Genomic DNA, 285,924 nt, shown 5'->3' with positions numbered 1-285,924 from the left:
CCCCAGCGCTGTACAGGGTGGGATGTGCCTAACAGAGGACACCCTCCAGATTTTTATTCCTTTAATGTGTTTGGGTTCATCTCTCACCTAGCTCTTTTGTGAGCCTGTCTCCACCAACTATCTTCCCTTTTAACACCTCCCTTGCTTCTTGCCTTTCTCCCCAGCCTCCAGAGACCTGCGGGCATCGCAGAGTTAATGCATGTCCTGCCCTTAGCTCAATTTAGGCCCACACCCTAACATAAAGAATGGATTACACCACCAAGGAATGACAGAAGCATATACTGGACGGTTTGTTCATCTTTTTAAGTCAGCTTTTTCATGCTTTCCTCATGCCAGCAGTGGAGGAGCTGCAGGCTCCAGCCGGCTCTGCTACAGGGAGCAAACCCCATGGCAGCACAGTGCTACCACTGCCAGCGTGCCCATGGTGCTCGGTACAAAGGGCAGTGCAGCTGCCCTGAGCCATACCAGCACCGTGCTGCTAGTCCTCTCTGACACATCATTGTCCTTCACAGAGCCACACAATCGTGGAGTGGCTGAGATTGGCAGTGACCTCCAGAGGTCATCTGGTCCAACCCCCCTGCTCAAGCAAGCCCACCTGGAGAAGGCTGCCCAGGACTATGCCCGGATGGCTTTTGGATATTTCCAAGGATGGAGATGCTACATCTCCAAAGATGGAGAAAGACAGTTCACACCTGTTCAGAAAGGGCCTTTAATTATGTCTCCTTTTGGTACCTAATTTTAGACAACAACCAAAAATGCCTGCAGCCCACCTTCCTCAACATTCCCTCACCTTCAAAAAAGCCTTGAAACTGCCTTCCAGAGGACATAGGAGCAGAAAATATAAAGAGTTCAAAGATGGAGATTGCTCCATTTCTGGGAAAATTTTGCGATGTAGTTGTCTGTGCAAGCAGAGAATCCCTTTCAGAAACCCAGGCAGTGCTAAGAAATGTCCAAAGGCACTTCCCACTTTGGGAAATATTGCCGTTATTGCCTTGGGCCCTTGTGCTACATAAAATATGTGGAGATTTCAAATACTATTCTGTGCCACAGTGGGCCCAAACTAACAACTCCAGGGTCAGCAGGGGGATGGATTGTCCTTTCTTCAACCAAGCAGCACCAGCAACAAACACACAACAAACAAATCTCAGGATCTGAAGACCAGCTGTACTTCCAAAGGCTTACTCAATTTTTCCACATACAACAGTTTCTCTGGTACAAGCAAAGTAAGTAGTAAGTACTTTTACTACAAGCAGTAATTCTGACTACAAACCCAGCCTCATGTACATGTTTGAAACATCACAGCTACGCACACACCACTAGTATTGATTTTCCTTTTATTTTGCATTTGGCACAAGACCAGATAGGGATGGTTAACGAGAGGACAGTCCCCCTTGCATTAACAAAACACTTAACGATCACTTCTAACCTCTCGGCTGTTGCCCTCCTCTTTCATTCTGGGGGGAGTTGCTGCTCCAGGTGCCTCAGCCTCGCACAGGAGTTTTTAATCTCTCACAGGTTACCCGACCAAGCCATGTGTCTCTTAGTCTGTCCAAAACCACCACCCTGGACTACAGAAACCTTCCCTCCTGACAATGTCAAACAGCTCTAAGAAATGCAATGCGCATTTTTTGACAAAGAAACATGTTTCTTCAATATGTTCCCAATATTTATTCTTCATTACTGAAGGCTTCCTGAGACACCCAGGGCAGTTCAGAGCAAGTTAGGAAGGGGGGAGAAGGATCACCAGAAGAAGTAACATTTCTCCCATTTGGTCAGGTAAATAGGGGGCACATTTTCCAGTGGGTACTGCTTTTAGCTCCTAACTCACCTGCACCCTGAGCACTTACTTGGACAAACCCCAGTGACAAAACACAGGGATGAGAAATGCTTTTCAGCCAAAACCAGAAAGAAGTGTTGCATGAAACCAGCGAAATGAAAGCACAAACCTCTAATTATTTTAATATTGGATAGTGACAGTGTTGTTCTGTGTTAAGAGCACAAACAACCCTTGGCCACAGGTCATGGTTCATTGCCATTTTAGAAAACAGTGGGACTGGCACAGTGCTGTGCTGGGAAAAAAACGCTCAGGTAATTAAATAAAGCTTTGTGATAAATCAGGTGAACATACATACACACTAGCAAGCAGTGGGTAATACTTTGCTGGATGGGCAGAGCTTGCCGGGTGTTGTTTCAGCGTCATTCGCCCTCCTCCCAGAAGGTGCTTCTGCAGGGCATTGGTGGTGCAGCCCTGGGGTGCCCTGGGCTCACAAAGCCACTGATAACCACGGGATTTATTCCCAAAGGGCTGTTGTCTTGGTAGTGGCACTAGTGTCCCCAGAGGCAATGCTCTGTGTGTTGTCATCAGAGGGGGAACCTTATGCTCAGCACAATGTCATGTCAGGGAGGAGAGAGTCTAAGTATGTAGGAAAGGGGGCTATGCATAAAAAGGAGAGATAAGGGAGAAGGAAGGTGGGGAAAATATTGAAAAATAGGTAAAATGGAAGAGGAGAGATCTGCTCATGTGACATTTAAGCTGTTGTCGCTGTGAAGTGCACGTCCAGCACATGCTGTGTGTTAGGACAGCCTGTGTGTGACAGCTCCATGCAGTCAATACACTCCCAAACAGTGTGGAGAACCTATTTCAAACTTGGTGCAGAACAACTTCCACTCCATCTCTTCAGACTCATTTATATTCTTAATATAAGCACCATAACCTGCACCACTTAATTATACCATGTGATTTTTTTTATGGCTTTCTCTGATCTGATTCAAGACTTGAGTCTTTCTGCACTGAGTTGCTCCTCATCTTCCTCTGTGCTCTTGCTGTGCCATCGGCTATTTGTTGGCTGGGGTTACGTGGGTCTGGGATGCTCTGGGCAAAGGAAAACCTGAATAATGCTGGTACTGCCATTTCCACTGTGCTGTTTCTACCTTAACAGTGCATCTGCACACTCTTGGATACAGGCAGGCATGTTAGCCTGGGTACCTGCTGCCAGAGCAGGGAGAGCTAGCTGGGGCTCCAGGGCAGGTTACCTACAACGCCCAAGCTCATGAACCTTCTCACAGCCCGCCCATCTCAGAAAAAGCCTCTTAACAGCAGTTTGCTTCCTGATTCTTCCTCAGGAAAATCAGTCTTCCTTTCCCTCAGTTCAAGAAAACATTAAGACCAAAGTGTCAAAGGAAACAGCAGCAAGAGGTAATTTGTGTCATGGTGCCAAAGTGGAATAAATTAAATTGAGTGGAATGTCACTGTGTACTTGGAATAATGCTTTGTCTTCAGAGGAACCACTTAAGGTGCATAAATGAGAGCAGCTGCCTGGCTCCTTTTTACACAGTGTATCAACAGCAAAAAGGGCATTTTCTTGTTAGCACGCTGCAGCTGCACTCCAAATGGGGCAGGGCTATTAATAGAGTAAGCGGGCAGTCGGATATGCCCTTCAAAATCCTGCATGGGGCTGTAATTCTTCAGTTTCTAACACACATTACACCACTCGGGGCTGGAATGGTTTTCATTTGCAGAGTGATGAACAGGATTTTTCACATATTTCCATTTCCTCTCTCAGTACCCATGCTACTACGTGTAACTGTAACTGCAGAACTAATAAAGAGATTATGGCTAAAAGGATAGAAATAAAAGGAGGACCAGAGCTGATGTACAGTAAGTCAATATAATCAGGAGGCATCGATCAGTGGAACACAAAATGCTTTCATTGCCTTCAAAGTCAATATTGCAGGGGGAAAAACAGATGTACACAACCATATACGCTCAGCTTGGTCACTAAACTTCACAGACAAAACTCATTTTTTCTAAGTGTTTTAGAGCTTGTTTTTTTAATTTCTTTAGGATGACTCTATCATTTCAGAAAAATAGGTAGGAATCAGGCTCTCTGGTGTTAATACAGACTTCTATTGTGCTCTTCCTGGTACTCCTTCTGTACCTCATAATGAGCAGTATTTAGTTCAGATCTTATCAAAGACTGAATATAGATCGTACTCAGTAATGAGCAAATCTAAAGATATTCTTGAAGCAGTAAGAGAGTTGTGTTTAATACAGCTTACCAGTATTTTATGAGAGACAAAGTGCTTGTCTTTGGCTGAGCCCCTGAGCGCAAAGTGTTGTACAAACATAGATGAAAACACTGAACTAGTCCCAAACAATTTTAAATCTATGTAGTAGAACAAAAGACGACAGTTTACTGTAGGTAAATGGAAAAGCACAAAACTAATATAATATCGGTTCTGCTCATGATGCACTTGCTTGAAAAACTATTAAGCACCCAGTGGAGAATGGCACTGACAGGTGTTTGAAATTAAGAGACACAATCAAGTCTAGGTATCAAGCCTAGACACTAAATTATAAGTGATAGATGAAGTATGGTAGGCTTTGGAAGTTGAAGAGAAAAAACTTTAAAAGGTCACTAAAACAGCGTATAGTTCTGGGGACACGATACAGATGAGAAACTACAGAGGTGAGCCTTGCACATCACCCTGGAGAGCTATGAGTAGAATCATAATCAAGGATGCTGAGCCCAAATGAGAGTGTTAGTTATGTGAGGATAGGAAAGGTACCTTAGAGATATTATAGAGTATGAGTCTACAAAAACTCCAAGCAACCAGGATACAAGATTTAGGCAGAGGGTTCACCTTATGTATCACTATGAAGTTTCCTTATTTGCTTCTTAACTCTCTGTATAAGCTGGCAGATCCCCACAGCCCCCAGATGCCTCAGCTGTCAGTGCAAGTTGCTGATGGTTTTCAGTCATTCTAAACTAAATTATTTAAATGCTTTAGATGTCATTAGGTCTAGTGCCTTGATGCTGTCTGATGACTGTCTGAGACTTATTTTGTTCCTTTGGCTTAGGATTGAAGCACCACCACAAAAAAACATGGTGAAATGCTGTTGCCACTGATGTCAGTTGAAAGTTGGGGTGTTGGGTTCAGAGGGTTCAGCTCAGCTTCCCTGCTTTTTGCCATCTGTATGACAAAGGTTCTTAGCCTGAGATCACTCTATGGGCTTTTTAAAGATTTTCTCTGGCTGTGCATCACTGATGGAGACAACCTTCCCTGCATCCTTGGATGTAAAATATGCAGCCTGGGGACTGAGCTCCCTGGCTTTGCCCCTGTGCTTTTGCAGCCATCCTGCTATGCTGGTAGTCCTCCATGGATGCAATCCATCTGACTGCAGATGCCAATGTCTAGATCTGAACAAGTGTTGAGATTCTTTCACCATTAATGATTTACTGTAACCCCACAGTAATTCCTAAAACAGATCTTGTGATTTTTCTCCTTAAAAGTGTCTCTTTCTCTCAGTAGGAATAAATGCAGTCTAAGGTGACATCTACCTCATGGACACCCAATGTGACATGAATTCCACCCTACACAGCCAATCTTTTGTAGTGAGATCAAGGAATGAAGATGAGAGATGGCAGGGCAGAGAGTGGAGTATTTTGCATCTTTGCTTTCACTTACGTGCCCTTTTCATTAATGTTTTTGTGATCAAGTCATTCTTCCATCTGGATGTTGAGAAAAAGGCAACAGAGGTGCCTGCCAGAGGGGAGATGTTTTAGGTTGAAGAGAGGGATCTGAGCATATCCCCAGCATGACTGGGGCCAAATCTAACCTACCAAGTAATGTATATTTTTATACACTTTAGTGTTTGGACATATATTAACATTTATTACTAACATATTTTCTACCAAAAAAAGTCCCTTATTGGTCAGTATGAGACTTCTCCTGGTTTATTTTTCATGTTCCTTCACATGCTTCATTGTGGTTTTCATTTCTTGGCCCATCTCCAGTGTCCCTTCTACCTTTCTCTTCTCCTCTGCCAAAGCAAATTTTCAGTTCCCCTTCCATATTCCCACTCTTTCCTCCTTGGAACTGTGTTTTCCTTTCCTTGCTTTCTCCCTTGGTCATACCTCTCCCTCCTCTCCAGCCTTTCTGCCCTTCTCCCTCTCTTTTCCCCTGTCTCACTGGGAATTTTCTTTTCTTTCCTTCCCTTCCCATTCCCATTCTCCTCACCCAGCTCTTCCAGCATCCCACTTTGGAGCAAAGTCAGTGCCAGATTTTAACAGCTGCATCCCACTATGCAGAAGGCAAGGTCACACCAATGGCCAGATTTTGCTGTGCCACCACCTCATGCTTCAACCACATTTTCTGCCACACACCTGTTGCTCTTCTTTGCGGCCTTGCACCCCTGCCATCTCCTGCCTTTCCTTTTCTGCCAAACTGTGCACGACTGAAATGGTTCCAGCAGTAAAAAGGTCTCCACTGCTCCCATCTGCGTGTCCCGGGGGGGCGAGGCATTGACCACTGGAATACTGCCTTAAAGTAATCAATAACACTGGGTGACACGCCAACCTCATGCTGGCCAACCAGGGATAACTTGGGGTATTTCCTCATTCTCCAGAGAGAAACAGCTATTTGTTTAAGAAAGGCTGTCACCCGAAAACATCCCTGTGCCTCCCTCAGACCGCCACACTCCAGGAGACAGGAGCTGGAAAGCCTGAAGCCGGCTGTGGGGAACTCTGGAGCCTGGAGGCCATCTTAGCCCCGTGCAGAAGGTAAGCAAAGGTATTTCCACACTTCCCTCAGCGTTAAAAAGCAAAACTTTCTAAAACCCTTGTTAAATATTAGAAGCTTGCTCTAGCTGCCCTGCTTAACAAAGCTGTAGAAAGTGCTTTTGTTTGCTGAATTAATAAAGCGTTTTAAGTGCTTCTGGCAATGCAGTGTTTTTTTAAGCAGTAATAACATGGTCAGATCCTCTGATGTACACAGGAGCAAAGCGGCATTGATTTTGGTGGTAGAGGCTCTCTCTAGGTTTGGTGATTGAAGTTTAGGGAAGCTCTCCTTGCAGTTTGAAGTGGTATTGAGATAGGTCAGAGAGAATGGGCTGTAAACCCCTGTTCTTCCAACCAAAGCTGCATCGTGTTGCTCCGCACTGGGTGAGAACTGGGCCCTCTGGCTATGTACGAAAGATGCAGAAGAGAATTTATAACTTGCCTATAAGACTTAGCTTTTATAGAAGGAGGCCAGGATGTGCCTGTGCTTGCTTGCTTCTCTCCGGGGAAGGGAAGTAGGGGAGGTTGGGCAAACACATGGAAAAACAAAAGCTGGAATGAGATGGGGAAGGAGACAGGCAAAAATCAGTGTAAAAAAATAACAAATGCTTTGGGTATTTGAGAGAAAGACGGGTAAAATATCCAATATTCTTTCAATTTCCCTTCAATCCCTACCTGCTTCATCTTTCATTTACATTGTCAGTCTGCTTAGATTTTTATCTCTTTGAGCTGGGGCTTTTTCCAGAGGCTTGCAAAATGCTCTGCCCAATTTTGAGCGCTATATAAAAACCAGTTAATGACTGTAAACCAAGAAGCATCTCTGTTAAAAATGTTGCCTTCTGGAATAGTTAAATGCCAGTTAACTTGTTTTAAAGCTGGGTTAAAAAGCGTAACGTAGTCGTAAAGTGCTCAGAAGAAAAAGTGTATAAGCACAGTGCTCTTACTAAACTTGTAGCAGCAAAGAACAATGCAAATTTTTTGCTATAGAAATGCAAAGTCAGAAGAAGTCTCTGGCAGTCTCAGCTACCTCACAGCAACGTACAGCATCCCATAAAGTCTTTCTGTTTTCCCTCTCAGCTACAGAGGTCTTAGGACAATGGTCTGTCTTCATGCCTTACCTCTTCTCTCCACTGTCTTCATTCTGTCAATGAAATCAGTTTCAGCCTGGCCCTGGCTTTCTCAGATATCTTCATGCTGTCTTTCACCTGGGCTTCTTTGCTTGGGAACCCAGCCTTGATGGATTTCTGTACTCCTAGCCCATTTAATACCTTCTCAACACCAACTTCTGTCACAAAACTTGCAGGATTAGCCAACACACATGACTAAATTAAGGGACATTTCACTGTTTACTGCCTCAGTTATTACAAAAACTATTTGCATGTAGCAAGTGTAGGCATGCATGCGTGCATGGCTGTGTGTGCGTGTGTAACACGGGTGTGTGTACTGAAATGGTGAGTGTCCAGATTCTCTTCCTTCTCTTGCATTTTATAACTTGCTCACAGGACAGCAAAGCCATCTTTGTCACAAACTATCAGCTTTCTCTGAGGACAGAAACCTGCAGATTGATATTTCCTATTTTTATGCATTTGAAAGCCTTGAGCTGGAGTAAAGCTACAACAAAACATCATGAAGAAGTTGTGATTGATTTGTGCCATAAAGTTAATGGCAGTGTGAAAGTTCAATGATCTCTGACTCAGTAGTCTAAGATGTCCAACCTGACATGGAAAAATATCTGTGGATCCACTTTTGTACTGATCAGCCTTTTCTCTTTGGCTATAGATCGCAGCGTGGGTGCAGTATGAGCTGAGGCTGTTCACTTTGGTGAAGAAGGATCTAATAGCAGCCCACAACTTGAAAGGGAGTGACAGAGGTGATGGAGTAGTGGGAGAGGATGTAACAAGGACCAACAGCCCTGTTTACAGCTTGGGACATTCAAGTTGGCCATGAGGAGACTTTTTCACTAAGAGGCTGGGGCAGCCCTGGAACAGGTCACCCAGAGAAGTGGTGGTAGCTCCATCCTTGGGGGTTTTCAAAGCTCAGCTACACAAAGCCACGGCTGACACAGTGACCTAGTGTTGGTGGTAGTCCTTTCAGCTTTCAGCAGCAGGTCAGGCTGGAGACTTGTAGAGATCCCTTTCAACAAGTGCTTCATTTATGTTGACTGGTTTTAAAAGATAATTCTTTGGTTTTAAAAGAACCTGACTGCTGTGAAATATTAAGCTGCTGTTTTGCATGTTGCGGCAGATCTCTGAAAAAGAGATGGGATGGCTTTGTGACCTGCCCTTAGCAAAGAGCCACAGGATTAGACATGGTTCTAGTCTTTCAGATATTTTAAGGTGGGTACCAAACAGCCCCATAACCCACAGTCTTGTCTACCCTTACCTGTAGAATAAGCACGTCACAGTAAACCGTAATGAAAGTTTGTCCAGCTCTTGCTGACAGTGTATTTTTGATTGAAATAGAGAAAGTGCAGTTAATAGGGGCTCCGGTGAGGCTCCCTCATCTGCCTCAGTTGCAAGGCAGGTTTGGACACTTCTATGAAATTCCTGGCAATCATTTCCTGCTCTTCTAGACCATCAGTGCAGGAGATTTCAAATCAGCTTCCCAAGACAGTGGTCCCAGACAATCTGGTGCATCCACCTCCCCTTCCACCCAGGGCCTTAGCCCCACCATGAAGTCTGCCAGCCAGGGTATCGGTTTGTGTGGCCGTGGCTTTGTTACTGATGTTCCCGATGGACAGATACTTGTCCATTAACAACTAAAACGAAACTTCCCATTCATCTCATACCAACACATATTTAGTCCTGGCAATTTTAAATAAATTCAGCTAAACAATCCAGTTTTTAATAATTTCATTTTAATTAAAGTCTCTGAAGGGAACAGGCTCTTTAGAACAGGATTACCCGTGTAAATCTTAACTGGAACATCTCTTGCTTCAAAACTCATTCTTTTTTTCACTAAAGAAGAAAACTGCTGAAATCCCATGCCTCCTGTGCTGCAGTAACCCAAAACTCCCTGCGTCTTTCCTCAACAGAGAGCTACCATGTGCACGGGAAAGTGTTCGAAGTGCATCGGGATCACCCTGTTCCCACTGGCAGCGTGTGCCATAGTCTCCAACATCCTCCTGTACTTCCCCAACGGACGAGTTCTGCAGCTCAGCGAGATAACTGACCTGGTCTGGTTTTTCCATGGCATTCTGGGAGCTGGCATACTGGTAAGAGAGAAATGTTGCTGTGTTTTCTTACGGGGTTTGTTTTGTTTTGGGGTTTTTTGTTCGGTTTCGTTCTGTTTTAATTCAGGGCTAAGAAAACCTCTGTTGACAAAAAAAGTCATAAAATGTGTTTTGCATAAACATGTGAGCAGCTTAACTGGGAAGCTGGGTAAGGGACTGAGAAACTGCACTCAAGACTGGGAAAAGTCCCTAATCACAGGAATACAAGTTATTCCTGAAATAGATATCAGGACCCCAAGTCAGGAGGAAGCAACAGGATTGACTTCTCACTGTGGAGAAGGGTGACATGGGTGTTTCATCCTCCATGAGTCAAAGCAAAGCTGAGGTCCTAAGCTCAGCTGGAGGTGGTAAGTTTTCACAACTGTCTGCACCCCCTCATTACTCCTCTGACTGATTTTATGCTCATGTCATCCACAAAAAACATTAAGGGCAAAACTGAAACATGTTTCAGTAGGTGTTTGTTAGAGATCCAGCCAACACTGAATGAATGTGGAGCTGCAAATGGCTTAAATCCCAAAAGTCCCCTGTGTTCCCACACCCCCACCTACCTCCTCTTGGGTTTGATCTGGTTTGTGTGTGCTCTTCTATAACCAGTTCTCCATTCCACCATTCAGGAAAGATTGCTTTTATGTGAATACTCATAACTGAAAGGGAACATGTGTGTGAACACTGATTTTTCCAGTACGTTAGAAAGCCTGCTTCATTTATGCTCTAGCAGTTATCCACCCGAGTGCAGATAAAAAGCCAGGGGAGTAATATGGATATGACAAGTACTGGCTGTTGTGCAGCCTAGACAGATGGTAAACTGGCACAGAGCTGGATACCTGTACATCCAAAAAATGAAATTTAAGAATAATTAACTTAGAAAAAAGCAAATCTCATTCACAGTCCAGCTATGATGCAGCTACCACTTAAGTCTCTGGAAAAACTACAATGGATGTGGTTTAGACTCATACTTCCCAAAGCAGAAACATGGTATAACGTCGTTGAATAAATTGGTCTCCACCAGCAGCTTGCCTGCTTTGTCTTCCAGCTAACACTTGGGCCTATTACTCACACTGAGCTTGAACGTAAGCATGGGTTTGTGGAAGGAAGCCTAAAGGAAGAAGTGGAACTACATGAGAGACCTGTGGAAAATTTGTATCACTGCAAGCCCAGGAGTCATTGGCGTTCAATGAAAGGAAAGGCAGATGTTAGGCATGAGAGAGTCACAGGCTCATTGAAAACGTGCATTCTTTAAAGGCTTCCACACAGGCTTGCCTGTGGCCGGCACTGCATACATCAGAAATGAGAACAGCAAGTGAGAGGGGAGGAAAAATTTGCACTGACCTTCAAAACACAGCTTTAGGAGTAATTATTGATCCACAAACAATCCTGTTGGGTGTACGTGTTTTCCAGAAAACAGCATGACAAATGCCCAAAGGTGAAGAGAAGGGGAAAGAAAGCATTATCATCAGCTCCATTTTCCAGGTGCTGGAAGCATGGAAAAATGAAGACTGGCTTCTGGGCCTCCTAGGGAGCTAAGCAAGGGGCAGAATGACCCATGACTGGTGCCTGGTCCTCCACAGTGAGGACAGACCAGGCTGCGAAGTGTTCCCCCATGCACCCAGCTTCTCCCCAGAGGAAACTCAGGAAAGTCATGCCAACAGATCACCCGATCTTGGAGAGTCTCCCTGTAACCAGGACACAGCCTCCAGAGCCAGGAACATGAGGGAAAATTCTTAACAGCCTGGCCTAGCCCTGTAAGCTGGAAAAACTGCTTCCACCTGGGAACTATCTGTAGATGGATACCTAGATCATCAGTGCACTCTTGGGCTGAGCAGCCAGCCCCAACTCTTCCTCCTCCTCTGCTGCTTCTCTAATGGAAATCTGTATGACATGAAAACCTCTCCATTTCCTTATTTCAAAAGTTTGGGGTGTAAAGGGAGGAAGGCTGGCTCCATGTGTCATAATAATATCTTTCCTGATGGAAAGCCCACATACAATGCTGGGACATGCCTGACTGAGCCATAGCTCACGAGCAGCTCTCATTTTACTGACAACAGCCAGATCTAGTAAATTCTCATTCCCTTGTCAAAAAGCAGGTTTTTATAATCAGGCACTGCAAAAAAAAGAAAGCTGCCAATCAAGCCCTTCATTCTGAGCCAGACTAATAGATGACACAAAGCTGTTTGCCACTTGTTAGATGGGAAACCGCCAAAGAAGAAAAACAGCTCTGGAGGAAAGGGAGTCTTGATTTGATCAGCAGAGGTATTGGCTCTCCTGAGTGCCAGCCGGTGGCACCCTGGGGCTGAGGCTGCCTTGAGGACCACCTGTGATTATTTAAGAGCTGACTTCTTTCCAGGAAGAGGAACATCTTTTTAACCTCAATGCTTTACACCTGCAGGCCTCCAGCTGTGGTCCAGAACCACTGTGGGTGCTGGAGGCTGCCTCTGGGGTGTGCATTAAAAGCCTGGAGAGCAAATCCTTTGAAAAATATTTAGGGGGCTGCGAATCTAAGCAGGTTCCATAACACTGTCCTACACAGTCTGACAGATATTCACCTACACGCAGAAATCGCCCAGGCTTCATTCACCATGGACACTCTGCTCTTCCTGCCCAACATGGGACAATGTCTCTCCAGCATCTGGTCAGGCTGGTTTACAGCTTTTATGGCTTTTGTGTGTTTGGTTGGGGGGTTCTCCTTCTTTCATTAACTTTATAGGGACCTTTTTCTACATTCTCGAGTACTCATTTTCTTGTGTTGCTCTTTGAGATGCCTACACTAGCAGTGGTGGGCAGAAGCAAGGCAGCAGGAGTGCTCTGACTGCACAGCTAGATCCACAAAAGCTTTCTTGACCTCTAGCTACTAAGCTAAATACAGCCTTTCCTATCTCCAGAGTGCCTCTGTAAGGTGGCATTATATCCTGGGACACAGATGGTTACTGACTTCATTGTATCAGGCCAGCTCCACCTGATAATTACCATGGAGAAAGCTGATGTGAGCTGGGAGTTCCCTGTGGAGTGAAGGCCATTTTGTAGGTTTTTCCAGAAGCTTAGCACAAGGAACCCGTCAGATGTGTTTCAGGAAAGACTGCTTTCGCAATTGTAAGCCAGAGCAGGATGCTCAGCAAATTTAAACTGACATAATTCTTACTCTAGTGATGCATCTTTTCCAAGCAAAAATTTAATTTTCTCAAAACTGACACGTTTGTCCCTGAAAAAAACCAACAGAACCCTGCTGAAGAGAAGCAGTATAGCTTCAGCAATCAGAATTACTGTACCAGAAACTTGCAAGTCAGCTCTAGCTGTAATCCCGCTTCTTCCGGAGTTACTCTTCAGCAAGTACCAAAACCTAAGCAGGTGTAACTCATAGAGAAGAGGCAGGTGGATTGCATTTGAGGAACACGATGCCCCAGCTTTTAGACTTAAAAACCCATTCCAGCAGAAGTGCCACACGCCAATTCAGCTTGTCCTTTTCTCGCAGGTTATTTTGCCGGCATTCATGATGCTGGGAGCAGGCGGAGCAGGATGTTGCGCTAACAGGTGTGGGGTAAGTGGATATTTATGTGTTGAAACGGCACTATAGGGTTTGCAAAACAGCTCTTAAATGGCTGCTCAGCAGGTGGAAACGTACAATGACAAACCATCGCACCACCATCAACTGCAATGTCAGGGAAATGCAGGAGAGGAGCTTGATCTACAGCATCCCTGGGCTGGGGCTGAGAGCTCAGTTAGCCAACAAGAATGTTATGATATTGCAGCCACTGATACAAGGGAAATCATAGTCAGGCAGGGCAGATGCTGGAGCATTTAAGCACAACACTGAGGGCAGAGGGGTACAAAGATACTTCAATTCACCCCACAAAGTAAAGCATGGCTCCAGCTTTCTCCTGCTCAAGGCAGTCCTAAAGACTGAGACAGCTGCCTGTTCCTCCTTCTGCTTCCACCTGGTCCCATTTCTTCCATACCCTTCCACAGCAATTTGGTTTTCCCCAGGTTCATCCCTGCTTACCTCTGTAGGTGTAGGTAATTCCCCTACTTTGCAGGCCCGTGCTAAAAGCCTGCATTCCCGGGGGCTGGTCCTCATGCTTTGACCCAGAGCACACATTTGCCTAAGTGTTATGCACGTGAAAGGTACAAATGCAGTTTGGGGTCTGTCATCCAGAGAAATGCCAGAGAGGCTTTTTCCCTTGATATTTAAGAATATTATAGAGCAACATGTTATACAGGCATCTCCATTAATCCTCAAGCCCTGGGCACAGCCTTCTGTGTGGCCATCATTAGTAGAAAGAATTTAGAAATGTTTATTTTGGCCTTCCCAGAAGCAGCCTGGAACAAGAGATTCCATACAATAAAGAATGTCTTTTCTGTATTCTTCAATTAACATTTAGTTTGATCCATGAAAAGACCATTACCTCTTCAGGATGTTTTACTTCAGTTAACTCATTATTCATAATACCAAAATAACATTCTTAATTAAGATGTCAGCAAGTACCTCCCAAGGGACATGTCATTCCATTGATCTTGCCAAACACCACAGGCACAGAGAAGATGCTAACAATGGTCAAGCAGTCCAGTTGCAGATCTGGGGTGTCAGCCTAGGCACCCTGAACGCCATGCCTGAGCCAGCTACTTCTCCTGATTTTGAGTGATGTAGAAAGTGGTGGTGAAAAGCAGCCGTACTGTGGGTGTTTCCACACTGCGCTGAACATGGTAAGTCATGAGGGGACTTCCAGCTGAACTGGGCTCAGTTCACGTAGTATTTCAGGTCTCCCTTCTCCATCCTTCATAGCACCGCTGAATATTACAAAGACAAGAGGCAAACTTCCCCAGACTGGCTGGGTTCACTCCCCCAGCCCACTGGTGCTGGGTGGCGCAGTGCCATCCAGCAGCCCGCATCTGCAAACCCACCATGCTCCTCTTTTCCCCTTCACCACTCTTTTGATCTCTGAGCCATTCCTAGCCGCAGCACATGGATGCCAGGTATCCTGTCTGCACCTTCCCATCACTAATGGGTTACCTACAAGCTGTTTCTCCTTTTCCTTATTTGCTGTTACAGAGGAATACAGTAAACATTGTTAAGAAAGTAGTTGGATTATGTGCTACAATATTTGTATAAAGAGAGTTAGCTGATGGCCAAGTGATGAAGGTACTCAAACCAGAGAACAGGCTTGCTGAGGACAGTATATCTTTGAAAATGCTCTCTTCTGGGACTGTGGGAATTGCTCACCTCTTTGAGGTGAGGTGAAAAGGGGTGAAGCTCTACAAGTCACCTTATGTTTTAAACAGAATGTGGCTCAAACGAGAGATGAGATGGGGGCACGAGCGAAGAGCAAGTGGCTATGAATAGCATTAAAAACAACAGCTTCCCCTGCGCAGCTCCTGGGGAAGAGTGATTTCCAAGCATGCAAAAAGAGGTTAGCATTGCAGGGAGGCCTGAAGGCCAGGGATGTGCTTCTTCAGGAGATGAAACCTCAGGGAAACTTTGTTTTGGGGATACTGGGAGGAAATGCACAGAACACCCACATCAGGGTTGCTCCGATGCCCTGACTATGTGGGCTGTATACACAAGGAGGGTACGGTGAGAATCGGCAGGCAGATGAGAGCAGAGGAACCCTGGGACCAGTTCAAACACACATGATGGCAGGGAGATCCCAAGGTGCCAGAGCTTCTTGTGAGGTAGGTCTGGGTGGACCTGATATGGGGTGCCCAGCTCTTGGTGGTTTGCCCACCAGCTTCCACCTACTGGCAGGGAAATAGCCCACACTGGAGCTACTCAGCAGCCTCTGTAATCCAAAGGCTAGTCTGGCCACCTTTCTGCTTTGGGGACCTTAAGTATAAAATGGTAGTTTACACTGAATACTCAGCATTGCTTTTCATAGGGGAAAAAAAAGGCTAAAGAACTAATACTTACCAGAATTATTATTCAGTCAGAACCACAACCATTTTCCTCAGGATAGGGACTCTATCCTATTTGGTGCAATTTCTGGTTTAATAGTTTCGGACTTCATCAAAGCCTTTACATGCTGCTGAAATATCAACCACAGTAATAATTATTATTATATTTCTCATCCTTTTTATTCACATTACTGACTTCTCCAGTTCACAGTGATTACTTGCTGCATTGAGTAAGTTTTTTCATTAATCCATTTTAAATTGTTGTCTGCAAACATACCTAGATGGCTTCTTGTCCTTGTATTATGGAATAATGATTTAGAAAGCTTCTGTGTCTTGCAGCTTAGAAAGTACACACCTGAAAGCATCCACTGCACTTACACAATGAGGAAAAAAGCCTCCCCCCAAAAAAAATACAGCTTCTGTAATTGCATCAGCAAATATACTGCAGTATTTCCCTCTAAGCCTTCCTTAAGAGTTACTAGAAGGACAAGAATAGCCACAGCAGCTTTCTAGACAAACAAACCTAGAGAAGCAAAGATATCTGGATAATCAGACAGGACATTAATCCCCTCCCCCCCAAAAAAAAACCCAACCAAAAACCAAAACACTCAACAAAAAAAAAAACCAACCAAAAACAACCCCCACCAAAAAGCCCTCCAGAGAAAGAAAGAGAGAAGAATGAAATGTGCATGAAACAAGAACCAGTGCAATAAAGAGCAGCACAAGCTGGGACAGGAGGAACATGGTAACTTCACCAAAGCAGCTGATGTAAATGTTCAAAGAATGTGTTCAAAGAGTGCTAAAAGTCTTAATCAGCTAACCAGAAAGAATCCAATTGTGTGAAGGATAAAGTAAAGAAAACATTAAAAGAAAATCAGCAAAAATTATCAGCAAAACCTTTGCAAGAGGTAGAGAACAGGCCAACACCACGGGAAATTCATTTCAACAAACTCAAGCATCCCAGCTTAGATCTCATGTTGCAAATGAAGACACAAAACTAGAGGAAAATTTTTTTGAAAAAGAATTAGAACTAGGGAAAATACTGAAAGGTTGAGATGAAGAGTTAGCTAATAAAATTCTTGGATTTCCACAGATTACAGGGCAAGCCTCTAGAAAAGTCTCCAGAACAGTAAATATAATGAGGAAATGTCACTGCATGTCTAGAAAATGATGAGGAGAGCCAATCTAAGAGCTGCAGCAACTTCAGAATCCCCTTTCAGTGACAAGTCTTTGTCTATATGATCATGTGCACAGTAAAGGACATAGATGAGATGAAGTTAGTCACACAGCCAACAGATTTCAAATGAGAAAATCACGTGTCAGAGAATAGTTATCAAAGGTAGCACTGATGAGTACTACTAGTACTAGAAATAACCACTATCATAAAACATCGTAATAGGGAAAAAACATTTTACTTTCCCTATTATAATTATCTTTGGGATGCCCTGTACTACTATGTTGTGCTAAAACTAATTGTTAGCCTAATTAAGATCCTTCAACCAAGATGCAGATTGCACAGTTGAAGTAAATGAGAAAACAGGTGGGGAAAAGTGGTTCAGCATGGGCAGGAGTTTCAGGCAGAGTATCTATCAGTCACTCACCTTCACCACCAGGCATGCCTAGTTACCTTATTATGAGAGACAGTGCATCAGCTACAACCCAGGCGCTGCTTTGGTCCAGGACAATATACTAAATTACCTACATTTTGCTGACAAAGAAGCTCTTCTAAGAGGTAAGTCAGCCAATAAGTAGATAAGGACAAAAAGAGTTATCCAGCTTTGCAAAAAAAGATAGAGTTATGAATCAGACATGATGAAATAAACCTCATGAGAAATCCCAGCAATTTCTAACTCAAGGATTGCTTTAGAGGCAAAACAACACACAAAATGAGTCAATTCACACACCAACAGCATGTAAGGTTGTACAGAAAGCAGTAATGTCATCGGCTGGCAAGCTGGAAACTGCATTCACCAGCTTGAACACGTTTAAATAGTGAATAGTTTTCAAGACTATGTCACAAATCTCCAACGTGGATGGTGGGTATTTCTATTTGACTCTGTAGTGCAGAACTCTGCGCAGCAGCTGGCATTAGGAGGTTTCTACCTTCCTTCTGGGCTACTAGGTTTCACTGGTATTTGCTGGCATCAGGGAAATGTGAGGCCTGAGGTACCTGGCTTCACACCCAAGTCATGGGTAGGAGTGTTTCCCACGTGCTTCCTCAGCCGTGCCTCTGCCCTGAACCCGTGGCGGTCTCGCTGCCTTGGCCCTAGTCCAGGTCTCCTCCTGGCTCTCTCAGTCTGCTCCAGAGCTTCTTTTCTCTCTCCTTCTTGGCAGAATTGTGAGCAACCACAAGCAGTGACTCTTAACAAGACTAGTGGGAAGCCTGTCCCAGATATAACACCTGTAGCACCCTCCTGAGATTCTTGTTCCTATACACAAACAGCAACCAGCTACACCCTATCCATGGAAAGAAAGCTACCCCAAAACAGGGCAAAGGTGTCATCTGTGCCTGTTTAGCCTGGAGAAGATAAGACTGAAGGGGGATCTTCTCAATGTCTACAAATACCTTAAGGGCGAGTGTCAGGAGGACAGGGCCAGGCTCTTTTCAGTGGAGCCCAGCGACAGGACAAGGGGCAACAGGCACAAACTGTGTCACAGAGAGCTCCACCTGAATATGAGGAAGATCTTTGTTACCCTGAGGGTGACAGAGCCCTGGCACAGGCTGCCCAGAGAGGCTGTGGGGTCTCCTGCTCTGGAGACATTCAGAACCCGCTTGGGTGAGACCTGCTCCAGGTGACCCTGCTTTAGCAAGGGCTGGACTAGATGACCTCCAGAGGTCCCTTCCACCCCTGACCAATCTGCTGTTCTGTGATTCTGTTTCTGTGGGAATGGCCAAAGTAAGATGTATACTACATTACACAGAATTCAAAATCACTGCTGGTTCGCTGCCGCCACACGCAGCACAATTAGACAATTAGATTTCTCAACACATGCAGTGGTAACCACATGTCATGCTGTTGCAAAATGAAGGAAAGCAGCAATAAGAAAGGCTCTTTTGCATTCTTCATCAATTAGCAAAAACAACCATTGCATCTTCTGTTGCTTTCATACCTGGTTTGGTAGTTGCTTGCTAGTTTCTGTTGGTACAATGGCTGAGAAAAGCAGTCTTGGTGAAGAGTTGGAAATGCCAAGACACATATATGGACCACATCAAGCCAATACTGGCTTCATATTGGCTCTTTGAAAGAAGACCCAACAGATTTTTCATAGTTGATGGATCAAGTATAAAACTCCGAATAAGTAAAACTCTGGGTTCTAAAAGCAAATACAGTCTGAAATCCTTTAACACCTAGGATAGATGCAACGGTCAGAAAAAGTCAAGTATTCTTTATTCCCACAAATACCATTCTATTATTATGAGTTTCAGCATATAGTAAGAAACAGATAAAGATAATTCCTTCCCATTTAGCTTTTTCCCAGTAAGCTTTCCATGTTATTCAAGCATCTCTGCGTGCAATGTTTGAAGGCCTTTTCCCTTTCAGATGCTGGTGTCAGTGGTTCTGGCTGTGCTGGGATTCCTGGGAGGAGTGTATTGTGTGGTCATCTCCTCGCTGGGGCTGATTGGGGGCCCTCTGTGTGACACAGGTGATGGAGAATACCTCTACCCTTTCAGGAATGACACCCTGGAGTGAGTATGATTTACAGGCTCCTCCAGCTTTGCTTTCCCTAATCCCACCACCACATCTTTTTATAGCAAATCTGGACTGTTCCAAAGTGAACTGAAGGTCACCCTGCCTAAGCCTCAGTTCACATTTCTCTGAGTGGCATGTTCCAGCTGGTCATCCCTTTCACCAAGGAATAATCCTTGGGCAAACTGCCAGAGTTTCTTCTGTTGTGCTGGTCAGCAGCCCCTTGTGCAAGTTGCACCATGCTTTCAAAAGGCTGCTGAGCTGTGACTCCCACCAAAGTCAAAAGGAAATGTTTGATACACATGCCACATTAATCTGTTAAATCATGAATTGTGTCTACCTACTTCTGAAAAGCAAAGCCAAAATCTCTGAATCTTTATTAACCTTGGCAACCATGCTCTTCAAGCCGGAGCCGGAGATAATGGATGGACTGGGCTGAGATACCACAGCAGGAATGGAGAATATGGAGACACATTTTAAAAACACTATGGACCCTTCCTTTTAGTTATTAACACTGCCATAAAACAAAAGGAAGATTCTTGTGCATGCAACAAAGTACAGATGTGGCTCTCTTCCCTAGTCACCAATTGCACCTCTGAAAAGGGAATTCTGAAGATAATTACCAGCTTTTAACAATTATAACAGGATTTGAGACTCACTTTGTGCAATCAAGTTCAGAAAATGTAATGCCAGAAAACACAGAAAGCATTCTCAAATTTTTATTTTCTAACACATCGCCAATTATTTTTCTCTATCACAGAGACAATTACTTGTTCAACCAGACAACATGGAGCATTTGCAAAGAACCTGAAAATATCATCCTTTGGAATATTATCCTCTTCTCTATTCTCCTGGCCATTGGTGTGATTGAAGCTATTCTTTGCTTTATTCAAGTAATCAATGGACTTATTGGCTTCATATGTGGCACATGTATGAGGAAAAGAAAGGTTGGTATGCAGTAAAAGATACCAGAGTGCTTTATGTGCTTACTGCTTTTATTTTTCAGGCACTGGTAACTGTACATGAGCAGTTCTGCACAACTCCTGCATGAGCTCCTCTGGGAAGCTGAGGCAGAGCAGATGCGTTTGCACACTGTGTCTCTCTGCACCTCATTGTAGCCAGGGATAACCTGGTCCTCAGATACTTCAAAACAATGGACCAGCGTGACGTATTGATGTACTCAGTTGCATGGCTGTCTCCTATTCCACAAGCCTTTTTAGTAAGGTCATATGGCATCTCAGCATCTGTAAGTGAGAGAGATGAGAAGTAGAGGTGTTTTTAATTGGTCAACAGTAGTAAAAATGTCATTTTACAAAATGGAAGAATACCTCTGTCAGCTTTCATTTGTCTTCACTGCTTCCTTTTCACTGTTTATTTTTTTTGTACAAGATGCTTGCAGTAAGTCTGATATATCCCCCTGGAATATTAATTAATGATCTTTCATTCATTGTCTTTCAGACAAATATTTCTGGAATGTGATCTACAGGGAATGCCAGGACAAGCCCCAAGCTGCTGATTCACATACAACAAGGATAATGAACTGTGCTGTATTTATGGGGGGATGATAAACAAAACCCAAAATATTCAGGAGTTTCATGGGGCAAAACGATTTTTTTCATAAAGAAGTCAGGGTGGAAAACAGCTAGATCGTTTAGATCTGAGACTCCAAATTTTCTCTAAAAATTCTCTAAATATGCCTGCTAAATGTCAGGTACTAGCAAAAACATTGATCCGTCTGGTCCTGCCTGCTGTACTTGTGCATGAAACACAACAGTCCCCAGAGAAAAGCTCACCACTTGCCCTCTTGTGTATATGGGAAAGTGAACTGTTGTTAATGTATACATTTATCAGCTGCACGAAGCAGGTACTCCCTGGCTGGATTTAAATAACCTCCTGTCCTCCAATAAAACCTACTGTGAGCTCACCTGTCTGCTCCTATTAACCTGCAAACTGGGCGCTCCCAGGTATAAATTAAGATGTGCAGAGAATCTATCAAGCGGTGTTTGCAACACAACAGAGTCAACTGAAGCACATGGTTTTCAGTCTCCTTCAGCCACCCTGGAGCCAAATCCCCTTGTGCCGGCGCAGTTGCTTGCTGCCATGTTTGACAAAGTCTAGCACACTTCTAAATCAGTTTTTCAGGAAATCGGAAAGATGTGGAAGCCCTGGAGGAGCATTTGGTCGACATAGACGGTAGGGTTTGGAGCAAGAGTTTAAAATTGTCTGCTTTAACAAAATGGTGGAGACCTTCACCACCAATTTTGCCCTCACAAGACTACATTTTCCACACAGGTCTGTAGGGCTGTTCTAGAATGGATCACATGGACAATGCAATTAACTGGTAAAAATAAATATTACATTGATACAGGTAGTAATTATGTGCAACTTACTAATAAATAAGAGATACAATCTGAAAGGCAACAAATTGCATCAGTCTTAGTGTTACAGCAACAGTAGTCCCAACCAAGAACTGCATAATTCTTCATCATCACTCAAGATCAAGCCCTTGATGCTAAAGTCCATGACTGGCAAATTTCATAAATCCCATCATTTCAGTGACTTCCTCAAAGGTTAATTCTTGGACATGCCACTGACTTCCCCTAGTCAGCCAAACTGTAATACAATCTTTATCCATCCTGAATGCATCTATGCAGTTACAAAATTCTGAATATATTTAAAGCACTTGGAGTCTGTTTTTCAAAGAGAGGCATTTATGGTTTCTCAGTCAAAAGTTGTTCATATTTCTGCATTGTAGCACAGGAGCAAGTTACTTGAACACAGTTATTGCAGACACACATTGCTGTTTGCGCCGTCCTCTAAATGCAGCACACAACATGCTTTGTATAAATGTCCCCTTTTTACAAAATGGGGAAGAAAATATCAGTTGCAGTAGATGCAGAGCACATGTAAAATTTGTTGGAGCATAGCTTCACCCCTAGAAGCAGATTTGACCTATGAAGCTTAAAAGCACCTTCTCTAAAAAAAAGCATAAGACTTGTCAGTTTTCAGTCATGGCTATGTGCATCCAAACCTGCCAGGTGGCTTAAAAAGCTCACGTTCACTGTCAGCAGTGAAGCCTGGGCAGTGCTGCCATATAAAGCAGAGATCAAAATAAAGCTGATTCAACCAGGAAGAGTCAAGGAGGCAGCTAGAAGGATAATCAGCATGTAGTCAGGTGGAGAGAGATTCCATCAGCAGAGGGGCTCTATGAGCTCCTCACGGTCCCTAAATATCAGCCCTACCCTCATCCTTTAGTTCTGTTGCCCTGAGTCTTATCTCTACGATAAAGCCTGGTCGGGCTGTGCCAGCACAGGGAGAGGGAGAGGTACCCGCTGGCACACACCACCTCCAGCACCGAAAAATACATGCGCTGTACTGCTGGCATCTGCTTGTTCCAAGCTGTCCTGCCCTGGGGATGTTTAGTGTCGTCTGTGTGCTTAGGGGCACACCCTCTGTCCTGCCAGCTGGGCACTCACTGGCCTCACTGATCTGTGTCAATATTAAATATTGTTATTCTGAAGTTCTTTTCTGGCTTGATTTCTGTGACCTAAAAGGCTTGTGACTTCAAACTAGCTCCAGTAGGAAGAGACATGGAATAACACAGAAAATTTAACTCTAAATTGTCTAACTTGAACTGCCGAAAAAAGAGTCTTTTCTGGGGTAGGCATCAAGCTACGTGGTCCATGGAGAGAGGCAGCCTTCCCCCAGACCACACTGAAAGGGATGTCTAAGGCAGGTGGGAGGCATTGCCTCCATGGGCAAGACCCACTTGTCCCCCCTAGACAGGAGCATCTGGTGCCATTTGAAGTGCAGCAAAGCATCCCGCTCAACCTCCAGATGCCACACCAGGTGGCAAGGGTCTCCCACATGTCCTCTGTCACACCTGAGAGCTGCTCACAGATGTCTAGTGACCCAAGTACCTCAGCTGGGGCTAGCAACACAGAGAGGTGTGTGGCCAAAGCAAACAGCTGCCTCTTGCTAACACAAGGATGCTAAAAATTCATTTAGTCAAGATACATAAAGGTGGTTAAAATGAGGTGAAATCACTTCACCTCATTGTTTTTTGGATGCCCTGAATCACCTTTTACATGAGTCAAAGCCTGACTTTTCAGAAGTGTCACCAGACCCTCCTCCAGCACGTTGCAACGGCGGCAGCTCCTCACACCGAGCACTGCAGGGACACCTGTAAACCCAGGCTTTTCTGGTGGGCAAGGCTTCAGAAGAAAATGACTATGTAATACTACTAATAATTTTTATTTGGACAGAGAGTTGGCTTGACTGAAGATAAAATACCGTGTTTCATAACAGGGATTACTGCAGACTTAAAGTTGGGGTTTTCTTTTCCAAAATGGAAAGAATTATTTCAGGGAATTCTCCTAACAAAGGAAAAGAAACATTTTGTCTCTGAAATGTATTGTACACATGAAGAAAACTAAGAAACTCATAATATTCTTCTATATCTATCTTTTACCTCTATTAATTTTCTATCTATCTATCTATCTACCTACCTACCTGTCTATCAATGCCTTCTCTGTATCTCTCACTCTTAAATAACTAATGGTCAAAAACTCACACAGGCATAATAACATGTTTTTATTATTTTAAATAGTTATTATATTAATTAATAAATTAATATTGATTTATTATATTACTCACTGTTCAATCCTACACAGTCTTTTATAGAAGGAGTAAAAGGATGTTACTTTCTAATCAAATTCTCCCTCTGTCTTCTACATTTGAACACATACAGGAGATCAACCACATGCAAATCTGTGTTGGTTGGAAGAGAAAAAAATGTTTCTGGGATTGACTTGGGACAGGAATAAAACTTTAGACCAAGGACACCATCTGAAAAATTGTAAATGTTCAGAGACCAACGGCCCAGTGTTTCAGCTGCCGGCATCAAGGGCATCAAGGACGTGATTCAAATACCTGGGTTGGAAACCACAGACTAGTTCCTACCATCTCATTTCAACAGGAACTGTCAGATCATTTTGATGCAAATAGCTCAGATGCCTTAGGCCCCAGTGCTCGGTTTTTCTTGGCACGAAGAGCAAAGCAAACCAGTGAGAGGCTGGTCCCCGCAGACCTCCCTGTGCCACAGCCCTGTGTCCCTCCTCCCAGCGAGTTCCTCACAGGCAACCACCTCTTTGCAAACAAACTTTAAAAAAATCCCAAAGAAAATTAAGAAAAAAAAAAAAGAAAAAAGAAAAAAGAAAAAAAAAAAAAAAAGACCTTTCCAGATTCCCAGATAACTTTATGTAATTTTGTACAGAGCACAACCTCTATGGGCTTGTCCCTTTCCAGAGGAGTGAGAGGGGACACTTCAGAAATGCCCTTCCCTGGGGACCCCCTCATGCCTGTGCAGCCGATGGGCCACAGAGGGCCATCTAAGGCTCAGCATCAATAACGTAGCATATCTAACCCAGAAAGGCAGGGCAAGGGCTTTATCCTCGGCACAGAGATCACTGTTTTGTCCATCTTTATCTCCTCCTGTCAGTTAGCTTCAAAGCAGAATAGCTGTAAGTGCTCACTACAGTGCAGATCAATTCCACCATAGATAGAAAAATTCCTTGGTACCTAGCACTCCTTGCTTTCTTCCAGGCACTCCTCTATTTTTATCAGCCACCCACGTCAGAGTTTGTTCCATCAAGGTCAAGTGATAAGAAAAATGTAAGGGCTCAGCTGAGTATCCCCCAAATAGATACTCAGAAACATTGGAGATAGACCAGAATATCCTGGCTGCTGTTCCAGAAAGGGCACATCTCCCACAGGGGCTCTGAAGCATCTGCTTGCCCATGTGGACATCTCAGAGGCTTTAGGGCATCTCTGGTGGCACCAGCCATCTCTACCAGAGCATCTGAATCAAGCCCTGAAATGTCTACTGGGTACAGCAACACCAATCTTAAAAGAAGCCCTGAGTCCAGCAGACTGAGATGTGCCCTTGTCCCATCCTGCCTCACAGGACCTAAAATAGGTCAGTGAATCACCCCCTAAAACTGCATATTTCTCCCCACAAGTCACACAGGGAGCTTGAAGTGAACAACTCAGCAGCTGGCACCCAAAGCTGCTGCCCTCCATCATGAGCGGGAAGGTGAAGCCCACCTCAAACATCTCCGTTAGTGAGATTTCTGGTTTTTTTCCAGTAAAACAAATGCATCAGCTGAGAGTCATCTAATGGCAAAAGAGCACAACAGCAGACTCGGTGAGGAATTGGTCTTCTTGGTATAACCTCATGCTTTTACAATCCCTCCATGCACTGTGTATCATCAAAACCACTCCAGCTTCAGGTGAACTGCCTCACAGCTACTTTTTCCTCTATGTCTCCTTCATCCCATAGGATCATATTTTCACTTACATTTTTTCTTACCAGCCACATCTGCCTTCCATCCCTCTGGGTCTTTAAATGAAGTTTCCATGCAGATTTTTATGCCTGCCACTTTTTATGGGTTTGTTTGGGTTTTTTTCAAGAGATGATAACAAGCAGAGTCAGTCCAGACATTCTCTTCAGCTATCAAAGAATCACTTCAAATCTCAATTTGGACATGTCGAATTTGGTTGACCCCCACATGAAGGATGCAACGCCAGGTCTTTCCTCCCAGTAGCACCTGGCTTCAGAGAGGGCTGAGCCCTGGTTCTGGGCATCTTCAGCCACGTGCACCTTCAACGCTATTCCACTCCTGCTGGGGAAAGAGGCTGCAAAATATCTGCTCATAGAAAAAAGCTTAGTGTGTGAATGTGCGTAAACTGCGCTTTAAGTTTTTGAAACACCCTGTTTAGAGCAAGGCAGGCAGCCCAGAGAAACCAGTGGCTCTGTTGTCACTGACAGCTGCGGTTTCTGTGACTTTGTAGCACAAAGTAAGGTGGAAGGTGGAAGGCAGTGTTTCTAACTACCGCCCAGAAAATGTGCCTTTCAAATGCACAGTGTCCCTCTTTGTACGTGAATAACTGGGTCAAAGTTAAAACTCCTTACTCAGTCAAAATAGCATTTGATTATAAATATAAAGGAATATTTCTCCTAAGGCAGGATAAATAATTATCTGGTTGTCAGACTTTTTCATCTTTTTAACTTTCCCTTTTTTTAATAAACTGCTTACAAAGTCTTCCCACCAGATCACTGCATATCTTACTGAAACCCTTATTTTCCCTGTACAGAGGTGTCACAGAAAACATGGGACTCCTGCACTTCTCCTCTGTTTTTCCACCCATCACTCATGTGCCTGTGTGTTCTTACCATGTCCTGCCCGTGGGACATTGCTTAACCTGCACCACTGTCATTTCCATGCACAGCTACTCCTAGCTGTCTGCAGGAGATGGCACACTGCATTAAACCTTTCTAAAGATTTGGGCTCTCACACTGCTGCTCAGAGTGCATCCGTGACAAAGAAATCCACTCCACAGATGAACTCGAGTATCCAGGAAAAGTGCCCTAGATAGAGCAGTTTTTACACAAAACTGGTTATGAAGACTCATACTTGGATAGATGAAAAAGATTTACGGGGCAACTAAAAAGATACTGGTACAGCAACTGTATAGTAAATATAACTGACTTAATTTCTCAACACATATATGAGTTTTTCTCAGAATTATGTCTGTTTACAAGGAGCTTCACAGAGCAGTTTTTAAAAGCCTGTATCTTTCCTGTAGCTTTATTGCAGAGTTTAACGAGACCTTGCTCTCCTGCCTGTTTCCAGCAGTGAAATGATAACACACTTGCTTTGAGTATCAGCACGCTGTTCCTTCCATCAGTCAGTGGTAAATCTTCTTTTACTCAGTTTATTTTGATGATTATTGTGGGTTTAGTTCAGTCAACTTTAAACAGACAAATTCTTAGCCCTATCTTCTGCGTTAGCCTTGAGCCTGGAACCTGGAGAAATACAGATTATTTTCATACCATTGCATATCAAACAAAATACAACATTCCTCCTCCTTTAAGCCAAACTAGTATTACCCCTCACATCAGTGCTCCATTGCTCTCATCAGCACTAATTCCTACCTTCTTAATCTCTGCTCCCCAGAAAAATAAGATTGGATATCTTCTGAGGAAGGGGGAAAACTGAATAATTGCCAGTAGTCCTCCGAAGACAGAGGCTCTCCATCCAGTTCTCAAGACTTTGGGTTTATGGCTCTGTTTCATACTGCATCTTTCCTTGCAAAGCACAGCAAACTAATACTTAGCAGTTTCTTTACAAGGCGGCACTATTTTCTCTGATTTTTTTTTCTTTTTTTTTTTTCTGATTGTGGACTTGATCAAAGAATATTAACATCACGCCATTAATCCTCTCTATGCTCTAAATTAAGTGACAGAAAATGGCTTTAAATATACCAGGCTTAGTATCTTTGAGCGTGTTTTTTATGTTAACTTTAGCTACTGGAATCTGGGCTTCTTGGAAGAGCAAGAAGGACCAACAGAACAGAAACGCAACTGAAATGGCCATAGTTGGAGGCAGGAATATAAATGTTTTCATTGGATTGTTTACTGCAACAGGTAAGTTTTCTTAAAAGGCTTTTTAAAATTCTCCTTAAAACACATGCATTACATAGATCTGGGGGACTTTGCTTTCAAAGCAAGTGAACTCCTTTAATGTGAGGGCAGATTTTACCTAAGTGTGGCTTTAAAGGAGTATGGTTTCATGAATCATTTTGGGATGGATTCTTACAAACCTCTTCACACTGAGCAGAACCTAATGTTTATGTAGATTCTTTTAAATTAAAGAGATTAATTTAAGAGTTTAGTTAAGAGTTAAAGAGTTTAATTTAAGAGTGACTGAAGAATACGACATTTCATTAAGAAGCACTGTGGTCTTAATCTTGAAACAGCTTCTGTTATCCAGCATAACAGAAGAATTTTACTCCTGGAACAATCCAGTTCTGTGTGGACCAAGTTGCTACTCATGGTGAGCACTGGGCTCTCTCCTACAAAGAAAATGTTTCCCCACTGGCTTCTACCCTCTGCCTCCCTTTCCTCTCCCTGCTGCCTGGCATCATCTGAAATTTACTTCCCCGACCCATTTTTTGTGAAAGCTTCCCCAGGTGGTATTTGCCTGGCTAAGACACTTAAGCCCATGTTGTAGATTTGTATTCTGACAGCAGTGTCTGCTTGCCTTTTTTTTTTCTGAATGCCTATTTTCTTTGACTGTGAAAGTGATGCTTATGGAAGATGATCTATCAGTCACGGCAGAATAACAAAGGCAATGCTGTTTGCTCTAGCAAAATTCTTCCACTGAGAAAAATGGAATTAAATATTAGTATATTTCAAATTGCATCTAAATGTTTAAACGTTAAGCTTTTCCATGCATACATAGATATTCTTTCTTGAACCTGGGAAATTATGTAGCGTGAGATCCTAATACTCTTACCTACCCTCAGCAGCACATCTCACTATGGGAGAAAACTGTAAAGAAACTAGAAGTGTGATTAAATAATTGTATGAGAAAAAGGTTTACTAATACTGCTTGAGAATATGTATTGCAATTCTTACTTTTTCATCTTCCACATTTACAGCTACCTGGGTCGGAGGAGCATATATCAATGGCACAGCTGAAATTGTCTACCTGCCTTCAAAAGGATTATTGTGGGTCCAGGCACCTGTGGGATTTGCCTTGTCCCTTGTTATTGGTAAATAATTCATGTAATCAGGACACATAAGATTAAAAAATAATTATATGAGTATATTAAGATGCATAACAGAGTACAGAGTACATTTTAAAGGTGATTTTGTTCCTTCAGTCTCCCATGGATCTAGAATAAGCATTTATAATGCTATCCTCTAAACTGAAACATAAGAAATTGGGGTAGCTTGGAGCTAGTATAGAGTTTTGCCTGCTTGGAGAAATTTATAGGACAAAAATCTTATCTGAGAATTTTAGAAGCATGTGGCTATGTGAATACTGGCTTTTTATCATGCGTCTTATTCCCAGACTATTGAGAGTATCAGTATCATTTTAACTTTTTCTTCAAAATTTTTGTGTGATGAAATAATACTACCTTGAGATTTCCACTAAAATCCTTTCTTCTGAGTAGTCTCAGGATGAATTTGTAGTGCATCCAGTTTGTCCCACTTTACAGCTGGTCACTATTTTGTGGAAAGTGAGCTAAGTTTGCAGTGTCCCATACCTAAATTGCCATTTCTAACTCCAGGAATTACTGGACTTACATTGAGGTTCAGCTTTCTTGCCAAGACCAAAGTTTCTTCCAGTCCACACCAAGTTATACCATAACTGTTGAGGGACGCAGAACGATTAAAGCAAGGAGACCTGTGCAGACCTTGCACAGGAATTTCTAAAAGAACAATAACCTTTATTCTCAAGTCAGAGGAAAGAGTCCAACTGACGTGAATATGAATCAGGCTTGGAAATATACTGCCAGCATTTCTTACGTGAGTAATTCTTACTAATGAAATTGAGAAATTGCAGGTCTGATCCTGCAATCTTTACTCAGGTCAGTAGTGCCCAGGCAAGCAGTCCTGTTGGCTTCAGGGTTAGGCACAATACATGTTCTTTGGTTTTAATGAGACAGCTGTACGTCTGAAGTCTAATATTTAGATGAAGGCGGGTGGGACTCAGCTCAACGCACAGATTAAAACAATATCGTTCTGGGAAGAGGCAATGAAGCCACTAAAATGAAAATGTAACCAGAAAAGGAAAGTATATCAACATGTTGCATCACACGGTCAAGGACAGAAGTTCATCTCTTTTTTTAGCCAAATATGAGTCTTCAATGCCTCACTCTGCCTACTGACATTTTCCACAGGAATCATTTCAGAAAACTTTGTGTGGCAGGTTGGTAGGTTACTGGAGATGGAGAGAAGACTATATGTGGGTGTCCTCTAAGCTCAGTTCCTTTTACAGTTGCACAGGTATCTTATGCCATTTGGGGTGCCCTAGGGGGGTCCTACCTGGCCTCTAGTAGCAGTTCTGGAAAGATATAGGTCTGCCAAAAGTGGAGGGTCATATCTGTCAGTGGTAAGGAGTTGTCTTTTATAATCTGACACCTCTCAGACTGATGAAACCCCACATTTAGGCAAGTGAATTGAGGCTCCGGTGTCTGTCTGTCTGCACCATTCTCTAGGGTCCATTATGTACAAATTCCACACTCCCTGTACAGGCCTGATACGCAAATACCATAGTATTCTTACATTTCTTTCCTGGAATATAATAAATGAAAAATTCTACCAAAATGTCATCACTTCTGATAGGTGGTTTCTTCTTTGTAAATCCAATGAGATCCAAGAATTACGTGACAGTGATGGATCCCCTTCAAGAAACTTATGGAAACATGATGGGAAGCTTACTCTTCATTCCACCCCTGCTAGGAGAGGTGTTCTGGTTTGCAGCTATCCTGGCATCCCTGGGTAAATACTTCTTTTGCTGTTATATTTGTTAAAGGTCATGTGGCACAGCTATCAGACTAAAATACATATTTGGGAATTGTGTTGGACTAAGCTGTGGGAAATTGTGCTTCATGTCTCCTTTTGTGAGAGGAACACAAGTGTTTCTTATTTTTGGAAAATATGGTTTTAGGTTTAAAACAAATGACGGTAGTATATATTCATGGTATTGTAATAGGGAGGTCTGGCAATAGGAGTTAGCACCTTCCGCTTGCCTGTGGGACAGCAGGTGTAAAAAGGCAAAGTGCCTTGGGAAAGGCCACGCAGCAAGGTAGCAGCAAGAGCAGAAAGTGAACATGGGCTCTCCTGAGTCCTTGCTCTGCCTGCTCTCTGTGGAACGTGTGCTTCTCATACAGTGTGGTGTGCTGGCATTGAGGGAGTCACATATCCTTATTTATTCTGTATTCTGCACGTGTGGAATCTGTCTTAAAATACCTGACTGCTGTCTTTACCTGCAGGAGCAACAATGAGGGTCATCTTGGATATTGGGGGCTCTTTGGCTATCATCATCTCAGCATGCATTGTCATACTCTACACTCTGCTGGGAGGCCTCTACTCTGTTGCATACACAGATGTCATCCAGCTGGTTTTCATTACCCTCAGCCTGGCAAGTCCTGTGCATTTCTTTGTTACCGGTTTCCTAACTAAGGGAAAAAATCCTGCTCTTCTTTTCAGTATGTCTCAGACCAAAAGTAACTCCACCAATACTGGCCCTTGCCCTAGAGTTCCTCTTCAGAAGAGGTCTCCTGAACTCTCGTACAGTCCTTAGGCATTTCAGACAGTGCTCACACCAGCTATTGGCCTTTCTGGGTGAATGCAGCTGCTCACAGATAAGGTCTGCAGAACCTGTCCAGAACAATCTTGGCTGGAAAGGCGAGAGATCTGTCTACTGAGGGCACCAATTGACCTGAATCACAGGCTCATGTTCTTCATGATGCCATGAACCAGAAACATAGATTTAGAGTAAGAAAGGGGGAGAAAGGAAGATTCAGTCTGCGTTTAATCTTATTTAACTCTGTGTTCTACATCTACCTTAATTTCAGTATCTGAATAGATTGTCCAAGAACAAGGACTCTGGGGAAATGGTGAACTATTTCTATTTCTATTTCTATCCTAGTGGGTCTGTATCCCCTTTGCCCTGGTCAACTCTGCAACGGAAAGTATTTATTACACTGCCACTCATCAAACTTACCAAGACCCTTGGATTGGGAAGATAGAAAAGCAGTATCTTGGAAGGTGGCTGGATGACTTCTTCTATCTGGTATGGAGTATTTCGTGGACAGATGGTTTGGAGAAGGGATTGTGCGGGGACTTTCTGTCTGGAAAACTTGTGGGTTCTTCCAGCCAGGAGCCCCATGTTGCCCAGTTGGCAGGGGCAGGATGATGTTTAAAACCTTCTCTCAGCCACCCCACAGCACTCTGAGTGGACTGAGGAGATCCAGAGCTCAGCTGTAGGAAGGAAAGAAGCACGAGGGACACTCCACCCTTTGCCCATGTGAATAAATGTACCTCTTCAGTGAGACCATCCAGGCACTTAGTTCCTGGCACCTAACTGAGGCATTTCCTACCTTTTGAGAGGTTGATCTTACAGCCTCAATAGTGTGCTTTTAACATAATTTTGTAAAATTCCCTCTATTAAAAAAAATAATATTAGAAGCCTGAGCTTGTTTGGTAAGGACAGAATCTTCTGATTTTATCTGATTAAATTTGTCTGCTAAGAAAGTGAAAAAGGTGGTTTTATTTTTAATTTTAGATTATGCTCTAACTAAGTTTGGGTAAATTTTTTTACAAAAGTTGCATTCCTGAAAAACTTCTCTTTTCCTTCCTCTGTGCCTGTTTTACTATGCCTGCAACCTATTTTTTAGCTTTCTCAGCCTGCCAAACCATTAACTTCTTTTGATAAAAATTTCACAGCCATCACAATAAAAACAAAGGAAAAGGACACCCTCAACCATAAGAAATATCATCCTCAATAGTTAAAGCTGGGTAACATTTATGCATTTGAAGTAAGAGTTTTATAACAGTAAAGATTATCATCCATCTGAATGGACGGAAGATGCCCTACAGCAGCCTGGTGGGTACCACTGGTAACATCTGAATGTTTCAGGTACTTGGGAGCATCCCATGGCAAACTTACTTCCAAAGAGTGCTCTCCACTGCCTCACCAGGACAGGCAAGGCTCATCTCCTACCTCTCTGGACTTGGGTGTTTTTCAATGGCCATCCCCTCTGTGCTCGTTGGTGCAGTTGCAGCATCAACAGGTAAAACTAATTGCTTTAAAATTATAAAATTAAAAAAAAATAGTCTCAGAATAATGAACATCTTTTTGTCAAAGGTGAATAAAATGGGAACCAACAAAGTCCTGATTTAGACTCCAAATTACCTAGTTCTGTGTACCTAAAATGTAGCCCTGGCCACCAAGCTAGGTAGTCTGTACAAGAAATGTGGAGCCCTCTGAGATTCAGTGCACAGCTACTTAGAGACCTTTAAACAGTCCCAAGACCTGTTTAAACCTATTTCATTACCACGAATTGGCTTTTCATTGACCTTGTATTGAGGAAAGATGAAGGCAGACACTGTAAAACCCTGTATAATCCTATTTTCCAAGAAGTGCTTCTGTTAATGCCTTCTGCATGTAAGATCCAGCAATATTACTACAGATTGCTAAGGTTCTGAAGAAAATCTGCCTGAAGGAATGAAGAGGGTCAGTCCTGTAAACTCACAGCCCCCACCCAGGGGATCAGTCCTGTCTTCGCTGTGAGCAAGGATTAAAGAGCAGCCAGAGCACCAACCATTTAAAGAAATGAGTTGAACTCATTAATTCATCTGTCATGAGGGGCACCAGAGCAAAACTACCTTCTCCTCACAAGCAGGGTCTAGAAGGTTGACCTTTATCTGGAAACACATGAAGCACAGCTATTTCTGTAGATGCTACGGGGGAAAAGGAGATCTTTGACCTAGTGAAAGCTGCAGCATGCTAAGGGGAATCACCAGAGATCATAAGAGAATCCAAAAAGTTAATCCAAGTCCTAAAATACCATGTGAGTCTCAGACCTTAGCCCTGCTGTGACTGGTCCTTGAGGAAAGGCAGCTTCAAAGACAGCAGAAATGTCAATGAAGGATTTGTTGTGACTTTTTCTTGCTCTGTTTTAAAGACTGGAATCAGACAAGCTATGGTCTTCCGAGTCCACACGAGAGAGGCGAATCAGCGATGATACTGCCACTTGTTTTATACTACCTCTGCCCAGCATACATCTCCATCGTTGGTTTGGGAGCCATCGCTGCTGCCTCAATGTCATCTGCAGATTCAGCTCTTCTCTCTGCTGGCTCCATGTTTGCTCACAATATCTACAGGAAAATCCTAAGGAAAAAGGTACTTGGTTACCGCATTCAGTAGTTTTGGTGTCAGGAAAGACTCTTTTGCTTTAGATCTAGTCTGCATGGTCTGCAATTAGAGCTGTTTCCCCTTTAGCTGCTGAACTGAGTTCTGGAGCCAGAGCTTCTAACATAGGTCAAGGGTGTTCATATCCTTGGTCGGGATGCAAATACCCACACTGGTGAGCTTTGCTCTCTATAAAATGACTGGTATAGCTTTTGAACTAGGATACTGGTGGAAACAGTATTAAACCGTGACCCTTAAAATTACAGAGGGAAGCTCCATCTCCAGGGGTGCCTGCCTTGGGCAGCTGCTGGTGGCAAGCACTGCCTGAAAGCAGCAAGGGCTCGGTGAGAATCAGCCCAGGGCAGGGCAGTACTGGTCACCCTGCCGGTAAATGACATGTCTGTAATGTTAGAATCTCTGTTTTACAGGCTACGGAGACAGAGGTCTTATGGGCCATGAGGACCTCCATGCTGCTGTTTGGGGCAGGGGCTGCCGGTCTGGCTTTTTACTCCAGCTCTGTCTATGACCTCTGGTTCCTCAGCGGGGAGCTGGTGTATGCCCTGCTCTTCCCCCAGCTCTGCTGTGCCCTCTTTGCTCCCAGCACCAACACCTATGGCTCAGCTGCCGGCTTCTTTGTTGGGCTCCTTCTGAGGCTGCTGGCAGGGGAGCCTGCCCTGAGCATCCCTCCTGTCATCTGCTACCCAGCCTGCTCCCTGGTGAATGGGACCTACAGTCAGATCTTCCCCTTTAAAACATTCATCATGCTTCTTACCTTGGGGATAATCATTGCTGTTTCGTACCTGGCTGCAGTTTTGTTTCAGAGAAACCTCCTTCCCAGCAGGTGGGATGTTTTTAATATCATGGGGGGAACCAGTACCCTCATCCCCCTGCAGCAGATGGAGAAACAGATGGGTTTGCCAACAGTTGCACTAGAAGAGAATCGTGATTAAATGTGGGCCCTCATTTGAAAGGTCACGGTGCATTTAGCAGTTAGAGTATGGCACAAAAGGCATCGCTCTTCCCTTTGCTTTCTCCAGTAATGAATTATTTCAAGTCCTTGCAGAGTAATAAAGATGCACTCTGTTCATCCAAGGAGAATACGTGAGCTCAGAGTCTGCAGTGATTAAAGGTGTGTGGTGATGGAGCACGATCTTGTGGTAGTGACCACGGGGCATCTCAGGCCCCAACAGTGTTTGCTTCGGGCTGCCCCTGGTACCCCACTGGAAAGCAAAACTACAAATCATGCTCCAACATTTATGGCATTCTCAAGTCACATACTTTTCTCACCACAAAGGAGACAAATTCATGTTTAATTGATCAGGTATTCTTGATTTTAAAAAAAATAGGTGAGCAAACCTGTTCCCATTACAACAGCTAGAGCTTTAGCATAACCACCCCTGGGGAGCGCATCAGACTCACAAAACCACAGATCACTGAATGCAGTGCAACCACCACAGCAATCCAGCAGGAATATCAGTTCTGCACCATTCCTTGTATGCTTTACAAAGCTTTCCTTGATACCACAAAAACTTTTGCATATGCCTCTCCCCAGCCGCAGTCTCAGGTCACACAGCTGGCCTGGTGCCACATGGCTGAGGAGAGGACATCCCTTCTCATATGACCTGGTAGGGCAGAAGCAGATGAGCAAGATGAAGCAACAGCCCTTCATTACTGGGTAAGAAAGTTTTACATAGCTATTATTTACAAAAACTCAATCAGCTGGTAAAATGGACATGACAGAGAGACTCTTGAATGAGTCTTCTCTAAAACACTTTGTTAAATCACTCGTGTGAAGGTGTTACCCAAGAACAGCAGTGGGATGGTGTGGGGCACATACCCAAACTGGTGCATGAGAACTCAGAGAACTGTGATGGCAGAAGGATGCTGGAAACTGATCCTGAACCTGCCTGCAGGGGCATGAAATCCTGAGGGTAAGATCCCAAAAGATTCAAGCCCACAGGCCTGTACAGAAAAGCCCCCGATGCCTTGATTGCATAAATTCTCAATGGGTCAGAAGAAAAACAACCCTGCTAACTAATGAGTTTGGTCTCTAGCCTGAAGTCTGATGGACCAAGACCATTCCACAGTGGAACAGGTAGTTAAGATGGGAGCTGGAATAGACTCAGAGGGATGCTGCAGTGATGGCTCATGGATGGCTGTCATTTTATAGTTCCCTTGGTAGCTGTGCAGTGGTTCCCCAGGGGTCAGTCACAATCCACCCACAACAGCCAGCAGGATCTGTGTTCTCCGCAGCCCCTCCCCACAAAACCTTTACAAAGTGGGTTGTAGGAGCTGCTGTGCCTGGAAACACCTGGCACTGTGGAGAGGAGATATTTACTGACATAACAAAAATACCCTACAGCAGAGCAACCCTGACAGCCAACTGACCTGCTGAGGGTGAAAACAATATGCTGCTCAGTGAATTGCTTCCAGCACATGCTGAACACCCCGCTGTGCACGCACAAGGTGAAAAACTCTGCTGGTGCCACCATGCGTGGCCACAGCAAGCTCAGTGAGGAGCCACATGTCACTGAACTGTACCAAGGCAAGTGCAGTGGCTCAGGAAGAGGAATGGCAGCCCTAAGCTCTACATATGGCTTTGATGACTCTGCTGCCCGTGGGGAACATCCATCTCTTTTAAAATACCCATCCTCAGCAAGGTGGAGATTCTGCTCCTCATCAGAAAAAAATACAACTTAATGCTTTGCCTTAGCAGTAGTAAACACCTGGGCACACTTAACTGCCCATGCACAGCATTCCTGTTGATACGTTTTGTTAAACCAAGACCAGAAATTCTTTTCTGCATCTCTAGAGACTGCCACGAAATATTAATTATAACATGTGTCTAGAAAAAGGAAAAACACCTGTTTTGAAAATCAAAAGCATTACCATTAACTATGCCCCAAGGCGGTCACCCACTGAGGCCATTCACACCCCAGTGATTTGAGTGGGAGCATGTGAGGTCATGCTTAGCTAAGGGAGACACCAAAGCAAGCTATCATTACCATAGCGCCAGAGGAACTGGGCTCCTGTTAAATCACAGTTGCTGTATGCTGATTCCAGATTTAGGGGTGACCCAGTCTGGGAACCTGTACAGCCCTCTGTGTGGAGCAGACCGAAGCTGACACTTGCACAAGGGCCCAGACCTGCTGCATGGCCCGGACGAGAGTGAAATTCCAATGTCTTCATGTCAAGGTCAGCATCCCACTCACCAACCATCCCACCCAGCGGCTCTGAAAGGCAAATAACTACATCTGGAGATCTTTTCTCTGTGCTGCTGTGCCCAACCTCCTGCTGTTCCCCTGCAGAGTCCCAGATTTTGTCACTAAAGCCTTTCCATGCTCATGCTCTTGGCTTGGCGGGCAATAGATCCACAGCTTCCTGAGACAGTGTCGAAGGGCAGCGCTCTGGGGTAGGACCTTGCTGAAGAGCATGACTGCCACCATCATGTCACCACCCAGCATCACCACAGAAAACTCTCAACAACTTCAGACAGGAAAGTCTTAGCACTGTAAGGGGTATCTGGCATATTCAGCAGAAACACTTTGCCCTTACAAAGCTTCTCTGAATTTCATACCACTAAAACATGCTCTGCTTCACGCAGAGAGATGAAAATGGCTAAGACACAATTACTGTAACTCTCCCGAATGTTTACCATTTTCCATTCTTTTATGACTCCCTCCTCAGAACATCCCCCAGCAAGCTTAAAACGAAAACATTCATCAAGGTCAGACAAAGTTTTGAAAGCAATTACGTGCAAGTAAAATAAATATAAAAGCAATTCTAGCCTATACTTAATGACAAAATGCCTAGCTGTTCCAGTCCAGCACACCCAAAGTCCTTGAGGTGTTGCCAGCATGGAGGATAATGGCCCAGCTCCCATGGAATCATTCTTCTCACAGGCTACTGCCTCCAGTTCAGTATTCCTTTCTTTTCCTTGCCCCCTCTTTATAAAAAATTTACTCAGGCACTGGAGGGCCCCAGTTTAGCTCTGCACCTGTGGATTTACCTCCTTTGCCCCTTAGATGTATCCATGAGGATGCCTCTGTACAGTTCCACTTTTCACTAACTTTCTGGCATTTTTTAGGTTAATAATACCATGCCTAATTAAAAAAAAAAAAAAAAAAAAAGAAAGAAAGAAAAAGAAACAAAAGACCTTCAATTTGGGAAACATTTGGTTTGTAGTGAGCTCTCAGCATCTCATCAGATCCCCACCAGGCATCTTTGGATGTCTGGTTTATATAGATGAGGAAAAATAGGACATAATAGTTCTGAAGGGAAATCTGCATCTCTTCCCCTTTTCACTTATGCTCATTTTTAGGTTTTCCTAAATGTGTCCTCGCTAGAATAACAGCTGGCATCCAGCAAGAAAGCAAAGAAACACTTGCAGGCTTGCCAGACATTTTTAGCACTGTCAGGGAGATATTTCCACATGAGCTATGAGCTTCATGGGGCCAGGATGATCCTGTCATGGCCTCCACGCAAATGCTGTGCTCTCTGGCTTTACCCCCCATGCCACACACAAATCTTCCCTTATGTTTCCCAGACTTTACTACAACGCCTGCTGGAGAATACCTCAGCTCGCAGAGCTTTTTGGTCTTCTAATAACTTTTCCTGCTCTAGATCACCACTGACTTTTGTGTTCCTATAACACAGGAAGAACTGAAAGACATTAATCCCTCACAGCAGGACATCTGTAAATTTGGGAAAAAAAGACAGCTTGCTTTGCTGATCCTTAAAACTTCAGGGTAACCCATCATCCCCAGGGATGGGAATGCTCCTGCATGGCTTTCTCTGCCCCCCAGGTAAGGGCCAGGATCATCTTTGTGACTGGACTTTGGGCCATCTGGAATAATCAAAAGGAGAACAATGTGAACTGGAGTAAGGTTTCCATTATCAGACACAAAAGCATGAACATCCCAAATGACATATAGCTGAAGTTTTCCTCAAGTTTACTAGAAGATGTCTTCCTTCAACATTAAACCACCCCAAGAACACGGTATTTTGTTCCAATTCTTTGGCAAAGTGGCCAAATGGTTGTGTTGTGGGTTTTTTAAAAATCTTTTGGCAGGTCTCTTGAAGTAATATAGGATGTGCCATGGCAGAGGTGTTAATTTCCCTCCTTCCTTCCTCATTTCCCTTCCACCAGCTCTCTTATCTGACCCCGGGGGTACTGTGGCACAAGTTAGACTTTGCAAATCTACCTTAGGCAACTCACCTGACTCACTCGTGTTTTACTTTCCCAGTCCCTTGGAGAGAGACAGCATTCTAATTGACACCAAGAAGGATTTTGAGATCTTTGGAAGAACGTTGTTATACATGATGAACACTCTTTTTGCACGAGTTGAGAACTTCTGTTCATCGTTGGAGGGCAATTGTGCCAGCCAGTTTAATTCACAGCACTGGACCAGTGGAGGTTATTTAATCCTTACTTTTGACACTGCCCCTAACAAAATCCTCACAGGCAAACTGGTGAAGTGCAGGTTAGATAAACGGACAGTGAGGTGGACTGAGAAGTGACTGAACTGCCAGGATCAGGGGGCTGTGAACCACAGCACAAGGTCCAGCTGGATGCCAGTCACTAGTGGTGTACTCCAGGGTTTGATGCTGGGTCCACTCCTGTTTAGTGTCTTCATTAACGGCCTCAGCGCTGGGGCACAGCGCATGCTCCGTGAGTTTGCAGGTAATACAAAGCAAGAAGTGGCTGATACAGTAGGTGGATGTGCTGCCATCCACAGGAACCTGGACAGTCTGGAGAAAGGGGTTGGCAGGAACCTCACGAAGTTCTGCAAAGTGCAAAGTCCTGCACCTGGGGATGAACAACCCCAGGCACCACGACAGGCTGGTGGCCGAGCCAGAGATGTGTCCTTGTGAGAAAAAAAAAATCCAACAGCCTTCTGGGCTGCATCAGGCAGAGCACTGCCAGCAGGTGGAGAGAGGTGACCCTTCCCCTCTGCTTAGCCCTGGTGAGAGAGCCCAGGAGGGCTACAAAGGTGATTAAGGGTTTGGAGCATTTGTCATACAATGACAGGCTGAAGGAGCTGGGACTGTTCAGCCTGGGGAAGAGAAGGCTCAGGCAGATCTTATCAATGTATATATAAATACCTGAAGGGGGTGGGGGGTGGGGAGACAGAGCCAGACTCTTCTCAGTGGTACTCAGTGAGAGGATGAGAGGCAACGGGCACAAACTGAAACACAGGATTATCCATAGAAAAGTGTTTTTCACTCTGAGTGTGGTCAGGCACTGGAACAGGTCACACAGAGAGGTTGTGCGGTCTCTATCCTTGGAGATATTCAAAGCCAACTGGACACAGGACAGAGCAACCTGCTTTCACCGACCCTGCTCTGAGCAGGAGGTTGGACTAAACATTTCCAGAGGCATCTTTCCACCTCAGCTGTTGTGTGATTTTGTGACCCTGGAAGAAAGCAATTACAGTCTCATGGCATGATCTAGAGGCTAAATGCCTTCAGCAGCAGCACCTCTTTGGTGGGCTGGACTGGGGCTCCTTTCAGATATGTTCTTACCTTAGTTATTGGTAGTAACAAGCAGTGGGATCATAGATTTAATTTTAAAGTTATCATAAAACTATGCCTTTTTTCATTGCCCAAATTGTCCACAATAACAGATGTCTGGCTGAGCTGGCTGCATGCAATTGTTAACAAAACCTAACAAAAGCTGGGACAAAAAACCAGAAAGGTCTGGATCTTTTACATGAATATGGATATGATAAAAACTCTTCAAGGCTCCTGGTGCCAGTGGTTTACACATGACAACGAGCAGAAAGATTTGAAAAACAGGAAAAAGAGTTTCCAGATTAAAAGAGTGGCTGGACTGCATTTTGGTCAGCTGCCTCAAAGGAGATGAAAAGCCTCTTGGGCACTGCTTGTGCTGTGTTGCTCCGTGGGGCAGGGAGAGGACACAGTGGACTCAGGTTATGTCTACATAACTAAATGCTTCTGCATGTTCTGGGCCCCTAGGCCAAGTTGTAGGGTGAATGCAACCGAACTGTGGGGTGCAAAACCTGCTGGAATAGAAGTGGAAGACTGCAAAAGTTGGAGGGGCCAAATCTAGTCCAGTCTCAGTCCTCTGGAGTGGAGTGAACTGTCTCCAGAATAGCACCTGTGTTTTGGTTTCAAAGAAACCAATTGGTTCACTCCAAAAAAGATCCAGGAAATGCACTAACATTCATATTAAGTAGACAGTCAGTGGCCTGGGACCTGGGAGGATAAAATATTGGCAGCAGACAGACTTAAAGCAGCAAATGCCAGCATCTAGACAGCACCCTGCTGTCACCTGGGCTTGCAGGATCCACTGAAATACCCTGAGGTTTCCGTTGACATTTTCCTTGACATTTTTAGACTTCATCTCCTGTGGAGTGTCTGAGATGGTATCGGACAGAAATCTGATTAAGAAACAAGAACAATACAAAATCAATGCCATGTACATTAGGCGGATTAATAACTGGCTGGCTGACAGGTCTTGAAATGTAATTACAAGTAGGAAATTATCATCCAGTATCTGAACCTCTAGTGAGATTGATTCTTGGCATCATGCTATTGAACTGCACTTTTCAGTGACTGTGTAGGCAATGAGGAGCAGTCCACATTGTGTGCTCAGCTGCACTTCAGTATGAGCTAATGGACAATCTAACACAGATGTCTATAGACAGATCAGGTGAATCACAGTCTAAAACCAGCTGTTGGCTGTGTTGTCCTGAAAGGAAGCCCCAAGTGATGCTACGCACTGTCATGTTGAAATCTAGATGAGATGAATCATAACAAAAGCATGCTCCTTCTACTTTGATAATGTCTCTTTTCTCTCACAGGCAGGGCTTATGATAATATCCATCATCTGGAATTTAAAACTAGACAAAATCAGACTACAAACAAGGCTCAGCTTTTCAAATGTAAGGTCCATTAAAGGTTAGAACAATTTGCCAAGTATAGAGATGGATTCTTCATCACTGAAAATGCTACAGTGAAACTGAGAGCTTTTCTGAAAGCTGTCCTCTGTTTTAAGACAGAATTAATTCAGGGCAGCCCTAGGATATGTGACATCCAGCCCAGAGTTCAGAGTGGCAAACCCCAGTGATGTCTTCTGTTCCTTACTTCTCCCAACCCTGCTGGAGATGGGCAATCAGGTATCATTCAGGTAACTACTACCACTTTTAGCTTAATGCTGGCAAATGCTCAGACCCCTGCTTGTTACCCCTGAGCTCCAACAATGGAAAAGAAGTCAAGACTGCAGTGTGGCTGACTTGGATTTCTAAATCTAAACTGGGTCCTACATCAGCAGACTGTCTGTATACTGGACCCCAGATTGCCTGTGCAAAGACAAGGGAAGTGAGTGTGATTATTAAAGAAGAAGAAAGAATTCAAAAATTAAGCATATTTACAATTCTGGAATTCTTGCCATGTAACTGCAAGCTGTGACACTTGCATCATATTGCAGCGAGGGCATGACAGGGTTTTCTTTAACACAAACATGAGCTTTATTTTCTCTTCAGAGTTCAGCCATGCTCTCAGTTCAAGAATAACAAGCCCTGACATAACTACAGGATTGGAGAGAAATTTTACACTATGGGACTAAAGCAAACTGCAAAACTTCCACCTTTTCCACAGTTTTTACAATTTTGGTGAACTGTGCAATGTTGTATTGCACATCCCATAATACACTTCTGGCCAGGGCTCAGATCGCGGCATGATGAGCACAGTCTGAGGATTGATATGCAACAGAACTGAACAGGACAGCTTGAAACAACACCTAACAGAGATTCATTCCCCTGCACATTTCTTAATCATACTAAGTTTTCAAGGCTAACCAAGATAATTAATTGCAAGGGTTAACTATCGAATTGGTGATTATTATATTAGGTGGAATTAGGAAAGAACACATAGGGAGCCCTGCCAGTTTGAAAGCGTTTGTTGGTATGGGCAAGAAAACAAGAGGGAAGAGCAGAAGAGCCACAGGGAAGAAGAGAAACACACAGAAATGGGACCGAGGAGCATAGCACAAGATGTCACACGATGCGCCAAGTGACAATATTCTGTCCTACGCAGAAATATCCTCTCCTGGAGGATGCCTAAAGTGACAGTAATATACTGAACAATGGCCAGAAACTCAGCAACTAGTAACATCCACCTTCACCCAAACCTGCCTTCGAGATCAGAAAAAGGACGGTGTGGCATAAATTTACCCCATTGTGCCATCATTAGTTAAAGGACATCTCTAACGTAGGAGCGTGAAGTTTATGGGTGGCAAAGGGCAACTTGCAGGACATGTTTTCCCAAGCAGCATTCTTCTCAGCTAGCTGTCACACACATTGGACCTTGAATGTTAGAAACCATGCAGTTGCCATCATTTCACTGGGTGGTGAAACAGAGATAAAGCAAGCAGCCCGTTCAGGTACTGAAAGGCCTTTTTTACTTTTTAATTTCTTGGCCTCACTACTTGGTTACCTATTGTGAGTGTAAGAAGCGCTTTATGGGCAGAGAGTTATACACTGGACATAAACCAGAGACATTTGGTTTCCAGAAATGAGCTATTTTACGCGCAGCTGATGTGTAGCTTCACATTGGGTGGATGTAGCTGGTTAGACCAGGCTTTCGTACCACGGCTGTGGACTCAGGGAGAAGGGGTATGGGAAGTAACTGGGTCTGTAGCAAGAATGCAGACCCAGGCAACCGAGAATAACACACTACTCAGGAAAATGAAGTCTCAATGTCTATGAGCGCTACTGGCCACCTGAACAGCAACGCATAAACAAAAAGATGGCCTTTACCTGCACTGCAGTCACTGAAGGCCACACAGATGCGTCCTGACATATTTCAAGGAAATGTCACCCTAGCATGAATTCATGCTAATTTGCATGCAGTCTACAAAAGTTTACTGCTTAATCCCATCAAGGCAGATCTAAGACCAACCTTACCGAAGCTGTTTTGGCTATATAACCCCCTCATCAGGAGGAAAATCACCTTTGCACACGTCAACAAATGTGTGGAAATGAGGCTGAAATCAAACCTGTAGTCTCTGTCCTGGGGCTCCTTCAGTTCATCCTATTAACACACAGGTCCTCCACAGGCTTACAAGAGGTTTTCCCAAAAGCAAGAATCAAACATCAAACATTTCATAAGGATCAGAGATGAATACAGATTGAATATCAAACTTTTTTCCCCGGTTGCTGTATTGATGTTTCTACATCAATTGATGAAGAGACCACCTTTCCAAAGCCCTTCCAGGTTCAGAGGATTGTTTAAACATTTGAAATAGAAATTTGGGATACAGAAATATACAGTTAAGCTTAAATTTGCAGAAAACACTAAATTCAAGGAACTGAAAATCCTCTTAAAAAAGTAAAACCTACAGAAAAAAATTAAATGCTGTTTGAAGTAGATGAAAGCTGGGCAAATATTTCAAGACCACTAGATAAACTGTCCCTGCTTGCTGTCCTTAGGACCAAGCACTCTTTTAATTCCATGGGCAACACGATATATGGGAGTACTCCCATTCACTTCATAATGACAATTCAAATCTAGGAAGCTGAGGTCATGGTCTTGCAGGGGTCTCTCTGCACGCAAGGGTCGGTACACCAACATGACCCTCCAGAAAATCCTGGGACTCTGTGCTGCTCAGCTGTACGTGCTGTTGCGTAGCCCCTTCTTGGAAACTCAAAATGAACCCGACAAGGTGGTAAGATCTCAGCTGGGGAAGTGTAGAGGAATGAAGCTGGGTTAATTATCATTGATAATATACAGCTGTGGGCTGGCTTCAGGGGCGGTGGGTTGGCCGATGTAGATAAGGTGCAGCTGTGGCTGGTTCTGTTAAGGGGTTGAGAGCCAATGAAGGGAGAGCAGCCCAGGAAGAGAGATCTGGAGGAAAGAGAATGCTCTGGAAGAGACTAGGAGAAGGCAGCAGAGGGACTGGGATGAAGAGTATGTTGGGATGTGATGGTAAAAGAACTTGTTACAGCCGGCTAGTTTGGAGAGTGCTGCGAGAGGGAAGGGTGTAGGAAAGGCAAGGGGTTACAGCTTGCAATGTGGATTATATGTTTGGCCATGTTAGATCTCACTTTTAACTTTGCAGTGGAGATAATTTCTGTCAGATTGGTGCACCATGGTTAAAACCAACAGCAAAATTTAAAACTGGCTAGTGGGATATAAACCCTGGATTTTCTACCTGTATTTCCACCATGGAGTATGGCATCGTCAAACAGTGGCCCTGTTGCTATGAAGGACCAGATTCTAGGTCCTACACGTTTTTTGCAAAGCAAGCACCATGTCCAAGAGCCTTATCCAAATGCTATGTGCACCAGGGCTATAAAACATCCAAGGGGGAACGGTTGCTTACCTTCAACAGGTGAATGTGCCACTAAAACTCACTCGGGCTCTAAATTCCTGCAGGCAGATTCAATACAGGAGAAGCCCTGCTGTGCTCTGCCAGAGATTAATATCACCCTACCCAATTCTTCAACTTGTAGGGCAATGCAAACCCCCGGTGCCAATCCTGATTTGCATGGCAAGAAAGGAGAAAGAGGTTTCTTGGGAAGCTGGAAGAAATAGGACCAGCAGGAGAGGTAAGTTAGAGGCTGTGCTTGCCGCTCCTTCAGCTGTGCTCTTGTAGGCAGGAGAATGCACAAACCACTGTTCTGTGAATTTTCACTGTCTGTGAATTTTTGTTCAGACTGTACCACTTTAAATAACCCTCTGGTTGGAATGTCAGGTGAGGACTTTGTCACCAGTTAAAACTGGAGTCTCTCCTGCTCTTCAAATCAAGTAAGTACTAAAATGCCAAGATAATTCAAGATTCCTTCTCTTTAAACATTGCAGCCCTGATCTGTCCTGTGAGATGTGCCTTACTGGGCAGTGTTGAGTCCACTCAATCATTGATTCCCCACGATCACCGTTCTTCACAAGATGTTTTAGGGACAGATGTTGCCGAATTCCCCACCCAGATACCCAAATTGCAAAGAAGTTTCCAATACTTACTCCCTAGCACCACCTAAGCATGGCCCCAAGTAACACGGACCACCGCTCCCCTTCCACAGCACGCCTTCCCCATGCCCCAAGTGGGGCTCTCCCAGCATCACCAGAAGTGTTCACACCACCAGGAGATGCAGACTACCACCAAGCACCATCACCGGCCACTTGACAGTCAGATGTGCGCCTCCATAAGTGGCCAGTGGCCTTTGGGCCCTGGCAAGGCACCTGCAGACCATCTCAGGTCAACATGCACTGGATGCCTCTATTAAGGTTGTTGGGAGGTCTTCTGCTGTCAGTGATGATGCTGCATGGACCTCCTCCACCAGCCACCTACACACACTGCACTTCTGCAAGTCAGAGGCAAAAAAACCAAATTAAATTTCAGTCTCTGATAATTTTGGAGCAGTTCCCAAGTCCTTCCCCACGCAAAGGCTGAGGTGGGGAGTGGGGCCAAGGCTGTAATTAACGTTGTGATGCCTGTGGTGCTCCCAGAGGAAACCACCCATGGTGCGTGTGCAAGGGTCTGAGCTGTGACTTCCCTCAGTTACCCATACTTGCTTCTGTGGGAGACACCCTAATTACAGTACCATTGCTCAATCACAGTCATTATTGGAAAGGCAACATGCCTAACATGCTTCAGCAGTCATTCTGCCCGGCTGGATGGGCTTGACTCAATTTGCTTTGGTACCGTGGATTCCTCAGCTGCCCCGCAGGTGCTATGTCCAGGCACGGGAGCCAACGTGGGCAGTAAGGCTGCCCGCAGCCAGGGGCATCAAGCCTGGCTCTCTGGAGAGACCCTGTGGGCAGCCCCTGCTCAGCCCTTCTGCAAACCCAGAGTGAGCCTAAATCAGTGGTAGAAAAGAGGATTCTGGTTTTGGCAGCTCTGTTAGACCACATGAGGACACGGCTGTGCTGACAGGGCAGGTCAAGGCAAATTCTTTGCACCAAATTTAGGCCAAATGAAATGGAGAGGCGCTCAGGTGACCCACCTAAAAAAAGCTGTTGAGACTAAAGTGTAGATATTTAAATGGTCCATTTCAACTAGACCAGCTTAATCATGCTTAATTATTGCTTTGCTCAATTATGACTCATGCTTAATTCTATTTAAGTTCCCATCCAATCTGTACATATCACTACTCTTGCATCTTAGGATAGTGACCAAATTGGAGATGGGAGACAGGCTTGAGTGCCTGGGGCATCCAAAGATTTGAGATGACAAAAGCTTGTGCTGTGCTGGTAATGGAAAGGATAGAACTGAAATTCACAGAGAAAGAAGGGAAGGCACGAGTCTCTTTTTTTATACCATGGAAGCATAGAATCACAGAATGGTTTGGGTTGGAAGGGACCTCAAAGATCACCTAGTTCCAAGTCCCCTGCCACAGGCAGGGACCTTCCACCAGCCCAGGTTGCTCAAAGCCCCATCCAGCCTGGCCTTGAGCCCTGCCAGGGATGGGGCATCCACCACAGCTTCCCTGGGCAGCCTGGGCCAGGGTCTCAGCACCCTCGTTTTCATCCCGTGCACACTGGATAGATGTACCATTTGCTTTGCTGAATTTTGCAATTGAAAATATTCACACTGCTAATAACCAACAGCAAAAAGCACCATGGCTCAGTAAAGAAGAACTAAAGCTCCTTGGAAAAAGGTCAGATGATTCTTATATGTGATAGAAACTCCTTTGCATGGTGTAATGCTAGCCAAGCCCTTTTCTAGACAACAGACAATAACTTCAGACGTTGATGTGAGATGAAGGGTTACATGAATGACTGACCCTCTGGTGTCCTGGCCAAACTGGAATATATTTTTATTTACTCAGAAGTGCATTATTATTTCACTATTATTTTTGCCACAATGCATAGTCCAAAGGTGATCAAAAGAGACTTCAGGGCCTTGGGACTGTTGGTAAGGGAATCTGGAGCACAGGTTATTTTTCCCTCTCTCTTTCCAGTTGCAGACAGTGACATTGGAAGAAACAGATGCCACCAACACAAGTCAGCTAATTGGTGACATCAAGGCTGGAGGCAGTCTGGGGTGCAGTATCATGCACTGGTGGAGTTCGCATTCCTCAGGGACATGGGTCAGGTGAAGAGTAAAGCCAAGACCCTGAGGTTTAGGAAAGCCAACTTCCAGCTCTTCAAGGAGCTAGTCAATAGGATCCCCTTGGAAACTGCCTCCGGGACAAGGGAGCCGAACAGAGCTGGCAGATCTTTAAGGACACTTTCCATAAAGCACAAGAGCTCTCGATCCCCAGGCACAAGAAATCAGGAAAGGAAGGCAAAAGACGGGCATGGCTGAGTGGAGACCTGCTGGTCAAACCAAAGGGCAAGAAGGAAACGCACAGGCGGTGGAAGAGGGACAGGCAGCTGGGAAGGGCACAGGGATGCTGCCCGGTTCTGCAGGGAGGGGGTCAGGAAGGCCAAGGCGTGGCTGGAGCTGAACTTGGCAAGGGACCAAAGAGTAAGAACGGCTTCTACCGGTATGTCAGCCAGAAAAGGAAGGTCAGAGGAAGCACCCCCCCCGTGATGAACATGAATGGCAAACTGGTTACAAGGGATGAGGAGAAGGCTGAGGCACTCAAAAACTTCTTTGCCTCAGCCTTCACTGGCAGCCTCTCTTCCCACACCTCTCGAGTGGAGGGACTGCAAGACAGGGACTGGGGCACCAAAGTCCCTCCCACTGTAAGAGAAGATAAGGTTTGTGACCACCTGAGGAACCTGAACATACATACTATGGGACCTGACGAGAGGCATCCCAGAGTCCTGAGGGAACTGGCTGATGCCATTGCCAAGCCCCCGCCATGATGTTTGAAAAGCCACAGCAGTCAGGTGAAGTCCCTGGAGACTGGACAAAGGGAACATTGCACCCATTTTTTAAAAGGGTGGAAAGGAGGGCCCTGGGAACTACCAACCTTCAGCCTCACCTCTGTGCCTGGGAAGATCATGGAACAGATCCTCCTAGAAGCTGTGCTAAGGCACATGGGGGACAGGGAGGTGATTTGAGACGGCCAGCATGGCTTCACCAAGGGCAAGTCCTGCCTGACCAACCTAGTGGCCTTCTGTGATGGAGTGACTACGTCAATGGACGAGGGAAGAGCTACAGATGTCATCTACCCGGACTTCTGTAAGGCCTTTGAAAGGGTCCCCCACAACATCCTTCTCTCTAAATTGGAGAGACATGGATTTGATGGGTGGACTGTTCAGTGGAAGAGGAATTGGTTGGATGGTCACATCCAGAGGGTAGCGGTCAGCAGCTCAGTATCCAGGTGGAGATCAGTGACAAGTGGTGTCCCTCAGGGGCCTGTACTGGGACCAGCACTGTTTAATGTCTTCATCAATGACACAGACAGCGGGTTCGAGTGCACCCTCAGCAGGATGGCAAACAACACCAGGCTGAGTGTTGCAGTTGACATGCCTGAGGGACAGGATGACATTCAGAGGGACCTGGACAAGCTCCAGAAGTGGGCCTACGTGAACCTTATGATGTTCAACAAGGCCAAGTGCAAGGTCCTGCACCTGGGTCAGGGTGACCCCCAGTATCAATACAGGCTGGGGGATGAAGGGATGGAGAGCAGCCCTGAGGAGAAGGAATTGTGAGTACTGGTGGATGAAAAGCTGGACATGATCCAACAACATGTGCCTGCAACCCAGAAAGCCAACCATAGCCTGGGCTGTATCAAAAGAAGCATGGCCAGCAGGCCAAGGGAGGTGATTCTGCCCCTCTGCTCTGGTCTCATGATACCACACCTGGAGTGCTGCATCCAGCTCTGGAGCACCCAACATTAGAAGGAAATGGACCTGTTGGAGTGGGTCCAGAAGAGGGCCACAAAGATGGTCAGAGGCTGGAGCACCTCTCCTGTGAGGACAGGCTGAGACAGTTGGGGTTGTTCAGCCTGGAGAGGAGAAGGCTCCAGGGAGACCTTATAGCAGCCTTTCAGAACTTAGAAGGGGCTTAGAAGATTGAGACAAACTTTTTAATAGCATCTGTAGCAATAGGACAAGTGGTGATAGCTTTAAACTAAAAGAGGGTAGATTCAGACTGGATACAAAGAAGAAAATATTTTACAACAGGCATGGTAAAACACTGGCACAGGTTGCCCAGAGAGGTGGTAGATGCCCCATCCCTGGAAACATTCAAGGTCAGGCTGGACAGCGAAGAGGGTCCCCCGTGGAGAGTTGGCCAAGTCACGACAATCACACCAATATGGCTACATGCCGCGCTCACTTTATTAAACAAACAGGTCATATTTGTAACTTAAACTGACCGCTCACCCGACTTTACACACAGGTGATTGGATAAAAGTCTCTGGCCAGGCGGGTGTCCGTGCCGCTGATCGGTGGGCGTGCTGCAGGCGCCAGATCAGAGTGTGCCCATGAGAGTGTGTTGATTCCGCGGTTCCCAGGACTTGCTCTGCACCTGGCTTCTTGTTTGTGCATAGCTTGTTTTCTTTCTCCCGCTGCTTGTTCCAAGGACAATTTAAAGTTGCTCTGCAGTTTCAACGAACAGGCCTGGGTTGTCCAACCCAGACAATGGTAACATATGTCCTCAGTCCTTTGAAAATTCCTCTACAGGACAGGGCTCTGAGCAACCTGATCCAGTTGAAGATGTTCCTGCTCATTGCAGGGGGGGTGGGGTGGGGTGTGGACTAGATGACCTTTAAATGCCCCTTCCAACACAAATCATTCTATGATTCTATTACTTTGTCTCTGAAATTAAAGCCTACTTTGTGCTGTGGGGTTAAAATTTCAGGGTAAAAGAAATGGGCATCCAGTTGTTCTCCTCCATCCCACTATCCCAGAAGTGTCCACACTTGACCTGGGTCTCCCATTTCTTGAGTGAGTCCTACCACCCCTGAGCTGTTGAATGCAAGGCAAGAGGAGAAAGACAGTACACCCTGCTTAGGGTTTTTTGGACTATAGCCTGTGAAAAGAATCCTGAAAATATTTGGCAAACAAGATTCAAATTCTCAAGCAGCTTTAGACGAACCAAAACAAGTTTTTGATAATAGACTTACCTACTGGGTGATGCCTGGGATTCTTTAAGCCTCTTTGATTTATAGAGCTGGACTATAAAATCTGAGAAACAAGCCTTTGAGTGACACATATACAGCTTTCTGGGAGAGCCAGCCTGTCTATGTCACTAGACACAGCATCTCCAAGGTCCCCCAGAGACATGCACTCAGTGCACCAGGCTGGAAATCCCTGCCCAGCAGTAGTAGTAAAAGTGAGGTATGGATGCTGCCATTGCCTCCCTTCAGTCTCTGGGAAGACCTTGATGCACAGCCATACTGGAAAGCTTTTGTAGTCAATTCCTACCAGATTTACTTCTGACTTTGCAGGATCCGAGTATGTTTTCATGGTTATCACACCTGCCCTGATTGGTACCGTAGCTGCTTCTCTGGGTCAAGCTGCTTTTCTTGGCATTGCTTGTGGCACAAGAATTGCAGCTAGTGTTGATAATCAATGCCCTGATGTCTTCGGCATGATCTGCTGGCAGGTGCATTGAGCATGATGAATTGGACAAAGAAGGAGGAAGGAAGACAGAGAGAGAAAAAAATGCTAATTAAGAGCTCAATGAATTGCAGTGGTCATATAACACGACCTGCTACTGCAGTGCAAGCCTGCAGCCACTGCCCCTGTGCTGGCTGTGCCCTTGCTTTTGCCACACTGTCTGGAAGGGATAAAGGCCACTTCAGAGACTCAAGAAAGTAAGGAGGTTTTTTTCTCTGTTTTGCCATAAACTTCCTAGAAAAAAGCAACTTCGTGCTTTGGTTTCCTGTTGAAAGAAAATGGGAGTATTGCACTCTGTAAATATGGAAGGAGGATATAACACCTTGGAAGAGTTGCCACATAGCAAAAGTGTGTTTCATTTCTGACACTGAACAGCGCCTCGTGGGTGAATGCAATCACCTGGCTATCCCCACTCAGAGGGGTGCCTTCAGTACCTCCCATTTGCAAAAGCTGTTTCCAAATGTCTCCCTTCTGTTAAGCAGCTGTGCATCCTCAGATATGCGTTTCTGCATCATCACTTCATTTAATTTTTTCCTCTGTTTTCCTAACCCCCAAAACCACAGACCAAAACCACAAGGAGACTCAGGCAGTCTAGATAGCTTAAAAAGTGGAGGAATGCTGACAGACCAGGACTGCCCACGGTCTCTCCTCTTACAGCTATTGATTGATTTGGGGTAAGAGAAGGGCTTTTTGTGCTGTGCCTCTGCCAAAAAAAAAAAAAAAAAGGCAAAAAGAGACCATTGACAAAGTGCAGATTTGGCCAGGTTCTACTCCAGATGCTGAAAAAGATTCTTTTTCGTCTTATATGGATGGAAGGAAAGTGTTTACACACTGAGACCTCCCAGTGAATGTTCTTTCCACTTCCAGAAGGCCAGAATAAGGTAAGCCTGGACCACCAACTTCATGTGAAAGAGGAGGTCTAGCAGGATGTTACGTATTTTGCTTCTATACCTGTGCCTGGTGTACGTTTCTGTTGCCAGCTCAGAACCCTGCAGCTTTTTCCTGCTCTCTGCCAGCTGTTTGCCAGCTCACTGCATCGACCAAAAGCTTCTTAAAGCAAGCAGGCTCCACAGCCCTCCATCCCTGCAGATACGTCACCCTGCAGTCCTGTTTCTTTGCTGAATTTTCTCCCATGGTGTCTCGAAGGATTAAATTACCTCTAAAGTGCTATTGCAGGTCTGGAATCTCTGTGAATTTTTAACTCTTGTGGTTTTTATCTTTCCTTCATCAAAAGACAAGGTCAAGCATTTTGTTGAGTCCAAAAATACATCAAAGGAAAAGGGGGGGGGTGGAGCAAACCCTCTGTATAAAGCATTTGAGAGTATTCATGCAGCATATTAGAGAGCAAAAGGAGCTTTCTGGCTCCTATCTGGCTGTTGTTGCAATTGTTAATGTGGTTTTATTCCATTATTAATGAGACCAGAAAGAGAAAACACACCTTCCAGACAAACTTGAGAGACTCTCTGATGGCAAAGAGAAGGAAGGAAAAAAAACCCTTAAAATAATGGAAGTAAGAAATGGGAAAAGGAAGGGAAACTTAAAATCCTGAGTATGTAGCAATAAAAATCTGCAGACGCCTATAGGAGTGTAGGGATAGTGAACCGAATCTTTTACAAAGCTTGTAAATCATTCCCAGACCCTGCTAGTTTAAGGGCACTTTGTAATTAAACAAACAAAAAAAAAAAACCAACCCTAATTTTTACAGCCTGTACAATATTGCTTGATACTTTCATGTTTCCTAGAATTGCTATTTGACAAGTAGAGAAAAATAAAACCAGAAGAGCAGCATTAATGGATGAAACGTCTATAACCTGGAGCAGAGTATCATCAGCCTCATCTGAATGTAGTTGGACAGGATTTCAATCAACAGCTTTGTTAGGAAAACACATCATGAATATGCCAAGGTAAGTAATCTCAGGATTAACACTCCAGTCTGGCTTTCCTGTAAAGTTACCCCGAGTTAGCTACCAAATCAGCATCCCCACAGAAGAGCTGGGCAGAGCACACCCCTTTGCAATTACAAGGCAGAAACAGCTCCAGCGCTGAAGCCCTGCACCAGTGCCCAAGCACTGGAGCCCAGGACCCACCACCAGCTTGTCCACAGCATCCTCTTCAAACCCCATGCCTACAGCAGGAGAGATCTGCTGAAGCTCATCCCCCATCGCATTTGGGGTTCTGGGAGGCAGGCTGGTGCTGGGGGGGCCTCAGGGGGTCCAAGCACTGAGGTTAAATTTAGTTAGATTCACTGCTAATCAGTAATACAGCTATCATTGATACTCCTTGAAGTCAAGCGATTCACTCTGCCGTCACTTGTTGAGGGCTGCACCCCGTGGTCCCCAACACCAGCACCTATGGTGCTGCTCGCCACAGCCATGTACCTATGGGCTGCTAGCGGGGAGCCTGCCCTCAGCCCCCCCAGCCCCTGCTGCTCTGCTGCCCTGCCAGTGGGCTCCCTCCTGCCCTGCCCACAGCGCTCACCCATCGCTGCCGTTTCACACCCTAATGCATTTCTGCTGAAGAGAAACCACATCCCTTGTGGAGTGGACGTTTGCAGCACAGGAGGAGAAAGCGTTGCTTGCAAGGGGCTCTCAGGGAGAGAGGGACCAGCCAGCTTTCACATAAATAGGGTTTATAAAAATCTGGTGAAATGTTTTCTTAACACTGGGCGTTTTGTCTTATGTGTCACTGTATTTCAAAAGGTGCAGTTTATATTACAAAAAAAACCAAGACAACCAACCTGCAGACATTTTATAATTCTCCCTTTAAAAAGAAGGGATCTGAAAGCTCTGCTGTCAATTATTGATGCTGAAAACACACACTTGTTTCTTATCACAAGACTGAACATTTGACCTATACTGGAAAGCCAAACTGACAATATTTGGGAAGAGCTCCAGACCTGGATTTTAATTTCATGGCTAACATCTGTCTTTCCAACAGAGTGTATTAAATAAATGCAACCCAGTGTGATACATTTTAAATTAATCAAAGTTCAATTCATTTTATACGAGCATATACCTCATATGTTGTGCTGCCAAAATAGGTCACTGGGCCAAGAGCTCAAAAATAATTTAAACAGGTTGAAAGAAATGAAAAAGGAAAATGACATAAAGTCACATCACCATGAGACCTTCTTTAATGCTCTGAGAAATAAAACTGCCATGAAGCAATAGGGTCAGGAAAAAACCTTGCCAGTGGGGATCTCTGCCGAGGGATGGGCTCCACTATTTTTTCCTGTAATCTCATTTTCAGCAGGGACACCCAGGCACCATGTTGGCCAGATGCGGCAGAGGGGATCTGGCAAAGCCCAGGAGCAGCTGAGACAGATGGGGTGGAAGGGAAGCACTTCTTAGGCTGCTTCTGCAGATGAAATGTAACCATGTTTTCAGGCACCCCCAGCGCCATGGCAGGCTGCAAAACCTACATGAGATCAAATATTTGGGCAGTATGTCCTTAGTGACCTCTCTCCCTCGATCCCTTCACCTGACTCATTGCTGAAGCTTCAGGAGATGCACCAGAAGTCAGAGAAGCTGTAGATTTTATTGCACTCCGAGTAAAAGATGGGCCCTGGAGCCCATGCAGATTGCACCCACTCTTGCCAAGGCCTCACCTAAGTCCTAGAAGTCACCTCTGAGGTGTGCAAGTAGAAACCTTAACGTCACACGAAGGTTTTCACCTGGCTGCACATGACAGCATCACACTTGTCAGACAGCCGCAGTAAGAACTAGTGCCCTGCAGCCAAGCCCTGAATCAGCCCAGCCTCACTCCTGCTCGGCCCCCTGCCCGGGGCTGTGCTTCGGCCCCCCAGCCCCCCGTGGGACTCACCTGTCACCCACGCAGACAGCCAGGATGTAGGGAAACCTGCACTAATCCATACAGTGCAGTGGGAGACGTGGGTGTCGGGTGAGGAGGGCTCTGGCAGACCTCAGCCATCCCTCCTCACATGGGTGACTGCCCTTACCTTACACCTGCCCTAAGCAGCAGACCCAGGTGTCTCTCTTTTATCCACACCCTACTAAAGAAAACTTGAGGAGAGGCAAAAGGCCACCCTGGTGCTTAACTCTCCCTGCTCGGGGGGTGGTGTGGCGGTGCCACGGCTCTCTTTGGGCTGCAGATGGCTTCTGGCAGCATCTGCCACTGAGCAAGGTTGAGTTTTCAGGCTTGGGGCACGTGCATGTTTCTGTAATTGTGTTTCCCTCTTATGCTGTCCCGTGCCTTCTCAAAGAAGGACAAGCATTTCTGGTGATCTCCTTTGGAAGACCGTGAAAGGAGAGAGGAGCACCCAGTGCTTGTGCTGGGTACGGTGGGATGGGAACCGCGGCTCATTTTCCAAGCGTGGTCCCGAGATGGGGACGTGGGGATGCTGCTGCCCAGCCCCGCCATCTCGCCCGCAGTATCCCCAGACTCCTCGGGCCACCAAAGTCATTTTCAACACCCCGAAGGGAAACGTGCCCGGCGGATACGTGTTCCCTTCGCAATCCGACAGGCAGAGCAGCGGCTTCGGCCGGGCGCCCCGGTGCCCGGGAAGCGGCGCAGGCGGGCCGCCCATTAGCGCTCATTTCCTGGCTGGGGCGATGGCAGGCGGCCGGGCAGCGCTTTCCCTGCCGCAGCCAATTGCATCTTCAGTCCGTATCGGAGGATCGCGGGGTGTGAGGTGCGGGAGAGCCCGGGGGCCGGGGCGGGCGCCGCGGGGGAGCTGAGAGCAGCCCCGGCGCTGCGGCGGGGGGGGGGGAGGAAGAGGAGGGAGAGGAGCGAGGACGAGGCCTGGGGCGGGCAGCCCCCGCGGTCGGGCCGCGCTGGCCGGCCCAGCCGCTTAAATGCAACCCCTGGAGCACCGGCTCCTCTCTGATGAGACCGCTCCAGGGCTGCCGGGGACGGGGCGTCGTCGTGGGGACCGTCACCCTCTGCCTGGCCGCCGGGTGGGCTCTGCAGAGTAAGTGTCCGGCTCCGTCCCTTTCTCCCCTCTGCTTCCTCCCCCGGCCCTCTCCTCCTCCTCTTCGCCGCGCTACCCCGGGCCCGGCACCTGCGCGGGGTGGTGCGGAGCCCGGCCGTCCCCCGGCCCCGGCCGGCGGCGCTGGGCTGCTGGCAGGCGGCGGGAGCCCTTCCCAGCCTGGCCCCAACCGGGAGCGCCCGGGGGGGGGAGCTGCTGGGGAGGGGGTGGGCACAGCGCGTACGGGGGGCTCAGGCAGGCATCGCTGCTCTCTTCAGGCTGGAAAAGGTCGGGGGCGGGGGGGGCTCCTCGCTCGGAGCAAGCGGTGCCAGCCGAGCGGTGCCAGACCGGCCGCCCCGGCGGGGAGCCGCGGCCGCGGGGGGACGCGCCCCGAGCCCCGGCCGCACGCCCGCTCCCCCGCCCCCAACCCCGCTTTTCCAGCCGCGGGGGGCCCAAGGCGTGGCGGAGGAACCCAAGCCCGGCTGACCAGCCTGTCGGGTGCGGGCCCGGCTGGGAAACGCGGCGGCGAGGAGGGGAGGTGGGTTTTCCACGGGGGGCGAGCGGGGCCGGGGCACCACGCAGGGAGCCGGCCGGTCCCCTCCAGGCGGGGGCTGGCAGGGGCTGCAGCCACCCCCCGCGCCGGGAACCGGGGTGGGCAGTGCCACCAGTGCCTTCGGTGTGGACACGTCACGCCGTCTCCTTCATCATCAAGGTGACGCACAAGCAGGACACGGAAGGGCGGAGGAAACGTCCCCGGGGTGTAAGAGCTGCACTGTCAAGCTGTGTGTGTGTGTGTCCGTGTGTGTGTGTCCGTGTCCGCCACTTGGAGCTGCTGCGCGGCGGCTCCCGCCCCCCCTGCCGGCCCGGCTGCCCGCTCCATCCCCTGGCAGCGCAGCGGGCTCGCCGCACTCGGGGCGGCGCGGGGTCCCTGCGGGGGTCCCTGCTGGCCCGGAGGTCCCTGCTGGCCCGGGGGGGTCCCGCGGGGCCGGCGCAGGGCGCTGCGGGTGGGTGCGCTGCCGGCCGCTGGGGCTGGCCCAGCGCTGTTTGGATGAGCGCGGTTCGCCTGAGCAGGCGGAGAGGAGAGCGTATTAAAAATATTTTTGAATGGTTACATATTGCATTGCCTTTTATGGCTCCGTGCACTGGATAGGGACAAAGCACATCTGCAAATCATTTAGAAGGATTACTTTTTTTTTTTTTTTTTTTTTTTTTTTTTACGTTTACCTTGCAATCATACTCAAAACAAAGTCATGCCTTTGTCAAAACATGAAAGGATCACCGTGGTGAAACACGCGGTTCCTCTCCGGTCAGAAACAGTGCAAAAGGCCTTTAAATAAACACATGGAGCAGAAAACAATTGGAACAATTTGCAGCGATTACCAGAGGTTCCCGTCAGTTCTGTTCCTCTGCCTGGCACAAACCCCTTTTGCACAGCTCTGGCCCATCTCTCCCAGCTCAGCTGAGGATGCTCAGGGCTACCCGGGCAGCATGGTGGCCCTGCAAGGGGACCGGGCAGCACCAGCACGACAGGGTGCCCAGGAAGGGGGAATCCCAGGATCCTAGTTATAAAACTAGAGTGGCTTTCTCCTGTGCTGGTCTCATAGGTGAGGACCTGGGAATCAAGCTTCCCTGCCTTACCTCGACTAGCAGAGCGTCTGAATTCTGCTACAGATCCCAAATAGGAGTCAGCTTGTAATGCATTTGCCCACCATCTCCCCAGTTGTGGTTGCTCTGAGGTTTTAGCCATGGTGGGGGTTCTTATTTTTTGTTAAGATTTTTTTAGAAGAATTTCTTTCCCTTGGAGGTTTTTTTTTTCTTTGCCTTTTTAAACCATACTTTTCCCTGAAGACTGCAGAATCTCCAGGACCATCCCCAGGGGTCCTGCTTTGCACTCCTTCAGCATAGCCGAAGGTCTCATCCTCCCTCCCCACTGCATTACAGACATTTGCAGCTCAGCATTATTTTCTTCAGTTCTGCTCTTGCAGTCAGGCTGTTCCAAGCCTAACCAGGAAAAGGCATTCAGCAGTAAGGCTTACTCGGTGCTTTATCTGCCTTTTGTCTGGTTTGATTTTTGTGGGTAGATGACAGGATTTTGTCAGGCTAGACAGGTCTCTAGCCAAGTGTCTCAAACATGCCACTAATTATTAAAAAAAATAAAGTATGTCAACTGAAACTCAGATGTTTGGTGTTCATCCAAATCTTCACGCAGAAATACCCACACACAAGCAGAAATTACTGCAGTTACATATTAAACTAAATGCTCATTTCAGTTTCACAGGATTATGAATTGCTCCATAATCACATCAGTGGGAACTAGGTGAGAATTAAATATTCTTTCACATGCATTTTTGCCTGGAAATCATCAGGAACAAGAAGTCCCTGACCTCATTTAAAACTGCGTGCCTTTGATTACATGTGATTTATCTGCACTGGCATATAACTGGCTGCTTTAACAAAGCAGTTGTCTCAAATGTTGATTACATACCCTGAAAACATGATGAAGTCCTTGCCAAGTCTTCACATACTGCTATAGTTCTTGCTTTTGGGGGATGGTAATTAATAAATATAATAGGTTACCTTGGCCATGGTGATTAAACTTTAAATGCAGGATTTTAAAGGAAGGCCAGCTACTGATAAATACAAATGCATTGCTCAGGTTTTCAGAAAATGTTACGGTCCCTTACTCAAAAAGAGTCTTCCAGTGGCTCTCCTCTTAGATATCAAAACACTGAAACACATGCAATTACTTGTCCTTTATGGTAATAGAAACATTTCTCCTGTCATCGATTAAAAATGTGTATTTAGTCTTTAATTTAAATACATATGTTCCTTTTATGGTCAGCAGAAAGAAAGAGAAACTGAAAAGCATAATCCATCCTCTCTTAAAACAGACCACCGAGACAGGTAGGATGAATCATGCCCCAGAGGTCCCATCCTGCCCTGGATGATTGGTGCAGCATCACCTCTGCAGTCATTGTCTTCCTTTCTCTTTCAGCTCCTGGAGGAGTGTCGTTAGTTGTCCCACAACCCAACATCAACGCAACAGTGGCACAAAACATCCTCCTCTCAGTTGAATACTTTTGCAGAGGCATTGCCACCATTGAGTGGAAGCATGTGTCCAGCTGGGGCACCACCAAAATTGTTGAGTGGAAAAGTGGGAATTACGTCAACATATCCACGGTCTACAAGGACAGAGTGACTACTTTTGAAAATGGCTCCATACAGCTTCTGAATGTGGGCATGAGAGATGCCGGCTACTATTTTATCACTGTAACAGAGGAGTATGGAACCAACACCTATGGCACCATCATAGTCAATGTTTACGGTACAAACTAGATGGGAGTTCTTGGCTTTACCCTGTGTTTAACCATTAATCTGCTTGTAATCAATTTTATAATATTTTTTCTGTCCTCTCTGCAGAGATTATCTATGAGGATTTACATTTCGTAGCAGTTCTCTTTGCATTTCTTGCTGCAGTATCTGCCATTTTGATTTGCTTCATGTGGCTGTGTAATAAATCTCTGCATCTATTTCAGAAGAAGACGACAAACAAACTGACAGGTATCTCTCTAAGAATGCTGTCAAGGTATAGGGTTTTCAAGTCTGAATTTTGAGCCTAAAATTCACTTGTGATTTGAGTCATAAAGGTGCTAAGCGGGGACACTGAGCATCAAGACTGGAAGGGCTCAGTTCAGTTATCCTGTCCAACTCTGCTAGCTGAGGCAACTGAGTAATAGGTATTTAGTTGCAGAATGATCCACAGGACATCTACCTGATACATTTTACATCAGAAACCACAAAACACTTCCCAACGTTGTTAACTGCAAAACTTAAGGAGAAAAGGCCAGCTCTGCAATAAGCCCCCATCAGAGGGCAGGAGACAAAGTCTAGAGCATCAGCAGTGCTCTCAGGGTCTGCACCAGAAGGGTATCACCTAAGGGAAAATACTCCAGTGGCCCTTGGGAGTGGCCCCCACCTACTTTGTGGAGGGCTGCACCCCCTCCCTCTCCTCTGAAACCCCCTTTCATCTGTACTCATGTTTGATCCAGTTGCGGACCGCAGCGAACACTAATACTAAAACCTAACACTGCGCCGAAGACACCAGTCTTGAAAAGCAGATCAAGGGAACACAAGGGCTGCACTGAAGGGAACATTCACAGATTGGCGAAGAAATTTCCAAGGCAGAGCTAGGGATGTTTGGCCTAGGCAGCAAGACAAGGCCTTGTGCTAGGGGCGTGGGCTCAAGCTCTGGGCACATCCTCAGTTTCTTTTACCACTTCAAAACATTTCAGGTGCTTACCGCCTTTCTTTGTAAGTGCAGCTCCACTAGTGGTTTCTTGCCCTGTAGGTAAAAGGTCTGTATTTCTTCTCTAATAAGTGTTGCTTAAGCTGTTACAAGAAGCAGCCTAAGTATTAGTATTTTACTAGACCAACACAGATACTCCAGAATCCTAAGCCTTGTGGCCCAGATACTGTGTCAGCTCTGCAAAACCTGAGAAGAGATGAGTTTGGCTCAAGCTCTCTATTCCTCTCTGCCGCTCACCTGCAGCCCTAAGGGCTGCTGCTGTTTTCATGGTGCACACATCGCTCACAAGCTTCTGTAGCTGCTGAAAATTTTTTATCATGCCAGAACAGACAGGCTTTTGTTTGGATAAAGCCTCTTCTTCGTCCTGTTAAAGCCAATCTTCCTACAGAGCCGAATCAAACAGTTATTTGGCAGAGTTCAGGAAAACCACAGTTCTGGAGACTTGCTCTGTCATCTCCCAGAGCGTGGTCCAAAGCAGGGACCCAACTCCTGCCCCCATTCCACCTTAGAAGAGCCCTCCTTTCAGAAGTCATGAAGAGGTCCTATTGAGTTTCCATAGCGCCTTTAGTCTTGTACTGGAAAAACAAGTGTCACTTTAAAGATGGTGAGGGACTCTTTATGCAGTTAGATATTTTGAAAAGATGTGTTTAAAACCTAATTGTAGATGAGTAAGCTTGAGCTAATATTAAAAGGTTCAAAATGTCTCAGCTATTAACAGCAGCATTGTTAATTTTGGAATGCTGGCCTTCCAATCCATTTGCCAATCAATAATAATATCCTTTTATTTCCAGCGAGTACAACTGAAGAGATTGAATTGGAAACCATTGAGTGTTAGCCAAGGACTGTCTCATAACAAAAATAACAATTCTACCTCAGGAGAAAGTATTGGCAAAGAAAGCAAGAAGAAACTAAAAGGTAAAAACGTTTGTGACTACTGTAGAAACATCCTGACATGCAAACTAATTAGACATTAAATCAGCAGTGTCTGATGGAGCTGTTTTGACCTGTTAAGTTTTTGACTCTGCTAGCTAAGGTCAAAGTAAAAAAAAAAAAAAAAAAAAAAAAAAAAAGTATGCTTTCTTGCTGAGCACGAACGCATTTTTGTGGCTAATTAATAAAATCTACAGCCTCTTCCACTCTTAAAAAAACAACCAACCAACCAAGCCTGTAAGATCAACCCATAAAGGAAATCATCATGGTCTTGAAGGACACCTGTATTTTGGCTATAGCAAGTCTACTATTACAGACAGAACAGCCATTAGTATCCTTCAACATAATAAATTTAATGCCTAATTATGGTATTAAATTAAAAAAATTAATTGCAAGGATTGAATCCTGCTTATTGCGCCTATGCTGCTACTTTTGGATGTAAGGAATGTCCTGAAGCTCTGAAGACAAACTGCAATTCTTCATGAGACAAAAGTGACTTTGAAACAATGCCAAAGCGTTCAAAGTTCCCCCACTTACGTTTCCAATTGTTTACACTGCCCCAGGATATTAACACACATTTTATGACATTGCTAGAGAAGGTTGTTAAACAAGGAATCATGTACAGGCACTGAAAAGGACCCTGTCTGTAACCATTAGAGGGGTCAGATAAAATACACATTGTACCAGTGGGATGGCAAAATACTAAACAGTTTTATTGTGAAAGATGTCAAGTCCTTGGCAAAAGTAGCCCACTGATGAAGTCTGTCTGAGAAGGAAAGTTAAAAACAGCATTACTTTGACACTCAGTATTTACAAGTACAGTTCTGAAATTGTTCTTATAGAGAAGCCACCTTTGCTCTCCTGCGTTGTAAGAAAACACAAAGCGATCTAATGTTTTCTTGAACCTTCATATTGCACTTACATTGTCCACCTGCAGATCTGCAGGGTGAAATAACATTTGCTTTTGTGAGTGAGAAAGCACTAAACTGACAACACTTTAAAATTATCCTGTGCTGCTTTTGTAACGAATTTTGCAGTATGAAATAAACTTTGAACATGTAAGAGACCATGGACGAGTCTGTGTCTGCAGATTGCCACATGGCTTTTTGAGCCGAACTGCTGCTACTGCCTCTCTCACACTTCAGCTCACTTGTTTGCAAAAACCTTTTACAGGACAGGCTGATAAGAGCTTCCCTTCTGGTCAGGGACTACAATTCTCAGGTGCTGTGGAAAAACAGAATTTCTCACCAAATGCATAATGATGCAGGTAGATGCCAAACAGGCTTTTCCCAAAGCAGCCTAAACACGGTCCCTTTAAAAAATCATCCCTGGATTGAACTGGCTTTTTGTAGTGCTAAAGGCCTCTCACCCACTTGTAAATTTGGGTACCAGATTCAGCTGGTTGCTCCTTCCTGCACACAGGAGAATGGGTCAAAAATGGTGAGAAATCTAAAAAAAATTTTAAAAAATTAAAAAAAGTCCCAGCTATAGCACTGCTTGGCAAAGCAACAGTTTGTTCTGATTCTTCACTTTAAGTATATATTACCAGTCTTCTGTATCTTTGAGTGAACTAAGCTTTGACAACACAGGTGTGTGTTTCAATCGCCAAGCTTGAAGTACTTTGTAAAGTATCCATATAGCAAAAGGAAAAAGTTTTTTATCTATTCCAGATTTTCTTTAATCCCTAAATCTTACAAATTGAATGTGAAGTTATTCATTATGCGTTGAGTACATAGCAAGTGCTCTGCCAGGCTTATTTAGAAAGCACAAAAAGTGCAGCTTACACATACCACCATCATTATCTGCTAACATTGACTTAAAGACTGGAATTGCCAAAGGAAAAGTCAGGAAATGTATACAGACATGAATAACCATTTGAATGCATTGCTGTAACTGTAGAGATCATGTATGCTTTTAAACAACAGGATTTCAAAGCTGGGATCAAAGTAGGAAACGACCACTTAATAATTTTTCAATTTCAGATGCACTATCACAGCAGTAAGAAGTTTCCAGCTAGCACAGTTATTCTACTTCCCTCAGCTTGGCTAAAGATACAATTCCACACTGGTGCCAGCCTCACTTTTAGGTAGCGACAGCCTAGGTGAACAATCAGGATTCAAAGAACATTCCATGAGGATGTACAGTAGAGTTAACCTATGTGCTGCTCTCCTTATAGATTAATTCCTCACCCACAAATTTTACCCAGAATTTAACAGGCTTACTTTACATAGGTAGGGTCACTTACAACATATTCACATGACAAACTGATGTCTGTCAATATGCATTATTAATGTCAATAATATTTAATATACAGAGCATGAGACTAAGCTGTCTGCGGCAGTTTCTTGCTACACTGGAGGTGCCTGAAGTATCTGAAGTCTTACGGCAAGCTGTTAAAGTGGACGTTTAGACACTAATAGCTATTCTTACTCCACTTGTAAACTCCATGCAGAACAGCAGCAAATTTTAATATTTAGAGCATTCCAAGTAATCAAAGGGATTATGGCATTTTGCTTTTAATTAAAGAGACTGCCAAAGCAATCATGTGAACTTGGACATCAATTGTAAAGGTCTTAATCATCAACTAATGTCTTCATTTCATGTTCAGAGATGCACTACCAAGAATATCAAAACTGTCCCTCTGTTAGAAGCCTTATCAGTCTGTTTTCCATTAAAATTAGGAAACCCTGTGTATTCAACAGCAAAAACCAGACCCTCCAGGCCCCTAATTTTATTTTTTTTTTCCTCCCCCCCAGCTAGGCCTGGAAGTCTTGATAAATGTCTTCACTGCTGATGTGCAGTGCTTGCCCTTCCGCAACACAAGAGAAGTCCTCTTGCATCTGTTATTTCTTTTCAGAAGGGGACAAACCCTGCACCTATGAGATCCTAATAGCTAATACAGTGATCCTATTACTTGGTAATGAAGAGCTTATTTGATGAAAAGGCGATCAGTACACGTACACCTGCCAATTCAGGTTAAGCACAGCAAAGCATAGAGACACACTGAAGTTTCATACACTCATCTTCTAATTATTGGAGAAGATTTGTTGTGTTGCCAAGAGTCAAACTGCCTCATGTAATCAGATGCACCAGGCTGTTGGCTGAACCGTTCACCAAGGAACAAAACCCCTCTCTGTAATCACAGTGCCTGCGAGCCAAGCAATACGGGACCTGGCATCACAGGCCTTGCATAAGATTCACTCATCTTTCAAGAAGATCAAGAGACTATTTTCAACTAGTATTTTTTCATTTTCATAAGTTGTCTTGGGAAACTCATCAGAACCCTTTCTCTCTCATAGTTCAGTTACACAGAAGCAAGAACTTCAAGAAACTGAAATAACAAGGTGTTCCACACTGGCAAACGTCAACCTAAGTATGACAGCTGCTTTGGATACAAACTGAGCAGCAGCTTGCCACAGGCAGTTGCTTAATATATATTTCCTACAACCATTCTTTATTGCTCAAGAATACTGCAAAACAACATCTGCCACCATACAAGTACGATGTTCAATTCAAATATTTTCTATATGCAAGAAGTTCTCATATATATATATGTATATATATACACACCCCTCTCAACACACAATATGGATGTAAGCCTGAATGAGTTCATACAGACAGGTTTCAAAAAGTCCTTTAGCAGTTAATCATCAAACAATAGAAAAGCTTTGTGCAACACCTTACTAGAAGCTTCAAGAAGGGTACAATTACAACCACAAAAAGACAAAACCATGATTTTTTATTTAAAAAAAAACCAACCTCAAAAGAACTGATCTTCATGAGAATATTATTGTTTCCCTGGATGATAATGAGGGACCGTGCCAGGGGTGGGGGGTGGAAGAACAGCACAAGTGTGGAGATCCAAGGTCTATTGCATGAGAGTTACCTCCTTCTATCCAGACACAAATTTACACAAGTCACCCACAAACTCAAATTGTCAGAACTTTGCAAGCAAACCAAGACCCTTTCTTCTACATGCTTGCAAAAAACAAGGACATAAAACACAAGCAAAGTAACCAACACCACGTAGGCTCATCTATAGCCATGGGAAAGACATTTGCCACAAGCTGGGACTTTGTAACACTCTCAAACAGATTGCTAAGTAAATACCTCTCTCAAAAAGAAATGGGTCACCCACAAGCCACATCAATGTACAAACAAAATTCTAACTCAAGAATGTCACACACTGAAGACTGTTCTTCTTACATTTTGTTTAGCCTTAATTCTTGACAAGAGAGGTCTGCTTCTCCTCTGCTGTCCCAGTTCTCATCAAACAAGACCATTAGCTTCCACAAGGATAGCCATTCCCTGTGGTACAAGCCACTAAAAAGCTTATTGATAACACAATTCAATTATATTAATTTTCATCTTTCAGAAATACTTGCAAAGATCTATTAAGAAAAAGTAGGGGCACGAGGGGAAAGGGAATGAGTCTGAGCAGACACCTTTCATGTAGCAAAGGAGTACTGAATTTAATTTTATAAAAGAAAAATACATTAATTAGTTATGTTACTTTAGCTAGAGCAATCTGCAAAGATACAGCTGAAAGGAACTTTTTCAGAAAGTTGTACTTCATGTCATTGAAAAAAAGTTTTACAAACACAACGGACATATCTTTACAGGAAATAAATTCGGGTTTGCTTTCTCGTATTGCCCCATAGGTTCCATTTCCTTGTGCTGCACAGGCAGTGATGGTTTGCAGCACAGCAATGACGGATTATTAGCACGGAGTTAGGGCGGCCATGAGGAGTTCCATTTTATACACAAAGTTACGCCCTTCCATTTTATTCCACTGCACTTCCTTGAATGGCCCTCGAAGGTGATTCCACTTGTTGTCTTGCAGTACATCACCTTTGGGGAGATCCTTGCACTGGCTCCGTGGAAACTGAACCATAACTTTGCTGCCACTTTCTGGACCATTACGTACTGTGACAAACAGAGAGTTTTATAAGCATTTTTGCACTGTTTGAATTCCTCATATTAAATATCCTTCCTCCTGTATGTTATACATTACTCCTACTCAATTCCAAACATGCTCAAAGCAAACAAGGGAAATTACTTTTTTTAAAAAGTTTTTCTCTTTTAACTCTCCCTTTTCTCCTACTTCTCTATGATTTTGTTGTTTCAGCACTGCATGTTCTTGCTTAGAGCAAAGCAGAGAAAATTTGACAACCCACCCCCAAATGTACACCTTAAAAATGCATTTAATTTTTTCCAACAATGCCAGGAAGGGTAAAGGGTTTTTTTTTGCCAGTTGTTATCTTGGATGGATTCCCCACCATTCTGCTGGAAAATGTGATCAAAGGGCATTGTTTCTAGTGGATTTTTCTTAAACAGACAGGAATTAAGTCACTCAGGATAGCTGTTGCTTTTAATTACATAATTCTGCAAGATTGGTGGAAGGGTGATGCTGTTCTGTAGGTTTGGATGGGTTTGTGTGTTTTGATGTTGGGTGGTAGCGGCGGTTTGTGCAAGTTTGGTTTTGAAATAAGCAGTTAGGGAGGTAACGCGTCGCTTTCCCCTCACCTAACAAGGCAGCCTTCTACAAAGAGAGGGCTATCAAGCTGATCGAACATAATTTCTCTGTCAAAAAATCAATGCTGACTACTCTCCATCATGTTCTTCTCCTTAATATGTTTGGAAACTGCTTCCGAGACTGTTTTTTTGCCTCATCTTCATGATAACTGCAATGAGGCTGACCAGACTGTAGCGTTCTCCTTCTCAGATACAGGATGTGACATCTGCCTTCTCCTAGTCCTCAGGAATCCTTTCTGTTTACCACAACCTTTCAAAGATGATCAAGAGTGGCCTTACAATGACATCAGCGAACTCCCTCAGCACTTACGGGTACACCCCACCTGGTCCCATGAATTTGTGTACGTCTAGCTTATTCAAAGGTTCTCTAATATCTAGCTTATTCAAAGGTTCTCTAACTCGATCCTCTGCTCCTGAGGGTAAGTCTTCTTTGCTCCAAGATTTCTCATGGTCTCAGGAACCTGAGATTCCTGAAGGTGAGTCTTAAGACCAAAGCAAAGACGGCACCAGGTATCTTGGCCTTCATGTCCTATGCCACCAGGTCCTCTCTCCACTTAACAGCAGGCCCACATTTCCCTAGTCTTCCTTTTGCTGCTGACGTACCTGTTGAAGATCTTCTTGCTGCCCTGTATGTCCCTCACCAGATTCAACTCAAAATGGATTTAGCTTTCCTATCCCCATCAATACATTCTTGGACAGTCTTATCAATCTTCCTCCCAGCTCAATTGGTCCTGCTTGTTATCTCTTGCAGTCTCCTTTTTTATGTCATAAGCTTAGTTATGAGCTCCTTGCTCATCCACACAGATATTCCGTCACCTTTGTACAACTTCCTGGCACATAGGAATGACCATTCTTGAGCCTGAAAGAGGTGATCCTTGAAAGGGATAATCAAGCAGCTCTCTTAGACCCCTTTCCTTTCCATCCCATAGGATGGTATCCTATAGATTTCTTCCAAGAAGATTCCTGAAGGGACCAAACACTGGTCCCGAGTTGTGATCTTGTTTGCCTTGTTCCCTTCTCTCAGAACCCTGACGGTTTCTGTAATCTATTTTTCTATTCTAAGAAATATATTCAAGCCTGGGTAAATTAAACCAGACATATTAAGTGGTTTACTGGACAAAGCATTAATTCTATTTAGGTGTCAATTCCACACACAAAAAAGATTTTTTTTCTAGAATATTTAGCTATAAATTGACATTATTCTATAAAAGTCTAGAGAGTACCTCAGAAAGAGACTTACAAAGCCTGCAGAATTCGCTTAAGAATTTTAAGAATTTCCATACATTTGCAATAGAAAACACTACCTGAAATGGCATAGTCTCCATTTGGCGATGCTACAGTTATTGCTGATGCATTACCAATACTCTCCACCGGCCCCAGACCAACATGATTACTAAAACTCAGCACGTGCCATCCCATAACTTTTGCAAGCTGCTGAACTGCATGTACTTGGTGCTGTGACATCTGAAAGAAAACAAAAGGTTCATCTTCTGTTCAATATTTGCACACCAATGAAAGAATTGCTTACTGGTTTTACCAAGTTTTTTGAATTCTGCTGCAGTTACTTTTATAAAAGTGACTTTGCTTCATAAGTTCTTTAGTTTCACAGGAACTTTTTTTTAACATATACGCTATGTAAGTACTAGTTGAGCTTTGTGTTATTTGAATTTAGACCAGTTATTTTGCAGACAGAGAAGACCACTGTACTAAGCACACCATGCAGCTAGTTTTCATAGGTATATGGATTTATGCATTTTATTTAAGTATTGTTTTCAATATACAAAACCCTTTATTTAGGTCTCAACTGATTCAAGTGATACAAATAGGATTTTGAAATAATCCTTTCTTTGAATGGAAATAAGACTTCTGCTGTAAAATATATAAAATCTGTAAAAGTATTAACATAGCAAACTCAGGGAAAAAAAAGTTGAAGTTCAGAGGCATGATTATTTCCATTAATGCTCAAGTGTAAACACTGGGCTTTAACAGCTTAAAGGTTTAAATGCACTTGGTTTTGTGTATCATGACTTAACACTTGCAACAAGGAGGTACTGTTCAGCAGTTCTCTGTGAACAAGTCTGAAAACACTTGACCAAAAAGAGATACCCTCAGCAGAATCTGTTTCAACTTGTTTTCTGTGTCGTGCAGTTTCGTATAACTGCAACAGGCCAACCACTTTATTAAAGACCTGTATTTTGACTATTTATAATGCATAGTAAGGAGACTGTCACTTCTGACTAAAACCAGCAGCTTGCTCCAAGCAATTAAGAAAACACAGTTCATTCAAGTATCAGCTGATTTAGTAATAGCTGATGCAAAGTAAACACTAACAAGACAATGTTGAAATGGCAGTAATTGTGGGCTCGTTAAGATCTCTACTCCAGACAGGACTTGGTTACAGTAAGTTTCATATATTGAATACCTTCCTGTCTGTCATGACTCTCACTGACCTGTTCTGAAGTAAGCAAAAATCTTAGCGCTCCCACGAGTAGCATAAAGAAATGTATTTTAAACAGGAGGGAAAAAATTATTATTACTACTGACCGTAGCAAGAACTGGCATTATATTTCAGTAACAGTTGCTAAAGTCACTATACAAACATATGGAAAAATTCAGTCATCCACCTTCCTATTTTCACTATCTTTATTTGAAGTTATCTAACATTTTCTACATAAAGGTGAGATTCTAACTTCTTGTTTCCCAAACAATGTAAGAAAGGGAAGATTAATATATATGAGTCTACCTGAGATAAAAGGAAATCCTGCAGTTCTTGTTCTTGATGAGACAATGTAATAACTCTTCCATCTCTATGCACGACTCTGATCTGTTCAACTCCGATGTTCAGCTGTAGTTGAATGGATCTTTGAAGACAAGATGCACATTTATTCAAAATGCATGACAACACCTAAGAAAACAGGAAACTAAAGAACACAGAATCCCTCCCCTTCCCTGACAAGAACTCTAAGACGAAGATGGTACAAAGACTATAGAATACAACAGTAACTCGAAACATTTCCATTTCATTGCTCACCACAACAGCTCCCTCTACTGCAGGAGACATACTCTGGGGCAAGTTCCCAGACCAGGTCCACTGCTTGTTCAGGTCAAGGAATCTCCTGAGCTGCCTCACAGCTCCCTGCCTGCCACCGTGCCCAAGTTTCCTTCCAGGAGCGCAGAGGAAAATGGTGTGTACACAGGGCCTGCTCTATCCTACAGCCAAGACTTGGACAGCGTATGTACTCTGAAACTGAGACTGTGAATTGCACCAATGACTGCAGTCTGCTCCACACTATGGACACAGCCAGAGAGGACTGCTCAAAACAGAAAAAACAACTGGGTCATCCACTGTCAACGCATTAGTTAATTCACTGCTGGTCAGCATGCAGACATTCATTTCTGGAACATGAAATCTCTTATTCTGATGACAATATGCATAACTAATAGCATGAATTATGCGAGTTCCACGTTTCAGTACCTATACAACCAAGCTCGGACTGAGCTCTCCTTGACCAGACTGGAAGTGCAGAATCCAGCATATGCAACAATACTCTGTATTTGGCTATCTCTGTCCAAAGTAAATGCCCCCTTAAATGGCCACTTTGACCTTCAATTCCTTTGACAGGAAACTGTGCTAGTTAATTACTTATTAAGTTTCTTCATTAAAGTGTAAAGAGGGTGAAGCGTTTTGTTAGGGTGACCGCTCCCCCACAACTCAGAGAAAAAACCCACCCAAATAATGGGCTCCTATTTGTCTGCCTGAAGATAATCCAAACCTGTAAAACCACAACTTGAATACACTCTGCCACCGCTGTATGCTTCTACAGCTAGAAAGATACGTGCATTTTCATACTTACTTGCATATCTGTTCATATCCTTGAGAAGTTATTAGAACTTTAACACTGGATTCATAAACGTCATTTATATTGGACCAGTGGGCCTGAATCTGAGGATCCTCAATACGACTAGCCAGACTGTCAATGGTTCGAGCAGTTCTAGAAGATAAAGATATACTCCATGCACAATAATCTAGACAGTTTGTGCTGCTATCTTGTTTAAAGATACTGCGCAGCAAAGAATACTAAAAAAGATTTACGTAGTTTAAGAAAAGTAGGGACCATTATCAGCAGCCTACATAACTATCACAGAGATCTTGAAGAACTTTGATTTTTCCTTTTTATTTTTTACTAGTGAGTGTTGTTCGCTCATATTTCTTGATATGTTATCAGTTCTTAGTACTTAAAGACTATTTTAACAGTGAAAGAGGAAGCAGCTAGTTTTAAGAACAGTGAAAAAAGATCAATTGTATTCTACATAATAGTACACCATACTGTAACTTAAACAAGAATAGCTTGTGACCTACCTGCGTCTCAAAAAGATATGTTTTGCCTGCTTTATTATCTTTTCCAGAAGTCCTTCATTTGCCTGTAAAGAACTGATATCATTTTTATCAAAAGCCTGGGGTCCTGCAAGTCTCATTCTCTTATGGCCAAAAGGTGCACTAGCTGGATGCGGCATCACTGTTGAGCTCAGGGTTTGCTTGTGACACTGCAATAAACACGAGATGATATAAAATGAAGTGACCAACAATGTATCTGCAAGAAATAGTATGTATACGACAATATGCTGCTTCATATCGGATTTAAGTGTACATATTTTGAAAAAGTGCAACTTTTTTACTTTATAGACTTGACAGCACTTTAAAGCCAGCTTTACACTCACACGTTGCCTCCCCTGTTTATGCAGGTCTTTCAAACCCTATGGAAAGTGATTTAAAAAACAACAACAACAACAACAACAACAAAAGTGCTAGCTAACAAAAATTTGGTAGTACAGCAGTAGCTCTTACTAAGAAGTCTGCCTTGTATACATCTCTGGAGATAGAACAGTCAAACAAAAATAAAGGAAGCATTTGAGAGATAAAAAAACTGAGGTTCAAAAAGATTCATCAACTTGTTCAAAGTCAAGAAAGGAAATTCGTAACAGAGCTGGGAACCGAACCAAAGCTTCAAGAAACCTAGTTCAGTGTTTAAAACACTGGACTATTCCACACGACTGCATGACTTGCAAAGCCATGCTCTAAGGAGATGAACACTCTCTGAAACACAGTTTCAAAACTGCTTGGACATCTAAAATTGTGTTCCTTTCCTGAACAGACACAACCTCAACCTTCTATCCCAAGTCCTTCTGCTAGAATCTAAAACACTGAAGGAGGAGTGGACCTCAAGCAAAGTTATTATGGTAACTGACTGTTCTTTCTTCAAGGGAGTACAGTCTGAACAGATGCTCACTTGAAGTACTTGATAAGGACTGATTAGACACAAAGGAGAAAGGGAGACTGATAAGCTGTACTGGAAAAAAACCTTGCACGACTTTGCTGAAGTGAGCAGCTGGGCTTGAGGTTAAGTAAAGAACTAGCATTCCATGGAAGCATCCCTACCTACCTATACACACAAACTGAATGATAGGTTGCCTTACACAAATGGATAGAAAGTGACTGGCCTCTAGTGGCACTCTGTTGTCACAAAGTGCCGCACACTGTAGAAGACTGAACAAAAGCCCAAAACCTCTTTAGTACTTGACCATAAATGCATTACCTCTCTGATAAGTTGATGCAAATTATGTTCCAGAACATAGAGATGATCTTCTGGATTCTGTTTTTCAGAAGCAGACTTCTGTGATTTTTTGTCGTTGGAAGAGTGACACAGAGAAATAGACAACTGCAAACCTGTACAAAGCAGATTAAAAAAAATATTAAAAAATGAGGACACTAAACATTTTCAAGGAGGCTACTAAGAACCAGTTTTCTTCACGTTTTATAGTCAGTAGTTTTACAACCAGTATTCACTGTATTAGAGAAAAATAAGAGGGTGATGATGCCGGAGAGCAAAGCACCAAAGGCAAGTGGACTTGTTACTCACTAAGTCACTGACTCCATCCTATCTGAGAAGTCATTGCAGTCCAGTTCCCACTGACTGGAAAAGGGGAAACATAACCCCCTTTTTAAAAAGGGAAAAAAGGAAGACCCAGGGAACCACAGGCTGGTCAGTCTCACCTCTGTACCTGGCAAGATCATGGAGCAGATCCTCCTGGAAACTATGCTAAGGCACAGGGAAAATAAGGAGGACGTTGGGGACAGCCAGCATGGCTTCACTATGGGAAAATCATGCCCGACAAATCTGGTAGCCTTCTACGACGGGGTTAGTGTTGGTGGATAAGGGAAGAGAGACTGATGTCATCTACCTGGACTTATGCAAACCATCTGACACTGTCCTACATGACATCCTTGTCTCTGAACTGGAGAGACTTTGATTTGTTGGACAGACTACTCAGCGAATAAGGAATTGGTTGGATGGTCACACTCAGAGTTGTGGGAAATGGCTCAATGCCCAAGTGACTAGTGGTGTTCCTCAGGGATCAGTATTGGGACCAGCGCTGTTCAACATCTACGTCAGTGACATGGCCCATGAGATCAAGTGCACCCTCACCAAGTTTACCAATCACACCAAGCTGTGTGGTACAGTCAACATGCTGGAGGGAAGTGATGCCATCCAGAGAGACCTTGACAGGCTGGAGAGGTGGGCCCATGCAAACCTCATGAAGTTCAACAAGGCCAAGTGCACCCTTCACCTGGGTCAGGGCAACCCGTCGTATCAATATAGGCTGGGGGACAAAGGGATTTGAGAACAGCCCTGAGGGAAAGGACTTGGAGCTATTGGTGGATGAAGAGCTCAACATGGCCTTACAACATGCACTTGCAGCCCAGAAAGCCAACTGCATCCTGGGCTGTATCAAAAGAAGTGTGGCCAGCAGGCTGAAGGCGATTCTTCTCCCCCTCTACTCCACTTTCAGGAGACCCCACCTTGAATACTGCATTCAGCTCTGGAGCCCCCAACATTAGAAGGAAATGGACCTGTTGGAGCAGGTCCAGAGGAGGCCACAAAGATGATCAGAGGCTGGAGCACCTCTCCTGTGAAGCCAGGCTGAGACAATTGGGGGTGTTCAGTCTGCAGAGAAGGTTCCGGGGAGACCTTATAGCAGCCCTTCAATACTTAAAGGGGGCTTATAAGAAAGATGGGGACAGACTTTTTAGTAGGGCCTGTAGCAATAGGACAAGGGGAAACAGCTTTAAACTAAAAAAGGGTCCACTTAGATTAGATATTCGGAAGAAATTTTACTGTGAGAGTGAAGAGGTACTGGAACAGGTTGCCCAGAGAAGCTACAGATGGAAGTGTTCCAAGGCCAGGCTGGATGGGGCTTTGAGCAACCTGGTGTAGAGGAAGGTGTCCCTGCCTGTGGCAGCTGGGTCAGAACTAGAGGGATCTTTTGAGGTCCCTTCCAACGCAAACCATTCTATGATTCACTGAAGTGTTGACAGGCCAACTATTAACTCTGTGCATTTCACACTGGTTTCTATGACTTGATCCCACCCAGAAAGAAGAGTTCCCAGGACGCCATTCCTTCCCCAAGGAAGGAATGATTTACCATCATATACATTCTTCACATGATCTCATCAGTCATGTACCCTTTGTAAGAACAGAGGATTCACCAGGCAACTCTGAGCCATGTTCACGCTGTTTAAGTATCCTCACTGCAGAGCATTAGCCTCTGTTCTTCTGAAGACCCATTAACTCAAGTCTTAAGTTTCACCTGCTTGCAATTCAGGAGCAATGACTTACACACAGCTCCAAGCTGCAATGTGCACATGGCATTACAGTTGACAGCTTTAAGTGCTACTCACAAAAAACATAATCACAAAGAAAACAAATCCAAAATCCACACAATAAAACGTAAATTGGTCACTAAAGTGCAGTAGTTGAATGATTCTATAATTAGCAAGCAAAACTCAAGTTCTCAGAATTTGTTTTTCAAAATCTTCGAAAAACAAGGAGGGGTGTGTGTTGTACATCAATCAGAAGTTCATGTTTAAGCAAATAAGCATAGGTTAATAAGTCTTAAAAAGTTTCCTACCTGGGAAAGGCTGGGAGATTATCTGATTTTTCACAACAATATGAGGAATTTGTGACTTAATTTGAACAGCTTCTCGTGACAGCTGGGCAAAAATTTCTTTACATAAAAGAACATTCTGTGCAGTCTCCAACTTCGTCTGCCAGTGTGGAGAACCTGGAAAACATGTATCAAACCTTTGCAGAAGGACAGAGTAAAGAGAAGCTACCGTTTCGTTTGGATACTGCGCAGTAGCTATGAGTAATTGCTAAGATAAGGTTGTCAGTATCTTCTATCCAAATTGAGTATTTTCAGATTTTTATCTCAGTTAAGCAAGCACTTTAAGACAACACTAATGCATTTTAATCTTACATATATGTGTATTGTGAATTGCAACTCCCTTCTGGAACTGTCTATTACATTACCAGGCCTTTTATGAACTCTGCTTATGAACCTCTGCTTCTTAAGTTGCAATTTACTTTCAGTGATACTTCTAGCTTTATTAAATTCACTCTACAATGATCCACCAAATGATATTAAGTTCACATATGTGCTTTCATGGGATTTATGGGCCAAAAATTCTTGGAATACTCTGGTCTGAGTAAGCACACAAGCTCTGTACTGTACCCTGAATACCATATGAAACATCTACATAGTACAGCATGCTGTCTCTGTTCAAGACAGCTCAAGCACCTGCGTCACAGACCACTGCGAAATAAAATCCTGCCAGTTCTTTTCAACCCTGAAGAGTAAAGGATGATTTTTTAATCCCAAAGGTTTACAGCTTCACATACTAGCACATATCAAATGAATCACTCTACTATGTGCCAGGTGAGCTGATGATAGTTAATGCACATACTGCCAGCAGCTTCAGATCCAGAGAAAACACAGGAGTCACGCAATCAAGTGATGCATTTTGGGCAAAGTTAAGACTGAACAGTCAGTCATTCAGCTTAACTGAACTAACGGGATACAACTGGCTGAAACACAATACCTTGGTTTACTTTCAGTTATGTGCTCAAACTTTTAATGACTAACAAAAGGCACTCCAGAACACTTATAAATAAAATCCTAGTAATTTTGTTTCAGAAACCAAGTGAGCACATATCAAAAAAACGAAGGAGCATGCTTTGAAAGCACCGTGTTTCCAAAGCCCAAGCAGCATCTAAACAGAAAATTTCAGTTTAAATAATAATATTCCTGCTCACTTTCCAGCTATTAGCTAAAATTTTCAAATAAATCATCATATACAAACCCATTTCTTGAGAACGTGCTCAAAAAACAACATATAGCTACTTATACCTGGTTTTGATTTTGGCATGGGTCTTTTAAAGAGATTGACTGTCCCAAGGTCACCAATGTCTGGAGCTTGTTTCTGAATAGAAACCTAGGTGAAAAGAGGTGAAATTATTTGATAATTATTCTTTGTTGCAAGCACACAAATAAACCAAAACCCACACTACATTATCAGAGTTTCTCTGGCTTACCTTGATATAGGCTGACCCCTCTAAATCACTTGGAATTTGAACATCCAAAGGACAGTAATCCTCAGGTATCTTTTTATCCAGGTCAATGTCAGTGTTCTTTATCACCTCAAATGTGCCATGATGAAGAAAAAGGGAGCCTAAGAAAGGAAGGACAAACATACTACATATAAAGCATCGTCTCCAAATAATGAAGCTTATACATCTGTTCTGGAAGAATATGTATTTCTAAGTCTCCAAACCTCCCTAGCTGTGTTTGACTCAAATTTCTTAATGACTTCTTCAGGTAAATTATAAAGTGCATTTCAGCACATCAGCATCTCCGTCCTTGTAGTGGGTTTGCGTGGCAAGGTTCTGGTAGCGGAGGGGTTCTGTGAGAAGCTGTTGGAAGCTTCCCCTGTGTCTGACAGACCCAATGCCAGCCAGCTCCAAGACAGACCTGCCCTGGCTGAGATCGAGCCCATCAGCAACAGTGGTAGTGCCTCTGGGATAGCATATTTAAGAAGGGGATTAAAAAAAAAAAAAAAAGTCTGCACAACACAAAATTGCAGCGGAAGAGAGGAGTGAGAGTATGGGAGAGCAGCAGCCCTGCAGACCCCCTGATCAGTGCAGAAGGAAGGCCAGGACACGGTCCAGGCACCGGAGCAGAGATTCCCCAGCAGCCCATGGTGAAGACCATGGTGAGGCAGGCTATCCACCTGCAGCCTGTGGATGACCCCATGCTGGAGCAGGTTTGCTGGCAGAACTTGTGACCCCACGAGGGACCCATGATGGAGCAGTTAATGAAAGAACTGCAGCCTCCGGGAAGGACTCACATTGGAGAAGTTTATGGAGAAGTCTCCCATGGGAGGGACCCCACGCTGGAGCAGGGGCAGAGTGTGAGGAGGAAGGAGCAGCAGAGACAGCGTGTGATGCGCTGACTGCAGCCCCATTCCCCGTACCCCTGCACCACTCAGAGGGAGGAGGCAGAGAAATCAGGAGCGAAGCTGAGCCCTAGAAGAAGGGAGGGGTAGGGGGAAGGGGTTTTTAAGTTTTGATTTTTAGTTCTTATTATCCTACTCTGATTTGCATGGTGATAAATTAACTTCCCAAGTCAAGTCTGGTTTGCCTGTGACAGTAACTGCTGAGTGATCTTTCTGTCCTTATCTCAACCCACAAGTTACATTTTCTCTCCCCATGCAGTTGAGGAGGGGAGTCATGAGAGTGGCTTTGGTGGGTACCTGGCATGCAGCCAAGCTCAAACCACCACAGTCCTCCAACGTGTGTTTCAAAATGGTGTCAGTAGATTCAGTAGATGCAGGGAAAAAGCTAAAAAAAAAAAAAATAATTTAAAACAAGACAAAAATTTAACTGCCTGAAGTTTTGCAAGCAAGTAGCTTAAGGGGCAGCATCCTTATGGATTTAAAGGAACACTGATGATGTTTGGCTTACAGTCTTAAAACTATGACAAAGTTCTGTCTGTAATAAACAACCATACAGCCAATCATTCAGGTGGGACTGATAAAAGCAGATGCCCACACCTGTCCTAGCTGCATTTTTACATTCAGGGCATGGTTCGTCTAGTTTAGGATGCATCATCCAAAGAGAGATGTATTTTGGGTTACAGCTACAGCTTCTTCATGAACAAAAGATGAATAACCCTAAACTTGGCCTTCCTCTCCTTCACTGATGACAAAAGGAGCCCAATATAACCAGTTCAAATGCCTGCTTTGTATCTGTCTTGTGAGATTCTGTATTCGCTTTTTCACTCTGCAATTGACTCTAGCTCTGGGCTGGCTATCCTCTCTTACTGTAATCCATGAAATAATGCATATTCTTAGTATCGTTTCTCACAAGTATAGGAATAACAGGTATAATAAATCTAAGACTACGCTCTTTAGTCATATGGTTTTGTTTTAGATAACTCTCTGCTCCTCAAAGGACTAAGATGCAATGATCCTTATGAGTCCCTTCCAACTTGAGATATTCTACAATTCTATGATCTTCACTCAGTGGAAAATGCAACACACTCCTCAATTTTCTTTTAAATGTTTACAGCTCAAGTGTAGAGAAAAGACAGAGATTTACAAGGTCTACCTGTCAACTGATCAACTACACTGTCAATGCCAAATAGTTTCTGTAAAGCAATCTTTACTAGAATCCTACACAGTCCTGTCTCATAATTACAATAAACTTTTATTAAAGTATATTAACTATTAGAGATCTTCCATCTGTTTCTCCAGTTACAAAAAAAATAAAAATCATATAAATATCCATTCTTGAGAAAAACAAGACCCAGCTGTTTACCTGCACTTCTGTAGCTCAGATCACCAAGAATTTTGTCTCCCACTTTCCTCAGCTTCCAGTGTTGCCTCAATCTTAGCAGTTCAGAGTTGAAGTCTCTTTGTCGCTTATTTTCCTGGTTTTCTGCAACCGATTTGGATAATCTTTCTGCACCTTTCAAGAGGATTTGAGCTGCTCCAGCTAATGACTTCTTTTTTGAAATCAACTGTAGAAACTGAGGATTCTAATAACAAAGAGAAAAAGCTACTTGCACCTTAATTCTTCAAATAGTTCGTATTAATGGAAACTAATTGTCACTGACTACTAACTTGGTTTTGCTGGATGTTTAGTAACTTATTTAGAATTACTTTCAAACCAGCACTATAGCCAAAAGTAGCATTTTAACTTACAGCCTCAGTAAAGAGGCCTTTGAAATCAGCCTGACCTCCCATCCTCAGCCTTACCCATAAAGCACTGTACCAGCACATCACAAGGAATATTTTACTAAATCTTCTATGTATCATAAGCAAAGAAATCCAATGAAATAAATCTTTAGCATCAAGATGTACAAACTACAGAAATAGGCACAATATACCTGTTTTTGAGGGAGCGGATCCTGCACAACTGGATCTAGAGTCATGAACTTTTTATCCTTCACAATGCTAAGAACATCATACAGCACACACATCTCAGTCAAGGCACTTCTTAAGTTGTTCCTCACTGAATCCCAAGGCCAGAGGGATGGCTGAAATTTTACCAACCCTAAAAATGAAATTTAAAAAAGGAAAGCAAAGGATTATAAAGAAATACAGTGTAAGGCTCATTCTTAAACCACAGGGAGGCCATCGCAGCATGAAGGACAACGTAACTGCAGGACAGCTGGATCCGTCCTTTCCCAACTCTACCGCTGCAGTTTGCTGGGGCTCCATCCCGAGTGTCCCGGCCCGACCCGACCCGCGGCCAGCCCTGGGGATCCAGAGGGAAGGCACGGCAGGGCAGGGCAGGCCCGAGCGCCTGCGGAGCTGCAGGCTTGCGTCGGCCGCAGCCCGGCTGGGGAGCCCAGGCCCGAGGCCGGGCCGCCTGACAGGGCGCCGCGAGCCCGCCACCCCTCACCTTCCTCATCCTCCGCCTCGCCCGGCTCGGCCCAGGCGCGGCCCGCCGAACCCGGCTCGTCCTCCTCGGAGCCGGAGCCCTGGCTGAAGTCGATGCGCTGCGCCAGGCGCGCCAGGTTCTGGGACATGGAGAGCGGCTGCAGGTAGGTCTCGCTGCCATCCAGCCCCACCTCCTGCACCTGCTTCTCGCACGCCGACTCGATGCTGATGCGCACCGCCGGCACGCCCGCCATCTTGGTGCGACCTCCGACCGCGGCTGCCGCCCGCCTGCGCGACCCCCGCGCCAACTACGGGTGCCGGGCGGGGGCGGGGCCGACGCTGGGCGGGGCCGGCGCGGCTGCCGCGATTGGCTGCCGCTGCCGCCTTCCTTCGCCCTCTGCCGTCGCAGGCAAACCCCGGCCCGGGTTACACCTGCGAGCTGGCTCCGAGCTGCTGCCGTTTTCTACGGCGTCATTTTTGACCAGAAGTCAGCTTAACGCCCCGTCCTAAACATAAATTCGGACCAGCTACAACCACGCAGGAAGCTGAACCAAATAGCGGGGGAAAAAAAACCCAACAAAACAACCCACAATTAATAATACTGCAATGAAATTACCGTTTGAACCGAGCCGTAACGATGTCAATTACACGCACGCTCCCAATTTGTCCCTTTCACAAAAGCAAGAAGCCAGCAGTCGCCTGCTCTCACGTTTATTCTTGACTCTGATAAATGCACATAATTCAAAGCGTTATAAAAATCAGCATGTGTATTTTAGAAAGATTAAAAAGCCTTCCACACAGCCTCTGGGTTTCAGTCTCTGCCGACCAGGTGTGTCTCCGGGGGCCTGTCAATGCGGAAGAGCAGCTCGGCGGGCAGCAGGTAGCCCAGGTACTGCACGCTGTCGGGGCTGGTGTCCTGGTGGTAGTGCCCTCCTTCCCCGTGGGGGCTGAAACAGTGGGTGTGCTCCACACGCAAGTCAAAGCCCTGTCACCAGAGAAAGGTCCATCAAGACGTTTTCATGTGAATGGTGTTTAAAAGTCCTGGGGTGGTCTCTCCTAGAGAGCCTGCTCCAACCATGAAGCACTGAAAATACGCAAGACGCTTGTGACACTAGTAACGCAAAACGAGGAACTGCACAAGGCTTTGCTGTAGGACATCAGAGAGAAAAGAATCCAGTAACCCTGACAGCCCCCAACTTTTGCTGCCAGTCTTGAAGATTTCCTTTTTGTTTGTTTTTTTTCTTCCCTCCCTTCTCTCCATTGGGATTAAGTAAAGCAGTCACACCAAGGAACCCATACGGGAAATCAGAACCCCTTTGCACTGAATGACACAGAGCCATGTGATAAAGTGACTATCGCTCTACTTCAATTTTGAGAGCCAGCTTAGATGAAAATGGGAAGAACAACTAATAAAAGAACAAACAGCATACTAAACTGTAAGATTGCCCTCACCAGTTTTATATATTGTAGAAGCATAGAATCATGGAATGGTTTGGGTTGGAAGAGACCATTAAAGATTATCTAATTGCAACCCTCCCTGCCATGGGCAGGGACATCTTCAACTAGACAGGTTGCTCAAAGCCCCATCCAGCCTGGCCTTGAACACTTCCAGGGATGAAGCATCTGCTTCTCTGGACAATGTGTCAGTGTCTCCCTACCCTCATCGTAAAAAAATTTTTCCTTGTATCTAGTCTGAATCTCCCCTCTTTCAGTTTAAAAACATCCCCCCATGTCCTATTGCTACAGGCCCGACTAAAAAGTCTGTCCCCATCTTTCTCATAAGCCCCTTTTAAGTATTGAAAGGCTGCTATAAGGTCTCCCTGGAGCCTTCTCTTCTCCAGGCTGAACAACCCCAACTGTCTCAGCCTGGCTTCACAGGAGAGGTGCTCCAGCCTCTGATCATCTTTGTGGACTCCTCCTCTGGACCCACTCCAACAGGTCCATGTCTTTCTTGGGGCCCCAGAGCTGCACGCAACACTCCACGTGGGATCTCACAAGGGGGACAATCACCTTCCCTGACCTGCTGGCCATGCTTCTTTTGATGCAGCCCAGGATACAACTGGTTTTCTGGGCTGCAAGAGGATACTGTTGAGTAATGCCATGGCATTTGAATGCCATTTTCTACTGCTGTTTCTGTAGTGACCTCAAACTTCTCCACAACCATAGGCTTAGCTGAGTGCTGTTGAGCTTGCAGTGGGTACAGATGGGAGTAACCCAGCTGCATCCACTACACAAGTTGCATTGGTGCTGAGTGGAGCAGCTGTTGATGGCTGTGTGTTCAGAGTACCCGCTAGTTGATTGTGGGAAGATGCACACAATTTAGCCATAGGTCAAAGGCTGCCACGTAACAACCAATGAAGTCACACCCTTGAACATATCCAAGCCTACAGCATGTCTCATTTAACTGAAAAATGTTTTTTGTAAAACCTATGACTATACTTTTGTTTATAAAAGAGTCATTTTCATCCACGGTTTCCTGGTTACTTTTAAATAAATGATCTTCCTAATGATGAATATCCTAATGGCTTTTTAAACCAGATTGGTTTTTATCCTGAACTGTTTGCCGTTGAATTTAGTGCTTGTGAAAGATGCTAGATAACTTTCTAGCATGAGGCTTTGCAGACTTTAATTTGCATTGGCAATTATGAGACACATGCTTCACATACTTCGACACAGCATTAGCAGAGACAGTTCTTAGGAAAGTGAACTACATGAACACAGGGCTGAACAAGTTTCTATGCTCTGGACATTTCTCCTGGTGTGACCAGAACTGAATGCAAACTATGCTGTTGGGTTTGGCACACACTTGCACACTGGAATTGGAACTGAACCGTTAAGTTCAATCCACTACAAACAGCCACTAGGTTTCAGAACAGATTGACCTAGCCTCAGTTCAAGCCACCAACAGAAATAAGAAGCTTCTATTTCATTATACCACCTCTGGAAGAGTTTAACACAATATATACAAACACCTGTTTTTAAAAAGAAAACCACATCCAAGACAACATTTATTACCTCTCCGTTTACACTTAGAAATGAGAAAGAGACTCACTGGATCTCTGGAAACTATTACTGGCTGACAAATCAGTGGAGCTTTCATTTCAAAGAATTTGAGCCAGTTATTCACATCCTCGTCAGTGTTCAGAGGACAGGCAGAAAATTCTGGAGGCTAAAGCAAAAGTAAATTGTATAAGTGAAAGGAAGACACTTGTACCAAGATACTTTTTCTCTAGCAGTTTTCCTTCACTTTTCCCCTTCCCACTATTCTGTTCACATTTCTTCTTGACTAAGAGAAGCTCACCAGTGCCCATTACTGTGTTACTGCCAGAAACAGAAGCGACCAGAATATTGATTCTTTCATTGCACAAGTAGTGGGAGAACTACTGAAGTGAGGGTTCTCCTTTTGGTACATTTTAGAAGCTCAGTTATTTTTGAAAAGTCTATTGCTTCTGATAAGTATCATCTCAGTTCGTGTATTTAATTTCAATTCATTTTACAATAGTTCTACAGCTCTTTAGCTGCTCATGGATTTCAAAAGAAAGGATCAAGGCCAAGTAATACAGCATCACTAGTTTTGTAACGTCAGTTTTGTAATGTTTGTTGTAATGTAATGTAAAAAAAATAAAAGCTTTTTAATACACGGCTTATCCTAAACAATTTATACATGCATTTAAAAATACAAAACAAAGTCAAGGCACTAAGATGTTACACCCTGATTTATACTTCTGTTTCCAGAAGGACGAAGAAACTTGTATGAATTGAGAACAACATACCATAATGTGAATCTTTGCTTTCCCCTTCTGAATGATAAATGTACCACCCATCCCAACCGGCTTTTCTCCATAGCGCTTCTCTAAAATTTGTCTCAGACAAGACACAAAGTTGAGTTCCCCAGTTCTTCCATTGGCTTTCACTTCAATGACCTAGAGAATAAAGTTAATTTGTTATTGCTGTCTCCCACTCCAACAGTCTGCAAAGGTCTGTGAAAGCTTCTCTGAAATTCTTCCAAGCTTCCAAGTAATCCAAGATTACTTTTTGAAAATGTGAGTTTCCCTGCAAGTGCTGCTCCACTTGCACCCTTCCACTACCTGACCAACTCTCTTTCCTGACTTTTTGTTGTGCTGGCTTTGCCTGTGAAGGCTGCTGGGCAGCAAGTAATTTACTAATACATGAGACAATGGTACAAGCAACACCTTTCTGTCCACCAGCTGGCTTCCACTCTGTTACAAAGAAATTGCTGGAAGTAGAGAAGGTTGCTCGGTTTCCACGCAGTAGTAGGTATTTGACTGCTCTGCCAACACCTCTTTGTGCTAGCTGTGTTAGGGGAAGAACGACAAAAAATTAGACAAGTGCCCAGACCTGATTTACACAAGTACATTGTACAACTGTTATGTTAAATCACAGCTAGTTTGGACTGCATTTGGATGGATGAAGTATGATGGCAAAGTTTTAGTAAACTAATATTTATCCCTCAAAAATTCAAATGCCTCTCTGTCTCCACCAATTCTTCCCTTCATTTGACAGCATCAGCTCCTTATGTTTGGATATTTCTTTCATGGAATCACTACTTTACTATTACCACAGAAAACTGACAGGAGAACATTGAAACATGAGTTTCCCCTCAGCCACAAAGCTCTACAAGCAAAGTCACCTTTGATCCAAGTACGTACCTTACCAGGTTGGCCCTCACTGGCGTAAAGGTTGGCCAACAGCCCAAACTCACAGTCAGTGTATTTACTGCTGTACTTCTCAAGAAGGCACCCTTTATCTGCAGGATTTATCTGAGCAATGTAGCTCCCATTTACAGCAGGCTTTTTTTCACTCTTAGTTTGAACAATAGGGATAAGCTAAGAAAAAGAACATGGAAGAATAAGTCAAGTAACTCGATAAGAACATGTAAGAGTCAGTCAAGAAAATGTAAGAGTCAGTCAAATGAACAGAACTCCCATAAGAGCAATTTAAGCTTTGGGCCATGATCCCAAGAAATAATCACCTTCATCACACAGCTCTGACTCTCAGGATGAGGTCTGTACCGGTAAGAAAAATGCACTAATATTGTAATGTAATTGAAAAGTCCAGAAAACAGTTCTACTTTTTCTGGACAGTTAAATTTAACATTATGTGAAGATGAGTGCTAGTGTTAACTCAAAAACGAAAACCAGAAGAAAAAGTCCAACCATTGAGATCTTAGGCCTGCATGCAAGTATTGGAATTTTATGCGATACTTTCTCAGTGTACAGTAACAACCATTATTAAAGCGGCCCAAATTTAATGCTGAGATGGACTATCTCACCTGCCAATAAATGCATCAAAAGGAGATGGCAAGACCAGAGGTTTATGCTTGAAAAGACTCTGACTAACCAAACTACTCCACAGGCAGTATTTTTTGTCTCCTGCTTCTCCTGCAGATGATCATTTTGTATGTGGCACCTTTAAAATTTACAATTGTAAAACAAAGCTATCCAAGAGGGCAAAAGACAGGGAGTATTTAAAAGGCTTTTACCAGTAACTTTGACAAGTATTTCTAAATCTTGTCGTCAAAAGCTCTGGTCAGGTCTTTGTCAATCAGTTACAAAAAAATCAGGTTTCTTGCACGCTTCAAAGCAATCACATGCTTCCTGGAGAATGAAAAGTTAAAAATTAATCTTTATTTTCTCAATAGTATGTGGATGACCCTCACCTGAACTCCTTCTAATGTGTTTTATGTGCTTTTGGCATGAACGGTGTTTCTTAAATATTTCGTTGCAAATGCAAAATACCCAGCATACTGCTCTACCATTATGATCCTTGCGTGATTCACCGAGAACCATCACACTTATTTACTGACCTCAGCATTTACTCCAAGAATCTTAGATGAAGCAGCTCCAGCTCCAAGAATGAAAGCTCCAGGAAGCTCTATATCTTTTGCAACTTTATTTAGATCATAAACCTGCAAAAGAGAAACAATCCTTTGATTTTGGTGTGGTGCTCCGATTAAGAATTGTCATTCTGTTCACTGTAACCTCTGGACGCATTTAATTCACAATGCCTTCCTTAGTATTTTAGATAATTCGGTTGGACACAGTTTCTGAACAATACAACATTTAGTAGTAACTAACTGGGTACAAGTCCACTTGTTTTCTAAAAAGTAGAGATGGGCTATATGTTCCCCTGCCATTTTACCCCAAAACTGAATTACTGTTCTTACTGAAATTTATATTTGTGTAAAATGAAAAATGGAACAGAATATCATGTAGATACAGATGCAAGTGCAGCATCAGAAAGGAGGCATGGTATTTTTTGGGAAAAGACAGTAATATGAATCCAGTGTTGGCCTGACAATGCAAATACAGACAGTTTTTACAAAAAAGCCTGGTTGTGTCTTGAAACCACAGGCATGCAGCAAGCCATATGGTAACACGCAGACAAGTCCTTTGTTTAGTAGTTCCTTCCACTGCTCCTGTCACAGATGATGCGTTTCCAAAACTATCTTATAGCCCAGGGGAGGAGAAGATGAACCATCAACCATGATGTGCTATTTTTGCTACAATGTGTAAGATTTTGTGACATAGTCTATGTTTAACAGATGTCAAAATCAACCTCACAAAATACTAAAAAGTAAGTCTGTTTTACAAGTGGAATGTTATACTGTCCATCAGTCCTCAGTTTTGTTTAGACTTCAACAATGCTTTTATTTTGACAAATGTATTAATCTCCACAGCTACAGGAAAAACTCACTTTTTCTTTCTGTACAGTAGGTATGAGGTAAGGAACACCTCCCACATCTGCTATTCTAGGTTTTCCGCAAATTCCTGGAAGAATAGAGCCAGTTAGCTTAGTAAAATATTTTTTCCTAATAATCTTAAAATGAGCATGCAGTCTAACCGGTTCCTCAAACTTCTAACACCCTGAGAATACTATTTTCCTAGCATGCTTACAAAAAAAGTGGTGCGCTATTAAGAAATACAAGGACAGTAAGCTCTAAAATGATTCACGTAAGGATTTAATGCTAGGCAACGTGTTGCAAAATTAACATACTCTAAGCACAAAAATATATTACAGAGGGCAACAACCACCATTTGCCAGTTCTCCAGTAAGATGCCCTTGCCACAAAGTGGATACCCTCACTGGGACTCCATTTGCAAAATTTCAGCAAAACTGGATGTCCAAGTCTCAGGACAAGTATTTTAAAAAGGGATGAACCACCTTCTGGAGGTGTTTCTTTCACTACGTTGATGACAGAGGGAACTCAGATGAGCACAAGATGACATATCTGTCTTCCAGACAGTTGATGTCAAAGAAGATTAATCCCACTCAGAGTAAGACAGTCTCACTTCACTGACAAATGTGAATGGCAAGAATTTAAAATTAATGGAAACACAACTCCTTAGGTTCAGATAGTGACTGGCATGGATCTAAAAAATTTCTCCTTCTGGAAGGTAACAAATTAATTTCAAAACCTCTTCAGTACACTAAATAAAGCTTGTGAAATAAGTGAGTATTGCAATCATAGGTTAAGAAAAAAAAATGACAAGTACTTGTAATGACTTGTCCTTGTTCACACACTGACTAGGAAGCAAATCCAGAAATAACATGTAGCTCTCCTCTCATGCTTATTCTTTACCTGAAAAACAATTCAAGCTCTCCCAACATCTTTGGAAGATCAAAACCAAGTAGGGTCAGGTAGAAAGAACTGGAGAAGTCTTAGTGGAAGACAGGAACGCTAGGTTACCTTTAGCAGGAAAGTTGAAGGGTTCCTGAGTCAGATCAGGACAGTCTACAACAGAGACTTGAGCATCAGCAAAGTTTTCTTTAAGCCCTTTCTGCAAAACTATAATAAAAAACAATGGCAGAGTCATTGACAACAAAAACGTACCAAGAGTTTGACAAGTTACTAACAACAATAAATATACCTGTTTAGGCTTTATTTCAGCAAGACACATTAAAGGACTTAAGCTTACTCTAACTCTATTCAAATGTTACTGTCTTTAGGCACTTGTTTCCTGAGGTAGAACAAAAGCTTGTTCAGATAATTGTTTGCTACCACATTAATTAAGAATTCTAAAAAACTTTTAACTGAAATACAATAACTAACTTCTCCTGGTGCTACTAGGAGCAGCTCAATGTGAAGTAACATGGGTAAACTTAAACCACATTCAGCAGTGTCTTTACTTCACAAGAGCAGACAATTATAGTCATGGTCAAATAAGCAAGAGCAAAGGAGGAAGTAAGTTCTAGCTGAAGTGACAATCAGTTCTTTAAATATATTAACTAGACTGTTTGCAATAGCTTGATTATAATCTCAAATTCTCTCTGCTGTCTGGAAATTTCTGTTATCACAGGATATTGCCCATCATGTTTAAGTTCACGTGGAGATTTTCTGGCGAGTGCCACCATCAGTACAAGACAGGTAATGAATGGCGCTGATGACAATGAACAGTCCCAAATCTAAACTTCTGGGTTTACTTCATATCAATGTTTTTAGGCTTAGAACCTACAAAGTCACTCAAACAAGGATTCTGACTTACACAAGTGGACTGTTTGGAAACAACTTCCAAATCTTAATTGAGTGTGGGATTGCCTTCACATACACTTCTTTAAATACGGTGTTAAAAGGTCCAAGTTCTTTCATGCCTGGGCGTCTGCTTTAACAGATGTCTCAAAATAAGGAACAGAAAATCCAGCCTGCGATCTCAAATCAGGCAGTTCCTTATTCACTCATAAGACTTCCCTGTGCCTTTGTTTCCTCCAATCAGGACTTCAGCCATACCTTACTTCTTGGGAGCAGATTTACCAAGCTGTTGACCACAAGGGTCAGTAGAAGGCATTTGGCAGGTTTCTAAATCTCCCTCAGTACCTTCTGGCAAGTGAAAAAGGACAATAAAAAGACAGCCCTCAAATTATGCTCAAAAGCTGAACAGCAAAAAAAAATAATTCACAGCTTACAGGAGGTCCTCAGGACAGATGGGGGGAAAAGAAGAAAAAATTCTGCTTCATACTATTTTTTCTGCTACTGTTTTAAGCTGTTCTACTGCAAGTACCTGCTGTTCTCTGCACAGCCCACAGGTCTACAGCAGTGCTGGCCTATTGGCCCAGCCCAAAAGCTACTGAGAACCACCTGGGGTACTGCTGGGACTACAATTCCTTAAAGCATGGAGATGTCAAACTGATAGAGACTTGGGAGGCTGACAGACTGAACTTGAGGACCTCTCTGAAAGCAAAAAAAGCTTTAGTACATCTGCTGCAGGAGACAGACTACCCGAAGGAATAACACCTTTCTACGAGGGCAAGGAAAGAAGCTCATGAGGTGAGTTGGACCAAATCCTGTCCAACCTTAACCATTCTGTTATTCTGAGCACGTTTGGTGAAGGCTTTGGAAACAAACTAAATAAAATGTTTCCTGCAGCCTGGTTCTAAGGCAATCACCAAAAGAGGACCCGACTACATTCAAGCAAGAGGACTTGCTATACTGCATCTTGTCAGCTGTGTTTTGAGTAGTCCTGAAAAAGAAAGGAATACTGGAGGGTAGAGGACAGACAATCCTGTATGTGTAAGTAAGTCAGTCTGTAATTGTCACACTTTCACAATCTGTGCACAAATCTGCAGATGCAGCAGACAGTTTTAAAGGATTTAAGAGTCTCTGTGCTAAATATTACTGGGATTTGGGGAAGGAGTCATTGTTTGCTTTAAGGAAATAATAGCACATAGAAAGATAGTGCTTTTCTTTACATCTCAGTGTGTTAAGAGCATGAACATTCTGCATGTACTAGCTGTAGAAAGGTTTTGATAAGAGCTTTAAGATTAAGTTTGAAGAGTACATTATAAGTTTGTAAAAAGTTACACACTGTGTGACTTACCCCCAGCAAGCTCCTCCAGACTTGGAACGTGAAAAGCAAACCTTTCAACTTTGGCCATTTCCTAATCAGTGCTGATTTCTTCTGTTAAGAAATTACAATATGCCGCACTGTAGGAGCAACTGATCTGTCAACAAGGGTAACAGTTTAACAATTAAAACAGACTGTTTTCAATATGTTACTTATTTTTCAGTTTCACTCCAGAATACATAAACAACAGTAGAATTGTAGTTCTGCCATCAAAGGAAAGACTAACAGCTTCAATATTTATGTTACTTTTCTTACGTGCTTTGGAAGATGTCCGTCAGCTCTACAGCTGGCTCAGATCATTACATATGATAGTCCTTCAAGCTTACAACTGGGTGTACGCAAAACACACTCTATGCTGTTCAAAGGACAGGTCAGGAGATTTATCTGCCCTTTGTAAGCCTGGAGTCGTAATTTATTTTTGCAAGAAAACTGCTTTTCTGAGCACATGAGCAGCCTCTTCAGGTCTTCCCTACCTTAATATTTACTTTTCCAGCATTTGTTATGGTGGACTTTCAACCTCAACTGTGACATTGTGTCCAACTGAGTCTGGGCATGTTTCCCCTTCCAGAGGGGAACAGGCTAGCAGCAAAACAGAAAACAGCAGCAGCAAATTCTGCAGTATCAGGCTCTGTATGGGTACGGAGCCTGTAACAAAAAGGTTTTGTTTGAACGTAAGTTTAAGAACCCCTTTGCAAACAAAATATATTTCAGTCAGCCTTGCAACAGCAAACTGCTACTAGAGCAAACCACTAGCTCAGGGCAGAAACAGCTAATCATACACTACCTATAAATTAGCCACAGCAATCATTAACTGCTTACGCACATGCTTGCTGCACACAGCAGAAAAAGAAAATGGGTCCCACTTATCCAGATGTCAGGCTTTGGAAGAAAACGCCAAAAAACCCAATTACAATCCCAGACCTGACAGAGCTTTTGTTAGGAAGGACAGTGATGTAAGCTAGCTGTTTATGTATACTTTCAGCTTCTATTTTTAAAAAATGTTAGCTTTTATGATTGTCAAAATTTGTAACTGTCATTATACCATCAGCCTCTTGAGTCTGCATAAAGGAAAATAAAACCCAGTGGAAAAAAGAGTCAGGAGATTATAGCAGTCACCTAACTGAAGTCTTTAAGCTCAGAGTTCAGCCACCCCAAATTACTGCTGTCAGCAAGCTGCAAAGAAAGGCAGAAAGCTACCCATGTATAGTAATTCTCATCTTAGTTGTTCTTATACATCTCCACAGGTGACTCCCTCCCTCCTCTGGCTGTGGAAAGGAAAGTAACAGGCTGGATTTTATGCCTCTGGTAGAAGCCTGCTGTCAGATGGCGTGAATCATACCCCAAGACTTTAAGTGTGCACCCAACACAAGAGAGCATGTAACTAGTCTGAGCAAGAAGGTAAGAAGATGGCTTTGGCAGCATTGTTTTAGATGATCCTCATCTCCTCAAGAACATTTTGCCACCTCTGGAGGGAGGCTGTGCCATCACTCAAGACACCAGTTGAAAAAGTCCTGAAACAGGCTTGAGAAGGCAGGCTAGAACTGCTGTTGTGCAAAAGGTAGAGGCAAGACTCGGACACAGATAAACAAGCAGGCTCAGATATAGGCCATCATCACCTGCTGTTTAAAGGACAGTAGTCAGCTCCCCACAATCAAGAAAGGAGGGAAAGGCTGTGGGTAAAGCATGATGTACCATAATAAACCTGATCTGCTTACTGGACAGTAGTCCTTACCAGGAAGGACACAAAAGAGAACTAGATCCCTGAGTCACCACTGCAAGCATTCACAGGGGATCCGGTGTGGTTTGGGAGAGGAGAACCTGCAAGGAGACAACAGACAATTAAGGTCCATCATGGAGGGATGGAGTGACATTGGATTACTACAGACTTTCAAAGAAAGAACACAAATGCTAAAGGGACAATAAGACTGTTAGACCTGAGACAATGCAACAGGAATGGGGGAAACAACATCTGAAAGACTTTCAAAGTGTAACTTTTTGAAGTGGGAAGGAAACACCAGAGAGAGCAGTCAAAGGACAGGAAAATGCATATGAAATGGGAACCTTGATCTTAATGGGGGTGGGTGGTGGGTTGTCCAGTATCAAAACCTGAACCAAGACTAGTTTGGGGGGTAAAAGCCAGAAAGGAGAGGTTATAGGCAGTCTAATGAGTCGGGGGGGAGAAATACCAGGGAAACATTGAAGCTGGCAGTCAGTGAGAGAAAAAATTAGCGATGACACCAAGAAGAGCTAAACATTTACAGATGCACCCGGAGCGGTTGTGTTCCTCGACTGGGGTGATGCACGGCGATCCCGTATGCGGCAGGGGTCGGCTGCGGGCCGGCGGGGGCTGCCGAGCGGCTGGGATGTGGGGAAGAGCCGGGCACGAACAGCAGCGGGGCGGGAGCGGGGTCTGCGGGGCGCTGCCCGCCGGGAAGAGGCAGCGAAAAGCGCTGGAGCGAAGAAACACTTAAAGCTGTCCCGGCACCCGGCGGGGCTGCCAGAGGAAGCAGGGGGTACTCGGGCCGCAGCCGCCCGCTCGGGGAGCCTGGGCGGCAGCGGGGCGGAGCGGCAGGGCAGCGGTAGGGAGAGGCCGGCCGCTGCAGCGCGCAGCTCCTGGCGGCCCCGCACCGAGCGGGAAGCCCCGCCGGGGAGCCGGCTGAAGGGACAGACGGCCGGGAGCTGCCCCGCGCTGCCCGATCCTGCAAAAGCGCCGACGGACGATCCCCGGCCGCCGCTAGCGCCAGACCGCACGTACCTGCGCCGCCGTCCGGGCTGCGCGGCGGCACCGCCCGCCCCCGCCGAGGGCCGGCCCCGGGCACCACCCCCCGCCCCCCCCCGCATGGCGATGACGCCGGCACCGGGCCGCGAGCCTCCCTCCCGTCGGACCGTGCGGCTCTCGCGAGAGCCCGGCGCTACTTAACCCGTCGGGCGGCCATTTCGCGCCTTTTGGGGCGGAGAGGCGTGAGGCGGCGGGCGCTGAGGTGAGTGCGCGTTCGGTATCCGCCGCCATCCCGCCGCTGGGGTGGCAGGAATGAGGGGGGAAGAGTCGTGGTGGTGTCTGTTTGGTTGTGCCCCCTCTCCGACCGACCGCTCGGGGAGCCCATCTGCAGGGAAGGGCCCAGGACAGGCTGGCGGCCCGGGCCGGCCGGCCGCGGCTGGGTTTGCCCTCGGGAATGGCCTGTGTGGCGGCACTGCGTGAGGGCATCCTCGGGAGCGCTGCCGGTGGGGTGTTCCCCGGCCTGCGGTAATTTTGTGGGTGCCCACCAACAAAATGTCTCTTGTGCCGCCGGCCCCAGCGCAGCCGAGGTCGGTGCGGGGGGAAGGCGAGCGGTATGTTTGCCGCCTGTCAGCCAGGGGTAGATGTTGGCGAAGTAATCGATGGCTCTTTGGGAGGAAAGAACCCCGTATAAAATAACCGGCCAGTAAGATGTTGGTTGTTTTTCTTTTTAAGGGATAAGAGGTGTTATCCCTTAAACAGCTGCAGATGCTGAACAGCTAATTGTAAGTACCAGCCACAGCTTGTGTTGAGTGCCGTTATTTCATGTATTCCTGCTTTGATGTCAGGCTGTTCTGCTTCTGGGCATTGTGTTTGTCGGGCCTTGGTTGTGAATAATGAGAAACGTTAAAGAGGAGGACAAGATAGTTGGCATTGGGAGCATGAAACTATTTGTCTAGATGAACTTGTCCTTGCTTGGACAGACTTAGCCAGAGAAGTTAGTGCTGTAGTTAAGATAAGGAGGTACACTGGGTAGAATGGCTTTTGTGGTTTGGACAACCACCTTGAAGACAGACAAGGTAAAAAGCTCAACGTAGAGGAAGACTTTGAGCCTTCGTCTTCAAGACCCTCAATGAAGACCACCAGGAGACAGTGCACAGGCCCAAGGAGTGGCAGTGTTGTGGGAAATGTTCCACCTCTTCCCAGAAATCTTACAACTGTGTATGTCCTTTCCATGAATATGTATATTTATGCTATATAAATTCCTAGTAAAGTGCTGAGTGGGTGTGCATGTTAGGAGGAGTGCACCCAGCAGTGAATAAACAAATACCTGCCTAATAGTCGCTTTGGCTATTGAGTTAGAGCTTTCCCAGCATCAGGTGAACTGATGTTAGTGGTGTGCTCACAGTTTGTCAAGGGTATAGGTGCAAGCTGCTGTCAGAAATCGCCATTCATAGAACCATAGAATTGTTTAGGTTGGGGAAGACCTGTAAGATCATTGAGTCCATCTGTTAACTCGGCACTACCCAGTCCACACAGACTAAACAGTGTCCCTCAACGCCACATCTACATGTTTTAAATACCTCCAGGGATGGTGATTCAGCTACCTCCCTGGGCAGCCTGTTCCAATGCTTGACAGCCCTTTTTTGTGAAAAAATATTTCCTAGTAGCCACTCTAAACCTTCTCTGGTATGACTTGAGGCCATTTCCTCTTGTCCTATCTCTTCTTACTTGGGAGAAGAGACCAGCACACACCTTGCTACGGTCTCCTTTCAGGTAGCTGTAGAGAGTGGTAAGGTTTCCCCTTCTTTTCTCCAGGCTAAACCACCCCAGATCCCTCAGCTGCTCCTCATAAGACTTGTGCTCTAGACCCTTCACCAGCTTTGTTGCCCTTTGCTAAATGGTGTGCAACTACATTTGAAATACTAATGGGTGTGGTGATGGGTTTGTGAAGCAGTAAAAAGCACATTAAAATTACAAAGGTACAGATCTACAGGGCTAGTAAACTAACAAGCAGGTAAAATAACGAGGCTATTACATAGGAAGGACAGCTTTCTCTGCTGTGTGTTTCAGTCCCTTTGCGCAGACTTGGGACAGCTGAAGGGGTGGATTGGGTTTTCTTGCAGGGTCAACTGAACATAAACATTTTGTGGGACTGGTTGCCATGTTGATTGATAATAAATGAACAAAGGCTTCATTGATTGTCAGGGCAGGAGGCTTTAGGTCTCATATAGCTAGCAAAAGAACAGAAGAAAGATGCGGTTACTTCTCTGGCAACACTGTTACATTAGTTTAAAAATGTAAACAACAGTGAATTTTTGTATGACTTAAAACTGAAATATACTTGCAAGTATAAGCTGTTGTCTATACTTATGTGTACTTATTTAAGGGAAGACTTATCTCTAGTAGGGAGAGTGTTAAAACATTCAGAACTCATCTCTACAAGTTTCTGAACAATCTGATGTAACTTTGAAGTTAGCTTTGCGTGACTAGGAACTGGACCAAAAGAGCTGTAAAAATCCCTTCTGGCCTAAATTATGCTATGAATGTCTTGAGAGAAGTCAGTGCAATGTAACTGTTACTCTGAAGGTTAGTATATTTGCTTGTGGTTCATAGGAAAACCTATGCTGAAGTTTGCTTAAGATTGTTCTTGTAAATTTACCCTATTATGTGGAGTGGTGAAAGGCTTGTTGCCTGATTAACATAGGATTATCTTCAATTTGTCTTGAATTCTTACTGATTTTTAGGGCAAACTGAAACATGACCAATATGGATGAATCCTAGGCTTCTGGCTCTGATTATCCTGATGGCCAAGAGCTAATACACAGCAGAAAGAACTGTATAAGGTATATGCATGGGAAACAAATATCAGAATGGAGCGTTCATGTTCAAGGCAGAAAAACACTGCTCCTGAGGAGTCTTCAGATGAGCTTAACAGTATATGCAAGCCATCAGCTGCTTCAGCTGAGATTGTACTAGACAGCAGCGATGCAGAAATGTGAGTTTTTATCTCTAGCTTAGAATTTTTCATGTGCAGTACCTGTGATATATCATAAAACTATATAGTCCCTGGAAATTTGAGTGTTTTTTTTTCTTCTTCAGTGATCTCTCCACTGCTAGTGGTAGTGAGTACCATCCTAAGTGCTCCATTGCACCTTCAAAGCAAAAAAAGAGATCTCGGTCTTCAAGGCAACAAACTGAATCTGTTGCAGGAGCACCTGAAAATGAAAGCTCTTCAGATTCTTCTGTGTCCCCTCAAAGTCCAGTAAGATCATTGGAAACTTCCAAGAAGCAGGAGTCAAAACTCAATTTGAAAGCCATTTTTGCCTATCACTTCAGGGGAAAGAAGTTTAAGGCTGCTGCACACCAGAAATTCTGGCGTAGCTCGAGGAAGAAGAAGAAGAAGAAGAAAAAGCATGAGGGCACCCAGATGCGTACAGGGAGGCCACCACTGACAGCCTCACCTCAAGAACAAAGGAGGCGGCTTCTAGACAGAGGTTTTCGATTCCCCTTTGTTGAAAAACATTATGGGAAGAAAGATATTCCCTTAAAGATGGTTCTTGGCTATGAGGTGAGTCTTCTACTTTGTGGGATAATTGTATTTTATTTTGTATATTAAAAATAGTGGCTTTAAATTGGCTATATTGTGCTTCCATCTGGTGTGCTACAGTAAAATAGTGAAATAGTTTTTATTTCTGTTAAACAGGACACTTTGTTGTAAGTTTTAAGACAAACACAGCTAGAATACAGGTGCCAATATAATACTACAATTCAGTTCATAATAAAATGCTTTGGAGTTGTATTTTTAAGACCTCACCTGATGTATTTTTTTTCTTTAGCAAGCAGCTACAAAGGGATATTTCCAGTACATTGAAGTCCTTAAATATGAAGAACATCTTAAAAAAGCTTTAGGAGCCCTTCAGGCTAGTGAAGACTTGGAAAGAGAATGTCTGTTGGTACGGAAACACAAATATTTAGATGATGAAGGCCCCATCTCCCCAATTGAGGAGACAAAGTAAGTTCTTTGGTTTTAGGTGGTATAAAACTTGTTTTCTTGTTCTTAACTGACAAATACATTTGTGTGTATACAGGTAGATGCAGGACACCCCACCCCCTAGCCTGTTTGCTGGCATGGTGAGGGCGTCAATGCTACTTAAGTTGCAGATCCATGCTAACTCCATCCCAGCCAGACCAGTATAGTTTGCTGCTCTTACAGTTGAGGAATTCAGGAGGTGTAGTACAGTTGCTTGTAGTAGCATATGGTACTGTGACAGTTGTAGGTATATGGAGTTCAGTTCCATTCCTGTCCTTTTAACCTATGTCAACATTGTGTAATCTAAATGTGAATATCTGCTCCTGAAAGTGTTATTTTGGGAACAAAACACTCTGCAACTTAGGCAGCTGTGCTTGTAAATGTAACTTGGAACTTGTTATAGAGGGAGGTGTTTTTAATCTGGAGACAGATCGTTGCTTCAAGTGATTTGTACTAGCTCATTAAAATGATGTGGTAGAATTTTTTTCAAAAAGATAATTCCTGAAATTAGTTCCTCTATAGTTTCCAAATAAAGTGGGGTGTTTTATGACAAAGGCGAAAGGCTTGGTTTTTTGCATTTTCTTTTTACTTTATTAAGCATTGAAGTATCATCTTAGGTCTTTGTTTATGGGCAAACAGTTAACTTGCATGCAATAAAGGGATCAGTAAATCAGCAAGAATACTTAATGTAAATATATTCAGCACCTTAAAACTAAAAGCCTAAAAGACAGCGTAAAGGTATAAAGCTGTCTTTCAGCTACTGTTCACTTCAGTAGTCACACACACTACTAACTTCTGTGAATTGAAGTATTGGGGAGAGCCTGTAAAATGAGTAACAATAATTAGTTTGTTTGCTTAGAGCAGGAGAAACAAAGTTCTGTAGGGTAAATGCAAGTTGGCTCATCCAGACACTAAATTCTTTTTATGAAATGAGCACTGGAAGACTTTCTGGGTTTTGGAACCAGTCCTGCCCGTGCCACTTGTTAAACCCGTAGTACTAATATGATTTAATCTCTTTCTAGGGAGTCCTTTCTATCTTGAGAAACCTGTGGATGATAGTGGAAGTGCATTTCATACTTGTGTTTTATGGCAGTACGGAGATAATATTTCTGTTACAATATCGGGAGGAAACCTGTATTTTCTGGGTAGCTAAGGCCTACCCTCTTACTTTGATTGTGTTCTGCTTGTTTTCTAACTTGCTGGGTTTGTAGCTTGTTTGCCTGTGTAATCCTAAACATCTCAATACTACTATTGTCTGTTTCTAAATTTTTGTTCTGCTGCTGAGCTCTGCTCTGCCCTGCCAGCATTGCTAGTTAGGATGGTAATTCTGCTGTTGGAAATGTTATCATTTGAGAACAACCTTAAGTAGAAGTAGTATTATCTTACACCTACAAGTGGTAGCACTTCCATAGATGTTAAGAGAAACCAGAGGTTGTGGTAGGAGAATACTTAACATGTTTTAGGCTACTTTAAAAAGTACAGAGCTTGATTTGGATTCTTACATTTCAGTGATGATGATGATGCTAACAGCTTGAATTCTGATAATCAAGAAGACCTTGATGCCAGAGTAGTGGTGAGTACTATTCCTTAACTTCAGAAGCTCTCTAACCTTATTTCTCTTTGGAGGTTAAAGAATTGGTAGATAACATGTATACGAGTACTGAATTCTTGAGCTTGGATCTAGAGTTACCTGTGATACCTGTGAATCCTGATCTGTAATGCAAAGGAAGTTGTTTTGACGATTCACACTTTCATCTTTGAAGTAATGCTGGACTGCATAGGATTTCTGGAGTTCTCTGAATTCTTAGTTTGCAAAGTTACTACTAAAATCTTAGGTTTTAAGTTTCTTAGAATTCAATTTGTGAATACTTCAGTCTTCCATTTTTCTCTAGGAGAACAGCTCTTTCATTATAAGCAGCAAAATTCCCCAAAAGAAAAAAACCAAAGGCAAAAATCAACTGAAGTGATTGAAATACAGGAGGAAGAAGATGATGCTGCAGAGAACTCTGGGCTTCTGCAAGGGTCACCTTGGTGAACAGAAAACTAACAAGTGAGGTGGCAGTGATCACTCCTCAGATAACCTTTTTCATGGCCTACTTGGTTATAAAACGTTGGTCTGAAGTTGATGTTGAGGTGCCAACCAAGCAACCTAGTCAGATTTTGTTTAAGGTGAGTATATTGGGCTCGTGTCTGAGACAGTTAAAAAACAAAAACAACCTAAAAGGTGTCTTCTGTGTTGTCCTGTACCCCAGAGTATGACATCCTTTATCAGCCATTGAATCATCTGACTGAAATGCAGCTTGAATTCTTGTAACCATGGATCACTGAATTTATGTCATTAAAAATAGGGAAGCAAGTTCCAAATACTGTAACGTAGCACCAGCGCAGTATAGAAAAGTATGCAGTTGCATACATACCTGTACATGCTCAAGTTTTAGAGGACAATTTGGATGCCTTTTGGCTGGCTGACTTTTTTGTGAGTGGTACTTGAGAGATTATTTTTTCTTTGGCTTAAGGAAGCGCAGATTATGCTTTCAATTATTTTGAGAGCTAAATAAGGATTGAAAACAGAATTGAAGATAATGCAAATAGAGTGCCAACAGTAAAAATGCAAAAGCTGTTAGTCAGTTTAGACAAAAGTCTATTGCAGAATGTGGTTAACACATTGGAACGATGACAAAACGTGTATGATTGAGGTTGCCTGTTTATTCCATGCAGAAGAATTTCTTCAAAAAAGAAACTCTCTGCTCCTGATTCTAATACAATAACCTGAACTGTAGCAGCACAGTGAATCTTGGATTAAAATACTCCTTTTTTTTCCCCTCTTGGCCTGCTCTGTCCAGAATGGGTTTTGATGTGGACATGATTAAGCAGAAGATGAAAGCTCTATGATAGTACTTAACTAGCATTGCCCCAACTGCAAGTACCTTTCTAAAAGGTGCTTTAGACAGTTGCAAACATGACTGGTGAATGTTTAGAAATGTTCTGAATACAGCTGACTCCTAGATGACGAGGTTGTCTTGGAAGCAGTAGAAATAAAACATTGTTTGAAGTTTACTTGGAAATCAACAAGATTTAAAAACCAAAAGGTGATCTTGATACTGAATGAATTCACTTTAGGATAGAATAAGCCTTGTAGTTAAAGTATAATGAATATGAGAAATATATTCTAATGAAATTAATAGTTGCACAACAAAAGCTGCTATGAAACCCTCTGTACAACCCTGTACCAAGGCTAAGAACTTATATTTACTCAAAAATGTAGGTATAGTAATTAGGTCATGTAACCATAGTCTGAAAGAAATAATGAAATAACTGATCAAAGAAGGAGTCTGTTTCTCTTTCTTTAACTTTCTCTAACAAGGGGCCTGCTTATAAGTTAACTAGAGGGAGCAATTAAAAGAAACAAGCGGAAGAAACAGATGGTCGACAAGGACATAAATTAGCTCAGACCAATAAGAACCCTGCAAACTGGCAAGATCATCACATACCAGACAAAAGGTGAAAAGTACACCATGAGGAAGACCTGTGGCCTTCCTCCCAAAGACCCCACTGCCCATGTCCTGAAGACCCTAGCAGCACAAAGGACTGATAAGCTAATTAACATATGAAGTGAGAGTAGGTGGGATTAGGTAATGAATATGTATATGGATTAATTGAATATTCATTGTTTTGTTGTATGAATATAAGATAATTAGTTACTTTAAACATGCACATTAGGCAGAAGGATCCCCCGTGCATCCAGCGCTGCCAATAAAGGATACTCAGTCACTAAGAAATTTTGACTTTGTTGTTTAAATCAATCTGCATCACTCAAATACCCTTAATAACCAAATTGCTGTCAGCAACAAACTAATAGCTGTCCAGCAGGTAAAAGTAGTCTGTGCCGAACAGGGGTGTTACCAGAAAAAAGACTTGCTGTCTACTGGTTTAATTTCCTTCAAAATATAATTTGACAGTCTGAGATTGACAGTAGGTGCTCAGTAATGAGAGGTTGCATTGCTTATATGCTTGAATTAAGGTCCCCATCTTTGTAAAGGAAGCTTGAATTTTCCCAGTTGCAACTTGATAGCTCTAGGGAGTAAGACTGAAAAGACTGCTTTTCAGTAGTTGAAGATCGTTTAATACTGGTCCAAAATTAATGGCTAAATGTAACTCTTTTAGGCATCTACCTGAGAAATACTCTGGCTTGAAAGACTCATCCTGGATCTAGGAGTGAGGTTCTTGCTTGGTAAGGCATAGTGAGGTGGTATGGGGAGTCCTGCTCATTCTGCAGTTCATGTGATGAATTTTTCTGTTCAACTGCTGAGTGACTCAGAAATGAACTAAATTTCAATTCTGATTAGAACTGGATAAATACAAATGAAAATCAAGCTTATTACATACAGCTGTGAAACTGATCGCTGAAACCTAGATTTTGGCTTTAGGAATCATCAGTTATGTGACCATATCTGATCATTCTTACTCCTTTGCTTTTTGTCTTCTAGTTTATGTTGCTTTTGGAAGATGAAGTACCCACTCTTCTTTTGATGGGCAAGGTAAGCTGTTACTTGGTATTCAGTTGTGTTTTCAGGTAGCTTTCTTGCTTTACTTAACAAAATGTTTTGAAAAAACCGTATTCCATAGTTCAGGCGAATACATTACAATGTTCCACAGCTGTGCAACATTTCTGTGTGACTCTTCCAAGGTATTGAATTCAGTGCAACATGAGCTCTTTTATCAGTCTGACCAGACTTGGAGCCTGTAAGCTCTGCTTGAATAAAAACTGAATTCTTTAATACCTGCATATTAAAGTGCAGGGTTTTCTTAGAAGTTTATATATAGAAATACTTTGTTTTTACCTGATGTTGAATGCTGCAGGGCAACTTCATCTGTCTAATTTGGTTTGGACACTACCTGGGATCTTGCCGCTGAAGATGTTGGAGAACCTACTGTACACTTAATCTCCTGATGGTGCTCCACACATGCTTTCTCTACTGGGTTGTATCATGCAGCTGCAGCCTTCTGATCACTTCCCTGTGGTAAAATTTCACCTTAATGTAGGTCACATGCAAGAACAGGGGGGATGACAGAAACAGGCTGTGGTAGTCTTGTATGTCTGTATGGCTAAAGCTGTGGAACTTGTTACTGTAGGATGTTGCCAAGTTTGTGTGGCTTCTGGACAGTCTGGGAAATGGCATGGAAGAAAACACAGTGTAAGATTACTGGACAGGAAAATGTTTGCTATGGGAAGCTCTGAGCTAAAGCTGGACAAGTAATGAAACCTTACAAGAACATACTTAAGAGGACAGAAGCTGGGCATCTTACTTGGCTATTGCTGTACTAAGGGTATTGGACTAGATAAGCTTGACGTGGCATAAATTGTTTTTACAACAGCGTATTGGATTTCTTGCCAGTTACCTTAGTCCAAACTATACCTCTCTAAAAATACAAAACCTCATAGTAGAAGGTGACAGTTATTAATGGTAAGTGTATAGTAAACTGAAAAAACTTCAAATGCTGTTTCAAAAATAGTGGGAAAATGAAAGCTGATGGCATTCAATCTGTTGCAGCACGTGTTCAGTTTTTGTCTGTTGCTGTAGACAAAAACCTGGAACCTAGTGCTTAGAAAAAACCCTTCTTTTGCAACCCACAGCTGATAAACATATTAGTTGTGTTACTTATATGAAGGGACAATATTTGCATGTATTCAAACAGCAGTTCATTCAGATAATGATGAATCTGGGGCATGAGTTTCATGTTCACATTTGTGGAAGTGTAGTTCAGTTATGTCTGTTTCTTTCCAGACTTTGCAGATGAGTGTACCAACAGCTCTGGAGCTGTAACTTTTTGAATGCTTGAATTCATATGGCCGTTTAGCCTTCTGATGTACCAATCTGTTGTTTCAGTGGAACATGTTAGCAGAAGAGGTAAGCTTTGTGTTTCTTCTGAACCTCAGCAAAGAGTATTAGACTCTTTCAGGCGAGTACTTTTTTTACAGCAAGTAATCAAACTAATTTCTCTACTGTATGGTATCTGCACTCAGCGGTGTCTTCCTGATGGGGTGTTCAAAACCCAGTGCTACAGTATTTCAGCAGCTGGCATCCTTGGTTTTCATGCAGTTGGGCTGGTTAAACCTGGTATTCTTGTTGAAACAAGCAGATTGAAAGTTTCTTCTTGGGAAGCTTGTCAAATACAACACTGAAGAACTATTAGGGGATAAAAGTATAGCTAAATCAATGAAGTTGTTACAAAATATTTCTTCTTAAAGGGGCGTTCCTGTGATGTCTGTCTGGAACACAGTGGAAAGCCTCTGCTTAAAGGTAAGTATTAAGGAAATGGTTTTTTTTTTCTAGGTGGAGGTAGTTGGATGAGGATCATGAAAGCTAAAGTCTTAGTGTTTTGGTTCCCTTCTTACAAAGAAGCAGTATTTCATTTTGAAATAAATCCCAAGTACTAGATGGCATCTGGTGATGTTTCTTCTAAAGTTAACTGGCTGGTCTTTGAAACCAGAAGCTATTGTACAGACATTTTGAGGAGTTGTTATGCCATGTTGGTCAGCAAAAAGACACAACTTGCAGTGTGTCCGAATTGAAAAAACGTGGCTAGAAGAGTAACAGGTTCTGCTTTCCTCGCTGTAAAGTTAGTTGCAGTGGTGACAATGAGACCTGTAACAGGTTTTTACTTAGTGGGACAATCAAAATGCAGCTACTTTACTGTGAAATCCCAAGAATTAGCTTGTTTTGATGTTTTTGGATTCTGCATCCTGCCTACTAAAGGAAGGAGAATTAGCAGGTAGGAGAAGAACACTTGCAGTGTTGAATTCTTGTAGATGGTTTATTAGAGCATATTTGTAAGCTGTCTTAAAATAGTATGTCATGCGTGTTCTGCGAGGTAACTCCCTTGTACCTTCTGTGCCACAGTGCTCCCGGTTTGTTAAATTGCAGATATATTTTGTTCGTAGTTGTGTCACAGACTGGGCTGTGGCTCCGATTTCAAAAGAAATGCTTAGGTTTGGCATTAGCATTTAGACAGTGTAACTGGACTACAGAGTGCCTGCTTCATATTGAGTATAGAAGTAAAAAGTACCTAAGTCTTAGTAAATTACTAAGATATTGAAGAAACTTGGAACTGTTACTCAGATGCAACAATTTACTTATTTTTAGGAAATCCACGATGGTCCAGTCTGAGCTAGCATCTTGGTAAGCTCATGTGAGAGATTGTTTTTTTAACCCTTGGCCTGTTGCAGGTTAGCTGTTTTTAACTTGGTGGGCTGGTTATATTGCTGTTTTTTTCTTACTGAGAAGGTGAAGTGTTGCTTCAGAAAACACAAGAGCTTATCTTTCCCCAAACTTGAGAATTATGTGAGAAAATTGTTGTGATGATTGGCAAAATGTTCAACTGCTCTGAAGAGAGTGAGTGAGAATGGCCTTTCTGAACAAACCTACTACACAAGTGTCCTTTTCATGACATCCTCATTTTGGGCATCTGAGTATTTAACACGCAGCATTTTGTGTCAGGGAGCAAAGATTATGATTATGTGACTTTCTTTTGAAAATATAACAGGAAATTAAGAACAGCTGTTGTATTAAATAATATTCAGACATTATAGTAGCTTTAAGTGTGATTCCAAACAGCTGTCAGGAATGCCTGTGGTGGTGAAGTACTGCTCTAGGTTCTGCTGGTTTGTATGCATGTACATGTCAGATTGTAACCTTATCTCACTTTTCCAGGTGGTGTGTAATCGGAGGAGATGAGAGAAGAAATGCAGGATGCCATTTCACAGAAATCTGAAGCCCCTTCTAGGGTTAGTATGACACCTGAGGTTCTGCATATTCCTTATGATTGAAGGGCTCTGGCTTTCAGTGGCTGGAAGTCTGTATCAAATCAGGCTTTTACTGACCTGAGGTGGGTTTCAGGGACTTGTTTCAACACTACGTTACTACACTATGTTACTGTATTTTAATGCAGCGTTCACTCCTAAGTGAAGAATTTATTTTAACTTTCATTTATCCAAAGAAGAGTCATTTGAATTTCTCAGTCAAATTTCCCACAAATGTTAACTGTATCATTTACCCTCCTCCTCCCCTCAAATGTCTTGAAACAAGTTGAAAAGACACTTAGCAGGATTTGTATGAGAGACTTTTCCAGTCTGCTTGATTTTTCTCTGTTGTGTTAATTTAATTTATAGTGCCAGAAATGTTGAGGTCTATCCCGATAGGATCTCTTCTGTAGGTTCATGTCGTTGGAAATGCCTCACAGAATAAACTTGTGGTTTCACTTTACCCATTGAACTACCAGTTAGCTCTGTGGGGTAAAACTGCAAGACAAATACAGCATCCTAAGAACTGTAGTAATGAGTTGTGTTCTCCTTTAGGTACAGACTTACGCTTTTGATACAAGTGAAAAACAAATTAATTCAATTGGAAAAGCTTGGTAAGAGTCAAGAATGGTGTGTTCTGGGCCTTCAGGTGTCACTAACATGTTGAATTACATGGCTTGAACTTACTCTTCAGCCAGGTTTTTGTGTAGATACCCGATTTCTAACACTGTTTCTTGTGATTTGAGTTTTCTGGATGGTTCAAAACAAGCCTATTCCCCCTTTGATCAGAAAGGAGTGATTATTCTTGTTTTGGTGGCTGTAGGTAAGAAGAGACAGCACTATGGTGTCTGTCTCAACTTGAAGTAATTTCACAAACATGCTGCATTTCTGTTGTGTCAAGAGATGCTTGAGAGAGTTTTCATACTGAGCAGCAGTATTTGGTTTAATATCTTTAAATCTGGGTGTTAAAGAGTTAATTTTTGAGCAGCCCAGCCAGTATACTACTATATGCTTAAAATTCCTGGCTTCTGTTCTGTAGAATCCAGGGTCTGAAGTAAAACAAGCAAAATACTCTGGAAGAAGTATAAATCCTTCATGGTAGGAATATATAAAAACTTAAAGAACTGTTGCTGTTCATATTGGTGAAATTCACAGAGCCTGATTTCCCTCTTAGTTGCATGGCAGCTTTTGTGAAATGAAGAATACGTCGGTGTAGCTTATCTCTAGACACTGACCGGTGCATGCAAAACGCTTGAATGTTAACATGAGCGGTTGTGGGTGAAGAAACTCCTGCAGCTGTTGCACTGTATGGTATCTGCACCCAGCAGCATTCTCCTGATGGGATGTTCAAAAACCAGTGCTACAGGAGGTTCAGCATTTGGCATCGTTGGTTTTCATTCTGCCGTGTCTGCTAGACCTGGTATTTTTGCTGATACAGTTTTTGTCCTCTCCTGGGATATGAGCGTACTTGGGTTTTGTTTTTCATGTTCCAGTTTGAGAACTGGATACTGGCCTTGGGAACTCGGCGAGTGCGTTCAGTTTTCTGTTTTTAGCAGGTGCTCTGGGATACAGAGCAAAGGGAACCTTGCTGTGTTAGGAGGGTGAGCTGTGGAAGATAACAGCCTGTTTTGACAGGTAAGCATAGAGTTATTAGTTCAGATGGTTTTGTGCTACTGCACGGTTTGTGTGTTAACTTGGTATGACTTTAGAAGGTTGAAACCTCAGTAAACTGTTCTAGAGAAGTATGGAAATGGTTGTCTGGTAGCAAGAGACGACTGAAATGACCGCCCCAGATTTTGGCAGCATCAGAGCAGGTTGCTTATCTGAGTCACTCATGAGTGTGTGTGTATACTTCAGATGGATATTGCAGTTGTGCAGCAATTTGTAGTACTAGTTTCTAAATAGGATTGCTGTTGGTTGTGAGGGATTCTGCTGTACTTGGAACTTTCAACAGATTTTAGGCTTGTTGGTGTACAGCCTGGCTTATGTATTGGCAGCATTGAGCGGTCTCTAATGAGAAAGGATGGGCTACTTGAATATTCAAGTTCCAGATGTAAGTTGCTGGTAACAGCAGTAAGAGGAGAGTATCTGGTCATTACCAAGGCTGCTAGGATCCTACTGTTTCTGGTGAGCTGTGGACATGACCGTAAAGCAAGTCCATCAGACTCTTGAATTGCCACATGATGTGGCACGAAGTCTGCTGGGAATATGGCTTTAACCTCTGTCACACAGCTCTCCCCTCTGCTGTTCAGGTAAGAGCAGGTTGCTGCTGAGGCAACTGTCCTTGGGCACCTCCAACACTTAAGTTACAGAGGAACAAAAGTTCTCGTTAGAACCGTTGTAACTTGGCAGAAGCTGTGTGGAGGCGATAGTTCTGCACACAAGCAAAAAGGGGAGACAGAAGGCTGCACCGTGCAATTTATATCCAACTTGTGTGGTGTTAACTCTTTACTTAACGCTAACCAAACCTGACTCTTTAACCCATAGTGTCTGCTACCAAATCACCCCGTGTCAGAGGGCTGAGAACCACCACGCGAGTGCCACCAAAGCAAGTCCGGAGGTGAGAGCGCTTGGCAAAATTGCTGATAATAAAGAAATTCAAGGTCACTTCAAAGAGGGTTTGCATGGCTAAAAACCCAGCAGCTCTTAACGCGGTGACCACATATTGAAATCCTCTGCAGGATGCCGTGGACACTTGGTGTGTGCTATGGTCTATTTATGAGGAGATACACCTCACGTAGTAAGCCTCTCAGAGTGAAAAAGGAATTTTATCCTACTGCACTCACAGTTTTTGAGATGCTGGCGTGCGGGAAGTGGGCTGCTCAGTTCCATTCTGAAACCATTTACTGTTGCTGCATGTGAAGTTGGAGAGCAGGTTGATACAGCTGTGGCATATAACCGTTGGTGCTTGGGTGGCCCGAGAAGGACAAGGAAGCTGGTGAAGGCTGGGGGTACTACTGGGGGTGTTTAGCCTGGAGAAGGGGAGGCTCAGGGGGGACCTTATTGCTCTCTACAGCTACCTCAGAGGAGGCTGTAGCAAGGTGGGTGTCAGTTTATTTCTTCCAAGTAACAAGTGACAGGACAAGAGGAAGTTTCCTCATGTTGCTCCAGGGGAGGCTGGATTGGAGATCAGGAAAAACGTCTTTCCTGAAAGGGTGGTGAAGTGTTACAGTGGCTGCCTGGAGAGGCACTGGAGTCACCGTCCCTGGAGTTTAAACTGGTGGCTTAAAAGCCACCAAGCTGTGGTGCGTAGGGATGTGATGTAGTGGTGGCCTTGGCAGTGCTAGGTTGACTGTCTTTTCCAACAACAATTCTGTGATTCCATTTCCCTTGGCAGTGTGATACATTCCTCTATCTGTGTGGAAATCTTCAGGAGTGGATAATCCTGCAGCAGCTGGGGGAGGGAGGGAGGAAGTGCAGGGTGGGAGGGCTGGGGGGACTGTGAGTAGTTAGAGGAAACTATTATAATGCTTGGGGCGGCTGGCATTGGAAATTGTGCTTTTACCCCTTAACGTTTCAGTAAGGGGTGGATGTGCACGTTTCCTGTGTTACTTGCTTTATAGCAGCACCATGTTCTGGAATAAAATTGGTTAGGCTAGAGGAAGAGATGTTAGGCTGGCTCTGAGGGAGATGGCAGCGTTCAAATGGCTTTTGAGCAACAACGGTGCTAATAGATGCGTTTCCCCTCTCAGGTCCTGGTGTGATGTTGCTGCAGGTCTGCTGCAAGGAACTGCACAGCAGTTTCAAAGAACCTCACCTAGAGTGTTTATTGCAGTAATAAGGAATTAAACATTAATTCTGATTTCCCTTACTGCTTTGTAAGTCGAAGTGGTGCATGGTGTTTGGAAACCAGAAGCAGAGGGAGCCTTTGCCCTTCCGCATCCAGCTGTGACCTGCCTGCGCTGCCCGCTTGGTGTTGCAGAAGAGCTAACTGAGTGTATCAACTTGTAATTTCACTGGAAAAAAGCTTTATCCAGCCATTTTAACTCACTCACTGTCACTGAACTCCACTGCACTAAAACTGGAGAAGGTCATGGCATCACGGCATTTCAATAAAACTGATGTGTGAAAGCTGCAGCCTGGGCTGGTTTCCTGTTGCTACACTGAAAGCAAACCCAGGTAGGGTGAGTAAATGACAGCAGCTGGTCAGCTGGGGCTTGCTTGCAGCAAAGCATCAGCCTGATCTCTTCCCTTTGGACTGTATTATGGGAAAGGAACAAAAATATTCAGGAACAAGAGAATAAGCCTGAGCAGCCCTTGCCAGCCCACTACACTGAAGATGAGACAGACTCTACATACTGTACTGCTAATCTTTGATCGCAAAAAGCTTCCACCTCGCCTAACTCCAGGCAAGGACAAGGTGGTTTGGCTTATACTCTCTACTGAGGCTGGGGGGAACAAATTACTTCAGCTGCTGCTGTACATGCAGCTGCACCACTGACTGAAAAAAAATCTGTGTAAACAAGCCTGAATTGGTAGGTAATTTTGCTCATCAAAATTTTTTTTTGTACAACTTTGCATTTTAAAAAGGAACAGATTAAATGGCCCAGCTCTTCCACCTGCTGCTAACAAAATTCAGCTTTTTAGCAAAAGCTGAGCTTTGAATTTGTCCTGATGTAATTATTTAGCTCCCAAACAAGAGCTCAGGCAGCTTGGATAAAAAAACATTTGGATGTAACAGCAGTATAAGGCTTTTATTATCTTCCTGCCTTCAGGTGCTTTAGGATGTACCTCTTGACTGCAGGAACTCACACTTCCTACTCCTGAATCACAGTGCAAAGAACAGTTAAGAGATGTCAAACTTTTATTTGAAAATATTTACAGATGTACATTACAAGAGTCAGTATGGTCTCCCTTTAAAACACTACTGCCCATCAAGACAGGCTTTTCACAGGGCTCGTCTACACAAACTGCTGCTGTAATGTTCTCAATAGAAAACAGGGCTCAGTCTTCTGCTAGTCATGGTGCTTTCCAACTTTTCTTGGCCCGCAGTTTTTCCAGCATTTTCTGCAAATAAAATAAACTGTGAGACTACAGTAGCACAGCTTGAGGGCTTACACTAAAAGCAGCCGAGGTGCTGCTTGGGCGGGCAGCACCTGAACATCCCCTGCAGGGCAAGTCTGGACGGTGGGGCAGCGAGTGTGGTTGCTGCTGCTGCAGTGATCCCACAGGCTGCAGGGGAAGGTGTGCTTAATTTTCTGTTAACTATGACATCAGTAAGACAGGCTAGAAGGACCAGCAATTTATTCTACCACAGAGAATCTGTCAGGATTATGCAGCGTTTCCTTCCCTCCAGTTGTCTGCAGCCCAGCAGAGGGCAGGGAGAACAAACAGTTCAAGTCTCTTGTCCAACCCCCTGTGCCACAGGAACTGCAAGGAAGCCCAGACAGGATTTCTTGCAAGCCCAGAGTTCAGGTTGTGCTCAGCCAGGCAGAATCTTAAGCTACCCAGAGCAGGCAAACCAGCCAGAGACAGCCCCGCAAGAACAGCCTTATAATGGGAATTCAGTCAGTACGGACTAACAAAACACCCTGCCCTTCATTTGCCAAGGAGATGTTTATCACCTGGAGTCCTGAACAGCCTTTTTGTTCAACCTCCAGACACGCATTTTAGAGAAAGTTTCCGCTCAGCTATAGCGCTGACAAGGAAATTCTTCAGTAGATGCATGGTTTGATGGTCTCCATCTCAGTCTGATTAGAAGCGCAGTGAAATCATGAGAACTAACCAGGTAGGGCCACACTGTAGCAGACATTACCTTTTGAAACTCTTTAGCCTTTTCTCTGTTTTTAGTGTAAGTTTCTTGCCTTGTTTTTTCTTCCTTTCTGATTTTTACTTCTGCAAGTTGATTATGAAGTCTGTTAAAATAACAGGGGGGAAAAAAATCATGTATTGGGAGGAAGTGGCAAAGCTGGAATAAGTTAACAAGCATAAGGATTTATACTGTGGCAATGGTTAGAAATTAAAGAATTAAGTTAAGAAATTAAGAAAGGAATTCCAGTAATCTAGAATCACTGCACCCAACAGACACCCCGCTCAGGAGCTGTCCTTGCTGCACGCTACCATTAATTAAGTGCCCAAGTGCAATTGTGAACTTTGCTTCAAATTTAATCTAATTTCATGCATTAACTGGCACAGCTGCCTTAGCATGATGAAATGAGCAGGCTGCCAGTCAATGTTTCTGCCAGCTGTGCCAGGGCATTTCCCAGCAGGTACCTGTATCAAACACACTTGGCTTCTCTCTCCTGGCTGTTTTGTGTTAAAAGCAGCACTAGAGGCCAGCTGGAAGGCCACAGACTGCTCTGACCAGTAGCTTCCAAAAGACAGAGGAAGGAACCACTGGTTTTTTATTCCAAACATCTCCCAGTTGCGTTCATGCAATACCTTGAAGTACGCTGGTGCATTTCAGTTTCTCCAGACTTCCTGTCCTCTGGAGAAGATACTTTCACTTCTCCTACTTTCTTCAACTGATTGGCAACTGTATCAGTTTTTCCTAATTACATTAAAAAAAAAAAAAAAAGCTCTAGTCCAACTAAGTCAAAAGCATAGAGAGGTTTTCAAAGATTTTTAAATTACGTGACAAAAGAAAGAAGCTAGCAGAATGGACACAGTGGAGATGATGTCTTGCGTTTACAAACCCATCCTCAGTGTCTCACTCATCAGGCCGCTGCCTGTACTTCAAGGCAGCCAACTTCCCGCTCCCCATCAACAGACACTAGAAATGCATCAGTTGGCTTAATACGGTGGTTCTTTGATAAACAGCTGTTATTTGCAGAGACACCTTATGGCTACAAACATGCAGGCAGGCTGAAAATACAAAGAGGACCCATGCGGGACTTCCCAACACTGAAGAGGTAGCTAGACAGCAGGGAAATAAGCTCCCTGCCTCCCTCAGAAAACAAATTCAAGAATATCCTCAGCCTGCAATAGCAAAGATGCAACAGATATGAAATGTATTCCTCAATACTAAACAGCAACTAAAAGGACACCTAATTCTATGTCTTGCCCCCAGATAAACCTACCAAAGATAAGACAGGACTCTTTTTGCTGCCTTAACTTCTCAGACTTTCCCCTTTGAAACTGTCTGGCTTCTGGCTTTTCATTTTCTCTTTCTTTATTTTTTATTTCTTCTACTCTTTTCAGAGATTTCTGGATAAAGTTCTGCTTTTTTTTAAAAAAAGATTCTTGCAAACTTCCGGGTGTAGCCACAAACTCCAGCAGCATCACTGTGAAAGAAAATGGAAAGTCTTGAACATTTCTCGCTTTCAGCAATGACCAACATCACCTGTAGCCCTGTAGCAAGTCATGCATTTTGAGGTGTTCCTCCTAAAACACTGAGCTTGACTACTTTTGTAAATCAGCTAGGAAAGTGGCAGTGTGAATGAGTAGTCGTGCAAAACAAACAGCAATTCCGACCTATTAACTGTAACCATGTCTGCCAAGCCAAATCCTGTGACAAATACTGCATCGAAAGCATCTCGATGGCTCAGAACATATCAAAGACTTGAGAAGTCCCTAATGCAGTTAAGTTCTGTCAATTCATGTCTTTCATCTTACTGCTGTTCATCTTGGACAAATAAAAATACTTCCGATGTTTTACTGACGTTCCACTCTTATCATCAGAACAGGAAAAAATAAAAGACATTCTTTGCCTACAGAGCTTGGGGACGAACAGGAAATCAAGAACAAATGAAGGTGCATAATCTGTGTGACAACAAACCACAAAGACACCACAGAATTTTTCAAAATTAACTAGTTGCAACACAAAAAACCCCAAACAGCGTGTTGTAGATACTATGAACTTTCATGAAAGATACCCTGGCATAGGAAGAGACATAGATAGATAATGACTTCCTTGTCAATAAGACACATGTTAAACCCGGGGTCAAACGCACTACAAACCAAGCCTGAACGGCAAGTTGCGCTTGCCGAAGGAGAGGTAAATTCTATTTATGATTTTATTCCTGCAGATAAGAGACCTTCTCTCTCTCAAGTTCAGTACATCAAAGTTACACATAATTACCTGCAGTCTGATGTGATGGAAAGTGACTGGCATTGGGACTCTGAGCTCTGGCAGAACTGTCGGGCCTTACGAACACGGAAGAATCTGCATCTGGATTGAGTGGTAAAAATTCTCTCTCCTGTTTCAAAAGGAGTCAGTGATTGGAAATGCTTAAAATATACCACAAATCTGACTGAAGTACGAGCACTGTACCCCGAGCACTGACCCAATGCAAATAAAAGACATACTCTTTCACCTTTATAGCAGATGCAAGAAAAACATCAAAAGTGGATCTTGGTAATAAATACTAAAAAGATACTTTCTAAAGACATCTTAAGACTTAAAGAAAAAAAATAATAATCCATTAAGCAATTGAAAAATGATGGCCAAAAGGTCTTTGTTCATAGTACCGGGCTGCATAATTTCATCTCAATGGACATGTTTTTCTTTCCTCCTGTCCTCCCCCATCACTTACTGCTCTCCCTCTTGCCCCCGTTCCCAGCTGGGAGGCAACAGCCACTGCACAAGTACAGCCTCCAGCTGCCAACCTCCACCTTACCCACAGTTCAATTACACCATCCTTAGGCACTTTTAGGATCTTCTCTAGATGCCTCCTGCAATTGAAGCATGATTTTGTCCACTCCGTTCATCTAACGGACACACCTGACTTGGTTCTACATTATTGCTTCAGCACCCAAACTATTCTCTCATTACAAACCCGTTCCTGTACAATTTACAGCCTTTGTTTTATATAAGCAAACACCAAAAAGCACACCACAGGCAAATTAAGCATGGCAGTATGACAAGCTGATGGTACTTTCCCCATAAACCTCAAACCGCTGCGTGGGCCTGGTGTAGCTCCATCCACTAGGTAGAGGATTTTTAGTTCGTAGCTTTTGTTTTGTCCCACCCACTCCTCTCATTCATAACTAACGGGATACAATTTAGTCTTGCAAACACCAGCAAGATGGTTCCGTTTTTCAGCAAAAATCTTCCTGAACTGTATCTATACTGATATGACAAGGTAGTGATTTTCATGGATAGCCCAAATTTATGATTATTAGATCTGTCTGGCAAATGTAACATCCAACTATGACAACACACAAGCAATTACTAAGCTCAGATAACCCTAACATTCTCTTGTGTTGCAACGGTGGATTAACTGCTCAGTGGGGCTTCTCCTTATTAAGACTAAGTTAGTGTCACAGCACTAGCAAACTACCCGGCTGCAACAAGGCTTTTACCATCCCATACCAGGTTAACTTCAGTAAGTAGTTCCTGAGCCTTGCCCCAGCACAGCCACCAGTCCCCCACAAGGTTTGAGAAGTCTATCTACTGTGTGAGCTGTTTCTTCATCATCTTCAGGCCAGTCCACCCTGCTTCTTGCCTCTGCTGCATCCAGAGTCTTCCTTCTCCAGCTCCACTTCCAGCCAGCCTCTCCTCATCCGGGCCCCCTCCTCTGAGGGCCTCTCCTTGTCTCTCCTACATCTGGACCACTCACTCTCCTCCCTCTACTTCTTCTGGATCTCTTCACCTGGTGCTCCTCTTCCATCCCCCTTAGAGCTACTTAACTACTTAGCAGGAACCAGCCACAGCTGCACCTTACCCACATCAGCCACCCCACCGCCCCTGAAGCCAGCCCACAGCTGTATATTATCAATGATAATTAACCTGCTTCATTCCTCCGTAATTCCTCTACAAGTTAGAATCAGAATTACATTACATAATAAAGACTCACCTCAGCAAAAACATTACATTCAGACTGGTCCACACATGCTGGGTTACTGGGTTTATCTTCCTTAATTTTCTCTTGGTTAGTATGTTCAATGTCTGATTCTGCAATACTGATGTCATTTGAGCTTATCAGAGTGAGTTCAGGTTCTTCCATAATACCATGCCCTGACTCAGTCTCCTAGAACACAAATTACACAAGACATCAGTGTAAAAAAGAAAAAAAAAAATTACTATTTCCAGCAACAGCTGTTATCTTGTTAGAAAGAGGAGGCTCATTCAACATGTAGAAGAAAGAAAATATGCCCCCAAGCAATAAATGAAATACAGAAAGAGCACTTTGCCTGAGGTGGTGATGTATGCAAATCCTGGAAGCAAAGTCCAATGCGAAGTATTTTACATACCAGTATCAAAAAACCCCAAACAAATAAGCCAAAGCAACCAAACAACAACAAGGCCTCCACCTCTCCTCCACTCACCTCAAGTTTAAATTACTTAGTTCTAGGGCAAACTTTTTTTTAAAAAAAAAAAATAAATTAAAAGCTACACAACACTATTTTCTTAAGTTTGCATATGCTTTTGGCCAAATTATTCTTCAGGCTTCTAAATGGGAACAGTGGCTGTTCAGTTAAGTAACCGCGCCACATGATACAGATGCATATGCTGTACTAACTGATGCCAAGAGAGGGAGACGCAATGGAGATGCTGTAGCTCCTCCAACAACTGTGGGAACTACAGCTCATTTTAGCTCCTGCTAATTATTTCAGTGCCATGATCTGAAAGCAGCAGTAGGGCAGAAGCCCAGGAAAAATGCAAGTCTTAAACTAGAACTGTAAAATCAGTATTTGCTAAGCTTCCAGATATTATGGGTCCAAAATAACTTGGTACAACAACAGCAACAACAAAAAAAACCAACCAAAAGAGCCTGCACAAATTACTGCTTTTGGAAATTTGGTTTACTCACCCAGACCGGAATATAACATGAGCTTCTGGGCACAGAATTAAAATGTTTTTCATGTCTTTCCAGGAAAGAACCATTCTGTTGTACAACAGCCTGTAAATGGATGTCTGAGTCTTCCACGTTGGCTTCCCTAGGAACCCTCAAAGATTTTTGTACTTCTGAAAAGCTTTGATCTGCCTCCTTTATATTTGTATTGCGCTGAGACTCCAGCTCCACAGCTTTATTTGCTTCATGTACATGAACTGGTTTTTCAGGAAGCTTCACATACTTCTTATCAAATGCCTCCGCAGGTAATTTTTCAGAAGAGACAGCCTCTTTCAGTAAGTGTTGAGGGAAAGTTTCACCCCCTGTAACTGGTGTGGTATTTAGCTGATAAAATGATTTTTGCCCTTCCAATGGATTCAGACTTCCATTTTGGAGATCTTTCATTGAACACTGGAGATTAATACATTCCATATTTCTTGCCAGTTCTTCATATTCTCTGGCAGATGAAATATAGTCCTCATTTCCCCATTTTTTAATTCCAGGGCTTTGTTCAAAAGGTCTCTGTAACATAGCATTAAGGTCCACTGGCTGATCAGCATTCTGACAGTGATCACTTAAAGCAGGTTCTACTTGCAGGGGGTGAAAAGATTCTTCAGATCCTGTTTCAAAAATTATCAAGAGTCAAAATTCTAGCTAACACAACAGAATTTCAACTTTTAGAAGTCCTTCCATAATGAGACCAGTAATGTACTGTAAGAAGTCTAGTAAATACGAAAAAACATTTACAAAAAGTCTGCTAAGTTTCTTCAAATATAATACCATTAATATTACAAAATGATTCCTTCATGGTATACAAAACAACTTAAACAACGCTTTTTGCTGCTGCTTAGAATATGTTTAGGGACAGATTTCATGATGGTGCTGATGTAACTGCATTGAGAGTCAACAGATTTTACAATTTATACTCTGTAAATGGAAGTCCTTTGAGTGTCTTTTGGCTTTCCAACAAAATCTCTAAAACAGGAAGAAAACCATCCTAAACACCATTACGTGGGCAGAACCTATTCAAAGTAGAAGAAAACATCCCAATTGGAATGAGGCTTGCTGTTTCTGCAAGTTACAATATCGCACCCTGAATTATGTTTCCCTTAGGATCTACACATACAAATCAAGACGGTATTTTTTTTTTTTTCCAGAAGAGGCTGCGAAAAAAAAGAGATGAGGTATCAACTTTTTAAATACTGGGGAGGCATTTCAGCAGTACAGCACATGCCAACCACAGGGTTATTTTTTTAAAAAAATACGTATCTGACCTACACAGACTGCAGCACCATGCTACCCATTAGACAGGAACATACCACATAAACTTTTAACTGTTTCCTTTAAAAACTTTTTTGCATTCTTTGACACCTACAAAATACCTAGTTTTACATGTATAAAGAGCGTTGCCTCCTGATAAATAGCTGTTACTGGGAGGAAGAGTTACACTGTGATACCAATAGCAAATTCTCCAATGATGGACTTACATACCAACCCTACCTTGAACTGACAAACCAAACTATTTTTTACTTGCTTAGCCTGTTGCTTATGTTATTTTCCCCTCCCTTTTAAAGCACAACAATAATTGGCTTGGGATTATAAAAACACTTGAAAGAAGGGGAGATACTGCAGTTACATTTAAAGCACAAAGATTGCTTCTATAAGCAATTTAGAAACAGAATGTTTTGAAGTTAGAAGGGAGCTTCCTAAATCCTATTGGCTGTGACCACAGGTAGTCTTAAAGTGTAAGCCTCTTCTGGCATTTTTTATTACTTTTTTTTTTTTTTTGTACCAGCATCTGCCAGCTGAAGAGAAAGAAAAGCTTAATAAAGCAGTTGCTTGCAGCTTTAAACATGAATAGTGTGTGTTTCCAAAAGTTCTATGTATATATATATACACACACACATGCAAATAACAAAGATAATTGACCAGGAACATTTACATTAGAAATGCATCTATTACTTAAAATGCTGTGCTGTGTTTCCTGTTATTGTTTAGCTTTCTGTTGGAACACCTTAAAACACTGGAACACTGGATTCTTGCTAAGTAAGAGCTTCAGACATATTTAATCACTGCTAGCTGCACTTGGAATTTCAGGTTGGTCCTTTTCTTTAGAATATATGCAATAGCAAGTTAATTTGAATTCAACTGCAAAACATTAAAAAAATACTTTTCCTGCTGTAAGCTGCAGTTAATGCTGCTAAAAAATCACAAACTTCTAATCTACTAAATCAATTACTACACTAATCTAAAAGTTCATTCCTTTCTCTCTCTCTTCCCTCCCCCCTTTATTTTGTAGGGCAATTCTGTACTTACACAAAACACCACAGCATGCAGTACACAATGATTATTGGTGTGACTTAACAGTAGAAAAGGAAAATTCAGTGGTTTCTTAGAGGGCACAACATATAAAAGACAAATTAGTAAGATCAAAGAGCTTCTAACACATACCTCAAAATTTTAATCACATTTTGGAACTTCCTTAATTTCCTCAAATGTACAAAATGATGGATATGCATGAACAAATATTTGGAAAGATATTTAAACTTACAGTTTCAGCCAGACTTGGTATTTCTTCACTAACATCATACTTACTGCACAAGGAATAAGTAACATGATATCGATTACAGTGACCTGACTATGCAGGTCTGCTTTTGTATTAAAGCCATAAGTATTAAGGAAATTAAGAACTTCACAAAATTTAGGAGTTCTACCCATTACAGGCAGTGGAGAAGACCGTGTGTAAGAGAGCAGCAGCAGAGTTAAGACATTTCAAAGTAGGACTGATAGAAAAGCGAAGAGTTCCTTCCCAGTTTCAACACAGCAAACCTAACTTAAGGGCTAGTATTTACACACTGGCAAGAGGTTGATTTTGAAAGCTTTGATCTGACTATACCATACGTACCAGAAGTAACGTTTTCTTTAACAAACTCTTCTTCTGATGCAATGTTGTTTGGCCCGTTTGTTCCAAGACTAGGAGGCACACTGCTGCTTTGAATAGTCAAACCAGAGTTTCCCGCTTCTAGAAACGCAGACATGTCTTGACTTTTTGTTGAGAATTTTGAAGTCTAGTGGCAGAAAAAAAAAATCCCAAGATTCATTTTCTCAGAAATATGAAGGATAAAAAGTTAAAGGTAACACTTGATTTTTGGATCACATTTCTGCTACAACCAGCAAAAAGCCTCCAGTTCTATGTATATCAAAAATTATTTTTGTGTTTCTTAGGGATTATACGTTTAAGTCTTACAGAAATCTTAAGCTGAAGTATTTCTTCCAGCAGAGTTTTTCTATATTACCTTGCTAAATTCTCTTCTGTCTTGTGAAATTCTGCATTGAGAATGGGATGATGAAGTATCAAAGTCAAGACCTGGTTCCAAAGGCTGAAAGAGCTGGCGATGGAGGTTCGGAGAAGATGTCTCAGTTTCAGGCAAATCAAGTTCAGCTGCTAGAGCTGTAAGAAAAGAGGTTATTTAAAAAAAAAACAACACCAACCTCCATCAAAAAAACCAAGGGACATGTCACACCTTGCTTCTATATCCAGTAAATAAAGCATACAGAATTCTGCAGGTATACAAATACTAGCTTGTTAATAAAAAAAATTAATATAATCTGTACTGCATCCAACTCTTTCAATGTGACACAATGCAGGTACAAAAAGCAGCAAGAAAGTGCTACACTGATGCCTTTTTATATTTTTTTTTCAGTGACAAGCTGAAGTCCATAAGCATCCTGTTTGGCAGTTATGAGAATGCATTATAAGTAGCATGGCTTCCCAGTACAAAAGACACAATGACACAGTGGAGCAAGTGCAATGAAGAGCCACAGGGATGATCAGAGGAAGGATGAAGCACATGATGTTCAACAAGAAGCTAAAAAACTGAGTTTGTTCAATCTTAAGAAAAGGCTTGGGGATGTGGGGGAAGGGGCACAGAAATCTGTCTACTACATCCTAAGCGACAGTATAGAGAAGATGCAGTCAATCTTCTTGAATATGCTCAGTGAAAGAAAAAGAAAACGGACCCAAGATGCAACACAGGAAATTCTGGTTTGATATAATAAAATACTAAAATAAAAAAGAAGAAAGTTGTCAAAAGGTTGTCCAGGGCTGTCTGGAGTCTTTGTCCTTGGAGATATTTAGAACTTTCCTGGACAAGGCCTTAAAGAACCTGGTCTAAGTTGGCTCTGCTGTGAGCTGGAAGGAGAATCTGGACCACGTAACTAGAAGTCCTTCTTGGCCTAGATTAATCTATGATTCTAGGTTTTCAAACATTCCAAGAGAAAGCAGTTCAAATTAAAATACTAGCATTATCTTCATGTTAGCTAATAAAGATGTTCTTATTTTCATGAATTATTACATTTTTCTAGAGAGCGTAGAACTCCCACCAGTCTGTTAACCAGTGTTTTATCAACTGTGTAATCCTATGTGATTAATAAAGTATTATATATTACTGTCTCTACCTTCCTGAAACAAAAGTTGTGCATTAACAAGTGATTAAATTGTCACAGGTAACAAACAGCCTAAGCACGGTAGCGGGAAGCTGTGCAAAACTAGACTACGATCAGATAGATACCTGACTAGACTATTACTTTTTTTTCCGCTACACTATGCTACGTGAGCATATATATAAAGCAAAGCATGAAGAACATCAAAGCATCAAAGTTCTCCCATGTAGAATCCCTACGGACTTTAAAATGTAAGCTGAATATAAATAACACAGATTAACACATAGCAACTCCTCCTCATTCCATAGGATGAGAGCACAGCACAAAAACGCTTTAAAACGGCAACTACCTTGGAAGCGCGTATTGTCCTCCTTGGAGTCAGAATTCAAGTCTCCAGTACGTTTTCCCAAGACACGTTGCATCTGACTTTTTTTGTATAGGTAAAGCTCTCCTTCAGGCAACCGAGCTTCAGATGCTCCAGACAAATTCCCCTGCCTCTGCTGCAAGGCAAAAGGCAGTGAGGACTTCCAAGGGCGGCTTGATGTTTCTCTCAAAATTCGATCTTCCGCGCTATCAGAAGACAATCCTGAAGTAGTAAGCTAGATGTTCACAGTTTTGCATATAAACCACTTGCATTAAGTCATCTGAAAAGCCACTGCTTAATATTCTGAAATATTCATAGACCTCTGCGTTTTGTTTCTTTAATTGTCTCCTGTCAATGCTCCCACAAACTGTACCACAAATCTCCACAAATTCAAGTTAATAATATCTAATTAGGTGGTAGTCAGTACAGCTTAGCACTTTTAGAGTATGCAGACTTAAGAAATACCGACACAATAAAATCTGAGAACAATTAATACTATTATTTTATGCTAGCTAGCATATTTCTATCTCCTATCACATTTAAAGGTGTCAATCCTTTAATGTGGTTTTGAGTATCTTTATGACATCATGCAACAGTTTTATTCATGCTTAAATAGAAACTGCTTAATAGTAAAACAAGAAATCTGAGGGAATCAAGGCAACTAAAATCACGTTCCTAGCTAGTGCACCAACCCCCTTTGTCTATGTGCTGACAGAAGAATTGCACACAGCCATCAGAAAAGGTCGTTATTAAGTACCAAGTGTACAGCAAAGACACAGCTAGACTTGAAAAATTCATTCATGCTGCTGAGTAATCAAGCACCTTGGCAACCCCTTTTTCCACAACTAATAAACAACAGAAAAGCTACAAACAAATGATCTTAGAATTTGCTTTTGTTTATGTCAATAAACCACATATTTGTCATGTGAGTTATGAAGTTTATTACTCAAAGTAACACCAGTTTAGAACATTAAGGTTAAAATGAGCCACTGAAATCTCAGGCTGTAAAAACTGTAGTCTTCAAAAATTATTTTATAAATATGGAATAACTCACACATGTTGTTTATAAAATCAGATACGTGTCAGATTAACACAATATGAAGCCTTAAAGTAAATAAATCCATAGGTCACTACATCATCACTTTCAAACTCACTTCCCATGTTCACAAGTGATAATATCAGTATATAAAGGAGCAACTGTGTATTATTGTAAAGGAATATTTTTTTTATTTTACGAAAAGCTAACAAGATCAAGAGGCAGACTGCACGCAAAAAAGGACATAACCGTATTTCCGAGAACACTATTAAAAATTAATCTGGCATTCAAATGACATTTTCACAAATAAGTTACTAAGAATTACTATGCGACAAGCACATACTGGAACAATTCTCTTAATAGCAAAACAACAATCACAGCTCTGTAACAATCTACGATATACATTGATTAGAAAGCTTTTTCCAGTGTATCATTTGCGGATCAGTTTTTTAAAAAAACTCTGCCACTTGAAAAACGCTAGTGTTACGGTTGCTTAAATACTCAAAATATCTTTTGCCAAAAAAGATGTGTTAAGGTTTATATAAATTATAATTTATATAAATTATTATAGAAGTTTAAAAATCATAAGCATTCTAGTTCCACTCAACTTTATAAGGCATATTAATAATTCCTAAGTGAAGTTCCACAGTAGCCTATTTCAGAGGAACAAAAGTCCAGTAAGTTAGACCCATTCTGCTATAAAGAGAATACACAATTTTCTTTTCACAGTAGCAACAAAATCCAAACACTTACCGGTGTCCACAGGGCCTGCATCCAACGTTTCACTAGTCAAAAAGCTTCCAGTGGAAATTGTTGACGATAAGTCACAGGGTATTCCTTGCATGAAAGCCTCTGAACCTAAGCTCATGGCTACTACTTTAGAAAGCACTTCCTAGAATGAAACAACGTGCCTGTTACCGTGTATTCAGCCGTCCACAAGCAGGGCTTTAAACCCACGCGCTTTATTCTGAGCTCAGTTCAAGTGTAGAAGCCTTCACGTTTTGCAGAGTCAGGCTAATACAGATCATCATCGCCCAGTAGAAAACATCCACACCCAGCGTCCCATTCACCCCCCAACAGCCCCCTCCCCTCAACACACACACGCACGTGCACACACACACACACACACACTATTATAAAGCCTCTCAGAACTGCATACAAATCATGACACCTGGAAGATCATTTTATCCTCCCGTGGTCAGATTTGGCTATTTCTCATCACAGACCCACTTCAGTAAATTGTAGATCTCAGAGGAATATATATGCAATACATGAAAAACTCAAAGTACTTGCAATATTGAGCCATTTGCATATAAGAGATGGGCTTAAAAATTTCATTCTACAAAACTAACCTAAAAATATACAAAATACCTCAAAATTAAGAAAAATAATATTTTAGGGTAAGGTCTACAAAGCCATGAAATAGAGAACAAGGGTTCTTGTACTTCCAAATTTTGAAGAATAGATGAAAACGTTTCTTCCCAAACTCTGAATTAAAACATGCACTAAGAAAATAAGACAAAAATCTAAGAAACCCTTCCCTTACGTTTTTCATTATATACTATGTTATATATTTAACGTACACATATAAACCACGTACATTTAATTTTATATACAGGTTATACACTGCATTTTTTAAATACTATTTTTATCTCCTGATAAAACAATGGGTTATTTGGGCACGGGAAAAGCAGAGGATATCATTGGCGTTGATTTTGGCAAGGCTTTTGACACCGTCTCTCACAACATTCTTGTATTTTGGTTTGGATGTCACAACCTGGATAGATGGACAATGAGATGGGTAAAAAACTGGCTGGATAATCAGGCTCAGAGGACGGTGATTAAAGGGATTACTCTACCTGGAGGTAAGGAACAAGTGGAGTACCACAGGGCTCTGTCCTAGGACCTGTTCTCTTTAACACCTTTGGCAATGACCCAGAGGAGGCGACACCATACTTTTATCAAGTTTGCAGGTAACATTAAGTGGTGTGGCTGACATCCAGAAGGACCTTATGAGGCTGGGCCTACAGGAACGTTATGAAACTCAGCAAGAGCAAATGCCAAGTCCAGTACCTGGGAGGGAAGAACCCCCTGCACCAGTCTGAGCTGGGGCCTGCCTGGGGAGCAGCCCTGTGAAGAAGGATGCAGCAGTCTCAGCAGACAGTGTAAGCCCACAGTGCTCCCTGGCAGCAAAGGGGGGCAACAGCATCATGCGCCGTATGAACAGGAACATAGCCAGCAGATCCCTCACAGCGATCACCTCTTTTTACATGCTGCTGGTTATACTGCTGTGTCTAGAATACTGCACCCAGTATTCACCCCCCAATACGAGGCAGAAAGATTTCATCACAAAATAACAAGTAATGTTATGTGATTATTTCGGTATGACTAACCATATTATCAAGTCTGAACGATGATCCAGAATGTGTTGTAACTCCCTCTCCAGCAGCAAGAACCGGTGAATCTTGAGCCACTTGAGAATCCTGGGACTGGGCTGGACACAAATGTAATAGAAGCAGTAAGGAATAGCAAGCAGCTTTTGAGTTCATCATTAGCAACATTTTTTTTAACACCAGATGGCACCAATACTCCACTGCTGCTGTCCTCATTATTGGAGCACTGATTTTGCCCATCCTTTCCACTTTCTTCTCACCTGCAACGTACTTTCTACTCCACTGTACCACAAATTTAATTGGCAACCAGTGGTTCTCCTTGACCAGCCTTCCTAAAATTTCTAACTAGGATGACTGCTCTCTGCAGAGTGTGCAGGAAGAGCTAGAAATTCATGCTTTGGCTTTGCAGAACAAAACATGGCTCTTTTAATTGGGGGGGGGGGGGGGGGGGGGGGTGGGGGGAGGAGGGAATCTTTGCCCTCTACCATTACAATGGTTACAAAGAAAAGCACATTCTGAGTAGATCAGAGAAATCAGAAAACACTGAATTACTGAACTATAACTATGGAACTGAATCACCTTTGCCATAATGTTCTTACACATAAAAATAAGATCAGTATCTGTGCAAAATAAGCACCACAGCAGCACCAAAAAAATGCAATTTCTGAACTCAGTGCTGACAAGCACCTCCAAAGTCTGGCAATTCTAAGATTGTAAATTAACTGCCAGACAACTCTAAAATAAGTACTCTTATTTCCAGTACTAATGTTCAAGAAAGAAGTGCTAAATATCAAACTGAAATTAAGCACTAAAAGTGATGTAGATGTTTTCTCCCAGTTCTACAAGGGCTGCTAGTGACAGAGATGTTACAAGTCCCCAGCATTTTTAAGACTCCATACTTCAACAGATCTCGTAACGTTTTGTGAACCCTAACACCAGTTTGTACTTTGTACTTTGTGCCTTGTATAAGCTGAAACTCAATTTCTTACTAGAAGATGGAGTCTAATTGTTCTGTTTTCCCTATTATACAAAAAAAGGCGGGGGGAGAGGTTTCCTCCATGAGGCAACATCAGTGAAGTATCTATATGACGTGATACTTATGTATCTCAATAAACATCAAACATTTTGAAACTCATTTTTGGGGAGACAGAGGGATAAAATCTAAGGTCTCCTACAGCCATTATCATCCAGTAGCTACCTGGGAGAAAGTACAAAACATGAAATACATCTCAAATTTAAATTTTTATATTTATCTCAATTAATTAAGAATAGGTTAACTTATCTTTTAATTTACTATGTTATTACATTAAATGCTAATTGACCTCAAAATAAAGGGTAAATAAATTCTCAGATGGCTTCTTTTCCCTCCACACTCACAAATTGTCCAGAAACTTCTAGCAGGCTTGATCCTGCTAGTCATCACACTTTGATTGGTAACCAAACAAAGCCATTGGCAATAGAATTGACAAATAGTATGAAGAGTGAAGAATGGTAAAGAAACGCAGTAGCACTGCAGTAGTAAAAATTACCTCCTCCTCCTGCAAAGGTGCATCTGTTAAACAACACTGTTTCAATATAGATAAAATTATAAATCTAAGAGCACATATGACTGGTTTGTGATCCCTCTTCTACAAGTATATGACAAAGGTCTTCAGATTCACAGGAAAGATAACTTTTAAAGTTTGAGTAGAACAACGGGGCAACAAGCTCCTTGGTTGGATGTGGCAGTAGTGTGACTGAGTCTACACACACTGCAGAAGTCTGGTCCTCTGCTTTGGAGCAGAATAGAGGAGACAGAGGATCCTGAAAACGAGCATGGCCTTGAAAATTCCTTGAATCAGCATGAAAACTGCAATCATATCATCTCTTGATATTTAAATATCTCCATAGGAGAAAAAATGCAAAATACAAAAGATTTCTAAATTCAAAGAAAAAAATAACAAGAAGCAGTAGCTAGAAATGGCTGTCAAGACATTCAGAAACTGGAAACAGACCATTCATTTTATAATTTGATTTAAAAATAAATGCTGGAACAAGCTACCAAAGAATTCTCCATTTCCAGATACTTCTACATCAAGATTAGATATTCTTCTGAAATAAATTATTTTATTTTCTAAAGGATATTAGCATGACAGGTAGTAATTTAGGATACATATGAGACAAGATTAAAGCATTTAATACTCTCTTGTATAGAAACTCTATGGAGAGCTATCCTGGTTTTGGCTGGGATAGTTAATTTTCTTCCTAGAAGATGGTACTGTGCTATTTTTTGGATTTAATATGAGAATAATGTTGATAACACACTGATGGTTTAGCTGTTGCCAAGTAGTGCTTACTCTAAGTCAAGGACTTTTCAGTTTCGCGCGCTCTGCCAGTGAGCAGGTGCACAAGAAGCCGGGAGGGAGCAGAGCCAGGACACTGACCCGAGCTAGCCAAGGGGATATTCCATACATAGAACGTCATGCTCAGTATGTAAACTGGGGGGGTTGGCTGGGGGGGGGCTGATCCCTGCTGGGGGACCGGCTGGGCATCGGTCAGCAGGTGGTCAGCAACTGTATTGCACATCACTTGTTTCTCTGGGGTTTATTCCTCTCTCTCTTTTTTTTACCCCCCTATTCATCATTATTATTATTATTTCAATTAAACTGTTCTTATCTCGACCCACAGGTTTTACCTTCTTCCAGTTCTCCTCCCATCCCACCAGGGGCAGGGGGGAGTGGGCGAGTGGCTGCATGGTGCTTAGTTGCTGGCTGGGGTTAAACCATGACAACAACAACGCTACAGATGTTCCATTACTATACTGTAATAACCTGCATTGCTCTTGTGATATTAATACAAGGGATGAACAGTAGCAATTTCATGCTATAAACCACATCTAATTAAAAATTCAACATGCTCACATCTCATGAATTTATTACATTAATATCCTTTAAAAACTGTATTTGGTGACTCATAAAGGAGAGTTTTTCGTTCTTCTCTCCTCCCATCAAAACAAAAGTGCAAGGTTCTTGTTCCTCACAGCTTCCTGACATTGACATGGGACTTTCATGTGTTAACCTCCTGGCCACCACATTGTGACAACAAGTTTGTATTTAAAAACTGAGTCTGTAATATCCAGAATGCTTTTTTTTAGTCCCCCAACAGAAGCTGCAGTAAAATAGCAGCAATTATTTTGGGGTGCAATTTGAAAGACAAAAGACTGAACAACAAAGCCCTCAGTGAAGATAACATAAACACAGTCCAAATCCAATCATGTAGACAAAACAAAACAAACAAACAAAAAATTGTACTCCATGCTGGTTTGCCAAATTCATGATGGACAAGATGATCTGTTACAATAATGCATTATGGACAAATATTTGGGATTACTAAAAATAAATTGAAAACTTAGGTTAGCTTAGATCACACAAAAAATAATCATGCTTGGAATAATACCTCTGTATAGGGTGGCAAAACATGAAGATAATCACATTTGGAACACTGCTCAAGGGGACCCATTAAATATTACAATGAATAAAGAGACATAAGGCTATTGATATGTAATGAAGGAGAACTGTGAAGCAGATGTATGTATCAAATCTAGTCGCTATTCTCAGGCTGACTTCCTAAGGTGATCAGGTTTATGACATCAAACGGCCTGTCTCATCTGTAGGGTTACCCTCCAATTCCATATTAACAACTTGCATTGCATTAGCTCATTTTAACCAAATTGTATTGGGAAGAAAAAAAAATAAAAAAATGACGAGTGTTCAAAGTTCCTAACTCATCTTGTCATACATCAGTGGCAAGGTAGAGAGTAATCGAAATCTTAGCCTCACTCGTGGCACTTAGTACAACATCACTTTTAACAGTTACCTGTTCTCTCTGGCTGCCAGCCAGCTTGTAACCACTCCACACTGAGCACAGGGATTCATCCTCCCCTAACCAGAAGCAGTCTTTAAGACCCATTTTATGCTCAGACATGCCTGCCTCTAAATTTGAGAGGGTTGTTTTTCTTCTTGTAATAATTGGAAGACAGATATACAGCTAATTATAGAAATAATAAAAAAAACAACAACAAAAAAACCACGAAGGAAACCCCCGAACAGTAATTGCCTGTTAGCCAGAGACAAATCTCATATCAAAGAAAACTCATCTTTGTTGGTAAAGTACCCATGCAGATTTACCCAGTTTCTTTCTAAGAACCTGTATAACTTCTACCTTTTTATCTTTAATGCTTTATTGTGAAAGAGCATGTGAGCAGTGATTAATAGGATTTGTGCACACCTAGTGTTCTGTAACCTGGAAAGAGTACAACTCATAAGTTGTAAAGGTTTACCTTATTTGAGCAAAAGGTAGAAACCACCAAGAACATAACTTCTAAGAAGGTGGTCAAAGATCACACATGCAAAGCACTCATTTGCTCTCACCTTTAGAGATACAATTACATCCTGAAAGCATAGGAAAACTGCAAACATGTTCTGGTTAGAATCAAGTAGCAAAAAAGTTTTCAGAAAAAAATTAAATAAAAAATTATCAAAGCTACTATCATAAGTAACAATTTAAAATGCACCTTACATTTCCCCTTCAGAAACTTTATATTTAATTGTAGATTTTCTTGATGAAGATACTACATTAGTTACCAAAAGTGTCAGAGTGCTTCACAGCCTCCAAATTACAAAGGTACCGTTGGCAGTTTTGGTTTTTCATCTGCTCAAGAGGACAATCCTCTTAAATACATAATCACAGAAAGCTTTGCTTTTTTTTTTTTTTTTTTTTTTTAAAAAAAAGACGTTCACATAAAGTTTCCCAACCCTCTTACATAAACCATTGCACTGTTCACACATAATACTCACTAATGTAAAAGTACACTACACTAAGATATTTTATATTAATTTGGAAATGGCCGATCTAGAAACGCTTCTACAACTTAAGACAGAAAAACACAAGTCTTTTCCTTAAATATTTTTTAAAAAGAAAAAATTAGTCAGTGATAATTTTAAACATATGTATGTTTCAAAAAGAGTACTCTGAGAATTAAAGGAAGCAGTTGAAAGAAAATGAGCTTATGTGTACTTATTCAAAACTTTAAGTCCTAGTAAATCCTCATTGAATTGAAAAGGAGGCGTTCAAAAGAAACTAAATGAAATATTATCTTAAGATTTGGGGCAGTAGTGAAATTTCTAGCAAAACCAGGAGTATAGCTGTACTACTCATAACGACGTACGCAAAAGGCAGCAAAGTTGCTGAAAACTCCTCTGCAGCTCTAGCAATTTATTTATTTTAGATGGATACTGAAAACTGTACTGGACCATGAGATGCTGTCATCTTATAATAAGCTTCAGATTCCTTTTGTCAATGTTTTGCAAACTTTGTGTAACAGTTCCCAGCAAGTCAGGCATAGAATTTCTCAATTACAGTGACAATAAATTCCATTTCAATATGCAGGAAATTTGAAGAGAAGCAAGTGCACTACAATTGAAAATACTGGAGCCTTTGAGTTAAAATTATTCCAAGACTGGAGAGACAAGCTAAATTTGTATAGGCAGGGAAAAAACAGTGGGAAATAAAACCCCTGACATCCACATGTTAGTCCAATCTCTTGAAAAACATTTTAATAACCCACTTCCTTTGTTTACCTATGACTAGTCACCTTTATCCTTTTATAAAGCCAGTCAAGCCGCCCATAAAACACTGAGTAGGTTTCAACAACCTTGTAACAAAATTAATTTGGACATATTTGCAAACCACTTTATAACAAAATCAATTTTTTTTTTTGATAACCAAAACAACCTGGTTTAATTTATGGAATTGGACTTTGTCACGTATGGACACAGTCTACCCTCAAAGGTGTGATTCTCCAAGTTCTTCACAGATGAACAGAAAAGATCAGAATTCAAGTAATCCTTACATTATTGCACTGTTTTTATTTGTCACAACTAACAGCTGATTCTTTCAAAGTTGTTTCTTTGAGCTAAGGATGATACACAGCCTTCTACTTTTTGTCTCAACTGTATTTTTAAGCAATTTCTTATATACACTGATCTTTCAGTGGACATCTACATTAGCACGTTAACACTCCAGAGTTCTTTTTAAACCTTAATTTCCTTTGCGTCAATACAAGGAATCACTGGGTACTAAATCAGGCACACCACCGGTTTGGTCAAAACAGGTTCCCACCTGATGAAGCTGCAAACCTGAACACCCCACAGTCTGGGCAGAAAGTACTTCCCTCGGAAGGAAGACCCACTTGTGGCTTTCTGCAGCAGTTTGCTCCCTATGCAAGCACGGGATTCTGTTGATAACAGCAGGGCAAGCGGGTAACACAAAAGAAGTTTCTTTACAGACAATTCTACAAGGTACAGATACAAAGCACATGCCTGGGATGAGAAAGTGTTGACTAGCAATGAAGTTTCCTGTAGTGTGGGCTTTTGCTACTAGAATGGTAATGGATCACAAAAAAAAAAAAAAGATAAAAACTCAGTCATTCTGATACACACACTCCACACTTCAAATCAAACAATATTTAAATAACACTGCATGTTCTTTAACAAATCAGGTCAAATTACAAATAAATAGTAAAATCTGCAGTGCTGAATAGTATTCCCATAACTCCTCAACAGGAAAGGATTTGCTCACCTGAATCACAGGAATTTTCAGCAGTCATCATCAGCACTTCATTTAGTAATCTACTTGACTGCCTACTTTGGGGTGGACTTCTGTTAGATTCTCGTTCCTCGTTTGTTATGCTCAAAGGTGATGTGCCTTCTTCATGAAGAGCAGGACTGTAATGTTTCACATGTGCAAACTCCCCAACAGTCAAAACTGAAGAAGACTCTCCACCAACAGAATCTGTTTTATCTGAATTTAAAACATTTGTAATCAGTTTAGGTGTAAGAATGCAGTGTTTTGCACTTCATGAAAGGCATTAAGATGCACGTTCTATCCTACAGAATTAACCTGCTGAATTTGTACAGTGCTGCATTTTAATAAAGTTACACGTCAAACCTTTGCATTACACAGTCTATGGATTATACAGGTTTAAAGAGGTCATAGACTTCTCAAAAAATAATTCCAAACTCCACTGAAGTATTTCTTCCAAAAAAATTCAAATTATTTGTTCCACATTGCAAATCCACCAAAAAAACTGTCAGTAATTTTTTCAAATCCAGAGGCAATACAATTTCTCTGCTCTGGCTTAAAGATTTGCTTTTCTCCCCAGCCCACCCCACACAACAACCCTTTTTGGCCACACAATCCAATAAAAAACTCAAGTTCAACTTTTAATTACCTATCATGACCAATGGTTAGAAAATATAGGAATAAATCATCTGTAGGTCATAATGGGATTACACAACAAATGAGTATTCCCTACTCTCAAAAAATTTTTATGAGATGGTATGTATTTTGATTGTTAATCTTTTTTTAAATTAAGATATGTAACACTAAGCTAAGTGCTTCTGAGAATATAACTATATTCTTCAATCAAAGCCTTCACCAACTTGTTTTCTAATCAAGATACCAAATTAGTCCAACGAGAATTATTCTGCATAAACAGATGCTGACTAGCATTAACTACTTTAATTAAAAAATGTCCCATATAATCTGTTTCATTATTTTGCTCAAGACGAATGCTGGCCTGACAGGCCTGTAATTATTCAGATTGTTCTGCTTATCTCTTTTAAAAACACAGGCACAGTATTAAAACTTATGTAAAATATGCATTAAATTTTAGCTATGAAGAGACTACAAAAAAATTAAATGTTTACACTTACAAAACATTAAGTTTGTTGTACCTGTTAATGTTCTTTACAGAGAATTACAAAGTATTGCATGCAGACTGTAACAAACACACTTAGAAAATAACTGCATTATGTAGCTGCACTCTAAAATTTTTTAGTGTTTTGTGATTGAAAAAACCCTAAAAAGATGGTCAAAAGTTTCTGTAGAAACTTGGTACTAGCTCCTTATTTAAAAGATTTCACATTCACTTTCTCAGTATGCTCAAAAGCTAAGCCTTTGAACACTATCCATGAACTCTGATGGTTCTCTTTACAATTATTGTACAATCGTCTATTAACACAAAACCTGGCCAACAGAAAAACCAACAGGGAACTTAAGTCATGAAATTACAGTGAATTTTGTTTTCTTGTTGAGATTGTGTTTTGATTATATTTCTCTAGACAGACATTAACAGGATAAGCTTTTCTCAGCTACGACTCAGTGTGCTAGTATATAGATTATACCTTAAAAAAATGCAATAGCATCAGCTAGTATTTTATTATCAACCATCTCAAAGACTCTTCAGGAAAGATTAATTTGCTCCAATCTGCATTTCTTAGGAATGGCAGCATTGTGTATTTTATATCCATAAATATATTTATTTTACCTGCAAAAGATAAGTTGCAACTCTTCGGTGTGTCTGCCTCTGGTATAACACTAAGTTCATGTTGCTCCAGATCAAGTCCTAATTTCACTTTTGCCACAGGTGGTTTGGAAGATCTCCATTTCTGTTCTCCACAGAGAACTTTTTCAGACTGTTCTGTAATACCAAGTTTTACATGTTGAAATAACATATATATAATCAAATTAACTTGGGGAGATGGAAGAGAACTCCATCTCAACTGCAAAATGAGAAAAATTCTAATGAAAAATACTACACAACCTTACCAGTGTGCTCAGCTGGACCGACGCACTGTGAAATCATTTCACTTCCATAAAATTTATTCCTGCCACAATTCTCTTGCTGGTAGTTTTCAGAGACTTGAACAAAGTCAGTCCTATTAATCCAGCCAGGCTTTCGTGCCTCTGTAACTTCTTCATTTGTACAGATATGTCTCACCTGAGAAAGTGGGGAGAGGGGAGAGCAACTGTATGTAAGATATCTATACTCATTTATCAAGTTTAGACAACAGTTAATTTTCTAAGATAGCTTGTTTAAAAAAAAAAAAAAAAGGGAGGGGCAAGGCAAAAAGAACTTCTTTAGAAACTAAAAAATAAATTTGGATTTTTCTTCTGTTACCCAGAAACAAGCAAAATTACAAGTCAAGAGCGCAGCTGCCAAACCAATTTCCTAACAGGTAGACAAACTTTTAAAAACGATTAAAAATGCTTACAATATCCTTTGAGGTACTGCTTATGTATTTTTAACACAAGAGCTGTTTTACACATACAGCTGCATTTCTAGAGCTGAAGACTATACCCGCAGATATTTCAAACATAACTATTTCAATAGGCATTATGTTCGAAGACCAAGCACAGAAGTTCACGCTAGTTCTGTTAGACTGAACAAAATGGCACTCTGGGGGCTTACAGGAAAGAACTACCGATTACAAATCGCAAATCCTAATTAAAATTTTCATTATGGTAAATCACCTAATACTATCAACGCCCTGTGGGATACTTTGCTAACTGGTAGCGTTCACTCTTAAGTTTGATCACCTACTGGATGATGCACCATGTAAAGCGTTTATAAAGCTCACCTGCTTGTTCAGAAACGCTTTTAAAGCCTCTTGCTGTCTCTGCATCTGTTCCTTCAATTTATCTTGCTTCTCTAAAAGTAGTTGTTCTTGTATTTTTTGTCTAGAAAGAAGAGCTTCTCTTTGGGCATCCAGTTGCTCTTGCAATTCTTTCAAATACTTTTGCTGAGCTTGTATGCTTTCTGATGAGGCCAACACTTTGTCCCTCAAATTCAATATACCAGCATAATTTAACAAAGATGCATCTCCTGGTTTTGGTATCAAGAATTCATCACCACCCTGGGCTTTAGATTGTTCATGAGATAAAGTCATGGGTTCAGAAAGATCAAGGGGGTCTTCAAGGCTTGTTTTGATGGCACTGTCTGCAGGTCCCTGCTGATACGCCAAGGAATCAGCTGAGGCTGCCTGACCTAGATGAGATTCCTTTGTTGCTGGCGTGAGGGGTGTCTTAAGTGGATGCTCTTCTCCAGTTTCTGTCTCTGTTTGATGGTTAGATATCTGAGATGACTCTTTAAAGCGCACTGCTTCTGAAGGATCAGAGGAGACTTCTGCAGGCAAAACAAATCTAACTCGTTGTACGTGTGCTTCTGGTTGCACTCTTACTGCAGTGACATCCTTCATGACTAACCCTGACGATAAGTGGAACTGAGATGGTTCTCCGACGTGATTATTAGAGGTTTCCAACACTCCTACTTGTTCCTGTGAAGGACAGCCACGTGGCAAGCGAAAATCTCCATGCTTCAATTTTGATGCTTCTAAAAACTGCACATGTCTGCCAGGACAAATGTTGTGCATTTGCTCTTCATGTTTCTGCGAAGATGGTTTTTCCGAAATACACAATGTTCCTGAAAACACAGGTGGCAACCATGCATACTTCTGTGCGTGAACTTTTTCAGATGACTGGTGCTGTGTTAGTTGCACTCCTTGCCTCTGCAGAAGTGGTTCTGAGACAGGCTTTAAATTAATTGATTTTGTTTTCACAGAGCTCAGAGGTGTTGCGGAAGTAGACAAGTATCTTTGCTTCAATTTATTCTGATACTCCTGTAGCCGCCTTCTAGCTTCTTCAATGGTCTGTTTGTGCAGCCTGAACAGAACAAAAACATGAAAGTTTCCAGAGTGGTGCAAAGGTAAACATCAAGTTCAATAACCAAAGCAATGCAAATTATTTTGAAACAGGCAACTAAGACTTCCATTTCATAAAGGAATTTACCTATTTTGCTGTAGAAGGCGTTGTTGATAATTACGAATCATCTGTAAATGGCTGTCTTCTCTGGGACTCCTGGTTTCTGACACAGTAGAGTTTCCAGTCTAATCAAAGTAAGATAATTTTAAGTGCACATATACAAGTAACTCGCAGAAAACTATTAAAGCAACAACCTTAAGCTGTATGTTCTTCCTCCTAAGTTCACAGAAGCCACTCTAGACCACCATTTGAAGTCTGTGAGATTTCAGCCTGAAGCAATGAGCTAAAGCAGTTTCTGGAACAGATGGCCTACAGTTACAGTCTCTTTTGGCAAGTTGAGCACACACCATCAAAGTCAATGGTGCTTACAGCAGCTTAGCTCAAAGAGGTAAATGTACCCACAGTAGCAGACTCAGGGAGCAATGATCCAGCAGAGTTGCATTTTCAAGGCACTCAGATTCTCAGAAGAGCAAAGGTTGTGCAAATGATTCAAGATTTTAAAAAAAGAATATTTTCCTTCAACAGCCTCAATAAATTCCTGTTTTAGATTTAGACAGACAAAAAAGTAGAGGTGGGTTTTTTCTCCCACCCCCCAGGATTTTTTTTTCCTTCTTTAAAAAGGATGCATGCACATGCATAATCATATGACTTCAATCAGATTTCACTCACAGGTATTTTAAACAGACATGCTGTCCCTGGGACTATGCAAAGACAATCCAATATTCAAAAGTCCAGTGACATCACATGAGATACAAGCTTCTACATTAGACAAAAGGAAGTTTTTATATGTACAAACTTCTGATTCATAGCCTAAGGAGTAAAAATTGATTCTCTTGATTGATATAATTTAAAATTGGCAAATGGTGTTCTTGATTTTTACAATAATAAGAATAATTAAAAAACTAAACACAATTTTCTGCAATTCTTCACCTCATGCTCCACTTTGTTCTGTTGATCTGTAGAAGGAAAACTGTGGCTTTGTACCGGCTGACCTTGCTCTTCCTCCTCTTTTTTTCTCTTAGCCTCCTCCAAACAAGTTTGTATTTGGATCTTCAGAAGATGAGCCTCCAAACATGCTCTCTCTTCTTCAATTTGCTTAAGCAAGGCCAGCTGTTCCTGTTTCTGTCGCTCTATTTGCTCATTCTATTGAGAAGAAAAATGAGGGTGAATCTCCAGAACTGAATGACAAAAAAAAAAAAAAAAAAAAAAAAAAAAAAAAAAATCAAAGACACCTCATACACACCATCACACACAAAACTTTGTTCTGACTTACAGCAGAAATTCTCATTTGTGACAGGCATTTCCAAATTGTAACAGGCCTTTAAAAATAAAAAACAGTTTCAAAGTTCACACAAATAATTTTGTTTCACTGGCTAAATATTTCTAATAGTGCCTGAATCCATTTACTATTACACTATTACCTGTTCTCAAATTAACAAAATGCATAAAATCAGAAATCAACCATTATATACAGTAACATTTTCCAGAGGCTGCAGAAGAAGTTATTTTCTTAAATTGAATTCAGAAATCTGCTTTGCATTTTATACAGCTTTTCATCACGAGCTCAACACATTCAAATTCAAGCCTTACAAAACTTCTGAAATAGCTAATATATAACCACTTTAAGAGCACTCCATAAATCTCTGAAGTGGTTTGTTTATTTTTATTCTCTTTCCATGCACCTATCAGCTACAAATCACTTTGCTACATGTATAGCAAAAGCATATATACTTTTAGAATGGGAGTGAAGAAAAATTTCAAAGTACTGGCAAACATGAAGTGGACAACAGCCTTTAATGAGACAGTCTGAATAGGAATGTCAGGAGGGATTGTCAGGAAAAGCAACCCCCAGAAAAAACTAAAACTGAGATCAGTTAATGTGAACATCACAATATATACACCTGTTCAGGGGCAAAGTGGGAAAAAATTAGTGTTACAGAAAGTAACCACACTCTCACAGAGCATGTGCTGCTTTTTTTTTTGTCCCCTAAAACAATACTGTTTTGTCAAATTTTTGTTTCCCAGATTTCTGAACTTCATAATTGAAGGCTGCACTAAGACCCAAATTTCAACTTCTTTTTTTTAAATGGATAAACTACCACATAATAGCTGGTAGGTCTCTAAGGATACAACAAAAATGAAAATTTAGTGAAACATATACACAATACATATAATGAAATAACACACCAAGTTATTATTTTCTATATTTAATAAATGTAGCATTGCCATACATACAAAGGACTTTCTGCATTTGTTCCCTATTTAGTTAAAATAAACAAACCGAACTAAACCACCAAAACCCAGAATCCTCAAGGTTTGTAAGCTTTTCCTGTCACCCTAAACACAGTCCCACAGACCTTCCTATGTTATTACACAGGGTTAGTAAAGTTTTTGCAGAGTTGTGTATTGTTGACTACATTCTCCCTGAAGCAAAAGGTATTAATCTACAATTGGAATTCTATTTAATCATAGGGTGGCATCCCTTGCCTATAGCACGTGAAGAAACTAGGTTTTTCTGCTCTATTCTAAATTCCAACTAAGGCTTAGTAATTTTTAAAAAGTTAATACACAGAAGCTAAGTATGGGAAAAGTTTAATGGTTACAAGCATGTTAAGAGAGTCTATAGTTGCTGTATAACCTCAAGCATTTTAAAGTCTGCTTTAAATAATTTTTTTATTGCTTTTTTACACTATACCTGAGATAGGAATAAGTACACAAACTTACCCACTTTTGTCTCGCCTCTTCCATTCTAATTTTAGCTGCTTGTTCTTGAGGATGGATTAGAATTGAATCTTCAGCTTCAACTGTATTTTCCAACATTTTCACACAGTCTAAAATATACACATTATGTAAAGGTAACTGCAGTCAGAAAGAGCCTTAGATCTTCTTTACATCTTGCTTTACAGTTTCCCAATCACTCTAAACAAAATGCCTAAGTTGCTCTTGAAACTTAGCTCCATAAGCTCGAAAATCAGGTTTTTGTATTATTTAAGCCTTTAATGACTCTGTATCATGTGTCTTTTTTGAATGGTTGTAATGGTCCAGCTGCAATGGGACTGAAGATTGCTTCTACCCAGATTACTTGGTAGCCTAACAGCAAGACCATCCTGAGGAACAGAAAGTTACACATTAACCTCTGGAAACAAAGAGTCTAAGACTGGCACTCTCTGGGCAAATGACCTAACATTTAGCTACTGCACAAAAAGCAAGTCTTCATCCTGTACTATCAGCTTCAAACAGCAATGCATTTTCCCCAAAGGCATGTCTTCACTCATGCTGCACTCTCCAATCCCCAAGCATTATGCTGATGTATGCATGTACACAACTGAACTAAACCGCTTAATCTTGTTTAAAAAAACAAGCATCCTGCGAAAGCAAAAAGAAAAAAAAACAACAACTAAACAAACCACAAAAAAGCTGCAACTTGATCACTTCAATACTTCAGAAATCCCACTTAGCATACAAGGTAACCAACTTCAGCGCTACCATAACCAAAAAAAGGTTAGTAATGGCAAGTAACCCCAAAATGATTCGGCTACCAAACAAAACAGAACACCTAATTGCTATGAATTCCAGTTTTACAAAGAGGCTTTTCAAAATGGTGCCCTGGAAGCAGAAACGCCTGCCCATGATTTCAGACACATGAGCTCACTGTTGCCTTGTGTATTTCCAGCTGTGAATCTGAGGCACATGGCTTTTCCAGTTCAACAGGTACAGAACTTCAATGCCCAATTTTGCACGGAGAATTCTACTCCTGAAGGCAAGCACCTATTAAAGCATGGCAACACCAAGTGTGACAAAATTTGGCTGTGATATAAAAGATAGAAAGGTATTTTGGACATCTTTTCTCCACAAGATCTTAATGGGCAAGTTGGACCCAAGACAAAAACTCTTATTTGTGGATTTCAGCAAATCCACAGTGCACTGTGGGCAAAGATAGGAGAACTGTACCTTCTGGCAACATGACGTAACACCACCACTGAAAACAGTTTTGGTACAGTCTACCCTTACAAGTCTTTTTGCTCCTATACAACAGATTATGATGCAAGTATGTATTACATACCTTTGGCTTCACATACTGTATTTTTCTGTTGCTCATAGTTACGTTCTAAATCACATAACTGTCTCTCTTCACTAGCAATTGTGCCTGATTCAATAGTCTCAATTTCACTTTGAATCTCTTTCTCACTTTTTGATGTCCACTCCTCTTTTTGGCTTCTAATCTTGTTCAGCAACTTCTTTAAGGCAAGTTTTGATTGAGGTTGGCAAGTTCTTGCTTCTTCATCATCTACAAAGAATATATAAAGAGTTTGAGGTAATGAATATCTTCACATTGTAAACACAAAACCCCCTGGTTTTTTTCATTGCTTACACACTTGGACAAATAGCTCAGGTATATTACCAAGTTTTAAAAGCTTAACAGTATTTTTCTCTTACCTGCAAGACAAAGGCAGTAATTTGTGTCTGCATGCTATAAGAGGAGGGCTAAAGCTAGTTGTAGTGTTTCACAACCAGACTACCAGACTGTAACATTGCAGAAATAAGCAGTACTATCACCCTTCCCATCTGTATGTTTCTGCCCTCTCCTTTGTATTAGCACTGGCAACACAATGCATCACAGACCAAAAAACGGATTGTGCCAGCAAGCGGATGTGGCAGATATGTTCACTAATATCCTTCTTGTTTGCATCACGTTATCCTGTATATGCCACAAGTGACGAGTACCACACACACAACTGTTGCAGCCTGCTCTACAATACAGAACTCAGTCACAAACCTGAACATAAAGGACACACAATAAGTAGACTTTCATACAGAGTCAAGCTTTAACTTTGAAACAGTTCCAAACTCAAAATGAAAAATATGAGTTCATATAACAGCATTATCCAATAATTTACACTAATTATGGCTACTAAACGCTATAGCTCTTACAACAACTAAAAATTATTCTCAATATACTAATGAACTGAAGCACGTTTTCATTTTTAAATTCATAACCATTAGAGTATTATCATCCATGATAAACATCATAAGCCACTTGATATTAAAATATTTCACAGGGATTAAGGAATTTTAGTACTTAAATTAACTTCAGTATTTACTAAAATGTCTTATTTGATATATTACACTAAATACACTATAAGACCAGAAAGTTTAAGTTAAATGTAAAGTCTAAAAGCTTTACTTCCTGATTCACTAGGGACCTCCTCTTCTATCATCTGTGCCGATACTTGTCGAGTACCACAAGCAGATTCTGGTTGAGTGTCACAAGCAGATTCTTGTTCCAAAGAGATATCAAGATCATTATCTTTAGATCTATCAGAAGGGGCTGGCAAAGGTTGTGGCTCAAACTGCAAAATCAGGCCTCCTTGCATTTCTGTTTAAAAGACAACAACTACATAAAATGACCAATTCAAATAAAAAGCAAACAACACTGCAAGACTACACTCATCATACAAATCCCCAAGAGGTTCAAATATCAATAGCTTGTTTTACAACAGATTTAAACCAACTATTGTTTTTTTTTCCAACACACGATTCAAAATTGTATAGATCATTAGCTATCAATTCAGAAATGCTACAGGGTTTTCCACTAGAACATGCTGTCTTTCAGAATATAAGATAATGTGATAAAAGGCACATCTTTACACAAAAAAGCAGCACAGGAACAGCAAGACACAGGATCCCAAAAACTGCAGGAAAGAGAGGCACCCTGACCTGGCTGTTCACAGGGCTGCTACAGGAGAGCTACTGACGACAGGGTCAAGGTGTGAAATCCTAGAAGATGCAGTCCACAGTTCTCCCACATCACCTTCCCGACACCTTACAGTGGTGTGGGATGTGTGGGAAGATAATCTTGGGATTGTATGCTTATTACAGATATTTAGGGGAGGAACAAAAGACAGGGAAAGGAAAGGATCAAGTTGGTCTGGGGAGGAACAAGTGTGAGAAAAAATATAAGAATAAGGGGATAAAATGGGCCAGTCAGAACACTTGACTGACTGTGCACTGTGCCTGACAGTCTGCCCTGTCTTCTCACTAAATTCAATTTCTAGCTGTTTTCCTGGGTGAGGAACCCTCTGTTTTGTATGCATGTGTATGTACACATATGTAAGGGCCATCAACTGCAGTGGGGACCAAAAGTCACAGGGGCACCTGTGTCCAGAGTGCTACCAACTGCAGTGACCAGAATGAGCGCATACTACACGGGTACGAGTATCAGCATGCAGTGGCTAGAAAATTGCAAGCCAGACTAGAGATCAAGAATGATAAGAGGCTTAGGAGCTAGGTGTCAAGGAGTTAAACAACTGAGCTGGATACCAGAGAGATCAGGAGATCTGCAAGTTGCCTACTAGAGGCATGAGATCCAAGCATCCAAGCCAGCTACAGGGGAGACCATGGGGTCCCAGGGTCAATTAAGAAATGCCAGCACACATGCATGCATCTCAGAGCTAAATGCAGACAAGAGGATCCAAGGTCAGTTACTGGGTAGATTGAGTAATGTCAGTTACCACTGTGATCAAAGCATGTGCATGTCTGTGCATACATTCACATACCCAACTGGGTCTGTGTAGCAACAACTGGAGCAGAGCAGCAGGCCTTGGGGGTTCACATGTCCAGAAGCCAGCAACTGGGGAGACTAAGGATCGAGGGGCAGCTGCTAGGTACAGTGAGTCTAAAGCCACTTACTGAGTGGTCCATAGCACATCTTTGAGCACACGTGGCCATGCGAGGTAACTGGAACACTACAGGGTCCAGGATGAGTTACTGGGTAGACCAGGTGTCCAAGACCTGTTACTGTGGGATGCACAGTGTAATGAGTGGAGACCTGGGATGCAGGGGACAACTACTGCGTAGACCAAGTGTCTAAGATCAAGTGCTGGAGGGATCCGTATTGTATATATGGACATATATGCCACTAACACACCTGCCTCCTGACCAGCCAGGGCACCAAATAGGATGAGGCCATTTGTGCTGTTTGTGCTTAATGAGCATGCTGTTTTTCTGTGCTGGCCTGTGCGGCCAGCTGTGTGCCTGTGTACTGAAAGCCTGTTTGTGTGTGTGCCTACTGTGAATACACACACAGCCTTGCTGCCAGCTGGACCTGGGAACGGGCAGCTGCAGCAGCCTTTCCTCTACTGGCCTAACAGATTCAGCAACCTCCAACAAATTACTTACTCTTGTCTTCACTGTACATATCCTCAAATGCAAACTCCAATTCTCTCTGCCATTCTTCTTTTAGTTCCTTGCGTTTGTATGCTGGCAGAAAAAGCTGAGGTGGCATCTGTGCTACAATCTGTCTTCTGTGCATCCGATCCATATTCTGCATCTGCTCAAGTTCTTTCAGTAGCCTCTCCCTCTCCTTCCAGCACAACAAAGGGATAACACAAGCATTTCATGTTCACATTCAGACAGCCATGTCAAGTCTGATAAAATACTTCCATTTGGTTACCATGAAGTTTGTTTAATCCTTAATGTTTAAAGTTAAATTTTATTCTAGGGAGAAGATGCTTCCTCAGGTGAAGACTGTGACCTTTAAACACCAGTCATCAATACTACCTAGAAGATCTGATGTTAAATAACATCTGACTGTACTCCTGTAAGCAACCTTTCCTCAACAGAATTTAATCTTCTGTTTTGCAAGGTAAATGAGTACTTCCGTTGGCAAGTTAACTTTTGTTAGTATATAATTCAGCAATTCCTACTTTTTAAGACATGAACTAAATACTCTTGGCACACTACAATTGTATATGAAAGCTGTTTAAATAACAGCTTTATTTGAAGTTTGGTTGGTTTTTTTTTCCTGTTAACTTAAGAAGCATCAGTAACATCTCCATAGTTCCCCTTTTAGTTAGGTTACTCATACAATGCCAATCATCTCTCAACTAAAAACCAGGAAGCTTTTGCTATTTCAAGCCTCCAAAGATACTTGTAAAGGTAACAGATAGTAAGACAAATTTTAGAGCATACTTCTAAGTATTTACCAATAGTTCAGTTTTTACTTCTTAAAGGAAACAATTTCAGTATTTCCAGACTTAAGCAGTAACAGAACCTGAGTCTTTAGGTAAAAACTTTGAAAAGGTTTAAAAAATAAAACAAAAACACTCTGCTGCCTTCTTCATAATGAATGCATTTTTTTTTTTTTAGTTTGAAGGACAGAATAATCAACTCCAACTAAAAGCTGATGTAGAAAAGTAGAGCTCATCACCCATTAAAAAAATTCAGCTTGATTACTACCAGCTGGTTAATAGCTGGTCAAACATTAAGATAACAAGAATTAATGGACGTTCCTTCATTCTCCCTCCTTCCAGATAGCCAAAATAAGCAGACAAGAGTTTAACGTTTTTAAAACACATTCTGAAAACTTCATTTAGTCCACCAATTTTCCTCCTGTAACTGTAATTCTTTTACTAATCACCTGCCTCTAACTTACTTAACACTGGTCATTTTGACATTTAAAACAGGCACAACTACTTGGCCTACCTGAGCCAAATGCACCTTCTTCAAGGCATGACTTCCTCTGAGATGTGCCTTTTCAAGCTGCTCTCTTCTCTCCCTCTCTGCCTCTCTGTGTAGTTCCTCCAAACGTTTTCCTTCTTCTTCAGCTGCTAACCGAGCATCTGGCTGGCAGTCAATCAACAGTTTAGTCCATGAATTTCTTTGTGGTAGTTTAAAGCATATGTAACAATAAATAAACGAGTAATTCTGCAGCACAAGCACTTTAAAAAAGACAAACAATGCCAATGAACACCCTTGAAGATTTACAATTTTTAGTTGCAAGCAGGACCAAACTAGTTTTTTACTTTTGAAAAAAAAAAATTAAAACCCATCTATTCACATATTCCCTAAGTGTGGGTATCAAAATGTTATAGTTTCAAGCTGTACATAGGACAGACATTTGTATGATTTATTTGTTATAGCAGAGTGGTTATTTTTCGTACAAAGTAAAATGAACAATATAGCCAATATTACAGATTGACTACTTTTACCCTCATGATATTGTTTTAAACCTGGGGGAGGGGGAATCCAGAAGCATTTTCATTCTCATTTGGGAAACCAGAAACAATCTGCAATTTTTAAATAAGAAAAATCTTACTAACACATGAAAATTAAAAAATAAGTAAAAAAAATAAATTTAAAAAATCATTGCACATAAGCAAGGCTATAAGGATTAACATTTTGGAATTTTCCATGACAAAGCTAAGCAAACCACATTATCTCCCTCTTATTGTTTTGGCCTAGTCCTTCAAATGTTAAGAAAACCTAAAACTTCAGGCATGAAGTATTCATTCATGCACTGAAGAAAATCATTCACAAAAACAAATTTATTGATATTTTCTAATCTATAAGAGGTTGATCCAGAACAGGAAGGAACTTAGACTGTGGTTTCACAGCACCAATAAACCAAACTGTTGTTCAGTTCACTTTTCAATAGCATTACCTTAATTAAAAAATTGCCTCTAAAGTTAAGCTCTTGCTCCATCTCTCACTTTTCAGGGTCCTTCCCTTCTTCTGATCTGACTTTGGTCTTTGTCTGAGTGTACTGTAAACTGGAGTAAACTTTGACATTTGGCAAAAATCTATCCATAGTTCTTTTTCCCAAATTAAGACATCTGCCATTTGGCAAGCTGAAGCCATTGACTCCGTGAACAGATGAACACAAAGACACGAACACGAGATAAAGACTGAGAATACATAGCTAAAAAGGAGGGAAAAGAAAAAAGCAGGGCAATGGCAAGTATTAATTCAGCATAGGCCACAAATTTGTGTCTCCTGATGTTATGCCAGGGGTCTGTTCACGCAGGACTGTCAGGTGTGATCCCACAAGTGACTGAGCCCATGTCAGGCCTCACAAGTTTACCCATCTACGATTCCAAGACATGCAATGGCTGCTTTATGCAAATTTGTATTTTTAAACAAGTTAAAGAAAACTGAATTGCTAATATCCAGAACACTGCACGCAACATAAAGATAGATATATGGATGCAGTACCACAAACACTTGGAGATAATCACCTGATCACCATTCACCTCTCTGTCCACGTAAGGCTGGCAAATATGGTAACGTGTAACAGAAAAGTTGTCAGCACTATAGGGCTTCACTGCAGAATTCTTTTTCACTTCAAAATTCTAGGAAGAAAAGTACACATACAGCTGTATCGCAGTATCTCTACCAAAGCAAACAGAACACAAGTGATGTGTATACTTAAATTAGTATTAAAAGAAAGCCACTTTCCCCAAATTCTCTCCTGAAAATATTGTTTAAAACTTTACATGCATTTAATAATTAATATCAGCACAATGCAGATCTAGAGGACTTAACAACTGAGAGCATCCAACAGCCTATGGCAACCTCCTCCACACAAACTGACATTCATCAAGAGCTCTACCTTTTTTGTGTGTGTGTGTGTGTGTTTCTAAAGCATTACCTTAATTAAAAGTACTTGAGTTTAATGTACTAATACAATTGCCACTTATAACAGCTGCCACTCACCTGAAAGCAGGGCAACCACAGATCTACAATATAATTATACCCAACAGCAAAATAACACTTCTCAAGTACAGACTTTCTTCATGAAACTCAGAACCATTACATCCAATTTAGTAGTTGACCATTTTCCATAACTTAACTGAAAAGTGTCTATACATATAATGCCAAGTATTTATTTTTTTAAAAAAGTTTTGGGTACACTACCACATTTCCTCTTGTCTGAAAGAGTCTGCACACTGAGCAACCAGACCCTCCCTCTTCTTTAGCTCACCCTGATGTTCTCAGTTGCAAGGTAGCCAGGTTAGGTAACTCAGTATTCTGTAGGACCTGCCTTTGTACTTCTAACATCTCCTCCACTAATTTTCTCTCAGCTTCCTCTTCTCTAAGCTTTCTCCTAAGAAACGATTCTTACGCACATTAACTAAACCAGCAAGTTTCACAGCCCAAGCAGTTTAAAACTAGCATGACTGTAAACAAATGCACATACACAAAGAGCAGCATTAATCTCAGGAATACCTTAAACTTATCTGTACGCAAGATGAGGCATAGAAAATTTCAGTACTGATTCTCTCTTGCTATTTTATAAAGACGGTAGAAAAAGTCATCTTTAAATTAAAATCCTATGATATGAACTAGTTCTAGCCTTACCAACAGAACTTCAGTAATTTATGGTTCTTAAGCAAATGCATGTTATGCTAGTAGGAAGAAAAAAACAAACATAAATACAAATAAAAGCATGCCATCAAGAATTTAACTTTTATTTGTACATAATGCTGGTTAAAAATTGCTAACTTTCTTAATAAATCATAATTGTAACAGATAAACATTAACCAAAATGCTTGCAGATACCAATTATAGCTCTGAAAACAGACAAGTCCCATGCCTAAACCTCATTAGCCAGATCACTGTTTGACCTACAGTTTGTTACTTTCAGAATGTATAATTAAACTTCAGTCTGCTGAATCATTTAAAAAAGAAAGTAAAACAAATCAGTAATTAATAGTTCCATGTAATCAACCACATGTCCAGAATTTTATTCAAAAGCTGTGAAGATGTAAGAATTATTTTGAAGGCTACAGCTAATGTCAAAAGCAATTTAGGTTGAAAAAAATACTTGCAACTTGGTTACACCACATGGTGGAACCATGGAAGTTAAGAATCCACCCCTACTTCCATCAAGAGTTTTGTAATTCCCACTTCCTCTACTTTTTTAGGAAAGGTAAAAAAAAAAAATACTTCTATACTAAAATCTGGCAAAACTGGAGCAGCAATGTATCATGAAATGAAAAAAAAAGAACAACCAACAACTCTACAAGTGTTATGAATTCTCAAGAAGAGTATAGTAACATTTTTAGGTTGTACTTCTATTACATAAAAATCTTACAGATCATATAAAAAATTAAGTTCAGAAGAACTCTGTGACGCTTGTCAATAAAATGGTGGTTACAGTTTCACTTCAATTAAGTAACTTAACAGTTGGTCTAATTAAATAAGGCCTCAATGCCTAAGCCATCCTTCTGAGAATTAAATTTGATTATGACAATGTATCTAGAGTAAAAACTTTTTTTTTGTAACTGGGTAAAGTAACAGTAACAGCAGTACCTCCAGAGAATGTTTCTTACATTCTAAGTAATCCTGCAATGAACAGCACAACACTGCCCTAGCTCCGTTTTATGAAATTTTATTCAATTGTTGTTGCAACAGAGCGCCAGATTATGATTATAGTTGTTTCATAAGCTCTCTATGTAAATTGATTCAAGAAAATAAGCATGCTTATGCAGATGACCTTGTAATTTACAGGTTTTAAAGTTAAGCAATTCAAATTCAGTGCCTTTTGAGTAAGGCATTTGCAAGACAAATCCCCAGATTCCTGTCCCCAACCCACCCCTTAAACTGACAGTTAACATCGTTTGTCTCCTCCCTTTATACAGGACTAGGAATAAGCCACACTTCTAATCATCTCTGATCTTTCGATTACTTAGGATTTACTCCATGCAGTACATGGCACTCAGTTACTCTTCCAAGAAAACAACTTTATTCTTCACCCTGTGGCCCTTCCACCAACACAGACCTGACAAAAGGTTTAGATATGAAAATTAGGGAAAAGTCTCCAAATCAGCTAGTTTCTACATGGATCAAATTGACACACTGTGCTATATTTAAACAATGCAATCTCTTTCCTCAACAAAAATCAAACGTCTGTAGAACTGTTGATTCAATTTGCCATTATCAAAGCATGAACTTCTTAAAAGAAACAAACCCCTCTTACTATAGAAGATTCAGATGTTTGCAAACTCTGCTAAAACCAGCTAAAATCATGTTTGCTGAAAAGGTGAGTAAAGGACATCTGTTCAGGGGTAGAAAAGCATTAAACTGCAGAATTTTAGGAAAGGAAGTTATGATTCTGCAATACTTCAAGGTACTGACCCAGACCTGTCATCCAACATAATGGCAAATGCAATTGTACCAGAATCTGGGGAAACCTGAACAAAGTCTTCTTGCTTGCCCTGGTGAAAAAAGACTGAAGTATAAGAAGGAAATTCTGCACTTGTAAAATGGAAAGAGAGATGCATTACTGAGGTTATTAGATGAATAGTCTTACATAGTACTGTGTTGTTTTAGCTGCTATATCATCTACAGATATGCACGTTAACTGCAGCTGACTTTTGGTCACAAATTGTAAACTTGGTGTGTTGGGGTTTTTTTTTTGATGGAAAGCAACACACAACACATCCTAAACAGTCACCAGAAAACAATGCTGCAACCTCTCATGCTTTTCCAACAATGCTAAACTGAGCAACACAAGCATCTGAAAACCAGGAAATGAAGAGTCAAAGTTTTAACTGGCAGACTTCATCTGCTGTACAGCAGATACTGGGAACATGTCATGTGGAACAATGTAAAGCAGAAGAGCAGCATGAAAGACTGAATTTACCTGAACTGTATCATACAGGACCTTCTCTAATCTGTTCTAAATTCCCATATTGCATATACTTCACCAGAAATAAACCCAAACTTTACCATTCCCTTAAAACACTTGCTTTAGTTCTCACACTCATAGTCAATTTCCGAAAGAAAACCCTTGGGCAGCCAGCAAGGAGACCTACAGAGATGCATGTGCTAAGGGAAACAAATGAAGTATACAGGCACACCTTCTCCTAGTAATTCTGAAAACTGTTAAGGGTCAAACCTTATTCAGTTTTCCAGATACACCAGCACCAAAACCCTACCATATAACACACTATCCTGTACATAACATGATGGATGTAGCTGGGAAAAGCTTTGGTAACTTCACTGGCTCTGAGAGGGACTGGTATACTTTAATCCTTTCTTTTCTTCTCAGTGGTCTGAATATCCCTGACAGTCTGAAAGGGCACAACACAAAAGGCAACTTGAAACTCTGCATTAATGAAGTTACATTAAAATCAAATTTTCTGAAAGCTAATTCCAAAGTAAAAATGCACATAATGTTCTTCCTGCAGTTCAGATCCGCAATCCTACTTCTATACCTATGCAGAATCTCTCTGAAATCAAAGCAGCATGACGAGATAAAGTCATCATCCCCCCAGAAAGGGTACAGTATAGAACTGAAAACAAGGGTTTTATCTACTTTCCTCCCAAACAGCCTTAAGTACTGGTTTCCTATCAAAATTCAACAGACTGCCCTACATTTAGTATTCCCAACAAGAAATTGGGAAAAAAACCAAACAAAACAAAAAACCCTGCACAGCTAAAAAAGGTAGTACTACATTACAGAACTAAAAAAAAATATGTTACTACTGCAACATTATGACAGAAGGCTGAGGTGGTGCATACATGCTGAGAAAGATTACTGTAGTTTAATACCACAGTGGCTATTAAATGAAAATGAGATCACGATAAATTTTAAGACACATTAACCACAAAAATATCATCTCAGATGACAAGAAACAAAATCCACATGTAACAAGTGCTCAGAAATAAACAAATACCAAAGTTTAGTAGTAAAAAGTCTGCAAACACATAATTCCATTAATTTTCTTTATTTTTGCTGAACCATTCCCTTACAGTATGCAAACAGCAATTTCAGATATCCCGTTGTCCTGGTTTCAACTGGGATGGAGTTAATTACCTTCTTAGGTGCTAGTACAATGTTGTGTTTTGGCTTTGATGTGAGAACAATGTTGATAAGGCACTGATATTTTTAGTTGCTGCTAGGCGATATTTATACTCAGGCAAGAACTTTTCAGTTTCTCAGGCTTTGTCAGCAAAAAGGCTGGAGGGGCACAAGGAACTGGAAGGAGACACAGCCAGGACAGCTAATCCAAACTAGCCAATGGGGCATTCCACACCATGGGGCGCAGTGCTTGGTATATATACCCGGGGGGCTGGCCAGGGCGGGCGGATCATTGCGCCGGGACTGGCTGGGCATCGGTCAGCAGGTGGTGAGTAGTTGCATTGTGTATCATGTTTATTTCTTCCTTTCTCTCTGGATTTTATTCTCACCCCTTCTCCCTTTTCATTATAACTGTTATTGTCATCACTGTTATTATTGTCCTTTCATTTTTATTCTGTTTCAATTCCTGAATTGTTCTTACTTCACCCCTCAAGTGTTACATTCCTTTCCCACTCTCCTCCCCAACCCACTGGGTGAGGGGGAAAGTGAGTGAGCGGCTGTGTGGTGCTTAATTACCAGATAGGGTTAAACCATGACACCTGTTGCAAGGAGACAGACCAATAAATAAATAATTACATTATATTGTACCCTGAAATTGTGATCACTACCATGCCATGGATACATACCTCAAGAGGACGTGGTGGAGGAGGTGGCAAGCTTGCAACTTTGGCTGCTCTTTGTCTTTCCACTTCCAGAGCATGTTTACGTGCATTTGTTCGTCTTGGGCAAAAACACAGAAACGAACAAAAAATGTGTTGCCCCCCCCAAAACAAACAAACCAACCAAGCAACCAAAACCACCAAAAACCAAAACACATACAAAAGAGAAAATTAAAATTCTTCAAGCAACAATGACAGCACTGTGCAAAATAAAAGGCAAACCTAAAAATAAACAGATTCAGATGTACCCTAATTAAATGTTTGGGATGTAGGGATGGACAAAGCACACTGAAAAGCCAACAGAACTTATGCTGGAAGGAAGCACTTGGAAGTACTGCAAAAATGTTAATATATACAAGCTTCTAAAGAACAAAGCAGAATCCCCACTTTTCATTAAAGTTTTCAGAAAGCACTGTATCACTTTAACATATTTTAATTGCTCAAGTGTGGACAAAACTAAGTATTTAATCAACAGGTCTCAGCTCTACTCAAGCACATCCCCAAGAGTACACAGTTCATTTTTCATGCCAGGCCAGGTTTGGTCCAATCTGCTTAAAATAATAAAAAAACCCAACTAAACAAACAAAACCACTAAGAAGGAAGATCATGGCAAATGCAATAGGTCGTCTCATCAAGAGGGTAACTCTCCATCACGAACTGGCCTAAGAACATTTAATTTCTTATGTCACTGAATAGCTTTCAGCCAACAATCTAGACTCTAGAGAATATAGAGATGAAAAGCCCCCCACTCACTGAAAGTCTGTAAGGTCAGGTCATATACTTGACTTTTTTTCCTTAATTTTAAAACTACAGTTCTTACCAAAATCTGCAAGCTTTGTCCATGAGCATTAATGCTCTAACCCATAAAATTTCAAGATTAAAAGAGCTCCAAGCAAGAAGCATCAAGATTTTTTGTCTTTCACCTTTTGACATTGTGAAATACATTCTATGCTTAATAAAACTAGATAACTATTGCATACCGGGCTTGCTCATGAAGTAATTTTTCTTTTTGGTACTTCTGCTCTTTCAGGGCTTTCCTATGTCTCTTCTCTGCTCTTCGTTTCCTTTCCTCTGCTTGCTTTGCCAGAGCTTCTAAGTTAGGTTCCTTAACAATAAAATATTTCAAGTACTTAATAGAGGATTTTACTCACTTCTCACACTACCAGTGTGATATTTCAAATTAAGTACTCCTGGTAAGAATCACAAGCTCAAAATTACTTTCGACTGGATTAGAGTAAAAACACTTTAAGTAGTAACTTCTCCTTCTCTGCCATCTTTATTCTCTTCTTCTTTACCACCAACAGCAGCAAATTTACCCCATTCCTCAGCCATCGTAACGAAATATTGGTGTGGAAACTTTAGCTTCTCTCTGCACCTCTTTGATAAAGAGGGAAATATAAGTATACTGACAGATTTTAGCAAATGCTGACTAAACTGTACAGAGAAAGCATGTTACTACTTTTCAGTCATTAATTACAACAAAAATGTATCAACAGAAACATTTCTTTGCAATTCTCTGTTCTTATGGCAGTAGTACCACAGTTTTCCACAAACTCATCCATCCTAGCATCAGAAAGGACTTCACAAAGAAGTTGATTTAGAGACACTGAGATACAGAAAAGTATAATGATATTTTACTTGGGTTAAAAAGTCTGACTGATTCAGGAAGTAAGCTAGTTTGCAAAATTCATGCAAGAAATCTCTGGCACTGCTGATTTCTAAAAACCTGATTCAGAGTCAAACCTATGGAAAATTTCAACCCAACAACCTCAATGTTCTCTCAAAGAGAGCTCAGACAAGTTACCGGATTTTAAAGAAAGTGAAAATAGTTTATAGGTGCAAAATTAAGAAATGATACCAGTTTTCAGTCTAGGGAAAGGCTTTGGAAGCCCTTGCCAAAAGTTTCCAAGTCACCAGAACACCCAAAGTGGAAAAAAACCCACATAACAAAAAAAACCCCAAACAAGAGTTAAGTATTTTCTTAACCATACAAAAGATACTGGTACATGGTAGAGAAAAAAAAGTTACTATATTACTGGCATACTTGAGACAATGATTCACCATGTGCAATTTAGTCAAGTACAGACATACACTATCATTTATGTGTACAATCTAACATAAACAAAAATAAGAATAACTTCAAGAGTTTGCACAGCAGAAGCCTTAGCACACGGGCCTGCCAGACCACTTAACCCTAGCCTTGTGGAAGGATACCTGCAAAAAAGTACATAAACATTTTTAAGAAGTTTCCATTCTTAAAAACCTGTTGGTTTAGGTATTAGGACTGCAAGACCAAGAATATTAAAAAAATCCAACATCTTGGTACTTCTAGAACATCAAGAATTTATCTGACAAGAATATTAATAAGTTCCACTCACATTCTCCTTGGCTTGTCGGTGACCTTCACCAATTGCTCTTAAGCTTGATAAATAGAGTTTTTCTAGGGCTTTCATCTTTTGATCCTGTGCTTTCTGCCATTCAGCTCTCAATGCCTCCTCTAGCTGATGCAGTTGTTCTTCTCTTTTCTGCTTTACTTTCTGTCTTATCTGCAAGGCGATGTACTTCTGTTGCTCTCTAACCTGTAGAAATAGCATTTAGGTTTTGTCAGCAACTTAAAAAAGCACAGTATTTTTTGCAGCAAATCTTTCCACAACATACACTATCCTCCCTTCAGCTTTCCATCTCATCTACTTTTCCAATACCAATCTGTCCAGAAACTACTTTACAGTTGCTGTTACCTTTTTCAAAAATTAATATATTAACTAATAAATTTAATGTTAGTTAAATGTTTTAGTTAAATGTTTCAGTTAAAGTCCAAATAGCAACATACAACTGATAAACAAACTGCAAACATTGCTTGGAAACATAGAACCATTTAAGCTGGAAAAGATTCCAAGATCGATGAGTCCAACTGTTAACTCAGGACTGACAAGTCCACCACTAAACCATGTCCCTAAGCACTGAATCTGTGCGGTTTTTAGAACACCTCCAGGGACGGTGTTCCCTGGGCAGCTTGTTCCAGTGCTTGGCAACCCTTTCAGTGAAGCCATTTTTACTACTATCCAATTTAAAACTCCCCTAGCATAACTTGAGGCCATTTCCTCTTGTCCTATCACTTGTTATCTGGGAGAAGAAGATCTATCACCTGCCTACAACCTCCTTTTCATTCCTATTACAACGCAACATGGTTCAAAGAAAATCAGCAACTATAATGATAATTGAAAGTCTGCTTACTAAGTTTGTCTTCCACTTTGTCTGAGAGAAGTAAAATTCTCTTCACTGAAAGGGAAAACATATCAAGAAAAAAGCCTAAAAGGGGTCAAAGATGAATGTCTTTGAAGATAACGTATTTTTTGAAGATGTGAAAGACTCGACGAGCTTGTGTAGGACAAAGCAAAGGAAGGCCAAGAAAACAATAAGAGAAATGGAGAAATAGCCCTGTCATCTAACAGCAGGACAGCAGAACAGAAATAGAACACGAGTGATCAACAGACATGTTCTGAAGAATATAAAGGTACTCTGCTCAGGCATTCTAAAAGGAGCAGTACTTAAAACCTTTAGAGCTATGACACATTGTAGCAATTCAGTTCATCTAGTGGAAGGCTGATTACCTATTACCAGCAGCTGCCTTTTTCTTCTGCCTGATCACTGTGAAGACACCTGCAACACTGTAAGAGGTATGAATGCTTACACTAGTGACACATCAGCAAGAGAAAGAAAACTGCACATTCACAGCCAAATAAAAATGGTAGATACTGTGAAGCTGGCAGGGAAGAAGAGATTCTGCAACCGATGCGAAAGGGAATCTAACAAACAGCGAAGGTACCGCAAGCAAAATATGCACTTAGCAGTAAATAAACAGGAGAAAAGGAAAATAATTCATAAACTAAATAGAATATACAATATGGGGGGGGGGGGGGAGGGGGGAGAGGAAGAGCGGCTGGAAAGCTGCCTGGTGGAAAAGGACCTGGGGGTGCTGGTTGACAGCTGGCTGGGCATGAGCCAGGAGTGTGCCCAGGTGGCCAAGACAGCCAACAGCATCCTGGCTTGTATCCAAAACAGGGAGCCCAGCAGGACAGCGGCAGTGATTGTCCTCCTGTACTTGGCACCAGTGAGGCTGCACCTCAAATAATGGGTTCAGTTTTGGGTCCCTTACTACAAGAAGGACACTGAAGTGCTGGAGTGTGTCCAAAGAAGGGCAACAAATCTGGTGAAGGGTCTAGAGCGCAAGTCTTTTGAGGAGCAGTTGAGGGAACTGGGGTTGTTTAGCATGGAGAGGAAGAGGCTCAGGGGCGACCTCATTGCTGTCTACAACTACCTGAAAGGGGGTTACAGCAAGGTGGGGGTCGAGTTGGTCTCTTCTCTCAAGTAACAAGAGATAGGACAAGAGCAAACGGCCTCAAGTTGTGCCAGGGGAGGTCTAGATTGGTTATTAGGAAAATGTCTTCACAGAAAGGGCTGCCAAGCATTTGAACAGGCTGGCCAGGAAGGGCCTGAGTCACTATCTCTGGAGGTATTTAAAAAACACGTAGATGTGGTGCTTTGGGGCACAGTTGTGGACTGGGCAGTGCTGGGTTAATGGTTGGACCCAATGATCTTAAAGGTCTTTTCCAACCTAAACAATTCTACAATTCTATAATATTATGACCCTGAAATTTAGCTTACATGAAATAAATCTTACAGTTATGTTTCCTAAATTATTTGTTACATCATTAAATGAAATACACAACATGCAGAAATACAGGCATACTTGCTGTAGCCTCAGTTTTCTTCTTCTTTCATACTCTTCTTTCAGAAACATGGTTTCTTCGTTAGGACTAAGCCTCAATTTCCCAGCTTTTTCAACTTTCCTCTTCATCTTTGGAATGCTGAATAATCAACTTCTATAAAAACATGAAAAACAGAAATTGTGCATAAATTACATAGGTAAGCCATCTATAAAAAACAGATATTGCCATAATCGTACAAATCTGTCATTGTATCTAGGAGTGTGAGCTACAATTGTTCACATCAGAGCCAATGCCAATGTTGTTGAGTACAACTGAGACAGTCTTTGTCAGTCATAAAATGTACTGCTTTTGAACTATTACGCTATGTAGTAAACCCTGCAACAGTATTACATTCATATTCTACACCATGGAACAGACATGTCTGCCAAGTGAATACTGAACACCATTCCACTCCTGAGAAGATAAAAAAACCCTAAAACTTATTAAAAACTACACCACACAGTAAAGCAGACTGGTCACTTAGATTTATACTGAAACATTCTCATAACAGTTTTAAGATACTGAGTTTGTTAACATTTTGTACTGTAGTCCAAGGTTTTCTGCCTTGAAGACTGCGAAACTCCAACAGTCTGCATGCCGAGCATCTCACTAGAATGCTAAACTTGCTCACCGACAATTTTTTATTCAAGTTTTCTTAAACAGTCATTTCAAATGATATTTCCCTGTAGATTTCACTGTGGAACCAGGATCTGCTAGTTCTACAGATTGCTTCCCATTTTCCTCGCTATTGTAATTTTCTTCTGCACAGCAAGAATTTTTCAGCTGTCCTTTTTAAAAACTCCTGCAAGTATTTATTTGATCTTTAAATAATTATGTCCTTGATAAGTGTCCCAAAACCAACCAACAAAGACTTTCAAAAGCCACCGTTTAGTTATAAAAGTCAAAAGCTTATTACTAGTGAACAGTCCACACAGCACAAACAATTTAACCAGCATGTTACACCCGGGAAGATTTCTTTTCAGTATTGTAAATAATAATAAAAAAAATTAACAAAACTCTAAAGAAATCAGGTGGGGTGTAAAAACGAAATAATTATCTATAAGATACTTTTGATACAAGGTTATTAAGCAAATGAATCCCAAGCTCATTACAGGATAAGCAGGGACATAACATATATTCCTGCTAGTCTTCCCTTATTTGGCTGATGAGGTACAAAACATAAGTTTATCAATACACGTAATTAAGGAGCAAGTTACTACACCCCCACTATCCCCCCCCCCAAAAAAAAAAAAGTTTAGAGAATGAACAATACAAAATTCAACTCTAACACTTCAAGGGTAACAGCTAAAGTAGATAACGCAAACATCAGAGTAAATCGGTCAATGTTTATACAGATTCAGTTACAGTACAAAGCAATCAGTAAATACACGATAGCTAAAGCTATGCCAGCCTTCCCCGGGAGCACCACGCTACAGAGGTCCCTGTAAGCAACGTTAACACCTCTCCCGATCTCCTGCCCCGGAAAGCCAGCCAAACGCACCGCTCCAGAGCCGGAAAGAGAAGCAGCAGAGGTAAAAGGTAAGGAGCAGGGCAGCGCCCCGGCCGGGGCTCAGACCTGAGGCGGCGGCTCGGGGGCGCTAAGGGGGCCGGCGCACGCAGGAGCACACGCAAGCCCTCAGGGAGAGCCCCGCCGCCAGCGAGCTCTACCCAGAGGGCCCCGGGCCCGCTCGGGCCGCTCCCGCTCAGCCACCGGAGGAGCCACGGCCACTGCAATTCGACGAGCCCGAGCTGAGGAGAGACGATGCGGAGGGAAGGAGAAGGAAAAGCGCGCCCAGGGAAGGGACGCGGAGGGCGCGGCCGCCCACACCTACCCGCCGCTCCTCCCGCCGCCAACGGGCCCTCGCGGCCGCCGTCCCACCAATGGCTGCCCCCCCGCCCCCCGCGCGTCACCGTCACCGCTCGCTCCCAGCGGCCAATCACCGCCGGCGCAGCGGGAAACCGAGCGCCACGGCGGGACGCGCCCCCTGCGCATGCGGGACACCGCCCTTACCGCCGCCCCGCCCCACGCGCCAGCCGTACGGAAGCGCGCATGCGCCACCGCGCCGCCCTCCCCCCGCCCCCCCGTGCGACTGAGCCCCGCCCCTGCCGCCGGGCGACCAATGGGAGCTGCGGGCAGCCGCGCCCGGCCCAAGGCGGCGCGTACAAAACGGTGGCTGCGGCCGGGGCGGGTGGATGGTTGGTTTTCTTTTCTGAGCCCTTCGTTCTCGGTTGGTCCCTGCTCAAGGGCTGGTTTGTATGGGCTTAGCGTTTTGTGTGCTTAATCATATAACCTCAGTATATATTTGAAGGCATTTATTATTAGGGTTTTCTTGCAGCGCTATATCAGTTGGCCCCAGTCAGGGTTTTGAGGCACTGAAGCTCCTGTGGGATGAGTATTGGCTAAACTAGGAATGGTGAGGGAGTAGAGCAAAACTCAGCACTGCTAGTTTAATCTCTATGTAGCCTTCTTGTTCAGAGTTTTTTGGATGTGTGGTATCTGTACAAGGAGTGAATTTAGACTGACAGTACCCTAGACCTGCAGTGCTGTTCTGCCCACCTTCCAGGCTTGCATGTGGCTGCTAAAGCTGCTTCCACAATGAGTGGATCTGTGCTGCTATCTCAACATCATAACCAGTGCTGACCTCTTTTATAAATCTTTTTTTTTTAACTAATGTCTGCTCCTTGTAAGTCTGATGCAATACTTGTGTTTTTCCTTGCTTTCATCCTCATGTTTTGGTTTTCTTTCTAAAAGGGACCATTTATCATATTCTGTGAGACTTGCAGCAGTTGGGATTTAAAAGTGCAGTCATCTGATATCTTTGATTTATGAGAAACAAAAAACCCGAGCAAAAACTTGTTATTCATGTTCAGAGAAACAATTCTGCTGCAAATATGGTTGAAGCAAGACCAGCTGCACTGGACTATTTCTTTGCATTGAGTATGTTCCCAGGGTCCAAGCTGCTGCTGCAGAAATGGAAGAAATGCTTGTGACTTAACCGATCAGGCACAAATGAGATGACTGGTTGTCTTGTGCTGAAACATGAGGGGCAGTTTTTTCTAGAAAAAGGAAAAAATTATTTTGTACTAGGAAGTCACAGTAACCCACATGCCCCACAGGACTGAAACCTGGAGGGCTGAGATTACTTGGTAAAAATTAGTATGTGCATGCAGATGCATGGCTGCACAAGAAATATACTAAAAAATACAGAACTGCAAAACAAAAGACATGAGCATAGGAAGACCAGGTAACACAGCAGCTGAATGTGCTTACTTCCATACCTTTGGCATTTTGCTGCTAAACTGCTTTCTTATTCAGACTTGCTTTCTGTCAGATGCTTGCAACTTGCTGCAAACTGCTGATGGTAATAGCTGATACCAAGTTAATACCTGACTGTACATTAAAGACACCCAGATGTTTTGCAATATGCATATTGAATAAATTAAATTTGAGCAGTGCACTTCTAAATGTGTTTTCCAGTCTCCTTATTGGATTTTTTTTGTCCTTCAGCGTTTTCATTATGGCAGTGCTCTCCACAATAACATCTCTTCTAAATAGCTTTATCCTGCAGGTCAACAGGTAAAAAAAAAAAAAAAATTAAGACAGTCTATTAAGAGAGTAATTGAGATTATAGATTTTTAGAATCCTCTACTTATAAAATGTGAAAGAGGTCAAATATATGCTCCTCAATTATACTACTGGAAAAAAAGAGATTACGAAACCTACACGTGCTGGGTAAGAATTTTGTTTCAGGGGTGTTTTCTAGTCAATGTATTGCAGAATTATTTCTGAAAAGGGGGATTTAGCAGTCATTTTAATATTGTAATATTTTCTAATTTTTGTTCTACCTGTTTGAATTACAGTATTACAGGCCTGCATTAATTCTTTCCCCTGTGAAGTAGATGGTATTCCTTTTATAAAAGGTGAAGAGTGATACAGCAGTATCAGCGTATCTAGCCAGGCATATATAAACCTAGAGATAATGGCTCCCCTGTGCTTCAATTACCGGTCCTGTTTCTCCTGGGGGAAAAGAATGGTACTTGGGGGAGTTATCTACAAATTCCCAAGACAGCTGGGGGGAAATCTGAATTTCTTTTCAGGAATTGAATGTTTTCTATCCGTAAAAAATATCTTGCAGTGTGAATCTACATGAAAACACAGATTTAAAAGAAATCATTTTTGTTTCATGTGTTTGAAGTTGAAGAGGGGCTGTGTGACACTGAAGTCACACGTTGCTGAGACAGCCTGCAGTGCACGGTCGGGAGCTCAGATCACAGTACAGGCCTTCTGCTGTCCCAGACAATGGCTTTTGAGAGTGGGGCTGTCCACACTTGCCTATCACAGAGGATGTTTATTCTATCAGCAGATGAACCACTGCAAGAGATGTTGGCACAGGCACATTGCCTTGGTGTGCTCTGTGGGACCATTTAGTCTGAAAATAAGATTAGTGAGGCTGGAATTGCCTCTGTGTGCTCTAGGAGGAAAGATTCCCTGACTTGTAGGCAGGTTAAGCAGACCAGCACATGCAACCTATACCTTACTGCCACACAGGAGCACTTGCTCCTTTCTTCATTAGAAATTCTTAACTGGCCACTCATGTCTCTCACTTGCACAAGGAAAGGATGACCTTGCAGGCTTTTCTGCATCTTCAGCAGAGAAGCACTGGTTTTATAGGTTTTCTGAGATCCAGTAATGGAACAGTACAACCACCTGACAGCTCACCCTTGCGCAGGACTGCACACCCTGCATGAATTAAGTATTCTCCTTGAAAACCACTGAAGGAAGAGCTTTAAAGAAAGTGTCATATTCCGATAGTAACACCCCCATCCCGAGTCCTCTAACATCTCATTAGACAGTAACGCAGTTTGCTGTTTCTTGTCTCCTTCTTGCTGATTACTGAAGTATTGGAATGAAATGAGAACTTCTCTCAGTTTGAATTGGCTTTTTTCTGCATTCAGTATTCCTGAATGTCACATACCACATTATCATATGGTCTTAAATGTTTCACTATGGTTCATTTTGTTTTGATCTGTGATTACTTATCCCATGCTGTTTTATCTCTTTCAGCACCTGACACCAGACATCTAATTATCATGACCACCAGGAACTAACAGGATGTGGTTTTACAAAGATTTGTAATCTTCCAGTTCATACAGTCTCAAAACTGTAAAGTGTTTTTTTAAAGTAGTTTGCATTAAGTGTGTTTTTCACATGTAAGCTTTGCAAACATAGATGGAGTTTCCTAAAAAGGAAAAAAGGCTAATCTTTATTTTTGGGACTGACTAATCTGGTATGGTCAGTGTGTGTAAGTACAGCATATAATAGCCTCTGCCTGAGACTGATTTGGAGATAAATTTTCTTGACATATGTGGAAGGGTAGCTTTTGTTATTATACCCTGTGTCATGTAATAGAAGCCTGCAAAGCTATGCTTTCCAGTACCAAGGCAACTATATCCAGAGCTGTGCCTGTACGAATTCTCAATGTGCAGATTCTATTTATAAAAAGATGGTTAAAAAAAATGAAGTAAAATATGAGGCATAAAAAGCTATGTAGCTGGTAAAAAGATAATTACATGTAATTCAATTAAATGCAATGTGCATCCTAAAATTATTGTCATGGAAAGACAAAGAAATGGCTGTAAATTCAACTCTGATTTTATATATAAATGGTGTTGTCTTACAGAAAAAAACCCGCATGCTTTTCTATGACATTGGTCCAGAAGCTCTTATTATGGAACCAACAGCAGCCTTACGCAATGCCCATTCTCTATCATGAATGCCCCTGGGACTTCACCCAGCATCCTTAGCTCAGTTTAATGGTTTGGGTCTCCAGAAAACAACCAGCCTTGGGATGGTAAGAGCAGCACCAAGTGCTTAAGAATTTCCTATTCATGCATGAACTATGGTGCTGTGTAAGGTCATTTTAAAACGGGCTCTCAAAAAAAAGAACTCTCCCAAAGCTTGAGGCCAACAGAACTGAGCTGGATTCAGGGTTTTACAGACAAAAAGCAGCCTTGTGTAGCTATACTGCTGCATGTCCTCAGAACTAGCCTGCTTTGCTACTTGGTGATTCCAGTGTATGCAGAATTCTAAAATTCTTGTTCAGCCTTCTAAAACATATTGGAACCATACATAGAATTTTCTCCTATTGTTTTAATATGCATAGTAACTATGAGCACAAATAGGCCAATTATGCTCAGTTCAGTGAGTTTACAGCTGGTCTTCGCCAGCTTTCCTCAAAGACTGTGCCATATCTTGTTTGGCTAACCTTCCTTTGTTTCTTCTTGTAATATCAACTTTTATTCAATTGCAGAAACTATACTGAACATTACTCGCTTTATTGCAGGTAGTTTCAGCAGGAAATAGAATGGTGCTAGATTTTCTGGTATTTTCTTTAAATAAAAGACTCTATTCCAGCAAGATCTCTTAAATGACTTAAATTTTTACCTTGTAGAAAAGGACCTCCTTATGTGATTAAAAATGCTTTCTTAAGTTCAGTCCTACATTAGTAGTAAGCATTGTGTGTTCAGCACGTAGTACAGATGAAACTGGGAGAAAACAAGGTGGTTTTTTTCTAATGTTAAAATAATTACTTTTTCTCCAACCTAAATTGGTGGCTTCTTTTGTACTATTTGCCTCCTCCTTTTGATTGCTTATGTTTATTACATTGTATACAAGAGGTGTTGGAAGTTTTCACAAGTTTCAATTTCCCTCAGATGTGCATCCAAATGCCATGCTGTAAGCAATAAAATTAATGTAAGAACACTGTGAAGAGTAAGACTGAAGCTTAAGGCTTTGAGTCTAGACATCGCCAAAGAAGAGGTTAAAGGTTCTGGATGAAATCATAAATAGTCAGGTACTGTCAAATTAATGACTCATTCAATCACAGAATCTCAAAATTTCTTTTGTTGTCTTAATAGTCATTTATACATAAAGCAACTAAAAACGTGTGCTAGAGACTCCCCTTCCTTACTGCTGGCTTCTGCCATCTCTCTGGCAACTTCTATGGTGCGCAACATACAGGATAAGATATAGAAGGCAGGTGCCCTCTCAGTACAGGTCATTGTCCTTGGGTATCTGTTATAATATCTTAATGGTGTTTATGAAATACCAGCAAAATGTTCACAGTATAAAAGAGTGGATCCTGGTTTGATCAAGACCTTCACATTCTAAATCAAACAGACTATATGATCACAGACCTGTGATATACCAAATTACACTTCAACCACAAATTAGCTTTGATGTTTTCTTTAGAAGAAAAACTGATTATGTAGATGGAGTCATTAAAAGGCTTTATGGAGGAAATACGTTTCAAAGAGAACCTTACAAAAGGAACTGATGGTGAAGAAAAATGTACAAGGAGTGAGAATGAATTTGCATCAAGAGGATGAACTTTGAAAAGCTGCAGAGTGAACAAACATGTTTAGAAGCAAGCAGTGAACATGGAGCAGTGATATAGTGGTTCTTGCTGCTCCCATTTTACTCCCTTTAACAGAAAAGTGTCTCTCTACAACCATGGAGAATTTTTGTCATAATTTTGCTAAAAATTATAGCCACCAAGAAGGGGTGAAAGAACAAGGGTCTTTAGTGACTGCAGAGAAGTAAACTTACAGTCAGGTCTGAGAGATGAAAATGTGGAAAGGAAGCTGTTTAATGACTTAGATGCTAGTTTGGTAAACTGGACTCTGAGCTTCAGTTTTCTGCAAGACCGTAGATTTTTTGTGTGTGTGACCTTGGCTTAGTCTTTTGGGGATTGATCTGATAAATGGAGCTAAGTCCCAGGATCTTGATCCTGAAAAGCCTTGCTAAGCTACTAAAGTCTAGAAGAAGTTAACATTTTTTAATCCTAAACATCCCTGAGCTCTAGATTTGCTGACCTTTACATGCTCAAGCTGTTCTAATGCTGACAGGACTGAATGGCTCAGAATCTAAACCTGAACAAAATTCAGGAATTACATTTTTTTCAATATACGTCAACATCTAGTGTACTCAAAGTACATGCAACACAACAGCGGCACAGGTTTCTGCACAAAACACACTACTATTTTATTTTGTGATTCAAGAGAAGTGGCAAGTGGAGACCAGGCTTCCTGTTTTCCGTACTTTTGTCTGAACAGCCTGATTAGAGTCATCTGCTCAGTCTCTCCATGGCCAAATTAATAGTCAATTATGTTCTGCACAGTAGCATGGCTTTGCAGGAAGAGGGAGATGATATGATCTTCCTAGAAAGAGCTATGCCTGGTGGCTAGAACATCCCTGTGGGAGTTGACTCTGACTTGCACGTTGAAGGAACATTGAATCTTTCCCACTTCCTCCACAAGTGCTGTGACCACCAAAATGCTGTTAAGTTGATGCAGTTCCTACCGCCTGCTCCTGTTGGGGGTGGGGAAAATTTGCCCAGCTTTTTATTTTTTTAAATGGGGGTTCCTATATTTAGTAAAGGTTTGAGGCTAAAGATATGTTTCCTGAAAAGCATATCCTTACAGGTCTGAGAAGTGGAATTCAAGACGTACTCCTTTTCTCAGTGTTTCCTACAAGCTAGGGCTAGATAGCTGCACCTTTGACTTTAAGTAGTTCCCTAGTGCTGTGCTCATCCTTAGGTCATACTTCGAGGTTCCAGTAAAGCCCAGGAGATGTACGCATCAGTATAAGTCTACATCAGCCCTAAAATTGGAGGTGTCTTTGTTTCAGATACTCAAGTAATACCGAAGTCAGTAAAGGGGACAGCAGTGGTAGTGGAGAAAGACATGGACAGCAGTATCATTTGCCCCAGTTATGTCCTTGGTAAAGCAAAAATATTTTTTCCCCACTGACCCAACAAAATTGCCTTAATTTGCTTCCTTGGGTGATCAGTGCTTATCTGGAGTTTTATCACTGTCCTTTTTAGAGGATAATTTAATTGTTTTACATTTATAGAGGCAAGGTAATAGCCTTAAATTTACATAGAGCTAATTTCTTTCTTTGTGAGTGGGTTCTGCAGGATGCGAGCAATTAAGCTGCTGTGGGAGGATACAGGAAACATGATTAATGGATCAAAGAGACACCATCTAAGGGAAATGGGTATAATACCAAGGGAGATAATGCTCCATTTCATAATAGTTATGCAAATATGCCAAATGTTGGAGAATTCAATTATTATTTGACAAATGGATTTTCTGTGATGCAGAGTAAACACTTACAGGGGAAAAATAAAGCTCTATTGCACATTATCTGTTAGCTTCCTCTCACGCAGGCTAGGTTGGCTGGTCAGGCATCTCATTCAACTGCAGGTGGCAAAGAACAGCTAGGCACGAATCAGTGCCAGACAGTGATACTATTTGGATGAAAAAGATTGACCAAGGTTAAATTCTATGCACACAAGGCCAATCAGCGCTTGTCAATGTGCTCAGTCCTTTTGGTCTATTGCTCAGTCCTCAGCTAAAAGTTAAATTTTATTCCATGTAAATGAAAAGTGGTTTAAGAATGAAGGAAACAGAATTTGACAACATTTATGTTCTTGATTTTCTTTTTTCACTTTTCTCATCTGTAAAAGCAACATTAGTAGAAAAAACAATGATCAAGTAAGAACAGAATGCCTGTGCTAGTGGAAGACACTGGGCTGTGACTCAAAAAACCTGAGCCTTAGTTACCCAAGCTTAAAATGAGGTTAATATTAATGACATATAAAGGCAATAACTCATTTGGATTCTGTAGTGATGGGAGATGCACAAATGTTTAGATTTACCGAAAACATAATTTTCTTGTTTGTTTGCTAGCTTCCATACTGGTTATGGTATTTTAATCTCTATTCTAAAATACTCTGTTCCCTTACTAACACAATTTAACATGAGGTTTTGTTCTGAGAAATCCTGATCTAGAGAAGGAAGGCATTTGAGAAGCATATTGAAGCATATTGAAGAGTTTCTGACCGTACAGACTGGGCACTGAGCTAACAAAATGCGGCAAGAGTTATGGAGCTAAAGCTGTAAGTATGAAACTCAAGTTTGTCCTTTAGTTGCAACTGTGCTATAGCTCGGTATCAGGACTATACCTGTATGCACACCCACAGCCCATAAGTCCTTAATTCCCTGGGTGGTCTAGGAGCTCCCCAACTAGTCATCTGCATCTATGACTTAGACTAATATGAAACAGTGGAGCACCTTGAGATAAGGCAATTGACTGGACTTCCAGCCACCTTCACAACTAAAAATTTGAGTTTCACAGAAGCTCTCCAGGCAGGAATTTTGGACAGTTCTAGAAATTTCTTCAGACAGCTCCTGATGTCTCAATATCAGTTTATATGCTTAAGTGTGTTGGGTGGAGAATCCAATCAATAGACCCCCTTACATGGTTCCTGCTGCAGAATTGACCAAACTTTACACAGACATTTGCAAATAAGCAGTAGAAACTGTTCCTATGTATAAACAAACAGTTACATAGGACCTTTGTACGTACTTAATGACAGTTAGGAGACGTTTTGTACGTAGTTTAAGATAACCTGTAGGAATGGATCATATATGTGCTGGAGTGCTCACATAGTACCACAGGCCAGTTAGATTATCTAAGAATTGAGCAAAACAGTGGTTTAAGAAGCTGGATCACATGATACAGTTAAAATGCTTTGCAAGGACCCCTTGCAATGGCAAGTCCCATTGCCATCTCAACAACAACCAACCCTCTTGTTTGAGATATCTAATTCACCATGCGAGCATCATTCTAGGCCAGTATCTCTAGAAGCTATTTCTTTGTAGCCAGCACTCAGTGTCTGTGCAACACAAATCCTTGCCTGTTAGGACATACCATGCCTTGCAGCCAGGAGGAGTTCTAGGGACATTCCTTCAGGTGCATAGAGACTAGAGGTTGGCAAGTATTTAATAAATTAATCTTCACAATCCTGTGATCCTCAGAAAACCTGCTCCTGGAGATGGCATGCTTCTACTTGGAAGCTCTCCCAATGCTTCAAATGAGACTTCTGTTTATTGCTCCTTTCTGTGAAGGTAGGTCCCTACCCTGTGAAAACAGAAGTCCACCATGATGCAACCAGGCATGACAAAATGAGCTATAAACTTGTATTTATTAGGACTGTATTTTTTTCAGTGTAAAGCATGACAGACAAGTTACCCTATTTAAAAGTCATTCTATGGTTGCTTCTGCAGTGCTGTTGCTTAGTGGTCAAAGCAGTTACCCAGGGCAGTGGAGATCTGGGATTGATCCTTAGCCTGCAAATGCTTTGTCTCAGGCTAGGAAGGTCTCTTTGGGGCATGCACTTGGCTGCCGTGCATCCAGGAATGAGGCTGGAAAGAAAGAAGACAGGGCGGTGCCAGGGTCTGGAGGTATGGAGAGAAAGGTGAGGGGACCTGGAAGTTGGGCAAAGACTGAATTCTTCTCTTCTGTACTCTGAACTATCAGTGCATTTTATATTAGGTAACCATGAGATGAACATTCAAAGCTAAAGAAGGAGTTGAGACCTCAGGTTAGGCTTGTCCTTCAGCCATTACATTACTCTAGAAAGAATGAGCCATGCTCGGTTAGGCCACTACAGTGGGGGGAAGGTTCTGCGCTGTCTATCTTAAGCAGACAAAAGCTCCAAAGTCCAGGAAAAGAAAAGTGCTCAGACACATGTTATCCTCAGGATTTCATACCGAGCAGCCACCAAGCCCTTGTGTGGCATTCTGGGCTACCCTCAGAAATGTCTAATTATTTTCTTTGAGAATATGGAGCTTACATACATAATTTCAGTTCTTTGATTCACCCTGCTGAGACCAGACCTTGTGATACCTGTAAGAAGCGCATGAATAGGCACTCTGGATCTCATCCTCGCATCATTTAAGCATGCATTTTCCCTTTGTTTTTGACTGCAGGGGAGGACATGAGCCCTATTTTCTACTTGCAAGTCATGTGTTAATTCATTTTGATTCACAGAATGACAGAACGGTCAGGGTTGTAAGGGACCTCTGGAGATCATCTTGTGCAACCCCTGCTAAAGCAGGGTCACCCAGAGCAGGCTGCACAGGATCATGTCCAGGTGGGTTCTGAATGTCTCCAGAGAAGGAGACCCCACAGCATCTCTGGGCAGCCTGTGCCAGGGCTCTGTCACCCTCAAGCTAACAAAGTTCTTCCTCATATTCACATGGAACTTGTTGCGTTGCAGTTTGTGCCTGTTGCCCCTTGTCCTGTCACTGGGCTCCACTGAAAAGAGCCTGGCCCTGTCCTCCTGACACTCGCCCTTAAGGTATTTGCAGACATCGATGAGATCCCCTCTCAGCCATCTCTTCTCCAGGCTGAACAGCCCCAGCTCTCCCAGCCTTCCCTCATCAGGGAGATGCTCCAGTCCCCTCATCATCTCTGTAGGACCCTGCTGGCCCCTCCCCAGTAGCTCCCAGTCTCTGTGGAGCTGGGGAGCCCAGCACTGGCCCCAGCACTCCAGGTGCGGCCCCACCAGGGCAGAGCAGAGGGGGAGGACCCCCTCCCTCGACCTGCTGGCCACCACGCTCCTCCTGGTGCCCCCCAGGGTCCCACTGGCCCCTTGGCCACAGGGCACACCGCTGGCCCACGGGCACCTTGCTGCCCACCAGCACTCCCGGGCCCTTCCCCGCAGAGCTGCCCCCCAGCAGGTCACCCCCAGCCCCTGCTGGTGCCTGGGGCTGTCCCTCCCCAGGGGCAGGACCCTGCTCTGGCCTTTGCTGAAGGTCACTCGGTCCCTCTCCGCCAGCTCTCCGGCCTGCCCAGGCCTCGCTGGATGGCAGCGCAGCCCCTGGGGCACCAGCCGCCCCTCCCGGTGGGGTGTCACCAGCACACGTGCCGAGGGGACACTGTCCCCTCATCCAGGTCACTGATGAATAAGTGGAACAAGGACCGGACCCAGCGCTGACCCCTGGGCACACGGCGAGCTCCCAGCCCCCAGCTCGGCCCCGCAGCACCGACCCCAGCCCCCGAGCTCTGCCGTCCGGGCAGCTCTCAGCCCCCCACTGCTCCCCTGACCCCCGGCCCGAGCCTGCCTGGGGTGCTGTGGGAGACGGTGCCAAAAGCCGGGTGGAGGTCAAGGTGGACACATCCACCGTGCTCCCCTCACCTCCCCGGCCAGTCATCCCATCGTAGAAGACAATCAGGTTGGTCAGGCATGATTTCCCATTGGTGAAACCATGATGACTGCTCCTGATGACCTTCTTTTCCTCCACATGCTTTGAGATGACCTCCAGGATGAGCTGTTCCATCACCTTTCCAGGGATGGGGGTGAGGCTGACCGGCCCGTAGTTTCCTGGCTCCTCCTCCTCGTCCTTTTTGAAGACTGGAGTGGCACTGGCTTTCCTCCAGTCCTCAGGCACCTCTCCTGTCCTCCATGACCTTCCAAAGATGATGGAGGGTGACTTGGCAATAACATCTGCCAGCTCCCTCAGGGGCACATCCTATCAGGGCCCATGGATTTGTGGGTGTCAGGTTTGCTTAAGTGATCTCTAACGTGATCCTCCTTGACCAAGGGAAAGTCTTCCTTTCTGCAGACTTTCCCTTTTGCCTCCAGGGTCTGGGAAACCTCAGGGTCGGCCTGGGCAGTGAAGCCTGAAGCAAACAAGGCATTCAGTAACTCTGCCTTCTCAGTGTCCTTTGTCACCAGGGCACCCACCTCATTCAGCAGTGGGCCCATGTTTTGCCTAGTCATCCTTGTACTGCTGATGTATTTGAAGAAGCCCTTGTTGTCCCTGACCTCCCTTGCCAGATTTAATTCCAAACAGATCTCAGCCTTCCTTCTCACCTCCCTGCATGTTCTGACAATATCCCTATATTCTTTCCAAGTGGCCTGTCCCTTTTTTACACATCCTGTAAACTTCCTTCTTCTGTTTGAGTTTTGCCAGAAGCTTCTTGCTCCTCCATTCAGGCCTCCTAGACCTTTGCTTGATTTCTTCACTTTAGTCAAGTTACAAGATCTTAAGAAAATACTCATCTCTTCTACTAAGCCATCTATTTAAATCAGAGATAATAAAATAAACATTAATATTTTCCTGAGTTTATTATTTCTTTTAACAAGCAATTTTGCTGTGGTCTTTGAGTTACCGCCTTCAGTAGATGACTTCCCTGTTGTTAGGGCTGATTCTATCTCAAAATATATTAATCTAACCCACATGTATACTTTAGTTAAGTGTATCTTGGCAGACATCCACCACTGGAATCAGTGCTGAACACCACAGAGTATTTTTCTAATTGGACATGAAATTCATAGTTTTATCATATGATTCTTTGCTATACAGTGTGTCCAATTAGATTTAATGAGCTCATTTTCAGGACAAGTTGGCCAGCCAGTGCTATTGCTAATTTACAGAGGCTACAGAAAAATCACTTGATTAATTTATTTCCTAAATTAAAACCTTACAGTAAATATTGTTACTTCTTTTCCTTTCAGCACATGAATATACAAAATACTAATTTTGGAAATAAAATGCTTTCCCAGTGTGTAAATTACAATGATTGTTGTAATATCTTTGGGTTTTCTTGCAAATGTTTTGGCAACAAAGATAAGTCTAGCATATTCTTATATTATGTTAATAAAACTAAGCTAAGTATCATGATGACTGAGGAACCAGGAGCAATGTAGCTATCATAGCATGAACTGAACAAGCCAGCTTGAAATCCTGTGTAAATACTTGACAGCTGGTGCCCAAGCTACTCCAGCTATGCTGCCAGCTCAAGAGTTCAGTGGAAAAACATTCTTGGTTAATACAGAACTGTTTTAATAATGTTTTTCTCTGGAAAAATTATCTCACTAGACACAATCACACTGGCTAGGACAGAAGGAAGCTTTAACCATTACTGTCTGAATTCACTAGACCTTACAAGCCACACAAACCTAAGCTGGTGCACGCTGCATAGCTGTGTACTACAGACCTAATTCAAGAGATCATAGTTGAACCCCGGAAAGATTAGAGCATGGAAAATAACACCATTTTAAAGAAGGACTTCATCTGGGCCTCCTTGTCACTGCAGCACTAGCAGAGGGGCTAACAAAGCAGACTGGTAAATTGTCAGTTGAGGATGCAATGCAAAATGTCTGTGTTAAAACACATTTAAGAAGAGTGGTATTTGGAAACAAAGAGATCCAAACACTTGAGAGAGTCATTCACAAGGAAGGATTCTCTAACAAGCTGATGCTATTTTATGTGGTACCCTTCTGCCTTCTACCTCTCATCTAATGTCAGTGGATAGATGACGGGAGCCGGTAGGCTAAGGTTCTCTTTTCAAATGCCAGTGAAGGGATGGGAGAAGCTCCATGGGATGGCTGCTGCTGGAAATGGCAGTCCCACTCCCATTTTTTTCTGCCCTGCATTCAGCTGCGTGGCTTCCTCCCACCTTGTTCACCAGCTGATCTGTTTCGGCAAGGCACTTGTCCTAGCAGGATCACTTCCCATAGCCGCAAAATGGGAATAACATACCGCTTTTTGAAAAATGCATTGAGAACTACCAGTGTGAAGCTCAGAACAGGAGCAGAAATTATTGTTATTCCATTATTATTTGCCTCTACTTACACTGTGACAGTGTCCCAGGCCATGATCACTTCATAAACCACTAGTTCTGAGTTACTAAGAATTAAACAGTCACATTTCTGTTTGCATTGGATAGACATATACTAAGGCTTTCATGCCTGGTATCCTTGCTACTTCTTACAGAGATGTTTCTCATTTATATACAGAAATAATGAGACAGAAAAATGTTAAACGGATTGCCTGAAAGCTGAAGATCACTTCTGGCAATAATTATTTATCTGTCCACCATTTTGTCTGTGTATATTTTATTCTCTCTTAGTGTGTATATACAACAAATTACTTAGCAGAATCAAAGCTGCTTATTTGAAACTTACAATGCTGTCTTTTGACCTGTATACAAACAAGCAGTGTAGTGGAGGACATATGCACATTTTACACTTAGTAATCTTTTGGTGTTAATTTATTTACATGCATCTGGTTGCTTTCTTAATAGAACAGACCAGTCTTCCTTCCCTAATGAAAGTAGTAATGGGAAAATTGTTTTGAGATGTTCTAATGAAAGCCAATATATTATGATGTGTTTTTAGCAGAGTTGGTTAAGCACTATTACCTTGTGTGTTAACTGTTTCTTTCACCTGTACAGTAAAAATTTTGCACTAATAATGACAATGTATTAGCATTTTAGAAAGTGAAGAGTCAACGTTAACTAAACATCCCTGCCATATCCCCTGAGAGAGGAGAATGTCATTAACCTCTTTTACAGACGAGGAAACAACATTGGATTAGCATTGTAAGTCCATCGACTTATGTGGAGTTATTCCAGCTTTACACCAGTAGAAATACGTCCTCAAAAGAATAAGCCATTTGCTTATGGTTATCCAGTCACAATGCTGCACACTCAGGATTAGAAACTGAAGACATCCATGTTTCCTTTGCTGTTATAATAAGACTTTCTACTGAAATAGCATCTATAAAACTTTAGCTAGGATAATTAAAAAAAAAAAAAAGCAAGCACTACCACAGATTCTTACATTGTTCTCCCACTTGTGTCTAGAAATAATTGCTGTGTCTAGAAAGGTCTGCATCCTATGGAAATAAATGAACAAGAATAAATTATTTTTGATGAACTTCTACTTACCCAGAAATGTGAGTGTTTTTCTGGGTAAATTTAATAGCAGAGAAGAATAATGGGCTTCCAAAGATTGCCAATGAGCAAAGAATGTAAGTTAAAAGCCTTTTTATATGCAAATACTTCATTATGTTTGGGGGTTTTCTTCTCTTTTTTTCTCATTTTTTTGAATGCAAAAGCACAATGGGACATCCGTTATTTCAATTTACATATGAATTCCCAGAATTCACTTTCCACTTACAGTTATTCCAGAGTCCTGGTGGTACCTGTCAGCATTTGAGGTCTGGAGTAAAGCGGGAGTCTGCTGACTTCTCTGGACTGAGTGCTCTGCCCAAATTAGGGGTCTACACTATTTTTGCAAAAACAGAAAATCTTTTTGCATGATATGTGTTCATTCCCAATTAAGTGGTGGCAACAGGATTATTTCTCAAGCAGTATGACTTGAAAACTCAAATACAACTATCATGTCTCCCAGTTAAATTATTTCTAAAATATCCATTATAAAAATGCTTAGCTGTCAGTTATAGTATACTCACTGCAGGTCTGGGAACTAGAGCTGAAATTCAGCCTTACACAGAGGATCAGTACCAAGCTTCATGCGTAAGCCCCACTCAAAACAAAGGTAAAGTCCCACTCATTAATCTCGTTACTCTGAGTGGCCCTTACGCACTGGCCAGTGTCCCCTTAACCATGGCTGAGCAGTACCCTAAGAATTCAAATTTCTTCTTGGAATCAGGTTAGAAGGTAACTGTAGCTAAATCTTGAGTATTCCAGGTGAAATAATACCAGATCTGCAGAATGAAAAACTGCTTTCTGGGTCAGAAACCAACACAGGGGCCAAATTTCATGAACCAATTCAGTGATATTACCAACCTACACAGATGCAAATTCGTATGGAATCTGGCCTGCTGAAATTAAAGCTAATATTCCAATGGGGTTTGATATTCTCCTGAAAATTTAAAATATTTAAATATTTTAAATCTGAAAATCTAAATAGGAAATAAAATATTTATTTCTTCAAAAATTGTTTTTCATGTGAGACGCCTTCCAAAGGTAAGAGCATAAGAACACCAATTATGTAAAAGTCTTTGCAAGACCAACTTTGAGCCAGCAAACTAAACCCATTTTAGCAGAACTCTAGAGACTGTAGTCCATTTCCAAAAATTTGCAGATATAAGAATCAGAGGTTGAGAAAACATTACTAATCTCAAAAATCAAAGGTAGCATTTTAAAAAGTACTGAGATGCTTCAGAGGTTTTTATCTGTCTCACATGGCAGCACTTGGATGCATGAGAGATGCTGGCAAGTCTAAGATTTTGTGTGGAAAACCTTTCCTTTGTGAACAGTAGTAACAACCTTCCTGTACAATAAATTAGAAAGCCTATGGATTTCCTCATTCTTGGACTGTATTACCAAATGGCCATGAAGGTGAATTCTATTTCATTGGCTGATATTTGCTTATTTAAGGTAAGGCATAATCAAGGTAAGGCATATTCACCTTTGTTTTTAATTAATTGCACTAGTAAAACACAATGGGGGTTAGATGCTAAAAGCAGAGATAATGACAGACATTGTCTATAGGGAAAAATCTATGATTTACATGTGCATGTATAGTCTTATGTGGGGGGGATGCATCCCCATCCCACTCTGTTCCTTCACTGCCTTCTCCCCCACACGTGTCACAGTCACAGGTGAGAGGCTATTCTTTTTCAGGGTCAGTGTATCACCAGATCCGCAGCAAATAACTTACCCTGGCGATAAATTCACCCACATTTAAAGCACTCGGCCTCCTGTTAAGTTTGCTTCCTAGTGAAAAAGTTAAGGCCCTGAAACCAAGGAAGATGTTGTAAGTACCTTAGATACTTAGTTGGACAAAAGAGGCTTCGGATGGTTGTAAAATAAGGTATGGGTGTAAAGTAAGGGGGCACTCAGATAATCTCATGGTAGACAACTCAGTCTTGAGAATGGATACACATGACAAGAGAATGACAAGAACAGCTTCTTAGTCTACTAAAATAGTCTAATGATCCCAGAACTGAGTTTGCGCAGAAGTAAATGTCAATCAGTGGGCACAGTGAAGAAGACTACAAGCGTTCATCTGAAGACCCCGATGACCACACAAAGACCATCAGGGAAGATGACTGCACATATGGACCAGACATTTGCATATGTTAATGAGCTCCAGGGAGTCTCACGTATATGTAAATGAGTTTTCAGAAATCTTGTGATTATGTATAACTTTATGGTACATAGTCTTTAAAAGTTTGCCAGATTGTTGGAGCAGTCATGGTGGAGCTATCCCCAGTGCTGCCCCAGCGCTGCAAGAAAGAATGCCTTGTTTAATAACAGTCCACTGTTATTAAGTTTAATTATATTGGACTCCTTACACAGCTCCACCGAACTTCCCACTAGTAAGGTTAGAAAGCAAGGGAGTTTGGATACTGCCGATCTTTGTATCACTAGCAGAGGCCTGTTGTAACATAAAATGGTGAGTCAATCTGGGATATGACAGGCTCAAGCCTGTGTTTAACTGAGAGCACAGGCTTTCCATTCCTTCAGAATTGCACTCTTAGTTGTCCTTGCAGCTTTCAAAAGCATGGACCAGAGGAAAATGCATGCTGCCATGCTGAGCAAACTCACAGGATCTACCTTACAAGTTCCTTACAAAACAAAATGTAAAGTGCTGTAAGATGGCACTTTGCACATGTACTGCAGCAGTGGCCAAATGAACACGCACATATTTATCCCTGCAAACATGGTCCCTATCTCCTATACCTCACCATTTATGCAAAATCTATTTTGACAACAAAACATGGCTAGAAGCTTGAAACACTTCTACGATAAAGTACTGCTCCCAGTTCAAAACCTTTCACGTCCCCTCTCCTCAGAGAGGCCTGTGGCTGTGCTATTCCACAGACCTTTTTTCTGGACTTGGACAGACCAAAGACTGCTCCAACTCCTGCAGTCAACGGGAACAACTCCAGTTGACTGCAGTCAGATTGGTTCAGGCCCTTAATCTCCCTGAACGTATTTCTACTCAAACAAGCAGGAGACATTGATACTACCAGAGGAAAGCAGGGTGACACAAATCTATTTCCAAACAAAAGAGATTTACAGGCCAGTTGGAATTACAGCACATTTATTTTCTTTAAAGTTAATGAGCAGCATGATCCAATAACAATTGTATCTTATGCTTTTCATAAAGCTCTTAAGGCATTTCATAATCAATTAACAGCTCAAGCACGTCATCATTACAGAACATTTTGCAATAATCCATTAGGAATTAATGTAGAGTGAGCTTTCCATCGTAGCTAAACAAACCGCTACACAGCTAGGATCCACGCCAAGCAGACAGGCTTTGAATTTTCTAATGAAGATTATACATTCCCTGCAAGCATATTGCCAGGACTTTCTATTCACCTCCTCCCCACCACCTGCAAATTTTTTTATGTTTAGCCATTTCTCTGTACTCAGCTGAGATTAATAAAATCCACGCTTCTGTGCTGCATTACCTTTAATCCAGATATTTAGGACAAGATGGATCACAGAAAATGCAATATAGAGTAGTTATACTCCTGGATTGAAAACCAGTCCCTAGAGTGACTTCATGTATTTCTGGTCTTTCTTAACAGCTCTGTGAGTCAGACTCCCGAATACACTTTTGCTGCCTGTTCTTAAACCTTACTGCTCCTTCTATTTTTTCCAGTTAATAATTCTGGACATATCCCTACTTCCTCACATCAAACACAGCAAAGAGGGAGAGAGCATCTATGTAGTTTCTTCCAGGCTGTTGTCAGACCTAGCAATTAGGTGCCTGGCTCTCTCCGGTATTTTAGGGCAGCAGTAATGCAACCAGGCTCCTTGTGTTACCAGGGATAATGTCTGGATCTAAAACTCAGGCTTGCACCTAAACGGCTCCCTCGCCTGACAATAGGAGGCTATTCCCTCTCCACCTAAGGTGTCTTTGGCTGCCCACACTCATCTGCCCGGCAACAGTTTGCCCTTCCCTAGCTGCAGCAGCAGTCTAGCGTAAGCATCCTGCCCTGAGATCTGCAGCAGGAACTTACAGTGTGATTTGCAAGGAAAAAAAGAGCTGCTTTTTCAAAGATTAAAACTCCTTTAGATGTCTGACACTTGGCCCCCATGCTGACAGCATCACACAGGATGTAACTTTTAAGCCTTTTAAGGGAGAAATTGTTTTTGTTTTACAAAGGCAGCACACAGTCTATTATTAATCTCTTGCATGAGAGACATGGCAGTTTCCCCACTGTTATGCCAGACAATATGGTTTGATTGCTTCTGCCTCCTGTCAAGACTCTAACTGGAAATGTGTAATATGAAATGAAGTTTAGCAAAACAGATAAGGATGTGCTGGGGTAGTTAAAACAATACTGGGATAATTAAGGATTGGTATCTATACTAGAAACAAAATAAGCCCACTGTCTGGATTGTTTGATTAACACTGCAGAATTGTAAGGCTAGCGGTGACACATACTCTGCACGAAGTGGAAGGAGAAACTCCATCTTAAACCAGGAAAGTTTGACAATAAATGGTGCACACTGGGAATATTTGATTTATTTAAAGGTTTTCAGGAAAGATTCTTTTCCAAGCAGAAAGAGGAATAGAAAATGGTTCTTGCAGCAGCTATAGCAGCAAGTTATATAGTGAGAGACCACTTTGATCTTTTTGCTAACACATACTGCATTGTTATTATGCGGTTAGACCTGTGGCAAATGTAGCAATAATGAAGGAGACTGAAAGCCAGTGGCAGAAAAAGCTAGCAGCAACTGACTATGTAAAACATGAGGAATTCCTCCTGTGCATGCCACATTTTTTTAAAAAAAGCCAAGAGCTCCTTTCCCTGCACCAAGAAATGATGTAGTACTGCCTAGAAGAGCAGTGCTGAACCATGTATCGCTCTCATTAATGCTGTATCAAGGAACTTAAAAAACCCAACCTGCTTTGCTCCAGAAGCACCAGAATCCGAGCAGTGGAGTGAAGCTTACTGCTAGGTATCTGACCCGTAACTCTTGTTCTTTTGAACCTCTTCTAGAGATTACACTTGCCCTTGGTACCCTGTAACCTTGGAAGGACTGGTCCCCTCATGTGTCCAGCTGCACTTCTTTGGCTATCAGAGAGTCATTAATGCCTGAGTCTTTAATTCTATGTTTACAAAGCAACGATACCTCTTCTTTGGAGAAGAAATGTAGTCTGTGCACAACTGCCAAGTTACACCCATAGCTGTGCGGTGTATGCTGTGCATGTGGGAAAAGGGGAAAGGGAGGAACCATAGATTCCCTTTGCCTTCAAATGGGATATATGGCCAATAAAGGAAACAAAATCTCATTCAAAAAGATCAGAGGAAAGTGAATGAAACAATTCCCTCCAAAAGATATATTGCCTCTTTTTCTTTTCCCTCCTGCTAATCATGCCTTGTCTTGTACACAGTCATCATCTCTCTTTTCCATGAGGGAGATATTCATGCAGTGTAGCCTTGCTCAAACTGAGAATATTCTTACTTTATTTCCCAAAGTGAATGTATCAATTGAACCAACCCATCAACTGGAAATTGCTGTGTGCAAGCCAAACCCAGCTTTCTGTGTTGTCAACTGAATGATGCACATTGCTGACAAGCTTGACAAAACAGGCCATTTCACAGTTGTGAGCTGCAGAGTGATCGAGCCGATGTAGATTTCCAGCAGCATGCCTTCCTAAAGAGCTACTGCTTCGCATTCCCCTCATGACACAGCAAGCGTTAGGGACACTCTACCCTCATTCCTTCAGAATGAGAAAAACCCCACCCCATACTGCAGTGATTATTTCTAAATAATGATTAACACCAGAGGAAGGCATTAATATCAGCAGTGGGCTTGTGACTAGTGTACTGCGAGGAGGATGCTTAGATTATGTTCAAGGCTAAGCTCTGCTGGGCCTGCTGGATGCTCCTGATAAGTGTTTATCTAACAGCTTGCTGATAAGGATCCGAGTTTGAATGCAGCCCAGGGCACAAGTGCCCCCGTTGCTTCTTTTCCCTTAAAGGTTTGAGTTTGTTTTCCCATGAAAGTGCCATAACGTCCAAGCTACAGAGCACTCTGAATGCCTCTCTTGCCCACCTCTGCTGAAGCTGTTCCACTCTGCCTAGAATAATTAATATTCACAGGGACCTGAGAGAGTATGGCTTATAACTTGGTGATTAAGGTTGGCATATAGAGAGAGGATGGGGTTTCTTGCCTGTTCTCCAGAGAGTATATAAATTTTAATTTACTAAGTATGTGATTGAAAATTTAAGATGAATTCTAGGCAGGCAATGCACAACGACATAGGCTTAAATTTGGTCATAACACTACTCAGAGATGAACTGCTGGGGTAAAGGAGCATCTTCTGCAATGTGCATCACAATTGGATTCTGACACCTTCTGAAATGACTTCAAGTTGTGATCAGTCCAACACTCCATGGTAATCCACATTTTTGTTGGCTCAAATGCAACCACACAGGTGTAGTGCAGTGGAGTAACTTCCTCTACGACTACAGTAGAAGAAATCAGGAAGCTACATGCTTCTTGGATGCACAGAGGGTTGTTCAATCATTTAAATCAGCTCCCGTTACATTGCTGGGCAGCAATGTCAGAATATAGCAAGCTTCAGTAAGTCTCTAAGATGAAGTGAAACCTACTTCAAGTTGCTGGGGTTTCTTTTGTAATGATCTTGACACATAACACTTTGCAAAAATGACTGATTCAATCTTCAGAAATTAGAAGATTCCCGTTGATTTCAGAGGATCACAGAAATTACTCACACCAAACCAGCAGTCTTCACTTTAAGAATCAGTGATAAACTAGACCAGTCACACTTTTTAATCTAAAGAATTTTCTTTGGAAATACCATTTCTGCAGAAGTGCGATTTTATGTGAAACTATCAATTGAAAACAATTTGTATTAGGAAACAGTGAAAATCTTCCTCTTTCAGTATACTTCAAATGAGAAATGTTTAACTCCAACACTGTTCACCACTGAGTGATGAAGCTCATGTAAAAGGAATGGAAATAAACCCAAAATATTTGGAACAGATTAAGGTAAACCACAGGAACTCATCTAAAATTAATTTATTTTTATTTAACAATTTAACGGAGACAATTCTCATGCCACTCATCTCCCTGTCTGTCAAAAAAAGGAGATGCTTTTGTCCCACTTGGCATAAGGAAAACTTCTGTCCTGCTGGGAATAAAAAGAGCTCATTTCAACATTTTCACAGACTTAAAAATATATTTCCCAACCAACTGTATCAAATAGACTACTGTGTCTCAGAGCTGTAAATACAGTTTGCAGATCTTGCACCTGGCTTTTGTTTAGAGTGATGGTAAGGCATCCGTATAGGTAAGTCAAGTTTTCCATGACAACAGTGTGTACTGCTACATTTCTAGCTAGTGGTGGTTCTTGAAAACACAAGAATAAGAGAATACGGAAAGGGAACCTTACAGAAAAAAACAGCAAGAAACTGAAGAGGCAGAATTAGGTAATGCATAGAATAGCTGAGCTTGTTCAAGTAGGTAATTGTATTAGTATTGACTCAGTGTAACCATCTCTCTTTCATAAACGAATGCTTTGCATGACTGGTTTTCTATGTGTATACATGCATTGGATTTTTTTCTTGTTATTGAATTTCATAGGAAAAAAACCCAACTACATAGGTGGAGGTGAAGAGAACTAATCCCTAATATTTTATACAAGAGGAAATACGCAACCTACATAGCAGTGAATCCAAACGTAACTAGAGATTATTTGAACTGCTAGGGTGCATAATCATGCTTATCTGCACTGGAAAAAGATCCAAAACCAGAACTCCAAAACTGAAGCCATCACAAACATACTATTGCAAATAGCCCCACCTCTGACTGCGAGCTCCCATGTTCCAGTTTCAAAACAGAATTTCACGTCCACCTTACCTTTGTGGGATTGCTTCTGTAACCCCAGCTCAAGCTGAGTGGCACCGACTCATGAAAGCTATTAGACTGCAGGAGAAAGGGTAAGAGTATCTACCCCCTTCACTTCTCACGACACCGCAAAAAAAAAAAAAAAAAAAAAAAAAAAGCAAGCAATATATATATCTTTGCATTATAAATATAAAACCTTGGGGGAAAGAAAAGAAAGGTTATGAACTCGGCCTCTGGGATCCACAGGACTGAACTGATAAGAACATCCACAGATATAATATTAGATATTTTATCCACGCAGACAATGTGGAAAAAGACTTTGGAACTGAGCCCAGAAAGAACTGCTGATACAAGACAAGCGTTCCTTATGCTTCTCCTAAAATCCCAAAGTCTGATATTAATAAATGAAAAGGTTTTTAGGCTGGAATTAAACTTGCATAGTTTTATGAGGGACAGGTTCAATTTGCATGAGAATATAACCCTCAGACTCTGCCCAAGTTCTTGAGACGTGGTAGTTGGGAAGGTCTTTACAGTCAAGTTACAAACTTCCTTTCAGTAGCAGGTAAACAGGAACCAAAAATTCTCTTTTTATCCTGTTATATATGAAAATGTCTTAGAGTGACACCAGTAGTGATACTAGTGCAACCAGCGGATCTACAGCCAGAATCTACCCCACTCCTCCATCCAACTGTAAGCACGATCCCCTGACCCCTCCCTCCTGATGTAAACACATACATCCACTTTACAGTCCAAGCCTGACTGACCTCTCTTCCTAGGCCCCAAGCTGGCTCGTGAACAAGACATCCCTGCCAGCCAGTCTGAAATCTTTACCCTCTCTAGCCACCAGCCCATTCAGTCCAACATCTCACTTTCGATGGTTTTCATGGAGGAAAAGATAAATAACAGTAAAAAGTCCAGTTCTGCCCAGGCAAGTGAGGGTAATAAGGAAAAGAAAACTTCCTAATTGCTTCAGGGAATCATCTGAAGTCCTGAGAAACGAGATTTACTTACAAACGTTGGCCTAATACAGAACTGCAAGTCCTATGAGCAAAGCAAGGACCATGGACACAGTTCTGCTCACTATGCCATGACCCATGAAGGAAGGAAATGCTTCACAGATTCATAGTTCCCGAGACCACAAAGAACTGCCATGTGTCCAGCCCATAACCTCAGCACACAGGCTGTAAATTTCTTCCAGACAATTAATGCATATTTTTTAAAAAAGATATTAACTCCTACTTTTAAAAATCCTAAGTTATAATGATCTACCGGTTCCTTGTTAAGGCACCCTACTGTTTAATTATTTGCACAGATTGCATTATATTTCAAGGTTGAATGTATCCCATTCTGACTTAAAGCTTTTGGATTTTGCAATGTCATCAAATGTGAAGGCCCATCACAAAGAATTATAGTGACATCTATGTCAAAAAAGCACAGGACCCATCCCTCTGCTACACATGCTAAGCACAAAGCTGGATAATACTGCTGTGTGATTTTCTAATGTTATCTGGGGATACCTACGCTCCCTTTAATCATATTATTTAACTTCCAGTCACTGTAAGGTGATCATCAGGGAAGCAGGAGGAAGCAGAAGGCTCTGTTATGTGCCAGAAAGAATAAAGAACATGCTGTAAACAGTATCTACGTGCCAAATGCTACTGGATCTTTTCAACAGATCATTGAGCAGTCAACAGCTCTGGTCTGGAATTAGGCTGGCTGTTTAAAGTCCACAACTGAATCAGCCATTTGGATATATGGCTGCCATGATTTAGGACAAATATATAAGAGCCCACCGCACTAGTATGTTTATATACATTAGGGAGGCAAATTATCTGCTGCAAGTCACGGAACTGCACATTAACTTTTAAAACGAAAAGCTTTTTACACTTAAGTTTCTCCAAAACATTTTGTCCTCTAACACTGATGATAACATCAACAGCAACAGAAGTAGTTGATGGCTGGTGTGAGAATCTTAAAGGAAGTGTCAGTAAGTGTTTGCCAGTTAAGTATATTTTTATGTCAAGAAGAAAAAATAGAAAATGTCAAACTATACCTAAAAGTAACTACCCATGTGTAAGCTAATAGAACTAATTTGCATTTGATTCTTTGAAAGTCTCATCTCTTCCTTTAAATAGTCAACTTCCTTCAGTTCCTGAAAGATCACTAAGAGTTGAAAGCATTCGGTAACTTGCAGGAAGTTGCTCAGCACTGCACCATGGTGTTTACAGTGCAGATTTTGAAAGTCTGGCTGGTACCACATGTTCTTTAGAGAGAAAGACATCCCAAAGCAAAGAAAATCTTTTCTCAAGCATACATCTTCAGGGATTCACCGTAAGGTCATATAACTGTTAATATATTTATGATGATTGAATGTGAAAATGTTATATGTAGACATCAACTTTCAAAATGGTTGTGATTTAGAGAGCTGCAGGTGTTGCTTTTGTAAATTTCATATAGCTCACTGCCAAAAGAGGAGACAGCAAGAAAAATTATACGCAGATCTACTAAAGCATTTATATCAATAGCCTGTACTGAAGAAAGCTTTGTCAATGCCTGTGACTTATCTTTCCACTTCTGTAAAACATGGTACAGATGTAGCTGTCTAATCTGACTTTTAGTCACAATATTTAGTTACCCAAAAGATAAAGTATAATGTAAAACTATACATTTCTCCTCTTTCAGTCTTTCTCAGCTATGGAACTGTGAGCCTTTGAAAGCAGATGACATACTCAATTATTATCAAATAAAGTTTTTATCTGTCATTTGATCACTTGTGACAGTGAATGAAAAGTAGAAAGACTACACGTGCACTACAGAATTAGCCTGAAAACCATACTAGTTATTGTAGTGTATCCAAAATACAAAATGTAAATTACCTGTCAGAAGTTTCTGAATAATATTTTTATGGTTTCCAGATAAGATCAGCCAAAGTTCTGGTGGTCACATTTTGCAATATCTTGCAGAATATTACACATCATGTCCTGCTGAAAAGGGAACTTTGAAGTCCAAGAGTCCTGCTGTAAACTGGAGTTCTAGGAAAAAAGGATAGTGTCTTTGTGTGTTTCAGTCTTAGCGTCAAATGTTCATAGATCAGAATTTCTCCTTTTGTAAATCAATATAATTTCACTGACTTCAATGGAGCTATGCCAAGTTAGTAGCAGCAGATGAATCCAGTCTTTTGTTTTCTACCACAATTCACATTTTCTTCTAAAGGTTATTTTAGGATCTACACTGAGTAAACCACTATGATTGTGAAACTGTTATCCAAAGTTCAGAAAAAAAATAAAGAGCTCTGCAGGATGCTGACAGTGCAAAACACTTCTTTTACCTTGTCAATATGGACTGGCTTTCTGTTTGAAGAACGTACCTGATTGTTTGTAAAGTCAGAAGAAAGCAGTGTCATAATTTACTCTGACTTTCTGTATATATAGAGGTCATCACAATTTCTGGGCTCAATTCTTGTGTGAACTAGAGCAATTTTTTAAGGAAAGCATCCTGCCACAATTTAGACATGACTAGTATTGAAACTTTTCGAGACAAACTGGATGTATATGACTATCCCTCTTTATTTGCTTGCATGTTTTTAATCTAATTCTTAGTGTGAATATGTTGAGCTTCAACTTTAATCTGGGAGCCTGAAGAGTCTGTTCCTGAAATCTTGTTCCCCACATAGGTACTTCCAGGTCACAGCTGATTCGCTTCTTAAAGCATCTCTCTGACACACGTGTTCTACCACAGTTAGATTGAGCTCCAAAGGTCTCCTCTGCAGAAGAGAAAGCGTACTATAGCCTCTGGGACAGTTCAGTGAGTAACATCTATCATGAAGTCATCTCCAAGAATACAGATTAAGAGCCAGGTGGATTTCTCATTTTTCAGAGACTATCAAACTATGTTCAGACAGTAATAACTAATGGTCGCTTGTGTTCTGAGGTAGCTGCTGAAAGGCATTAGTTATCCATCACCTCAGGTACCATTATTACCAGGACAAAAAATTTCTGGGCCTTATCTTTCAGTACTGAAATTACTCAGAGTTTGTCTTTGACCTCACTGGCAACAACGAAGTCTCATAAGATGGAATTAATTTCACCCTGCTTTAAATGTCTAAATCCGACCTACTTCCTGTGTACTTCTTATAGTCATAAAAGATAAATAGGCACTTCCATGGCACATCCCTCCCATCCCGAAGCTGACAGATGAATGTCACCTAGCTTGAGTGTTTCAGGTAACTGTACGGGAGATGTCCATGTTAAATCTCTCTATTTAACATGACAGAAAGAAGACTGTGATGATGTGATTCAAGGGGAGGTCCCACAAGAGTATGGTATGAACAGAGAACAAGGAAAACAACAGACCAGAGTAAATCTGGGGAAACTGTGGAACGGAAAAGAAATCAAAGGCAGGCAAAGGAGCTCTTGAGAGGTAAAAAGGACATCAGTAAAACCCTGAGGTGGAGCTGCACAGAGGTGGGAAGTATTTGCAGTAGGAGTGCTGTGGCTCTGATACCCTTCGGAGAAAAAGAAGTCCAGAGCTGTCTGTGAGAGTCTATGTAAACCACAAATCCAAAGAGCCTTGGCAAGCAACGTTTGTTTATTATTATCAGGAAATATTTTGCCAGTTGGGAAAAATATTGTCTGGAAGATTTTGCCACTGTAAGTTCTCAAAGAAGGAAAAAATTCTCCAGGGAAAGGTCCTTGTAGCGTATATGTATACACACCCGTACGATTACATTTTGTATTTGAACTTTGTAACTACCCACCACAGTTACTGCACTTCAATTACTATTTACGTGTGATTTTTTTTCCCTTTCTCTCCATACATACACATATGTAAAAACATATGTATATATTAAAAGACTAAGCTGCTACTGTCACAGAAGCAGGATACAACAAAAGGATAAAATATTGAATTTGGTAATAGAACTTCCCATCCTTTTACAGTACCACATAAAAAAAATCTATAAATTCTGAGCAGGTTTAAGGGGTGATTACTGCACACTGATAGCTCAACCCCAAAAGACTTTTTTTCTAGATTAAAACTAAAATAATAAAGATTATAATATAATCCTGGCAGATTTTTACACCTACACCTAAAGGATGCAGGTTTATTAAAGAACACTGCAATGTCTTAAAACGTGAACTGAACCTTTTACTGAGCTGTACTGCAGACTCCACTGCTGCAATCAATACTCCAAACAGCCCTATTTTTCTTGGACAAAAAACATACATATATCTGACATTTGAGGAAGCCAGGTCAATAAATCAATAGCTAAACAAAAATGCACTTAATCATATCTATTCTGGACAGATGCAGATTGGAAAATCCTGCATGGCTCACGTATTGCCTTCTGCTTAAAGCTCAGAAATGAATCTGTTTTTCCTAAATGGCAATGTCCTGTTCCTAGAGCATTGCTGAAGCTAGAGTGATTACAGTAGCAATTAACTGTGTGCCAGCCAGCATTAGACAGTTATATTGCTCAAACTTAAGTTCAGGTATAGTTTGTTGTTAGAGTACTTTAGCATAAACAGGTAACTTAATAACAAACAAATTACATACTTTGTAAATGTGGTTTTGGCCGGAGTAGAGTTAATTTTCTTCATAGTAGTGAATATGGAGCTATGTTTTGGATTCATGCTGAAAACAATGTTGATAATTTAGGGATGTTTTAGTTACTGCTGAGCAGTGCTTACACAGGGTCAAGCCCTTTTCTGCTCTGTACCCCACTCCAGCAGTGGGGAGGCTGGGGTAGCACAGGGAGTTGGGAGGGGACGTGGCCAGGACAGTTGACCCCCACTGACCAAAGGGATGTTCCATACCATATGACTCAGCATATAAAGCTGGGGGAAGAAGAAGGAAGGGGGGACGTGCGGAGCAATAGCATTTGTCTTCCTAAGTCCCTGTTCTATGTGACGGAGCCCAGCTGTCCTGGGGATGGCTGAGCACATGCCTGCCCATGGGAAGCTGGGAATGAATTCCTTGCTTTGTCTTGTTTGTGTGTGCATCTTTTACTTTACCTATGAAACTGTCTTTATCTCAACCCATGAGTTTTCTCACTTTTACTCTTCCAGTTCCCTCTCCCACCCCGCTGTGGGGCGAGTGAGTGAGCGGCTGCATGGGGCTTAGTCACCGTCTGGGGTTAAACCATGACAGTAAGTGTAACAGCTTTACTGGAATACGCAGCAAAGATTCACATATTCGCTTTAACCTTAAATCCTCTGGGCTGCATTTTCTTACCTAGAGTCAGCCCAAGGAGGAACTTAATGTATATACATACTTTACCTCTCCTTAATGGTTTTAAGCGGTGACCATTATAAGACATTTCTCACGGTGTAGCAGGTGATCATTAAACGTACATAATAGCTGTACTAAATGAGTATCGACAGCTCTAATGCCAAAAATTTCTATGTTCAAAGGTACGTTTGTGCACAGAATGGCTGCTATGCTTAAATGTGCTCCTTTACTTGACATTACTTCATAAAGCCCTTTGAGATAACCACAGTGCAAGAGATGTTTTAGAAAAACACAATTTTATTTCTTGTCTGCTTTAGCCCTAAGCGGTTCAGCATTATTTGAACATCAGCAACAGCACTTCTTTACGACTTCAAAGTCAGATTCTAACCTCAAATTGGCAGTGCACCTCGAGATTAAAAATCTGCCTGGCGCTGGAAGAAAAGGATGTTTTCAGCAGAAAGAGGAGCAATAGGAGGTAACAACACGACAGCCTAATATGACTCAATTAGAAGGCATATTAAGGTTACACTAAGGTGCCTGACAGGAATGCTCCTAGAGGAAACGCTTTAAGGGTGAGGAAAAGGACGACACCATTAAGCTTTAGGAAGAGTTTCGTAGCTGTTATTAACCTGGAAGAAGGGTGAGATTCTTCCCAACTGACCTTTTCAGCAAAAACCGTGGTGTCAGGCTCTCTGCAACCATGAAGCCCAGGTAGTATCTTTTATTTTCAACGTACGTAATCCTGAAAAGAAGAAAATGCAAATAGGAGTCTGAGGTCTTTCATTTTTTTACCAGTTACAGCTACTGCCGGTTTAGCAACACGGCGAGAGGGCTCCTCTCGGGAGGGGAGCGTGGTGGTGGAGCCGGCCCGAACCAGGGCCCCGGGGGGCGGCTCAGGTGCTCCGGGGTCCCGCCGGTAACAGCGAGGAGGGCCGGGGGCAGGGGGGTCCCTCGGCACCCCCAGCCCTCCTGCTGTCCCCAGCCGGCCCCCGGCCCTGCAGGATGTGGAGACCCCTCTCCCTTTTCATTTCAGGCCCATTATCGCAGAGTTTGATCAACTCAACAAGCGCTGCCAGCCTGCAGGATAGGCAAGAAGGCGACGGCTTGTGGTGATTTCACCTGTTCTGGCGTCCTCCTTGCTCGCTCGCCAATAAACGCCACACTGCGCGGCTGGGAGCAACGCCCCCCGTCAGGGCGCTGCGCTGGGGCCGCCTGCGCGCCCCCTGCGCGGCCGAGGGGCTCCGGGCCGGGTGTCACTCACCCAACTTCGCGGCCACCTGGGGGTTCCCCTCGGGCGGGCGCTGCCGGCCCCCTGCGGACCGCCAGCTGCCGCCGCGGCCGGGCCCCTCAGCCCCCTCAGGGAGCTGCCCGCCGCCAGAGCGGGGCGGGCCGGGTCCCCCCGGCGGCGGCAGCGCAGCCGCGGCTGCGGGGGGACCGGGGCGAGGCTCGGGGGCAGCGGGTCCCTCGGCGTGCGGCAGAGGGCGCCCCGCGTTCCGCCAGAGCGGGGCCGGGAGGAGCCTCCGGCGCGGCGCGGCCGGGGAGGGAGCTGCCACGTCCTCTGCGCCGAGCGGCGAGGGAAGGCAGCCCGCGCCGCGGCCCCACGTGTGGCGGAGCGGGGAACTTGCCGGCGGCCGGCTTGGGCTCTGCCCGTCTCCCGCCGCTGCCCGTCCCTGCCCGTCCCTCGGGTGAGCGCAACTCCAAGTAAGGGCTGCGCGGCGGCCCGCTCCCGCCCGCTGTCCCGGGGGAGGCCGGCGGGGCGGCGGGAGCGGGCGGCGGCGGGCTGGAGGCGCGGGGAAAGGGGTGGCGCGGAGCGCGGAGGGGGCGCGGGTCGAGCCCGCGGTAGCCCCGGGGGAGCCGCGGGGCAGCGGGCTCGGCTCCCGGGCGAGCCAACTTCCTGCGGACTTTGGCTCCGAGCGCTCCTTCCCGGGGCACTGGCAGTGCTCCGGCGGCCGGGGCGCCGCGGTGGGAACCGGAAAGTTTTACAAGCCGGTGTGCGGGCCGGCTGCCGCGGCGGAGCGCTGGCAGGCGAGCGTGGCTCGGCAGCGGGCGGGCGGGAGCCGCCGCCGCCGCCTCGGCGCGTGTGGCGAAGGGGGCGGCGGGCGGCTCGGGGCGCCCTCCCGGCGTCTCTCCGTGGGGGGGCCTGGCCCGGCCCGGCTGGCGGGCGGCCCCGGGCCCTGAGGCGCAGCCGGCGGGGGCAGAGACCCGGGCCCCGGCGCCGCGGGCGGGAGCTCAGGTGTGCCGCGGCGCGGCGGGGCGGGCGGCGGGGCGGGCGGCGCGCCGCCGGGCCCCCCAGAAGCGCTGCCGGGAGATTCGTGAGGAAAATAACTCTCCCAAAGACTCGCAAAGACTTTGAGGTTTCATGGGTTTGCGCTTTCCCCCCCCCCCCCCGATTTCGGTTTCCCAGTCGCGAGTACAATTGTGCTGGGAAACGACCGAGACGTGTGGTTAAGCAGCCTATTGGGGAAAAAATAATCTTAGGAAAGCATTAAAAGGTGACCCAGGAAAAAAAAAAAATCAAGATAATCTGCTCTGAATGTAAAAATGTGGCTGTTCTCTCTTTTTTTTGAAAGCGTCGTGCCTTCATTTGTGTGTGTTTTGTCTGTGCAGTGTGCTGACCTGCGTTCGGTCTGTAGTTTCTTGGTTCTTTTTATTGTTCGTTACCTAAAAAAAAAAATTAAAAATTCTGTTGTGTTTCTAAACCGGTTATGATTCAAACCTCCTGTTAAAGCAGTAGAGAAAATAGATGTTCTTGTGTTGCAGAGATTTCCATTCCAGGGTACTGGTCCTGCCTGCAATTTGTGTGAGCTTTTTTTATCTGTCCGTGTGGTTCCACTCCGGGCTGAGACCTCCTGAGGTTTCCGTGTTTCAATTTTTAAAATTTGATTGTCGGTTATTTTTAACTTTGTTAAAAATTTCCTCTTTTAAATGAACCAGAAGTCTTGTAGGAATTCCCTGATGCCCAGTTAAAAAAAAAAAAAAAGTGAAATGAGTTTCTCATTAGTACATCTTTAATAACTTTTTGCTCTCCCTCTCTCTCTTAACTGCCTTTTAGTGGTGTATTTATAACATACCGACCTCCTAGATTGAAGTTAAGAAGACAGCTGATTTTAGATAGTTCTCAACCTTTGTAGGTAGAAATTTCACTGATCTTTGTCAGATACATGAACTGCTCCTTGTCACAGCAGTTTTAGCTGCTGTTCTCCCTCATGCTTTGTGGGAAACCTAGAAAGGACATCTCCCAACAGTTTTGGGTGCAGCTGTCAAACACCCCTTACAGCGTGGGAAACTCTGGGAACTGCCTGTTTCTTTAGTGCTTTTTTTCAGCGTGGGCTTGCACAGGTCTCTTACTTCTGCTCCTTGAGGGTGTTGGCAGAGCTGCGGGATGATACAGAAGAGCACGGATGGCACTGGCAGGCTTAGATAAAGACACGTCATTTACAGAGCTGGGCATCTTCAGACGTTGCCAGGGTGGACATCGGAAAGCCCTCCTTCTAGGGAGTCCTTAGCATGCCTAACACCCTTCCAGAATGGGATTGGTGTTCACAGACCGATAGCACTGCTTTGCGTGAGACATACGATATTTAGCAGTGGCCGCATGCCCACACCTCCTCTCTATGGAATACCACCTGAGCTTTGAAGCGACTCCAGAGCATCAGGCTTGGGTGGAAATTGCCCTGTGTGAGGTGTCAGCCCTCGGTCATGCTCCCTAGCTGACCACTGGTTCATTGCTGCTTTTTTGGAGGGGTGTGTCTAACTGAGAGAGTGGACTGTATGCTCACTGGTCACTGTTCTATGCTATATATATATCACCATATGCTAGCAAAATAATCTCAGTGGCTTTTTTTTTTAAAAAAGGTAATTGTGGTTTTCCATGCATTAATTAGACAGTGATAGCTTTTGCAGATAGCTTTTAGACAGATAGCTTTTGCATATATGTAAGATATACACACCGATTAGGTGATATGAGCTGGCTTATGGAACGGTAGACGGGTTATACACTAAATCTTGTGGCCATGGCACTTAATGTGTAACGTAATGAATGCAGTTTCCCTGTTTGTTTTTGGTTCAAGTTTTCCTCCTTCAGTATCTTTCTCCCTTGCCTGTTACTTCGAAGCCCAGCAGGGCTTGTCCCGATGGTGTGTGCACTACCAAGAAGCAGTGGTGTAGAGGAGCTGAAAGAATTTCCCCGTGCCACAGGAGACCTGCCCTGATTCAGCAGGTAGCACTGCTGTCATGGGGACTGCACTCAAGAGAGAGGTACATTGATCTTTTACAGTGATGTCAGGCTTTGAGGGAACTGAGCACTAATTCTTTCTGCTGAATTGGGCTCGTTTTTGCTTTTACTGTTACAGCTGTGACCCAGCTACTCCCAAAGCCCTTTGAGAATGGATCTAGCATCTCTTTTTGGTCCATGTGTTCCAGAATACAATTATCTCTGTCTCTGTACTAGTCTCTCCGTCATGCACCGCAAGAAGCGTCTATGGGTGGATTAATGTCCATGATGTCCAAAAGTGATTTGTGTTGCATGCCAATCTCAATTTCTGGTTTTTGACTAATTATGGAAATCCTGTCATTCTTGGAGAAAAGTCCCGCAAAGAGATCTTGGCTGTTGTCTTCTCTGGAAATATCCGCTAAGGCTGATTGCTGTAGTGTGCCACCAGAGCAACGGCAGCACTGCTCTGTAAGACCACAAGTTCTGTAGCCAGGTGGCCTTTTTTTTTCACAAGGTAAGAGATCTGAGGGGTCTTCATGATTGTGCTGTTCTGTGTTGCTCCTGTTTTGTTTTGTGTTTTTAATTACTGCAGTGTCAGCTTTCCAGTAAGTGCTCTGTAAAGCTGAGAAGTTACCTTCCTTTCTGCCCATTATGGGAAAGAGTTACGTTGACAGATGTGGGCTCTGTGAGGATTTGCTGAGCTCTTAATCCTGTTTGTGGCTAATAGGCCATGCTAATGTGGAAGAGCATCTCTTTCAGTATATAAAGGTCTTAACTGCTTGCTACCTTAGGGAAATGTGCTATTAAAATGCTTTAATTGTCTTAGCAGTAGTGGTAGGGCATGAGGTTGTGGATGTAAAACTCTGCCTCCTGCCACTTTTTTTTTTTTTTTGAGAGAGATGTTACTGTTAAAGACAAACCCTAAAGTAATTGCTGTGGACAATACAGGAAGTAGACTTTGTGTGTTGAAGGTGGCATACAGCCAGAGATCAGAGATTTGTGAGCCCATTAGGCACCCATGTAACTTGAGGGGATGAGAATGTGTGATAATATTCTTTTTCTTGTCTTTCATCCTACTCCATCCTGCTTCGTTTGATTTCTTCTACACCATTTTTAGTTGCAAAGTAGTCACATTCTCTCTTTAAAATGCGAGCTCTGTGCTTTTAGATGTCAATGTGCCTGGAAGTTTCTGTCCACTTTTTGTCATTAGAAGTCTTGTAGAATTTCTTGAAGCATATGGCATGCCCTAATCAAATTATTTGGTATTAAAGTTCTGGAAGTATAAGCATGATTTTGAGTGTATTAGCAACTTGGCAGAGACATTTCTGTCTAGTCTGTCAGTATGCTGGTCAAAACTTACTCTAAGTAAGTAGTGTGCCATGATAGGACTTTCCCTTGCAGTTTCATGTGAGTGTAGAAAACACTGCTTTCCACCCTGTATAATTAATGTATGCTATTTAAGCAGCTACTTTGTTGAAGATGAGGGCTATATTCTTGGGATCAAAGGAGTTACATTGTGTAGTTTGCCGGTGAGATTCTAAAAAGCTTCAGATCAAAGTTCATGTTTGCTAATAAGAATATTGAAGGCATGTGCAAGATAGGGACCTTAGTTCCATGTTAACAAAGTGTTTATTGGGGGATGTTAATCAAACCAGAATGGGCTGGGTTTGTAGATGGAAGACAGAGGGTAAGTGAATTGTGACATTGACGCAGTATGCAAGACACTTGATTTTTAGGTTTCTCTTGAGCAGAGGTTGCTAACGTTGCCGAAATACTTGTATTTCCCCCTTTATATCAAGTACTGTCTGTAACAGCTGCAAGGGAAGGCTGCTTCTGTGATCATGATGTATTCTTTCTGTAATTGGCTTATAAAAATTAGACGCAATAATAGGGAACCTCAGTGAAAGTGTCAGTTTTGAGGAATTCTTTTTTTTCCTTATACATGTGGTAACAGTCATGCTGGGCTTTTCTCAGGCCTTTGCAGGTGCCTGGGGACTTCCTGAGGTAAAGGGACTTAGAAGAGGAGTCTGCCTGCCTGCAGGGTGGGTGGATTCTGGCCCACTCGGGTGGGTATTGACTTTCTGCATTATGGCCCAAGGTCGGAGGAGACGAGTGTACCAGGTTTTGTGAAACGGCCAGATGTGGCGGTAGCAGGAATGCTGAAACTCATTATAGGACTTAGCAATGCCTGTGAACCAGGCTAGAATGTGAGCTCGTGACTGGTGCCTTAAGCCTTAGTGCCAGCTAGCCTCTTATCTGCTCCCTTTCATGATTTTTATTTTATCTTGTTTGGATTGCACATGTTTTCCATTAGGCTTTTTCTAATGATCCTTTTCTTTGCACTATAGTTATCTGTATTTTTCTTTCCTTTTTACCCCCAGCTGTTCTTTTTGAGTTTGTCTGATACTTATTTTTTTTTTATTATTGCTTATTTAGATTTTTCTTCTTTGGTGCCCCCCCACGTTGTTTACATTTGGTGTTTTATTCATCTTCTTATATTTTTCCTCTTTTAACTTTTACCCTTGGAGGAACCAGTTTTACTCTTGGAGACCAGCCCTTTCTTATTGATTGCCAGCTGCTTTTATTGAAACTAATTTGCATTCTCTGCTCTTATTGTGCTAGACAGAGGACTAGTGATTTTGAGTAAAGCTCTTTCCCCAAAGGCTTTACTCAGAAATTGTCTCTGTATTTCACAAGAAGAGTGGAAAATAAAGAGCAGCATCAGCGCAAAAGCTGCTTCTGCCTAAACCAATGTGTTTGTGTCTTTGTCACATGAAGAGTAGAAATGTGGCCTGCCCTGCTGCAGGCACAAATGACTTCTCCAAGCTGAAATGAGCTGGTGCAGTGAAGGGAGTGCAGAATGATGTGGCCTTGTATTTACTTATGTGGGCACCCCTTAGACTCTGGCAGTAACACACCCAATCCATTTTGATTGGAATTGTGTATTGCCTTGGTACTTTTGTTTACAAGCACTTCTGTAGCTGTGGTTTTCCGGTTTTTGGGTGTTTTGTGGCCATAGGCAGCTCTAAAAAATTTATTAAGAGTAAAGATGTACTACGCTTAAAGAGTTGAAGAGCTGTGGCTTTGTGATGGTAAACTTGGAAAAAAAATTGGAGCAGATGCCGGGGGGGGGGGGGGGGGGGGCTTTAATGTTTGAAGTACTGTCTGCCTTCACATATGCTGTTCGATAAGGGTCTTTAATAAGGCTCCTTGAGCTCTATAATTGCTAAACATAAAAACCCCCTTGTGTTCAGGCCATGCTGATTTTGGGCTTTGTATCATGCTAGAGGTATGGATAAGTTATGATTTGGATGTACCAAACCTCAGGGTGTATATCCATCTCCTTCTCAGGCTTCTCAGACTGCTTTCTGTTTATAAATTGGTCTCACTGCTTTTTCACAGTTTGGTGTTGTTTGATACCTTGGCTTTGTTTGTATATTTGGAAAGGAGTTCTCTGACCATGGTGCAGTGTTTAGTATCAGGTCTGGAGAGGAGGTGTGTATAAATCTGTTATTAAAACTCACTGCTTTGCCTCAATGCGTTTGTTCCTAGCATAGCTGCTTACTGGTAGTTTGATGTCAATAGTGTCTTACATTTTATATAGCATCATTGCATCGTGAAAGATCTTGTGCTTGACTTTGACACACAACTAGAAGGATGACAAAAAACAAAAAAAAAGGAATAGTTTAGGTGAAGCTGCAGAATATGGCTTTTAGCTGTAAAAGTGCACCCTCAAACATAGCTTAGGTACATGGCTGTCATGATACAAATAAGATTCAAGATCCCAGAGCCTTTTATTAGGCCTTTCTGGTGCCAGCATAAAAGGCGGCTCTGAGCCTGCATGCACCCATGCCACAAAAAGGTTCAAGGAATTCACCTGTAGTTGGTGGTTTTTGCAGAGTTAAGTCTGTTAGAAACCAGTACACCTGCTGTGCTGTGTCTTGCCACCACCCCCACCATCACAGTGCAGCCCACTTTGGATGGGAGAGCATACAGTTAAACTCCAGCATCATTGGGGACAGAAACTAAAGGATAAACATCCGTCCTAAGTGGCTTGAAGGGTTTAGGTGGCGATACAGCATAGCATCAGAAAAACACCAGTTTACTGAATTGATAACTGTTTAAAGGAGTGGTTTGTAGTTGTGCTATTATGATCTATGAAGTATGTTTGAAGGCTTGGAGACTTTGGAGTTACTTGTGATGAAGGACTTTAGCATGGAGGAAAGGGTTGCGGGTCAACTTCTTTGCCTAAATGTTTGGTTTTGATACTGTTATTCAGAAGTCTTGATGCTGAATTAAGATGATTTCAGTCTGCAGAGCAAGCCTTAGCCAGTTTCCCTCCATTGTTCAAATCTTTCCCATAGTGGTGAGAGAAATACTTAACAGCATAGGAAACGGTGTCTGTACAAGTAGGATTTGCTCTGAAGTGTGATTGCCTGAACTGTTTCTAAGTCTTTTATGTTTCTAGAAGTTGAAGCGGATTGATTTCTTTCTGTTGGTATATTATTTAGCATGTTAACTCACTGTACAGTGATCTCCAGGAAACAGGCTGTTTTTTTTTTTTTTTTTAAATGACATTATAAATTGGGGAAGAGAAAGGGAAATATTTGTATACAATCATTTAATTGTTTATTCCATGTCTTCCAGCTACAGCACTGCCTTCCTGAGTGGGAGAAAGTGAGACCTTTCTGTTCTGTGTCCAAACAGAACAAAATGCGGAAATTAATGGTAGAAGTAGGCATGAGAATCCGTTTGCATTTTCAAATCCTTGCCTTTGTTAAATAACGGGATAAGTTATTACTATTGAGCATGATGATTTTTTTAAAAAGGAAAGTTACTAAATTTAGTGTGTACTTAAGGGGGAGCAAGAGGAGATTCAAACACCCTAAAAAACCTCTAGGAGTAAAACTTTGGAGCAAATTTAGTAAGAAGCAGAAATATTCAAGTTGGTCTGTATGTCTTAACATTGATCTCTTCCTGGACTAATTATGCCCCTTGTAACACAGATGGGGTGGAGCTATAGAATGCCTTGCAGACTGACCTACACGCCTCTGGCCACGCTCTCAATTAAGACAGGAGTTGGATCTTCTCTGTAAGCCTTCTAGCTTTGTTATTGCAGTGCTGGGCTCAATTTAAAATGCAGTGCTGAGAGACTGGCCTTTTTTAGCTTAGGCACAGCACCAGTCTAATCATCACAGCTTTGGAACTGGAGCTGGTTTGCATCTTGTCTCTGAACAGAAGTGAGGTAGATTGGGTCTGCTTGTGGTATACACCACCCCATCATGCCCCATGACTAGTTCTGGTAAATCAAAGCTGTTTTTCATGTTCCTTTCCTCATCCTCTGTATGTGTTCCTGAGATGCCCAGCTTCCAGTGGGAGGTTTGTCACAGCTATCCTTTGTGACTTTGAAAAACTTCAGTGGGGCTTTGGGAGGAATGGTGGTGTTATTTGGGGTGGTTTGGGTTTTTTTGTGGTGGTGGTGTTATTTGGTTTGGGGTTTTTGGAAGAAGGTACCTGTGCACTTGATGCTTAAACTTTTAATATCTGGATGTGTTTTCTTGATAAAGATTAGTTTTCCGGTGCTTCTCACAATGCTAAAAAGAACCCACTGGCCCCTGAAGCTTTTCTGCTTAATGCACTTCCTTGACCTTTTCAACCACATTGTGCTTTTGCAAGGCTATTAACCTGGATATTTTACATATCCCATGTTGCTGAACTAAATGACGGTTTTGGGGTTTTGAGAGGTACAAGCTTTGATGATAAATGCACATTTTTTCCCTGTGTAACTTCATCTTTATAGTCTGTGCTTGGCACTCCTGAAGGAGAAATTCAGTGCAAAGAGAGAGATCTTCTGACAGTTTCGGCGTTAGAAACCTTAGAAGTTCAGGAGAGGAAGAATTAAAGGAAAAAGTTGCTGTGTGCAGAGCCTGAAGAATTAACATTAGTCCCTTTTTCATACACTGTAAGCAAAGAGGTGACTGGAGGAAGAAATCTTTCCCATGGTACTAGCAGAGAAGCAGAGACAGTTTGAGAGCCAGCTAAGGCCCCACAAGCAGCAGAAGCCTATTACACTGCAGGAACTTTCTGAGCTGTGATCATTGTTCTAAAACACGGTTTAAGAAACAGTCAACAAAACATGTTTTCCAGGGCTTGAAAAGACTTCCAGTTGGTGATTCTTCTTCATCTGTAAGCTTCAAAAGTATTTGATACTTCTGAATTGCATTATATGGGGATTATTTTTAAGCTTAACCATATTTTAATCAAAAAGAGGCATCGTGGCAGGGTAGTCCACATTTCAGGTTTGCTGAACAATGTAAACTATCTGGATAAACGACTGAAAACTTTGTTATATGGTGTTTATTTGCTGGTGTCTTTTGTACCAAATTGTAATTGTTGATTTTTATTTTTGTGTGTGTGAAGTGAATGGGTATTATTTTTTTCTGAATATTTTCATTCTGTGAATGTTTTTATTCGTTGTGTGAAAATAATATGCTGTGTTCCTAAAAATACAGACAATTTAGGTTGTAGGCATATATTGTGATGTCATTGTTTTTTTTCCTTTACAGTAGCTGCTTGAAGGTTTGTTAAGCTTGAGAAGGGATATAGTTGCTTTCCAAAATAAGTACTATTCATGAAAGTTTATTTCAAGTTACCTACAGGAGAGTGAACGTGCAAGGAGGGAGTATAAAATGTTTTCTTTGGAACATACCTTTGCTAAGTATATTTTTTAAGGTTGCTAATCTGTTTCCTGCCTAGGAAACCAAGGAAGTCAAAGAGAGAAGGAGATTATGGACAGATCTGTTACTTCATTGTGGCTTTTCTATCACTTCCATCTCCTACGCAGTTACAAGCTCTGCAGGAAAGGGATATGCAACTTCAGTTGAAAACTTTCAGGTTTCCTGTTTCTCTGAGCAAGCTAGTTTCTGGCTGAGCCAGTTAACTTTTACTGCTGGGCCATCTCTCTGTATTTTCCCTTGTCCTGGAAAATTTGTGGTCTCCGCTGTTCTGACCACCCTGGATAATTGGAGAACCCTTCCCTCTAGACTCACAATACCAGCAGTGTAGCAGCATCAGCTATGTGCAAGTCCCTTTGAATTCTCCTGTCAGTTGTATTTCTTGTGAATAAAGTGTTGCTGTTACAGAATTCCAGGGAGCCCTGAATATAAACGTATCAATTATGTGTCAACACAAACAGCATCTGTCGTTGAAATTGGGTATCATTTATTTGGCATCAGCATAGCAAAGATCTGGCTGACAGCCAGAGTAAAATATTTCAGCAGAAACTGCTGCAACAGGAGCCATCTCTGAAGTAATTCTCTGAAATTCAGGTGCTCTAACATCAGCTTCTAATAAATTCCTGACTTTAGGGACCTTAAGCAAAAAGGCTTTCAGCTTCCACATTTTTGTCTGCTTTTATTTCTTTTTAATGTCCAAATTTTTTTTTGTTGTTCCTGCTCTCTGAAGAGATACATACAAGGTTCTGGGATGTATATATCCTGTGATTTAATATCCTTTTTCGGTTTTATATTTCATATTACAACACTTGTTTACGTAAAAATTCCAAATGAATGCAATCAGTGATGGATTCTTTGGGGAAACTTTGCTTAACTGTGAAAGAGGCAAGGTTTTCAAAATAGCAGAATAAGAAATTATATCCCCTTTCTCATAAAATATATGTAGGTTTTTGGTTCATTTTTTGATATGTTTAATCTTTTTTTCCCTTCTGATTAACTTAGTCTCTCTAATCTTCCTCACTTAGGCCTTATCTAGGTAAGTTTCACATTTCCAGAGTAATTTCAGAAAGTTAGGAGACCTTGAGTCCATATGACACTCCATTTGTCACGGGCATAATTGCCATGGTTCAGTAAATATTTTAGAGTACATGTGGGCAATCGGAAGCTCAGATCACTTTGCTTTTATGAATGATCCTTATCATACTTGAAGGAGATAAAGAAGCAACTCTTCTGTTTAATGGTATAGCTTGTCATAGTCAGCTGGTTGATTCCAATACCTTTTTAAAAATTAAAATGGGAAGATGAGAGTTGAAAAGCAGCAAGATCTGGGGTCATGTAACATATCCAAGTGTTTACCGTGTCCGTTCACTGACTAGACTCTGAACAGTCCCCATCATTTCATCAAATTAAAGTTTTTCACTTGTGCGGTAAAGAAACTTCTTTCTAGGAGAGTGTTAAGAACAATACAGAGGTAAAAGTAGTTGGGAGAAAATATGCATTGGATTTTCAGTGCTGGGAGAAAAGCTTGTAGAATAAGATGAATTGTGGGTTTTTTAAGGGGTTTGGTTTTTTTGGTGTTTTTTGTTTTGTTGTTGTTTTTTTTTGTTTTGTGTTGTTTTCCCCTGAGGTTTGAAGTCCTGTGAAGTTCAGTTTCTCAGAGGGGAGAGAACAGTGAAAGGGAGGGAAGTCTGTCATATTGTTTGCATTTTAAATGGGTTGCTTTCTGTTTGGGTAGAAAAGAAATAGTAAATTTGGATTAACCCTTGACTTCATACTCTCAAATCACAAATTTAGAGTTAAGTAATGAAACCTCTTTAGGAAAGCAAATGCTACCTTTACCAAGCTCAGTATAGTCAAGAGGTCAGCTTTGTTGCTGCTCTGGCATAGCTTGAATTTAATGATTAACCTCATAGTGACTGTTCGTGTAACTTCTGGCTTTCTGTCCGGTATTTTATATAAGCATAAGCCAAGATGGTAACAGAATGCTGTAGTAGAGTGTATGTGCTATTTGGGGAAAAATCTCTTTCCAAATCCTATATGCAGTATGCATCAGCCCCAGTGAAACCAAGAGAAGCCCGTTAAGGAATCCGATTAGCTGTCTGCTCTCTAGATGAGTTAAAATCTCTGTCCAGTGTGGTAATCAGTGATGTCTAACTGGTAGCTTATCTGGTAATAGTGCTGTCGCCTTTTATACAGGTGCCTTCTCTTGCAGTTCTGCCAGGCAAGTGTATTCATTTCAGCCACGTATACCATTGAGCGTTGAAGTGATAGCCTGTAATAAATTTTAAAATCCTCTTCAGTGCTGAACCTGGCACTGTCTTGTTCTGTTGTGTCGCCCTTCCATTCAGCAGATTTCCTTGTGAGATCTTGAAGTGTCATGTAAGCAGTACGTACAAGAGGAGGGAGAGTACGCTTCGTGTGAAAGCAGCACTGAAAAGTGCAGCATTAGGTTCAAAGCGAAGTATTGTCAGGTGCTAGTCAGTGTGCCTGCTCCAGCAGTAATCATCTCTGTAATTTTCTGCAGGTTAAAAAAAAAAAAAATTATATAATTTTGGGAAGTAAATACGGAAAAGCTTTCAAAAGTAGCTTTAGTTAATGTAATAGCCTGTAAAGTCTGAATTTTTCTTGTTAAAATGGGGAATGTGAGGAAAAGCAATTCTAATGCCAGCAGGTTTTGACGTATTTGTCTCCATAAAATATGGATCTGCTATCCGTTCCATATCCATAGATGTTCATGTCCATGGAGAGGCCTGGATGAAATCTGTGGAGCACTGTAGCAGCAACTGAGGCAAGTTGCCAGGTGAGAACTGAACTTCTCAGCAGCTCTTGCCACATGTACGCAGTCCTGTATCTTTTGAAGGGGTCTTCGGTTGGTGGTTGTTGCTTCCCATTAGTGTGTGTTCATCTTCCATCTTTCCTTTCACTTGAAGGAGGTGAATTTTGACCGCAGCTGTCCTAATGGTTGGGGTTTTTTAATGCTGTACACTTACTGCTCTTGGGTTCCATCATGTTACTGTGATCTTAATTAGTGCTTTCCACCTTTTTTTTTTGTATTTCATTCTAAACTTACTATTCTGAAATATATTAATAGTGTGTCAATAGAGGTTTATGAACAACTTTGACCTGTTGCTAGCACCCCTAGTTGATTGATACTTTACTGTGCCCTCAAGAAAAATAAGATGGTACATGTGGTACAGTACAGTAGATAAAAGGCTGTGCTTCTCCCTTCCCCTCTTCAAAAATCTCCTTTGTGATTTTAGTTCTAGTTTCAAGGCTCAGTTCATTCCTGGGAAAAAAAAATCTCACTTCTCTGTTGGACAGAGGGGTAAGCAATGGTTGATGGCCTGTATCATAGGAGAAGTAGATCTAGATATCTTCTGATATCTCTAGCCCTTTGTAGGAAAAAGATGGTTCTCGGAGTCCTGTGGAGGTCATGTGTCCTGTCCTTGTCTCCAAATGCACAGAATGTGCTTGTTGATTCTCTTGATTTTTGGAGAGCCCATGGTCTACAGTGCATTACACTTGGCTTGATGCAGAACATTTAGGTTCTGGGCATGTTAGCAAGAAGCTCTGTTAAACCACTGCCTGGTTTTCTGTACAGATATTTGGTTTATTTGCCTCTCTGTTGAACTTCCATCCCTTTTCTTAGTCATCCCTCTTCCTCCCAGTTCAAATTATTGCCAGTTTTTGAGGAAAATAACATTTTCCTTTTCCTTTACATTTGCATCAGAAATTCAAAGGACGGAATGCCCCTTCACCACTCTTAGGAGTGAAGTGCTATTTTATAGTACCTTCAGATTAAATATTTGGGTTGCTGAATCTACTTCTGGCACCAGAGCTCTTGTATTGAGGAAAAGCCCATTTGGAGCAGTGTTTGCAAACCCGTTTCAGTACATCTTGCTATTACCAAGTTCTTACTGCAACCTTGTATAAGTCAGTCTCCATCCACTTAACTCCAGGACAACTTTGATGATTAATATTTATATAAAAGCTTTCATGTTTCCACAGTGAAACTGTCTCACTCTCAAAAGGAAAGGTGGCTTTTTCCCTGTTGACTCAGTGCAAAAAATCTTGCAAGGGCTTTCAGCAGCACTGCATCTGAGACAGGCATCAGCAGAAAAACTAGGGTCATCTGTAATCTGGTATTTCATTTTGTGAAATTGCCTACTCTGAGAGAAATAAAACATTTACATGTATATTAACCAGTGTTTGCCAGCTCTTGGAATAAAGCCAGTTCTCCCAGGGCCAAACAAATGCTCTGAGTGAATGAGTAATAATCTGCTATTGTCACTCCTAATTTATGGATGGGTAGATAGAGCAATGTTTGCCATTTTTAAGTTGTCCTGTTGGCTTGAAAGACTAAAAATCATGATTAGCTATTGGCTTGGAGTATGTATAGCATGTCTGTTTATAGCTGATTTACTCAATATAGTAAGTTGCTACCGCAGAAGTTCAAGACCTCCCCACATGATAAAAAGTAATTGTGGAAGAGGATGAGAACACATGAAGGTTGCAGATGTTTTGGGGCAATAATTTGGAAGCTGCAGCCAGAGGCTGAAAAAGGTATATGGCTCTTTCTTAAATGACATGCAAGGTCCCTGTGCCTCATTTATTTTTTGAGGAAGTCAGTCATCAACTCTCTCATGCTAGTACAAAGTTAAAAATGTGTGGATTCTGGAGATAATGGCTGTATTGAACTTTTGTTGTTGATAAGGGGAGGGCATAATACTGAGTAACTTACAGTGATGTTTTTCTGTGTTGCTGAGCCTTTTCATTTGTTTAATTTTTCAACAAACGCAGTTAAAAACAGTTTTGAAAACTTCTATGCAGTTATGAGCATGCTTGTGAAGTTAATAACAGTCTTGGCAAGACTGGGATGAATAAAAACAGCAGCAAGACTTTCTTCTCTTGGGAAAGATGTGTGCTTTTAATGGGAGCACTTAAAATCCTACCCCTGTAAAGCCCATGTTAAATACTGCAGAGAGGCAAATAGCACAGCATTGCTCTGGAGTAGGAGTCTGAGACATCAAGAATCAGCCTTGAGATGCAATTGTCCTCAGAATGTCCTGTGGAGTCTTTATGAGATCTCCTTGCCGGTTGTGGAGGAGTGTGCTATACCACACCTAAATACACAGGTAGGAGATGGATGAGAAGTACGAACCTCACTTGTCAGGCACTACGAGTAAATAAACACAGTGCAGAGGTGAGACCGATCATTGATGCCTGTCCTCTCGGATGGATTGACTCTTCCATCAACTTCTTTCAGTCTCAGTCTTTATTTCACTTCCATGCAGCTTTTCTTCTGTGCAATGTTTTCTCTTCCCTTTTGTTTAACTTTTCTTACTCACTAAGGGGGCTTTCCTACTCTTTCCATCTGAGCTTCATTATCTCGCTCACCTACTTGTGCTGCATCACAATTATTTTTTTTTTTTCTTTTCCCCCGCTGCATTAAAATTCCTGTTTGTGATCTTGGTAAATGAAATAACAGCAAGAGCGGTTGGTGTTGATGTAGATACCAGGATGTCCACAGCCCAGGATGCAGCCATTAATATTCTGTCCGTAAGCTGTGGAAGACAGACTCTGAAGAGATGCCTAAGGACATGGTTCGTCAGCCCCTCTGAAAGGTCAGACACAGGACTTAACTTCCGTACAGTGCAGCCTTAGCTGTCACCTGGTGTTCACAGGCACTTTGATAAGATTAAAAACTAATATATCTCTGTTTTGAGAGAAGGTCAAATAATACGTGATCCAAACTCTATGTCTACTGGATCATGGGCAGGCACCTTTAAACAGCCATTCCTTGCACACCCACGGTTCCCAAACCGTCTGTGGGCCCCAGCACTGACTTGACTTCCACTGTTACAGGTTCAGGGTACAATTTGAAGTGGTTTGATTGTTCAGTGCCTGCTGTTGCACTGACAAGAAGGATCTACTAAATACACAAGAAGACATAACTATCAAATGTGGCTGATGTGAACAATGAAGGAAGAGCCGGTCAGCAGCATCTTAATAAAAATGGGCGGTGGGGGGAGAACCAACCACCACAAAACCAAAAGCCCCCCCTGCCCCAAAGACAAAAAAAACCACAAAGACAAAAAAAACCCAAACACAACTAACCCGCCCACTCCCTTGGAGCAATGTTTCTCGAAATTGCTCTAAAATATGAAACTATTAAGATTAATCTGAATTAATCTATACAAAGTAAGAAGGATACCTGCTTAGATCTCAGCAGCAGCAGGTGCTTGCAGTATTATAAATAGAAAGCAATACAAATTGAGGTGCTTATTAAATTTGCCTTTATGATGCTTTGAAGAATTGCAGTGGAGCAGACAAGAAAAATTACCAGAGGCTCTGGAATAGAAGGGTGACTTAAATAGCTGTGCTAAGGAAACGGAACATAAACTAGAATAAGTGATAGACTAGTTCAAAAAAAGGTTATCCAACAGTGATTTGTCTCTAGCATGGAGAGGTAGGTTGGGAGCTTTGGAGGGATGTGATTGAACAGGTGAGGGCTTAATTTCTTAGGTCAGTTTTACTATAGTATTGAATTTTAACGTCTTTTCCAAGAGATTGCACTGTAATCCTTTCTAGCACTTAACTTTCCTCAAGTTTTTCCTTGTTTCCCTTTCCCCCTTCCCATAGCTGACAAAAACTAATTCTGCAGGAAACGTTCATGTTTAGGAAATGGACTTGTTCAGAATTTTTGCTGCCTTTTCGAGTAAGGCACTGGTGAGGATCCCGTATGTCGTTCAGCATTTTCTAAAATTCTTGAAACATTCCTCACAGTGTTTCAAGGCCTCCACAGAGAGGTGGCTGATCAGACTAGCTAACAAGTTGTCGAGTAAACCAGATCGGGGCAGCAGGCTCAACTGGCAGAGAGACTATGAATCAAAATCTGCAATGTTTTCTCTTTAATGAGATACTCAAATTGATTTAATTTGGCAGGGAGCATACCAAGAAATGATAGCATGGGAAAACTGGTGCTTTGAGGAGCAGTGAGGTGCCCTGCATTAGATCCGAGATCCTGCTTCCTGATGTAGTGAAGCACAAACATGCTGCTTGGTGGAGAGGAGGTCTGTGGTGGCACAGTGTCACTGCTGCACTCTTTTTATCTCAATTGCTGTCTTGGAAAATGCAGGGAATACAAACAATGTAGGCGTCTAGGTTAGAAATGGTGATAATGCACGTGCATGCGCAGAACAAGTGGAGTCATCACAGTGAAGGGGAAAGGGAACGTGTGTAGGCAACAGGACTCCTGGCATCCATGCCCAGATCTCCTTGGCACTGCACGCATGGGCTTACATGAGCTGATGTTGCTTATATGCCATACCAAGCATTTAATACTAGTTTACCAGTGGTTAGGAATTTGGTTGCATCCATATACTTAGGACTTGCACAAAAAGATGACTTGGGCAGTGCACGAGCATGACTACCCTTGGAAAAGTTTGGGTCTGTTCAGCAGGGAATGAAGCTGGTATCTTGTGCTAATCTTATTGGGGTTAATGCATGGTTGTAGATCATTGGTGACCCTCTGAGAGTGCTGTGGATATCGCAGATTGCTTTAAAAACAACCCGAGTGGAAGAGGAGGCTGTACAGGAATAAATGAGAAGGGAGAATATAAACACTGCTACAGAGGGGGATGTAATGTTTTGGTCTTGGTAAATGCTTTAAAAGAAGGTCACTTGTACTTTACGGTGGTTGAGCTATGGTACCAGTTGATAGCTGTTTGCTGAACGTTGTAGAGGAACTTTTGAGACGTCCTTCTTCAACTGCCAGGGCTTGCTCATAGCAGACTTCATTACACACATGGCTCCGTAGCGTTTGCTTTTGCTTCTGAGTTTTTGAGCTGGTGGAAAGTCCTGATGGTTGGACTGTAAATAGGAGCGCATGAATAGGTGGTGCAAGAACCAGTGTTGCAGAACTGATTAGGCAAAACAGGCCTATGTTTAGAGGGTGGCTTTGCTGGGAAACTCAGACTGTGCAAAACTTTTTTTTCTTTCTGACTCTGTAATTTTATTAAGTCTTAATTAAACTTTCTGCATTTAAATTAGTTTATATTAATGTGACACTGTCTTATTATGTGTATATTGACAGACACTAACAGGGATTTGATCAGCCTAATCCAGCTGTATGTAATTATGTGCCTTCTCCTTACATAATTGCAAACAGAGTCTATCAATCATGGCAGGAAAGCCTGCTGCTTTATTATATTGTGGGATTGTTTAGTGAAATGTAATAAGACTTCAGGTTTAAGCTGGGGAGTGAACAGAATGAGATTTTAATGAGAGCAGTGATAGGAAGAAGAAATTCCCCACCCATCCTGTGTCGCAAGTCTCAGTTTTTATCTTCCCTTCCCCCCAAAAAAAGGTGTCCGGATTGCATTGTTAACATGTTGATGTTGTGAACGTTTCTGTAATTTGAAAGGAATTTGGGAAGGGTACAGATTTCTGGCTGCCTGAGAAAGAGATCTAGCCTAAACCTGTGGTGCTGTTCTGATCTAAAGTGGAGGTTTTTATTTCACTTATTGATAACTTGATTACCCAGATCAAATGAGAGCGTGTAGAAGGCAACAGTCGTGGGAATGAAACCTGTCAAACAGCAGCACTGCATAAGCTCTGAAATACCTGCCCTGCTTGGAAATCAAGTAAGGGAGTAACACAGGCACCCACTTCAACGATTCTATTTGGGTTGATTTCTGCGTGATTTAGTTGCTCTCCGGTGTCATGCTGTCCTCCCCTGGCACGTGTACAGGCAGGGAGAGGCAGGCATGGTGCCAGCAGTCTTTCCTCAGCCTCCTACTGGAAAACTATGTGTGCCAAGGAAAGCTTGAAAAAACAGAACTTCAGACAAGTCCTGAAGGGGGTGAGTTTGCAATCTGAACCCCTCGTTCAGCATGCTCTGGCATTATATCCAGCTTGCTTTAAATCTGTGAATACCTCCAAGTTACTTGATAAAATAAAATGTAAGTGCCACTGTCAGTGCAGTGCATTCAGTTTTCCCCTGCAGGGCTGTCTTGGGAGTTTCTGGAGTCCAGGTACGGATCCATCTTGCTTTTGCCTATGGCAGCTATTTCTGTATCAAGCTGGAAAGAGGGAGATTTCTCTTGCCCTCTGAAGAAGGACTGTTTCACAAATAGTTTGAGTCCAGCATATAAAGATTGTCTTGCAGTCAGAAGCTACACATGTTGTTTCTAATGTTGCCTTGGTACTTGGGAGCTGTTCTTTCAGCTTTTCTCTTCTGCCGGTCCCCCTCTCCACTGCGCACACATGTATGCATGCACCCCTGCTGCCCTAGGCTTATCCCTTGCCTTTGTGGCTGGTTTTTGGTTTTTGGGGTTTTTTTGGTTTTTTTTTTTAGTTTTAGATTTAGCAATCTGTTCTTGCTGTCGGCATGGATTTTTAGTCTGCCAAGCTTTAGCCTGGACTGAATTTTCAGTGCCAAAGTTTTAATGACAGTAGAATTATAATGAAAAACAGTGACAGTCTCTCAACTCTCCTGTTTGCATTACAAAACTGTAACATCAGGCCTCGGACTTGCTGGCGTTCTGCCTGGCGTGTATCTTGGGGATGTGTCTCAAACACGTTTATAGTGATGCTGTCTCATGGAGTGACTGTATTGGGAACCCAGTAGTTTGCACGGGAGAAGTAACAACCAGCACCCATGCTGGATCATAGGAAAAGTGTGTTTCCCATCTAGGCCATCATCTGCTCAGAGGGTGAGTGCTGCTACCCTCTGGTGACAGTTCAGCTTGTGGTGCGGGTTAGCAGCAACTGTCCTGGTCTTGATGGGCTTGTAACCCTGTTGCAGCTGTACTGGAAAACAGAAATGTTATTTTCATGCCAGATTCCTATTGCTGCATCTTCTTGTGGATGCAGAATGTTTGGAATTGGTCTGGGAAAGCAGCACATAAATTCTGAGGAGCTCTGACACCAGTGACTCCTTTATTTTTATTTATGTATTTAGTGTTGATATTTAGAAACTGACTGAATTTCTGTAAATACACTGGAAAGAGAAATGTTTTGTATCCAAAGGAGTCTTGTCAGAAACAGCCGAGAAAATGACTTATAAAGAAAACAGCTGAGCAAACATGTAAGATCAAGTCATGTGCTAGGTGTTGTGGTTTACTGCATTTATGCACAAGATCATCTGTTGCTATATAGATGGAGAATGGCAAGCTCTTCTTTTACAGCCTCCCCTAGGAATTGAATTCATGCAATAACAGAAATTACGTGTTTGTTTTTTATGTGTTTTCAGTAAACAATAGTTGTATTTCTTCATTGGACTGCCTGTTACAAAAGTTGGCTTGATGCTGGTTCTTTTATCTACAAAGAAAAATACAGTTTATTTATCCACCTGTTCATGGACCAAGAAGACTTGCCTTTTTATTTATTTTGTTCTGTTTCTTTGCTGCATTCAGGGCAGATAGGACTGCACTGCAATGCCGTATGCGCCAAAAATACCGTCACCTCATCTCTGTTTAACAATGCCTTCCCAGATGCAGAGATCCGTGGCTTTTTGTTTCTAATACAGATTACTTGCTATATCCAAGCCCTCAGAATTGTGAAAATCGTATTGAAATAGCTTTCTGCTTTGGCGGCCTTGTTCTCTCTGACTTTCTGGCAGCATTCAGTGCTGGCTTTCATTTTCCAAATGCTGAGAGTAGTTTGGAGACTCTCAAAGCTACATTTACAGTAAATGTGATGTTGCAGTCATGATGGGTCAATTCAGATTTAGGTCTGTAATTTGGAAAAAAAGCCACCACCCCTCACTAAAAAATAATGTTAAACTGACTTCAAGCAGAATCTTAATAGTTCCATATTGTTATGTGTGTAATAAAAGCTTTTACCCTTGAAAACAGGTTTGGTTTGATTTGCTAATTATAATTCCTTGCTACAGTCAAATAGACTGAGGTAAATTTTTATGATATTAAGAATTGGCCTCATGCTGTAACATGAAAATCCATTTTTCACAGAACAAAAAAAAATTCTCTTAATGCTTTTCTTCATTTTTAGCACACTGAAATCGTGACAGGTAGTATCACTGAATCAGAAGATCTCAGATTTGGCATTTCAAGCATTATCTTCAGCTGTGCATCAATTCTGCTGTGTAACTTTTGTTTAAAAGTAACGAGTTGGGTGACCCAGAGCATTTGACAGTTCAGAAGCTGAAGCTGTTTGTGTGGCTGTTCTGCACAGTCCTTGCTGCCTTTGCTTGCTCTTGTTCCCTTAGGGGGATGGCTTGTACAAATGAAAAGTTTCTTTTTTTAAGCAGGTGACAATCATTTCTCTGTTGCACAGAGCTGTGTTTCGGTACCAAAAAGGAACTGTCCTGCAACTGGAATATTTGCTTCATCATGGGGCTGATTTTATGTTGCTGAAAGTGGGTTGGCTGGGGAAGGTGCAACTGGGATTAAATTGTTTTGTTAATCCTCTGGGCAGGCTTGCTCTTTAGGGTTCAGCTTTCTTAGTCAAATTGGCAAATCTCTGCTCTATCCATGTATGTCACCCACACAAGTGAACATTTTGCTCCTTTAGAGCCTGTCAAATAATGAAGATTATTTTTTTTTTAAACTCTCATTTTACATTTAGTGTTTAAAAAGGAGTATAATAATTTTACTTGAATGTGATGGAAATAGTGTTGGACAAGGAGCTGCATAAAACCAGTTACAATCAAGTTTTTTTTTGTTTTAAATCTTTTTTTAAAAGTTCCCTCCTTGGAGCTGGGTTTGCAAGGCATTAGGTGTGTGATGTCAGATGCAAACACAGGAGCAGGGTTAGCTTCTGTCTCAGTGTGGGAGTTGGGTGTGAACCGGTCAAAGTGCTCTTGCAAAGCCTACCCAGGTGGCAGCCACCCGAAGGGATGAAGGTGTTCTTCAGAGTTGTTATTTTTCTCTCTTACGCTTGCCAAAACTGAAACACAAGGCAAAAAACAAGGGACAGTGCTGGACCTGGATGGATGGAAAGTCTGCGTCTGGAATGGAGGTCTCTGGAGACCCCATCTAGAGCTTGGTGCGCAAATATTCCTGTTTGTAAATCTCTCCCAAGCTCCTGCTGAAATGCTTTTTTAAATTCCCATTTAGCTGCGTTTCTAAGCTGGCCAAATCATCTTCGAAATTTTGTGACCTTGCTGATGCCACTGTAGCAATGGACATACCTTAGAGCTGCAGGAAAGAAAATTCCCCATCCAAAATGTGGTATTTCACCTTGAGGTATCAGTTACGGAGTAACGATAAAACAACATAAATCTGTGTTCCATGGGGTCGCCTGAAACAAGTCTTGGCCTTTATTAAATAGTGCCCGGGGTTTTGTGCAACAGCATTACGTGCAGTTCAATCATATATTAAAAAATCCCAAAACATTTGCATGGTTTCAAAGGTAGGAAATAATGTGTATCTGTTGCGTAGACCTCACTTTAATTAAGGGTAGAAGTAAGAAAGAAATTACTTCAGCCAGCTTGTCAGTCCTGGTCTCCCCATGCTGGCTGGGGCAGCGTGTCAGGTTTCCTTCTGCATCGTCAGGAGCTGCCATTTCCTTGTGGTGGTCACTGGTTCAGCAGCAGTGAAGATGAAGTTGCGAAGGTAAGGGAGGATTAAAGCCTCATGTGTGGGAGAGCCTGCACAGCTGCTCCTGGCTGCCCAGAGCCGCTGTGTCCATCCTGCTGGGACCATGCAAGCACGGTGCTCTGTGCCGTGGCCTGGGGTTTTGGCAGCACTGCAGGGAATGATCCAGCTTCACTGGTGGGAAGGCCGGGGAGTGCTCCTGTTCTAACAACCACGCAGTGCTGAGCAGAGGTTCCCTACTAGCCAGGCTTCCTCTTGCCCCTGGGTCCTCGCCACCTCCTCGTTTCATCTCAGATTTGACTCTTCTTCAGCCTCCGTACAGCAGCTCTGCATGCAGTATCCTAAAATAATCAGCCCAGTAGCAAAAACTGATGGGGTTTAGTTTCTCTTGACTCTGCTGATGTGTCCTGATGATTGGGAACCACTGGTTTGGGGGCTCAAGTAATCTGAAAGGTATTGTCGGCATAGGTGTCTTGTGTCCTTTTCCCTACTGCTGGTAGGCAATTTGAATACAGTATGTCCTGACTGCTGGTTTGTTGTTTGGTTTTGTTTTTAATGTCTCAGTAACATTATCCATGGCCCTAGGTGAAAATTTAAATGATACAAATTAATTCTTGTCAGATTGTTTGTTTGAATTTGAAGATGTTTTGCTGTTGCAGAAATGTTACAGTGTCAGTAGCCAAGATCATGAAGCCAGGTTAATCTAAATTGGCTCGCAAACACTTGTAATTTTGGGTTCGGAGAAAAATTACGCAGTTTAACCTGGCTAATACATTCATGCTGTAAGGTTGCTGATAATAAGTTCTTTAGACATCTAGACGTGCGGTTACACTAAGTGCCGATAAACCAAATCTTTTGTGCATGTGTTGCATGGAGAAGGAGATGCAGAATTGCAATACTTGGAAAGTGCTGGGGTAGCCGGAGTCAAGGCTGCTGTTCCTGGCTCCCAGGAATAGCCATGTGTGGTGTGAGGAGCTTTTAATTGCAGATTACTAATGGTCAGGATTAATTTTACGAAAAAGAGGAGATGCAGGACTGCCACAAATTCAGGCTGGAAGACTGTTGATACGTTTTGAAGGATACCAGTCCCCACAAGTTCCTTCTGGTACAAAATGATCCCTGCTTAACCGTAGCTGACTTGCTTTAAGATGCTGGCAAATGCTTCAGCATTGGTATGAGTGACTTCATCAGGTCTGCTGATTTATGCTTTGGGTTTTGAGGTTAGCTCTGCAAAAACAGTTCAGAGTAACTTAACCGAGAAGGTAGAATGAAGAGCACTTTATATATAAAAAGCAATTTGGATGGTGGGCAAGGAGGAATGTAATTGCTGTAGACGTCGAGCCAGGGTACTAAGTTTGTGAACTTTTATTATGCTGAAGAATGAAGTTTTTAGATTTGTCTTCAGTAGCTTGAACTTTTCAAGCAGAACAAAACATTTAAACCTTAGCTTTTTTCAGTGTCAGAGTGAAGAGGTGAGCTCTGTGAAATGGGTGGTTTAAACAAATATGCCAAGTCAACCCTCATTTTCTTGACTTGGCAACTGAGATGGTTTCTTTCTAGCCAGCAGATTCCCACTTCTGGGGGATACTTTGCTGTAGTGAACTTAAAAATAATCTCATCACCCCATGCTAGTTTGTCCTTCTGATAACGACTTGCCTTGAGATGTTTTAAATGGGCAGTGCTAACTGGAGTGTTAATTACACCCATCCTAATGCTATGTTATTTCCTTCCCCTCTTTGAGTTCAGCCTTCCCAGCGCATGAGCAGGGTGAGCCGGCTGAAGGACGTAGCTCCATAACGTGAGACAATTTGTTTCCACGGGCCGTGCACCCCTTGGGGAACGAGACCCTGACGTTGTGATGCCGGCCCTGCACTGACTTGCTGTACTTCATGTGTCTGTTTAGTCCTTTCCGTAATTGTCAGTAGTCACCTGCCTGCAGTGAAGCCTGTGGGTGGCTGGTAAGAGGTTTGGTGGTGGAAAGGGATAGCTGTGGCGCTCCTATCTGCTCGCACACCGTGGGCTGTAGAATTTCATCTTGTGCAACTGAGCACTGTTTTTTGAAGTGCTGTTTCATACCAGCATGAACACAGCAGCATGCACAACATCCCAGACCTTTCCTGGGGGCGAGTGTTGTCTCCTGCAGCAACTGTCTAATACTGGCAGTCGTGTCTGGGCCCCTAGCGGCAGCGGGAGCCTGGCAGCTACTTGCTGCCTCTGTTTTATGGTTCGGTTAAGATGAACCCTAAGGCTCATCTTTCTGAAAACTGTGGGCCAGTTTCTGTGCAAGTCCATCTCTGCCAGTAGCAAAGCTGAGTAACCCAATCTACTGGACACATATTTCGAGATTGATGCCAGGTTCCCAAACTGGGGAGCATCAGCTTGCAATTCAAGTGGCGCTGACATTTGCGGGAAGGCTTTCTGTTCTAAGCCGTCAGATGTTAGCTAGTGTATGTAATTAACTTGGTATAATTTTGCTTCAGAATGAAATATTCATTCAAAAGAGACTTAAAAACCCATCCTGATGTTTTTAATGTCTGTGTAGCAAGTGATGCTGTGTAGAGCAAGGCATACATTTAGTGTAAGAGAGATTGGTTTCATGGCAACTCCTGTTTGTTACTATGGTACGCAGAAAGTCCCAAAAGCTTTTACTGCCCATCACTTCTTGGGTCTTGTGAGTTATCTGGATACAAAACCTACTGACGCACATTAACAGTGGAGACAGAAAATAATACGAAAATACTAGGGCCTGAAACGCCTTGGGTTTCATATTATCCCAAACGGCAAATGTAAAACTTTATTTTGCATAGTCATTTTTCCAGGGTTTGGTAATAAAGCTTGTAACCAGAGCAGGAAGAGATTTCTTTTACCCCTGAGGAAATTCAAGAGTTAGAGAAGTGAGAAACAACAAAACCAAGCCAGAAACCTGTAGTTTGCGGAAAGTGGAATACCAAAGTCTCTCTCCTGAATCAATAAGAGAGTTGAGGATTTGCTGAGGAGGAGTTGGGAAGTTTAGAAGTGAAGCAGCCCCTTTGGATTAAAAGGCTGGAACAGTGTGCTGGGTGTAGTTGCTCCATCCATTTCCTGTTTACCTCCCTATAATGAAGTTCACTGACCACTTCTGGTCTCTCTACATCTGATATATACTTTGGTTTTAATGCTGCAGCTTGTAGAAGGAAATGGTTCTTTGTGAGACTTGAACTTCATCGTTTCTTCTTTTGAAAATCATCCCAAGCACCAAAATTTTCCTTTTGTGCTTTGTCAAAACCCAAATGAAGTGTCTGCCTCAGAATGCACGTTGAATTTGCAAAGTTTTTGATCAGAAGAAACAACTGCTTGAAACGTCTGTGTGCAGGGGATGCAGAATTGGTGAATCCAGCTGAACACTGAGATTCTGTCATGCTTGACAGGGTGGGTTGTTTGTTTGTTTGGTTTGGTGGTGTGTTTTGTTGTTTTTTTTTTTTTTATTGTGTGCAGGAAGGACCATGTAAAGACAGGAATACTGACCCATTCATTTGCTGTTGGTTTCCCAGTGCCACATGGTTGCTCTTATAGTCTGGTCACTTCCATAATTTCAAGTTAGCAGAGTTATTGCCTATTTTACCCTCCTTGATGCAGTATCTCACCAACCTCATTGGCTGGATGAAATTCACAGCAGGCAGGTTGCTGCTGTTGTTGAGAAAGGATGAAAACTCCTTTGTAGTTGCACATAATCTACAGGTGAGGATTCTTGTTCTGTACATGAGCATTTTAGTTTGGTTTTGCTTCTGTGGTCAGGCTGACAAAGAAGGTTGAGTGCTAACACCAAGAGAAAGCATCCCACTTTCAGTGAAAACCTCTTTATTTAAAAAAAAAAGTAGTTGTGAGACAACTTGTAGCATTGACCAGAGATGATACATCAAGAAGAAAGTGAACTGAGCCAGCTTTGCAGCTTTGCTTGTTGACACGTGCTCCTCACCTACAGCAGCATGCTAAATCATCTTTATATTTTGATATAAAGAAGAGGGAAAGAAAAGAGGGGGTTATGTTAACCCACTAATTTCTACATACATGTATGTTAGAGAGCAATGGAAAAACATCAGTTCATCATTCACTTTTGACACCACTCAGTATTTGACACCAGTAATTGTTACCCTCCAAATTTGTGTCTAGATACATCTGGCCTGTATCTGGCTATTGTGCTGCTGCAGAAATGGGGGACATGACAAGGAGGAGTATAGCCAGACAGCTGGCACCCTCCCTCCCCCGTCACAGTCAGTGAATTACACAGCTGTAGGCAGCTTAGGGGCAAAAAACCTTAGGGTATGGAAATATTAAGCACCTACTAATTCTCCTTACTTCTCTCCTCAGGCTTTCATATTGTGCGGTGGTTTTGTTAATCTCACTTTCTAGATACTTCTGCTTTTAAAAATTGGTCTGGTAGATGCTGCAGAGCAACTACCTTATTAATGACTGCTTGTCTACACCAGTGATTTGTAAGCGGGCTGGTTATCGCTTGGGTTCTTTTTCTTATAAAAACGATAGCTGTAATAAGAGCGACAGCACTGAGTCATGTTATGATTTAGACTTTGTTCTATGGCAGCAAACCCAGAAGTGTTAAGCAGCTCTTTCCCCACATTTCTTCCTGTTAGAATATTCTTTATTCTAATGAATAACTGGCGTGGATGATAAAAGCTTAATGCTTTTCCTTACGGCAGGGTGCGTGCTTTGCTTGCCCTTCCTCGTTCTGCAGGTTTGTGGGAGCCACGGACCTTCAGCTGGGAGCCTGCTGCTGTTACAGGGAGGGGCAGCCGGTACTCTTCTGTTGACACAAGAATAATTCATATTATTTTCGTTAAGTCTTTAGCTGTGTTATCTTGTTTGCCTTGGAGGATAAAACGTCTGGTGCTGGGCTTTGCTTCTGGCTTAACAGAGTGCAAGTTCAGTGCTCTTGGACAAACACACACCCCGTGATGAACTGCTGTAGTTTTTATGGGGAAAGTGTTATTGATGAGCTGAGCGAGCGCACTGTGATTCCGTTCCCTTGAAATTGCTGCACAGGTACTGGTGCCTGTTGGATAAAAGATTTCCCAAGTGGAGCTGCAAATGGTTTTAATAACTGGAATATGTGTAGAACTTGCTCAAAAGAATTGTTTTTTTCCTTCTCTTGCAGTTTCTTGCACAGCCAACCACCTGAAGGAGGAGGAATTCTTCAACCCCTTGTTTCAAAAGATCTGGGACTATTTTCTGCTGTTCAGCTCCCTTGTTCCCCCATTTTGGCAAACAAAAGATCCTAAGAGGAGAATGAGGCAGCTAAGAGGAAAACCCAAAAAAGAGACCTCCAAAGATAAAAAGGAGAGAAAACAGGCGATGCAAGAGGCTCGGCAACAAATCACCACAGTGGTGCTTCCCACCCTGGCTGTTGTAGTACTGCTGATTGTTGTTTTTGTTTATGTAGCGACTCGTCCAAATACAACTGAATGATGCAGCTTTGCAGACTTTCTAGCTTTGGGGTATTACTGATTTTATCAAGAGCCAAAAGGAACTCTCTGCCACTCTTTCAGTACTTTACAAAGGAACTTGCTGGTATTTTCAGTCTTTCTCTTGGTTAGGGTCCTGCAGATTCTCTTTAGGAATGTAACATAAAACGTATTGCTGAATGTGCCAGTACGTTTTATGGTTCAGTTCATGTGCCTTTCAGACTTTTAAAATGGTGTTTTTCTTAAATCTGTTTGAAGCTATATATTGTAAAAGGAAATCTTGTTCGGCTATAAATTTGTAAAAAATCTGCTTTCAGCTTTTATCACTGTTATAGATAATGTTGCTCCCATGAGCTCTTGTATGTCTTATTTCAGAACTTCCAAAGAAGTACATTTCTTCTTTGTACTTAATGTCATATGAAGTGCTTTGATTCATAAAGGATATATTTATTTTTTGAATAAAAGAGAGAAGTCTTACTTGGAATCTTCAAATTATTTTGCAAAAAATGTGACTTATTGTGAAAGCCTACGTTGTGTAATATTTTTTTCATTAAACGCTATATAGTTCACTCAAAAAGAACTTCTGTTGCTGTGAGATGCCAACGTGCAAAGTGAATACTTCAGGATCTGCTGGAAGGAGTCTTACAGAAGTTGGGAAGGGAGATTCTACCAGTTTATGGTGAAATAACAAACTGCATAAACACAGATAGTTGTTTATCTGAATGTTAAATATTTAAATCTGTATAAGTGGCAATAAAAAGGTGATTTTGGATACAGCCCTTGATTTTTTTAATTATTTTAAGAAAGGAAAAGTGCCATGAGTATAACATTGGTCTCTAACCCGTTTGCTGAAGTGAGCTGCTGTCCTTGTGACACCCCCCCTTTTCCCCCTCACTTAAAGCAAGCTGTGAGCACAGCTCTGCCAGTTTTATTCTAGGAAATCAAGCAATAAATTCTGATCAAAATACTTCAATAATACTGTATTCTTCCACAGGCCTTTCTCATCCAAATATTTTAAGGCGCTCAGTAAGTAGTAACCTTCCAGAAGACTTGGGGGAGGGAATTTGAGAATTCTTGACTGCTGCTTAAATACAGGCCAGGCAAGGAAGAATGTGGTGGTGCAGTGCAGTGAAGCACAGCAAGAAGTACTTCTGTGCCGAAAGTCAAAGACCCCTCGAGTCTTTGCTTCACGTGCTGTCTTGCGGCACAGGGATGGTCCCAGTGAACGCAATGGGACTGTTCATACACGTGCCATTGAAAGTCTGCTTCCTGCAGGAACCTCCTGTGCAGAATGGTACTGCCAGCCACAGCCGTCTGGCAAAAAGCCAATTTAGGCAAGGAAATGCGATTCCTGCAGCCTTCGCCCTAAGGTGTGTCCTTCCCTGTGGGGCGAAGCTATGGCCAGCTATGAACAAACCCAGTTCAGAACAAGGCAGGGACCCAAGGATGCTGAGGTGGCCGCAGCTCATGACGCTTGCTGTGCCACTGCTGTCAGTAGTGCCTAGAATTAAACTGGCCCTGCAGACTAAGATGTTTTTGAAACACAAAATTTGCTAAAAGGAAGTCTGGATGAACTGTTCGGCTGTGTTCCCGCCTGCCTGCCCCACCCCCGGCATCATAGTTGGGATATATGCAAATAGACTGCACAGACAAGATGGTCATGGTGGTATGCCCAGAAGAGTGTTTACTCACCGGGTGACCAGCGGGAGGTCGGCGGTGGAGCTCCTGTGCTCCCCGAGCCGTGTACCGAGACCGAAAACTACCTGTGCTTTGGTACTCAGAGCCGCTGCCTTCGACTGGGGAGATCTGAAATGATGCCTCTATAAAAGCAATCGCTTAGTCTGTCTCATCTCCCAGCTGCTTCTGGTCTCCTAGGCACAAAATCCTTTTTGTCCTGTTTTTATTTTATCCTCAGCCAGGGATGGCTGCCATGGAGCTCTGATGGTTTGCCCCTTTTTGAAGGGTGTTCAGCTTGAATAAAGTTAGTGCCCGAGGAAGTGAACAAAAGTGTGTGTAGTTTAAATGTGTGTCTTCTGCAGAATTCCTGGGCATCTTGAATGGAAGCAAAATTTCTGCTAACTTTTTCCATAGATACCTCATCATCATCTTTCTCTTCCGTAGATTTTTAACCAAGGTTTTCCTGTCCCTGCTCATTCTGTGGTACTTTCTGATGACTCTAACAAAGTCCGTGTGACTTCTCCATCTCTGGGTAGCAGGTTTATTTCAGTCCCTTCACCTGCAGGGCCTTTTTGTCAGCCCAAGCAATAATTCTATAATTCGGAGAGCCTTCCTTGAAACTGTTCACAGTCCTTATGTGATTTTTACCACCCTTCATTTTCTGCAAGAGTTGAGTCTGTGACACATAAGACCAATTAACAGCTGATAACCACTACAGGGGTAAAAAGTCAGTTGGGTTACGTAATATTTAAGATTACTTCTCTAATGAGATGTTTCATTTCTGCTGCTTTTTCTTATGCCCTCTCTGTCTCTTGTCATCTGCAAATTCTTCAAGTCACAATAATAATCTTTTTGGAGCCAAATGTTTCTTAATATGAACCTATAGCTTAATGCTAATAAGAGACATTGTGTATTTCATTTCCCTGAAATGTGCAATTTTACTGAGTGCTAATTGAGAGGAAAATAGTGTTACACATTCTGAATTGTTCCTTATGCAGAAGCTAGAATTGATTTCACAGTTTGACTCTTAAAAAAATAAAAGAATATATTTTTCTCTAGTAAACAAGTCAGATTCTGACATTTTCTACCAAATTCCCTATTACTAGTATTGGGTGTGAGAATGCACATTTGGGAAAATGGTATGAAGCCTCTGTAGACAGAAACTGTCAAAAATCACTGGGAAATAATCGGGAAGTAAATTTATGGCAGTTGCCCAAATGTCAACTCCTGTGAACTTCTCAGCCAAAGGTGTAACTGTGTCTCTGGTTTTAGAATTGTATGTATTACTCAGACTGTCAGTTGCCTTCAAAAATGTTTTAGAAACAGGGTTTCAAACCTTTTCCCAGCATACAGTAGCTTGTGGGCAAAATTGAATGATTTATTACAAGCATTTTACCAGAAAACTCACGCTGAGATACTTCTTCAGCAGCGTCTTATGATAGGGTTTCCAAGAGTGCTCATTATCAGGTGAAGTCATTAAAAACCTGCCATTGCCTTCTGATAAATCAAGTTATGGAAGCCATTTTTTAAAACTGATTTTTCAAAGCATAAATCAAATCCAAGCCAAATACTTAAAGATCAAGGTTTGAATAGAGCTCTATAAATGTCTTTGAAGTTCTAACAAAATAAAGGAATCGTGTGAATTATTCTTGCAATGGGTGAATGCCCGTCCGTGTTCTACACAGCCCCAGCTCCCCAAAACCAAGTGAGAGAAGCCAGTGAAGCTGCCCGTGGTCTGAAGGAAGAACTACACATTCTCAGAGCTCAGAAAAATTTGCTCTTGGTTTTCTGTTTCAATCCATCTCCAAGAAAACGTTTACTTCTTCACATTCTGATGTTCAGAAAACAGCACTTTGAAATACGTACGGCAGAGAACATGCACTGTTCTTTTTTTTCAGACTATTTCTGTTTGCTGTCTGGCTGGGTATGTGTACAGGTTTGAACGCTCCTGTAGCTCTGGAAGATGTGAACTGGAGCCTGCACTGTGATTTGCTGGTTTGGACCTGCAACAGAGAGGTGTTTTCTTACCAGAATTTCTTACCAGGGCAGGTAGTTCCAGTTCACACACCGTGCACCAGCAAAGTCCTGATATCCACATCCCAGCCGAGTGTCTTCATCATTCATCATCACTGCCCACGGAGCTGTTAGCTGATGTCTTCTGTGCGCCACCTTCATTTGGTTGAAAAGTTTGAACCAAAAAAATATCTTGTTGCAGTGCTAATGTAGGATTACCAAGGGCCAGGACTTCTGTAGGATTTCTTGCTCCATCTGGGATAGCACAAGGATTCATATCAAGTAAAGTAAATCCTACATCTGTCACAGGAAATTGAGTGCCAGGATGGTTTAGGCAAGCAAACATGGTCTGGTCAGGTACCTGGGCAAACACATTCTTGATAATCTGTTTCAAAGCCCGTAGCAGTTTGGTTAAGAGTAGATTAGAGGAACAAAGTGATCAGTTTGTTGGTTTAGGAAGGGACGCTGGAGCACAGTGTATCAGTGCGGAGGGGCATTGCTCAATCCACTAGTGGAAACATAGATGCAGTACGTTACACTGCAGCCTATTTATGGTTTGAGGGTGTCCATGGGATTAAATAGTAACTCCAACACCGTGAACTTTGAGACCTGCACCCTGCAGTGAGGAAAAAACAACACACAGTTCCCACATTGGTTTGGCCAATTCAAATGAGCTCTGCTATGAACAATCTTTAACATAGCATTTTCTCAGCAGACCGCTGTGTCTGAGAATAAAAGAAACCTTCCCTAGCACAAGGCAGTTGGCGTAAAATCTGGTGGATAGCTATTTTGCATATAATTAAATGGAAAAAAAAAAGTGATTGTGAATGATATCATTGGCTATTGTAGGTTGTAAAGCCCGATGGGAATGTAATCCCATTATCCATATGATACAGGCCAAGGACTTCCCCCACCCCACCCCACCCCCCACCCCGTGCCCACTGCCTCCTTCCAGCTGTTTGATCTCTGCGTGACCCATGGGCAGAAAGCAGCAGGTCTGGATGCAGTTCAGCACATACCTGAGCTGTCTGTGTAAATAAACCGCTGATGACTGGTACGACATACCATAGATGTAAAATCACCTGGGCCTCATCTCATTAAGCAGTCTCTGTTGATGACTTCTTTCTCATTCCCACTGGTGGTGGTTAGTCCAGTTTTGAATTATTAAGTGGCGGCAGACTTGATTCTGTGCGCTATTGTACCACTGTTAAGTTAGGAATTATAATCAGTTATAACATGATAAAGCCAGAACAGTGAGGCTGGGGGGTTAGACGTTTTCTGTAGTATCTGTCGAAGCAGAGATTTGTTAGCCTTTGACTGGGTAAGCTAAAGCCATTGTTGAAGTCTACCCATTGGAAAAGCAAGAAAGCTGTGCCTGTGATTTTTCATAGCGTTTGTCCATTTTTGTGTTCATTTGGCACTGTGTTTTGCTGCTACTGTTTGCATTCCGCTCTGCATGGTTCAGAGTCCTCACTGCCTGACACTCTCCCATTCTTTTACTCCTGCATTTCCCATACAAAAAAGAAGACAGTAAGAAATGGTAGGAATAAAATGCACTAAATACCCAACTGTCACGTGAGCCACTTCTAAATGTTTCTGTTCAGATGCTGTTGTTTCCCTGACAGCACCATCAAAGTTCTGGGAAGTGAATTAGACACAATGGTCTGGCAGCTCTTATGCCACCAACTATTTCAAAATTGTATCTCGATGAAACACGTTGGCAACTGTGTGAACATGACCTCTGTTTTTCTTCAGTGAAAAAAGCTGGTGGCAGCCTGAACCATTGTTCTTTTTATTTAAAACAAGTCTTTCAACTGGGAGCCAAAAAAACTCCTTTTCTGTAAAGCTTTGAAAAATCATAAAAGAAGTCCAGCAGCTTACAACAATTTTCCATTGTCCAGGTAATCACAAAGTAGAATAGAAATTTTCTGTGTGTTTTGGGTAATCTGTAGCTCTTGACCATTGCACCTTGTCCTGTCAAATGAACTTAGAATTAATAATACTTTTTTTTTCATTTTTATAGGTGCTTTCAGATATTAATAGCCTTGGACCCTTCTGATTATTCATTTTTTGACAATATACATGCACCTCCAGTCCCGGTTCATAAGGTATATAATTTCTCAGTCTTTATTATTTCTGCTGTCCATCATAATTCCAAGTAACTTGAAATGCGGTACATGTTGTACAAACTATTTTTGGCACAACATCAGGAATATGTATCTTCCTTCAGAAACCTCTCACCAGTTCAGTCAAATTTCTCCCTACTTATTTCTGGTATTCAGAACCAGCAGTGTGGCTCCCACTGTACTCTGGCAGCAGTGGGCTCGATTAAATTGGGGATTGTCAGATGGACAACTTTTGCTGATTTTGGCTAGCAAAGAGAAGCGTGACCTTTCAGGTAAGTATGTGTTAAAAAAATGGCACTTTGATCCATACTGTCTCAGTACATTTGTGGCATAATATGCTCTGAGCAGGAAGCAACAGTAAACAAGTAGGCTGTTCAGACACAGGTACTTTGCAGCTTTCAGTGCTTTTCACGGGGCGTATATCATACGGTGTTACACAAAAGTCAGGCTGAAACTCACTCTGTTATTTCATTGGCCAAAGTTAATAAATAGCTTGACCAGATCTTACAAAGCTTTAGAAAAAAAAATCTTAAATAATTTTTTGATAATTTCATTCATTTATTCTGTATCATCACACAGACCTGTATCATGAGATGGATCCTCAGGCCTGGACTGGACTCAGACACATTTGTTTCTTTGAAGATCTGGAGCATACTGTCTTGTTGAATGTTTAAATCTTGCAGTGGTAAAAAAATCTGGCTAACTGAATAATATCCCATATTTTTTTTTCTTTTGCCCTTCTGAAAGTCAACATTTTGCTGTCTTTTTGCTTCTACAGCTCTTTCCCAGCTTAAAATTTAGCTTCATTTCCAGAGGTTCCTAAATTTCTTCATTAGTTCTTTTAAAATTCCCAGATGCATCTCCCCTTAAGTTGAGGATGTATATATATTTAGTTTGTTCTGATGTCCTTCCATTATCTTTTCATTCAGTCCTCGTTCCTCCAGCTGAGTCTAGTAATTTTCCTGAATTTTCCTGTAAAAGGTTCTTTGATGGCCTCATTTTCACTACTCATTTTATTGCAAACCAAGCCAAACTGGTATTTAAAATCTTGGTATTTTGTGTAAGTGTGATGTAGTGTATTTTGTCTTAATGGAAATATAGCTTCCAAAAACAATTTACATTTTTGCTATGGTCTTGAATATTAATGAGACTTCTTTTATTCACAAACTGGAGCTGTTTGGCAGTCTGGTATTATTTTTATCCAGATTTTTCCAGGAAGTTGGCAACAGTATATGCTGGAAAGCAGTTCTTCAGTATCTCTTTCACTGAAATTGGTGGTTCATCAACACTGTCTGTAATTTCTGTTTCGCTTGCACAGCAATAGAATTCAGTATGAATTGCAAATAAAAGGAATCTCAACATTATGCAGTTTTTCAGCACATGAAGTTGAATTAACTCTGCTGAGTTTTATAATGGATCCTCTGTTGTGGAAAAATATAAAGAATTTAGGCCCTTACCTAGGACTGATCACAAGCTGTCTGAAGTTAAAGGTTCTTTACCTTGCTCCAATGCAGCTAAAGTATGAGCCAACGTAGTATCAAAACATCAATACCAAAACAGATGCTTTTGAAGACAGGATTTAAAAATTGCAGATTATTAATGTAACACACATAAAGCACCTGAGATCAGGCTCTGCCCCACCTGAAGTGTATAGGTCTGGTAAAAGGGGCAATATGGGTGGTTTCAAAATAGGTGCTTTGTCTATTTGTGTTCCTTTCCCAGACTTGCATGGCTTAGAATGTAAGAAAGAAAGAGCTCAAATGTTCTCATTTCAAGAGTCCCAAGGGCTATTTCTATAGCCAAGATTAACCAGAGCATAGATAAGCTCTTTGTGCGAGGAGCTATGACATGGCTAAAGGCCCCTATTATTCCTGTTCTGTGCAATCTAGAGAATTTCTCTTGGCTGATTATGTTTTCAAGGGAATAATTCCACTTATTAGCCCTCTGTACATCACAGAATTGAAAGTACGTCACTAAAATAGACAGGTTGGTTTTGCATAGTTCAATTGTGTGCAGCACAGACTCTGTTACAGCACTGTAAAAAAAAATATTTTGTAATATAGTCATGTTACAACATACCTAAATCTGAAGGGTAATGATTATCTTACTGAATCCTTGGTGTTAAAAATACATGCTATTGGCAATATGCCTAAATACATTAAGCAGCTGGTTGCAGATTTTAGTTCTAAGAAACTCATGGGTGATTACTTGGTTTTATTTTCTTAATTGTGTAACTGGCTTAAGTATGCCTGCTTTGCTGTATCCTGGTATATTTTTTTAGAGTATTTTCAGAATGTCTTTGCAGTTCTTCAAGGTGCAAATTTAAACGTTCTTCAAACTGTCTTGTATGTTTCTCTTCCTCTTGAAGGAACTTTTCTGTTGTTGCAAGGAAGGACATCTCAGGGAGAGACTGAGCAATGAATAGAAAATCATGGTTAGTAAAAACCAGCAAGTACTATGTGTTTGCATTATCAAATTTTAGATTTGAAAAACATCTTAACCTGTAGCAGCTACTAACACTATGATGCTTTATATGTCTCCAAGAAAACATGAATTTGGGCACACATTTTTAAAGGCATTCAGATGCCTAAATGACATAATGTGAACCTGATCTTTAAATACCTGTGATATTCACAGCATTAGCATGTAGATTTTCCATTAAAACTTTAAATATCCCAATAGACAGAGCTAAGCTGCTTCAGAACCTCAAAAATCTTTGGATCAGCTAGAGGTTATGTTAGTCACTTGTATGATTTAAACAAGGACAGAAGACAATAATCTGGTTTTTGGAATTACAGAATATAACTAGTGTTGGATACTGCTGATTGCCTAGTATAATTTTAGCTGTCTGCTTCTGTGATATGATGCTTTCTGAGGAAAGCAAGAACACCTATGCTCATTTCTGTACTATCAACTTCAAGCCCTGACATTGTGGAGAACGTACTAAATTTTATTTGCTGCAAGTAGTTCACTGAAAAATCTTCTTCCCATTTAACAAGTGTTTAGTAGACTGAGACATAAACCATTCCAAAATCGGTCTTAAAATGGTTGCCATGGGATGTGGAGTTGTATAAAGTAAAGGACATAAGCGAGTCTCTGCTGGAACAAGCTCTAAATTTTTAAGCAGCAATTTTTGTTAATTCTTTTGCTAATACTTAAGATGCATTCATTGGAATGTCTTTATTAAAAGAAAGAAAAATTTTTTCTTTGCCTAAAGATATTATGCTTGTTTAAATAAATTCCATGGTTATTTTTATAAATACAATTTTATGACATGAATTTTTGAGTCGACTGAGAAAAAGAACTTAGTATAGAAGCTGTAATACTGAGTAAGAGAAAGATAATTTTCTGTCTTTATATGATCATATATTGAGAAAGATGATTGACATTTACTATCTTAATTAAACCATATGTTAAATAGTTTTAATAACTGATTGAGTTATTAGCCTAGAATCTCTGGTTTTGTTTTTCCTAGAATGTAAAAAGGAGAGTTAATCTGTCAGTACATCAAATAGGAATGGCTTCAAATGATTTAAATATTCAAATGTTTTGTGGAAAAGGCCAATTCTATTACACCTGTAGATTTTTATTCTAGGCTCCATTGTATCAGAATGGGGTATTCTCTATTTCCACGGCAACTAGAGACAGATTTGGTCTTTACTTTCAGCATGGTTTAAAACTGCCCTTTAGCATCTTTTCAGGCCAAAAGATACTAAATAGGGGAATGCTTTAAAACACTATTATTTTCAAACTCTGCAGCAGACCTTGAGATGAAATTTAGAGATTTTCTATAGGAAACCCCTTTTCTTTTCGAAGTACAATAAGTAACCAATAGCTGAAAATAAATTCTGAATATGATACCATCATTCTAGAGTGAGACAGGCTTCCTGATACAAAGGCCTCCTTAAATGAAATTCACAGATAAAGCAGAATCTTCCTTTTCTCAGTCCCTCCAGATCAGTGTTTTAACAGGGCAGGGAAGAAAAAATGATTTATTTTGCCATGTATGAATAAGAAATCCAAAGGTCACTTCATGCCACAACACTCTTCTATCAATACCTGCACTAGCAGGGATAAGACAGAATGTTCATCTTCCAAAGTTTGAGAAACTCTGGAGAGAGATCACCTGCCTTCTGGTTTTCCTCATAAATACATGCGTGATTTCCCATCAGTGAATCATCATTTTTTTCATATGAAGAGTTGTTCCCGAGATTTTGACTGCCACGGCTACATGCCCATTTATTCCTTCATGGGCTAGATCACAAATATATCTCCTTGTGACATTTGGATTCAATAATAGAGTTGGCAGTACTATTTTGAAGTATTTGAAGATGACTTTTGTATTATGAAGAAGACTTTGGATCTGGAGGCTTTAACTTAAAGAATCACCATGTGTTTAGCCTATGAATACCAGTTCTGAAATCACTGATTCAATAAGGAGCAAATAAAATACTTCCAGTGAGAAGTATAAGAAACTGAGAAAATGTGAATCTGAATATGAATTTAATAAGTCTCATCACCTAGAGAAAAAATGTCACATCAGGCTTTTCCATATGGGCAGCTGATTTACACGAGTGCTATTCTTCAGAAATGTTATATCAAGTTATGAGAGATTGTCAGAGATTCATTATAACAATGTTTACAATTGCTGACTTGCCATTAAAAATATACTGGCCTTACGATCAAGCTATCTTCCTAAAATGCTAGTGTCCTTTGCTTCAACTGGTGCTTACTTTGCAGTGTTTTTTCTTCAAATACACTGTAAACTCCAAATGAGACTTTTCTAAATTTCCTCAGAGTTGAAAGAAGAATGTTTATCACTTAGAATAAGCAGATCATGTTCCCTACATCTTACCCGAGGGTCAGACGTCACTATCATTTTAGATAGGTCCCTAATGCACGGGTTTTATGCACTCTGAGAGAAGGTTGTATTTCAACAGATCTAAAAGGCAACATTTCTTGTTAGCAACTAAGCTTTGCTTTCCAAGCCTCTGGTCTGTTCTTTCACTATGTTCTTTATTGTCTTTACTTTCAGTGCCTGAGGAAGAGCTATCGTAAAGAAACTGCTTCAATCCATGTCTCAGATGAGATTCATGGTCCCTAGTTTTGAATTTCTTCTTCTCAGATAACACTTACATCTTTTAGTTTTCTAACTGGAGCTGGATAGAAACAGGTTCATTGGTAAGCTTTCAACCTAATTTGTTTGGGTAGTTGAGAAACAAGGACTCTACTTTTTCATTTCTACAGTGTTAGCTGAGCCCATATTTCTTCGGTGTATAGCAGTAATGAGAACCACTTTCTTGCCTCATCATTTACTGGAAATGAGGGAGTGTACCTGATAAAGATGCATATTTCCACATATGAAACGTGCTAAATATGTCTTCCCTTTAAGCAAGAACTTCCCAAAGTGTTCATGAATTAACTCAATTGCTGGGGTGAAGCACTTCAGGAAGCTAGGTCTATTCTCTCTCACAGACTGCCTAATTAATTTGCCTAGAGTTAATCTCTTTCTTGCCCCATGAGCTGTACCAGCATTCTTGGATGCATCTTCAACAGGGCAGCAAGAAAGCTTTAACACTTGTGGTATTTTAACATTTAGTGGTCAAATCCTAGTGTGTTAAAGTCTTCTCATGTTTAGCCCCTTCTGCTTTCCAGGAAAGTTCTTGTAACACCAAGACTAGAAATTGGCCTGGCTATTTTCAGTCTCGCTGTGATTAAATCTGGGGGCTCTTGGGAGTCGTTTCCTCTAACCCTACACTGCAATACATCGTAGGCAGTATGCACAGATGCCTGTCTTCAGCGTGCTTCTGCTCATATATGAAGATCAAAATTGACATGCCTAGGAAATTGCCAAGTGACACAAGAAGACTTTTAGAGGGCCTAAGTATCTAATAAGCTAGGTAGTAGTAATACCTAAAAATGAGAGGTATGGACTACAGCATGCCTCAGGATACGACCAAGACTGTCAAAATCCTTCCTAATAATGTCCAGCGGTAGAATTTCCACAAATTTCCATTGCAATCTATTTATTAATCAGTTTCCTATCCTTAATATTAGAAAGTTGCCTAATGCCTGATTTAAATTTTCCTTGCTACAGCTTAAGTCTTTCTTGTCTTTCCAAGCCTTGAAAGCAAGAACAGACAACATCTGTCCATCATCTGAAGAGAAACATGAGAAGGTATTTGTGATTAGAAGTTAAAGATCCAGATCGGAAAGCACAATATACCTAACTGCTTGTTCTGAAATGGAGAAATTGTGTAGAAATGGAGAATTCTGAAGCTGCAAATAATTTTATTGGCTATTTTATTTAGTTATTTATTTGTTTATTTTCTGAAACTGGACATTGGACTATTCTATGGAATAGTCTTCCCAGAGACTGGGAAGGATTACACAGCCATCTTCTGAAATTGTTCATCTCAGAAAGAGAGCACAGCCCAAAGTACTGTTCAGAGAAAAAGTACTTCCCTATATCTGGAAAGCCTCAAAACAAGAATTTTTGGGGTTATGGGAATTCCTAGTGAATCCCAGCTGAGCTTCCTAGTTTACTCTAAGGCAAGACTGACTTTCACTACACATGTAACATCTAAGTAAGAACATGAAAGGACAGAGGTTCCAGTGGAGACATTCACTAAAGTTGTCTGAAGATTCTCTACAGGAAGGAGAGATGTCTTTGTCCAAAACCCTAAAGAATGTTTTCTCTCTTCCCTAAATACCAACAGAATAATATTGATATCAGGACACCACCTCCAACTCTGATGTTTTCAATTAGTGCTACAAATATTCTTCAGGAAAATGGTGCCTTGTAACATCTTCAGAAGTTCTGAAAATACTGGACATTTCACTTAGGTGAAACGTCAGTCCTGAAAACTCTGTCAAAGAACTCCGGTTTACAACATACTTTATGTTTTTTCTCCTCTTTCTCCTTGATGCAATGGCTTTCCATTTGAAGACAGAACTCTAGAGTAACAGACTGTTGAATCACCTCTGCACTAAAACTGTGGTATCCAATGTCAATCCAAGTGATGATTTAATTTTGGTGATCTTCTGAACTTGTGCCTGGTTCAATGCCACTGTTTTGGACTTAGACTCTGTACAAAAAAATATCCCTTGCTTAATAGTTTCATTATGTACTTTGCCCACACACCAGCTGGAAAGTGTTTTCCTCACAATCTAGTCAACTGTTTTGGCATCGACCCTGTCCTAAGTGCCAGCTGGGAAATGGTTTCCCTGCAGCTTGCAAAACTGCCTTAGAATGGACATTTTCCCTGGGCTGGCTGGAAACAGAAGCTTTGTGGTCTGGTGTCTCATCTGACACTTCTGATAGAAAAAAGGATGAGAATTGGTGTTTATCAGATTCTCCTGAAAAAAACTCCAAACAATTCCTTTCACAATTAGCAGTTCAAAAAGGAAAACTCTCAAGCCATGAGAAACCAAAAGCCATTTACTTAAAATTCCTGTGAAGCGTAAGAATTTTAAAAAAGGAATTGAGGTCAAACACCCAGGACTATGTGGTTTTCACTGTTCTTGAACTACTGGGACACAGTTCCTGGGACGTTGGTCAGTGAAGGGCCGCACTGCAATTCCTGTTTCCCAGGCAGGCTGTTACTGTGGTGCTCCATATCTACAGTGAGATTCTGGAATATGGAGACAACCTTCCAGGAGCCACATCTCTGATAGGAAAGGATGTGTGTCCATTTCTGAAGTGGACAGCAGAACCAGGATACAACAACCACAAACTGTTGGAAGATGATTGTTGGTATCATGATGCCTCTTTGCTCCTATTTAAGGTGATGAGTAGCAAGAAAATCGCCTGTTGGTTCCCCCAGTAAATGCTAAAGTCTTCCCTCTTCCCTCTTTCCTTTTTACAGGCTCAGCTACACATCCACAGTTCAGGATCCCCTGGGTACAAAGTTGCATGTATCTTATCACAGCTGGACACAGAGATGGCTACAGTCCATTCCTTACTAATCTGTTAGTTCCATTATTCAATGATGATGTGGTTGCATGGTTTGGAAGAAGGTCTGGAAAATAAATGCTAAGTTTTTAAGTGGGAAAAAATAGTGGCCTGTAGTGGAGGCCTAAGGATGAATAGAAGATACTAAGAAAAAGGATAAAGCTCCAATTTAAAGAGACATCTAAAATCAAAGAATTACAGACAGTTTTTCCTAAGAAGTTGCCTTAGGCAAGTGGGATTTATCCCACTTGTCATGGAGGTTGGTAATCTCCAGCCTACAAAGACTGAAAGAAAGAATGCTATGCTATTACTATTTCATTTCAAGAAAAATAAGAATTACAGCAGTTGTAATTTCTGTTCCTTTTCAAATACAGTAGCTAACACATAGAAAATAGTTGCTGCAATTCCTCTAATTTGTTCTATCAATCAAATGCCGTAGAAACTTGATTTGTCTAACAGCACTTAAGGCAGTAAGTTTGCAGGCATTATGGAAATATATTTAAAGCACAGTGCCCTTACAGAAGGCAATATGAAGCAGTGACCCAGTTTAGAAGGCAATGAGCTAAAATGTAGAAATTTCTCTCACAGTCACATAATGGCAGGTAATTATCACCATTGTTATTAGAACAGAGATATGGCCCAGGAGGGGATGTTCATTCTCCACAAAAACTGCATTTATGTTAGGATAAGGTATTTCCATTTTTGCTGGGCTGGCACTGTATAAAAACACTGATAATAACAACCAGAGCAATCTAATTTTTGGCTCCTCAAAGGCTGCATTTGGTCCACAGATGGATTTTTGAGAATATATGTGTTATAGGAAAATAGTTACTTACTGATAATTTGATTTCTTCTGCATTGTAAACAGGGCTTAGTAAGCTGCCTGTTCTGTCCTCTTCAGGAAATGGCTCACCAAAGCCTGAAGGATGCCCCAGTGGTGGCAATAGAGATTTATAAACTATTTTATTTTCACAACCTCTGTGAAGTGCATAAGAAGATGAAGTGCTATCTCTTTTTGAACAAGTGATATTGCCTTGGCCATACAAAGCGGGACTATGGTTTCTGTGGTATCCACTGACTATGAACATAGCAGTCTGTTGATGTTCCATTTCCCATGCATCTTTCTTTTGGAAAGTTCTAAAAGAGAGAAAAAAAAATCAAAGTATGAAAAGCAGTTAAAACTATAAGCTATCACAGCAAAGCCAAGAGGGTTTTTTTTTATTTGCTTATGCATTTTTTATTACCTAGCTGTTCAAAGTGCTTCACACAAGCTATAGGCATAAGATTAAGGATTACCAAATTGCAGCACTTTATCAGCTTTCCACCTATGTTACTGTAAATGTCTGAGTGTTCATTCCCTGCCTGCCTCAGCTGTGACCTAAATCACACTAACCCTTTCACTGGAGTTTAAGTTGAGTAACATTGCCATATAATTGTGGCAGGACAGGAGCTAAAACACAAACTCACTTCAGGTATTTGAAGATACCAATAATCCTTAAGTATTTGTAACCCATCCTTTGCCGAAGTTTATCATCCCTTCAGCTTTTCAGTAGATGAAGCTATGTAAGCACTCTTCACCTGTGTCTTGATAACTTAGCTTATAGTATAATAGGAGCTCAAGTGAATTTAACCACACAAACAGAGGAAATGAAATATGAAAGTGTACGTTAGATGGGAAACAAAAGTTGTTATTAGTGGCTGGATAATTAATTTTCATGTAATACTACCCTAAAAACAACATTCAAATAGCTGGAATTTAAAATAAACAGTTAAATAAGTTAAATACAAAAATAGTGCAGGAATCTTTGATCCTGCATTTTTACTGCAATACTAATTTTGCCACTGATTTAATGATAATATATTGGAGATTAATATGAGAAGTAAAGCAATTTGTGAAATACACTTTTTAAAAACAATTGTACAAGAACAGGCTTTTGTAACAGTAAGTGAAATCTTCAAACTTACAGAAGAATTTGAAAGTATTTTATTATTATGTTCCATAGCTCTTGTATCCCACTTAACAGTGATCAGAATGGATGTGAAAGCATATATTTGTATCCATTTGTAGTTCTGTAAAGCAAAAACTATTCTGGTTAACAGCAACTTAAAAAGAAAGCTGTTTTCTTCCCATTCAAAATATCTTCTTTTCCTGACAGTTAACTGAACAATTCTGAAGCCATGTTTATAAAAGCAGAGAATTTTGTGGCTAGCTTGTCCAGATGTCTGCTGAATTGGACTAATTTTCAATTGCATCTTTACTTGTATTATATACCAAAACATGCAAAAAAAAATATTTCAGGTTTTATTACATTTATGTTATGATATTTCTGACTGAGGTAAAAATTTCAATAGTACTGAGGTCTGTGCTTATGATAAAATTGAAATTTTAGTCTTGGGAGGTAACTACTATATTTAAATATGGTAGCTGTTTGAAAAGATCCTATCATTGCAAATATCCTAAAACACTTTACTAATTTGAAATGCAGCTATAAAAGCTTTTAAAGATCAAATTATCTGCCACTAAAATGTAATTATTATAAATATTCAAGCTGCTGAGATCAAAGGAAAAGAACTTTTTTTTTGCCAAGCACAGGGAAAGGGCAGTGTTTTCTGCAGAAAGATTACATTGTCATTTTCTAATCTTAATTTAAATACTTGGTGTTGGTAGAGGCTGGCTGTGCAGTCTTAACGGAATCTGCTTGCACATAACCCCTTGTGCTCTGGTTCTGGCTGGGATACAGTTAATTTTCTTCATAGTACCTGGTATGGGGCTCTGTTTTGGATTTGTGCTGGGAACAGTGTTGATAATTCAGGGATGTTTTAGTTGCTGTTGAGTAGTGCTTATACAGAGTCAAGGCCTTTTCTGCTCCTCACTCCATCCCACCAGTGAGTAGGCTGGGGGTGCACAAGATGTTGGTAGGGGAAACAGCTGGGACAGGAGACCCCGCTGACCAAAGGGATATCCCGTAACATATGGCATCATGCTCAGCATATAAATTAGAGGGAAAGCTGGCCAGGGGCTGCTGCTTGTGAATTGTCTGGACATCAGTTAACAAGCAGTGAGCAACTGGATTGTGCATCACTTGTTTTGTATATTCTGATTCTTTTATCATTATGATGATGATGATGATGATGATTTTCACTTCCTGTTCTGTCCTATTAACTGTCTTTATCTCAACCCATGAATTTTACAGGGTTTTTTGCCTATTCTATCCCTCATCCCACTGCAGGGCAGGGAGTGAACAGCTATGTGGTGTTTAGCTGCCTGCTGGGTTCAACCACGACGGCCCTGAAACATGAAACTGAGTAGTCCATAAATGGACTGTGCAGAACAACTCAGAGAACTAATGAAGAACATATTTTTCTCAGATTATAAAAGAAGTAGTGATTAAGATACTCCGAATGCTACAGGAAAGCAAATTGTAAGCACAGTGCTATAATATTATTAAGTATATATTCTAACATAAAACTCTCTGAGAATATTCACCAAACCTTCCATTTTTCTACAGCACCTAAAATGTTTACCATTTACCTTTATGGGGGCAGAGTTTTCTCCTTTCTTTCATGCTTCTCTTTAAATAAATAGACTCTACTCTTTGGCACAAGATAAAACTTCCCCTCGCCACCCCCCCTCCACCCCCCATAAAGTCCATTCCATCTATCGTTTGGATGAAGGATATTGTGAAAAAAACTGCCACAACTGCAGATAGGTGGCATGAATAATAAAATCACAATTTTTTTTCATCTTCTGTTCTGACCTTTTTGGAAGTAATTTCCTCTGTAAACCCACAGTAAAGTCTATGTGATCTGTGCGCTCTTTTCCCCCAGAACTGCTTCTCTGTGTATTTAATAACAGTTATTACTGTTGTGTTATAGCTTACTTCACTAAGACCAGAATTTTCAGACTTGGGTGCCTACAGTTATGGTAGCTTTTAGATAGGAAAACCAGATGCCCCCCTCCAAAAAAGGACCAATTTCTTAAAGGAACTCCACTTCCTACTGTCATTCACAGGATTGCTGGGGCTGTTTGCTATCTTGGAAAAACACGACACTTACATTTAGGTGCTTTGATATGAATGCTATGCCTTCACTTCAGACAGATTTCACAGTTGGGGTTTAAATTTCTGCCAGTTCAGTGCAAAATAATATCTAAGAACCGAGTTCTACTTTGAATACAAATGTAAGTTAAGCAAGTATCTGCGAATTTGTAAAAAAATGTCCATTTGTTAGCACTGGCAATGAAAATACACTATAACAGCAGCTGAATAACTTATGCTTTCAGTGGTTTTACTGTCATAGAGTATTTAACATATACACATACTTCACAAAAATAGTATCACTGTTGACATGGAGACATGTGGAACAAGAAGTGAAAGAACAATGTCCTCGCAAAGGGAATTTATACAGACAGGATCGATTTTTTCAGACTCTTATGTAAAATCAACCTGGTCCCTATGCGATCAATGACTTCAGTGGTGCAAAACAAATTCCTAACACAGCTTGTGCTGGTTGACATACCTCGTCTTGAGAAAGAAACCAACAGATTTTTAATGACCAGAATGTCTTCAGAATTCGTGTTGTTGCTTTTACCTTGCAAGTGTAACTGCTAGCTTGATTTTAAAAATGGTTTAAAAGTATTTTCCTGAAGAGATTGTTTTCACTGTTTCCAGTTTATCTATTGCAGTAACTGATACAGTGGTGAGTATGGCTATGACTGTGTGACCTCCAAAGTGTAGCAAAAACCTCTTTAAGATAGATATTTCACTGTCAACACAGGTCCTTTGAGCAAACCCCAGCTACTTCAGCAGGCATTTATTCCTAGCCTTTACCCCTCGCTTTTGCCACATGGTAAAAGTGCACTTCAGCTTGACCAGTCACCTATTTTGTGTATATTTTTATGGTAAGTTAATAGCCTTTCTTTTGGGAACTCACACGCATGTTTTAATTTTGGATGAAACAGGCTAAAGATACCAGTTTCATCAGAGAAAGCCCTCTTCACTGATGAAAAAATTTAAGTCAACTGTATGCGTCCACGGTCTAAATAAAGGAATGAAATCTTGAGGGTGGGGAAAGCTTATGTAAATGGCAATTAGTAGTAAGTCAATTATCATATATGAGAACAGCAATCAATTAAAGTGGTTATAAGCAGGATGGGGTCACAGTCCTTCTTAGCAAAAAGACGCTGCTCCCACATATCTTAGGTTTGTAATATTTAGAAATTCCCTGTATACTGAAAGAAGAAGAAATCATACCTCTTTCTAAATTGCCAATATAATTTCCTGCAATTTCCTGTATTTTCTCTAGAGGTCTCCTATCTACCTAATGGCAGTGCCCATGCTTAGGATTCTAGTACTGATTGTATGACATGACTGAAAAATATTATAGAATATACTTGGTTAAAGAGGTTTTTTTACTTTGTGCAAACTTTTCTAGGTTTTTGAATACAAATAGGAAAAACAAATAGTACAGCTTCTGAAAATTACTATTTTAAACACACACACATACCCCCATGCACAAACACTGTTTTCTAATTTTTTACTATGTAAAATAAGTCTTTGTGCCCTTTCTCCAGTGCCATAATTACCATGGAAACAGAACTGCAAATTAAAACAGAAGTAACATGGTTTATGCTCACAATAAAATAAAACATACCCCAGAGTTTAACTCAACCAGCATCAATTGCCTGGTTTATCTGCATACATTTGTGGTTGAATATTTAATTTCAGTTTTCTGAGAAATTCTTGAGGTAGTCCCCTGTTTGGGAACAGAGAAATGATAGTGTAAAGAGGGCCCACTCTTGAAAAGACTGGCTGGCTGGTGTGTATCTACAGTACACGTGGAATTTGCATGTCTTTTGAAATCTGTGTATGCATTTATTTAGCTGAATAGCTTTTCATTTAGGAAATCAAATGCATGTTTTGGATCCTGAAAACCAAGCTCAATATGACTGTTTAATCAGATTAATTAGAATAATAAATTAAATTGTGTTCAGTAGTGTGGTTGTGAGAAAGCTTAGCTCTTGCAGGTTTCTTTCTCCCAGTTTTGGTTTAATTTTGGTCTTCAATTGCTATGAAATCAAACTCCTGCAAATTACCTGCATAGTTCTATTGTCTCATAGACTTAAAATCTCATCAATGAAATTTCCTCATGTACAGCAAGTGTAATTCCTGAGAAAATGGGAAACAAATCTTACTTTTTCTCATTTAAGAAGAGTGGAAGCATAAGCAAAAATTGTGCTGACCAATTTTTGATGAAATTATGAGACCTACAGGTGCAGAATAGTCTGTATCTTGGTCTGTAAATATTTGTTTCAGCAAGATCTTCAACATAATTTGAAACTTAGTAGAACAGCCATATCTGCCACTTGCATTTATATATGTGTGTATTATGTTATGCATATATATGTACATACATGTTTTTTATATATATATATATATATATTTTTTTTTTTTTTACATAGACATGAATACTACCTTCAACACTAAACATCATATTTAAAAGGAAATTTTAGGCAGGAATGTAGCTATATGTAACAGGATATTTTTCTATTTTGTGGAAAGAAAATTACTTTAAATTTTGCCAAAGACTAAATGTATGAGTTTGAAATCTTAACCTGTACAATCTGGCTCCCATTACTTAAACTTTGCTTCACTGTTTTACATCAGTGCTGTCATGTAAGTTCTTTATTATAAATGATCAAAACATTTAGCTTCTATTAATTTTTATTCTCTTCTACTGTGAAATATTGTTTAGCAGGGAGTTTAATTTTCTTTTTATGCCTGCAATGCCATGATTATAACATGTTTGAAGGTAATTCAGTGCTTCACTGTATACAGGGAAATAAGCAGGAAGTCATCACTATGTTTTCTATGAGTCTGAGTATTCTTAAGTCTCATTATTTTTCCCTAACAAGGACTTCATTGCAGTAATGATTTATTCAGGGCATCTGAAATTATGTTCCTTTTAAAAATCAGGTCACCCAAGAACACCAAAACTAGACAAAGCATTAAAATACATTTAATGAAACTTCCAACAAATTAAACTGGCAGGACACAAAGCTTATCAGCAGGGGTTGTAGTTCAAACTGCTTATTAAGGTAACCTCCTGTGGAGCAGTTTACCTCTCATGTTGGTTTTTATATTCTTTCCTTGTCTTGTTTTTATTTGGCAGTAAAAATACATTCTGTCCTGTTTTGCAAAACCTGGAACTAAGAATAACTTAAACAGCACATAAAAAGTTTTTAAAGTTGTTTCGTGTGACAAATACTAAAATAATGATACAACATTTCTGGGACTTCATTCATTGCCAGATTCAATTAGCCACTCAGAAAAATGTAGGAAATTCTTACAAATATACTTAAGTCTGATATTTATGTTGGTGGGAGTTCTGAATGAATTGAAACAGAAAAAACCTGAATAGTTTGGCCCAGTTAGATGCTTCCAAAAAACTTACAGGAAGTTTCATATATGTGTACATTCTAAATATTACCTTTCTTCCTTTTCTTGCATCTTTGAATTGGTTTGGTAGCTGTGCTCTGTTTCTCCAATTGTATCCATGTGACCCAGTATTGATGTTTCTGTGTCATTTTGTAGTTTAACAATACTATTTTGTAATCTTACATTCTCATGTTCCAGTTTGTGAATGGAAGCTGTGAAATTTCCATGTTCTTTGTTAGATAAATCTGTACTCTGTGAAAGGAGATAAACCCATCATAAATAGTTATTTTTTCCACAATAAATGGATGTTAGGATTTTTAACAAGCAAACACAAAACAATGTTCTATGTTAAAGAAAGGCCTAGCTACCCTATATAATCATGCAGCACTTAGAGCAAACCAAGAGAATTGCCTCCAGAAAAAAACCACTGTGGATAAATGGGAGAGAAGGGATAACAGCCTGTATAACACAATAAAACAAATTAAAATTTCTCAACTAACATGCATTCAAAATATTATTGTTGTAAATTCATCTCTTGCTTTGTAAAACTCATGACATAAAAGCAACCATAACAGCTATAGCTACAGACTGTATTGCTCCCTCCAGTAACAATTCCACCAAAAATAACAAGAAAAATCATAGAAGTTCATTACTATACTGGATACAGGGTATGTCTACAGGCACAATTTAATATCTGTGTCAAGATACAGTCACCTTCTGTTTCAGAAGCAGTAAAGTAAAGCCACATTAGCACAGGGCTCTCCATCTGTGTTACTAAACCCTGCTTCTCAGTTGGGTTAGCCCACATAGTACACAAGTCAAAATGCTGAAAGCGCAAGCAAGTCATGCACTGCAACCAGGGGCTAAAGAGGTCCATCCACTATGATATCAAAACGGGAAGGTGGAGATTACCTCTGGAAGTAGACTAGCCAGGATATTCCATTCCTTTTTTGTCCTATCACTTTTTCCATGAAGCCTATGCTGCACACCTGAGCTAGCTAACTTGGAACTACCTCTCTGCAGAATACTGCATTGCATTGTGTAAATTTATTTGCAATAACAGTATGCAGTCATCAACAGAAAATTCTCAAAAGATTTATCAGATTACACACAGAAGACTAAAACCCCATACATTTTTATTAAGTTGTGCTTTCCTATATTTCTAGATTTACCTTATTGTTTTGGAACCGTACTGGGTCTGGCTGAGCCCCACAGCATCCCTCATAGTGCTGTGCTTGTACCGGTAGCTAGAAAGGGGTGATAACACGCCAGTGCTCCGGCCACTGCCCAGCACTGCTCACAGCACCAAGGCTGTCTCTCCAGCCTTCCCCCCTCACCAGTAGGCTGGGGGTGGGCAAGATCTTGGGAGGGGACATAGCCAGGCCAGCTCACCCGAAGTGACCAAAGGGATATTCCGTACCATATGACACCTGCTCAGATATAAAAGCTAAGAGAAAGGGGGGGGGGGGGGAGGAGGGGCATTTGTTATTTACAATGTTTATCTTCTGGAACAGCCAGTATGTGTACTGAAGCCCTGCTTCCCTGGAAGTGGCCAAGTATCGCCTGCTGATGGGAAGTAGAGAATAACATCTTTCCTTCACTTCTGTGTGCATGAATTTTGCTATTGCTTCATTAAACTGCCTTTACCTTGACCCACAAGGGTTTTTTTCCATCGTATTTTCTCCCTCCCTGTTTTGCTGGGGAGGGGAGTGATAGAGCGGCTTGGTGGGCACCTGGAATCCAGCCAAGGTCAACTCACCACAGGAACCCAGTAACTCATCATTATTAATCATTTGGTTCTCAGTATACTGCTAGCACAACTGGGCTCCTGCACCTGAAAGCTTGTCTATTGCTTGCACTGACTGGTCTGATGTCACCTCTTCCTGTAAACCTTGCCTTCCTTAGCTAGTTTTAGGGGACATTTATGAGCCAAGCTGGCATGGAAGTGCCAGAAAGTATAAGAAAATTTAATATTTTGTGCAAGGATGGGAGGAGGAGGCTCAGCTATGTCTCCCAAGTGGAAATGAGTGGCAGAACACAGGAAGAAGGATAGTGCTAAGTCACCTTACCACTAATAGCTCTAGAATGAGCAGTACAGTTATAATGGCATGAACCCTAAAACTGAGCTGGCACAGCTACATTGTTTTTGAAATCTAAACAAGTAACCCTGCCTGATGATCCATTACACCACACTGACTTAGGCTGGTATTAGTTTGAGGGATCTGTGCTCTGCTGTACTGTACAAACACATCTGTAAAAAGCTCTCTGGTCCCTTCAATCTCAATATAAAATGTCTGACAATCTGTCAACATTTAGATCCTCACAATAATTAGTAAAGTAGGAAAGAATTATTAAGTCCACCAACACCTTGGTATATGTAGTGACCTTGGTATAAATAGTAACTGGATTTTACAGTTAAAATTCAACAAACACGTGATATGTACAAGGATTCTTGTCAGACAGCTCTGCTCTTCTCAGTCTTCATGAACAATATCACTGTAGAGAAGAGCTACACATGCATACACACATCCATCTATGTTTCCACAATAATGTATCATATGTACACATATATATATGCACACATAATAGTGTATATGTATATCTAGGTAATACATCACTGATAGACATATATGCTATTTTAAGGGTGTGGAAAAATGTGACATTTTTTCATGCATTTCTCAGTCTACAGTAAGACAATTAACTGGCTACAAATCCCCCAGAGATGTATTTACAAGCAACATTCCAGTGTTTTTTCTAGTGGTAGATACAGTAACTGCAGATATTCTGTAAGCAGGGAATGTTTTGAAGCTTCTCGTGGAAATCAACATATATAATATTTATTATATCTGTATAAACTATAGATCTACATGATAGTATGGCACATTTTTTATGAATTAAACTTTAAAAATCCCTTGTTTGGAGAAAAATAAATACTAAACTCTGAAAATAAGATGGGTGGGGCCAAAATAAATATTTTTTTACACTTCTGTTTAAATATCGTATGAACAAAGAGGTGAAATAGTAAAAAGGGGACATATTATTGTATCTTTGAGAATGAAGACGATTTAAAAATAAATATTTTCTAAAATAAGTGACATCACTTACAAAAAATAGGCTCCCAAAACCTGCTGAGTGTCTAGACAGTTACTGAAAAATTTAGCTTACTTCTAGTTTACTATGATTAAAGTCAGAATTATTCCCAGCTATACCCATCTTCAGGCTGTGTGTGAATACCATGTGGTTTTGGTTATGTCATGCACCTTATTTTATTTTACGCAAGCCAGAAATCTCTAAATCTGCCATGATCTCAATCTACATTGAAAATACATATAAATAACTAATCTGCATATTGTAAAGATTAAAAAAATTACCATGCAACTTTTACACTCCTGGTTTTCTACCATCGCTTTCAAACGTGTGTTTTCAGATTTGATAACTTTGTATCGGAAATCCAATAACTAGGAAAAGATTAAATTCTTAGTTAAATACAAGAATGTTACTGTTAGCTTGAATTAACACTGAGTATGTATAGGTAATTTTATATGTATATATAATATATGTATAAAATTTTAATTTTACAAAATATACATTAAAAATTCTGAAACTAACTATAATACTTTTTTTTCAAAAACAGCAATACTAAAGCAAAAAGAAGTCTTAAACAATCTATACAAGATATAGAACTGCAATGCCTCTGATTTTATTTACATTTTTGAAAGAAGTAGTTACTTAGGAAAATAAGAGTTCACATCACATGCAATTATGAGATGCAAAGAGGGACAGATTTTTCAGTCCACTGAAACTGGACGAAATCCTAGTCATGAAGCCTAGGAACAATATCCACTCTTAGTGATACAGTAGGGAATATGGCCTGGTAAAGAGTGTCACACACTAGAAGATGTCTCTCATTTTCCCACACCAACTTTCCTATTAAAAGTATTAAATGGATCACAATTTTTAATATGCAGTGACCCTCTCAGAAAACCCAGAGATACCCTGAAACCTCTCAATATGAAGGTTTTCATATTTGATTTACAAAATTAAGAAATGAAGATAACATTTGTTTTTAAAACAAATTTGCCATTAAAAGACTGGTATCTGACAGTTTTCAGCTTTAAAATTACCAGAATTTTCTAAGCAGATTTGTAACGTTCTTGGAAAAGCTTTAAAAAAACCTGAAAAATTAGGAAACGTTCTAGATGATCTAATAAATGGTTCTAATGATAAAGAAGCGCATATATTAACAACAAACTGGAAGTTTTCAAGATCTTTTGCATGTTAAAATGGTAACTACATTTGATGGTCTGAATGAACTGCAATTTAGATTTACAATTGACATTTACTGGTGCTTTCTTGTTCCAGTATCAATTTGGCTGTTTTAGTAATACTTCACAGATATTACAGCACTGCTGATGAAAACTACAGCAAGAAATGTAAATGTCCTTTTTCACAGATAATGTATGTCATTATCAATAGTGTGGAGTAAAATGATCTAGGCTGGTTTTTCCTGCTTGCATACCTGTTGTTTTGTTAGCAATTTGTCTTTTATCTCTAACTCCATTTTTAACTGTCTTTCCAGAAGACTAGCTTTCTCCATGATAGTTGCTATAGTGATCTCCTTTTGATGAAGCTCTTCTGTCAGGTCAGAGATTTCTGTCTTCATTCTTTCCTGCTCAGAGCAATGGGACTGCTCCTCTTGATAAACATGGTTTCTTATCTGTAGCAAATATGTTTCAAAAAGAAAAAATGTGGTGCAGTAAATATGATTGCATCACTTGCTACATATCAGCGACTTCTTTTGGTGTTGCTTCCAAGGCACCAACTCTTCTAACAGAATCAGAAATTTTTGAGATTTTATAATAAAATGTCTTAATGAGTCAGTGCACATAGCTTTACTTATATTTACATCTTTTTGCAACCCTTCCCTTGTGCTTTCATTTGCCTATTTAATATTAGAAATGAACAAAATACAAGGCATTTAAATTAATATTTTTAAATAATGTAATAAAAATAATGTTAATTTTAGGAATTGGAATTTATGGCAAAGAATATCCAAGGAAATAGCCTTGGATATTCAATAAACCTAATTTATTTATATTGCTCCTAAATTAATTCAGGTTTAAAATAAGTTTAATGCAGCCTAAATAAACTTAGAAGCAATATAAATACATCAATGTAGAGACTCTTTAATTAGAAACTATATTAGAAATAAAGAGTATATATGGTAAATCACTTCATGAGAATTTTTCCTGTCATTATATATAAAATTCAAAGTCAGGCTTTCTGCACTATCTCCTGTGCAGAGCTCTCCAAAGAACCAACACAAAGATCGTTTTCATAATCTTTCTACTATAACCAACAATTTAGTACCGATAGATTTTTTTATTAGGTAAGAAACAAAACTACAAAACCCAGCATAACAACCTTTGAACCCATTTCAATCATTGCTTGCAGTACTGTACACAATCAGTAACAGATGGCATTTCATTTTTATTTATGCAAACTACACAGAAATACTAGAATTGTAAACAAATACATGTAGATGCAAAAACCCTAAGAGCTAGATCACGACTCATGTGCCAAAATTGCTGCATCCAAGTCACCTGCATCCAATCAGAGGTATTCCTGCTTACATTGCTACTCAACAAAACCACAACATGCCTGAAGAGGATTTCTGAGCATCCTCTACTCCCAAAGTGTTTTGGCCTGCCAAGCCATGTGCCATTCCACAGTGCCATGACATTACTGCTTGCACACAGCACTTCTGAAATATGTAATGCAATGTGATGCATCGTTCAAATTAAACAACACTGCCTTAGACTGTGCAGCAGGTGACTGATTAAGCTTAGCCTTGTGTGGGTACCTGCCATAGTGACTTGTATCAGTTGATCCATTAGTATATCTTACATCTAAGACCACCTACAAACTACTACTTACTTCTTATAGCCTATTAATTACTCATAGCCTTGGAGAATTTATTACTTGCATGGTTTTATCTGAATCACAGTGAAGCTTAGGCTTGGTCTCTTCCATTATTTCAATGAAATAGCTAGCTCTGTTAGTGCACAGAAGCAGAATGTCAATTTTACAGCTGTACAACTACCTCTGGAAATGTAACCATATATGAAAACTTTTTCATGTATGAAAATTTCATGCTCTCCTAAACGCACAACTTATCCTCCTGCTCTCTTTTGTGTATGTACATACCCAAGGTCAGTACTTTGCTCTCTTCTGTGAATGCTATTTTGCAGCTCAGATCTGGAAATACTTAATAATATGAAATACCTTGTTTAGCTCTTCTTGTTGGTGTCCTTGGCTTTGTGCCAATAGTAATAACTCAGTGTTTTTATTTTCTAGTTGCTCAGTAAATTGTACACAAGATGACTGATGCCTTTAAATAAGACATAAACAAAACATGAAATAAGAACATTCAATAACCTTTACCTTACAGTATCCTCTCCACAGTTTTAAACTGTGGAAGACTTGCTTGCTTGCTGATGAAAAAAACCCCACAAAACAACCATAGATTTGGCCTAAACGAGATTGGATCTTGAGAGTTTTCTAGAGATTAAGGACAATGCAAATGCGTGCAGAAAGAATCCTGATGTCTCCTGTAGACTGGTATTTCATATAATCTCAAAGAGCTACAGTAGATTAGATAAATCGTAAAAAGATTAATGTTTTACGCAAAGGAGGTTAGGGAAAATCTCAATCACACTACTTCCAAAGTATTTTAATGCCAAGAAAATGAAAGAGACTGTAAACATACAAATAGAAATATATGAAATGCATTGATTTGCAAGTATCTGAGCAGCATTAAAGCTTTTTAACAGAGCCAGCACCTATTGCCTGCAATCTCTTCATATATAATTGCCAATGAAAATGTTTATTCTAAAATTGTTTAGAAACTGGCATTTGACTCCAGAGTGTTTTATTAAACAGACTTAACTTAAATCAAATATATGAAAGAAGTTAGTAGCTCAGAAGTACTTATTAATGCATACTTTATTTGAATTTCCTGCATATCTTTATTCTCTCTGATTTTCAATAATTCTGTAGGCAACTGTTGGCATTCCAGTTGTATCCTTCTCCAGAGAGCATCCCATGATTGCAGCTCACTTCTCATTTCTGAAAAGCCTGCCTCCATGTTCTAAAGAAACAAGCAAATATATGAATAGTTGAATAAAATTAGATAGCTCAAAATGCTGTATTATAATTTTATATTATAATTATATATTTTCAATACTGGTATAATTTGTATGAAAGGACATACATGCTTTTATTTTGAGTTTCATTTCTGAAAAAGGCATTGCTTTCATGTCAGTTCCTTCCTTTCTCCAGAAACGGCATCTAAAAATCAAATGCTGGATATTTTTTAGCTTTTGTGATGTACCAATTCATCTGTCTCTGAAACTATCCTAGGAAACATCATTCAGAAGTTCTTTATTCTACTAAATGCATCAAAAATACAGTTTGCTTGTTTCAGCAGGTTCTGTACCCTAGAGCATGCTTCACATAAGAATTAGGGCCATAAGTAACTTCATTTTCTATTTTCCTAACAACATTTCCAAATTTATAAGCTTGAAAACTACAAGGCTATAGAAAGGCAGGATTAGGAGCATGTCTTCATTAAACACTGCCTAGAAGCTTGGAGCAGATATACCTAGATATCTACTTAGATAAGGTGTGTGCTCCAAAACTAGTTCTATCTGCATGGAGTGAATTCCCTATTCAAATGAAAGTCACAAAGTTTTCAAACAGTCACAACAAGATTTTTCTTAGGGACACCACAAATCTTAGCTCTATTTTACCTTTAATTTCTGATTGGTAATGTGATAGACAACCTGAAGATACATATACATTTCACATCATAACATCCAAATTCCCCAAAAAATCAGAATTCCCTCAAAATATACTGAAAACATATTAAGAAAATAACTTGGAAATATAACCCACAAATAACAAAAGTAGCAATAATAATCAGATTCTTGCAATAATAATAATAATAATAATAATAATAATAATAATAATAATAATAATAATAATAATAATAAATAATAACAACAACAACAATATCCAGAGAATACTTATTTCCGCTCACCCAAAATCCAAAAGCATGTTCCAGATTAAAAAGAAAAAGGATTTCCTAAGGATGTTGATCCTTTGCCTTTAAAATTATTACACTAAAAGCACTAGCGTTTTTGGTAATTTCTTCATTTTATTTTAATATAGTTTCCATGTTTAAAAGCAAAAATAAAGCCTTTAAACTTTCAAAAGACAACTGGAATCCAGAAATGAAACCGCAAGCAAGGAACTTCAAAGGTTTATTTCCCTTAGAGCCTCATATGTGAATGACCTTCCTTCCAAGAAGCCTGTGGTTTTCCTCTGGCTGAATGGGCTGCTGAAGACAGATATGAAGCGCTTTTGCGTTTTTTATAGCATATATAGATTAATTCATCTTATCCTTTGTTAAATTAAGGCTGAGAGAGCTTTTTTAAACTCTGAAATGCAAGTCTGGGCATATTGAAGTGAAATAAAGCTTAATGAACTGTTAAAATTGTCTGCAAGACTTGCTTATGATCATCTTCATGACTTCAACATTGAAGAAATAGCCACAATTATTTTATAATATATGAATTTGGGGGAGGGTTATCCCTCTGACTTCATTCTAGGGTGGATAAGGGCAATGGATGCTGCACAACTGTGTGGTAGAACTCATGCAATCTGCGGCAGACTGCAGTCATACATATTTACATAAATTGTATTTTCTTCTGTGAATTATAATAGCAGCAACAACAGCAGCTGCAGCTGCAGCTGCAATAATAACTGCAACAGAACTTCAAGTAAAGAATTTCACACATCACTTAAAAAAATAATTTAGATATGTACCACTTAGTATTTTAGAAAATATCTATTGCATCTAGTTTAGTTTAGAAAATATCTAATTCAATATAACTTTTTAATAGTTTGTTTCAAGCTGAAAACTACCAAATCCTCTCTTTTCTTCTGTGAAGTTTTGCTTCAACTAGCTTACCGTGTTCAATACAAAAAGCGAGTCTTAGAAATTTCCTGATCAGCTCCTGTTCTAATTCTACTCAAAGCTGTTTGTGGTAGGTTGACCCTTGCTGGATGCCAGGTGACCACTAGAGCCACTCGATCACTTCCCCTCCTCAGCTGGACAGGGGAGAGAAAATATAATGAAAAGCTTGTGGGTGGAGATAAGGACAGGGATGGATCACTCACCAATTACCATCACAGGCCAACACCTGAAAGCATCCTCCACCACATACGTTAATTCCTATAGCGTACACTGCTTATGCAGTTAAAACTCTGCAAGGTTGTCTATAAACAGAAATAGATTATCTTTCTTCAGAAAAAGCTGAAGTTACTATAGGCCACTCAATATATTACTGAACCTTGAAGTGCTTACATACATAAGAAAATATACTAATTTGTATATGTTATATATATATAAAAAAGCAACAAGAATCTCATTCCAGATCCGTTTCAAAAATAGCTAATAAAAAAGGCTGTAAAGACCTTGTATTATCTCAATCTTGTCAGAACTCATATATCTTGACCAAAAGAAGAGGCCTAAATGGTTGTCTTCATAGATCAGTGCTATGCTGAAAACCGGAAAACTAGGGATAAGATAAAACCTGATGGTTCTTCACTTGGTTGGCGACTTCAAAATTAATTGACTGCAAAATCTTCTTTCAATAATAATAAAGGATACCATACACTTTTCTTTATAATTATTTACTAGCTATATGGCACAGTGCACAAGCTGTAAATCAGATAAGGAGACCTCATAGAAGTAATTTATATACAAGGAACCAAGTGAACTAGGCTAAGTTCTTGTCGATGCTACAGATACAGGAAAGTTGTAATACCCTAGATAAACAGACAAGAACAAAAGATACTACTGCATATCAAACGTTTATGTTTTCTCTTTAAGTGTTACTCAAAAAATTGTACTGCTCACAGCTCGTTCTGTGTTCTTGCAAAGAGTATACCTGATGTACATATCTTTTAGATTGGCTTCTCAGTAAAGCTTTTTGAAGTATACTCCTAAGTAATTAATTATCCAACATTAATTCCACAGTTGTCATGAAAAGAACCCCAACTATTACTACCTGGAACTGGTTTTGGTACATTTTTAGAACCTCTCGGAGTTTCAGATTTTCCTCTTCCAGTTTATTCTTGTTTATTGCCATTTCATTCACAGTTGCCTTTAGGTTTTCAATAATCAGCTCATCCTTTTCACTGTTGGGATGGCCATAAGTAATCACCTCTTCTTGGTTTTGTTTCTTATTGCTTATTTGGAATTGGTAATTCTGGGTCTGCTTCTATAAAACAAGAAAATCTTTTAAGTGAAATTCAATAATTACTTGTAAATTGCTAGGACCAAACCATTACTCCTAAAATCCTAAAGCTATTTCCATCTACACCAGGATTTGCTTAGAAAAAATGGCACAACTGGAATAGTTTGCATTACTTCTCTAAAGGATATTTCGTTTTTTTTAAGCCTCATATTCCTGCCCTCCATAAAAAATGCTTCAGAAACTTTCAAGGACACAGAATTTTTTCAAGGATGTTTCTCCTCTGCTGTGTATTTCCCTAGCACTTATTGTTAATTAGCCTCAAATATGAGAAAGATGATTATGATGACCTACTCAAAGCAGTTACCTATACAAAACAATTTGAGAGAAATGTTCTTTGATTCATCGAACTCAGTAGGAGTTGTGTGTGTGTGTGCCTCAGGGAAGATACTAACCTTTGACTAGAAGGCCAGCATTACGTAGTTCCTGTATAAAGAGCTCAGTTACTACAGGAACTGTACTTTGATATCATTATCCTTAAACTTGGGGAAGAATCTTTTGAACATTCTGCAGTTCCATAATCTATTCAGTTTCTTGTACTAATTAAAATCTAAAATGAAAACTTCAGAAGATTGGTATTGCCAGTATTTGTGAATTCACAAGCATCATGAAGAAACATAATTACTATAGTAACTGGTTTTGCTGTTCAAAAACCTATCAACATGGATCCCTCTACTGGGAGATTAACAAGCAGCAGTAATCTTTCACAACATTGAGAATTAGCTGAAAAATGACAACAAAATATAACCTGGAAAACATCTATCATGTGCAGAGATCAAGTTGAGCAAGAAAATGTATATTAAAAATAAAGAGGGTTACAAATACCATATTTCATTGACAAGGGCTGCAAAAACGCATGCTTGAGATGGCTTTTGATGTCATTGACTGTGTTCCTAGAATTTGTGTTGGCGAACACCTAAGTAGAACTGACCACTGGCTGCATATCAAATAAGAAGCTAAAAGAAATCTGCAGATAAGTTTCGTTTCCATAGATAACAAATTAAGGTCCCTTTGACATCTAAGTTATGGAGTTTCACATACCAAAATGTTAAAGCAACCTGTCAAAAATATAGTGCAAGACTCCAGCTGGAAATCAAAGATCTCACAAAAGAGGAATTTGAGACAAAGACACAGGACCAGTTAATGCTTTTGAAACAGTTAAGGGGTAATAGTCCATCAGACTGCTATTTAGTAAATTAGTCAGTGTGATGTTACAGTTGTGAAGAAAATTGTCTTCAAAGGAAGTTCATTGATGGCAGTGAAAGCCTCAACAGAAAAAGGTGAATGATCACCTTGAGTACTCTATTTTGACTTGTCTAACTGTATGATCAACATGCATCAGTCAGTAGTTTCATCTAGTCAAAGCTTTGGGTTTTTTAACACCTTTGTATGGAAGTTCAATAGTTGCAATATAATGCTTCAAGCATCTAAACCCAAAACTTAACAATCATCATTGGAAACTCTGGATACGGGTAAAGAGTCTCATAGGCATTGTTAAGAGTCTTTTACTAGATTAAGATCCTGTGAGCTTAGTAACAGTGGAAAAGGGGATTACCAGTCAGCAACGTAACTGGCTTCACCTTACTTCATTTTCTAGCTGTATTCTAGCCCAGTTAATTTTTAAGTTATTTTCCTTTTTTTTTTTTTTTTTTTTTTTTTGAGCAGGACAGGTCATCAAGACATCATTAAATCAATATTTTGTTCTGGATTGGAAGGAATTAAAAAAATTAAAAAATCCTAGATCAATAGGCTATATATAAAAAAAATAATAAGCAAATTGACAAGTGAAAAAGAATCACAAAGTCAACTAAAGACTGAATGGTAACTTGAAAGCTGAAAAATATGATAAAAAAGGAATAAGTGATCCAACAAATAACTTCAAGTGTGATTATGGAGTGCACATAGAAATTAATTTTTCTGCGTAGATTATATTAATGTATATTTATGATCTTCAAAAAGATGAGTGATATCTTATATTTGAGGAAACTATATTTGAGTCAACATAGTAATGATGTACCACTTATTTGGAAAGATACTTTTCAATAAATTGTCATCATGATTAATTGCATATTAGTAAATAGCATAGATGATAAAAGTATCTCCAGAGTATACTTAAACAGTAAAAAGGAGCAGTGCTTTTTGCAGGTTTTTTTATCAGATGTATTGTAATGTTCATCATGATACTTATTTTCTCATTTTCATTAGAAAAATATTAAAATAAAAATAACTGTATGTATCACTAGATCTTTCAGTATGTGTTTGCCTTACCTAAAAAGCAATGTGTTCACTACAATATCGATGTATTGTCAGATTCACTATAAGTTTAGTGGTGTTCAGATTTTTAAAATTAAGTTAATCAGCCGCAGCTGAGCTAACAGCTCATTTTCTTCCTAAAGCAGGAAGACAGGCATTTTACCTGAAATAAATGACATTTCTCGGACAGTAATTTTTGTTGACCATCTAAATAAATGAGATGATTTTGGCAGATTGTCCCCTTCTTATCCCATTCTCTTGATTTTGCCTTGAATTCCTGAAAGACAGCAAAACAAAGCTAGTAAACACAGGGAAAATAACTTTATATAAAAATCCTTAATCTAAATAACTTTTGAATTTGTATAGTTCTAAGAAAAATTTCATTCTTTAATTAATACATAATCTTTCCATAATTTGGGGAAGAAGAAAAAAAGAACAGTTATATAAATCAGCCATGCAGTCATCTCCACCAGAAAAAATCCAGTCTTAAGGGCTGTTTATCTGAAAAAATGGGTGGTAAACATACTCACTGAATAAAAATGATAAAATATTTTGAATCACTTCCATTGCTGTAGATTTTAGAGTTATGACTATAAAACAATGATCTTATAGGAGGATAGTTCCTGTAAATTTAAAGCTATAACAGTGTCAAGTAGAGTAATCAGCAGGGAATCAAATCCTTAATATTCAGAAGAATTTTTTGAGTGTTTTTTTCCCCCCCCCCCTTTTTTTTTTTTAACAAATGGGACAGCAGCTACTGTGAACAAATTTTACTTCCTGCTCTCTTTACAATTTCTACTTCTGGTTCTGAGTTCACCTAGTTTAAAAAAAAAACAAACTTGCCTAACAAATTCTGTCACATTAGATTTATCTAATACTGATTTTGTATTTCCATTTATAGTGTATTTGAATTTGCTCTTAAATCATACCAGAGCTTATATGTTCACAACTAGACTTTAAAGGCAGTATCCTTGAAAACAAGTAGGACTCCAGTTACTAGAGCTCTCGCTCTTTTAGTTTGAAGAGTTAGCAAAGTAACAGAATACTGTTTTATACAGCGAAAACTGTAACACTTATAAGCTGTTATGAGAATTTCCTTTTTCACAATCAAAATGTTGGTTCCAACAGTTAAATGATTTTTTATAATTATCCTAAAATGGTATATTCCCAAAATTTTAAAAAATAAGCTTTTATGTGCTACTGAAATAAAATTGAATGCTTTCCAACATAGATTAATACAAATCTTCTCTTACAGCTTTCCTAATATCTGCTTTGGCATTTTAAACCAATAAACATCTTCCCATTTTACAAAATGTGATACAAATGGATTTTCAGACTACTTAATGAGGACTGCAGGTTCAAGGCCTTACTAAAGTGCTGCTGAGCTTAGATTTTCAATACAGTAATTATTTCCTGAATACTAGAATTTGCTGAATATATTCTAAGCACTCATTTTTCATACTGCATAATTAATCAAATTATAGCATTGTGTTACATTATTTTCACATTTTAATTTTGAATAAGGTTATTCTCAAATTGGCTGGATCAGACAGTTTCACAGTAGTGATATAGTTAGTCAACGATAGATATATAACCCATTTATTATTCTTGTAGTAGCAGATGTTGGCAGCTACGCTGCAGTCCAAAGCATAGGAGCTTTTCTGATGGTAAGGACTCTTCCATGTGGAAAAGACAGCAACATTATGCAGAGTTAGGATGTGCCTAGGATGTGTCCGGTTACGTAGGTACAGTCACCTGAAGGTTGCAGAAGTTAATACAGAAGATAGGCAAGTCCAAAATAAAGATCCTGAAAGTACTTAAAATGTACCAGGCATTAACGTTCTGATTGTAAAGTTCTCAAAGTGTCTAAATCATCTACATCATAAATCTACATAAAATCTACACCATAAACCTGTAAGCCTTCACAATGCTTAGCAGCTAGGCAACTAGCTCACACTTTCAAGTGACATCTCCCTACAGGACCCTGTTTAGTAAATACTCAAAGCACACACCATGTGATCACGCTCTTCAGAAAGGAAGGCCAGAGAAAATGTGAATTTTTTTTGTGATCCCTCAATGCTTCATCAGAATAGTGGTTAGACTGTTCTCCCCATATGTGGAAGACTCAGTTTAATAATCTTCCTTCCAGACAGAATCTGAACCATAATCTTCCCATGTTCATTTTCTACCTAACAAACATTATTTTTCAACAGGCTTTTGAATTTTTCCTTTTGAAGTTGTTTCACTTTGCACAGGATACCAGCAAATTTATGGAATAAGTAAAAAAGAAGGAGCAAAAATTAGCACAGCTAGAGATTATATCACTCAGTTCTAAGAAATGAGACTGGATATCAGTTTTTGCAACAGGCATATAGCCAGAAGAATATCTGGGGAGAAGCCACCACTTGGAGGCACATTCTCTATGCTAGTTCTCTGTGCTGGCTAACCCTCCTGCTGGCCCAATAAATATTTGATTATTCCACAGATCATAAAGCAACATCTAACTCTGAGAAGTCAAGGCTGGAACTTATGATTAGAAATCAGTATCTTCCTGTATCCAGGAATAATTCAGCTAAAATCCATTCTGTGCCCAGAGGGATAGGGAATATGACTGAATCCTCCTCAATGTCTCATATTATCTAGTCCTCCCCTCAGTATGCTGGATTCTGTGGAATTTATTTTTAAGAGCTTAATCCTTCCTCATGCATTACCTAGGCCTAGGGAAACTAGGCACTGAGGTCAAGGTTGTAGCTTCCCTCAGGCACATGGGTGCTGGCAACATATGTGTGTAACAAGCAATTTTCCAGTCCTATAATCTTTTTCTATCTAGTCCTACATGGTCAAAATTGCCCTGAGGTCTGTAAAACTTGAATTAATAGTAGGTATTATGTGATAGTATCCTGCATATGTAAAAGGTCTCATGCCTCTAGAGATTATATTATCCAGTATACATATATTAATCAGGAAAAAAGTAAAATCTATTTATAGTTACTCTTATGAAGAAAATTATCTATATTAACTCACCAAACTATAAACACCCTAATAAAACTTGGATAAAAGAAAAACCTGAACATTAAACTATGCACCTTTTCTTGCCAGAGCAAGAAAATTATATGATTTTTGTAGAATTATCATGGAATTATAGTTTACAACTGTAAAACAAATTAGTTCTAAAAGAATATTAAAATTAGAATATAATAACAAAGCATTCTTACCTCAAATTTCTTACAGAAATTGCTCAGTTCAGATGGTGTCTCTAGACTTTCTTCATATTTTTCTCTAATTTCAACTGTTTTTTCTTTTAACTGATATGACTGTAGCTTTTCATAACTATGTGTCAACTCTGAAAACTAAAAAGGAAAGCAGAGTTGAATATGCAGAATTTATCAAAGATGACCATGTGGACAAACTTTTCTTTAGACTACAATTGCCAACTGCAGCTTCAGCATTCTAAATAATTAATGTAACAAAGAATAAATTAATAAAGTAATTTTATTAGAGATAATCAAGACTAAGCTTTCATACAAATGTTAACTAACTGTTCAAATGGGTTCATTTGACAGCTACTTAATTCTGCTGAAGTTCTTTATGGCACTGCTACCCATAGTGTCATTTCCTCTACAATGTTTATATGAAATGTTCTATACTTGTTTACTGCCATCTTGTGTTGACATTTTTAAAGGGTGCTTCACTAGCCAGAATGAAAGATTATCATTAATGCATTTTAATCTTGCATATTTCTTTTCTATCATGAAAATTATTGAAACATCAGGTGTGTAATGATTGCATTCTTCTGAAAACCTTAAGTACCAAAAAGTGTCTATGAGAATTAGACACTAAATACTGTTCTGCCTATTGATCTTACCATGAAAGTGTGACTTAGGAGTCAAAGTCAGAGAAGGGAAGGTACTAGCAGAAGTACCAGCCTTTCCAGAAGAAAACAGTCTCTTCAGAAAAATGGCCAATCTGAACAACAGTTAGCTATACTACACAAGGAAAGGGGCTAGTGGCCATTAAGAGGTTTGATGCAGCAAACTGACATTGTCTGGTACAGCTATGTACATCTGGTTTCAAAAAAAAAAAAAAAAAAGAAAGAAAGAAAGAACCCAAGGATATTGTCAAAGGAAATCCTAAAAATATGGTCTTGAGGGAAGCTGAGGGAAAGAACTTTGTAAAGAACGTTGAGCAGAACAGAAGCTTACAACTATCATGTCTCTTGGTTTGTTTCTTTACATTCAGGTATATATGACTTAAAAATTTCTGACTATAACATAAAGTTCTTTGTCTAACCAAACAAAATCCATAAATCTTATATTTTTGTTAACTGCTCAAGTGAACTACTGTCTGGAAAAAAAAATAGTTCCAAGGAAGTAATTGGAGAAGGAATGGAATCCTATTGAACCAACATGGAATGAGCGATTGAGGTCTCTGCAGATAACAAAGATGGCCAAAGAAGTCCAGAAAAGATATGGAATAGGAAGTGGAGTTAAAAAAGAATCTGGAAACTTCACAGAGACATCTGAGATGATTTTAAGAACTCATAATATAGAACACCAAAAAAGAATTGAAAACATGACCAGAAGATAGATTGCCCTAGACAAGAAAGTTTCATGAAATGGTGACATACAGGGATAGATTTGACCAACTTGGAATTTCTGAACAGAAATCCTGTGACCTGGACTTACAAAGCTGAGATTTCGTCTTCAAAACAAAATCAAAACCCTTGCAGAGAAGCTGCCTACATTTGAAATGGACCTTGCCAGAGTTAAGATAAAATATTTAAAACAGGTCATTGTTTTCACACTCAAACAACATGGAACTCATTGTCTTTGGAAGAAAGATATAATTTTTCAAATAACAGGAGTGTTGCTCTTGAATATGTTATGGCATATGTGAATTGCCTGGGAAGAGCAAACTCAGATGAAGACAGGTATTAGACTGTTCATGCTAAAAAGGCTAGGAAATATAGGACCCAACACTTCAGTGAATCAGTTTAAAATGGAACAGAATGGCCAAAATGAGAAAATTTAGTTTAAATATTAGAATTATTTAATGAAAGTAGGATATTTCAGACAGATTATAGTCTGGATGTTATCATGACTGGAACTAGAACAAAACTTTGTTGTTCTATTTGCTTGTTGAGTAAGTATTTAAAAAGATGATGCATTTGGCATTTTAGTGAGTTCTGGGGTAGAATACATCTAAGTTTAGATTTCTGAAAGTTAGACATCCAAGCCTGAGTTACTTTGCATTAGAAAAGGCTGCCTTCAAATGCTTAGTCATTTCAGCTATCTTAAATTCTCATCATACACTGACATGAATTATATTCTAGGGGTGTCCATTTCCCTCCGTTGATTCTAAAGGGAGCCAGAGGTAGCTCTGACATAGCCATCTAGCTTTTAAATGTCAAAGTGAGGCAAATCATTACCAAAGTGCTTTGAGCAAGAATGGATTCTGTCATTTTCAAAATGAGAATAACTACTAAACATTTAAATAGGAAAAAAGAAAGGAAAAAAATAATGAAGTTGAATGAACCCCTAAAGTTTTGCTGTTTAATTATGACAAAATGTTGTACATTTGAATGAGTGCAGCAGTGTGGCCTAAGGGTTTCAGGTTACATATCAGGAATCATTTGCCCAATACAAGAAGAATACAGGTTCTACTGCATTCAACCGGCACGCAATCAATTCAGTGGGAATGTTGCTCATTGAACAGCGACTTTCATCATTGGCAAGGGTAAATAGCACTGAGGACCACAGAAGCAATATATTAGAGAGAAATTTGTTCTGAATAGCCTAACATTCTGAGAGTTAGAAAAATTGATCCTTTCTATTTCTACCAAGATTAGGAAGGAACAAAAACTGGGAGGGATTTTAAGAATAACTCTGCAGAGAAAGATACAATGCTACTGGTAAATAGTAACACACCATTTGTGCAAAACTAAATTGTAGCTCTTAAGGTACAGTGCAGAAGGAAGTATAACTTTCAAGTGAGGGTAAGAACCAAAAGAAGGGAGACAAAGGAGATAAGGCAAAGATTAATACTGTCAGGGAAGCTCTATATTTCAGATATGAGTTTGTGCAGCTGAGAATTGGGTAAATTGAAGTCTTTCTGTTGTAAAGACTGCAGTATGGTAACTTAAGAAAGAAACTCAATAAGGAGAAGTGGAAAAAGGTAGGGGAGCAGGGTGGGATAGTCTTATTGTCTAGCGTAGGTGCTTGGAATTGTTCTGATGGCAAATCTGTTTATCACATAGAATATCTAGGCAGGCCTCCTAACTTAAGCATTTACCAGTTTACTTCTTTCGTCAGTGTGTACTGGATGGATATTTCATGAAGAAATATGGTTTGGTGAAAGAAGATGAATGAGAATTGGAAAATAAAATGCAAATAGCATCAGTGCTGGAACCTTTGGTAAAATAAAAAGGATGACTGAGAGTGAAGGAAGTGTTTGGAGACAAAGACTGGGAAAGTGATGTATATTCTTAAGAGCTAGAAGTCCAAACGTCTTGCATAAACATAAAAGAAGAAACAATCAGGAAACTCAAAGAAAGGTTAGGTAGTCTGAGTGGCAACTGTAAAGGAGAATCTTGACAAGAAGTATAGCCAGGTTTACAGGGAGACAGCTTGTAGGAAGTGTCAGATTCTTTAAAAAAAAACAACCACAAAGAAAAAACATACTGTGTTTGAAAGGACTTGCAGGGTAACTAACAACTTCAGAATCAAAATCTATGAAAAATGGTCTGGAGTTTCAATTTCAGAAAGTTCAGTTTCAGTGAAGATCTTAGCAACAACATGTAACATAAAACCAGTCATTTTCAGCATGTGATAAAAAAAATTAAGATGCGAAAAATATTGCAGCAATTGTGAAAAAAGATGAGAAAAGAGAAGTCTGCTATATTTTGGGGGCTAGTTCTGCTCTGCTAAAAATACCTTACAACTTATACATAAAAAGTTACACTGTTTTTCATTGTATGATATTTATTTTCTCAGTAATCATGCCAAAATGATGTTTCTTTTTCTGTAATTTGTGTAAATTATAAAAAAGTTTTTGTTTCTAGCTACTTTCTCAAATGATTAAAAGTGTTAATTACATATCATTTTTCACATATAAAAGAAAAAATAAACTAAACACAACATAACCTTAAAAATAAGTTATAAATTTGTTCATTTGATGGATTTGGGTGGTAAGAGTAACCACCTCTAAATGAAAATAATGATATCCAATCTAGCAATCCAAGATGACTTTAGTATAACTGTGATGAGTGGAAATTTGAAATTGTAACGCTAAATCTCTGGTAGGAAAATCGAGTGAAGGAAACAGTAGAATAGTAGGAAAACCAGTTGAATTGTGTATGTTAACTTGTTAAAATCAGAGAAACAGAATAGACTGAAGTTCGCTAAGAATTAAGAGTCACGATTGAAGTGGGAAATAATGAAGCAACAAAAATACAAGCACAACACAAACACAGGCAAATAGAATCATAGAATCATAGAATGGTTTGGGTTGGAAGGAACCTTTAAAGATCATCCTCCTTCAACACTCCTGCCACGGGCAGGAACACCTCCCACTAGACCAGGTTGCTCAAAGCCCCATCCAGCCTGGCCTTGGAACACTTCCAGGAATGGGACATCCACAGCTTCTCTGGGCGACCTGTGCCAGTCTATCACCACCCCCATGGAAAAAAGTATTATTCCTTATGTACAATCTAAATCTACTGGTTTTCAGTTTAAAACCCTTGCCCCTCCTGTTACTACAGGCCCTGGTAAAAAATCTCTCTCCATCTTTCTCATAAGCCCCCTTTAAATACTGAAAGGCTGCTATAAGGTCTCCTGGGAGCCTTTTCTTCCACAGGCTGAACAACCCCAGCTCTCTCAGCCTGTCCTCACAGGAGAGGTGCTCCAACCTATGACCATTTTCATGGCCCTTCTCTGGACCTGCTCCAACAGGTCCATGTCTTTCTTGTACTGGGGACCCCAGAGCTGGGTGCAGTACTCCAGGTGGGGTCTCAGCAGAGCAGAGCAGAAAGGGAGAATTGCCTCCTTCTACCGGCTGGCCATGCTTCTTTTTAGGCAGCCCAGGATACGGCTGGCTTTCTGGGCTGCAAGCACACTCTAAAATAAATAAAGCCAAACCAAATTCCCAGTATCAATAATACAGGTTACTCTAGTTTTGATAATATGTTCACTTATGGAAAGCTATCAGACCACCTTAATAATCCCTGCTAATCAGGCAAACTGAAACCAGAAAAACTTATTGTAAAGCCATGGTGATAACAGTTTAAGTCTTAAAATTCCTCATGTGCATCAGAGTCTTACCAGCATGAATCTAATTATCTATTTCACTTATTTACCAAGCTTTTAGTTTATTAGTCTAAAGTCAGGAAATCAAGTATCTGTCTTATTAACAGATGTCACAATCACATCAAAAACCATCCAAAGAGTTTGGACATGGCAGTACAGAAATGATAATGGAGCCTGGTAGGAAGCTGTAGTCACCATCATTTGTATGATATGATTCATCTTTCCCAAATCCATAAAGGTACATCTATACTATTAGGCATGTATAAGCTCTTTATACTGGAATCATAAAACACTAAACCCGACATTTTTCTTACTTGAGATTTCAGTGCTTGAAGCTGAGTTTCATACTTCTGAGCCATTTCATATTTAGTTTTCTGTAAGTCTTCCAGTTTCTGTTGAAGTAGTCCCACCTATAGTTAGAACAAGCATTGAATTTTACTTTTTCTGAAGCTATCCAAAATATGTCATTTTTGTAATAGTAATTTGAAACTTTGAAAGAAGACCATTATTTAAAGATAAATATTAAAAATACATATTCATTCAGTAACTTAATAATAAAACAGGATACCACAAACCCAGATTGTTTCAACATTAAGCTAGGGATTTTATACCAAAAAAATCTCATAGTACGCTTATGTTATGATTTAATGATAATACTGTAAGAGTCCATCTTGAAAGGCCATTTAATGAAAGCTTTTCTGACCCAAGTATATAAATGAACTGCTGTGCCACATTGTGAAAATTTCACTTGAATGGCTTATATAACAATATATATGACTTTCAGCTACTTATGTGCAAATTAGCAGGAGACTGCAGACTTATTTCAGCTCCCTAAGTACAGTGTCATTTGAGGTATCTTGAATTATCTGAGTTTCACAGGGATCTGAGAAATATAACAAAGAGCATACATGACACTGATGTTTTTCTGGAGGGGCAGCTGGAAGCTAGGTAGAATATGCTAAAATATTTCTCTGTACAGGCAAATGAATTGATGCTTTAAGGATTGGCTAGCTGAATCATTCTCTTGGCTCCTCTGGCTGCAACGACTAAAAGCAAGTTTCTAATTGCTCTTTTTCAAAATTCTCACTGGCAGTTTAGACACCTAGCTCACACAAGCATGCCCATGTGTAAACACCTAACTTCACATCTTGAACTAGGACTGAACGCTGTGCTAGAATTTACTAATGTTTCTGAATGAATATTCAGCAGACAAGACTGTGAAGTATGGACAACATCAAGTACGCTGGGGCTTTCAGTGTGATAAGCAAGTCTAGAGTGGTAATACAATTCAAATCTTCACTACTAATAATGGAATTATCACACAAAGACAGCATATCATATAAAATGATAAAAATCAGGTATAAGCAGGAATTACAAAGATATAATTATGTGAAATTCTTTGAACTGTACATTTCCATTTAAAATTTCTGATTAAACTAGATGTATTGGCATTTAAAAAATAAAATTATCTTTTTATAGCTAAACTGAGAATATTTAGGCTTTAAGGAAATAGAAGAAATACGAGACTTTCAATGACATTTTTACAATCACTTTTCAGAACAGAAGCACACTTTAAAACAAAACACTAAGGACAATTAGTGACCTTCAAAAGGTGTTTGGTGTTTGTACATGACAGAACGAACAGGTCTCCTTACAGAGCATTTAAAGCATACTATTAACTAACTGCCAGAATAAATACTTTCTTTACAGAACGTGATATTTTTAAATACCTCTTGACCTTTTTGATGCAGTTTGCTTTGGGCACTTGCTAATTCTTGATCGCAGATATCCATCTTTGCTTCTAAAGCTTTCATCTTCCTTTCCCATTCCACTTTCTTGCTATTTACCATGATATCAATTTGATGCACTAATTCCTGAATTTCAGCTTCATACGGAGAAGCTCTAATAACATAAAAAGAAGAGATTTATATTTTCAATTTTTAAAAAAAAACCAATAAGGGATCAAAAAAGAATATTTACATTGTTAATATTTAATTTTGATGGAAATAACCATTTTTCACCATCAGAAAGAAAGAAATGGAAAAGCTAAATGATGCCTTCAAATGTCGGTGGAATCTCACTATCTTAAGTTTGCCTGAAGTCAAAATCAGAGTATTTAGCATATTCTAGACTATTTGCCTAGCTTACATGATGTTTGATATCCTCTTACTCTTCCAGGGATGAACTATCAAATAAGCACAAATTGAGTTGAAGGTATCCAGGCCCAAACCTCTATGGACAGAAGTAGGAGAAGCTGAGTATTAAATTGCATATGGGCACAGGACTTCCCACTATGGGCACATAATGATGGAAGCAGTTTGTTGGAGAAAGTTCTTAAACAGCTGGCTTGAAAGTGAGCCACAATTCTTAATTGCTAATTCAACTTTTACACTCTGTTTTCCCCTTCTGTTTGTGGAAAATGAACTTAAATAAAAAGGCAACTTTTAAGTTTTTATTCTACTAGGAAACACAGAGGTGAGTACATTTTGAAAAAGAACTTGTTTTGGGGGGATTGTGTGGTGGATTTCATAAAGATTTGTACAGTACCTGCAACATAAACATTAGATTTTTTCCCAAACTTCTGAGGTTAAATTTGGAATACATGTCTTACACTACAACTTCATTGTCAGTAATAAACAATGTTTTACAGTGTTGCTTTAGGAATATTATGTGTCCTAAGTAAGAACATAATGATAGATGGTTAATTTTGGTATATTAGAAGGGCCATCAAAAACTGAAAGCAGTCAAAGTTGCTCTCTTGGTTGCCTTGTTATACTGCCCCTTATATAGGAGCAGTATACTAATTGAAAAAAAGGAAATTTTGTCTGGACAGTGTCAAACAATGTTTAAATCAGCTGACATATACCATTTAGCAGATATATACAGAGTATCTGAACTTTAGTATGGCGATTTCTTCATTCCACATCCATTCCAACTTTATATTTGATGATGAATATAAAAATTTGAACTAAGAAAGATATAGATTATAGAAAAAAATGGCTCTGGATACATTCTATGCAAGAAATTTCATTACTCCTTCTACACTCAAAAACCTTTTATTTGTGGAAATGACTATTTCACATCAAAATAATACAGCCCTTCTAGGGTATATGATGGCTTTTTTTCCTGAAGTGTTTTGGAGAATATATTGCCCTGTTAACCTCAATTGTTTTATGAATTCATTTTATGCTAGCTTCTCTCAATCTGTAAATTTACAGCTGGCATTTCAGATTTGCAATGATTTATTTAAAAGTCAGAATCTTTCTAGAACTCATGAACCTATTAAACTTTCAGTAAAACATCCTGTTAGAAAAAAATTTATGTCATAATTAAATAAAACTGTTTACTGAAATGTTCCTGAACATTATGTTTTCCTGACTTACTGCTTCTTATCCATTTAACCTAGGATTCTAGAGTTTGGGAAAAACATAAAGGAGAGTATATGCTCCTGTCTAATTCCTCCCCATAAAATACAGGTGAATTCAAAGCTGCTTTTAGACTGTTACAAAGAAAATGTAGCTATTGGACAAATTGCTTAACTATGTATATGAGCCCATAAATTTTCAATAAAACTTAATTTTCATTGAGTCATATGGAAAAAAGAGACTTTTCTATCACTGTCATTAATTACACATCACAAAAAAATCTGTTATTTGTCAGTCATTAAAGACTCCAATTTAATCTGAGTTTACTTAAATTGAGATACTGGATCAGAATTAGTGCAGACAGTATTTTGATAAAAGCCTTTAGCAGACTTACCACTGTGTAATGCTTGCTTCACGTCATTTATTGAAATATTTTCTTTAATCAAATTCATTTGTTTTTTGAAAATACCGTATCTTCTAAGCATTTTTAGTATGGTCAGAGCTCATAGAATGTTGGATGTAGATATTTTTATACGAAGTATGAAAAGGGGCATGTATCTCACTGGAGTGAAAGAAAACCTTTCATTGACTGTTTTTATCCAGTGGAATAATGTGTTAAATTTTTAAACTTGCGAGAAGTAGCATCTCTTTCATTTCACTCTCTGTAAACATTTACTTTCTGCACCATTTTTTTTAGTGGCATCTGTTATATGCATATCCTGTGCTCACATGAGTTAACTGTTGATAAGCTTTTCAACTTCTTTTCCACTTCAGTTTTAGAATTTTTCTAATACTTTTCTTGTTAGCTGTTCTGGTTTTAATTGCTTTACGTTTTTTCTAAACAAGAGATTCTATTTATAAATTACCCTAATATATAGCTTTATTACTTTCTTTAGAAAACATACTTTTATCACATATTGGAATGTATTGAAATATGTCATCTTTTTCGTCATTGCAACCATATCTTGGCCATAAAAAACTTAAAAATCTCATTTACAGTCTTCAAATCACTCTTTTCAATAATATGATCTGGTTATTGTGAAAATTCCTGCACTTTTCCCTCTGCAACAATTTGGAGATCAGTGTGTCCAATAATTGTAATATCTAAATGAAGGTACAAATAAAACCAATGTCTCCACTGTCAACTCTCCCTTATCTCAACGAGTTATACTGTTAGTAAGTTGTTAGTGGTATACTTAATTTCTTTTCACTTTTTGTATCTGTCATAGTGACTACTCATTGTACAACTGAAGTTTAATCTGCATTTAATTTCCGTTTCCTCATACTATTGCAGAATTTTCAAGTGTCTTTTTCTTTTTTTTTTATTTTGATTAGAAGACTGTATTGAACTTCCTGTCGATAAACCCAGCAATTTTATTCTTTCATAAATTTGTTAACTATCCTTCCTATTACCTAAACTAATGCAAAACCAGCATTGTGATCTATTACTTTTCATTATAATAAATTTAGCCTTCTGATAAACAAGTTTCTTCACTTCAAAATAATTCAAGAATGCTGTGACTTGGTTTTGAGTTATGACATGCTCCATTTTCCTTTTAATAGTATTATTTATCTCACTGACACTTTCCCTAAAAGTAAAAGTGATAGCCACTGGCTATAATTTAATTGGTTCTTTAATTTTAAATAAATTAAAAGCTATGTGTTCTCTTGATTGCTGATAGTATACACCTCTGCACATAAAGTGCCTCTATGATCGCTAATCAGTTAGCAGTCATTCTAGTATCTCTATGGCATGACAGTTCGTTAAAATGAGCATAGCTATTTCCTTAAAATGAGCATAGCTATTATTTTATAAATAATTGCCAAAGAGACAGTCACACAGCGACAGAAGTTGATACAGTATCTGAATAATGTAGCAGGAACCTACAAAAGCACAGCAGTACGCCTGTAACCACTCCATCCTAGGATGTGTTGGAGAGGATTTCAGTACCCCAAATTAGCACAGAATGTCATTTTGTGTCATTACATTTTGGCATATGTTTTTGGGGGGACATTGCAACCAAGAATGTACCAAGCAATTAGGAGCTCTACTTTAGCAGAACTGCTCTTAACAAAACACACAGCCATGTGCTCAGAGTTAACATCCCTATTGCCAGTGAACCTTCAACTGTGGAGAGTGCTGCCAGCACTTCGCTGAACAACAGTAAGCTAGCTAACATGCTCCTTTACTGTAAATGACCGTGCAAACCAAGCCTTCACTTAAGCAAATGCTTTTACTCCTGGTAGTTAATATCACAGTCTTGTGTGAATGCTAGCATGAAAATGCTTCCTTTCTTTTCTAGTAATCTTTCACATCCCAGCTGTTCAGGCAGCTCTCCAGATGTCTGCCCTCCCAGTGCCCATGCAGACATACTGAAGTTGTCCGTAGGTTGTTCTGTGAATCATGCTGGTCCCACATACTCTGCATTTCATACGCTGTATGCTCAACTTCTGACTGCACTACACTAAAAAGAGTACTGTAACACAGGTATGTGTTTATAGAATATCTTTCTTTGGTGCTTAAATGGTGCATAACCCTTGTTTTGATAATTATTACAGGAAATTGGAGGAAATTTGTTACATTTACAATATAATTAAAACTCAACGTGATTTTTTAAGGTAAAATTCTTTAAAACTTTTATATCAACAAATCCTTGAAACTTCAACATTATCAATGTTAAGCTTGGAAAGGCTTTTTAAATACACACAAATTTTAATGTCTTTTTAATGTTAAAACTGGTAGAAATGCCATTTTAAAGTTTAATATGAGACACAGAATAATAATAAATAAAGTGCAAGCAAGTAAGTATAAAACAAAAATACCCTCCTCCCAAGTGCCTCAAGCTTATCTCAAAAGAGCATTAATGATGCAGTAAACTTTGATTCCCTCTTGGTTCAATATGAAATGGGTTTTTAAAAACAGAAGATGAAGCAATACTGCATCAGGACTACTTTTTCTTTAACACTGGTATAAGGACCTATGCCCTTACAGCCTCATGTGATGTCAGATGGCAACACATTGGTGAACCACCAGCAATGACTCAGCTATCTGGTTTCAGCCTTCAGAAATAGGTACTTTCTTTTTTGCGTGTCACAAGGATCATCTAAATACTGTTTTGCAAGTGCAAATGCAACCTCTAGTTTGGATCATTAGGGCCCCCTTTCAGATCCACCATGGCTGGTACCATTACCTCTTAAGTTTCACCTGTCTCTTTCAGACCATCCTACACAAGGCAAGTTCCGCAGCTGTTGCTAGAAAATCTTCTCTCTACAGTTTTGCACGTTTCGAACCACCAATATATAAAAGGGAGCTGCTGAAGGAAAAATCCCTTCTGAAATAACTTCTCAGTCTATCTTCATCTTTGCTAATTCCTTACCTAGATCCTCTAGGTACCCCTACAGCTGAAAAAGGAAAGACTGACACTGTAGATTACTGCTGCTGTTCTACTACCAGAACTACTCTGGATCATGGCTGTGGTATTACAAACAGATCTGCATAAAGATGTATTTGGCAGTTGCCCCCCACCTGCTAACATAGAGGTACTAGTAGCTGCTGTTACTATTATTTTAGTCCATTCAGTGTTTTGAAGAGTTCTAACTATGCCCCTCAGAATATGGCAAATCATATTGTATCACAATCATGACAATTTATTTTGTTTACTGGATATGGAAAACTTTGGTATCTTTTGTTTAAGATGCCATCAGGTAAACAAACACACAAAGAACAAGTCTTCCCATACAGCAAAGAAGTATGCATATGTTTTTTTACCTATATGCATTCAGCATTCCCACCTTGTTGGATATGTACATCGAATGGATTCTTCATACATAGAAGTAATGACTTGTACTTAAGCAAGTGGCAGCTTTTTTTTTTTCTTTGGTTGCATTTACTTTGAAACAGCTCAAAATACTTAAAGGTATCTCATTTTTTAAGTGTTGTGGGCAAGCTCTTACTCTTATTCTATCTCCATATTGGTGAAAATAGAGATGATTCATATTCTGCTGTCATTAATAACTATTTATCTTCATGTAAAGTCTAGATGTTTCCGAATTTAGACAAGCCAAGATGGATAATAATTTTTACCAACTCCAGGCCTTTATCACAAATGATTTTTGTACTAGTTAGAGCTTTCTAGCTCTATTTATCTGTCTTTTGCTTTAGAGTTGGGCACAGATCCGTATTTTTCTGATTGTTTCATAATAGACATAGAAAGAATATTATTGTCCATATACCTTAGAACAAAGTTGTAATTTAGAAACTGACAATTAAAAAAACATTTGGTTCATACTGTCAGTCTCTACCTCATGCCTTCTTCCCTTATTACTCAGGTTTGCTGACAAATAGGAAAATATGTATGACAGTATTTATGCAAACACAAGCAAAACCTATGCAGAACAATGTTAAAGGTTTCCGTCTTACATTAATTAGTTTTTGGTCCTTAACCCAGCTTCTAGAGCTGATATTTATTCATTTTATCTTCTTAAAATTTACTTTAAATACAGGAAATATATAAATCAGTTGTGATAAACAGTCCATTGGAATCTTCTACCCCAAAGTTCCATTATATGAACCACAACTAATTTATTTAACAATTTATGATTTATGAGTTCTTGCAGCTGGGATGTAATTGTCATGATTTACACCACTATTATTCAGCCATCTTCCCAAATCTTAAAGCTGTCTGCATTATCTCTGGAATACTGTCAGCACAGGCTGAAACAAATGTCTCCTATTATTGAATGTGTATTCTAAACTACTCTTTCAGATTCTTTGTATAGTTAATGGAAATAAATAGCTACCAAGAATACCCAGTTTATGACGGGACAAATCACTCTCTAGATTCATCTGCAAAGAACTGAAATTTCATGTATGTCAATTACAACAAAGGTAAGGCAGAATCTGAACTCTTGAAACAGACTTCTGATTTGTTAAAAATGTCCAAAGAATAGCATTATTTAGCTTTTTTTAAACATTCAAGTTTTTATATGACGATATTTACCAATCAGATCAGTAATTTAAAAAATGCCCCTCAAAGCCAAAAAAAGGGCCACATTGTTCAGAATACAATATTTTACTGCAGCAATTTTTGTCATGAAAAGTGCACACATTATTCTTCAGTACAACAGAGCACACTTTCAAATCCTATTAAAACTTTCTTGGGCCAGAATAAGGTGTGATAGAATATTTGTGTTTCTGTTATTTTAAAGAAATTTTACACTTAATATGCATAATATTACCTTGGACAGCTTCTTGGTAATAATGATAGAAGAAACTGTTTTATATGAAAAATAGGTAGCAAGTTTATTTGCAAATTATGATAGATAAATATTCTATTTAGCTCGTTATATGGAGAAATACTTTTTATATCGCTGTGTTCCTTGAACAGGCCAGATGGGATCAGGTCCTACAGAAAATCTCATCCATGTTTACACTTCTTTAGAAAGATTTTGTGCTGTACTAATATTTTTTAGATTAACATCAAAAGAACAAAACTTGGATTCTGTCAAAAAAAGATGATTGTGTTGTGATGAAAATGCACTTAATACTTGGGAAGAACAATTGCGGTTATTACCTGTGCAAAATAAGACTAGGGCTTTAGCAATTAATAGCTTCGTTTTTAAGATTTTTGAATGCTTTAAGAGCTGTGAAATGTAAGTTTATACTGCTGTAGCCTAGCAACTTCAACTATTTTTTACAACAGTTCAAAATAACATTTCTTAACATCTTAATGTAACCCCACATAGCTTTCATTTTCCCCCCTCTTGTTCAGGTATTAAGATTTAAAAAAATTAAATAACTAAAAGAAACAGTCAGTAGATTATTAGCTAAAACAGTGATGTGTTGTCTTAATTATCAGTAACTTCTCCAGTTTGTATAGAAAGCAGAAGAAACTGAGAATCACGTTTGCTTCTAAAATCATTAATATTGTTTCACATTTTTAATAAACCCCTGTAATTCAATTCCATTCTATATTCAACTCCCAGACAGTAAGTCATTACTTACTTGGTGACAGCTTGCTCCTGAAACACTTCTAAGTCCTCCTCCATATTACTGATTGTTGTTTTAACCTGTTGAAACAACAGCAATCTTAAATGTGTGCATTTACACAGCCAGGTAGTGCATACTGGATAGTTCTATGCTTTCCTTTCCATTTCTGGGATTCTCCCACTGCAAAGAAATGTAGTTCTAATTACAGGCTGGAATGGGCAAGGCAAAAACATCTCAAGTAAGCTCAACTTGGTGTCAGCAGCTCCCACACCTGGTGCAGCACTGAGATAGATAGAGGTGGTGCTGGCCTGAGGGTAGCCCTGGATTTCCATGAGGAAGTTTGTTATGGATCATTTCCTGTTGTGTGATGTCAATGATTTGACAAGACACTCTAAAACATATAAACCTAAATTTGTCATAGATCTGTGGCTACATTCATCAACCATTTCTCATACCTTCACACACCCTAATTAACCTATACCCGGGCTATAATTGCTTTCAAACAGAGTTTTTTGGACTCCTATTGACTATTTACTCCGTTGCTTAGCAGATACGGTGCTGAGACACACGGCCTTCAAGTACATCAGCAGAAAGATCATAACAAGACTGTTGCTGGGACCAGTCTGGTTCTGTGGGTCCAGCAGGACACAAGGATGTGGGGCAAGCCTGGCTGCATGCAAGAATGGGAACCAGCCACATTATGGGTGACAGAGAGGCATGAAACAGCCCCAGTTCCTCATGGCAGGGAGCAGCAAGGCTGTCAGGGGCATGGGTACCTGTATATACAGATGTGTGGACACTGCCACAGGGCACTGCAGCCTTAGCTCCACAGGGACCAGGCACCTGAGGTGACACTGCTGCAGGGGCAGTGTGGCTCTAACAAGGACCAGGCACCTGAGGTGACACTGCCGCAGGGGCACCGGCTCCACAGGGACCAGGCACCTGAGGTGACACTGCCGCAGGGGCAGTAACAAGGCCCAGGCACCTGAGGTGACAGTCACAGGACCAGCCGGCACCTGAGGGGACACATGCAGGCCTTGCCTACGCCGAGCACCTGAGGAGAGCGGGACGGCCCCGGCGCCCCTCGCCCCCCCGCGGCGGTGCCGCGGCCGCCCCCTCCCCTCCCGTTACCTGCCGTGCTCCCCCCGCCGCTCCTTTCGCACCCGAAGTAGCCACGGCCGCGGCGTGAGCTCCGCAGCCCGCTCCCCCCCCCTCCCCCATCCCGCCCCAGCTCCCGCCCGCCACCGCCCCGGTCCGCCGCTCCCCGCGGCCGTTGTGGACAGCGCCGGGCGGCTTATCCGGTCGCCGCGGTAACGCCGAAGGGCGGCAGGGCGAGGCGGGAAGGCGGGGGAGTGGGGTGGGACCGGCCACCGGGGCGGTGGGGCAGGGGGCGAGGCCGGGCGGCGGCCCGAGGGGCGGACACGGGCTGGGCGCTGGCGGGGGCGGCGCGGAGCTGCCGGAGGGCTGAGGCGCGGGCGGCGGGGCTGGGGCAGGGCAGCGGGGGCGCCTGCCGGGGCGGGGGAGGGGGGAGCGAGAGGGGGCCGGCAGGGCGGGAGCGGCGCCCTGTCCCTCGTGTCTGGCGGGGCGCTGCGTCCCTGCGCTAGCTGCCCGGGGGCCTGAAGGGAGCTGGCGAGGATTTCTCCTCAGGAAATGTCACCCGGGTAAAAAGCACGTACTCTTGCTTTAACATGATCTAAGGAATCAGTAGGCAGGGTGGTTTTTTCTTTTCTTCTTCTTTTTTTTTTTAATAATTTCTCTTTTTTCTTTTTTCTTTAAAATACTCTTGTTACTAGGTAATGAAAAGGCTGAACGTGACACTGCTGCAGGGGCAGCGTGGCTCTAACAAGGGCCAGGCACCTGAGGTGACACTGCTGCAGGGGCACCGGCTCCACAGGGACCAGTCTCCTGAGGTGACACTGGTGCAGGGACAGTAACAAGGCCCTATGCCTTTGAAAAATGGTTTCAACTGGTTTTCAGATTATTGTGTGAACGACCTGGGTTTGGCTGACACTCCTTCCTCTTCACATTTTTGTGGACTTTACTGTCTTAGTCGGCAGCAAAACACTTCAAAGAACCACACGAGTTCAACTTTTTACTGTAATAATTTGCACTTCCAAACTTAGGTAGTGTTTATAGATCTCTTCAAACACCAGGGAATTTTTCTACCGGGACAGTACAATTCACTTTGTATTTATGATGCTGAAATTGCATGGAGTGTTTTTGGAAGCTCCTGGTCTATTTATGTACGCTAAATTTTGAGCTTTTGGTTTGTTTTGCTTGGACTGTTGACTTGAATTAGCCACGTGAACTGCATTTTTAATATCAGTTCCAAGGAATAATCTATTTCATTTGGTTCCTACCTACTGTGCAAAGGTTTTCATGTCAGCAGAACTGTTTCAAGATATGAATTCTGAAAAAAAAAAATTAAATGGAAGATTAAAATAAAATTATATGCAGTGTTTCAGGAAAGTTCCTGATAAAGTTTGCTTACGCACTGTAGAAAATAACTGACAATTTGCCTTGTAGTTTTCTTAAAGATTACTAAAATGGGGTTTAGTTTTGCTTTATGCTTTTTTCAAGGCTGTATTTCATTTGGGGAATATCCCAGGAGCTTTCTTGGTCAGGCAGCAGCAGCTGGGTGAGGGCAGGTGAGCCCAGAGATGAGAGTAATGGTGGGGTGTCGGGCAGTGCTCTCCTCAGCACAGCACAGTCCCGCAGCACCCAGCCAGAAGGGCAGACTGGGGACAGGGACACTGACCAGGGCCTGCCACAGCCAGGGGATGGCCGGGCCAGCCTGTGGTGATGGGCAGATCTGAGGTGACTCCTCCAAAAGGCAAGTCGGCACAATTAGGAGCAGCGAGGTGTGGTGCCGAGCATTGCACAGCCCTGAGCTGAAATGATGCTCCTGAGCTGAGGGCACAGGCCCCCAGCACAGCATCTCACAGCATCTACATCTTGTAGCAGCCTTGACCCCAGGTTATGGCTGCACCATGTCAGAGCCAGCCTTGAGGACAGGCAGCCAAACCCTTAGGGAATAGGGGAGGATGCTGAAGAACCTGTTGCTGCACTCAGAGGCCTGAAAACATTTTCTTCGTTATGCTGCTGTAATTACACTTTTTTTTTCATTATTTACTTACTGTAATAGAATTAATGTGAAGAAATGACACTGAAATATTTGACTTTTGATACCTGAAATGTTTCAAATATAATTTCTTCTAATTTAAATAGTGTTTTAAGATTATTTTTTTTAAATACTGAAATTTAGGGTGATTTATTTTAAATATTTAAATTTCAGATGATATAAAGTATTATGTACTAGTAATAATTTTTCATGTAACTGCTAGTAAATTCCCATGTGTTCATCTGCAGCAACTGAAGTGAACTTTTCAGCCATATTCCTAGCGCATATATTTTAATTTCCTCCCTGTCTCATCCTGTCTCAGTAGTAATCACTTATTCAGAAGTTTAACTTCCATCTGTCATGCCCAAATAGAATTTCAGGGGGACAAGTTAAAAAAGTACAGAAAAATAATTTTAAAATTACATATCAACATTTTCAAAGCTTTTTAGAAGGACAATTCCACTGCCATTAGCCAGAGTTGTGTTTTTAACTCCCTCGTGTACCTTTAAATAACTCATTCACTGTATTAAAAAAATCCCATATAAAATTGTTGACATTTTCTCTCTGCTTTTGCTCATCCACATCATCTTTTGACTAGAGGTTGTTTTATGAGATGCAAAACTTTTACTTGTTGCCTTTAGAGAAAATGCTTATACAAATTATGACTGCCAGAAGAATAAAAAAAGAAACTACTTTCAAATCAGCTTATAGATTAAAATTAATGGAAAGCTATAAGCATATTTCTGCAGAAAAAAAGGGGGTAGATCAGGGCAGGTACACAACAGGGTGTGACCGAATGTCAAATAAGGCAAGGTACAACACTGATGTTTGTATAAAAACAAGGAGAATTAGCTAGGAAGATGCCTTGCAAGGGATTCTAGATAGATAGGACCATTGGGCTATGATTAATGGGATGAAACTGAACAAGTCAAAATGCTGGATCCTGCACCTAGGATGGAGTAATGATGGGCACAAGTATAGACTGGGAGAGGAGCAGCTGGAGAGCAGCCCTGCAGAAAGGGCTCTGGGGGTACTGGGCGACAGCCGGCCCCGTACAAGCCAGCAGCGTGCCCTGGTAGCCCAGAGGGCAAATCGTGTCCTGGGGCGCATCGAACACAGTGCAACCAGCCTGTCAAAAGGGGTGATTGTCCCACTGCATTCAGCGTTGGTGTGGCCTCACCTTGAGCACTGTGGGCAGTTCTGGGCCTCAGAATTTAAGAAGGGTGTGAAGGTGCTTGAATGCATCCAGAGGGGGGCAACAGCGCTGGTGAAAGAGCTAGAAGGCACGTCCTGTGAGGCGTGGCTAAGGACTTTGGGCTTGTCTAGTTTGGAGAGAAGGAGGCTGAGGGGTGACCTCATTGCTCTCTGCAGCTCCCTGAGGAGGGGAAGAGGAGAGGGATGTGCTGAGATCTTCTCCCCGGTATCCACTGACAGGTTGTGTGGGAATGGTTCAAAGCTGCACCAGGGGAGGTTTAGACTAGGCATTCAGAAGCATTTCTTTACCAAGGGTATGGTCAAACACTGGAACAGACTTCCAAGAGAGGTGGTTGATGCTCCAAGCCTGTCAGTGTTTAAGAGGCATTTGAACAATACCTCTAACAACATCCTTTAACTTTTGGTCAGCCCTGAATTGGTTGGGCAGTTGGTTTAGATGATTGTTGCAGGTCCCTTCCAACGTAAATCTATTCTGTTCTATTCATTTCTACTCATTTCTATTCTATTGTATTCCTATTCCTATTCTATTTCATTTCACTGTCACAGCTAGCTGGTAGCAAGAGAGTATAGGGAAAGCCAAGTAATGATGCAGGGGTTATAACGTTCTATACCTTCCCAACAGCATGTGCCTTGCTCAGTCTGGTCCTGGGATACATGCACCAAGGTGAGATTAACAGCTCCAGTAGAAAAACTGGAAGAAGCAGTGTAAAGAGAAGTGTTGATCTCTTAATATCTGCAACTTTGAATTTATTTTCTGCTTTTTCTCTTTTATGTTGCGTTGCAACACGTTACTGACAGGTATCGTGCCATCAACAGCATACATGCCACAGATGTTCCTGTTTTGAAGATGACCATGGAAAGTGAGTCTCATCACACAAGACGTGTTTTGTCACTGGTGGGGACTTTACATAAAGTTGTCGAGCTCTTCTCATTTTCCTCTCTATTTGTGAAGCACATAGATATTTTAACAGACTTTGTTGAGAGGAAACATTAATTCTGTTAAAAAATCTATTCCATGACCAAATTGTAATATGAGATTTTAAAGAAGTCCTAAGTAAAGCAGAATGCTTTTAGTTTAATAATACTTCTGAGGGTTTGGTACATTTCTAATAATAAATCAATAATATACAATTCAGTATAGCATATTTCCAGAGCAGAATAAAAGAGGTGGTGTTAAAGAAGTACATAATTGAGATGTAATTTAGGATACCTATTGGTTATCCTTCCTAAGTATTTGTCACTTGAATTCTTCAAGTTGTATTATTTTTGTAGTGTAATACGTGATGGTAGGTAAAAGCTAAGTGGATTTGTGTATTTAACTTGAAATACAGTTTTTATTTACAGGATATATTCATACCTTACCTTGCAATCTCAGATGACAAATTTGATTGAACATTCTGTTGTAGTAGGCTCAGTGTAGCTGTCATAAAAAGCACACTAATTTCTTTAGCATAGAAATCACATACATTATTTAGTGATATTTATGTGATGGATTCATAGCAGCTCTTTAATAGTTTAATAATTACATTCTGTATGTTATTTTGGATGTTTATGAACATATGAACTTAATTTGCAGTTGTGTTAGAAGCTCTGTTAGAGTGACAGACAGAAAGGAAAAGGAATAGCTTAGTATAAGCCATCCATCAACAAATATGCAGAAGTCACTGAGAGACAATAAAACCTATGAAAAAATCCCTAAGACATAAGCAATAAAAGAAGAATGACATTTTAAAAAGAACCTTTGCAAGAGGGATTTCCATTTGTGAAAATTAGACAGGCATAAAATCTGCCTGAGGATTCTGAAGGTGCCTAACTAATTTGCTGGCAGGAGGTGATAAATCCTGACATAATACAGACACAGAAGCGGAGTGCTGTTTCTAAATATTTTGTTTCTAGTTTAAACTGAAGACTACTACTTTCTTAAGCAGTTTATAAGATCACTGAAGGGAAGAATAGAAAGAGCTTGGATTTAGTTGGATTTGCCAGGTAAACCAAGATTGCTAAGTCATAACTGTAGGTTGGAACCTAGTCTAAAAGTGGAGAATTGTAAGAATTTATCCTGTAATAGGAAACCTGAAAATCAAGGGTAGTGCTCTGAGAGAATGCAGAAAGGGGATAAAGTTGCCATTAGGTCTGTTGCTGTGATGATTACAAGTTCATCTTTCTGTGTCAATCTTTAATGACGACTAAGAAAAAAATCATAGAATCATGGAATTATTTAGGTTGCAATAAAGCGTTAAGATCATCGAGTCCAACTGTTAACCTAATGTTACCAAGTTCACCACTAAGTCATGTCCTTAAGTGCCACATTTACACATCTTTTAAATACCTCCAGGGATGCTGACTCAATCACCTCCCTGGGAAGCCTGTTCTGACTCTTGACCGCCCTTTCAGTGAAAATTTTTCCTAATCTCCAATCTCAACCTCCCCTGGCACAGCTTGAGGCAATTTCCCCTTGTTCCTCTCACTTGTTACTGGGAAGATGAGACCAAAATACACCCCACTACAGTCTCCTTTCAGGTAGTTGTAGAGAGTGATAAGGTCTCTCCTCAGCCTCCTTCTCTCCAGGCTAAACCACCCCAGTTCCCCCAGCCGCTCCCCATCAGACTTGTGCTCCAGCCCCTTCCCCAGCCCTGTTGCCCATCTCTGGACACGCTCCAGCACCTCAGTGTCCCTCTTGCAGTGAGGGGCCCAGAACTGAACCCAGCATTCGGTGCGGCCTCACCAGTGCCCAGTACAGGGGGATGATCCCTTTCCAAGTCCTGCTGGCCACACTGTTGCTCATACAAGCCAGGATGCCATTGGCCTCTTTGGCCACCCAGGCACACTGCTGGCTCATGTTCAGCTGGATGTCGACCAGCACCCCCAGGTCCTTTTCTGTAGAGGAATTATAGAGGAATGAAACTGTGTTAATTAACATTGATAATATACAGCTGTGGGCTGGCTTCATGGTCCATGGGTTGGCTGATGTGGATAAGGTGCAGCTGTGGCTGGTTCCTGCTAAGTATTTAAATAGCTTTAAGGGGGATGGAAGAGGACCACCAGATTAAAAGAGACCTGGAAGAAGCTAAGGGAGGAGGGTACTGGTACCAAGGATATAGGTGAGATGGATGAGGAGGTGGGATAGGCCCTGGGAGAGGAAGGGGGCTTAGATGAGGAGAGGCTGGTTGGAAGAGGAGCTCAGATAAAGAAGAATTAGGATGTAGCAGAGGCAAGAAGCAGGGTGGACTGGTCTGAAGAGGATGAAGAAACAGCTTGGACAGCAGAGGAACTCTTGAAACCATGTGGGGGATTGGTGGCTGTGCTGGGGCAAGGCGTGGGAACTACTTATTGAAATTAACCGGATATGGGATGGTAAAAGCCTTGTTGTAGCTGTGTAGTTTTGATAGTGCTGTGACACTTTTCCGCCAGGCAGCTTTCCAGTTGCGCTTCCCCAAGCCTGTAGTGTTGCATAGGGTTGTTGTGATGCAAGTGCAGTACCTGGTACCTCGCTTCTTTTCAATCTTATAAATCTAATGCTAGATAAAGTATGCACAAAAGAAAAATCATATTTTTAAAGCTTTCTGGTTATGCTTTTCTGGAAACTGATAATAATGTTTCACATTAGTGCAACATCTTCTAGCAGTAAGTAACTTCTTTATTTATGCTGCAGTAGCAATAGCAGCAAAAAATAATACTCTATGGTTTAGCAGCATGGGGATGGTTTCTAGTGCTCTATAGACAAAAGAATGTTTCTTGGTTAACTTGTTTTTAGTTATAAATATAAAATGATATAGTTTCTTGTCTGTGATTGTGCCTGCAATTAAAAAAAAATTAAACTTCAAATAGTGTATTTAATCTGTTGCTATGTATTGTGCCACAGTTGCTTCAGTTGCTATATTGTGCCACACTGACATAAGGATATATTAAAAATTATTCAGTTAAAACAAGCAGGTTATAGAAAAATACAGGCTCTCTAAAGCATAAATTTGAATTTGTGCTGTCTGAAAGATACTGTGCATTTTGTTTCATCTTAAATTATTTTATGATATCTCTACAATTTTAGTTTTCAATGGCATGAAATGTGATAAGGATTGTAGAAAAAGCTGCATTTGGTCACATTTAAGTTTGACAACTGAAGGGTGGATAATTGGAACTTTTGTAATCTTGCATAGATTTAAGATTTACTTTTTTTACTCAGTCACATTAAGTGCATTTTCTGTTGAAATAACTTGTAGAGAAATCATTAACAGTGCTGACATTTAAGTTGTCATTCAGAGTTTCAGAGTCAGCGATTGAGGAAATGACATGGGAGTTCACATTACTCACTTGCATAAGAATGTATTCATATAGAATGCAACACTACATTGGTTATATTAAGATGTATTTTAGATTATGCTTGGATGATCATGTACTCTGCCCTATGCTAATTTTATTTCTTTTCTCTTTGGGTTCACTATGTAGTTTTCTAATGATCTGAATGTTGTATTTTAGTATTGGGGTACAGTGGTAGAGCAATTAAAATGTACTGCTATGTTGCCTTCTACAGAAGTTCATTATGAGGCCTGAGCTATTTGACTTGTCTGGTGAAGTTAAAGCCCCATTTGACTTGACTGTAAAGGGCTTGGTCAGTCAGCTTAGAGACAGGCAGACAAGATAATGTCTATGCCATTCTCTTGATTTTTCTCTAGAAACAGAAAGCTGCTTTTTAACAATCTAATATCTAGACTCAACCTTCTGACCTTCAGGGCTGTCATTCTATTCAGAGTGCAAATAACAGTAACACATTTGCTTACTTGCTTTGCCTTCTGCAGGCTCTTGAACATTTATGTGCTCAAGGCTGAGTTTGGGCTGGACAAATACTGCACTTGCTTGAACAGCAAGGTCTGCTTAACAGTTGGCAGTTCACAGTGATGAGACTGCAGTTACTATCGGTGCTTCTTGCAGGACCAACTGCATTCGGATATATAATAGCAACAGCAGCAATGGAAACTTCAGCTTGCTGGAAAATGCAAAAGCAAGCAAGACCTTCCTATAGTATTTGAGCTAAGATAAATAGTCTAAATTTTCTAAAAGCTCAAAATGAGGGTTGGAACGCTCTCCCACTCTTCAGCACAGGAGCCCGGTGACTTCTACGGGTAGAGCCTTAATTTGTGACTTATCCCATCCTGGACACCACCACGTCACAACTTCATTGCAGGCATCACTAATTATTATATTGTAATCATTATGCTGTTGTACAAAGAATAACTGGTCAGATATTAGCCACAGTCAATATAGTTTTTATTGGGAGTAGCTGATCAAATTAGAGGGGAAAAATGTGCAGGGCCCATGAGGAAACATACAAGCACACAGATACATGCAAACACAGACATGCAGTCTGGATCTTACACCTGTTGTGGGTGAATTGACTGGCCAGGCAGAAGATCCTCGGAGAGGCATAGCTCTTGAAGCATCTGATCTCTCAACTCAGTAGGTGTGGCAAGAAAAATACTACAACTGACTCTGCCCTCTGCCTTCTCATAGTATTGAGGCTGCTTGGCCAAGTTGCTGCTGGATATTTCTGGGGCATTAGGTGGAGTTCTGAAAGCAGGTGCTCTCACTGACCTCCCTGGCTGAACTTGGCTGAGCCCTCTTCTTGGGTTGGGGGCTGTGTTTTTCTTTGCTGGTACGCTCAAACCTGTCACCTTCTGCTACTTGCTGGTTCCAACCTGATCTTAAGCAGGTCTCAAGGCAAAGCAATGAAGATACCAACAGCAAAACCAGTGTATATCTAGGGAATGGTCTTCTGATATAACTGATATCAAAGGCTGATTTTTTGCCTGGACATTGTCAAATGTTATGTTTTTCTTGTGCATTTTTTTCAATAGCTTAAGAAGGAGCATCACTGTTGAATTTCAAGAACTGCAACCTCTGATTAGTCATCTTTTTCCATTGCCCTTCCTAGGAAACAGCAATTAGATCTGTTTTTCTTTTGACTGCATACTTTAAAAGCTGATACCATTACTGTAAGGTGTTGACGAGAAAGTAGGAAAAGTCAGCCCTGATTTTATTTGTCTGGCCTTTGAGCAAAAGGATTTATTTTCTGTTTCCTTCTTTCTGTCTGAATCACAGGACGTTAGAAAGATGATCCTGTAGCAGCCCTCACAGATATCAACATTGTGTGTGAAAACCACCAGGATTAAGGGAAGAGCTGATAAAGGCTGAAGAAGGACTAGGTAGTTGAAAGAATACATGGAATAGGAGCAGCGCTGGTGCAGATGGTAGGTACAGAGCACACGTGAGAAGGGACTTGGGAGAACAGTAGTTTGCTGTAAAGTAAGAGGAATGAGATTCTGCCAGTATGGACCAAAGCCACCTTTGTATATTTGGGGCTGTTTGGTATGCTAGTTGCTAACTGTACACACACTGGTGCTGGGCAAAGGAGCATCCAGAAGACATAATTGTATCCATAATACAATGCTTATGCTCTTTGTTCCAATTTTATGATGTACACGTTATGTAATTGTCAAGTCCATAACGCATGCAAGCACACTGCCTTTCATGATTCTAGTGCTGCTGAAGCAGGAAAGGATTGTAGGTCAGCTGAAACAGGACTGAACAAATAGGAAATGGAGAATTTAATCCTCCTTTCAAACTTTTGCAACAGGTACGAAGGAGAAAGTCTGAGTAGTGAATACAGTTTTCTTCCCAGAACTTCATTAGCTGCTCTCATAATGTTCCTTTAAAACCACATGTACTGCCAACAAAGGTCTGCAGAGAAGATCTTGCTTCAGTAAGAACTTGGTTGTTTTCTAAATAGCTAGATAACATGGTTATTTAGTACCATGAGAGCCACTGTGGAATTGTTTTACTGTGATCCTTTCACAATTTTCAATACTCTTCCTCTGCCTTAAAACAATTACAGTTGCATCTTTTTAAAATCTTCCTTATCAATCCTTCACAGCTATCTTGCACATTCTTGTTTAGGATCATTTAGACAAAAAATTACCTTTGACTAGCAATGTTGTATTCTGCATCCTCTACTATCTCAGGAAGGGCTTCACTTCTGTACCCTTTCTGGTGCCATTTACTTTTCAAATCCAACTGTAGAATAATTAAGTTATTGACTTTAAAGATTTTCTAATCATATGCTGTAAGCACAGGGGTTTGCATATGAGATCAGTGTCCAAAATGTCCTTGTTTAGTCTCTTGTTCTAACTGGTTTTGTATTCCTGACTAATATCTGATTGCTATGATCTATGATTGGGTGAGGGACAAAGGCAGCTGCATACATATAAGGTGATATTAGTATTTTCCATCTTATCAGGAAAAGTCCACAGCTGGGGAGATATTAAAGCAATATTTTCAGCTCTTCTCATTCCCAGTAGTTTAAATTGAAAACCCAAATACAAAATTGCTGACTAAAAATAGCTTTTCCCCTTTGATTCATAGTATTGTAAAAACCTTCTGCATTACCTAATTCTCTCAAGGCCACAATGATCTTTAAAGGCCAATTTCAATGATCTTAATATCCAGGCTAGATTTTATTGACTGGAACAGTGGCACTCTTCTGTAGATTTTCTTCAACAGGCAGATAGAGCTCACTGGTCTAAGTATTTTCTGGGTCTTTGTCAAGATTTTCTTTTACTCAATTTCACTTCTCCCACCCCAAAAGTTTTTCTTCTTATATAATGTATAGATCAGCGAGATGAGATCAACACCTACATTTCAGCAATTTTCCTGAAGCATTTCATGCTTCATGCCAAACCTATGCACTTACATCAATGGAAGTATTAGGTAGCTTAACAGATCACCTGAAGTATCAGAAGATGCTTGAAAGCAGTCAGTCTGTGTGGATTTTAGGACTTATTATATATGGTTACTGCAAAAAACCAGAAACTATGAAGGCCAAATTTATGCAGTCATAACTTTTAGCAAACTGAGGAGGAGGGTGGTTCTGTGAACTCGCGTGTTTTGGACTCTGAACTTTGTCATAGGCTTCATATGCTTTTCAGCAAAACATTTGGATTAATTTCCAGGTACAGAAAATTGATTAATTATATTCTCATTTGTCTATCCTTTATCTTTGACTGTTACAGCAATGACCATTTCCTATTTATTGTACATGCAGTATTTAGGAAACAGAGTCCTGGCTTGGTTAGCAAGTCCTCCCATTACATCCAATAATTGCCTTGGCTGGTATTCAATAACTCAGTGGCCATGACATTAATTATTCATATACATTCTTCATTCACAGATTGCTGAAGTGAGCAAGAAAAACAAAAGTTTAATGAAATTTCATCTTGCCTGATAGAGAAAGATAAATCTAAACTAAACTAACTTTTCTGTTAATATGCTGTAATGAAAAGACATTCTGCGTTCTTACCCCATTTTCCAGTGCGGTTCAACACATTTCACTGTTCATTTTACAAAATGACTGTTGGCGGTATGCTGAAATCAGAGGGATTGCATTTAGATTATCAGCATCAGTGGGATATTAGAAATTTTTATATGGCCTTTAAGCATTACCACATCTGGAAATTGTTTTTAATATGCTTTGCAATTTATTTAAATAATAGTTTATTTGTGTAGAAACACTGTAAATGTCTTTGAAGACGCTAAACAGCATTGCAGGTTAGAATCTTCGTGCTAAAAAGCAGCCACTTTCAACCATTTAAGTTTAAGCTGCTTTGCTGGTTGTTCTAGAGCAGGGGTCCTCAAACTATGGCCCATGGGCCAGATATGGCCCCCCAGGGTCCTCAATCCGGCCCCGGGTATTTACAGAACCCCCATGTGCTGCCCCCCCCCCCCCCCCCCCCCCCCCCCCCCCCCCAGCAGCCACAGATGACTGCCTGCCACTTCATCCACGTGCCGCCCCATTGTTAAAAAAGTTTGAGGACCCCTGTTCTAGAGTGTAAAGGGTTTTTCCCACAGAATTTTCTGCTGGAAAAACTGCACAGATCAAAACATCAACTGACATGCTGATTTTTTTTTTTTCCTTTCCTTGCATTTTTTTCAAACCTTGAGGGGAAAAAATCTTGTGTTCTTTTGAGGTGTTCAAATTTTCTAGTGCATAGAGAGTAACCATATTTGCAAATTTACAGAGTGCTTTCTAAAAAGATTCACAACTTTGCTCTCCTTAAGTTTTGGGAAGTAACTGTTAAGGTTTGTTTTTTTTTTTTTTAAGAGCACTCCCAAGCCACATGGCTAGTCATCTGTTACTAACCACATGGAGTCAAATCTGTGAACATTTCTGTTTCTGCCTCCTGCATCTTTTCAGGATCTAGCAGGTTATTTTTCATAGTTATAAAACTTAACATGTAGTGTTGTACAAATGGTGGATTTGGAGATACCTTCTGTCACTTTTAGTGTGTACTCAGACTTACAATTCTGCATCCTTCTTACTGTCTGGAAAGCCAGTTATTGTTGGTATGTATTTGGTATGTGCATAGTCTGTGTAAGGTATAGTGTGCATAGTTGGCATAATGCAGTGTGGAGCGACCTAAGGTGAAATCTTTGAATCATGAAGAGGATTTTACTCAACTGTATTTGAAAAAATGCCTAAAGGAATCACTGGTCAATTGATAATATATTATTTCCTTATTAAGTAGTTCCCTGTTACAACTCCTGTTCTTTTATCTTTCATTTTGCACATATAACCCCTGTACTATTAACTTCAGTAAAGACGGATTGCCTGTTACTACTAAGGTTTTTCACAGGCCTTATCCTTTGTACCTCAACAATCCCTTGTGATGAAATACACAAAAAACAATTTTGTAGGTGTTTAACTTGCACAAGGCCAAGCATAGTTTTTAAAACTATTTTAGAGATGTCATGTAGGTATGCAATAGATTCCTCAAAATCTGGCTAAAAACAATGCTTCTTTTCTATTACTCTAGCTCAAAGTTAATCAGTCTCAAGACCATAAAGGTCTACGTAGTAGTTGTTTACGGCTGAAATTCCCGACTTTCTGTCCCTTGACAGTGACAAAAAGCAAGCATTTCTAGGTCTAGTTCATCTATTCCTAAGGTATATATCTAAAATGAGGTTGATGAAACTTGCCTTCCCTATTTCTGTCCTATAACTGTAAAGGGAAGTTAGGATGCCTAGCTCACATTAAACTGTGTATTATACATCTAAGCTAAGTGAACTGAATGTTCAACTCTGGAAACACTTTTCACATCAATGTGATACTATTCTAATTGCTTTTGACAGTAGAAAGTAGCAAATACTGCACAGGCAGTTTGAGTATATAGCCCTATTACTTTGTGTGACGTTCCTTTCTTTAAAAAAGCTGCTGTTAATGAAATGATATAGGGAAGCTTGTCAAAACAATGTCTTGGGAAGTGAAAAATGTCATTTAATAGATTTCTGATTCCTTGACTTGCCTTTTTTTAAGACTGCTTTTTGAATGCATTTTTCAATGCAGGGAAACAGGAAGTGTTAAGTACTTAATCCCAGCTTGAAAAGTAACCTTGTGACATTTCTAAGAGTAAGTTATTCAAGTACTGTTTATTTGGTTTAACTGCAGAGGACGGTAACCTCTCAGAGGAGCCCAGTCAGATGATTATTGATATTTTATTTCTACACATTTAATCTTGAGATCGAAGACTTTTATATTGGGGTGTTTCTAAACAGCAGCTAATGAAGGAGAGGGTTTCCCCACTTAGAAGGTGGGTTTTTTTAGATGCATTACACATAACTAATTCTGATTAAGTAGATAGTCACACATCCCTAATTGTAGTGATATTTTGATTATTTTTACATTCTATCACTTTCACACTCTTTTCTGATACTTTCAGAAATTGTTGCTAGTTATACGTGGTGTTTGGCAGACCTGGTTGCTGCGGATGGTGTAGATCATATTCAAACATTAGGTTTCTAGAATACCATTTACCCTGAGAGAACAGTGGTTTGTGAGTTGGACAGTGAGCTCTATCTGTTGAAATTTTTTATTCACTCTGAGGCATGCATTCTCCTTAAGTAACTTTAAGCTGTTATACTTCAGAAGCTGAAGTATAATAGGTTTTATTCTTATTTCATAATTTTGGAATACTTTTAATGAAAGGAAATATTGAAACAAACCCATCAGTTTTACAGTTAATTGCTCTGTGTATGTCTTTACTTGTGAATTTTCAGTAACTTTGCCAGTAAGGTCACTAAGTCACTCTGTATTATTGGCAAAGCTTTTGCCAAGGTTGCAGTCATACCAATATTCAGTAGCTTAGAGAATTCTGTCCTAATCTGTAGGGTTTTTTTAAGGATCTGTATACTACATGTGAGTATTTTTCTAACATCTTGAACAATCATTATCTTTTACATTATTATGGATTTGCTTTTACTTTTGGCACAAAGTTAATGTGAGTATATGCTGCTTTCTCAGATGATTATTCCTCTGTGACTGCCCTGCTTATTGAAATCTAAGGAGCTTTGTGGTGTTATTTTTTGAAACTCTGTAACTACCAATAATGCAATGGTATGTGCCACTAAATGATTTCTTTCTCATCTGGATGTGTTCCTCTGACCCTGATTATTTTCCTCTGTTTCATATGTGCTAGCAGATATCTCAGTTACCTTATGGTGTCTGCTATGGTACCAGGTATCAGTGTTCAGGCACCCAAATGCTACCTTTTTTTTTCTGCTTGTCTGCAGCAAATAGAACCAACTGATTTTTGCCCTTCTGGAAAAGGGATAAAAAAATCACTTTGGCCTCCTGATTTATGGCCTCTATAGTTCCTTGGTTTAACCAGCTGTTCTAGGATGCTATGGCTCCCTTGAAGCTCATGCGCCAACCCTCCATTCCTTTTCCACCCAGAAAGACTGACTGCTTTATAATACCCTTTCCTTGAGGCAAGGGTGTTATAAAGAGAAGAGAAAGCTGTGTATCTTCTGTACAGTAAATTATGAATTGCTATGTATATAATATTTTTAGAGATGTTTTCCTGAAATTTATTTTCACCTAGAATGTCTGTGATGATTTTACATCAATTTTATTTCTATTGTTTCTTTTTTCTATTTCTTTTTCACCTTATCCCCTCTTTGCTCTACTTATTTACTTGCATTGTAGTGAATCATACAGGATCTGAAGCCTCCTTTATCAAACATTATAGAGATCCCTGCTTTAAAACTTAAATCAAGAAACAGAGAAAACAACAGAATCAGAAGGCATGGACTTTATTCCTAGTTCAAAATTCAGAATTTTTTTACTTTGCCTATGAAAAACATCATAGGAGGTATGATATATCAAGAATATATACTTTTTTAACAGACTGTTCATCCTGACCATCTTAATTTGGCAGTTATGTTAGATATCTTTTGCTTCAGTAATACTTTCTGTAAGCTTTGAATTTGCATAAGACTACCTGAAATGAGAAAGCAAAGCTTTTAAAAGAGGGCAGAATTCATATTTCCTTTGATTTAAGTCTGTTATCTTTCCTGTGATTCAAGATGGCGGATACTCATAGTGTTTCTGTAGAAGTCCTTTGTGATACTGTTTTCTGTAAGACCAAATTGCTATTTTATTTCCTGAGAATGAGGCATTCAGCATGTTTTACGATGACTTAATGAACACAGTCCCTTTTGGAGAAATCAGTGGATTTTTCATTGCTATTTTGTCACAGAATCACAGAATCATTTAAATTGGAAAGGACCTCTTCAGATCACCAAGTCCACCCCCCCTGCTTAAGCAGGGTGAGCGAGAGCAGATGGAATTTCATGTTTTCTAATTTGTGCCCATTACTGCTTGTCCTTTCAAGGACAGGAGTCTGTGAAGAGCCTGGCTGCCTCTTCTGCATCCCCTTCCACCAGGTTTTTATTTATACACACTGATGAGATCTCCCTGAGCCATCTCTTCTCCAGGCTGAACAGTCCCATCTTTCCCAGCCTCTCCTGGTATGAAACAAATTCCAGACCCTTAATTGTCTTTGTGGCCCTGCTCTGGACTCACTCCACTAAGTTCATATCTGTCTTGTACTGGGGAGCAGTGGACTCAGTACTCCAGATGTAGCCTCACCAGTTCTGAGTACCCTTAACCTGCTGGCAGCACTATTCCTAATGCAGCCAAGGTAGCTGCTGACCATAAACACATTTCCTGGCTCATGGCCAGCATTATTGTCCACCAGGACCCCCAGGTTATTTTCTGCCAAGCTGTTTTTTGGTCAGTCAGCCCCCGGTGTGTACTGGTGCCTGGCATTATTCCTACCCAGGGGTAGGACTTTGCATTTCCCTCATTTGAACTTCATGCGTTGACTCTCATCTGACATCTCCCACCTGTCCTGGTTCATCTCAACAACAGCACACCGACTGGGTCTGTCAGCCACTCCTTCCAGTTTTCTGCTGTTTGTGATCTTGTTGAAGGTGCACCCTGTCCCATCACCCAGGTTATTAATAAAGAGGCTAAAATGTGTAGGCCTCCGTATCAACTTCTGGAGCACGCCACTAGTGGCTTACTTCTAACTGGACTTTTTGCAGCTGATCACAACCCTCTGAACCTGGCTGTTCAGCCAGTTTTCCATCCACCTTGCTGTCCACTTATCTAACCTGTACTTTGTCAGCCTGTTGATGGGGATGTTATGGGAGACAGTCTGTGTCAAAAGCCTTACTAAAGGTGAGCTAAGCAACATCCACTCCTCTCACCTCCTGCGCCAAGCTAGTCACCTCATTGTAGATGGCTATCAGGTTGGTTAAGCATGACTTCCCCTTTGTAAATCCATGCTTACTAGTCCCAGTCACATTCTTGTCCTTCATGAGTTTGGAAATGTTTTCCAGGATTATTTCCTCCATCACCTTCCCAGGGACTGAGCTGAGCCTGACTGGCTTAGAGTACCCTGGATCTTTCTCCTTGCCCTTTTTGAAGATGAGAGTGACATTTGCTCTCTTACAGTCCTCAGGAACCTCTCCTGGCTGTCATAACCTTTCAGAGATAATAGAGTGGCCTTGCAGTGACATCAGCCAACTCCCTCAGCACTTGTGGGTCCAACCCATCAGGCCCCATGGACTTCTGTATGTGCAGCTTAAGTGCTCACTCACCTGGTCCTCCTCCTCTGAGGGAATGTCTTCCTTCTGGTCTTAGACTTCCTCTCTGGTTTCAGAGGCCTGGGATTCCTGAAGGCCAGGCTTATCAGTAAAGACGGAGGCAAAGAGACAGCGAGAACCTTGTCCTTTTTCACGTCATTTGTCAGTAGTTCCCCTGCCCCATTCAGCAGTGGGCCTATGTTTTCCCTAGTTTTCCTGTTGCTGCTAATATACTTACCAAAACCTTTCTTGTTGCCCTTCACGTCTTGCACCGGATTCGGCTGCAGGCTGGCTGTGGCTTTCCTAACCCACCTCTGTTTCCATCTCTTGTACACTTCTTCTTATGCAGTAGTTCAGTTACCTCACCTGTGGAGGCCTCTTGCCACCTTTGCTTGATTTCCACTTGTTGGGATGAATATTCCTTGAGCTTGGAGGTGGTGATCCTTGAATATAAACCAGCTCTGCTGGACACTTCTCTCCAGGGTCATACCCCATGGGGTATGGCCCATTGTCACATCTTTGTATTCAGTGGTTGCCACACTTTTACTAAATCATGAAGCTTTTGGTTATAGCTTGTCTCTTATTTCTGATGAAGAAACTATATGCACAAAAAGACTGACTGATATAATCAGAGGATTTTAGAAGTATTTTAAAATTATCACAGTTTATTTAACGTTACTATTATTTTCCTGTCTTCACTGCCGGAAGTATTAACATGAAAACTCTAACACAGCTCCTTTACATTACGCTGACAGTCTTCTGACTTTACATATCCCATTGAAGGGCCCAGCTGCAGAAAGCAACAGGAATCACAAAATGCAGAGCTGTATTTGAGCTGGAACCTGGCTTTATGAGAGTGTGTGTCTGTTTTATGTCTGATTCCTATGTCTTTCAGGAATCAGAGCGCCAAAAGTTGGACCTCAACGGTAATGTGAGATTTTTTGCACCACAAATGTGTGGTTAGAAAAGTTTAGAAAAAAACAAATTTGCAAAACATGCTGAAGTCTAGAGGATCTCTGATAGAGTGTACTTCCTACCACTTTTGTTGAAGCTTGTTCCAGCAACTGTGTGTAGAATCCCTCAAGATTAATGAGAGCAGAAGAAAAAGAGAGCTGGATTTTGCAGACTGGTAAGAAGAGGACATGCTCCGATGAGAGGAAAGGAGTCTTGCATTCTCATCCTTGTTGCCTGTCTTCATATATTTTATATGATTTAAAGACTAAATGACTTCCACAAACCTTCTTATCATTGGGTTACAGAGCCTGGAATATAAGTATACTTGTAGAAAGAAGAGTCTGTCTAATGGTACAGTGCAGTCTAAATAGTGGGTTAGACAAAGGCTTGAAAAAAAAATCACAGCTAATTAGTATCATTATTACCTGGTGCCTGCTGGTTTTAGCTCCTATTTCATCTGCTTTTGTATAATCTTTTTTTTCTAAAAAGATTGTCTGGATTTCTTCATGTTATTTGGGGGTGGTGGAAAAGTGATAGGTAAATGTGTTTGAATGTGTGGGGAATATTTTTTCATTACAAGCCATTAGTCTCTCTAGTCTATATTGCCACCCGGCTGTGATCAAAGAAACTAAGATATTACAGGGCTTCAACATTTTGCTTTTGCTTCTGTTCAAGTACCAGATTACAGGGTATTCTTTATTTGCAGTAGGAGAGTGTGAACAGATTACAACTCAAAGGATGGAAACGGGGAAATTATAACATCAGTAGTCATGGTCTGAACTTGTAAAGAACGAATTCCCTCAAAGGACCCAGGGGCTTTGGGGATCCTTATCCTATAAGACATTGTACTTGAACATGACAGCTGTCTTTTGCTGCCTATGATAGCTCCTCTTTTCTCCCCTTTCCTTTGAAACATCTAAACTCAAGTCCATAACTTTAGCATGCATTTACATTTTAATTTCACTTAAGTCTCAAAAGCATCAAAATATCCAAGTGCTTTGTTCACTGTGGTGTATAGAGGACCAAACTGTGTATCAGTACATCAGATTCTGTGTTCAGCACTGAAGTAGGACTGGAAGGAAAAATGAACGTGTGTATGAGTAAATGCATACTAATCACTACATAAAAATATTGTATGACTTGCATCCAGTTTCCAGGATTATGAACATAGAGGCTTAGAGGGTATCAAGAAAAGAATAATTACCCATATTTGTTGAGTAGATAAAGGAATACAAAATAAAGACAATTATGCATCTGTTTTACTTAAATTTTTTCTTTCCCTTTT

General features: G+C 41.0%; 9 protein-coding genes, 1 long non-coding RNA gene and 9 other non-coding genes across 56 annotated transcripts; 14 read left to right on the top strand and 5 right to left on the bottom strand.

Annotated features, from left to right (window-relative positions):
- The first annotated feature begins 6,414 nt into the window (after window positions 1-6,414).
- LOC119143037 (transmembrane 4 L6 family member 1-like) lies at window positions 6,415-22,881 on the top strand. Of its 3 annotated transcripts, none has more exons than XM_037376783.1 (6): window positions 6,415-6,573; window positions 9,595-9,774; window positions 13,259-13,324; window positions 19,215-19,360; window positions 20,122-20,308; window positions 20,820-22,881. In XM_037376783.1, the coding sequence occupies exons 2-6, from the start codon at window positions 9,604-9,606 to the stop codon at window positions 20,838-20,840; spliced, it is 591 nt and encodes a 196-aa protein (XP_037232680.1). In that variant the 5' UTR covers window positions 6,415-6,573; window positions 9,595-9,603; the 3' UTR covers window positions 20,841-22,881. The 3 variants fall into 3 exon arrangements, with proteins under 3 accessions (XP_037232680.1, XP_037232679.1, XP_037232681.1); XM_037376782.1 differs by having other exon boundaries at window positions 6,416-6,563; XM_037376784.1 differs by lacking the exon at window positions 13,259-13,324 and having other exon boundaries at window positions 6,416-6,563.
- A 4,790-nt stretch (window positions 22,882-27,671) lies between these two features.
- Window positions 27,672-35,202, top strand: LOC119143864 (high affinity choline transporter 1-like). The gene is made up of 8 exons (XM_037378530.1): window positions 27,672-27,849; window positions 28,866-28,979; window positions 30,559-30,714; window positions 31,209-31,357; window positions 31,868-32,011; window positions 32,858-33,011; window positions 33,906-34,123; window positions 34,561-35,202. The coding sequence occupies exons 1-8, from the start codon at window positions 27,672-27,674 to the stop codon at window positions 35,080-35,082; spliced, it is 1,635 nt and encodes a 544-aa protein (XP_037234427.1). The 3' UTR covers window positions 35,083-35,202.
- Window positions 35,203-56,345: 21,143 nt separating this feature from the next.
- Window positions 56,346-66,493, top strand: VSTM5 (V-set and transmembrane domain containing 5). Of its 2 annotated transcripts, none has more exons than XM_037376946.1 (4): window positions 56,346-56,546; window positions 59,539-59,868; window positions 59,964-60,104; window positions 61,641-66,493. In XM_037376946.1, exons 1-4 carry the CDS (start codon window positions 56,462-56,464, stop codon window positions 61,682-61,684), a joined length of 600 nt encoding a protein of 199 aa, XP_037232843.1. In that variant the 5' UTR covers window positions 56,346-56,461; the 3' UTR covers window positions 61,685-66,493. The 2 variants fall into 2 exon arrangements, with proteins under 2 accessions (XP_037232843.1, XP_037232841.1); XM_037376944.1 differs by lacking the exon at window positions 56,346-56,546 and adding an exon at window positions 56,800-59,447.
- Window positions 65,502-80,405, bottom strand: MED17 (mediator complex subunit 17). Its single transcript, XM_037376943.1, has 12 exons — window positions 80,118-80,405; window positions 79,600-79,766; window positions 79,029-79,248; window positions 76,746-76,882; window positions 76,561-76,645; window positions 75,283-75,435; window positions 72,909-73,039; window positions 71,675-71,859; window positions 71,169-71,306; window positions 70,058-70,175; window positions 68,619-68,778; window positions 65,502-66,705 (listed from the first exon to the last, which is right to left on the bottom strand). The coding sequence occupies exons 1-12, from the start codon at window positions 80,347-80,349 to the stop codon at window positions 66,500-66,502; spliced, it is 1,932 nt and encodes a 643-aa protein (XP_037232840.1). The 5' UTR covers window positions 80,350-80,405; the 3' UTR covers window positions 65,502-66,499.
- Window positions 80,406-80,790: 385 nt separating this feature from the next.
- Window positions 80,791-92,778, bottom strand: C2H11orf54 (chromosome 2 C11orf54 homolog). 6 transcript variants are annotated; one of them, XM_037376241.1, is made up of 11 exons: window positions 92,714-92,778; window positions 91,691-91,776; window positions 90,432-90,603; window positions 89,932-90,055; window positions 87,807-87,905; window positions 86,813-86,886; window positions 85,923-86,024; window positions 84,766-84,942; window positions 83,869-84,018; window positions 83,148-83,264; window positions 80,791-81,080 (listed from the first exon to the last, which is right to left on the bottom strand). In XM_037376241.1, the coding sequence occupies exons 4-11, from the start codon at window positions 89,987-89,989 to the stop codon at window positions 80,907-80,909; spliced, it is 951 nt and encodes a 316-aa protein (XP_037232138.1). In that variant the 5' UTR covers window positions 89,990-90,055; window positions 90,432-90,603; window positions 91,691-91,776; window positions 92,714-92,778; the 3' UTR covers window positions 80,791-80,906. The 6 variants fall into 6 exon arrangements, with proteins under 6 accessions (XP_037232138.1, XP_037232139.1, XP_037232140.1 ...); XM_037376242.1 differs by lacking the exon at window positions 92,714-92,778 and adding an exon at window positions 92,218-92,671; XM_037376243.1 differs by lacking the exon at window positions 90,432-90,603 and having other exon boundaries at window positions 91,674-91,776.
- Window positions 92,779-92,852: 74 nt separating this feature from the next.
- On the top strand, window positions 92,853-113,262 carry TAF1D (TATA-box binding protein associated factor, RNA polymerase I subunit D). 12 transcript variants are annotated; one of them, XM_037376222.1, is made up of 15 exons: window positions 92,856-92,939; window positions 93,410-93,459; window positions 95,422-95,672; window positions 95,777-96,245; window positions 96,514-96,689; window positions 98,217-98,280; window positions 101,195-101,245; window positions 102,494-102,616; window positions 102,958-103,009; window positions 103,853-103,888; window positions 104,420-104,493; window positions 105,064-106,143; window positions 106,996-107,068; window positions 108,201-108,538; window positions 108,723-108,960. In XM_037376222.1, the coding sequence occupies exons 3-8, from the start codon at window positions 95,548-95,550 to the stop codon at window positions 102,530-102,532; spliced, it is 924 nt and encodes a 307-aa protein (XP_037232119.1). In that variant the 5' UTR covers window positions 92,856-92,939; window positions 93,410-93,459; window positions 95,422-95,547; the 3' UTR covers window positions 102,533-102,616; window positions 102,958-103,009; window positions 103,853-103,888; window positions 104,420-104,493; window positions 105,064-106,143; window positions 106,996-107,068; window positions 108,201-108,538; window positions 108,723-108,960. The 12 variants fall into 12 exon arrangements, with proteins under 12 accessions (XP_037232117.1, XP_037232119.1, XP_037232121.1 ...); XM_037376224.1 differs by lacking the exon at window positions 108,723-108,960 and having other exon boundaries at window positions 105,064-105,122; window positions 106,065-106,143; window positions 108,201-108,585; XM_037376223.1 differs by lacking the exon at window positions 108,723-108,960 and having other exon boundaries at window positions 105,064-105,122; window positions 106,062-106,143; window positions 108,201-108,585.
- On the top strand, window positions 100,983-101,054 carry LOC119143924. Its single transcript, XR_005102891.1, has one exon. It is a non-coding gene; the product is annotated as a small nucleolar RNA SNORD5 (small nucleolar RNA).
- On the top strand, window positions 102,258-102,384 carry LOC119143921. The gene has a single exon (XR_005102889.1). It is a non-coding gene; the product is annotated as a small nucleolar RNA SNORA40 (small nucleolar RNA).
- On the top strand, window positions 102,708-102,846 carry LOC119143914. Its single transcript, XR_005102882.1, has one exon. It is a non-coding gene; the product is annotated as a small nucleolar RNA SNORA8 (small nucleolar RNA).
- LOC119143916 lies at window positions 103,233-103,365 on the top strand. Its single transcript, XR_005102884.1, has one exon. It is a non-coding gene; the product is annotated as a small nucleolar RNA SNORA1 (small nucleolar RNA).
- LOC119143911 lies at window positions 104,058-104,130 on the top strand. Its single transcript, XR_005102879.1, has one exon. It is a non-coding gene; the product is annotated as a small nucleolar RNA Z40 (small nucleolar RNA).
- On the top strand, window positions 104,888-105,019 carry LOC119143918. Its single transcript, XR_005102886.1, has one exon. It is a non-coding gene; the product is annotated as a small nucleolar RNA SNORA18 (small nucleolar RNA).
- On the top strand, window positions 105,809-105,948 carry LOC119143912. Its single transcript, XR_005102880.1, has one exon. It is a non-coding gene; the product is annotated as a small nucleolar RNA SNORA8 (small nucleolar RNA).
- Window positions 107,110-107,239, top strand: LOC119143915. The gene has a single exon (XR_005102883.1). It is a non-coding gene; the product is annotated as a small nucleolar RNA SNORA25 (small nucleolar RNA).
- CEP295 (centrosomal protein 295) lies at window positions 109,295-186,115 on the bottom strand. Of its 7 annotated transcripts, none has more exons than XM_037376213.1 (29): window positions 186,034-186,115; window positions 185,576-185,656; window positions 154,157-154,289; window positions 151,785-151,985; window positions 150,387-150,511; window positions 149,374-149,467; window positions 144,117-144,230; window positions 142,585-142,725; window positions 141,280-141,463; window positions 139,286-139,477; window positions 138,164-138,388; window positions 136,825-136,931; window positions 135,031-135,243; window positions 134,128-134,225; window positions 132,921-134,001; window positions 132,109-132,280; window positions 131,828-131,980; window positions 130,078-130,299; window positions 123,460-123,560; window positions 121,820-121,958; window positions 120,016-120,252; window positions 118,520-118,674; window positions 118,129-118,291; window positions 115,203-115,843; window positions 114,246-114,419; window positions 112,529-112,646; window positions 111,528-111,731; window positions 110,890-110,998; window positions 109,295-110,363 (listed from the first exon to the last, which is right to left on the bottom strand). In XM_037376213.1, exons 3-29 carry the CDS (start codon window positions 154,262-154,264, stop codon window positions 110,135-110,137), a joined length of 5,700 nt encoding a protein of 1,899 aa, XP_037232110.1. In that variant the 5' UTR covers window positions 154,265-154,289; window positions 185,576-185,656; window positions 186,034-186,115; the 3' UTR covers window positions 109,295-110,134. The 7 variants fall into 7 exon arrangements, with proteins under 7 accessions (XP_037232110.1, XP_037232112.1, XP_037232109.1 ...); XM_037376215.1 differs by lacking the exons at window positions 185,576-185,656; window positions 186,034-186,115 and adding an exon at window positions 156,008-156,086 and having other exon boundaries at window positions 109,295-109,515; window positions 110,264-110,363; XM_037376212.1 differs by lacking the exons at window positions 185,576-185,656; window positions 186,034-186,115 and adding an exon at window positions 156,008-156,086.
- On the top strand, window positions 115,377-119,680 carry LOC119142825. Of its 2 annotated transcripts, XR_005102441.1 has the most exons (3): window positions 115,377-115,489; window positions 117,222-117,320; window positions 118,928-119,680. It is a non-coding gene; the product is annotated as an uncharacterized LOC119142825 (long non-coding RNA). The 2 variants fall into 2 exon arrangements; XR_005102442.1 differs by lacking the exon at window positions 117,222-117,320 and having other exon boundaries at window positions 115,381-115,489.
- Window positions 122,210-122,293, bottom strand: LOC119143920. Its single transcript, XR_005102888.1, has one exon. It is a non-coding gene; the product is annotated as a small nucleolar RNA U2-19 (small nucleolar RNA).
- A 298-nt stretch (window positions 186,116-186,413) lies between the features above and the next one.
- Window positions 186,414-214,653, top strand: SMCO4 (single-pass membrane protein with coiled-coil domains 4). 12 transcript variants are annotated; one of them, XR_005102436.1, is made up of 5 exons: window positions 186,528-186,615; window positions 189,037-189,171; window positions 198,590-198,661; window positions 201,350-201,485; window positions 213,571-213,670. XR_005102436.1 is itself a non-coding variant. In XM_037376236.1 (4 exons), the coding sequence occupies exon 4, from the start codon at window positions 213,702-213,704 to the stop codon at window positions 213,879-213,881; it is 180 nt and encodes a 59-aa protein (XP_037232133.1). In that variant the 5' UTR covers window positions 186,528-186,615; window positions 189,037-189,171; window positions 198,590-198,661; window positions 213,571-213,701; the 3' UTR covers window positions 213,882-214,653. The 12 variants fall into 12 exon arrangements, 5 of the variants coding, with proteins under 5 accessions (XP_037232131.1, XP_037232132.1, XP_037232133.1 ...); XR_005102439.1 differs by lacking the exons at window positions 198,590-198,661; window positions 201,350-201,485 and adding an exon at window positions 194,134-194,219 and having other exon boundaries at window positions 213,571-213,660; XR_005102437.1 differs by lacking the exons at window positions 198,590-198,661; window positions 201,350-201,485 and adding an exon at window positions 189,502-189,641 and having other exon boundaries at window positions 213,571-213,638.
- A 7,279-nt stretch (window positions 214,654-221,932) lies between these two features.
- DEUP1 (deuterosome assembly protein 1) lies at window positions 221,933-284,180 on the bottom strand. Its single transcript, XM_037376512.1, has 14 exons — window positions 284,052-284,180; window positions 265,391-265,455; window positions 257,752-257,923; window positions 256,336-256,431; window positions 250,934-251,068; window positions 247,882-247,995; window positions 245,220-245,432; window positions 242,088-242,233; window positions 241,369-241,474; window positions 239,603-239,800; window positions 238,455-238,541; window positions 235,136-235,335; window positions 228,484-228,784; window positions 221,933-222,103 (listed from the first exon to the last, which is right to left on the bottom strand). Exons 1-14 carry the CDS (start codon window positions 284,178-284,180, stop codon window positions 221,933-221,935), a joined length of 2,133 nt encoding a protein of 710 aa, XP_037232409.1.
- Window positions 284,181-285,924: the final 1,744 nt, after the last annotated feature.

This window comes from Falco rusticolus, chromosome 2 (genome assembly GCF_015220075.1).
Source record: "Falco rusticolus isolate bFalRus1 chromosome 2, bFalRus1.pri, whole genome shotgun sequence".
Classification (NCBI taxonomy): domain Eukaryota; kingdom Metazoa; phylum Chordata; class Aves; order Falconiformes; family Falconidae; genus Falco; species Falco rusticolus.
The sequence above is the reverse complement of the archived record's forward strand: the minus strand, read 5'-3'. Positions and strand labels throughout refer to the sequence as shown.

Excerpts from the sequence above, each read along its gene's own strand:
- LOC119143037 (XM_037376783.1), top strand. The coding sequence starts at position 9,604 with ATGTGCACGGGAAAGTGTTCGAAGTGCATCGGGATCACCCTGTTCCCA. Across the intron at positions 13,325-19,214 it reads GTTGCGCTAACAGGTGTGGG|ATGCTGGTGTCAGTGGTTCT; the intron begins GTAAGTGGATAT and ends TTTCCCTTTCAG. Across the intron at positions 19,361-20,121 it reads TTCAGGAATGACACCCTGGA|AGACAATTACTTGTTCAACC; the intron begins GTGAGTATGATT and ends TCTCTATCACAG.
- LOC119143864 (XM_037378530.1), top strand. The coding sequence starts at position 27,672 with ATGGCTTTAAATATACCAGGCTTAGTATCTTTGAGCGTGTTTTTTATG. Across the intron at positions 27,850-28,865 it reads TGGATTGTTTACTGCAACAG|CTACCTGGGTCGGAGGAGCA; the intron begins GTAAGTTTTCTT and ends CCACATTTACAG. Across the intron at positions 34,124-34,560 it reads GGAAAATCCTAAGGAAAAAG|GCTACGGAGACAGAGGTCTT; the intron begins GTACTTGGTTAC and ends TCTGTTTTACAG.
- VSTM5 (XM_037376944.1), top strand. The coding sequence starts at position 59,300 with ATGGTAATAGAAACATTTCTCCTGTCATCGATTAAAAATGTGTATTTA. Across the intron at positions 59,448-59,538 it reads AAAACAGACCACCGAGACAG|CTCCTGGAGGAGTGTCGTTA; the intron begins GTAGGATGAATC and ends TTTCTCTTTCAG. Across the intron at positions 60,105-61,640 it reads GACGACAAACAAACTGACAG|CGAGTACAACTGAAGAGATT; the intron begins GTATCTCTCTAA and ends TTTTATTTCCAG.
- MED17 (XM_037376943.1), bottom strand. The coding sequence starts at position 80,349 with ATGGCGGGCGTGCCGGCGGTGCGCATCAGCATCGAGTCGGCGTGCGAG. Across the intron at positions 71,860-72,908 it reads TGCATCAACTTATCAGAGAG|TGTCACAAGCAAACCCTGAG; the intron begins GTAATGCATTTA and ends TGTTTATTGCAG. Across the intron at positions 70,176-71,168 it reads GGATATGAACAGATATGCAA|ATCCATTCAACTACAGCTGA; the intron begins GTAAGTATGAAA and ends TTGTCTTCAAAG.
- C2H11orf54 (XM_037376243.1), bottom strand. The coding sequence starts at position 89,989 with ATGGCCAAAGTTGAAAGGTTTGCTTTTCACGTTCCAAGTCTGGAGGAG. Across the intron at positions 87,906-89,931 it reads TCTGGAGGAGCTTGCTGGGG|TTTTGCAGAAAGGGCTTAAA; the intron begins GTAAGTCACACA and ends TTTTTATTATAG. Across the intron at positions 84,019-84,765 it reads GTGAGGGCCAACCTGGTAAG|GTCATTGAAGTGAAAGCCAA; the intron begins GTACGTACTTGG and ends TTTATTCTCTAG.
- TAF1D (XM_037376220.1), top strand. The coding sequence starts at position 95,548 with ATGGAGCGTTCATGTTCAAGGCAGAAAAACACTGCTCCTGAGGAGTCT. Across the intron at positions 95,673-95,776 it reads GACAGCAGCGATGCAGAAAT|TGATCTCTCCACTGCTAGTG; the intron begins GTGAGTTTTTAT and ends TTTCTTCTTCAG. Across the intron at positions 96,690-98,216 it reads TCCCCAATTGAGGAGACAAA|TGATGATGATGATGCTAACA; the intron begins GTAAGTTCTTTG and ends CTTACATTTCAG.
- CEP295 (XM_037376213.1), bottom strand. The coding sequence starts at position 154,264 with ATGAAGAGGAAAGTTGAAAAAGCTGGGAAATTGAGGCTTAGTCCTAAC. Across the intron at positions 142,726-144,116 it reads GAGAGGTGAATGGTGATCAG|CCAGATGCTCGGTTAGCAGC; the intron begins GTGATTATCTCC and ends ATTGACTGCCAG. Across the intron at positions 135,244-136,824 it reads AAGAGGCGAGACAAAAGTGG|AATGAGCAAATAGAGCGACA; the intron begins GTAAGTTTGTGT and ends TCTTCTCAATAG.
- SMCO4 (XM_037376233.1), top strand. The coding sequence starts at position 190,784 with ATGGGCTGGGTTTGTAGATGGAAGACAGAGG. Across the intron at positions 190,815-213,570 it reads TTGTAGATGGAAGACAGAGG|TTTCTTGCACAGCCAACCAC; the intron begins GTAAGTGAATTG and ends CTTCTCTTGCAG.
- DEUP1 (XM_037376512.1), bottom strand. The coding sequence starts at position 284,180 with ATGGGGTATGACCCTGGAGAGAAGTGTCCAGCAGAGCTGGTTTATATT. Across the intron at positions 265,456-284,051 it reads GTGGCAAGAGGCCTCCACAG|GTTAAAACAACAATCAGTAA; the intron begins GTGAGGTAACTG and ends TTGTTTCAACAG. Across the intron at positions 222,104-228,483 it reads CAGAAGAAATCAAATTATCA|TCTCTCCCTGAGATGTCCTT; the intron begins GTAAGTAACTAT and ends TTCATTGCTCAG.